The sequence below is a fragment of the Amblyomma mixtum genome, chromosome 5 (assembly GCF_055824585.1).
Source record: "Amblyomma mixtum isolate Tamu chromosome 5, ASM5582458v1, whole genome shotgun sequence".
In the NCBI taxonomy this organism is placed as follows: domain Eukaryota; kingdom Metazoa; phylum Arthropoda; class Arachnida; order Ixodida; family Ixodidae; genus Amblyomma; species Amblyomma mixtum.
Window position 1 is genome coordinate 40648069 of NC_143016.1, and position 241525 is coordinate 40889593.

The window sequence follows — 241525 nt, forward strand, 5'->3', positions numbered from 1 at the left end:
AGCCAGGTAGTACCATTTTTCTTCGATTCTTTGCCATGCCCTGCGACGAACCGCGACAGACGCTGCGGCGCCTGCTCCCGTGCAGGAATGCCCGCAGTGCGCGGTCGGTACGTTGCAACACCGCAGTTTTGAACTACGTGGGTTGATTGAACTCGCCCACGCGGGCGCGCTAGCTGGGCTGCGCACGACCTCTACTTGTGCATTCTTCCACGTGCTTTTAGACAACGTGCTTTTAGGCCCGCCAGCCAAGTTCGCATGTCCCCTCTTTGCACCCCCTCTTCCAAGGCGAAAGTGACGTTTTTGCTGCGAGTGAAACAGCTGTTGCTGGCCGCGCTTCAAATAACATGTACGCACGACAGAGGGATTACCAAGTGTATAGTGGGACCTACCGTACGTCTCCCAAGGCGATGATGCACCTTTCATCTATGTGAGCGCTTTACTTTTAAGGCGAAAGCCTTTCTCTGCTCACGAGAGGCGTGCACGGAAGTTGCAATCAGAGGCTGTCCGCAGAAGTGTACGCGCTTGTATGGTAATTAAAATAATTAGAAAAGAAAGTTGGAATAGGTGGGAATCGAAATCGAGCCGCCGGCGGGCGAGACGGGGACGTTGCCACTCCGCCACGACTTTCTTTTTTTTTAAGGAATGTTCTATGCACATAGAAGCTGAATAAAGGCGCGTCTACTGAATGCGTACCTTCGAGATATGTGCCTACATGAGTAACTATGAGCGCGTTAATTACAGAAGTCGCAGTCAAGCGAGTAACAAATTTTCTCCGTTTCCGGTAAATTTCCTCCGTGCTTGACGTTAAAGTCACTGGAAAAGAGCTCCAGTGACTTTACTTGACGTGAAGTCGTAGCGCCATCATGCGGTAACCACTCACATACACACATTTCCGCATGTAAGGAGACAAGGGAACCTCATATTTTTTTGTTAATTCACATTGCCGCTTTCTCGCTTTTTTTCTCTCATCAGCCATGACGCGAAGGCTTTCAGTTTTCCAGTGGAACAAAAACAAAATGGGTCAACAATGGTGCACATAAAGAAACACGTCACCCCAGCATTGTCTACGAAGTGCGTTAACTAAAATGCATTTCCTTTTTGCGAATTGCGAATGGTGGAGTTTATTATTCCGAGCGACACATGGGCCTTAAGGAATGCCATAATGGAGGGCTGCGAATGTGCGCTGGCAATGCACAGCACGCGGGCTTTTAAAAAGTAAATACACCTGCCGTGACGGCTCGGCAGTTAAAGTGCTCGGTTGCTGAGCCGAGGTCCAGGGTTCAGTCCCGGCAGTGGCAGCTGCGCTTCGATGGACTCAAAACACGAAAGGCACCCGTGTGTTGTGCGATGTCAGTGCGTATAACAGAGTCCCCGGTTAGTCTCACAGTTGGGCGCTTCGTTGCAACAAGAGGTTTGCAGCTGATCATTGGCGATAACCCTACCATTTTTTCGATTTTTATTATCAAAAGAGATTTTGAAAACGAGATGTTGCTCAACACTGCAGCACAGGGAATTACAACTCTTCCGGTGTGCTGAAGCCGAACCGCACGACCGAAGAGCACACGTCACTCGACAGCGTGCGTGTCGCAAGGCCTTTTTTAACGCGGTGGCGTTAGAAACAGGCGTTAGAGCAGACGTCACATCAGAATCAACCAATGAGAGGGAGACTGCGTTCGTCAGATGTCAAGGCGAATGCCGGGTTGTCAGAGCGCGTGGAAAGTTTCCACTGCGTTGCAGTTGACGCGCCGTCCTGTGACAGGGAGCATGACTGGCAAGGGGGGGGGGGGGGGGGGGGGGGGTGAGAAGCGTGCCTTCGACGAGTGCCGAAGCTTCTGTGAGTGGAGAGCCGCTTCCTTCGCGTCGTCGGGGTAAACCGCCCAGCGACGGGCCTCGAAAGAAGGCGGCGGAGCGTAGACGTGCGTCGCGCGCTAACCAAGGTGCCTGGGCACCTTGCAGCAAGCTGCTGCAATGCGGCGTAAACGCTAAGGCGATGCAGAACAGTGTCGCACTGTGGCGTAGAATGACGGGTGATAGTGTGAATGTGGCCGTTTCGTGCTGGAGTTGACGATGGGAATTCACTTTGCACGTCGGGTGTACGTATGTACTGCTGTAACTAGATGTGACAGTGTACGTGACATTAAAAGTGATGTGGATGTGCTAAACAATAAAGACGTTGTAGCAGAATCGGTGTCTCATGGCGTCAAAAAAATTCAAAATCTTCAACAAGCAAAGATTTGCAGCTCAGTGCCGATCAGAGCACGTTTTGAAAATCGAAAAGCAGCTATGGCTAGTACTAACGCACAGCTAAAAATCTTTAATCGCAGTGAGAAGCTTGACTTGAAATTTGAGCTGTTAGATTTCAGTTAAACGCTCACTAGTTGAAGCGACTCACCTGCCGGCACTATAAACGTCATGGTGTCGTCCCAGTTTATATAAAAAAAAGGAATTTGCGCTGAATTATTGTGGTCTACCTTTATAAAACGTTATTCGAGCATGTGACGTTAATATTGTATTTTTCCGACGGCACAACAACGCTTCGTCTCATCGGACCTCGCTGCGTGCTTTGTCAACTTTTCTCATGGAGTTCTTTCCTTCCTCCATGACTTTTCTGATAGTGTGTTGATTTGGCTTGTCTCTGGTCGGATGTACGGGATTAAAAAAGTCAGTGCAACTTTCGCTCAAAAGTTTATAAGAATAATATATTAATTGAAGTTCCCGATTTGAAAATCTAAAACATGACTTTTGAAGTGTCAGTGCAGCTTTCGCATCAAAAGTTTATGGGAACTTTATGCCCATTAAGTTTCGGAATTGAAATGCGTGGCTCCGTAGACTCCGCGGCCGCGGCGAACCCGCTTGCCATCGATAGGCCCTTGAAAGTTTGTGCCAGGATATGGCTCTTTGCATTACGTGACTCCAGGTGCATGGGCGTTGCCATGAAATCCAACCGAGTTAGCAATGTTCGTGCCAAAATGTCTTGTCTAGTCTGAAAAAGACATTGTAGGTGACAAAATCCAGAATGACTTCCGGCGCCGGCGGTTGTTTTGGTCAGCGGTGCGTGACAGTTCGAAAAAATTTCGAAAAAATTTGATCACCGCATCACTTCATTTGCACGAGGGATCGATAATTGGTTGGCGTAACCGAGAACGGTGGCAAGCTGTGTGACAACGGCGAACCGCTATTAAGCCTAATTGCGGTTAGACTGCCCGTTTTGCTGTATAAAGGCAATGCTTAGCTCAGCATGCAATTGAACCAGCTGAAAAAGGCGAAACGTTTACAAATGAATGAGAAAATAATATAACCAGAGGAGCAATATTGATGCCATAACATCATCTTTGGAGGCAGCTTGCGTATGCTGTATATCACTTGTGTCGTCTGATAGAACAACCGAACTGGCGAAAATAAACGGTTGCGTTGATCCGCCGTTCACCAAAGGGCGAGATGGAGCCAGGGGGAGGGAAGCGCGAGCCACTTCCGTCCCGACTAATTGGAGAAACCTCCGCTGAAGCCGTAACTCTGTACACCACCCGTTGTGAACGTAACTGAAGGAGGAATTGGGGTTAGCGTCAGTAGTGAAAAACGAGATCTAACCGCAAGAAGTTTCTGAAAGGAGCGAAAGGTCTCCACTCTCTATCCCTTTTGAATTTATGACCCGCGCGGCCGTTGTAACCGCCGCGCATCCTCTGCGTGTTTCGCGAACTCTGTCAGTCGCGTTATCTCGGGCGCTGTCGCCGGCTTTGCGGCGCCTGTCACAGACACTCTGTCGTCGTGTTCCTTCGTGTGAGTGATGGCGGTGCTGTGACAGCCACGTTGGTGTTTGGTTTTGTGCTCGTGAACTTCGAAACTGCGAAGAGTGCAGCGAAACCGCATGGATACGACGGGAACCGCTACCTGCGCTCCGCTTTCTCGGGAGCCACCACTAATTTCGGCATTGTGAATCATGAACTATGATTTAGTCACTGCTGTTGACGAAACAGTCGTCTGGTTTGGTCCGCAATGAGTCGACACATCGTGGGAACCGATTACGCAAATTTATGTTAACTGAATTTTATTGGTGTCGTATATATGTGTGCATGGACAGTGAAGGCCATTGCATGACAGTGGTTAGCTTTCACGCGTTTGCATAAATACTAAACAATTTTTGGCAATTATCTACTATTGTAACGTACTTCGTGCATGGATTAAATTGCGTCCACTCAATGTGCACAGACAAGCATCATGCAGGAATGATCACAAATGTATTGCGTGAATGATGCAAGAAATGATGTACTGAAAGTGTCAGCTGCGGCATTTGAGAACTAACTTAGCACCTCTGGTTCGTCAGCACACATTATCTGTATTATATGGAATGCTGTAACGCAGACAACATCATCATCATTATCATCATCATCAGCCTGATTACGCCCACTGCAGGGCGAAGGCCTCTCCCATGTCTCTCCAATTAACCCTGTCCTTCGCCAGTTACGCAACATATAGTGTAGACATACATATACATACCGCATACATATACATACACATACATATACATATTCCGCAGACATATAGTGTATTTTGAGAACTACCTCTTTTAGACTGAAAGTGACGGGAAGGATATATGTGTTCTCTGTTCTCCATACAATGTTCCAGCGCTGCGGGTATACCATTGCTGAGCAGCAGCGCAACCAATTTTAACATGCCGCAACAGCAAAGAAAGGGTGTGTACGAAAACCCGCGCACAGAGCAGATGGACAGCGATACATCCACTCACCTCTCCTATCAGACCCGATTTTGTACCAGTCCACGCGTGAAGCAGATGCCATGCGAACACACCCGCGCTCGCGTGTTTCAGTCATCCGTTGTCATGGAGATAACTCGTACACCATGCGCTAGGAACATAACTGAAGGAGCAATTGGCGCTACCGTCTGTAATTTGTGGCCGCTGGCAAGTATAGGAAGTTTAACGCCCCCTGATGAAGCGAAGCATCTTTACTCCTCCATGGAGCGGAGCAAGCGAGCATAGCCGGATGACCGGCCGACTCTCCGTGGATGGCGTCACTTTCTCCAGTTCTCCCCACCGCGGCGGGTCCACTGCATTTCATCCAATTTGAAAACCGTTTTATCTTCTTTTATTGCGAAAACAATACTACGCTCATGAACGGCCTTTCGCGTAGCGGCGGCCGGTAGCCACGTTTGACCTTTAGAATGACCTCTGACGTCATACTATGGTGAGAGATGGGCTGCCAAGTCGAGTCGTCGCGCAGCGGCGGCCGGTAACCACGCGTGACCTGTAGACGTGGCGCACTGCGTTCCTTCAGTGACGTCAAGGCGTGACGTCATACCAGGGTGAGAGATGGGCTACCAAGTCGAATCGTCGCGCAGCGGCGGCCGGTAGCCACGCGTGACATTTAGAATTACCTCTGACGTCATGCAATGGCTAGTGACGTCATAGCGTGACGTCATACCAGGGTGAGAGATGGGCTACCAAGTCGAGTCGTCGCGCAGCGGGTGGTGGTGGTGGAAAACATTTATATACAGATACACTTAAAGAGGTTATGTACGAGCTGGCCCAGAGGGGGCCAGCCCTTAAAAGTATTCGGTGAAGGACCCTGTAGTTCGGGATCCCAGTGGCGTTGGCCGCCGCCCGGGTTCGCGCGACCAAGGCCCGTTGTGCCTGCAGGTCAGAGCAGCCGAGCAGGGTCGCCGGTAGCCACGCGTGACCTGTAGACGCGGCGCACTGCGTTCCTTCTGTTGGAGGCGCTGCGCTTTTGCTTTCGAAACCTACCAGGCTTAACCAAAGCTAAGCCCCCGCCAATTTTTAGACTGCTTACGTGCTGTGAAGGCGAAAGCAGGACTGCCCCATCGTGAGTTTATATGTCGTCGGCTGCTGGATGGTAAGCCACAGCTGCTGAACGGTCTGGACCCCCATTTACCCATTTCATAGACACCCCTTGTACCCCGGAAGAAGTAGAGGAAGCAGCTATAGCAATAGCCATTGCCCAAACCAATGCGGCTTATATACTTAGCGATTCCAAAACAGCCATTCTTAACTTCGCCCGCGGACGCGTCCATCCCCCGCGTGACAGATATTAAGAATGTGCACCCTAAATCCCGATAGGCGTATTGAGCTCGTGTGGGTGCCGGCTCACTCTGGCAATCCCGGAAATGAGGCCGGCGATAACATAGCCCGAGGACTTATTTGCTGGGCAAATGGCGACCCCAGCCGGGATTTCTCGAGGGAGCGGGCACACACGTTCTCAGAACTAACTCAACAAGCACGCCTTGCCCGTCGACTCTATCCCCCTCCCCAACCCCGCCTATCCCACTCCCAACAAATCCTCTGGAGGCGACTCCAGACCCGAACTCTTCCTACCCCTCAGCGTCTATCCTACTTCCGCCATGTTTCCCCAGAGTGCACTCTCTGCGGAGAATCGCACGCCACCCTGGACCACATCCTCTTCGGCTGCCCTGCCGATCCTCCCCCGCAGGGACAGCCCGCCATCGGTACATGGGAGGAATGGGAGGCCCTACTTGCGTCGCAGGACCCGGACACGCAACTTCGCTGTGTGAACCGGGGTGCCAGTGCCATGGCCCTACGTGGCCTGGGCACATGCGCGTAATGTGAGGGCTGCGTGGTGGCCCTGAGACCTTGCACGGTCCAAACTCGCTTGCTTAATAAAGTTTTCCATCCATACATCCATATATGTCGTCGGTCGGAATCCCTCTCGCTAGCCAGCTTGCAGCTTGACTAAGAGACTTATGCAAGGTGCAACAAGAAATCGTGACACCACCGGGAACGCTGTATAACGAACGCAAGCGTCAAAATTTTGATACGAATGTCGGGGAAGGCACGCAATTGAAGGTACACCGTGAGTTCATAATTATTCAGTCGGTTGGAGTAATACTTGTTGGGCGGCTAGTTGGTGCATGTTTCCAGAAAAGGCTTACAGCGCCGAAACAGATAACACACAGAAAGCTAGACGGGACAGGCGCGAATCCCTCTCGCAAGCTAGCCTCATTTTTGACTAGCAGGTGTGTGCTATAGTATACATCGCCCGGAACGCTGTACGACGAACGGTTGCGCCACAATTTCGATACGATAGTCGGGAAAACTGGCGCCACATTGAGGTTCGCCATTTATGCCGAGCAAGTGGCACGTCGGAGGCGATTTGAGAGGAGGGGCATGCGGCGCTGCTCCTGGTGCCTGTTGACGTCGGCTGTTTCGACGCCGTTTTTTTGGGACCATCCCACGGTCGCCTACAGAGTTTCCTCTAATGGGGCTAGTGAGGCTTCCGCCTTAAAAATTTGTTCATAAGAAAGCATGTTTACAGGCAGCTGTCCTTTTAATTTTCTTCATGAGCCAATTCGAAATCACTGGAGACCAATGTGTGCAGACGAGCCGTTTCAGCCGAGTTCTAGCTCTTGGTAAAGACAGGACACCAGCTGACGACCGTTTGCATGATGTGCACTGTCTTCTATTGTCTCTCGACGTGCATGCAGTCAGCCGAATCCACTGACGCAATTTTGCCCCGGCTCAGGTCCAACCAAGGAAATACAATAACTTTTAGACCCTCGCTAAATTTACTTTCCTCACCCCACCTTTTCTCTCATTTTCCTTGAGAAACGCTATGGGGCTTCCAGTGGTAGCGGTCGAAAAACTGGCAAATATAATAGTCCCATGAGTAACGCAAATTTCCCCATCTTTTTTCTTTTTTAAAGAACACTATACTGAAGTCCCAATCTAGCAGCCAATAAATACGTTTCCCTCTATTAACGAAACTCCTCCAACGTCCGCTGAATCTCTGGATACTTTTATGAGATAGCTGCATTGGTTGCGGTATCCAGAGAAATTTACTTGCAACCCTATATTGCCCATTGACAGAGACAGCAAAAAAAAAGAAACGCGAAAGCCGCATTTCTCGCAACCCGGTCGGTGGAAGACGAAACAATCCTGACGGTTACCACACCCCCCTTCGTCGGCTGGGAAGCCATTGGCTGCCGACTGAAAAACAACCATTTCCTCCGCGAAGTTTATTGCCTTTTTTTTTTTTACTGCTGCTGCTGCCATTGCCAGCTGCGTCTCCTAGCGCGTTCTACTTTTGGCTCGCGAAAGGGGTGAGCGGTAGCGCATATATGCAGCCGTCGCAGATGGCCTCTTTACGGGCAGGTTGAAGATTATGGGCTCGCGTGAAATACTGGGGGCTATCAGATAAGAAAGCGTTGAGGTGGCTGGGCGCGGTTCAGATCCCAGTCGAGCTTCAAACAGTCGTGCACGAAGTCGTCGCCCTGAAGGAAGCCTGCCCCCCTTTCTTGTCTGGGCAGAACGGACCAGCAGTTGCTGCCATTCATAAGAGTGAGTGCATGTGAATCCACTGGAACGTTCATGCTATCTACCCTGGGCGTGCTAAATCATTGCCTGGATGAAAGAATTCGTGTGCGACCGTTTGTTTTTGAGAAAACCCGAATAACGCCTGTGCGAAATGTGAGCTTGACGTGTTTGATACACTGCGCCACCTAGTGTCACGAACTCGCGATGCTTAATACACGCCGCGTACTCACTTGAATACAAATTCTTTAGTGAGTACGTTGCCAGTAGCCAGCGCTCTCTGATGGAAATGTGTGGTGGTGGAGAAAAATCTTTATTTTTACGAAGGGTGACTGGGAGAGCGGTCAGCATGGGCGGGATCCCGATTCCAGGACTCCGATAGCTTCGGCTATCCTCCATCAGCCGTTGCTGATCGCCCTGGCTAGAACAGAACAGAGTAGCTCCCCATGAGGAGGTAGTGGGGAGTTTAGGCTCTACATAGTGTTGCTAAGCCACTCAGGACAAGAACTGCAAAGCATGATCAATCAGTTAGACAGGCAGAGCAGAACGGTGGGGCTAAGAATTAACATGCAGAAAACCAAAGCAATGTAACAACAGCCTAGCAAGGGAACAGCAGTTCGCAATTGGTAGTGAGGTGCTGGAAGTATAGTAAGAGAATATGTCTACTTAGGGCAGGTAGTGAGCGCAGATCCGGATCATGAGAGGGAAATAACTAGAAGAATAAGAATGTGGTGGAGCGCATATGGCAGGCTCTCTCAGGTCATGAATGGTAGCTTACCAGTATCCCTGAAGAGAAAAGTATACAACAGCTGTATCCTACCGGTACTCACCTATGGGGCAGAAACGTGGAGGCTAACAAAGAGGGTTCAGCTTAAGTTAAGAACAACGCAGCGAGCTATGGAAAGGAAAATGATAGGTGTAACGTTAAGAGATCGGAAGAGGGCGGAGTGGGTGAGGGAACAAACGCGGGTTAATGACATCTTAGTTGAAATCAAGAGGAAGAAATGGGCTTGGGCAGGGCATTCATTGCGAAGGCAAGATAACCGCTGGTCCTTAAGGGTAACGGAGTGGATTCCAAGAGAAAGCAAATGTAGCAGGGGACGGCAGAAAGTTAGGTGGGCGGATGAGATTAAGAAGTTTGTGGGGATACAGTGGCGGCAACTGACAAAGGGCAGGGTTAATTGGAGAGACAAGGGACCCTTTGCCTTGCAGTGGGTGTAGTCAGGCTGATGATGATGATGATATTGTTGTATAGAGTGGTTTGGGCGCTTTTGTATGACGAGTAGTGAGAGGGGAATTATGAGGGGATTCGGGAAGAAGTTGTGCTTGTGGTGCCTTGTCGTGGCGTCCGCTGGTGCCGTGCCGTGGTCGAAGCGTTCTTCGTTGTAGTCTGTAGTATTCAAGGACGTGCGAGTACGTGAGTGGTTCTGCCGATAGTGCGTCGTTGAGGTGTGACCGCCCGTCACCTGGTGCCCAGTCTGTAGGTTCTCGGGTAAGCGCGTGTGCGCGCTCGTTACCAGAAGGAACAAGTGTCCTGCGGAGCCCAGCCGATGCGTACCATGGGCAGTGTGCTGGGATCAGGGAGATTCCCAGCATGTGTTGCGCATGGGGAATGAGCAGTCCGGATACATACGCCTGGAGGTGGCCTGGAAGTCGGTGACGACGAGAACTGTGCTCACGTCGGCCGTGATGCGGCTTGTAGTATGGCGAGGGCGCTCTTCCGCCGTCCTCTTCCGTAGCTTGTGTGTGGCCTTCTTCGTTCGTGACCACCGTCGGCTTGTCGGGGTAGCACGGCTACGTCAGTATAGAGGATGGACGGATCGTTTCCGAGGGAGTTAGCGTCTGCTCTCTGGCCTGTTTTCTGCATCTCTTGTGATGGGGATGCATGTATCGTGGAATTGGTGCCCCCTGTATCTTCGCACAGAGTGTGGGCGCCAGGGGGAGGGGGGCTGGATGCCCAAGGCGGTCGTGGAGGTCTCTACCTGTGCTTCACAGCCGGACAAGCTAGCCGGCGAGCTGTGCTTCGGTTAGCTCTTCGATAGAATTGTGGATGCCTAGCTGGAGCAGGCGTTGTTTTGAGGTGTGTGGGGGAAGTCCCGTCGCCGTTTCTATTGCCAATCGGAGCAGAGCGTTTAAGCGTTGCATTTCTGCGGGGTGAATGTGTGGTAGGGCGTGTGGTACGTGAGGCGGCTGACGAGTTCTTGCACGATACGCAGTGTGCCCGTCTCTTTGAAGCCGCCACGATGATCGGATACGCGTCGTATCATGCGTGTAATCGGCGTGATCTGTTTGTGGAGGAGGTGCACCGTGTGAATGGCTCTGCCATTGGACTGGAAGGGCAGGTCCTGCAGGTCGCGGAGGCGCTCCACTTGCGGTATTGGTATCCCCTCAAGGTGGATGGAAATCACGGGGAGCCTGTACAATTGTCGACGCTGTTTGCGGACGACCAAGAGGTCTCTACAGCGCAGGTCAGGCCTACGGCGGTCGCGTACTTTTGATCCGTCCCGGAGCGTGTCTTGCATGTTGCCGTCGGAGCCCTCCGTGACCCCACTCATCACGTGGTCCGCGTACAGGGCATGACGAATGTGGGGGATGCGGTGAAGGAGCGGCGGTAGTCTGCTATGGCGACATGCAACAGTATCGGAGAGAGAACTGATCTCAGGGGCTTTCCTCGGCCCGTCAAGGGGATGAGGCCAATGGTGGCGGTGCGGTCTGCGAGGAGAATGCGGACCTACGTTCGTCACCGCAGCGGGAGGAGGCAAGGTTGTCAAGTCGTGGGATAAGGGCCGGGATAGTCTTGGTCTGTACAGCGCTGAGGTGGTGGTCCATGACTTCCTTCTTATCTGGAGCAGAGCCGCGCGGCCCCCCTGCTCCACTGTGAGAAAGTTGTGTCAACGTAGATGTAGAGTGCTAGCGTAGCTTGCGTAGAAGGCCATACGTTCAAAACATGGCGGCTTGTGGTGCGGAGCCAGCACAACCTTCGAAATGAGTGGACAGCTAAACAATGACGTCATAATTCAAAAACAATAAAAACTTGGCGTCATAGTATACGTGCCGTTTGGCGGGGATTTGGATTGGATTGTAAAACGTTTATTGCCAACAGTCTGAAGGGCATATAGGCCCCCCGCCTAAACGACGGCCAGAAGGTCTTGGCTCCTGGCGGCGTCTTCGGCCAGTTGGACGACTTTTGTTTGAGTCTCCGGATCGGAGCTGAGTAGGAGAGCCTCCCATTGTTCAAGTGACTTTATTTTTTGTCCCTCCAGGGGGGCAAAAGGGCATTTCCAGAGAATATGGTTGAGATCCGCTTTGGCCTTACATTGCTTACACTCGTTTGAATATTGTCCCGGATAATAACGACTACACATAACCGGGTTCGGAAACGTATAAGTTTGGAGACGGCGCCAAGAGGTGGCCTGGCTCTTTGTCAATGATTTATCAGCAGCGGGGTACTTTGTTCGATTGAGCCTATAATGTTGTGTGATTTCTCTGTAACCTACAAGACGATCCCTGTCTGCGAAGCCCTCGGTAAAAAAATATTCTCGCACTTTTGGACGTTCAGCGCGACACATGAGAAGGACGAAGAAAGAAGACACGACGAGTGCTGACTACCCAACGCAATTTTTATGTAGTCAGCGCTCGTTGTGCCTTCTTCCTCGTTCTTCGCCTCGTGTGTCGGTCCGAATTTAAAGGTGTTCACATACCAACAAGTCCATCTATTGGTCTTATTGCTTCAATGGTATACATTTATAAAAAAAAAATTACTCGCTGTTTAGGAGCTGGTTTCGAGTCCCTGAGTCGCTAAGCAATGAGCTGTGACAGAAAAAGAAGCAATGGTGCAAATTTTTATTAACAGTCACATTTTGTTATTTGAAAACCGTGAATAAAACTCAGACTTAGAGTAGCGACGCAACAAGAGGTTGCTTAACTAGCGCAAGGAACAAGTGCGAAATCTACACGCGTAGAGTATGATAAGTCATGGCTATACTGCTGCGCACAAATGGCACAATAGTGCTGTAAATAGCGCTGCACTTTCCCAATGAAATTAGTTCTGCCTTTTAGAACACTTTCATTGATACGATCAAAATCTACACATACCAATGAAAAATGAGGAGGCGAAAGAATAGGTACAGGTGAATAAGCACATAAGAGCAGTGGGCTTGTAATCAGAGGAAACGTTCAAGCAAGCATTTGCTACAAGAAATTACCCAGGACGATTTTATTGAGACAGCTGACCTCATTAAAGACTGCTTTGTGCATAACGCACAAATAGTAATAGCCTCTGAGCATCGAGATTCAGCAAAGAGAGAAGGCCATTACTCTCTTAGGTTACACAATTGTATAATTTGACTACTTAGGGCTGGCTTCAATCCTGCTCTTTTTAATTTCCTCAGTAATCAACAGGGTGCCTCTGTTCATGTGCAAGTTTGCTTTATTTGCAGTCATTCCTATGTGTGCGCTGTTTGTGCTGCAAGTTTTTGTAGGGACATTGGCCCAGTCAGGCGTTCATTGCTATCGCCTTCCGCCTCTGCCCCTTGGCACTACTTATATACTGTCTTAAGCACAATAACCAAACAAACAAACAAACAAACAAACGTGACATAAACAACACTCTTCTCAGATCTGCAATAATAAGGCAGTATAAAAGGCCGGTATCACCACAGCAATCTAGAAAACTCACTATATGTACAAAACATTTTGCTCAGTAACGTGTAAGTAGAGTAAATGGTCAAGGCAGCGTTTACTTTGCGAGGGATCATGCTAATGATTTTTTGAAACCTTTCGCCAACATTTACAGAAACATGAAGCGATGTAGGCTTCAGTCACTGAAATTTCATGGCACACAAAACTTGTGCATCATATTTTAGAAACAAAGTTCTGCCAAGTGCATGCTGACCGTGGCGTTGCGTCAACATGGACACAAACGATTGTCATGCATTATTTTACCCATTACAGTCAACATAACGCATAATCATGCAGTCCTATTGCAGCCGCATGCAAAGCAATGAACAGAACTCACAACTGAACAAGCTCTTTTTTACTACCAAGCGATCATCCGAAGGCCACATCTGACAGCTCCAAAACAACAACACAAGTTGGTGTTTGATCACATTTTCAGCAGCGCGAGCAAATTCAATGAAGGAAGAGGCGGACAGGAAAGAGCGCTGAAATTTTTCTTGCTTCTTCCGCCGTTGGGTGTTTTATGTTTATCTCCAGTTTTCTCATTGCTGCATGGTTGTCTAAAAAAAGGCATGATGTGGCCTAGCCTTGTCCTAAGCATGATTTTTTTTCGCGCGTTTGTGCCGACACGTGTATTGTTTTTCCCCCGGGTGGGCGTTACCTTGAGGCTATATGCGTACTGGCCGCAGTCTTCTCAAATAAAATTGTTAGTTCAGTGCTCTTTCCTATACGCCTCTTCCTTCCTTGAATGTCTGCTGGAAATACGATACTATACCAAACAGGCGTTATGACACCTTTCTGGCTGCTATAGGCACCTAGTGACAACGGCATGCCAAAGTGACTGTAATACCCTACCGTCGCAGTGCTATGCCGGCGGAGCAGTTCGTACTTTGACACTTTCATATGAATCAGCAGTTCTTCGCGTGCTGTGTGCTCTTCATCTCGAACCATGCTGTCCATCCGAAGGCAGCAGCGCCGAAACATAAGGCTGAACTGGTGGAAGATAACGGGCTCCTACCACACACCACGTTCGGTCTTCGGGCTCATATATCAACGCAGGGCATCCTACTCCAGCTCAAGAAAGGAACTGTCGATCAGCCGCGGCAAAACAGCAACATAGATATTCTGTCGTTAGTCGTGAAGGGAGCATTTGATAATGTGAAGCACTCCACAGTACTGGACAATCTCCAAGCAATTAACTGCGGCACACGGACATTTCAGGCACATGACGGTGGTGTCCACCTGCAAAAAACTGCTTTCGCACAATATTTCGTGCTTAGCAATTCTAAACGGGCAGCAATTATTCTTCTGCTTCGTTTAAGCAGCCAGAGGACAAAGAAAGACGACGGCGAAAAAAGCTGTCAGACAAGTTGTTAGGAAACCGCAGCCAGGTCTGTGTGCACGGTGGAAGCTGCATGTTACCTACATGATAGAGATTTTTCGCATTTTATGGTCAGTTGGTTGACGCATGGAGCAATAGTGCAGCCGATGCAACTCTGTCACTCGCTAAATTAGTAGCATGAGTGCACCTTGAACGTCCTGACACATCCATCACGCAGCATTAAGCATTGGATCGCTCTGCTTCGCAACATAGCTGCATTCAGAACTCTTGAGTTGTGACTACCTGCACGCCTTTTCGAGCTCGGGAGCTAACGCCTTCCGCAGAACACTGTCCAAATCCTGAAGCAATCATAAAATGTGCGGGTTTTATCGCTAGAATTTTCTGGTGTGGGAATCTTGAAATAAAAAAAAAAACCTCTTAGGCGATCCTTGGTGGATCGTTTGAGTGCGTTAGCAACCACGTCGTCATATCCGAGGTCGACACACTGAAAATCTTTATATCCGAGGTGGTACACTTGGGCTCGTTATATCCGAGGTCAACGCACGAAAGTTCCTTAGGCGGCGGGGGAGTGCTCATCCCCAGCAAAACTGGTCCAGAAGCGAAAGTGAACGGCTCTGCCCATTGCATGCGTAGTAGGAGCTGGCAGTTTTCAACCAGTGAGGCCGCGCATGCGCAGAGCGGCCGTGTGAAAAAGGCGGATTGGTGGGGAGGCAAGCGGCCCCCACTTCGCAGGACGCTGCCATGTTGCCCGACTTTATCTGATTGGAGGCCGTGCTATCTCGCCGGTTTTGGGTCAGAGTGGCCCGATAACCCACGGACCAAAGAGGCGTTATATATGGTTCTGCGAACTGGCGCCTCGCTTTTCCCGTATCTCCCTAACCGATAAGGCGACCCTATTCTAAAACTCAATTTTTTTTTCGCTATAAGATGCCGATATCTTGCCGATATGCGCTGTCTACGAAGTTAGACAACCCAAAGACCAAGTAGGCGTTATATATGGTTCTGCGCACGCAGACTAGCCCCTAGCTTTTCCCGTATCTCCCTAACCGATAAGGTGACCCTATTCTAAAACTCAATCTTTTTTTCGCTATAAGATGCCGATATCTTGTTGAGATGCGCTATCTACGAAGTTAGACGTCTCTCATTTCGTTGTATTTCCTCTACTTCGAACGCATCCCAGCTTGACAGTCTGTAAGCTCTGGTGCTGTAGGCAGATTTCGTTCGTTAGGCTATTTAAACAAAATTAACTGTGTCAAAACGCTCACGCAACGCTTGTTAAGCTGTACGTACCACCTGCTGCATCGCGCCCGCACCAGTCGCTGCGCACGTGACCCATCCACAGAGCACAGCGGCTGTTCGCAGGCGGACGCTGCATTCAGCTCTGCAGAGCCTGCGTCACTCGACGCTTCGCACAGCGCGCCGCACGCAGCGACGACCGGGCGTCCCAACCCGTTCCGTAGTGAGAAGAGCGAGCACGCAGAGACGCGCGACGCGATCGATCGGTATGAGCGCGGAAAGTAGTAGCCCGTCGCAGTATCCGCCGCAGCTCGCAAAGGACGCGCCGGCCGGCGTAGACGTAGTGCAGTCGCCGTCCAGCCCACAGCTGCCGTCCGTGCAACGCAGGGGTCGCCGGCGGATACCAGCGCGCATGGACCAGTCCGGAGGAGGAAGCTGTCCCGATGCCCCGGCCGTCAAAAAGACCACGGTTCTCGTCATCGGCGCGGGTCTCAGCGGTGAGTAGCGCATGTTTCTAACCGTGCGAAAGTGCAGGCGGCTCACGTCACGCACAACCAGTGTTACCGCTAAAACAAGTGCGCTAGGTCTGCTCCGACGCCACTGGTGGCTCTCAACTTCCTAGAGTGACACCGACTGCCCTTACTATTGTGTCTCTAGGCTGCCCCGAGAGCCAACAGCCAAACATCAGCCGCCAGCGAGAACTCTGGGCAGCCAAGTTGGCTGTGTACTTTTCTACCGAACTGTGCCTACGCACGCACCCCGGCAAAGCATGAACAATGTACGAGAGAGGAACTGAATCTAAGCGAGGCTTAGTTTTTTTTTTCTCCCCTGAAACACGGATAAGTTTTCAGTTGACTGCCGCTTTTTTTCTCTATCATTAGAAGATTATTTGTAATTATTTGTAACTGGTAAGTGTCTGAATAAAAACCACAAGAGCACAAGAGGAAGGTGGACAATTACAAAGACGGGAATCTTTGCGCTGTCACTAGTATTAAACAAAGATGCTTGTAACACGCTGTTTCCAGCGCGCAGGATATCAGCAAAGCATAGAAGCCAGGATATCAATGATTTGATGACGTCCCGAAGGAAGATGTACATGCATAAGTGTTAGTAATTGGTTGGAAGTGAGCGCCTGTGTTGTGTAGGTCTCTCCTTGTCGTTCTTTGCGTGTGCTCCAGGACGTATTTGACGCCTGGACATCCGCTCCCAACGTGACGCTACTGACGAACGATCCGCCTAAATTTGCCGCCGGAACATTTGCCTAAGTCGAGAAGACACCCTTAACAGTGCTTTCAGAACTTCTCCAGCCGCTCTAGTAATTTTTTCTCTCAGTCGACTGACATCATCACCATCAGCTTGACTACGCACAGTGCAGGGCGTAGTACTTTACAGGCCCCAGTAGACCATTTGTGGAAATCTGTAAGTCAGCTTCTCCACAAAGCTTGTTTTTCTACCAAAAGGTCTCGTTCTTGTATTCTTTGAGGAAACGAAAAGAGTCTAGCTCCCCCTTCTGAGTAAACTCCGGAATGTCGCCAGTTGACATCAAGGTGGCTCCTCGAGTTATGTCGAAAGAGTACAATGGTACAACATAGACTAGGGGATCGCGGCCAACCTTCTGCAGCACTGCAGCAGAAACTATAGGCACGAAATAGAAAGAAGTGGGCCTTTTTCCGTACCGGCAGGTGTGAGCTACCTCATACTAATAAGGGTAGCTTTTAGACGAGTTGGTGTATCATGACGAAAAGTAGCGCTCGATAAAACGGGACAAAACGGAGAGGACACCACATGCGCTGACTTTCCACAGATTTTTATTCAACGCAATACGTGTTTTTGAACACTGCGAGAGAACGTCAAGCTCATCTTCTGGGGCTTCAAACGAACAGAGCGTAGATGTGCGGTGGAAAGTGACTTGCTGTGTGGTAGGATTGTGGGATAATATATTCATGTTCTGGCAGTGTACAAAAACCCGAGCTGCGTTGGATAAAAATCAGTTGGAAGTCAGCGCATGTGGTGTCCTCTGCGTTCTGTAACGTGCAATGACACTGCACAGTCACGGCCACCTGGATCGAGCAAGCCCCGCCGCGCGCTCGATCCAGGTGGCCGTGGAACAGCGCACGGGCCTCTAGAATTTCGCCTCCATCGCAATTCGTCCGCCGCGGCCGGGATCGAACCCGCGTCTTTCTGGTCAGCAGCCGAGGGCCATAACCACTGAGCCACCGTGGCAGCGGTGTCATTTGTAATCCAGGGTGTAGGCCTCGTCAGGATGCATGCTCTTTATGCCTCTTAGCCCCTCCTCGGGGACATATTGTATAATATGGTCAAATAAACACTACTACTACTAGTCCCCCGAAATGCTTGCGTTTAGCGTACATAAGCGTGCATAGCAGACGAGGCGAAGAGGTCTCCGCCTTCCGTATATTGCTGCAAAGAACCTATGAAATGGAGTAAGTAATAGTGACAATGGTATTTGGAAAGCGCGATTCTGCTAGTCGCGACAGCATAACGAATTCTCGCGCGGTGCGAAAACGAAACCGCGCTGCTAATATTATTGGCGGGCTTCACTCGGCAACCCAGGGTACGATTGCGAAACGCTTTTTTCGCCATTTCGATGAAGGTGGAGTACACATACGCCTAGTTCAGCGGTTTCTGTGTACGCTGATGAACCCCATCAGGGCCGTATTTTCTAATTATCTTGTTTTTCTATGACATTAGTAGCCATCGACTGTGATAGAGGGAAAAAAATGTCATTCTCCGGCTCCACTGTCAAAGCATGGGCTCATCACTGGTGTACAGAAAAAAAAAATATCTTGCGAGAGAAGAACCGAGACGAAATACGCTCATGGAGGCGGTCTAAGCTAAAACGGAGCTCACCAGTACGACCTTCGTCTAGCCCGTGCTTTTGCTTTGGCATATACCAATATTATTTCTCTCTCTGGTGCGTTTTGCCTTCAACAGGTTTGTCGGCCGCCAAGTTGCTGTCCGAACGTGGTGTCGACGTGACCATCCTCGAGGCACGAGATAGGGTCGGAGGCCGCCTGTACACCGTCAAGGTAGGTCTTCGGCCAGTTTTGTGCAGTAATATGTCCGCCTTCTGCAACTATGTAGACAATGGAATTGCGTGACAATCCGTGAGGCAATTTTATTTTCTGGCGTGTGCGTGTGGCTTTCGTGACTGCCGTAATCAGAAGCTACGAGACGCCCCATGCAAGTAATTCGTGTTTTTGCCTCTGAAGGCCCGTTGCAGTTTGTCAGAGCCGATTGAAACAGTGTCTGTTCCCCAAATATTCGAAGCATGTACCGCGATATTCAGTGTGTGCAGTGCAACAAAGTACCATCTGTCGTTCTCAGCCTGTCTGTATTGACGGTTGCAATTCTCCCTTAACCGGAGCAACATCAGGCCTGTCCCAAGGATTCGTTTTAGGGCAAATTTTTCTTTAAGTATATATTACCGGTTTGCCGAGTTGCGTCTCTTCTTGCATGCACTTATACGCTGACGACTTCGTCACTTATTGCGAGGTTCGTAATGATGATGACATACTAATATTTCAGACCAATTAACAAATGTAAAATAATGCGTGTCTCGCGACAAGCTGAAATTACCTGGGTGTACACACTCAGTCAAGAAGACCCTACGTTAACGCCTTGCGCAGCAACCTTTTTTATGCTGCGGGAAACCCTGTGCACAATGGTAAATTGTTTTTTGGGGAAATGAAGCGGCGCAGTGTCTGTCTCGCATATCTCGGTGGACACCTGAACCGGCCGATGTGAAGGGGGAAGGTGGGAGTGAAAGAAGATAGAAAGAGGTGCTGTAGTGGAGGGATCCGGAATAATCTCGACCACCTGGGGATCTCTAACGTGCACTGACATCGCATAGCACATGGGCGCCTTCCGCCTCCGTCGAAATGCGGCCACCGCGGTCGGGTTCAATCCCGGGTACTCCGGCTCGGTAGACGAGCGCCTCAGCCACTGAGCCACAGCGGCGGGTATCACCTCAAGTTTTTTTTTTTTTAAGGCGAAAGCTTTTAATGCCTCATACTGTCGTTAGCAGACGCGTCGGCAGGAGTGTCGACAGACGCGTCGGGAGCCGTGTCGACAGAGGTGTGGGCAGATTCGCCCGCCTTTCGGCGTCGCTGCTTAAAAGGCTGAAGGTTCCAGCATGAATAAAGGCGCATCTAGTGAATTCATGGGCTTCATAAATAAAATAAAAGGAGTAAAGTCAAGAAGAGGAAAATAAAAAATAAAAATAAGAAAGTAAACAAAAATAAAAAGGACATAAAAATAAGATGGGAAATGAAAATAAAAACAATAAAATTAAGAAAAGGAGCAAAGAAAATAAAAAACAAAATATGAAAAAATAAAAAAGTCAATAAAAACGAAAAGTGGCCAGGAAACGCTTTCTCCTTGCAGCACTTTAGAGAGCCAAAGTGCCCCCTGAATTTTTTTTTCGGTCAGCTGCGGTTGGGTCAGACATTTTCGAATCAGCGCTTAGAGCGCAGCCGTCGGTGCGAGGCGGCTCTCGAGGATTTTTTTTTTTTACTTTTTCCCTTGCTTCGCTGCTGAAAGTGCTCCAGAAATCAATCATTCCATCATTTTATTATGAGGTTAGATTATTTTGCTGTTGGTAGCTCCACGCTGAACTTGCCTCGCGAGGGAATGTATACACACGTGAAACAAAAATATTCTTTGTAGGTATTTTTTTTTCATATTTTTGAGTGCCAAGTTGGCGGAGCTCCCTGGGTTCACTGCATGACGTTTACCACGAACAGCATTTGTACGACGAACGACGAGACGAACTGCAGGGCAGTAATTTAGGCGCAGTCTTAGTATCTCCCACCTCAAGCAGATCCGCGTGTGGCCCCCGCATGCACCGGCATCAAGAAGAGGACGCGGTATTCATCGCCTGTATCTTTCAGTCTGGGATGAAACTAATAGAAACGAATTGAATTAAACGAATTGAAGCGCCGACAACGTACAGAGCGTCAGGTGCGCCCACAGATCACTCGCGCATACCTGCTCTAGCTAGACGAAGCCTCTCATCCGGTTTAATATATTCTCTCCTTCCTAGCACCAGCACCTATAGCGTCAGTTTATTCCAGTGCAACGATCTATAGCAGGACACAACTTAAAAAAAAAAACAGTTGGTAATGCTGGATCAATGTCCGCGGCGTCCTATATTACCCCGCTGACCAATCACAACAGTAAACGAAATTAAATTTTTAAAATTTTTTTGACTATATCAAACAAATCAGGCATCGAAAATCTGGAGGTTATATTTTTTCTTGTAGTTAGCTTCTTAATTAGGTAACAAGGAAAGTTTTAACAACGGACTACTTTTTTGTCGTGGAGGTTCTGTGCGGCTCTCCTGAATGTGGGCGGAGCTTCAATGTAGACCTACGATGTATCCGAATATAGAGTAAAAAATTCCATCGTCGTCTGCTGACCGGCTGGACTATGTCTGGGCAACGCTTAGCCAAGTTTGCAAGACTGTGGGACACTGCAGAACGGCAATACTGAGCTGAAATGCGTCAGCACTAAGTTTAAACCAGGTTCACTCGCCTCTCTGTGACACGTAAGAAAAAATGTTTGGTCGCTCATTGTGCGCCAGCTGTTCTGCATCCGGCTGCAACAACCCGTGCCTGAAAAAGTCTAGGTTATAGCTGCTGCTCTGGTTTGTGACAGGAAGTGGGTCAGGCGCGGCGTCATGCATTGTATGCCGAAGTGCTGCGGCTTGCGGCCTCCCCGCTAAATTCTGTCCTTCGAACGCAGCAGCTGGCAGGATGACAAATATGTGCCTGGATTCTATGCGGTGTTTAAGCAGCGCTTGTGCACCTGAAGGAAAAGCGGCTCCAGCGGTGGGAACGGTGTACCAAATGCACTCTGTTGTATTAAGCCTGCTGTACGTGTTGCCATCAAAGGTTCTATTATTTTGTGTGCCGCTAAATTGTACCAGCGCTGCGCCTAAATAAGTACCAGCAAAGCCTGCGCGAAAGTCAGTTGACGTGACAAAACAACCATTTGATGTCGGGTGCTTGGCACATCCGTATTAGTGCTACTGGATGACGAAAATGATGCCAATGGAATCCAATCTGGATTTCACGCATTCTTCCGTTTGCTATCGGAAAAGTGATGTTAATTCTGCGCGTCTGTGACTGTGCAGCTTTACTCGAATCCCCTCCCCCCTTCTCGGTCCCTTTGCGCGATCGCAACGCATTCATTCTCCGATACTAGGCAGTTTTAATTTCCCGTACGTACAAAGTTTACGTATGTAAACATAAGGACTCTATACGTAGCCTACGCGCACGTCGTTTGAAATCCTTAGTTATTCGTACGCTACGCACACCGCGCGTAGTTATTGTAAGTACCTAGAGTTGCGCTTTTGTTTTCCCTGGGTCGCTAGCGCCTCTATTGGCTAAAGGGGATCACATGTTTGGAAATAATCCATGTATTGCGGAGAAGCCAACTCCTTTGCATCCTTTATCGCAAGACGGTTGCTGACAGTTCATTCGTACACCTACTGTTGTCGTGCTTTGCGTTATTTTATTTTGTCTCAGTGCACACGTTCGCTGAAAACGATGTCTTCTTATCAATAACAAGCAATTTTATCACAAGTGTCCGTCAATTGTTAAAAAGAAAACATTTGTGATTTCTGACATCAACAACAGATGGCGCCACCTATCCACCTCACCCTCAGAGAGGGCAGAGAAACGCAAGCTTCAAGAAGAGCTTTGTCAGTTGGAGTCAAAAACGGCTGACACCGGAAGCCACGTGGATAGGGCTTGCACTGGCATGGACAGCGATAAGCCAGTAGGTCAGACATGTTCAGGCAGGAACAGCTACGCACAGGTGGCAGCTGTGAAGTCGAGAGGCGATACTGAGAAGGGGTACGAGCTAATTCCAGGAAATGAGGTCACAGTCGCTGATAAGAGGCAGCAAGATCCGGAAGATAGGAGGGAGGGGCAGAATACGCTAGTGCTTATCGCTGGTGACTCAAACATGAGGCGCTGCAAAAAAGCTATTCTGGACCGTGTGAAGGGTGATAGGCGGGTAGCAGTCGGGGTGTTTCCAGGAAGGACAATGGACGATGCTCTGAGAGCGACAAAAAGTGAACTTTCCGAGAATGTTACAAGGCGTAACTTGGTAGTGGCAGCGGCGGGGCTGAATGATGTCCTGAATGGTAACGCCGCACAACTAAGGAAAAGATTAGCTGAGGGAGTTGACGGTATAAGGGCGATAGCACAGCAAGCGCAGATCGTGGTGTGTACAGTGCCGGAGGTACAAGGAAGGAATGTAGAGGTTGCTTACGACGTTGTGAATCTTAATCGAGAGATAAGGCAGTTAGGCCTCGAGAAAGGCTTTGAGGTGGTAGACATAAACAAGGAAGTGCACAGAGCAGGTTTGGGCAGAGACTTTGAACGAGATGGCATCCATTTCAGTGGAAGGGTAGGAGAAGAGATAGGCTGGCGCCTGGGAGGCCGAGCGGTAGCTTTTTTAGGGGGTCCACGGTGGCTCAGGGCGTAGGGGTAGGTAGAAGCGATGGAAAAGCGCCCCATGGAAAAGCGGGATTATAATCAGTTAGAACTGCTCATCGCTACAAAAATGAAACATGTGAAAGGAGTAAACCGCTGGAGAGGAAAGAGGAAGCCACGAAGCTGGTGGAATATGGAAATTAAGGAGGCCATCTAACAACGACGGGTGGCTTCAACGGAACACAGAGAAGCAAAGAGGGCGCAGTTATCTGAAGAGGAAATAGGCGAAAAATGGGAATCTTATCGACAAAAGAAACAGCAAGTTCAGGTCCTAGTCCAGGCTAAAATGAAGCAGTCCTCTGATAAATGGCTGGCTGAAGTTCGCGAGGAAAATAAAGGGGGGGCCAAGAAAATTCTGGAACCATATAAGCTGGTTGGGAAAAACAAATCAAAGAATGCAGGAACAGATTATAGATGCTGAGGGAAAATGTTTAGAGGGAGACGATGCTGTGAACTACATTACGTCATTTATAGCTGCGTCTTTTAGCAACGACAATGGGGTAATCTCCACAAGTGAGGCGGCAACACAGGACAGCACAATAGAGAACAGCTTACAACTGACTAGTCTTAACTGGGAAAAGGCGGAAGCGAATACTCCTAAAACCACATCCGCAGGGATAGACGAAATTCCAATTAAGCTGATTAATGAACTTGACCCAAGAAGCAAGGAAGCGCTGATAAAAGCATTGGAGACAGTCATAACAAATCAGCAAATTACGCACAGCTGGAGACAGAGTGAAATGAATTTGATTTATAAAGGGAAAGGAGATAAGATGAGCATAAAATCCTTCCGTCCGATTACGATAACATCTGTTATGTACAGGCTGGCAATGCAGGCGGTGCAATTAAAAATGCAGTCATGGGTAGAAGGTAATCGGATACTCGGAGAACTTCAGAATGGGTTCAGAAGGGGTAGGCGCTTAGATGATAGCCTGTTCGTGCTTACCCAATGCATAGCAATAGCTAAGGCGGAAAAGAGACCTCTGTTTTTAGCCTTTCTGGACATAAGCGGTGCATACGATAACCTGAACAGGGAACTCCTGTGGAGCATATTGAAAGATTTAGGTATCGGTCATGAGGTAATTGATTTTCTACAGGAAATCTACCGAGATAATGAAGTTGAAATTACTTGGGAAGGAAAAAAAAGTACCACAAATGTGGGGGTGCACAAAGGATTAAGGCAAGGTTGTCCTCTATCACCGCTGCTGTTCATGCTTTACGTGATAAATATGAAAAGAAGGCTAGAAGTAAGTAATCTAGGTTATAATCTGTCGTACAGATTAGGCGGAAATGTAGTTGAGCAGCGACTCCCGGGTTTAATGTATGCGGACGATATTGTACTGTTAGCAGATAGCCAGGAAGATTTACAAACTTTGGTTAATTGCTGTGGAGACGAAGGAGACGCTCTAGGATTCAGTTTTAGCGCAACTAAATCAGGTGTGATGATTTTTAACGATACAACTGATCAGGTGCTTACAATACAAGGCCACGAAATACCCAAAGTGGCCGAATACAAATACCTCGGGATATGGCTAAACGCAGGGCAGATATACACGGAAAAGCATGAGCAGGCTCTTAGGGCAAAAGAACGAAGAGACGCCGGGATAATGAAACATAGGGCATTATGGGGGTACAACAAATATGACCAAGAGGTATTTGGAAAGGAATAGTGGTGCCGGGACTTACTTTCGGCAATGCGGTTCTGTGCTTAAGGGCAGAAGTTCAGTCGAGATTAGACGTAAATCAGAGAGCTGTTGGAAGATTAGCACTAGGTGCCCACGGCAAAACCACAAACGAGGCAGTACAAGGGGATATGGGCTGGGCATCGTTCGAAGCACGGGAAGCTAAGAGTAAAATACTATGTGTGAAGAACGCCTGAGGAAATTGGACGATAATAGGTGGGCAGCTAAGGTATTTAAATATTTATACAGAAAGAGCGTTGACTCACAGTGGCGGAAAAGAACTAGAAAACTAACCAGTAAGTATGCCGGTCATGAGGACGGAGAAAAAAAAGAGCATTAAACGACAGGTTAAAAACGCGGAAGTTAAAAATTGGATGAATTCAATGGAAAAGAAACATAGTGTAGAACTATATCGATACTGGAAAAGGCAGATCAGGAAAGAATTTTTCTATGATAACTCAAGAGGCAGTGCCCTACTTTTTGAAGCTAGGTAGAACGCGCAGCTACAAAAAGAAATTTAACGAAGAAGATGACACATGTGCAGTGTGTGGCAGATCTGTGGAAACAATTGAACACCTCATAATCAAATGTGATGGTATCCATCCGGATGTCGATGCAGGCACAGTCACTCTTTCTAAGGTCCTAGGGTTTAAAGATAACATTGGTCATGTAAATGAATCTGCAGTGGAAGTTAGCAAAAAGCGATTGGAGGATTGGTGGCTGAAAAGCAGAGATGTGGCATAAGGTTAGAATTGTAGGAAACCGTAGGTAAAGATGATGGCGAATCTTAATGAGAATTGCCAACACAGTAAACAAAAAATAACAAAGAAAGAAAAGCTGAGCATGGTGGCAATTGCCACCACCCCGCTTCAAAGGGGGCGCTCCTATCAATCCATCCATCCATCCATGGCGAGTATTTCGTTCGTGTTCCTGATTGAGGTAGGCCTGGGTGCAGTAGACGCATTACTAGCAAGCTGTGTCATTCAATGGGACTATAACATGCCAAGAGTAAAGCAAGTCTGGCAGCCAGAATCAAGCGGATTGAGCCTCCACTCGCTCTAAATATCCGCCTCCTGCATGCAAGAGTTGCGGCTTTCCCTCATAATTTGGATGGTAGGGAGGGCAACATGGCAGACCTATACGCAACTCTAGGTACTCTAGCTCTACTCATTAGTATGATACAACTTAAAAAAAGAAACAGCAATTGCTAACACTGGGCCACAGACCGCGGCGTCAGGTATTACTCCGCTGTCCGATCGTAACAGTAAACGAAGTCAGCTTTTTAATGTTTGACTATCTTATGCAAGCCAGGTGTCAAAGCTCTACAGTCGGATACAACGTAAGTCTGCAGTGAAGCTCCGCCTACATTCAGCCTCCGCGCACAGAATTCCTCCACGATAAAAATGTAGTCCGCTGCTTAATCGTTTCTTGTTACCTAAACAAGGAGCTTATCACAAGAAAAAAACTATCAGCTCTAGAATTTTGGTACGTGGTTTGTTTGGTATAGTCAAACATTAACAAGGTGATTTCGTTTACTGTTGCGATTGGCCAGCGGAGTAATACAGGACGCCGCGGACCGCGGCCCAGTGTTAGCAACTGCTGTTTTTTTTAAGTTGTATCCTACTATAGAGCTTATAATTTTTTATTGTGATAAGCTTCTGATAAGCCATTGTCAACGAAGATGGCTAAGACACAGAAACAAGAAAATTGCGCTTGTTGTACCTTCGTCGGGTGCCGTACTTTTCAATCCGGACCGAGCACAGTCCGGCCGGCGTATGCCCAAGTAATGGCGGAGGCACCGCGGTTCGCGCGCCACACACCAGATGGCGGGCTCTCCTTATCTTAAATATTATCTACTCTTGCTCAAATGCTCAGAATTGTAGTTTAACTTGCTTACACGCTACGATAACACTGCAATAAGCGCCGATGATGCTATTGCCTGCTTGGGAAACGCTTTGCGCAGGACCGGCGCTTCCAACTCATGCAAACCGGCTCGCATCGACACTTCTCTCTTATTGTACGCGCGTCCTGCGATGCAAACAGTCGTCGCTTTGACGTCACTGTGAGGTCACTGCGCGCATTGCAGCAACGATAGCAGACGACGTTGCTCCGTGTATGCTCTTGTGACATCACGAGAGCATCGAATATGGCGGTCATTGCCGGTGAGAGGAGTTTCCCGATCTCAATTTCGATCGCATTTTTTTAATATGCAGCGCGTCCTGGGCACCCAAATTTTGGAAATTGAATCATAGGCTTTTGATTTAGTTGTTAAAGTACAAAACTGCAATATGAAGAATGAGCATGTCATGGCCCCTTTAAAAGGCTGCGCTTCACGAATATCCTCCAGCAAGAATTCATTTTTTTTAATGCTCTTTGTAGTAGCCGAATTATCTGTAGACAGAATTTCAATTTCAGGGTCTTTACGCCTTCCCCTTTCCTCTCGTCAGTTTTTGCACGCTGAAATGTCGCCCCCGCCCTCCGGCCCCACCACCGGGGGCGGAGCTTCCTGACCCACCGGAGCTACTCCGCTTATTGGCTGCGGCCATGGTAGCTGCCTGACGTATGAAAGAATCTAACCAATAGGCATCTCTGAACTGCAGGAGCGGTGCGACGGAGGAAGGTGAGAGCATGAAAAAATCGCCGTAAAGGGTTCGCCAACTTTCACGCGTGACTGTGGGTTACCTGCTGCGTGCAGAAATGTATTATTTGGCTCAAGTGTTCATGACAACACAACGCAGGGATTGAGCGAGTTGATGTGCTCTCCTCGGAAGTTGTTTCAGAGCCCCTTTCAACCCTCCACGCGCCACGCCATACCATACCATACGTATACCTCACCTTCTCTCCTTCAACGGCCATTTCCTCGCGGTGAGGTTCAGGTGTCCGCTGTAAGCGCGCTACCATGACTATGCTTTTTGACTCCCCATAAAAGAAAAAAAACATTGCCCCGTCCCCCTTTTTTTTTCACCTCCGGCGCACCAGAATGAACAGGTCGGCTGGGTGGACCTGGGTGGTTCGTACGTGGGCCCCACGCAGAACCACATCCTGCGCCTGGCCAACGAGCTGCAAGTGGACACGTACAAGATATTCGATGACCTCAAGATTGTACACTTCACTGCGGTAGGTTTCTCATCTGAGCTGTGCCCACGCATAGATAGCTATTGCGTGACGTCACGGGCGCCATTTTTGGCCTTCTTGGGCACTGAGGCTAGCTTCCACAGTGTACGTGGGAAACGGTTGTCAATAAGCGGATTAGCAAAATGCCCGTGTTTTCGCTGCGCTTTCTGATCTCAAAGATCGCGGCTGTTATGACGTTGGTGCAAACTATGTGCTAGTTAAAATCCTAAATCTTTAATGCCGACGTATCGGAGCTCTTATCCAGAGAAGTCTCAGGTTTCTCTCTGTCTCATGTGACAGTACAGATGTCGGCCTCGCGCTTCGGTGTAAGTGTTCAATAGCGTACTTTGTTGTTGCTTTTGATTGTCTTATATGCCATGTTCATGCATACGCAGGGCAAGGCTTTTCCGTACGAAAGCACGTGGGTTCATTTTGGCTTGCACGACCCACTGGCATGGTTCGACATCAACTACGTTATGCGCAAGATGGACATCATGATGGAGCAGGTGCGTGGTGCCGATCGGAGGCTATAAAATAAAATTCGACTGTCGTCATCCTGCGCGAAAATTGGGAATTAAGCTTCGAACGTTTTTTCGTACCATTGTTCTCAGTCATATATGAAAAGTTTGTCCCGCAGATCCCCGCCGTGGATCCCTGGAACTGCCCCCACGCCGAAGAGTGGGACGCCATGACTCTACAAAGCTTCTTCGAGAAAGAGTCCTGGACAAAGTAAGCGAGCAGATAGTGCGTACACGAACCGGCATGACCAGAGCCGCCGCGGTGGCTCAGTGGTTATGCTGCTCGGCTGCTGACTCGAAAGACGCGGTTTCGATCCCGGTCACGGTGGTCGAATTTCGATGAAGGCGAAATTCTAGAGGCCCATGTACTGTGCGATGTCAGTAGACGTTAAAAAACCCCAGCGGGTCAAAATTTCCGGAGCCCCTCACTACGGCGTCTATCATAACCTGAGTTGCTTTGGGACGTTAAACCCCATAAAACCAAAACCAAACCGAATCGGCATGATCAGATAACGTAGGAATGGCGCGACTTTTCCGCTCCACGGTCCGAAGCATAGGCCACTTCGCGCGACGAATCAAAATAAATGTAATGAATCCCTAATGAAAGGCGTTAATTCTACTCATCAGTCATATACTCGATCTGACTGCGACATATTTATGTATTTATTTGATTTATTTCAATTTCCTGCAGCGCCGTGACAGCATAATTGCAAGGGGGATACATACTACATACATTTCAAACAAACAACATGGGCTACCCAGTCAGTGATAAAATGGCAATGAAGAAGAAAATAGAAAGGAAGTAGTGGCATCAACTGTGAGTACACATCTGTCAGGTTTACTGGGAGTATCAATGAAAAACAGAAAAGTCTATAAAGTATAAGTGAGCATTCACGCACGCCTCAGGCTAGACAACAGTGCACGAAAAGCATTCTCAGACTGACATGCAACAACAGCATGAGGCAGCTTAATCCACTTACTGATGGTATGCGGAAAGAAAGAGTGCTTGAAAGCATCAGTACGACATTGCGTCTCGCGTATTTTCCATTCATGATCACACCGTTTCGATGTAAAATAGGGTGGCAGCAAATATGCTTTAGGGTTTATGGCAGTTTTATTAAAATAAATGCGGTAGAGAAATTCTAGTTTAATCTCTAGTCGGCGCTCCTTAAGGGAGTTCCACTCCAAATCCTGCTTAATGCTGCTAGCCAGCAGCCTGTTCCGAAACAGTCGTTGAACATTTGAAAGACTTCAGAACAAGCGCCGAAAGCTGCTCGGAATAAGGTGTGCGCAGCTACGGATACAGCCATGTCTCGCTATGCGATGGAGTGGTTTATCCTGTAGGTATGAAGGAGGGAATAGGTAATGAAGAATCGAGTATCACCAAGATTCTCAGTGACTGCGCCAAGGGAGAGCGGTGGACCACCGCAATAATTAGTCGAGTGCGCCAAATATTTGCCGACGTTTTTATTTTTTTATAACTCGAAGATGAATTCCTGGTAAACGAGTATTTGAAGCTCTCACCGCTCAATTTTCTTCACTTTATTTATTTTATTTTGTGCTCAATAATATCATGCCCGCCCGCTATATGACGCCTTCCCTCGTTGCTCTCCGCACCACCCTACTACGATTGCCCTGGCGCTGTCCCTGATTGTTCTGCGGCGAAGTGAAAGCACACAAGATTTGTGCAAGATACTTCAAAAAAGTATCCTCGCTACCGATACCAAATGCCATCAAAAATCGTATTTCCGTAATCGATACAAGATAGAGAACCATAGTTGATTTCCGATACAGATACTCGATACTGTATCGACAGTACTTCTATACATCAAAGAAATCTAATATTAATAAAGCTGGTGATATGATCTGATAATTAAGTTAAGGAATTTCTGCCTGGTTTCTGGAATCTTGAGTGTATTACATTCTAAAAAAATCGACCTAGAGGGAGAGCAAAGATAACTTTAGTCCTCAAAACCCGCCGTTAGTCCCTAAGTTTGCACACGACACGTTGCCAGAAATGCGTGCCGTGCGCAAACTCAGCGGTCTAACTACAGAGAAAGAGATTAACGGGGTAACGAACCGCAGCATAGCAACACACGAAAATCGCGCGAGATAGACGAAGCGGAAGACTCTTTTGCACGAGAAAAAGGCTTCGTAGAACCGAAGTGACCGGCAGCTGAGAAAATGCATAAGCATGTACTACGCCCTTTAACACGTGACAAATTTGAATTGTAAGAGTTATCTTAACGTTAAGCAGTTGTGCCTAATTTCATTTCTTTGTCGTTTGTTTACGAGCTTATGAGATGCTGTGCAAGCATCGGCGACGCTTAGCGGTGCGGTCAGTGGCAAATAGCCAATTCCCCGTCGCCACTGCCCGCCAGTAATAAGAAACGGAGTGAACCAGAGGCTTCCATATTTGTTTTCAACAGACGGTAATGTGCTGCTGCCACTTGTTACAGATAAAGCCATCTTATGCGAGAAAGCAAAAAACAAAAGAATGGTTGCGAAGTGCAGGGCGTAAAGTATGCACGTCTCGGAACTTCTTTTTGGGCAAAAAACATAATTTACACCGCTGTGAGACTACACGATTACACGTGAGCACGATTTAGACTGCACCTGGTTGCAAAAGCTTATGAGAACAAAATCATCATGCTTTGCTCTAAACAGCAATACATTTCAGAAAACTGCGAGGGGTAAATCCAAGCAGTTTGTGTGCTTCGTATATAAGGCTTTTATTTCCTGTTCCGGGTCGTCTGCATGATGAGATTCCTGGACGCATAGCTAAGAAACTGTAGTTTCTCTAGTGCCCCTTGAGAATGCGTCGGCTGATGCACTGGATTGCCGGCACTGTTGACCGCATTGACGAAAGTGTGGAAGACTGCGTGACTATCATCGTGCTGACAAAGTCAACAACAGATATTTTGCAAACTCCTGAGCATGACTTTGAAAGTCTTCCACATCTGTTGGCAACAGCAGCACGAGATAGGGGTAATGGATGTTATTTCTACCACAATAGTGAGCTTATCACCCCGTTCCTTCTGTCACTGAGCGTGCAGAAGCGCAGCATATACGTCGTCTATCTGTCAAACAACGAACCTAGGAAGACTGACTAGGCCGAAGGCGTTGGTATCGTCTCTTCCCAACTCAACTCCATTCTTTTTGTTGCGTTAGCAACACTACGCCAGGTTTTCGCCTCGTCGCGTAGCCTCGTCGCGCCGCTGCGCTGCCGCGCGCGTAGTCGCTCGCTCCGGCCAGATGCGTGCTCTCCGCCGGAGGCACAGTGTAGCCGGAGGTGGCGACCAGATTCTTTTACCCTCACACGCAGGCTGCTGGCGCGCCCTTACTCTCGACACCAGTCGCCATCTATCGGCGCGCGCGGACCGATGGACTGCGGGTCGCGCCGGCGCCGCGCGTAGAATGCATGTTTACGTGTTCGCTTCTGTCGTTGTAGTGCTTCATTATAACCTATGAGGGTGTGTGCTGTGCCTCACTACTCACATTTTCCCTCTACCAGACAGTACTGCGGTTATCTTGCGCGCAGTTAGTCGTTAACGTGACATCTGCGAGTTTTTTTTCCGTTCATTTGGACGTGAGTAAGTGCGGCGAGGCAGTGCGCGTCTGTCTCGTTGTTTGGGCCCATCATGATGATATTGATGATTAGCGCTCGTGTCCTGTCTTCACCTTTTCTGTGTCTCGTTTTTCGCGCTACGTTTTTCAATGATAATATTCTGCTGGCTCAGGATTCTAAACGCTGGTACCGCAGCGGCGACGCTGCTCCACCGAGCCGCTGGTGCGGCGGTGCTGCTTAGGGGAATTCTGGAATAGTATTGCAAACAGCAAGGATTTTTCCCGCGGAGTAGTCGGCCAGGTAGCGTGCGGACTGGAAACCGGCACTTCTAATCAGATTTCTGCGCTGGCGTGTCGTTTGTTGCCGTCTTTTACGTGTGCTATCATCTATGATAATTTTAGGCGCAGGAATGTGGATTTATTGATTTGAATCAGTGGTGTAGTAACTAGATAGGCGAGCTGCAGACTGACGGTTGTCCCGATGAAGCGCGTGTTTTCGCTCACCTCCTTGCGCTGAGCTTGCTCTAGTTCCCATTAAACACATTTCATGCACAGGATTGTAAGCACGACCGCTACCGATTTCAGTTCCTCTTTCCGCACGCATGTCATAGGGATCAAAGAGGGGGGGGGGGGGGGGGTAAAGGGTTTACCGTAGTGCTTTTGCTATCTACCTTAATCATGGGAAAATGCGCGATTTTGATACATTCATTCACACTTAGCCAAACGCCTAAGCAACGCTGTCACACGCGGCGAGAGCTACCGAATAAAATGAACGCGACTTCGGACCTCAGAATTCGTGAAAGCTGGATTCGCTGCTAATATCTATTCAAGCTTTGATAATTTGAGGAAAAGTACGTTTTTATGCGCCAGGTTGCATAAACCATGAGAAATTTTGTTTTTTTTTTTTTGACGCTGCGACTCTGTTAAGCTCACAGCGGTAATTTGTTTTGATAATCTGGCGCACCACGCATGTGACAAGAAAGCCCTGTTTGTGGGTGGTACTTTATGGTCGAAGGATTAAGAGTGCATGGGAATTGGAACTGCAAGCTAGCCGCACACCAAATACTTGATATTGAGCAAAAAGTTTTTTTTTTTTTGCAGTGGAGCACCAATACGGTAGCGATATAAGCAGGAGCGCGTTCTAAGCGTCAGCACAATTCACGTGAATGTCAAACTAAATGTCATTAAAACGCATCAATGTGCTCCCTTTGATAGCGTGAATACTTCCTGCAACACAGCCACGCAGCGGAAGTATGCTCGGCAATGTTTTTTTAGCGCCCGAAGCGCGGCTATATGCAGGCGCGGCCGCGGATCTGCCGCCGTCCCGCAGTCCCCAAAGAAACGCCCGCACCGCGGCGCACCAGTCGGCGGAAAATGGCCGCGCCCAGGAGCGGCTCTGGATTCTGGTCTATATGCGCGCTTCGCCTCGGTGGGACCTTGTCGTTATGGGGAGAGCTAAAGAGAAGCAACGGCGATATGACCAAACTAGAAAGAGACAACGCGCCCGAGAGACAGCAGAAGAACGCGCTGCACGACTCGAAAAGCGTCGGACCTAATGCAACTGACCAGGCTTAGCCAGAGCTAAACCACGCCTAATTTTGTGTTTCAGTGAACTACCACCTGAGCGAGCGGCGCCGGCTCAAAGTCTGACTCACAGCAGCCTCAAAATATGCGGAACACTTTTTCTGAGTACAAAGTATCGTTAAAATACACGGTACATTACACTACCAACTCAGCTACGGCAAGAGCTGTCCAATCTTCAGCTTTCGGGGGCATTTATGTATATATATAAATACCCCCGAAAGAGGAAGATAGGACAGCCGTCGCCGTAGCCCAGTTGGTTGAGTCCCGGAGTATATATAAATACCCCTGAAAGCAGAAGACTGGACAGCCGTCGCCGTAGCTCGGTTAGTAGAGCACCGGACGCCAAATTCGGAGGCCGTGACTTCGGATCCCACCGGCTGCATGTGTTTGTTTTTTCTTCTGCTTTCTAACCATTTGTCTAATACCCCTGTCACACGGGCAAGTTTAGTGACACTTTCACGAAGTGCACTTCTCCAGAACGAGTGACACTTTCGGGCGTGCTGCTGCACGGAAAAATAAAGTGTCATTCGGAATTGATGGTGGTGACGATGGCTTTTCAAGTAAGGCACAAAAAATATTACTTTTCGCGCTTCAAAGCTTTAATGTACAGTTAATGTACAGTAGATTCCAAACTGCAAGCAATTTTTTATGATTATCAAGGAGCTTTGTGCAATATTGGCGATTACAAAAAAGGCTTCGCAAGACGAGACAAGCCAGGAGCAGTGCTTCACTTTTTGAAGCATCATGGCGACCCACGACGATAACGTTTCTGCGCAGCTGACGCCCGCTCTCTTCTTGCATCAGCCGCTGCGCAGAACTCCATGTTGCACACACGCACTGCACTGACAAAGAACCTCGTTGGATTGCAAACACTGCACTGTTGCACCGTCACACCGAAACGGTTGCAGATGGTTGCTACCAGAGTTAATGTGTTGCTACGGTCGCCATGCTAGCCGCCATAGCCATACCGCTGCGGCTGCCTAAAAAATTATTGCAGCTGAAAACAAGAATGTCGGAATATGTGCAGTATATATATTTAATGGCAACGCAAATAAGTTTACATGAACAAGAGGGCAAAAAAAAATTAGCTGCGTTCAATAAAACGCCATTTTTATTGCCGACGTTGTAATCTAATTTCGAAACGCTGCTACCGAGGCTATGCACTTCGCCCCTCGGGAAAAGTGAAGTGAGTTCCCAAACTCACTTCTTGCCGAGTGCGTTCAGCAGCGAGTGTCATTAAAGTTCAACGTGTGACACGATGCGAATGGCACTACAGGCGAGTGTCATTCGTTGAAAATGACACTAAACTTGCTCGTCTGGCAGGGGTATAAGATAACTACCCTCTTAATCTCCCATTAATGAAAAACCACAAATTAAATATAAAAAAGCATCCCCTATGCTCCTTGGTTTCAGTGACTGTTGTCTTCCATAATGTAAAGAGCAGTAAGAGCAGTTAAAAAGAACTAAAAATACAGTGGGACGTGAATGGGACTAAGCGGCAACGACAAGGGCTTGAAACAGTATGTACAGCCTTTGACAAAAGTTTGGAGCCCAGGGGGTTTGCTTCTGAGCCACACTGTGTGGTTCGTAATGCATATCCAGCGCTCCAAATTTCCTGTAGGTAAAAAGATTTCTGGTCCTTTTCCAATGGGTAGGGCTGCCACGAATGCTTCAGGAGTCCCACTACAAGGCTCAGAAGCAAACCCCCTGGGCTCTAAACTTTTGACAAAGACTGTACACATAAAACCTGGCTGTTTGCGTAGCAGCCACTCACGCCAAACAGCTATTCCATCTTTGCAGAGGCCAGTTCCACCTTCTCACTTTATTTTCGTAGGTTGCCGTCCCTCTAGTACATCGCGATGGCCGTCGAATGGCTGACCGCGGCCAAGCGGCGCTTCCGCGTGAATCTCCCGCGCGCTGCTTTCGCTGCCCTCATCAAGGGCATCACCGCAGCGACCACGTGCCACATCTGTCGAGCAACAGTTCGGTCACGCGCCGCTGCGCTGCACGCGCGCGCACCTAGATGAGTGGAAGAGAGCGCGAGCAGTTTAAATGGCTAAAAAGGGACCGTAGAGCCTCACAGGGTCTAAAACAAGGATAGTAGTAAGCCAACAAAGACCGTCGAACAGTATGCAAGACGTCATGGCTGAAATCTTAGCACTTTGTGGGACCATGGGACACATACGTCCCACTTTTTTTATCGCCATGTTTTGAGCTGTGATGCTTCACCACTACTCCATTGATAGTGTTCTTGTATATGCTCCTGCAAGCCCGATCCCGGCCGCTAGAATTTCTTTGGAGGAGAAATTCTAGAGGCCCGTGTACTGTGCAATGTCAGTGCACGTTAAAGAACCCCGGGTGGTCGAAATTTCCGGAGCCCTCCACTACGGCGTCTCTCATAGCCTTAGTCGCTTTGGGACGTTAAACCCCATAAACCCAAACCAAACCAAACCTATATTGGTACACTATTGTGTTCTAGAGTTACTGTACGGTGCCTTTTCTTATTTCATGTACCTAGAGTTGCGCGTAGGTCCGCCATATTGTTCTCCCGAGCATCTAATTTATGAGGAAAAGCCACAACTCTTGAATGCAGGAGGCGGACTTGGTGCAGTGGTTTCAGAAAGTGCAGGCTCAATCCGCTTGACAAAATATTCGCCACGTGTGGATGGGTTGAGCCATCTGCTGTAAACGCCACAATCACAAACTTTTTTTGAACAGTCGGCGAACACTTGTGATAAACTGGCGTGTTTTTGATAAGAAAACATCGTTTTCTGTGAACATGTACACTCGGGAAAAATAAAATGCCGCAAAGTACGAGAACACTAGGTGTACGGACGGACTGCCAGGCTTCTCCGTAATGCATGGGTGCTTTTCAACCATGCGATTACGTTCAGCTAATAGAGGCGCGAGCGGTGCATGGAAAACGAACCGGCAACGCTAGGTATTAAAACAGTATTTCTATTGCGTTTATTTTTTCTCGCGCTACCTCATGGATGTTCAAAGAAGGTTTTCTGCTTTTGTTTTAAAGGTATTCACTTGGTGGCAGCACTTATTGCTATCTAAAACGAACTGTTCCACTCGCGCGTGCTGCACGTGTTTTACTAAGGAGTCTGGCGCACTCTCCGGCCGTTAAAGGGCAACTGCAGCACTTTTTTGAGAATTTCGCGATATGCAAGGATTCAAATCTATATAGGCTGTAGGTAAAGCATGCCAACTGTTTTTGCACTAGCATTTGAAATAGTGACGTAATCGACGATTGAATTTTGCGCTTCTGCTCAATGCACTGGTGGTGTGCAGGAAAGTTCAGAGTGACGTCACGGAAGGTATCATTTCAAATTACAGCTGTCGTCAGCCACACCCTGCCCTGACTCATTAACGCGGCCAAACAACTCTCGGCAGGGTTTGCCTTCGGTAGCGTTGCTTTTTTCTTCAAAGCAGGCGTCTGCGCGTTGGAAATGTATACCGATACCTTCGATGACGTCATCATGCACACCCCACTTGGCATTGTGCACTGCGGAGAAGCTTAATGGGTGTCCGGATTTTAATCGGCGACTACTTCACTATTTAAAATGCTAGCCCAAAAAGATTTCGCATGCTTTACCTGCAAGTTTTACACATTCGACCCTCTTAAGCTCGTTGATTTGTAAAACCTATGCAGTTTCCCTTTAAAGCCCGATTCACGCTACGGTCCGTTCGCCCGTGGCCCGCGCATCACGTGTTCACGCGTCAGCACATTGAGAGGCGCGCTGACCAGGGCGCAAGCCGACAGCGCGCCTCTCAATGTGGTGACGCATGAACACGTAGTGCGTGGGCCGCGGATGAACGGACCGTCGTGTGAATCGGCCTTGAATGATGCGTAGTAAGAATCAAAAGTTTATTTCTTACTCACGAGTCCCTAAATGTCTCATTTACACTGCTTTTTTTCGGTCATGCCCATACTGGTACGTCAAAAATTTGTGCTGCAAGTAAATGCACAACTTTTTAGCGATATATGTCGGCTGTGTTTTATATTATTATGTTTATATAATCCGGTGCTTCCTGAAGAAAGCAAGTTAAGTGAGAACACGGTCCACATGCAAAGTCTCTAGAGTGTCTCTGTGCAATTCGCTTTCTGCGTTTTCAAAACGGAAAGTAGCCTGCTGCAGGCATGTCTGTTGGTCGAATGTCGACAGTGAGTGGATGTCAAATCAACATTTCTCGAATAATTTTTTGATACAAAGTAGGCCTTTGTATGTTCTCTCATTTGTTGTTTGTATGCCTGCACTAAGTTCTTGTCATATGAAAAAAATTGTTTTTTCTGAAGCTGCTCTCTTTCACTGCTCAGTGGGACACATATGACCCACTTTCAAATGCTTTCACAGGGCAGTGGGACGCATACGTCCCACTTTTTTCACGAGAATCGTTAACACTAGACAGCTCAAATTTCGTATATTTCATAATAAACTATTACGCATGAATATATGCCACCCTGAATAGGCAGCGTGTATTGCTCACCACCTTTTTGTTTCACAAAGGGTTTAGGAGGATAGACGCATAATTCTGGTGGCATGTCTTCTTCTGTACAATGGTGCAGAACACAGCACTATGCATGAATCACCATATGATATTCGCTTACGACCGCTAAACAATTTATAATAGAATTTTCATGCCATGATGTTTCAATTTCAGTTTTAACAGCCGAACGATGACTGTGACGTCAAAGTGTGCTTACAGGTCACATGAGGCATGAAACAATTGTAATATAAACGCTGCTTCAATATTCGTTGTCATTCCGGCTCTTGAGGCAGGGTATCTATAACATTGTAGTGACTTAAAATGACGAATCCGTGGTTATGTCACAGTTTTTCTTGCCTCAAGTGACCTATGAGCAGTGTAACACGTATGAGCAGTGTAACACGTATATTAGCAGTGTAACACGTACCAGCGAAAAGTCTAATTGCCTTTTTTTGGGGCGCGGTATGATATTTAGGTTTCTTTTAAGGGTTGTGTGCCAAATATGGTGATAGTAATTTATGTACGACTGGCATATTTTGTGGTAAATTGTACGGTTATGTTTCGGGAGAAACTCATTCGAGACATCTAGCGAGGAAGCCTACAGATTTAGAAAGCTTGCTTTCAATGAGCAATACATGTTCAGACTATTTCATGTGAGAGTCGAAAACGACGCCTAGCGATTTAAACCTGTCCACAATTTTAATAACGTTGTTTTCTAGTTTCATTTCATTCCTTACAGTGATATCCAGGCTGAAGGGCCGAAAATAGACAGTCTTAGTTTTGCTAGAGTTAACTACCAAACCATTAGCTCTGGACTATTCGTGCAGAGCACAAAGGAGCAGATTTTTTTTATTAATTAGTTTGTCGGCAGAGGAGACTTGTGTCATCAGAGCACTGAATACGACTTACGTTATGGGCTATGCTTGCAATGCCGTTTGCATAGACAATAAAGAGGAACGAACCGAGAAGGCTGTCTTGCGGGACACTACACTGAATCAAAAGGGAACTAGACTTATAACTATCGACCACAACGACTTGCATACGCATGCTTAAGTAAAACCAAAAAACTTCGAGACAAAGACCACGGACGCCATACCTCTCAGTATCTCATGCTTAAGAAGGTCGCATGCTTTGGTAAAATCGACGAAAATACCGAGCGTCAAGTTTTTCGCTTCAATATTCCCTAAAATAATTTCCTTTTGCAAGAGTGAAGCACATTCCGTGGATTTGCCCTTTCGAAATCCGAACTGACTGTCAGTTGATAAGGAATGTTTTGCGAAAAACTCATCAGTTCTCTTAAGCATTATTTTTTCGAGAGCCTTTGAAAATGCAGGAATAATAGAAGTAGGCCGATAATTTGCCAACTTGTTCTTGTCACCTTCTTTGGAAATAACCGACAATTTAGTATGTTTCATTCTTGCAGGAAAAATATCCGATGTGAGTGATAGATTAAAAATATAACTTAGGTATGGCGCTAACAAATCCGCAACAAATCTGACTGGCTTTATTTATATTCGATCAAAATCAATATAGCTTGTTAATTTTGGGTTCATTATGACACTAAAAACTTCCCCAATGCCCGAAAAAAGGAAAGCAACAGTTACCAATCCTGTATTTGGAACGAAACTACAAGCTTCATCGAGGCAACCAATGGGTCTAAAGCTACCGTTAATGATACCGATATCCAATACTTTCGTTTTTCGAGAGCGGTTACCTAATATCGATGCAGAAAATGTACCGAAAGACAGTATCTATATATACTTCTTCGATACTGCACATGCCTGCAGCATATATGCAGAATGATAGCACTGCTGAAGGAGTATGGTAGATAACGTGTGAACGAACCCTGACTGCTTGCAGCCATTAATTTGAATATGGATCACCGAAGTTTGTGTTTCCGAAATTGAAATTCCGCATTGCGCAACAAAAATATTATTGCTGAAGCGAGTGTCTAATCGTACGACTCTTTCTTTTAAGTAAAAGAAGGCTTTCACCCAAGAGCAGTTATAAGTGGGCACGAACGCGCGACCATGCATGTTCACTCAGTCCCCTGCAGCTGACCAGAGGACCCCTCGAAAGATGTATACTTTGTCTTCGACAACCCTGCTCTCGTACTAACCGCGGGTGCGTGTCGTCGTCTTCAAACACATGCTCACTCATGCAGCGGTTGCCGCGACTACCTGAGCGCCCTGGCGCAAGTGAACCTGTCCAGCGAGCCTAGCCAGGTGTCCCTGCTCTGGGCGCTGTGGTACATCAAGTGCTGCGGAGGGAACCGCCGCATGTGCAGCACCTTCAACGGAGCCCAGGTATGCAAGTCGCCGCGAACGTCAACTTGCTCCAGGATCAGCAGCAGATGAGCGGTGCCGTTGGAAGGAGCAAGGCAATTTTTTTAAGTAAAGGATATGCCGCAGTGACGGTCTCGCTTCTTGAGGGACACCTCAAACGCGCCGTAAGCAAATGGAGGAAGGTGGGAATTAAAGAAGAGAGGTGCCGTAGTGGAGTGCTCCGGAATAATTTCGACCAGCTGGGGTTCCTTAACGTGCACTGACATCGCACAGCAAGAAAAAAAAAGGTTTTTAGGACAAGAAGTGGTGCAGTAGCTGTCTCACTCTTCAACCAACCGCGCCGTGAGGGAAGGGAAGAAAGCGGGAGTAAAAGAAGAAAGAGAGAAGTAGGTGCGTAGTGGAGGGCTCCAGAATAGTACAGAATAGTACATCGCACAGCACAATGGCGTCTTTCGCGCTTCGCCTCCATCAAAATAGAAGTGCGACGGAAAAAGAGAGAGAAAGGCGACTAAGGAAGAGCGGGAATTTTGAGAACATATTCTAAACGGTAACGTTGAACATTGGCAAAGGGGCAGACGAGAACAATGGAACGTATAGCAGATACGCAAGAGAACTAGGACCCTGTATTGATATTGCTTAAGCCCGCTAACTTATCAAAAAGTGGAGCAGTGCTTGGAAAAGCTTTCAGCACACTGGCCATCGAGAACTAGGGCCACCGTGTTTAGACGGCGGGTGGTTGTCAAGCTATTTCAAATACTATGCACGAAGCTGTTTATTCGAAGCCAAATCGAGGGCGTACCCAAAAAAAAAGTGAGATTGTATCGTCGCGACTCCTGGTTCAACTCCACGTCGCAAGTTGAAAGGTTGGATCGCTAACTGCGACGCTTAACACAAAATGAGCCCCCTGGTTTACGTCCACCGTGACGATTCATCCTCTGGGAAGATGGCTGACAATCCCGAATTTAAAGTGCGTGCGGTTAGCGCAAGCTACGGTTCTTAGAGCGCAGCTCACAAGCGCACGTTCGTAGGTTGAGCTAAAGCCGTCGACGTTGGCCTCGTAACTGGCAGAGCGAAACTGAGTGAGTGAGTAATGCGCAATGCTTATTAAATAGAGCCACCACAAATACCTATTCACGGGAGAGGGGGAGCAGGGACACATTCGACGGTCAATGCCTGTCTCACGTGCAAACTCCCAGTAGGAGCGCAGCGTGGGTCGAGCTCAAGCGTCGCTGCTCGGCCTAGACCAAGCACAGTATGTGGTGATACGCTTTTTGAGCTGTTTTCTGCTGATGGCGTGGTAGGCTGGGCAATCACACATCTGCTGCACTGTTAGGCGGGAGTGCATGTTACACTTTCTGCTTTGGCCGCAAGTTCGTCGGAGCATTCGTAAGGCCTTAGCGTTGCTCTGTCTGTGGTGCCTGCGTTTCTGATCGGACAGCCATTTAGCAATCGCATCTGCGGTGAGAGCGTATGCCGTGCAAGCCGTGGGCACCAAGAGGCAGGGGGTTGGGATTGTTAATTTTTTGTTTTGAGGAAAGGGAAGGCGCAGTAACTGTTTCGTACTTCTCGGTGGACGCCTCAACCGCGCCATGAGGGAAGGGAAGAAAGTGCGCGAGTGAAAGAAGGTTTGGTTTGGTTTGGTTTGGTTTATGGGGTTTAACGTCCCAAAGCAACTAAGGCTATGAGAGACGCCGTAGTGGAGGGCTCCGGAAATTTCGACCACCTGGGGTTCTTTAACGTCCACTGACATCGCACAGTACACGGGCCTCTAGAATTTCTCCTCCAAAGAAATTCGGCCGCCGCGGCCGGGATCGAACCCGCGTCTTTCGGGTCAGCAGCCGAGCACCATAACCACTAAGCCACCGCGGCGGCCTGAAAGAAGCAATAGAAATAGGGGTGCAGCGTTTGATTGCTTCGGATGGTGATGATGAAAAGGTTTAAAGAGGAAATAGGAGAAGGTGGTCGGATCCTCAGTCCAGGATTCCGTCGGCAAAATGCAGTCGTACGTGCTCTTTCAACGAGGTCTGGTTGATCCTCGAGGTCCCAGCGGCTAGGGCTGCTGCTTCCCATCCTTCCCACGTTGGCTATTCTGTTAAATCTAAAGAACGATTAGCCTGGCAGGCCCATACCATATATATGATTTAAGTCTGCGTATTGGCCGCGGGACTTACTCTCTGATTTAAAAGTTTCTCAATTTATCTTGTGAAGCTTAGACGGATTGTTGAACGACAGTTTGCAGTTGCCTAACATGACATTCTTCAGCTTTGTTCAAACCTTTAGCGGGATTTAGATAGATTGGCTTTGTGAGGTGTAGGTGTAAAATGGCGGCATAGGTTATCAAATGCTGAAATGAGTCATCGTCTCCAGAGAGGGATGGTGGGGAAGAAATGATCGAGCGGCGGCATTGCGCGCTCGTTTCCCACTAACTGTTTATTGGATGTGCAAGCTCTGGACTGTAGCAGGATTCTGCAGCCCTGCTGTGCAATTCTACCCCACGTACAGCATTTGTGGGCTGCCTGCTAATCTGTTATGATGTATTCTGATGTAGGATGTGAGGCCACCACCGCTACCTCTTCCATCTCTGCAATTTCTCCTCGTTTGACATATAATCCATTGACTACCTGTTCGTTGTGGATTACCGAAATCACTGAGATCCCTTTCATGGGACCCGCGGAATCTACGAGGAAGGCCCTGTCTAAGTTATTGTAGCTCCGATTCATCGCCTTGGCTCTGGCAATCATCCTTGCCGAGTGATGCTCCGGATGCATGTTTCTATGGAAAGGAGTCATCTTGAGCCTGGATCTCCGCTCTTTCTGAATAGTTCGCATTGGTCTGGTGTGGCAGGGGTGTCAAGTCATCCAACACCCTCCACCCCGTTGCAGTCCCCGCTAATCTAACGTATTTATTTCTTAAATGAGCTTCTATGAGTTCGCTTACCGTATTGTGTACTCCCAATTATAAGAGACGTTATGTGGATATCTTATCAGATAGTCCCGGTTCCTTTTTATGCGCGTTTCTGATTATTACATAAAAGTTATTTAAATCGCTCTTCTTCAGCCGAAGATATGGAGCCACATAGACTATTTTACTGATTATAAAAGCATGAATAAGGCGAAGAGAATCTTTTTTCCGCAACTCTTTTCCTAGTAATTATGCCGAAGATCATTCGAATTATTTGTTCGCATGTCATGCGGACCTCATTAATCATTGCTGCATTGCCCCTTTACTACTCATTAATAATCCTATAGGATTCGCACCGTCTGCACCTCTGGAACGACAGCGTCGTGCATACTTTGATTTCTACTGGTGCACCTTCCCCTCTCTGTGTTATTATAAGAAGTTCTGATTCTGAAGTTCTGTAGCTGCTTCTTGAAGTATTTCTTCCATTCTTCCTAAATTACCCCTGGTTGTCCTAATTGTGATATCGTCTGCATAGACTACGTTGCGAATGCCCTCTGATTATTCAAGTTGTTCCGGCGACCAAGGTGGGCCACCTAGGTCACGTGACCTTGTGGCGTCATCACAACCTGTCCCCGGATTCTGAGCGAACTGACCACCGCGGCAAGCACAAGCCCCACCGGTGGCAGCACCTGCCATCGCAGGGCAGTGGCACCACCGTAATCGCTTCTCCCAGCATCCTTAACCGCATGGCTTAACCGCTGCACCACTGCGCCAGGAGAGGTATGAAGATTTCCAGGGATCTATGAATGTCAAGTCGAGAGCTACCAATCCCGCATATATGGGCATTAACCCATGAACGCTACTGCGTCACACCCTTAAGGCGAAGCTTAAGTGTCCCTAAAGTTGTTTCTTTTTAATTTTACAGATGCAGTAGAAGAGTAGAATTTAGTGACGGCAACATCTGCATTACTTTTTTTGCAGTATATTTGTCCGATATGGATGCTTCTTCACCCTGGCATCGCGTTTATACCACTTCAACTTAATGCGAACAATTTGGTCAACAATAGGCCGCAGTAGTGGAATAACGGTATTTGCTGAAAGATGGACTCACTTCTTAAGTCGTGACAAGCCAGTCCTACGGTTTACACCACCGTAATCGCTTCTCCCGGCATCATTTCGCGCACGAGACCACACTCTCCTCACACTGACTTCTGCGATACAATAATAAGGGTGTAATTACTAATTAGCATCCACCCTAACGCAGCCATACGGCTACAAAAGAAGGCTATACAGTTTTCACAGAAGCTTTGTAGTTGAAGAAAAACTCGTCTTAGTTTGCGGTTCGAGCCCAGGACCACCACCTGACCGGAGCAGTCACTCTACCAACCTTTCATAGTATCGATCTACCAATGCTAACAAGTAATCACTCCCTTATTACACATCTATTCCATCTTGGGGGATTCCCCTGAACATCGGACCAACCCCAACCCTTGCGGCACGCTTTCGAGTCCCTAACTTTCCCGCTCTTTCTTCATGTCGCAAGCACCCGCTGCGCCATCTCTCGGCCTCGGTAATGGTACCCTGACAGATAACGGTACTCTGACATAATGTATGGTGGCAGGCATGTGAACATGTTTCATAATCCCGGTTTTTTCGCAGGAAAGGAAGTTCGAAAACGGTTCCATGACAGTTTGCGAAAGGCTGCTGCAGCTCCTGCAAGGTACGTGTGTCTCTAAACAGTGCACGATTATCGCGCACACATAATGCGATGCCATTTTGTTGCCATATTCTCAAACAAAAAAGGGAGAAATAATTCAGTCATGGCATCAGCCCCTATACTATAAGCCGCCGACATGATCAGACCCAGTGACGCCGAAGTACTGCTGCTGACTACAGGGGTGACACTGCTATGAGATGTCGGCGGCATGCCAGTGCTTTACCAGGCGCTCGGTCGATCGCGAACATTTAACTCTTTCGAGGGAATTGTGGGCTCACCTAGGCCTCATACGTATTCCTCACGTATTGTTTTGTTCTTGTCTTTCCTTGCACTCCTTAAATATTTAAGTTATTCTGCGTTTGATAACTGCATTGCAAAACTGGGGGAACACTTGTACGAAGCAACGACATATGGCGCACGAGCTAAGTTCGCTTTTGCTGCTGAACATGACTGACAACAGTGTGTATAATGGGGCTAGGTCATGCGGACTCGAGAACAAGGCGAGACAACTCCGCGAGTTGACACGACCTCAACTTGTGTCGCGTGATCTAAGCGCCCTGTTCTTAAAAGCGATGAAGGTCACCAGGCGCCACTTCTGACATTCTTCTGGCCGCAGGCAAGGTCGAGTTCGACGCCCCGGTGTGTGACCTCCAGCAGGACGACAAGGGGGTCATCGTAAGTGTCATCGACGGCAGAGAGTACCAGGTGAGTGAGCAGCTCGGCAGCAGAAGATTCATTCGGTGGCAAAGTAACCGAGGAGTTCGCTGTGACTTTCGCACGGGAATCGACTGGATGTGTACTGGTGAGCCGCAATGCGGTCCCCTGCTGTCGAAGCGTGGACCTTTCGGAGAAGTGAGAATATTTATAGAGAGATGACGAAGTGTCTGCTCTGGCTTTGAAAAAAGTGTTGCGGAGTCAAGAATGCCTCTCTGTTTAACGAAACATTGTGAATTTAGGGGAAATGAGAGAGAGAGAGGGGGGGTGTAGCGGGGAGAGTGACTGGCTGATTTCTATGTGCGTCTGCTGGACACCCCCTGAATCCGCCCTTCAGTGACCCATGCAGGAGGAGAGTAGCTTCACTGTCTCCGTTCCATTGTATTTTATGCGAAGCATACTAGCCGCACAACCGAGCTCTTCCTTGCTGCGCCGCGCACGGCCGCGTGCCTACCACTTGACCTACATCGGCGCACCACGTGATATGACGTCACAACAGCCGTGAAAGCGGGGGCTCAACTCGTGCGCTCGCTTGCGGACGCGCAGCCTCCGCCGGCGGTATGCTTCGCATCCTAGGCTTAACCATATGCTAAGCCAGGCCATTATTTCGATTTGTACTGTGCAATTCTTGTTTATAATATCCTTATGCGCTCAGTAGTGTACATACTAAGAATTCATGTGCAAGCTTTCAAAGAAACTGACTCCATATATATGGAAAAGGGGAGAGAGAAGAGCTTTCCGTCTGAGCGGATCAAGAAATCGGAGCGAGTGTGGATTGAACCGGAAAGTGGGCAAGGTGTTGGGTGCAGCAGAGGCGTCGCTAGGGCCAGAGGCGCCCAGTGTTCGCTTGTTTTGCTTGTTTTACTACGGTGGGACTCATTAAAAAGAGTTAAAATAAAGCCTTCCGACCCATGCCGCTGAAGTATAACGGACTTAAAAAAAAAAGAAATTGGCATAGCAGAAAATGCAAAGAAAAATAATTAGAAAAGAATTGGCAATAATGAAAAGTAAGGACACTTAAGGGGGATGGGACTCTAAAGGAATAGGTTAGAAAAATGTAATGCAGAAGGACAAGGTTCCGGGCTAGTTGGTAATGCATTTAAAAGGAAGAAACAGCGCAAAGAAACACGGACACAATTCGTGTGTCCGTGTTTCTTTGCGCTGTTTATTCCTTTAAAAAATGTAGTGAATTGTAACTGTTTTCTTGCGGGGCCAGTTATCGAAATTAAATTATTTGTAATGCTCCTTACGTCTGGATATAGAATGTCTGCTCTTGGTGGATTGTTCCTTGTTCCTCTTGTTACTGTGGACTTGGATAAAAGTTCTTGGAACAGAATCTAAGAAGATAATTACCCCCCCCCTCCCCCCCCCCTTTCCGAAAAAAGAAAAGTGTTTGTTTTGTGGGTGCTATTTACGTTCAGTAAAGAAATAGGTTTGCTGTTCTTGTGTTTTTGCTGGTTTTACGAATTATATTATTTGTTTTTACTACAGGTATGGCATTTGATTATATAGGTGTTTTTATTTAGCTGCATGAGGTTTCCATTACTATGAGTGCTATTGTTTTCGAATGGAATGGTGGCACGGATGTAACAAGTGTGTATGTTTTAGTCTTAAAGGGAGGTAGGAGGTGGGAGGAAATGGCGATTCTAGCTAAAGCGTTGATAATTGGGCTGTGAGAGATGAGTGTTGCGCTGAGTACCCTTCCTGTGGGCGAAACCAGCTAATGAAGTGCGCCTGATGAGGATTTGCTATCTCTAGGTATGGTGTGCGCTTTTTGAGTTGGTTTGTTAAGTTGGGTTGATATTTGCTGCATTGGGTAAGTTTGGTATGAGATGGTGTTATTAATAACAAATGTTCCTCACGGCCTGGGCGCTGTTATTTATTCTTTATAGTTCACAGGTCATCTAAATGTTAAAACAAAATGTTTAAAGTTTAGTTTCTTTAGTTTCTAACTCACTTATTATATGATGTTGAAGTAGTTTCTATTTAGGAGGCGTGTTAAGAAGATATGCGCTCAGGCATGTTCCCTCTATGCTCTGAATATAGTGGAGCGTTTTATTGCATTTCCCCCAAGTTTTTCTGCTCCTCCTTTCCTCCTTCCTTTCCCCAATCTCTCTCTTCTTTTACGCTTCTTCTTTATGATGTTTTTTCGCTCTCTTCCTCACCTTTCCAACTTCTCCTGCCTTGAAGTGAGTGTTGAAGAGAGCTGAACGGAAGGGTTGGTAGAGTTTTGAGGTTGAGATGGGGTTTAAAGGCCCCATTTCTATTATTGTTCTTGCGTAGTTTAGTAGGTCCGTACATCAGGATGGTCAGTGCATATTACAAATGGTGAAGGCCGAGGCAGTTAAATAGGGGCAGGCTGACCACTCTCAAGGGCCATAATCAGGAGTGGGTTTATTGCCCAGCCAGTACGTTTCGTTTAGGCGATGAAGCCCCGGCAGGGTAGGCGCTTAACCTAAGGCCTGGGGGTTGGTCTCTCCATAAGTTGGGGACCGACCACCTTCGCTTTGTGCTCGTTATAAGCGACGAAACCATCAATTAGGTTTGGTTTATGCAGTTTAACGTACCAAAGCGACTCAGGCTACGCCGTAGTGGAGGGCTTCGGATACTTTCGACCACCTGGGGCTCTTAACGTGCACAGACATCGCACAGCACCCAGGCCCCTAGCATTTCGCCTCAATCGAAATGCGACCGCCGCGGTCGGGATCGAACACATGAGTCTGCAGGTTTTTTAGGGCCTTTTCCAGTGCCAGAGCCCTTGGAGTCTGAAGTTAGGGTGGTGGCCCTTCAATTCACGCTCACCTGCCCCTCCCCCTTCTTTTCCGCATCTCCTCTCTTCTCATGCCGCTGTCCTACCGAGCCTGCACCCGCATCACCCTCAGACACCACACCCCCTCAGCGCTGCGGACGCCTCCGGTCATACGTGATCGAGTGGACACAGCAGGCAACTATGGTGTTGAGGGAACGTCTGCGCTGTGCGACCGCTCCGCAGTGATGACGCTGTGTTGCTGCAGACACGTATGTTGACGGGAAAGGGCAAAGGAAAAATCCGGGACCAGACTCACTAAACTTCTCTCGCTTTAGCTTTAGCACCGTGACTGGCGTATTGTGACAGCCAACGCAAAAATGCGCTGTTCAGCCCCGAAAAGCATGTACAGGCGTTCCTCCGTGTGTCAAATGAAAGTGCAAGCTTCCAGGTGAGGCAGCGGACGACGCGTTGACTGCGCTGCGCTTCTACACCGTGCATGCAGGCTGACTACGTGATCATGGCGATCCCGCTGCCCATGCAGCTGAAGCTGCACTACGAGCCGCCGCTGCCGTCGCTGCGCAACCAGCTCATCCAGCGCACGCCGGTCGGGTCGGCCTACAAGATGAACATCTACTACGCCAAGCCCTTCTGGCGGGAAAAAGGTGCCGTGCTGCAAGTCTTCTGCTCCGGTTTCGCCCCGATTTTCGTTCCAGAAAAGTATTTATCGAACGCGTACTGCTAAAACATCACGAATTAAGACGTAGCATACAACCATTTGTCCGCATTTTTGGAACTATTGGGAGGAGAGACTGACCAGCTCCGTACTCTCACATCTGGAACAGCTGGTCAACCGGGCGGAGAGGGTGTACCCTCTTGCTGGAGTGGAGGTCGCGTATGCATGCCTGTCCCTCACAAAAATGACTTTAGATAGCCTAAAGAATGACCATAGCCTTTTTTCTATAAAGTGTATAGACTCTCTATTGACAAATCGTATAGACTAGTCTATATGCAATGCAAATGAGACAGTCTATAGGCAATCTATAGATTTATGGCCATACACTTTTAGTAGACTTTCGTCTATAGACAGTCTATTGACTATGAATAGACAAAAGGAAATATCTATAGGAAAGCAATAGAGTCTATAAAAAGTCTATAAGCAGCCTATAGACCATTTTTATAAGGGACGGGAGAAGGTAAGCCAGTAGCGGCCATCCTACTGTGGGAAAAAAACGGTGTTTTGAACCTGCGATGGCGTTTTCCGCGTGGTTCTTCAACATGACAGCGATTAATAAACAACTAAAACAAGAAATTGCCCCTAGAACGTACACCTACCTATTTGTCGCTGACCGCCGTGGCAGCGCCTTCGATTCAACGTGTGGCCCACTCGGAATTTGTACTACGCATGCACTATAACGCTGGCGCAAAACCAAGGAACAACAATTGCACACTGTCGGTTTTGGTGTTTGGGAAAGTTTTTGGTAGTGTCGACGGTCTGAATTTAGCGACGCAATTCAGTTATCAGAATCGTATTACGTGTGTTGTGCAGTAATTATTTTTTTTTTAAGTGGTAGAGGATGTGTTCTCGCAGTGCACACTGTACAGGAATTGGCTTTCGTATTTTATATTTTCTGGAATTCGTGGGGTAAAAACCGCGGGCACTATTTTTTTATTTCAGATTTTGGTAGAAACCGGGTTATTCAACAAAAGGTTTTAAATACTGGTTGCTTCTTTCAACATATTTAATTGACTATTAGCACACATTATTGTCTAAGCTGCTCTTGGTTTTGTTAAATACTTTACAAACAATCCAGAAGTGGCCGCTTGCTTTGGTTTTTTGGTTTTTGTGGGGTTTAACGTCCCAAAGCGACTGAGGCTATGAGAGACGCCGTAGTGAAGGGCTCCGGAAATTTCGACCACCAGGGGCGCTATGCCGGAAGGCCCGAGTTTGGCGCTCGCCCGAGTTTGATCCGAGTTTGCGATGACGGCAGTCAGTGAACGAAGATAGCGCGGAACGTGCGCAGGCAGCGGACACTAAAATGTAGAGATAAAGCCACGTAAAGGCGATACAAGCGCACCCTGCGCGCCTGTTTCACACTTCAAACACAATACACTGCGCAATACCAGGCCGCAGCGCTACCTGAAGTTATCAGCGCCATATCAGCAATCGCGAAATCGTGACTTATCTGCTATCTATCTGCACACTCGCCGCTAGCAGTTTGACACGCCTTTTCGGGCGCGTCAAAGGCGTGCATAAGGCGTGTCTTCTCTTTCAGGCTCTCTGTCTCTCCATTTCCGAAGACGAACAGTGCGCACTAGGTGCACTCTTGTATCAACCCTTTCTCTTCTCTCGAATACGTTAAAAGGCAACAGATAACATTATGAACATTTTGTTAATTTCCAAATGTATTTTAAAATCTGAATCCAATGAAGCGTTGTTGAAAAGCATAGTTTTAGGAAATTAACAAAGATTTGACACTTTCTGCCGCTAGAGGCGATAGTGAGGCCATTGCTTGCCGCGTGGCTTGCATACGAACTAGAGCGGCAACCCACCGTGTCAAAAACGAGAGACCCCTGCGCTGACACGCCACCGGCAGCGCTGCCTTCGACTGGAAAGACTGGGCAACTACTACACGCTGAATCTGCCTTATTTTTCGGCCATTGCGATAATATATTTTATTGTGTCGTATATCAAAATATAACAGTCATGCATCTTCTGGCTTGCATAATAAACAAAAGCAAATAACTGAACTTCACTGCACCCCCGCGTCACTGCTGCTTTCTGCAGTGGCCTCAGGTGGAGTTCTCCGCTGCTACGGCCACTGCCGCACCCCGCTATGGCCAACCATTGTTTTTAGTACGCTCTTGGCGAATCTCAGCGGTAGAAATTGGTCGTGCGAGCGGCCGTGATGCGCTGTGAGAAAAAAAATTGCTGTTTGGCTGTATTCAATGATTCATTACGTATGCCTGTTGTGTGTAACGCCTCTTTAGTGCACTGCGGATGCGAAGAGCGTGCTACCCAGCGACACAACTCATCCTATGTCATCAGACGCTGACTAAAAGCTGTGAAGAGGTTGGCGCGCGTATCTGCGTAGTATTTGTTAACGTCGCGCACTTCCAAGGTTTTGCGGAATGGTTTGGTCACTATCGTCGATCGCCGTTGTATACCGCCGGGACATAGCATTAATATCATTCGGGCAGGTGAGGGATCCTGTTTGTAATAATGGAATCGGACTTATAACAGAGAAAGGTGTTACGGTTGTGAAGTACGCAGTGCTTGCGTGCTGGAAATTACAAACACTGGGTCTTTGTCGATCCCAGATGTGTTTGACACGTTGATCCTGATCTTTATCACCGATGAAAGGACGGCCAAGCCAAACACCTGTGATGCGATGTTGTTGGAGTAGGACGTGCTCCAAGCACCGGTTCGTCGTCGTGCTCCGTGTTTGACGCCTTGCAAGCAGGTGTGACGCGCCTTCAGCGTTGTGCTGTGTCTTACGTGGTTGCAACAGGCTATAGTGTTGTGCAATCTTGGTATGCGAGCGAAAAAATCGGCGGCTTTCGCCACGTTGCCTGTCCTTCGCAGAGGTGCTTAGATTTATCAGCGATGACGTCCGTTTTGCCTGTTATATTTCGATGGTCAACATCGTCGATGTCTGTCGGCAATCACCACAACCGCGCAGCATACCTGTAGCCGGCAGGGATGTTGGGAGTGGCCACCGATAGCGCGTACGCCTATAATTTATGTACGGCACGCCGGGGGCGTGACCAATGGTTTGGATTGACAGGTGAACTCGGAGCTAAACTCGTGAACGGTGAAGTGCCCCGAATTCATCTCGGGACTGTCATGGCGGCAGCAGCAGCAGCCTGGGGCCTGGGTAATCGCTTCCTCTGACGGCAAATGTCAGTACGGCTGGCTGGACCCGTTTACTGCCATGGCCGACGACGAATTTCAGTGACATTTTCGTCTCTCCAAAAAATCGGTGCGATGGTTGTGTAAATAGTTAGGCGACGACCCACGCCTGCGGAGAGTGCGTATCGGGCTTCATTCGCTTTCGGTCGAAGAGCAAGTCCTCTGCGCCCTCCGGTTGTTCGCGACCGGGAGCTTCCAGGGGAGCGTCGGCGCAGACCGCTTTATTGGACGCCAATAAAGCACTGAGAGCTGATGTGTGAGGGACGTCTCCGACGCGCTTATCGACGCGGCTGTGCAGAAGCGGTGGCTCGCTTTGCCCACGACTGCGGCCGAGCGGGCGTATCTTGAGGAGCGTTTCCTTCTGCGCGGCGGCATCACAGACGTCGTGGGATGCGTCCACGGGACCTACATTGGCGTAAAGGCCCCTTCGAAGTCCAGCCCTGACATGGTGAAGGCCAACTATTTCACGAGGAAGGCACATTATGCATTGAACATTGCAATCAGTAAAAAAATAATTGTTCTCGCCAAGTCCTTTCGGCTACTCTACAGCACAGTGCCAAAGTCGGTCCCAGACTCTTTTGGCGAAGACTGGATCAGCCGCTAACCGGTTCCACAGAACAATTCATAACATGCCAGGTGCCTTAAGAGAGGCCCACAAAAAAAAAAGTGGGCTCCACGGCAACGGCGAAATCGAAAGTTGCAGATGGCCACTTGTTAATCGGGCCACTGCAGAGCACTCACCACTGTGCTAATTAATTAAATCCGACGAGTGAATGTCATCTTTCGCACAAACCTCTCACTTGCATCTAAAAAGTATAGTCACAATGCTGCAGAATCAGGAAGATAACCGCCACTGCTGACCAAAAGGCGGTGCGAGCTCATTGACAACGAATTTCGGACAGCTCACATTAACGCGGTATGCATGAAATGAACAGATGCATGCAGTTCATTTCAGAACACGGCATAATATTCAAGCGATTCTGAATAAAACGAGTTTTCTCATTCAAGTCAGGCGAAATTCAACTGGCGGTGAAAAAAAAAATGTGAGAATTTTTGATTGTAAAACATTTTATTCGCCGGGAAGAGCTTGGCAAGAGGTCGCGTTAAGCGGTCGAGAGTACATAGCCCTCGACGACTTTGTCAGCCCACTCCACTGCTAAAACTTGCGTTCTGGGGTCAGAGCTAGCCAGCACGGTCTCCCACCGCTCGAGAGAAGGAGCTGTAACTAGATCACCCGGAGGTGGCTCTATTTTGCAGTCCCACAGGATGTGATCGTAGGTAGCACGTTGGCCACAGTGCTTGCAGTTTGGGTTGTAAAGATCTGGATAAATGTGCGCGAGGAGTGATGGGGTGCGTATCGATCTCGTCTGTAGACGACGCCACGTTTCACCATGCGGGATTTGAACCCACGCGCTCCCATTGCCTGTCACTCTCCGGAGCGACGCGTTAGACCACACGGCCACAGAACAGCGCGGAGTGATACACCTCTCTTTTTTTTTTGCGGACTACTTCCGTAGCCTTCACAGCGTTCCACATGTACCTCGTCGCCATTGGCGGTCAGCTGATGACGGGCGTTGGTAGCGTTCCCTGGCGGTACGAAGCAAAATTTAGTAATGCATAAATCACTCCAAAGCGCTTTAAATCTAAATCTTGCACACTATAAAATGCTTATAAAGGTGTATTAAGTGCATTATAAAATTCAACAAACCTTGTTTGTCTAATTGCACACGCAGTGCACTTGGTGGAGCGACACACAAATGAAAAGTGCACCGGCGGTTGGCTCACGTGACCCGTTCTTTGTAGACCGCCCAAGAAGCACATGAGGTGGCGCCGATGTGATGATAAAGCACGGAATATATCCAGATAACCCAATGAAGTTTGAGGCGTGACGAGGGTGGGATTTTGTCTTGCTACCATTAGTTCACTCTTCTGAGGGTGTCGCCAGAGCTCGGGAAGATTCTGAGTTTCAGCAAACTCGGGACTTCCAGCATAGCGCCCCTGGGGTTCTTTAACGTGCACTGACATCGCACAGCACACGGGCCTCTAGAATTTCTCCTCCAAAGAAATTCTAGCCGCCGCGGCCGGGATCGAACCCGCGTCTTTTGGGCCAGCAGCCGAGCACCATAGCGACTGAGCCACCGCGGCGGCAGAAGTGGCCGCTTGCATCAAGAAACTTTTCGCCAATTCTGATATTTCTTCTGCTTCGACATAGTCCTCTTTAGGCGGAAACCCGGTATACCCACGCACGTCTGCACTGCAGAAGCCTCCACCCAACAGAAGCCCATGTCGAAAGGTGGAAGACGATGCCAGGGGTGTTACATGCCGTAACAGAAAATTCCCCAACTTATACCTGAAATCCCTTTTCAGGCCCTTTTTCACTTTACCCGTAAAATTATCTGAAGAGAAAACTACCCGAATGAAACATCATTGTGTGTTCACTGCAAAAGCGAAGCGTACAGCCATTACCACCGATGCAGATTTGTCGCATCACATCGTATGATTGCTGTGGAAAGTAAAGGGGCGAGCGCCGCCTTCTACTTGAATTCCTGTTGGCTAGCGGCAAGCGACCGTTTTTTCGGCCGGCAGTAATCGGTTCTGTACCAACCGCGCTGGCTATCGGATCTTCCACCAGAAAGTGAGCCGCGACGGCGGATTTCGGCTGCACTTGAAGGCGAATGCTCAAGTGCGAACCTACTATGAACGTATCTATAAACGCAAGGCGAATCCTGACCTCAACTTGTATGTTTTCTTCGGGTATTTCCGCGTCAGCGGCGTGCGTAAATTCGTTCCAGTGTTCGTAATTTTGGGCGATGAGACGAAAGCAAGCATTCCCTCCTTGGATACGACATCACTGCTGTTTTGGAACGCTTTCACGCAATTAGAACATGGTCCACGTTTTCTTTCTTTCTACCTTCAAGTTTTGCAGCACAGAGGCAAAAAGTATAAGAATGATAGGGGTATAGGCTGTGAATGACATGTCTGGTTTTTGCTTTAAGATTGGTTTGAAAGCTTTATGCATACGGGGTAAAATATGCCAGCCTTGCGCGCCAGTGGAGAAGGTAGAGATGAAGCACGTTCCAACGCGTGCGTGGAGTAGACATAAGCATGTCGCTTCGATAAAATCTTGCAACTCTCAGCAAATGCGTCTGCACGGAGTCTACACTCGGTGGCCCAGCAAACACGTGCTCGGGTTGTCATAACGCACACACCCGCAGGGCGTTTGCCGGAGTTCAGACTTCGTGTTGAAGCAGTGGACAGTTAATACCGGTGGTGGGTGCAGATAAACACCTGCTGTCTGTCCCCGTGATTGAATTCGCAGGTTTCGGCGGAACAGTGTCGTGCTTCGACGACGACCTGGCATTCAACAACACCACCGACGACTGCCGACCGGGATTCCCACTAGCGGCACTCACTGTGTAAGAGCACCTTGTTCTGACATATATCTGAAGACCGCGCTCTCGGACAGCTACATCATTTAGCGGCAGCGGGCGTGCTACAGGTCTAACCCCGAAATAAATAAGAAGGCGCGATGACCGGAGGCATTTCCGGCAAGCGCGGTGCTTCACGCCGAAGTCCACAGCTGCCTCCCCGCTGCACAAAAAAGCACTATAAAAAGACTCTCCGAATACGGGCATTTCAGAGCGCATGTAAAAAAAAAAAGAATCCCTAAATTTGTACAGGCAGACACTGCCTCTCCAGTGCTATTCACCGCCAGCTTACAGGAGGTATCCACGGACCCGGATTGGGAACAGTTGCAGATAGAATTTCATGGTGAACACTTTCGCTGATAACATTGCCTTGCTGAGTAACTCAGGGGACGAAATAAAAAGTATGATTAATGACGTAGACGGGCCGAGCAGAACGGTGGGTCTAAAAATTATTGTGCAGAAAACTGTAGTAACCTTGAATAGTCTCGGAAGGGAAGCGCAGTTTACGATAGGTAGCGAGGCGCTGGAAGTGGCAATGCGATACATCTACTTAGGGTAGGTCGTGGCCACAGATCCAAATCACCTGAGCGAAATAACTAGAATAATAAGAATGGGGAGGAGCGCATTTGGCAGATGCTCTGAGATCATGAACGGCATTTACTAGTATCCCTAAAGAGAAGGGTACATTACAGCTGCATCTTACCGGTACTCACCTATGGGGCAGAAAAGTGTACTAAAGGAGTTCAACCTAAACAGAGGATAATGCAGTTAGCTACGGAAAGGAAAATGATAGGTGAAACGTTCAGCGACAGGAAAAGACCATAGTGAGTCAGGGAACACACGAGAGTTAATAAAGAGTTTTAGAATAGGGAGAGCATATCGGTTAGGGGGATAGGGTCCCCAGATTTTAAAGGACTCTAATGACATCCGCCCCGCCGCGGTAGCTCAGTGGTTACGGCGCTCGGTTGCTGACCCGAAAGACGCGGGTTCGATCCCGGCTGCGGTGGCTGAATTTCGATCAAGGCGAAATTCTAGAGGCCCGTGTACTGTGCGATGTCAGTGCACGTTAAAGAACCCCAGGTGGTCGAAATTTCCGGAGGCCTTCACTACGGCGTCTCTTATAGCCTGAGTCTCTTTAGGACGTTAAACGCCAATAAACCAACCAATAAACCAATCTAATGACATCCTAGTCGAAATCAAGAAGAAATGTGCGTGGGCAGGGCATGTAATGCGGAGAAAGATAACTGCTGGACTTTTAGGGGGGACACGAAAGAACAGCACACGACAAAACAGCATGCGTCAAAACAGCGCACAAAAAAACAGGCCTTACACGACAAAAGAGCATGCGTCCAAAGAGCGCACAAAAAACAGCACAGCCGTAACATAAAAACAGCACAGCACAAGGGGAAAAAACGGCACAGTGACAAAACGGCACTGGGAAAAAACAGCACAGCGAAAAAATTGCACGGCGAGAGAACAGCACAAGGAAAAGCAGCATGACGACAAAACAACGCAGCGCAGTACGGTGAAGCGTTGCTAGAGAAGTGAACTATGGTTTGGTTTGGTTTATGGGGTTTAACGTCCCAAAGCGACTCAGGCTATAAGAGTGAAGTGCTCCGGAAATTTCTACTACTGCCATCGCAGAGCACACGGGCCTCATAGCGACAACCGCAAACGGGAAATCACAACACGTACGGCATCGACGTCTGAAGTCGGCGAGTGCTCGTTTCGCTGATTCATTAATAGACACGGCAGGCTTATTCATTGAGGAACAGCGCTGCTTGAACAGTGCATACGGCAGAACTAGTGGCTATGTAGCCCTTGCTTGCTTGGCTTCAGTGATCGAGTTCCTTTCTGTATTATGTGAGCAGAATCTGGGCAACTGAGAGATGAAATTGGCCCCGGCAACCGCTCTGCGGTCAGATGCCCCGGGGTAGTTTATCTTGTCTTATTTGCTAGCCATGTTCGTTTTCCTTGGCTGCTTTTGATGCACTACGTGGCACCGCACGCAGCCGCCGCTTCCTTTTTCAAAATAACTGTTAGGCAGAAGCAGGCGTCTCTCGATTGATTTCCCTCTATGACGTGTTATAGTAGGCCGGCGTTCTGCGGCCATAGCTAACATTCGCGGTGATGACAACTTCCAAATGATAGCGAGAGAGGCTACCAGTCAGAACAGGGAGTGCGAGAGGCCGCTGCGATGGCCGAGTGCTAAAAGGCATCGGGAAGCTTAGCGCGTCTGTGGTTTGAATTCAGATTGATGTATTATCATTTTTTTCTCCTTCGAACCGTTCTGCCGCAAAAGTTCGGAAGTTCGGAAACATCAAAATGGCACCTGACAGCAGCAACAAAGAAAATAAAAGACAGCCGTCCCACCGATGTAATTATGACCAGCTTTTCTTGCTGTCTTTACTGAAGCAAACATATACGCTTATTACCAATTCGTTATTCTTGATTTTTTTTTTGCTGACCCTCCCAATCATCAAGCCCGATTGGCAATAAGGATCCTGTGAAACAAAATTCCCTGCATTCACTCGTCAACTCTGCTTCAGTAGACTCCCACCTGTGTTTGTTAGGGGTTTCTTGTGGACCCTGAGCAAAAAGGCCAAATTTGTCCAAAATTGATGTTTTAATAAAATTGGCCTCCAAGCGAAAAACGTAGCTTTGGTCAAATGTCGAGAAAATTGCTGTTTCGATATAATTCGCTTCGAAGCGAAAAAAAGTTCAACATAAAATTACGCTAAACAAATGCACGATTATACATGAATTTTCGGGGGAGCTGTGTAGCCCATTTCGCGAAGTAGCCGCCGTTCAGCCTCAGACAACCACTGTGCCGCGTTCTGGTTAAAGGGCAACTGCAGCACTTTTTTGAGAATTACGCGATATTCAAGGATTCAAATCTATATAGGCTGTAGGTAAAGCATGCCAAGTGTTTTTGCACTAGTATTTAAAATAGTGACGTAATCGACGATTGAATTTTGCGCTTCTCCTGAGTGCATGGAAGGGGTGCAGGGAAATTCAGCGTTACGTCACGGAAGGTATGATTTCAAATTACAGCTGTCGTCAGCCACACCCTGCCCTGACTCATTAGACGCTGCCAAACAACTCTGGACAGTGTTTTCCTTCGGTGGCGTTGTTTTTTTTTTTTTTCCTTCAAAGCAGGCGTTTGTGCGTTGGAAATGTACCGATACCTTTTTATGACGTCATCATGCACCCCCCACTTGGCGCTGTGCGCTGCGGGGAAGCTTGAAGGGCGTCCGTATTTTAATCGGCGCTTACTTCACTATTTCAAGTGCTAGCACAAAAAGACTTCGCATGCTTTACCTGCAAGTTTCACACAATCGACCCTCTTAAGCTCGTTGATTTATAAAACCTATGCAGTTTCCCTTTAAACACCAAACAACCAGAAAATATCGTCTCGGGCAATCCTCCCATCTTTAAAAGTAAGCACCGCATATTGGATATTTTCAGTGTATAAAGACCCTGTAGCTCGCTCCAAACAAAATTGCTAATGATTCAATTGCCGAGAGCTAGAGTTTTGAAGAATAAGAACTTGTGGTACTTGCCAGAACTCAGCACCATGATGGCAACCCGCAGAATCGATGCTTCCAGAACTTCTTCAGCGGTAGTCATTCCATTACCCGCCAGGAAAAAAGTGGAAATATGACATCGCGAATATCACTCTACCGTGTTCCTTATTGAGTCTGTGAAACAGACACTCGCAAACTCCAAAGGTCTCTGCCCTATGTGTTGTGCTTTACCGTTTGCGGTTATGACTATGTGATAGTTCACCCATTTAGCAGCGCTGCACCGTTCTGTGCTGTGCTGTTTTGTCCGGCGTGCTGTTTTGACGCGTGCTGTTTTTCATTAGTGCTGTTTCGTCGCCATGCTGTTTTCCCCTGTGCCGTTTTGCGCTGTGCCGTTTTTTTTTCCTCTGCTGTTTCGTCGCTGTGCTGTTTTTGTGCGCTGTTTTGACACATGCTGTTTTGTCGTGTGCTGTTCTTTCATGGCGCCCTGTAATGACTCAATTCCAAGAGAAACCGAAGTTAGCAGGGGGTTGTTGAAAATTAGGTGGGCGGGTGAGACTGAAGTTTGCGGGCATAAAGCAATGGCCTCAGCAGGGACAGGACCGGCTTAATTGGATAGATATGAGAGGGGCCTTTGCCTTTCAGTGGACGCCGTAAGGCTAATGATGATGATATTTGCCGATTATCTGCAGTGCTAGCACACTACTTTCTAATGAGTAGGCATTACTTGGCTCATGCGTGGCGTTCACGTAATGTGTGTACAGAAAGTGTGGACACCTACCCGAGTTTCTCGGTAACTCAGTTACTCGGCAATAACTCGGGTAAGCTCGGCTAAGTTCGGAGGAGCAGCGCGCCACCTGCGCGAGAAGTTGCACGGGAAGAGCAACATGGGTCGCACAATCCCTTTAGGTGGATGTGATAGGAACCACCACCTGCCAGTGCAGTGGCGCATCGCTTAACTGCTGCGCCACTGCGCTGGTAGCGGTATATGAGGAGTCGCCGCCATCTATGAATGTTAAATAGAGAACGCCAATACTGCATATATGGGCGTTAGCTCACGGAGCCCCAAATGTGGTGCGGTTTGGTGAACAACGCGAAATAAGTTACACAAACCACAAACGCACCAATGGAATAGCAGTAGTGCACAATGATTTCGCATTCATAGCACGTAAGCAGACATAAGTGCTCCCGGTAGATTTTTACCTTGGCTTATACATCGCTGCTCAGAAGTAGTTAACGAACTGCTTGATGACGAGCGGTGTCAGTGGGTCTGCATTCCTGGAAGATTTTTCGCATATTTCTTATTTTAATAAAATATTACGTCATGCAGAAGAAAAAACTTTCGTTGCGCAGCATTCTGCGTTCATTATCAAGAATAAAGTATGAGTGCAGTATGGGCGCTATACAAAAAAAAGAACTGTGGAGAAATGTTTTCATTAAAAAGATGCCGTATTCTCTCTCGTATAACCCGCGCCAAAAATGTGGAAAAATGTGGATTTCGGGTCATGGACACATGTCGAAAGTACGAGCGGCTAAAAATGGGCTCGTGCTAAATGGCTGGCTGGCGCAGTTTACGTCCGCAATGAATCATAGGTGCGGGGAAAGCAATTCGAGCCGAAACGGTATGCAAAACCTTCAGGAAGTGCTCAGTTTGCAACGGCCCGGGTGGATGAACACGGTAGTGATAGCGACAATTGAATGTGGTGAATCGAGCGTTGCAGCGAACTTCTCGTAGCGAACTTCTTTCGACGTCACAATGCGATCACTGGCTGCGCAGTCATGAATTATGCATATTTTTCTTCTTATCGTGGGGGTCGTAATTAAAGGTGCGGATTATATGCAGGGGCGGTTATACGAGCGAAAATGCGGCATTTAAGTTTTACATTGGGAAAACTGCACGCCAAGGCACTCACTCAGTCGCAGTGCCATGTTTCTAATAGTTTTCCCCCTCTACGACAGGTTCGCAATCGGCGACAAAGCCTTGAGGCTGCAGGAATTATCAAAGGAGATCAGACCTAAGGTTATATCTGCGGACCTGGCGAGAGCCTTTGAGCACGAAGCTGCATGCAACGTAAGAATATCCTTCTTTTAAATTCGGAACCGTTTGCTTCGTTGGCGTAACAGTACATGCACGAATAATTGAATAAAGCCCTGTCGACGTGAGTGCGACGCCGGAAGAATGATCTATACCGCTTCGTACTCACTTTGAGGGTCTCCGTTGCTAAGTTAATTGTGACACGATTGCTCGTGCATGTACGGTCAGGCTACAACTCTCATTCATGTGTGCAGTGGAGAGAGGCCGGTTCATTTTTTTTCCCCGGCGAAGTGTCGCTATCAGTTTTAACTATCTTTAACTGACCACAAGTTTCTCTTCCGTTACCCTTACAGCCCGTGCACTTCGAGGAGAAGAACTGGCTCGAGGAGCAGTACTCGGGCGGATGCTACGTGTCCACTTTTCCAACGGGGGTCATGAGCAAATACGGAAAGTAAGCGTAATTTCGAACACTGCTGTCAATTTTGATAACAGCCTTCACCGTTGCAATTACTTTGCTGTGGAGCTCGCAGGTTTGTGTACAAAGAGTAACGCACTTCGCTTCAGCCTTAGAAGCTGAATTTACTCCTCGGTTCCACGTATGATACCACATCGAAAACACTCCTGATCAGTCAAGGTCGCCGATCATTCAAAGCGAAGCGCAAGCGCTTATCACATCACAGCGAAAGCTGTATATGCGGCGCGCCCCCCGAAACGTACGCGAGCGTCTGTACGCAGACGTTTACGGGCGCACTCGGGTGTGCATAGATGGATGTTAGAGTGGAACCGAATGACGGGGTGTACCAACATGCACGGTATTTTTTCCCCTTATATTTCTCTAAGCCATATTTCTAACTTCAGGGAAATATCTGGAATTCGCCTTATTTAATTACAAATTTTATAAGTACTTTCATTTGGGCGAGTTGGTTCATTGCGCTTTAAATCGACTTGCGCAAAAAATAGGGAAGAGACGTGACTACAGGACAGAGCGCTGTCCTGCAGTCACGTCTCTTCTCTGCCCTATTTTCGCGCAAGTATAGTCCATTTAAATTACAAGTTCTATTGACTATTGCTGTAAGCAATTTTTAATCCTGAACTTGTACATTTAGGTCACTTCCGAGATTTTAAGCTACTAGTCCGACCGCTTCTCACAAATTTTTTCTGAAGATAGAGTCATATTACCTTCGTTATCTCTGAACTATAGGTACTCCGGAGTGTTGACCGCGCCTGCGTCTACACCTGAATGGATACTGCCACATTTTATCAAAATACGCTCCATGATCTCTTCAGACAGACCACACTTCATACCTCACGATCTTTTTTATATTTATTTTTGTAGCTTCGCGTTCAAAGACACAGTAAAGTTTCACCTACACCAAAGCGAAAAGGTTCTTTTCTCTTCCTTCCTTTCTTCCTTTGCACCGGGGGTGCCCCGTCAGAGACGGCCTTTGAATGACTTGAAGGCTGAATGAAGTTCTAGCAGACAATACTTGGCAACAACTGAGAACTTGCAGGGGATATAAACTGAAGCTTTATGTACAATAGTTTACATATATACATACAAGTTGAGCAGTGAGCACAACAACAACATGGAACTGGCTAACATTTAGGGGAGGCCCCTACTCGGCATAGCCGAAGATGCGTTACATCTATCTCCGTAGCCCAGAACCCTTTTTCCGGGCTCCGGGACCCAGTTTTAAAGACACATGGGCCCGGCCCGTATTCATCAGCATTCAATCGTGTCAAACCCTTAACACGATTGGTTATTAGACGTGTGGCCCGCCCTCCAACTTCCTTAAGGCACATAACCCTCTCTCAAATGTACATATTGTAAAAAGGGCATCATTTTCACTTAAAACATAGTGAATTCCGAGAATGCACACACATACTGATTGGCCCCCCGGGTTACGTGCCCCGCCCCACACTTCCACTGTATTACACAAACTCTCTCCCCTATGAAAGACAAAGCAAAACACACAAAAACAACATGTCGAAACACTTCCGCGGGTACGTCTGTCTCCCCAGCACCCGTGACCTTGACGATTCCCGGAACTGGGGCAATTATCGGCCCCAACCCCCAGCTGCGACCGTCGCGAACAAAACCCGGGGGCGCAGAACCACTTTCCGATACGAGTCGGATCACAATGGACTGCCGACTCAGCAGCCGTCCTCCGGGGTCCGAGTCAAGAGGCCGTCACTTTCCCTAATTAAGCAGGTGGCTGTGCTCGTTCTGTCCGGTGGCGTCTTCTGCGCGCTCCCGTTTCTTGAGACCGAGTTGTCGAGCCTCGGGGCCATACCGGACGCCAGCCAGCTGCACCGTCCCCCCATTCATCCGGACGCGCCCGGCCCCGCTTCGTCTAGCAGTGTTCTTTCAAAAGAAAAGCTGTAGAACCTCCGACGAAGCGATAGTACTATCTAAATTGGCCCGCAAGTGGTGTTTGTCAGGACGCTGTGAGCCGTCGGCGTACGATGCAGTGGTGGTGCTGACATTTTTATGGCTATTTTTACACTGGCGCGAAGCGGTCCCGGCGAAAAACACGCGTCCTTCCCCGAAAGGGGACAATGGGAGGCTTGGGAGAGCCGGCCGCTCCCTCTTTGGCTGCTGCCCGCCTTGAACGCTCACTGCCGCCTCCCGCTTTGAGCCCTCGGTCGTCGGCGATGCGAGCGAGAAATCCCCGGAGAAGCAACCTAAGTGGACCGCCCATAGGTCGCTTGTCGTTGTGACGTCATCACAACCTGCCCACCGGATTGTGAGCAAACTGACCACAGCGGCAGGTGGCAGTTTGATGGCTGGTCGCGAGAGGTTGGTCGGGAAGAGCAACCCGGGTGGCAGAAGTGGCAGCACCTGCCACCATAGGGCCATCGCTGAACCCTGCACCACTGCGTCAGTAGTGGTATGTGGACTCCCTGCACGGATACATGAGTGTGTAAAGTCGAGAATTACCAAGGCGTAGCTTGACTTTCCCCCGCAATTTTATATAGAGGTCCAATGCCTGCTTTTATTTCAACTGAATTAATCTATTTCACATCCCCTCCATTTTTGACCTGGCTTGTAGACTATATTTCCCCGTTATGGTTTCTTGCGCACTTCCTTCGCGCATGGGCCCAGCCCATCTGTTCTCAGGTTGTGCGTTTTTTTAAAAGGACGCCATTTTCTTCAGACATAAATGGAAGATTAAAATGAATGAATTAATTTTATTCGAAGAAGGAGCGGCCATTGGATGCGGAAGGTGGAGTTGTGCTTATGCTTCGAGATCTCGTTTCAGAGCAACTTGCTTGTTCCGGGTCTTCTGTCGTTCACGTAGCCAAGTGGATTCCAGAAGGGGGCAAATACGGGCTGGTTGGTACACGTTTGAAGAATAGGATAAAACAGCACAACGGAAGACGAGACAAGAGATCAGTCACCGTACGATTGCATGTACTGTGGCTCGTGTGGGCGTCTCTGTCAAAGTGCGAGCTACACGCAGGAATTGATGGGGGTTGTTGAAAATTGAGGATTAAATAGAGGAAGCCAAGTCGGCTTTCTGTAAGCAGTACTCCAGCAGAGCGTCGATAGGCTTCTTTTGTCGAGTCCGGTCCCCTTCTGGGAGCCACCATTGATAGAAGGAACGTATTGTAGTTGCAGCGTCTTGACTGTCTGTTAAGATTGCTCTGAAAATGTGCCCTCTGAAAATGTGGCAGATGGTGGGCGACAACACGGTGCGTGTTTCGTCGTCTGCGCTTCAGAAGGCGGTACTCTCTCTACACATAAATGCGTGCCCAACGTATACAGAGTGTTTCCCCTAAGACTTATCAATTTTTAAAATTAGGCTTCTTGAGTTAGAAGAGCGTTCTCTTAGGCATAGCATTTTGTGCGGTGGTGTGTATGAGAATATAGCTAAGAAGTGCTAATAAGCTGGGTAACTAATATATAATGACGTTTTTAACTATTGATGCTAGGCTACTCATTTATTCCGAGGCTTGCAGCTCACCGTGAGTAACATGGATTTCGTTTTCTAGCTTTTCGAAAATGCCGTTCACGTCGCAGCTAGAATTTTGGGGCCGCACAGTCGTGAAACCGAAACCGCGCGGCCGGAGAGAGCGCTAGCCACGCCTACGAGCGCGCGCGTCACACAATTAACGGCGCGGGTGTCCGGCGCTCTTTTCACAGCGCCCAGGTGGGAGCGGCGAGCAGCGGGCGAGCAGGCAGAGAGCGCGTGACAGTCGCGTCCATGTGTGATGCGTGCGCTCATAGGCGTGGCTAATACTCTACACGGCCGCGCAGTTTCGGTTTCACGAGTGTGCGGCCCCAAAATTATTTGCACTGTAGCGGCGACGTGAATGGCATTTTCGAAAATATAAAAAGAGATAGTAAACCTCGTAATAAATGAGGAGCCTAAGTGTAATAGTTAGAAATTAGTTGACCAGTCTGCTATATAACGTGTTAGCTCTAGTTAGATGCACACCATTGCTGACAACGCTACTACGCCTGAGGAGTCCAGCACTGCGCGTTTGACTGAGCGCATTCCGTGCAGGACCCTGCGGGAGCCGTTCGGCCGGGTGCACTTCGCGGGCACAGAGACCGCCACCGTGTGGCCCGGATACATGAACGGCGCCGTTCAAGCCGGTGAGAGGGCGGCCAGGGAGGTGAGTGTAACGTGTCGCATGCTGCCAACAGCTGTCTTTGGTGCGCTTAGGACTCCCACTTCTGGATTTCGCCATTGTCTGTTCGAAGCAGGTTACCATAGAAACTATAGTTCCCCCACCCCGGCGCCCTTTCCCAGAGAAACACACACAGAAGAAAGCGGCGTTGGAAGGTTGGTTGGTTGGTTTATTGGGGTTTAACGTCCCAAAGCAACTGAGGCTATGAGAGACGCCGTAGTGAAAGGGGGAGACGCGTCACTTTCAGAGTGTACGGTCCAAGTGCAGGCCAACACTGCACCTGGGTTTTGTTGGCAGTCTTAACGGCAACGCGAGTATATATTTAGCACACCTCAGAAGCCCACCTGAGAGAGTGCGGCATGGTATGGCCCAGAGGGCGGAATAAATGTCTGTCTTCTTCCACACGAAGTCTGTCTTCAACCGGCCAACGCCAAGAGGAGTGGATGCGGACTAGCAATGACAGCTTGCTTCAGCCGGTATCTGGTTGTCAGAGTGCGTTAAATGGACGGCCAGTGTCGGAGAACGAACATCTTGTGCTTCTTTAAAATATGCTATCAAACGGACACGTTGATCTCTACGTCCTTACGATAAGGTGCAGCACTACGCTACAGTGATGCACTCGAGTTTTCTGTGCATGGATTTAAGCCAGGAAATGCGCCTGCCAGCAGCGGAGTGCTGATAAACAAGTGCAGTACGAAAATCGAGTCGTTACGTTTCGAAGGGCGGTAAAGCCACTATCCCCTTCCTATGGGCAGAGACGAAATGGGCGCATCAGCTACGGATATGGCCCCAAGGAACTTTTGATAGGCCGATCACCGTGAATGACGGTTGACGTACGTTTCCCCCATGTCAGTTCGTCTATTTCGCTGCCCCATTAATTCGTTTTCCAATGAGAAAAAAGCAATGGCTTCAGTTTCGCTATATGTTGCTCCGATGCCGCAAACCACGTGCCTCCAATCGCACATCCCTCGCAAGGTTCAAACCAATACCCGAACCGCCCGACGCTGTCTACGACTTTCGTCTCGATCCTTCTTGTCTCAACTGTCCCTCCGGAGCTCTGCTATAAACTCGAGCACTTTGTCCAGTCGCCATTCAAACCTCCCCAATATTCCCATCTTTCTCGTGCCTCTTGGCGTGCCTGGCTGGAGTCTTCTGCACTGGAGAATCAACCGGCCCTAGTCCATCAGGCCGGAAATCTGCTGGGCGTTTAGTTTGCTGCCTGAATGACGCGTCGCGCAACACGCTGACAGTGGAGAAGCCTATGTGAAGCCGAGGCGACGGTTTCCGAACCTATGTGACTGGCTCGCACGTGAGAACAGCACACGGCAGAGCGAGAGAAACTTTATTGCACCCACAAGTTTTGCTGATGTCCGGCGGTCGGCATCCTCAGTTCAGGGGGCCGCTAGCTAGTGCTCCCTCCCGGACCCGGTTCATCAGCCTGCGCTGGTCTTCCAGGCCCGAGCTGGACAGGGCTGCTTCCCACTGCTCTCACGTGGAGTGTTCTGCAGATGTTATGCCTGAGCACTACCACGTGTCGGTGCCTGCTCACATCAGGGGCGCATATGTGCTACTTTTTATATAATTCAGGCTCCATGTGGATTTTTGAAAACCCTTACAACCCCTCAGTATGGAAAACTTAGCTATCTTCAAGGGCCCTGAGAGTCCTGGAATTTCTGTGGGTCCGTGAAAACCTTTGAATTTCTAGTGTATTTCAAGGTGTCCCAGGTAACACCGAAACATTACGATAATGTTACATTTTTGTTTAGGTCATATGTTATTTTATGTGCTTAATGTCCTTTTTAATGTTTTTGTAATGTTGCATAAACACATTAGAATAACTTCTCCGAACAGTACTGAAACATGAAAACATCAAAGTAACATAAATGCAGCATTCAAGAAAATGGTGAAGCTGCCCTGCACACGCATGCAGGCCCGCCAGTTGTGACGGCACACAACTTACGACGCTTGGCAAGAAGCAGCAACGAGGACGATACTTCAACTTCACTCTACAGCACAACATGCAACTCGTATTCGCTCACCTCCGAACGGATGTCATGGAGTCAAGCTTATATACCCATTACTGAAGGATATCCTATGAGTGATAGCGGCGAATGGGTAATAGCCAATGTTTTATGACAAAATAATGGGCTGTGCATGCAATCTATGGCGATTACTATCAGAGAGATGTGGTAGCTAACTACTGCTAGTCGAAAAGCATCTTTATTGTAAAAACTGGAAAAACTGGAAAAGTTACAACACTGCTCAAATGTTTCAGGGAGTTGTCTTTTTTGGCCCCGACTGGACGAGAGAACCCTACCTTTCACAGTATTGCAAACGATTTGCAAGATGAATCTTTTACACATCACTACAGGGCAAAAAATGCGCTGCTGAAGCTAGGTGCCTGTAGTCCTTTAAATGCTGTGCGACACTGAGAGCTTACCAGTCAGACAAAAGTGCGCAGCTGGTCCCACACGCATGCCACCATTCCTGCTTGAATGCAAAAGGATGTCATTTCTTGTCATTTTCTTCGCGGCTTTTCATTTTTCCTTCTTGGAAGCCATACGCACAGTTCCAAACGTCAATCCTGACAGCATGTATAGAAAACATTTCTTGCATTTCGTGCATTTCACTCGGCTAAAAAAGCCAACGAGTGCCCACTTTGGCGCAGTTATCCTGCCAAGCGTTTTCTTCCCCCTTTCTTTTTTCTCTCCCAACAGGTCCTCTGCCGGATGAATCTGCTACGAAAAGATCAGATCTGGGTCGATGAACCAGAGTTCAAGGTATGTGACTGGGCGAATATAAGCGCGGTTCCCAAGTTTTCCACCTCTCCAAGCCAGTTGGATCATGTGACTAGAGCAATCAGCTACTTCAGGTTACAGGTTACCATTGCAGACTCCTCAAACATAGTCAAATAAAAGGCGCACAATTTAATGGTGCTGTACACATGCTAGTGCACCTATGATATGTGTCGTCCACTCATGTTGCGGTTAAGATTTTCGACATAAAAGGCGAAAATTTACACAGGCTCTGCCACACATCTCAACATGCAAAACTGAGTACAGTAAACTTCAGCTAGACGGTGCACCGACCAGTCTTCAAAGTTTCGTGCAGTGTGCCGTGAGTCAGGGTCAACTCATTCGAGTGCTTACCTGACTATTTTTGGCAACACCTACAGTGAAAGTTAAGGGGAATAAAACCTTAAACATCAGGAAATTAGAAAAACAAAACTCCCAGGTTTTTTTGCCCTCCTCTGAGGCCATCGGCAGCTCTATCGTTGAGACATTTTCAATGGTGGACAAAATATTCCTGCAGGGTGCCAAGGCACGGCCATTCGAGCTGTCCTTCTTGGAGCGACACCCGCCGCATGTGCTGCTCGTTGCAGCCACCGGAGCACTCGCCATGTCCGGCCTCGCCAGTGTGGTGGCCTACGGTGTCTGGAGGGCGGCCACTGGTGGTTTTGCCACACGAGGGCCATGACTTGCTGCAGCTGTGCCCTCATCCACAAGCACGTCGCCTCATCTCCCACAGCAGACGTGTGCGCAGTTGGTAGGCGGCAGCACCAAAGTGTCCTTTATGCAAGACTGCTGCCACGATACATACTGGCCCACAAGCTGCGTCCAAAACGTCGAGTCTGTGTGGATGGCATGAAGAGACACATCATGCCTCTCGTTCCTATGACGAATGCTGTGCACTGTATGTATGTGCGGCACTGTGATGAAACTGGCAACTCTAGAATCAGCTGTTCAGTTGGACTGTGAGAAACATAGAATAAAGTGGTTTTGCTACCAATAAACTTTGTATACATAAACAAGCCTACAACTATTCTCATTTCCAGCAGCGTAATGTGGCTTTTTTTAGTGTTTGTTGGACTATGCAAAATGCACACAGCTTTAAATTTTCCGGAAGGCCCCTTCAGTTACCGTGCATATTGGTGCAAGGACTGCACCCCCAACCTGGCAGCCAGTAATTCGAAACAAACAAAAAAAATTCAGGCAAAAGAGTTTTCATATGTGCATAATTTCACCTGAGTGGTGCATTCCACTGGGAGCTAATAGACGATAAATACATGCGATGGGAGCTAATAGACGGCCCATACACGCGATGTGTAAAATAATTTTTTAAAAAGTAAAAACGCACCAATCAGGGAATGAGTGGCATTTATTCTATGTTCAATCGCCACTCGCAGAGTATTCTAACTCCGAGCTGGTGCCGTGCTTCGTGCACACTCATCCCACAAGTCGAGCAATATGTCCGCTGTCAACGCGTAGCTGTTGTTCCGCACTTCCATCACATAGCAGAGCAGCTCTTCTTCCAGTTCGGGAAACTCGCACGGCTTGCATCGGAAAGCATGCTTCTTGCAGCTTGTGTTTCTCAATGCATCCTTTTGGTTGCAATATCGTCGGACACACTTCTCGGCCACGTCAAATTTCCTGCCAGCCACACGCTATTAAGGTGCTTGCCCAATGTGCTAAAACTGCAACGTTCGGCAGCAGCATGGGAAAGCCACAACAACGGTGAACTAACACACCACCACAACTCCCGTGCCTTTGGCAGCTGCAGCTGGTAATACTGATGCCGATATAGATGCCGATATATGCGGCGGGGGAAAAAGTTGACGATGGATGATCATGGAGGAAGGAAAGAATTCAGGAGAAGCAGTTACGCCACATTTTTTGAAGCCGCTCTCCCCTGCTCCCCACCCCTACTTGGCTGCAGACTCGGCACGCTTGTGCATGCGTTGCAGACGATGTAGCAGACGACGCCGCTGCACCCAGCGTCACCATTGGCTGTGCCGTCGGCCAAAGACTCCCAGTAGTCCTTGCGAAAGCGCTCGACTTCCGGCACACTTTTTGGCGTGCAGCTCGGATAGCGAGGGCCTCTCCTGAGCTTTCCTTCCTCCATGACATGACAATGATGATGATGATGATGAGCTGCGGCCTCGGGCGCCATCCGTGGGAGACACCTGGAAGCTCCTGTGCATGTGAGTGGCCTCCGCGATCAAGCGCACCACTGCTCACAGCCAGAGACGATTGCAGAGGCCACAGCGTGTGCATTTCAAAGGCTATTCCTATGTGGGTAGTGGAAAGTTTGGGTTCGGCCCTTACACTGATATTTTTCTTTTTAATATTTCCTTCGGGAAAACAGGGTGCAACCCATACACAGGTGCGGCCCTTACACTCGTTTGTACGGTATACACGGTATATACCAGCCAGCTAAAATCATTGAGACTGCTGCTGAAGCCTTGAATGTGACTTGCCGTCCAATTAGAATTAGGTTCGCACACTGTAGCGCCGTTCTTATTCTTTAGAACCCATATTGCCACATGGTTAAGAACGAACTGCCGCAGCACATTCACGACTATGTGCATATATGACAGATTCTTCCATAGAGGAGCTTCAAGTGAAAGCATGTGGAGACTTGCTGTGGGGCACTCTGCAAGTCTACAGAGGTGTCAGAAAGCAGAGAGAATGGTCAGTGGATTCCAGGCTGTTGAGATATTCCTGATGTATACTCTGTGCACCACAAAAGTCCAAGGTTATCAACGATACTCACAAAAAGGTCATGTGCTCTACAGATTACGCTTCAAGACAAATGCTAAATAAATTCCTTCAACACAGCTTACTAAAAGCTGCGCCAATTATTAGAACTTCGACTAAAAGATATGTGCCACAAAGACTGAAAAGAATTTGTACAGAGGCATACTCACCTCAAACAGGTACAGAAAGCACAACGAGAGGAAGAGATCGGCGGAAATCCTTTTTTATGACACACAATCAAACCAGAACATTGGAAATGTGTTTAAAACCATGGGCAAAAAAAATAATAATAAAGACACTATTTATCTTGTACATGGCGCTTCCTGCATCTACATTACATTGTGTGGCAAAAACATCGTAGGTAAGACTAATGACATTTTATACAATGCAAGAAAAAATGAAGAAGAACGGTATGCACATAGCTGACAACACCCATGACAAACGCATACAGAAATGCAGGTAAGCGCAAAGAAGAGAAATGTGAAGAAAATAATTTAACGCGCTTGAACCATGAGTCTGCTGAGCTCTTACGTCGAACGTTATTGCCTATGTTACAAGAGCATGGTTTCGCTTGTGCCTCATGACGAAATCAAGGTAGATGTGCAACACCTGCCTTACTTCATGTGTGAAAATAAAAATATGTAGAAAGAATGACGCTGCACAAGAATGGTCACATGAACAAGGCCTCTTCCTGTAAGTGTGTTAACAGAGAGATAGAAGGGGAGATTAACACCCCTCCAAAACAGCTGCTCTAGCAGTCAAAGTTTGCAAGAAGGACCCACGGTGCTCCAGTAGGCCAGCAAAAGGCAATGGCAAGCGCACAAAATCTCGGCACAATAACACTAGCTACCCTCGGCCTACACTAATTATACTGACTGCATGCCCTAAACTGTTTCCATCCTTGAATTGGGAATTGTCTGTAACAATACCAAACTAAGGTAGAGAAGCTTTTTTTTTTTCTAATGTTTGTTAGCCCAGCATTGGCTCTGTGAAGCACCATGTCTACTCCTATTCGTGAACTACAAAAAGCAAAAAGCCTTCCGTCATACACCTATTCAGCTCTAAAATGGTGTCACTTAATTAACACTTCCAAAATCAGGAACTTGGTAACGACAAACTTAATTGTTTTATATGATGGTACTACCTCATGTAAACTGCTGCCCAATTTTGTTCATACCACAATATATCATCAACAGGGGCTACACAATTCCCTCCACTTATTCCAGTGCTGTCTGCTTCTGCTTAAAGTTTTTTTCATGACACAAAGCATATCTGCAAGCAAATATGTGTTAAACTACCAATTATATGATATAAACCTAAAACTTAGAGCAAAAGCTAACCACGAAAGCTAAAGATTTAACTCTGACAGCCTGCACACAGCAGTTCTGGTAAGAAGACACCAAAATGTAACGGCAGCCCCACTCTTTCCAGAATTTTGCTCTATACCCTCGAAATAAATTAGCATTCATAATTATTATTCCAAACAGTAAACTCTGCCGCCTTTGTTTTTAATACAGTGAATGTTCCATGCTGTAACATATGCATCCTTCTTGCAAGGCAACACTGTAATTTCTCCAAGCTTGGATAAGAACACTGCTCACACAACAGTCGTCAGCTTCAGGCTTCTCCACAGAAGTACATGATTCTGGCCAAATAACACATTTTCTAGTGCATTTAAAGACAAAATGGGGCCCACCATGTGCAAGATGCGAGCAAAGTTCTCAAAATGCACCAGCACTGCTTGAAGCCAGAAAAGATGCGGAGAAGTGAGAAAACCATGAACAACACAGAATTCTCTCGTATGGCAGAGGACAAGTCTGTGGAGCCCTCTACACAGTCACCAGGAATGTTGAATTGTGTTGCTTGTCTCAACTTATTGCTGCAAGACAGCCATAACATTACATTTTGCAGCGGGCCATTGTGTGAGATTTTTTTCTCGTATGCAAGTGACTGACAACCGACGCACAGGAAGAGATAGAATTAGTGCCAATGCCAGTTAGTGGAGAAGAGGGGAGGAAAGGAGAGGGGACGAGGAGAGGGTGGGGAGAGACGGGGCTTTTAGCAACCTGATCAAATGGAAGCAACAACCTTACCAGAAAGAGGGCAGTTCCCGCACGCACTGCGCGTGCACAACACACACCAACCTGTACAATTTTTTGACTGAAGCACAAATGTAGAACAAATCAGGGCTGCATATGGACAACAAGACTATGTTACAAATAATTAACAAACCAAGGCTAAACAACATGAGTCACACAATGCAAAAGACACCATGGCTGATGAACATGAGCAATGTGTAAGGAAGGGAGCAGTAGTTGAATGCACTGACCGCTGCGCAGAGATCTGTTCCAACAGACACGTTCCAGGAAACAAGCACGTCACTGCAAGTTGGCCATCGACGTCGCTTCCGCACGCATGGCACAGTCTGAAGAATAAGAGCTAGCCAAGCACAGTTCAGAAAAGGCCACTTCAACTTCCCTTGGGTGATAGTTTTGCCAAAAGCAGCACCATACACCTCTGCACTAAACATGCTGCCGTCCTTGACATGTTCTTTGTACACATGCACCAATTCAAGACGAATGCCACCAGCCAGGCCTCTGCTTTTTACAAAGATGAAAGCATGATGACGTTGAGAAAATCAGGGAGAAAACCAATAACGCTATGGAGTACATGCAGCAGTACGATGACATGGGAAAAACATAATGAAATGGCCAGGATGCGGCACGCCCGCAACCTCTTCGGTCAGGTTGCCCCCACACTCGTGGTGAAGGAGGTGTGATGTGGTTCGAGGTGATGGTGGTGAGGTTTAAAACGAAGGGGGAGGAGGAGCCAGGAGTCACATCTTCTCTCGCTTCTTGAGCGGCCGTTTACTCACATACTTGCCGATGATCTCCACAATGCGTGGCTTGTGTTCAAGCACCTTGAGCACCTGCTGCTTCGCTTCCGTCACTTGGTCCTGCACGATCTTGCTGCGCTGAAGGTTGCCCTGGAGAATGAGGACGAGAAATGGTCAATAACTGCAGCGCTGCATATGCCCACCTCACCAGCAATAACGGCTGTAAATAATGTATTACTGCTCTACTATCCAGTATTCAGAAGCTCTGGATTAAATTCTGATCACAAATGCTCTGGCAGTCAAACTCTATTCAGAGCCCTCCTCTACGGTGTCCTTCGTAGCCCACGTGCAGCTTCGGAACGCTGAAACCCACACACTGCATGCCACTACAATGGACCCACATTAATTCGAAGTCGCTTTATTAAGCTCCAATTCATTAAAACTAGAGCGTTGGTATAATCAAAATTGAGTCAATTAAAAATGCTCCTCTTAACAGGTGCTTTGCACAATTCACATTTTTTCCGAATTAAAATTATTCAGAGTGATCTTTATGACTGTCCGCAACAGGCAGCCAACAATTCCTACAATACTACCATAAAAAAGCGACAAAAGAGGCTAGTTGGTACTGCACTGCTGTGTGGATTAACTGTGCTAAGTGATTACAAGGACAAAACAAGAGGACTGAACATGACGCAAATATGAACTGAAATTTTATTTGAATGAAAAGAAAATGGGAGACATTACTGCACGTGTGTCGCTTTTTTCCAACAAACACCATTTGGCAAGCAATGCCAAAGCTGGCCCATTCCACACTGCCCAGAAATCTCAAAATTTTTTCAGCGCCCGCCTCGCACGTGAGAGGTGCGGGCTTCAATCCCCAGTGCTGCTAGGAACCCACCGGTGATACAATATGTACAAGCATTCCCCTGGCTTGGTGCCTCGCTTACATATCTGGTGTGAAATGCTTGGAGAAAGACTCCCCTTTGTGTAGATGAAAAATACCTTGTGCCATGGTGCTCTTTGGCCATAGCTGTCCTCGTGCCATAACAATTCATCATCACCAAATCTCAAAATTTACTTTCTTTCATGACACACCGCAATCACTCAGAAATGCTTGTGCCCAAGGCCAAGCCAAGCCATCCACCTTGATGAGGTCATTGATCTTGCTGAGTATCCGTTCCTCATCCAAGTTGAGGGGCTTCATTTGAATAGCTGGTGGCTTGTCCTCAATGAAGTTCAGGAACTCCGACAGCCGGTTGTGGACTGTGTCCTCCAGGTAAAACTGTATAAAAAAAATTCCATGCCTATTAGCGAGAGGCAGTAATTATGAGAAAGAAGGAAGTCAGAGAACAGAGCTGTCGGAAACTAAGGAAGTCTGCCATTTGTGTGAAGTTCCTCCAGTATTTGAACAGGCGTTGGCACAGCGCTAAGCGAATAAAACTTTCAGCTCAAAAGTTTTGACTGCTGCTGCCGGCAGCTCCACATTAACAGACCAGACACGCAAGCTGGAAGCCAGTCACCAAGCATAGAACAAAAGTGATGGCTTGAGAAAGCCAACCAACCAGGCTCTCTCACACAACTCTCGTCTCTGCATCAGTTGCCATGTAGCACCCTGTGCCCTCCTTACATTGCTAGCGGTGATAATTCGTGCAAGCCACTGCAAGCATAACCTTTTTTGACCCAAGAAAACATGATCCATAGTCAATGTAATGCCGAGGTGTAGTGCCAGTGCTCGGACAATGTTGCAACTGAGGTGTGGCCAGACAAGCTCTCCCTCAACTCTTTCATTACCGCGCCACTATGCATCCATCGAAGCATGATTTCAGTGCTACTGGGACCGCCAAGGATTTGTTGTGCTATCTAGTTTGTTGTTTAGACACTCTACTTTAGTTTCTTGCATAGCCGGTATTTTTCCCGCAAGGCAGCAATTTTTGAAATGCACTTGAAGTTGAGGTTCTGGCATTGCACTTGCGGGACGGCGCACGATTTTACTTCAGCTGCAGCAGGTTTTTTTTTTTGGTGCTTGAAGCAGCAGTGACTCCAACGCTGATAGGAACCGCACAACTTTAGCACAAAACTTGGCCACCTATCCACCCGTAGGGTTCATTTTCCGCTTCATCTTTTTTTTTTTTTCGTGGAGCCGATATATGCATCACACTGATGTCGTGAATGATATGTCTGGTTTCTGTAGTTCAACTTAAGGTCTGGTAGAAATAAGGGCACCGACCTTGGATTGATGCTTCGTAATAGCCTAAAGCTCTTCGCAAAAGCTGTGGATGCCTTCAGACTGATCCTAAATCGTCCAAGACGTCTTGCAAAATAGTTTCTTGTAAAATCAAAACATTGCAAAGCATTTTTAAGCAATTTACAGTCAAAGCTCCTTATAACGAACACAGATATTATGAATTATTGGCATATCAAACAGTACCTAAATATTTTCACAAAATACAAGCACTTCTTACCTTATATAATAAAGCAAAATAAAGCTACCCGGTTCATCACAACAAATTTTGCATGAACATCTAGTGTTACGGAAATGAAAAAATCGCTTAATTCAAGCTCTTCGCAAAAACGAAGACAGTTCGCTCTTTTGCACTGTTTCTATTGGTATTATCACACACCAGTGTCGTTATTCACCATTCATATCAAGGCTGGTCACTGCATTTTTCCACGCCTCGACCACAACTTCAAAGTACAGCCCATATTTGCTTGTACTAACTTACTTGGTCATTCACCGCTCTTTCTTGCTAATCATCACTGGAACTAACTTCCGGAAAACACTGCATCACTTAAAGGTGCAGTGAAGAGGAATCTGAATTCGTCTTTTTGCTGCAGGAACTCAATCTACACGTTCCGAGCACTCTTAGAAACTTCGATTTATTGCCCTGTGTGGCCGATTTCCCTAATTAAGTTGGATTAACGTCCGGCTCCCGCCTTTTTTTTTTAATTCTCCTCGTACGGTGGGCGGAGTCGACCAACGTGTGGAGTGCCTTTCACCCAGTCCCGTGGCGGCTTGCCACTCTGCCATCGGCGGAGTAATACGTAGTAATCCGTAGTAGCAAATAGTCCGCGCGTATTTTTGTTTCTGCAGGCTTATTTTGCGGCTATATTATCTGCGAATGAAACTATTTATTCTCAGAAGCCTAAAAAACTAAATAAAGTGAAAGCAAAGCCTCCACGGAGCTGGCTGAAAGGCACTCCACGCGTTGGTCGACTCCGCCCACCGTACGGAGAGAATTCAAAAAGTAAAGGCGGGAACCGGACGATAATCCGATTTAATTAGGGAAATCGGTCACACAGGGCAATAAGTTGAAGTTTCTAAGAATGCTCAGAACGTGTAGATCAAGTTCCCGCGGCAAAAATACGGGATCAGATTCCTCTTCAGTGCATCTTTAAGAGCCACGAAGAATATGTTCGTAAACTGGCCTTTTTTTGAACTGTGAAACATTTGCTGCATCGCTTGTTTTTTTTCTATTATTTGTGTTTGTTTTTATTCATGTCTTGTATTCTACACCCCCCCCCCCCCCCCCTAGTATGCTTTCCTGAGGCCTTTAGGGTATGTGAATAAATAAATAAATAAATTGAATGTGGTTTGCATTAAAAAGGACAAATTGAACAGTTGAGCATCAAGCTGTGCCCGCTCGAATGGCAGACGGCAGGCTTTGTCTCACTACACGGTTGACTAATGGTGGTGCGGCAAGCATTAGCATTACGGTTCACACTTTATCTCCCTTTTGCCAACAGCACCACAAAAGATATCGAGAATAGCTGGTAGTCAGGTGGTCAGAACCCATTTGCGCCCTGCACACCTGCAGATAGTGCCTTGGGACCAGCGACATGGTCGGTTGTTGCTTTCCAGCAGCCATCCTCTACTCATGTCAACTGTCATGCAGCGGAGAAGGTGACAACAGCAGTAGTTATCGTCTTAGCGTCCGATTTTTTACGTGACACCCTTGTACTGTGAGAAAGCCATCCTAGCTGGCCTTTGATCTGCTACCGTCGCGTGCTGCAGTGCTATGCATGGAAGCCAACCTAGCTGATGTTTGCTGCTCGTTTTTCGCAACCTCTGCAATCACCGTGAGCGGCTTCGAAACGGAGCTAAAACTATGGAAAGGGTCTCTCCCAGTTGCTGTTCTTTCGCTGATTGAATTTTGCTTCTCCAGTGTGACTTTCTGCAGAAATTCTATGATACAGGTTTTGGCTATATCGAACCAATTTAGTTTTCTACCTATTCGCTATAAGGAGGTACCACAGTATTACCTTTTGTAGTTTTCATGCAAGGAGATCATCACAAATGGTATGGCGGATATACTTTTTGTGCTTTTGCAATTTTTTTATTGCTTCTTTAAAAATGTATTTAGCTCTAACTGATAATGTCGTAAAGTACATTTATCAAGCTACATTTTGATGCATAACGTTTTACTTTGAACATTTTTTACTCGGTGCGAAAAATTTATATCGAACACACTTTGAAAATGGTCTTATTTTATGTAGTGTCAGAAAAAATTTCTGGCTTGAAAAGTTTTTGAGTTTTAAATTCAGACTTTTGGTGGCTAGGTAATAAATAAACTGGAAACGTTTTGTACGTTCCAGAATGTTTTTACGATTAATTTTTCTCCAAGACCTATTGTGTTGGAGAAAACAAATGCAATTATTTTCTAGATGTTAAACTTTTTGTGTGCTTGTCAATATTTTTTGCAATACTGGCGTAAAGTATTTACGTTGAAATAAATGTCTTCAGAAAACACACTCAATTGCCATCATTTTCATGTAAATTTCACTTTCATAGACCTCGCATATTTTGCAGCAAAAATTTCTTTCAGACCTATCAAAAGCAGCCATTTTTCACGTGGTAGTGAAAGAGTTAATTATAGCATTTCACCGCTTACCACTTCCTCCATCTGCGACGTCAGGTGGAACACTTTCCAGCCATTGGCCTTTTGTAGGACACCCTTCTGATTGGCCAAGTCATTGACAGTTTGCTTTTTGTCATCTGCACAATGAAATGTATCAATACAGGTGTCGCCACTTTTGGTTTACTATCTTCATGGCTAAGGCACCTAACTATCTATGGAGGAAATATGTAAATTATGTGAACTGAGAACAAAGAATCCACGGAATTCTGCGAGAGACATCCAATAATGCACCTGAAATGCACCTTGCACCAGTGTGAAATCTTTCTTCTTTTTCACAAGGTACATAGTTCAAGTGACCTTCACCACCAGATTTGACAGCTGCTATGAGAAGCCAGCTTTTGAATCACCACTGTGGGTGTGCAATGGTGGTGCAGGTTTCAGTGGAGCAGGGAGAACAAAGAAGGGCAAACGGGTGCAGGGCTGGGCAGCTCAAGACACCGAGGAGAGGCAGCACGGCAGTGACAGCGGCCGCTGCTGTGTGGGAGACTGTGTATATTGAAGTATTGGAGGCTTGGCATCGCTCGATTATGGCAAGCACATGTGAAACGTTGCCTCTTCAATATGTCGACATATCTGCTGCTTCCATACTTTAGCGTGCTGTCTGCATTTTTTTTTAAGGGGGGGGGGGGGGGCATCACTTATGGTTGATCACAACAGTCTGAGACTGCATTATAATCGTAATAAAATTTCTTTTAAGATTCTCGCAAGCTCTCAAGCTCTCTCCCTGTGTTATACTTGAGCAAAAAAGATAAAAGTCATTTTTCCATCACTTGCTACGCTGCAATTCTCCACAACCAGTACACAAGAAGCAGGCCAAAGGTTTAGTACTGCCAGAACAAAGATGTGCGCAGAGGCAGGGCAAGGGGGCAGTGGCCCCCCTAATAGACATGGGGAAGAGGGGTGAAAATTGCACAATACTATATTGTTCCCTGCTACCCAGAAGCCATGAATAGGCACTAGCATGATCTTTAATGCTCCCTCATTTGGAGACTTGTGAACACCTATGCCTGCCAGAGAGCCAAGTTCCACCCTCCTTCATTCAGTAGCAAATATCTTGCTAAGCAGTGTCAACTACAAGGCTGTGATCGCTACAAAAGAGCACCCTCAAAGGTCACACAATATGGCATGGACTGACCGGGTATGGTAGGTGGAGTAGTTTAACATCCCTATGTTGCATGCAGGCTATGACAGACACCATAATGAACTTCTTCACTTCTTCTGAAATGCCGCCAGCACTGTGAGAACTCAATCCCGCTACACTGTGCTCTGCAGCAGCCACTGAGCCACCAACCATGGTGATTCAAAGGTCACAGAATAGAAAAATAGGGATAGTTTGGTGGAAACTCTACTCACACCAAACAAACAGGTGGGTATGTAGTAGAGAAAGACACAGACGGCAAATGTTGCAGAGCATGCGCGCTACTCTTTTGTCCTCAGAGTCAGTCCCCTAGTGCAGTCTAAGTATACATCAGCAAAGAGTAGCACGGGGAAAAAAAAAAAGAAAACTTGCCTTTTGGCTTAACGTCACTGTGCCTGATAAAGTGATTGTGGCGTGTCTTCCAGCTGTGAGAGTAGCTGGTGAGCAGTGACATGCTTGGCCGCTTGCAGAATGTCACACACTTGACGTCATCTGCAACAAATCCAGGGCAGTGAGACAGTGCTTGACACAGAAATGCTACTGCTGCTAGACAGTTTAAGCCGACACATTGCACGTTGCATGACGGGGCTCACATATTTATATTCCAGAAAGTGGCAACAGTCTCTTTCAGTACTCTCCGATCTGACCACCAAATAACAACAATGCTCCCATGCAACACTGACAGAGTTACACTTTCACAACAATGCTTCACAAAACGAAATCTGCTCCTGAATGTCACGGTGACCAGCTGAGCACACAAGAAAGTGTGACCACAGAGACCAGACATGGCTGCTAAATGGTTGAACTCACAGGTACCTATACATCTAAATTTTTAATAATATCCACAAAACATGCATTAAGAGAACCAAGTGGTGATGACTGCTTCCTTTTCACAATAATTCAGGGAAAATTTTGTACAGGACAGAAAATTAGAGGGGGCACTTAAGCACTGCCTTAACCATATCGTGCGGCAGCGTTTTAATGAGTTAGTGCGCAAATATATGCAACACGGCCTCCTTACTGCTATGCATTAAAACAGGACAAAAGGAAGAAGACACACAAAGAAGCGTAAACAGAGTCCCCCAATAGTCAATTCAGTATTCGAGTAGTATGAACACAGTATATCTCAGTCATAACGCAACCATCATGTGGCATTCACTCAGTACAGCAGGCTTCTTGAAGAAACCATGAAAACTTTTCTCATCAAACGCTTCATTTTATCAGAAGTGCACCCCAGAAAAGATAAGCAATCATGCTAGGTGTGTCCAAATATATGTTACATGCGAATAACAAATAACATTAACTGCCTTGCAGTCAGAGAAATAAGTGCAAATAGAATATATATTGCACTATGCATGAAGTAAGCTGAAGAGTGAGGGCATGAAACAAGGTCACATTTCATCTCACTTGAAAACGGCACTGGTCTACTTTTTTCAGTCATCTCTTCTACCTCCTCTTTCACAGGGACCACTGTTTGCATTCTTTTTTCTGTTCTTTTTCTCTCTCCGTCCAGGTTCGAGCACCTCAAGGAGCACCTCAAGCTGACTAACCATGCATCTCTATCTTATCTTGCTCCTTCCACAGCGTGGCAGTTACCAAATTCACGAGCAGATGCACCACACACCTTTCTGTCTGCCGCAGGCAAAGCATATACGATGCAGGTATTCAGCAATTTCCTCTGCAATAATGCATTTTGTGATGCCGCGTCGATTGACACTTCGGCTCCTAACTGTTTCCAGCCCAAAGTCAACGTGCAGGTGCACTTCGCACCTATGTGCCAGATGCCCGCCAGGGTTAACGCGTGGCAAATGACAAGGTCAGGCCATGTCAGACGCCAGGCAGATGCAAGGATGCCCTCCTTTCCCCGGCAAAGAAAGCTTCATCCAAAGAAAGTGCACCCCTGCAAGATGGCTTCCCTGCACTTTAATACGAAGGTACAAAAAAGCCGTCCTGTGGGGGTCCGTTTTTCTGCATTGAAGTACTGTACTTATTTTTTTTCTTTCCCAGACAGTACCATGCAGGTACTCTGCGAGTACAGTTTCACGAGGTAGCCGATTAGTAGTCACTACAAAAGTTGGTCTGAAAGAACCATGAACAACTAATTTTAGTTGCATAATTTCATCTTTCAAATGATACGTTCGACATCAGACTACATGGTTCACCATGTAGTATTTGCCTACAACTGCTAAATATAATTTATAACTGAATTTGTTCTTGATGCTATTCGGTTTTGGCTTCATCAACCGAAAGATGGCTATGGTGCACTGGGAGTGTTTAGGCCACGTGACGCACAAAAAAAGAACTGCAATATAATCACTTGATACGTAGTTTTACTTCACTACAGCACTTAAGCCTACTTCAAGACCTGGAATGAAAACAAACAATGTCTCAGCGGTTATACTGGAGTTCTTTTCTCGCCTCATGTGATCTAAACACTTCCAACATGTCACAGTCATCCTTTGGTTGATGCCCTGACCAAAACAGCATCAAGAAGAAATTTTTAAACTATTTAGTCATCGTAGGCAAATACCACGCAGTGAACCATTCATTCAAATGTCTAATGCATCATTTAAAAGAAGAAAACACAGATCCAAAAATAAGATGTCTACACAGTCCTTCAAAACCGAAGGACACACAAAACAGTTTGCCTCAACTGGATTTCTTTCACACTGAAGCCTATGTGAAACCAACGAAATGTTCTCCCATTGTTCATCTTACCCGAGAATTCCCCTTAACCAGGTCAGTCTTTAACAGGAGTTCACTGCATATCCTGAAGTTTGCAGTAAGTGCAAAAAGCACAACAGCTTCCATGGTGTGCTTGTACAGTACACATATGAGTCACAGTTAGCGCCGCAATGTTTTGGGGCTGGGTGGCATACTTTCACCATTCTGCCACGCTGCCTGTTTTCGCCGTGCTGCATATATCTTCCAACCCCAGAAAAATGTCATATCAACACAGAAATGCTCACCTCCACGTGAGAAGTCTTTTTTGAGATTTTCTCTGCTTTCCTTCTCGATGTCGTCATCACCGTCAGTGGAATGTGTATCCAAGAGCTCATTTGCGCACCTGCAATACGTTAACAAGACCCAGAAAGAAAATGTGACGGCATTTTCCTCTCCTATAACAAGTTCAGTCTAATGAGTGAAGTCATTACTGCACTAAACAGACATTGAGGACAAATTGATGATGGCCTGTATTGATAGGGTAGCACATTCTAATCAGAAAGAGACCGCTCCCAATTTTTTAATTAAATAACCTCAGCAATGTATCTTTTGCTGTTGGAAAAATGCTAATAATCCCAGAGAGAGCAAGAGGATCAATTTTTACCGACAACAATAACGATGCAGTTGCCCTCAGCGTCCCTTTAATGGGCAGGCAATTAGTTCTGTTCCCCTAAATTATCATAAGAATATAGCACTGCTTACAGTAGCTGCTTCCTCGGTTTCTTCCGTGGCGATGCCTCCACTGCCGTGCTTGGAAGGGGCAGGCCTGAAGCATTACCATTTGCTGCAAAAGTTTCACAGTGAGTACTCCAGAGCAGGCTTATGTTAAAGGGCCACTGCCCAGGGTCCGGACATTTTTGAAAAACAAGCCCACTGCATAGATGAGGCATCGAAGATAACCTCTGCAAAATACTAGAGCCATGCGCGCCCCGAAAAGCTGCGAAAATTCAAATCAAAGCCCGCTCGTTCTTTCCTTCAACAAAAACGGGCCCGGCCCACTACTCTGAACCCCGCTGACGTCAAGGGGGGCTACTTTCGCTAAAGGCACTCCACTGGTGCATCGTTCTGACTGACGGGAGAAGGTTGGGCGTAGCCTTGGCGTCGCGTCGTCTGCACAAGGCTTTCCGCAGCGCCTTCTGTTCTGGCTCATGCCTACAAACCCGCATGAAGGAACAAAAAAAAAAAACTGCGGAGGGAGCGTGCGGCGACAGCCTTGAACCCTAGCCATAAAAAGTAAAAAATGGTAAAACTGAGGGAGTTGGTTCGCCCCCCCCCCCCCCCCCCCCCCCCCCCCCGCCGTGATCACCTCACGAGACGCTCTGCGTACGCGCTCCCTTCTCAGATTTTTTTCTTCTATGCAAGCCCTCCAAAACAAGGTTTTAATTACTAGTGCAGCAGAGCCTTTCCCTCGCTCGCCCACTTGACCGCTCCGCACACACACCGCTTATCTTTCGTGCATCTTGCGTACGCCTTGACTCCAATGAATGACATATGCTTTGGAGCGGAGAAAAGACACAAACACACAGAACACAAACACGCATGGAGAAAAGCAAACGGGCGGTTGCCGGGTCCGCGCTTCGCCGTGTGTTTCGAACACAACCGACTTCCACCCCTCCGCTCGTGAAACGGTGGGGAGGCCTAAAAGAAAATGAAAAGGTGGCTCGTTAACTGGGAATGACAAACAGATGTATGAAAGGATGCGCTCGCTAACAAGTCTAGGTGGTCGAGCCGATCGCGCCTCTCGATCGTTCAGTGTGCGGAGAAAATGCAAAAACCAAGAAAAGAATTCTATTGAAGGCGGGGCCATGACGTCGCCCTGTGACGCACTCCACAGACACCACGCCTCCGGCTTACACCAGGAGAAGGAAGGGGTGATTTTGCCTTGCCGAGCCTACTCGACGAGGAGCGGGAGAGAAAAATTTCGAGGAGGGAATGGAAGGAGAGGAGGCTCGCTCACAGTGAGGTAGAGAGTGTTTGGGATTATGGGGTGGGCAGGGGCCCTTTAAGCACAGTAAGGCTACAGTCAGCAAACCAACGAGAGTCCCACATTACTGCTATGCACATACATAAAAGGAAAATAAATATAATCTTGGCTTTCACTGGAAACCTGAAGCTTCTTGAATATTTAAGCATGACAAGAGAGACTGACAAAGGCATCGACACAAGCAGCTGCACTGCCATCTTCTTCAGACTCTGTTCAGGTTGCACTTCAATACTGAAGCATAAATCCCTACAAACTGGCCCAATTACGGTGAAACCTAGTAAAGGCGTACCTCGAGAGACTGCAAAAAAAGCTATATGCAAAGCAGCAGTACGCTCTAACCGAAATTAGTTTAAATATTTCCACTTACGTTATAAAGCATAAGATCTGATATATTCCACGAAGGAAGGCACACGCAGAAGCTGTTATTCCCTTTAGACTACAGAATTTGGTTATGTATGTCTGCCACCAAGGTGACCTCGCAGCTACTAGTGCGTCCCAAAGGCTGCACAAATATTACGTGGAGCAGGAATGAGGGCTCTCCACACATGGTTGTTATTGGAGGATCCTTGTCATGCACCACCACAGATGTTTTCTTCCCACGCTCGATATTCTGCATAATGTCGTTTTTCTTCTTGATGGCCAACACGAGGAGTTTCATGTGATGGATCATGTTCTGGGGAATAATGCCATTTGGGAAGTACTACTGCATGCGGGAAGCGCGCAATCTATGACAGCACCAATACCGTGACAATGCAACGAGTTGCCGCGGAATCATTGCAGTGCAATGACGCCAGTAAGTCAGCAACGTGGAAATGGTGGCTGCTGCACATGGGTGAAAAACAAAACTTTGCTGAGGCTAGTCTAAACTCAGCGCTCTGTACTATCTTCTCCTTCTTCTTCCTGTGTTGTGTTCGCGCTGCTGATACATATGAATCACAACCAACTAGCCCGGCAGATGGTGTTAGTCTAAACTGCGGAGAAGCCAAGTCACATGACAATAAGAGATAGTTACGGCAAAGAGCAAATCCATGTGACTCAGGCCGGGACCACTCAGACGTAAGTGTCATCCGCGGCCACCAGGAACGGATGGCAGAGTACGTTCTCCAAGGTCACAAGGGTGCTCTCTCCAGGCATGTCAGCAGCTACAAGCCAGCTTGCTCCCTATCACCGTGATCTATGTATTAGGAGCACTGGTGAAGCCTGCTTGCTATGTGCTGCATGGGAGCTTTATGAGAGACCCCTTCAGCCTCGTACGCGATGATAAGCATTCACTAGCCGAGAAGTTTGTGATAGTCCACTACGTGTTAAGCGGGCACCAAATGCACGAGGTTTAATGAAAGCTTGTGGATTTCATGAGACGATGTCTTGAGCAAAACTACTGCTTAACGAGTATGCCTTAGGAAGGTTTCACTGCACCTTTCTTCAGCAACACGAAGATAAAACATTACAAGGGTAGACGTTCGGGCTAGTTGGTGGACCATGATTCCTTAAAACAGCACAAAAAATAGGCACACATAAAAGAGGCATACAACATACATGTGAACAGGACACCTTGGGCACATGAATTATGCCCATGTCAAGCGGCTAGCCTTGCTCATCATGTTCGGTGGCAGAAGAGTGCGGTCACCGCAGTGAGGGAAGGAAGCACATGGTGCACCACACGGTTGTCAAACACGAGAAGGGCCTTCCCATTTTTTCCTTTCGCCATGTCATGGTCAAATTGAACATCCCACTTGGCAGACAAATTGTCTGTCACCCAAATGCTCCCTCTAAAGTTATGCCCACTGGTCGAATAAAAACAAAGAAAGAAGCCTCGCATCATTCAGGCCCTTGTGTTGCACACATAGCGTACGAGAACGTAACTTCCAAAGAATCACACCTTGCAAAGCTTCTCAATGACAAACAGAGACCACCGGTCGCTACTGTTCATGCTCATTCACTGAAAGCCACTAACGTGAAGCTTGCTGCACTTTCACCAGCACTAGGCATCACCTTTCAAGGCATGCGTTTTTGACGGCTGCATTTTGTAAAAAGCTTCATCGGCATTCCATACGTCCCATATTTCTTAGCTGTTATGTATTCTTTTTGTATTTCTCGGTTACTGCATTATTTTCGTAAGAAGGGGCGACACGGAGGCTGCGAGACCCTCATCCTCTCCACTCAAGCATGATGTGGTGGTTTTCAACTGGGGCCAAGTTTACAGCGCCTGCTTGGTCTCTGTAACCGAATCGTGCAGCTACAGTTGTTAGTTGTATCTGAAACGCAATGCCATTGCACTAATACATATTTTGATGTTTGATGGCCTTTACGGGTAACGGACTGGAATTCAAGAGAAGGCAAGCATAGAAGGGGTGGCAGAAAGTTAGGTGGGCAGACGGTATGCAGGGGTATAGGGTGGCCAAAGCTGACACAGGACAGGGTTAAATGGAGAGAGGTCTTTGCCTTGCTGTGGGCATATTCCGTCTAATGATGATGCTGATGACTGCCCTTATTAGTAATAAGCGAGTATTCGTTATAACTGCGGCCATCAGAAGTAGGCTCAACTGTATACATTGCGTGTTATGACCTTGGTAGTTTTTTCAGGGCATGTTAGCAAAATTTTTGTATAATCTGCACACTCCCTTTTTAAGGGGGGACATGGGTCTTAGATCATTTTTTTTATTTACAGACCAAATGCAATGAAACTATACAGACTTATTCAGTTTTTTCTGCTGATTTCAAATATGCAATATGTTTATTTCTAGGCCAATTAGTTCCTTAAATATTATATATATATCATGCCATTGTCTGCTGAAACAATAGAAAAGAAATGGGCCACCAGAAATTTAATTTTAATGTGTGGGTAGATACTACAATGTGTGAGGAATGCAACGCTGGAAGCAGTTTTCAGTTTTTTGTCCGTGTGGACAAATGGGCTTAATAGTTAGTTTCATGTGTGTCATGTTTTCTGGCACTGTATGTCTGGTCAACTCACTTGAAAACTAACTATTAAGCCCATTTGTCCACACGGACAAAAAACCGAAAACTGCTTCCAGCGTTGCATTCTTCACACATTGTAGTATCTACCCACACATTAAAATTAAATTTCTGGTGGCCCATTTCTTTTCTATTGTTTCAGCAGACAATGGCATGATATATATTAATATCTCGGGAACTAATTGGTCTAGAACTAAACTAATTGCATATTTGAAATCAGCAGAAAAAACTGAATAAGTATGTGCAGTTTCATTGCATTTGGTCTCTAAATAAAAAAATGCTCTAAGACCCATGTCCCCCCTTAAAGCCGTAATTGAAAGGAAAAAAAAGCGTGCAAATTACGCGAGTAAATACGACATTTCATATAGACCATTGTTTGATTCAGACAAGCTACCCGTCTGATGACGTGAAGGAGTTCGCAGACACCTCTGATGCTAGAAAAAAAAAAGCACTAAAGCAACTCACGAGGCGTTTCGCATGTGTCAGGGAGTTCATGCTTTATGCTGACCACAGGCACGGATGATTTGGAGGCCTCTGGTAAAACTGGATCACTTGTTGTACTGCTGCTGTTGCTACTTTCCTGCTGAATGTCACTGAAAGCGGAGCAATTTAAAAATGCATTAGGGCTGAACTTCCCGCGCACGACAAGGAAAATAAACAAAGGCGACGTGAAGAAATGCAAGCTAACTGTAAAATACAAAGCGAAGCCTCATGGCAAGAGCAACCAAGAGATCTGTGTCAGTATACACGCATACCGACACAGAAGAAAAATTGTCATCTGTTCCATGAAAGGGTCCATCGTATGCACAACTAGAACATATCTGCCTGCTTGGTTGTAAGGCCTTAGGATATGCTGTGTGCCTCAGAGAAAGCAAACTGCTGTGCGAGGAAGGGTCCTGAAAACGCAATGTGTCTAATGCATACACGAGATTCAAAGCGAAAAGCCAATGAGTTAGGAATGCTGAGTTGATCACTTCATTTGGTGAGTACACTAAGAACCTGAAGTAACGTTAACACTTACCTTACTGCAGGGAAAATGAGAGATTTTTGAAGGTTTCAGTACTTTTTTTATTGTGCAAGAACATCTGAGTCAAAATACTATAAAAATAAACAAAACGAAAGCTAAATGAATACGGGTTTTGAAGCATTGAAGTTTTAACAAGGAATTCTGCTATGCAACATAAAATTTTAATAGCCAAAACAAGATTTTGAAAAAAAAATTGAACGAAATTTGCGGAGATACACTTGTATCTGAAGAGAAAAAAATGCTAAAAAAATTTAAAAATATACAACATGCTGTACCATCCAACAGCCAATATCTGCGAACAAATCAAAGTTACACCTCCAATAGTACTTCTCTGACAAAAAAACATAGCTGGAAGCCCCACAGTTCCAGCAAGACTTTGGCGACTGTCCTTTCTACAGTGTGTTTTTGTCCTTATTTTCTTGCACCTTTCCATTTCACCTGCACTTCATTCTGACAATTTGAGGTGCCATGAGGCAAAGCAGTTCCGAGACATGAAGCATAGAGGGAAGTTGCTAGACTTGTTTGCAGCTGGATCTTGCTTTTTCGGTAGCATCTTCTGTGGTTTCGGTATGCATCCATTTTTGCTGACTGGTGATGAATAGCCTAACTGGTGGAGGAATTTGAAATTAGTGTGCGTCTGCAAGTCCAAAAAGTTGCTGCATTAATTCAGTCCAGAATACCAGCTGAACATAGCGGGCATTTCTTTTCAGCTCCGCTATCGCAGGATGCAGCTTTTGGTGTTTCTCAAAAATGACACAGCCATTGACACAAGCAACAGCAATACTGCGGAAAAATAGGGCCTTTCACAATCGGACACACCTTCGGAGAACATTGAAACAATCAGCTGGTTCGACTTGTCAAAGCCATGAAGCAAGCCTTAGTTACACTTGACAAGCTGAGGTTTCCCGATGAAAACTTCCTCCCATTTGCAGTCTTTCTTTTTGCTTTGCTTTGCGAGCACAAGTGATCGCTTTCTGTGTAAGCAGTGAAGACCATTTTCAGAGTCAGCGCACATATCCTCATTAGCCTTATGTCTACATTTCGTGACTTTCAGTGTTTTCGGAAATAAGCAGCGTCCTTTCCTTGTCCTACCGCAAGTCAACATCGTGTGTTAGAGCAAGTGCACGCATGCACAGATATCTGTGCCCCGCTCACACCTGCCTGCGCGTCACGCCTCGCACATGCGCACACAGGCTCTAGCATACGCCCGTGCACATAGGCGCTCCACCCATACGCCTAGGATGTGTCCATCTAGTTAGCACTTTATACCCTGGCGATGTAGCCTGGCATATGCGAAGGTTACCAGAGATGAATGGGAGTGGACACAGCTCCAAGCTCAGGGATGGAGCATGTACCTTGCAGGTTTCGGCGAGGACGTCGTCGAGAGTGATGCAGGAGGTTCAGAACGAGGACTGGCAGGCTCCGATCCAGGGAGTGATGCCATCAGGTTCTTTTTCACACTCAAGTGGGCACTAAAGAAAGCATGAAACCAGAAACTCAGACCTGCAGTAATGCTCCTGAAGCGCCCCTGGCACTCCACCAAAGCTTTTCAGGGGTAACAACAAGAGTTACTACACTCAATCCTTGACCCAAAGATTTGGAGCACTTAGGATGATATGAGCCACACTGCCCAAATCAACCTGAACCTTGTAAACTGGAAACAGATGGCAAAGGCATTCAGTTGCTATCAGTTTATACAATATGAAGCTCTTTACCTGAAGCTCCCCCATATCTCTTCCAAATAAAGTCAGGTGTCAAAGACAATACCTTTTGCCCAATAACCAAACAAACTGAAATATCTGAAATTGAAACTATTTAAAACATTTTCTTGCATGCTTCTATTTTATTCTAGACAGAAATGGCATGGTACAAAAGCAATTATAGTCAAAATTTTCATATTTATAGGCCTCAAGCAGCAGTTATAACCTCAGCTGGATTGTGGCTGACGTTAAACAAAGCATCACATTTTCGCGACTTTCACCTTTTACTTGCATCACACATAAAAGTCCAAATGTAAAGCATTAAACCTTTGCAAATTGGATGTATAATTTGTAGGGGAGTGAATTAACGAGCCAAACCTCGTTAATTCAGCCTCCCTGCTCCCTCCAGTCAAAAATGTAGACAAGTCAAGGGCACCACACACTCACTAATCCCGAGTGAAATCGCACACACACCAGTTAATTCGAACTGAAGACGTGCCAGGAATGGCGCTGAAGTCAGTTTCTGAGACACACATCACTACTGCCATCATCCAGAAACCAGTGCCGGGCCGAAAACCACCTCCATTCCGAAATCTAAGACGTACGAGGGGCAGCACTGCTACAGTAAAACCTCTTTATTCGGCCTCAGTTAATTCAGAAATTCGGATTGCCACCGGAGTCCCACCAAATGCCCATGCAAGTCTATGGCATCAGAAGCTCGTTTATTTGTTCGCCGCGGGGCTACATCGGCCAATTCAGATGGGCTCCCGAAGGGGTGCTGTGTCAAGATATGAAGTGCTCAACAGACGATCATCCAAACATTTGTCCACAGGCTTGAATTGCATATTAAATTTTCTCCAGCGCCCCTCTGATCTGAGCGCAAAGGCAGGCATGCTGACGGTGGGCAGGTTCCCATCGATAGGCCGAGATTTCGGCCACATAGTTTCGTTTTCGGAGCTGAGTCTCCAGCCTGTGGCAACAGCGGCTATCAGCTGCACATATCAGTGAGCTGGCCAAGCCGCACACCTTTTGGAACAATGATTGCCTTGTTGCTGATCTTTTCACTTTTTTTTTAAGGTGTCTTGCCATTCTGGAGCCAATACGCGTGGCATTTCCATTTTTCCAGCGTGCCGAACTCCGAGCTCGTCACGTGATGTTCACTGTTTGTACAGTGAAGCCTTCTCACATGTGATGCCACATGCAAAGAAGCCTCAGTGCTACTGTTTTGGACACTGAAAGAAGCCGCTGAGAAACTTTCCACTTCCAACAGCATGCACAAATTAAAACATTTGATGGAACTGCGAGAAATTGTTGTCGCCGCGAAGTTTTCGCCTTAAAAGGAGACAACCGCTCAGGTTCCCACTAAATAAATTTGGCCTTCACGTGAATGGTTTTTGGCAGTTTTGGGGGGCCATTCAATAATTCGACATTCGGATAATTCGGACCTTTTTTTCCACTCCCTTAAGTCCGAATTAACAAGGTTTTGAATGTACCTGGTTCATTATGAAGAAAATTTTCAGAAAGATAAATAAGCAAATGTTTTGCCCTTATTGTTTTTTTTATAACAGTGTATGGTCTTTGTAACCAAAATAAACAATGATAGACTAAGTTAGCACCATAAAAAAGAACATGACAGGCATTGAAATGTATAAATAACTGATTAGACAGCATAACAGTATTCAACCTGCAATGTAGTCACACAAAATGACTAAGCAATGAAATACATGAACTGACACAGGACTGGCAACTAAAAATAATATGATTGGCAATAAAATCTCATCAATTCGGACTTCAAGGGAATGGAAGATATGTTTAAATTATCCAAAAGTCAAGTTATAAAGTGCCCTCTTTGCCTCCTGGAAAAAAAAAATATAAAAAATTGTCAGGACACTTAAGCTCCACCTTTAAGGGTATTTATTTCTACAGGCCAACATTTGTGACCCATGAAGAGGGGGCTATAAAAATCACGTAAACAAAGAACGGCACTAGAAAAGGCAGTTCATGAGGTTGCAGTCCATAATACAAACAAAAAGAGCAGCGGTTCCTCTTGCACACACAGACGCGGACACTGTTTTCTCTTTCACAATCACAATCATTACGTGAAAGAGCAAATGACATGCATATAAAGCCCCACTTTAAGCAAGCCGTACGAATGTGTCTGCATGGCACAGCAGTAGCATGTCTGACTTGCAATCCAAAGGTCAGGGGTTTCCTATGCCTCGCTGGTGTGGCTGGCACCATCTACAGGAGCCTCTTGTAACAGCCACCTTTTCAACCAGTCTGGATTTATCCGTCACGCCGACGGCAACACCAATACCGCTTTTTCTGAGACACGGGGCTTTTGTGCTCTTGCGTAAAAGAGTTACCGAAATGCGAACATGCTGTGAAGCCTTGTCAGAAGGCTTCATCGCACCAACAACAAAAAGCCCACAACTAGCTCTCAGTTTCGGCGTGCTGAAAGAACAATTCAGACGTAAGAGAGGGGAACGCACACTGGGGTCGGAATGGAAAGACTGCTTCTAAAGAGAAAAAGAAATAACCAGCAGTGCCCTGGTTGGCACCCGAAAGCGGTGTACAGCTGGGTATGGTCAGCCGATGCGTGCCCGACAGCTGCCGTCACCATAAACTGGCAGTGAAGCTCAAAAAACGAAAATACGGAGTCAAGTTACTTTTTCGCCTGGCAACAGGGACCTTCCTATCGACATCACGCCTGCCATTATGAGCATGCCAAAGGTGCGCAAATTACAATAGGAAGCGTTTTTACACAATTGCTTGCCCTGCCAGCAACACCATGACTGCCCCCACTTTGAAAGCGCCACGCAAAATTCCACAAGTGGCAAAATTCTACAAGTGGGCTTTCCCACATATCAAAGTTGATTAAAATGAGACGGCGGAGCTTATGCTAGGAGAGGTGTGAACGCGACAGGAGGAGTGCCATAGGTGTGCGCACTAAGTGCGTAACACACTACGGAATAATTAAGCAAAAAACCATGAGCTTTCACACTGTTCTTGTTCACCTATGACATGTGGCAAAACCCACTTGAGGAATCTCGCACGAGGAGTAAGCCTAGCATGTGACAGGGCCACATGATAAACGATGCAGAAAAAAAGCGAAGGGGATGCCTTTGTATTATTTTTTTGACATTTTAAAACTGATGTCTGGATAATCTGCCCAGCTACTGCGGCTTTGCCACGGCTTTGTATGCCCCAATAATTTGTATACCAATTCATACCATTCTAAAATTTTCCCTACTGATGGCTTTTGCTTCCTTGGAACACTGGTCTTAAATGCTTGAGTAAAGGCACACAAAGGTCTTCCAAACTATTCACGTAAAAAAAGGAGGAAGAGGGCTAACCTTTCAAACGTCCGCTTTCTCAAGATGCTAGGCCGTGGAGAAGTGTTGTGATTTGGTGGTGTTGAGCTATGCGTAGGTGACAGCAGATTCGCAGGAGTCACGCAGCTGTATGGTTGTGCAGGCATTGCAGAAGGCTGAGAAGTGCTTGTGCTATCATTCCCTGAGGCACCATGAACTGTCATCGCTGCAAATGAGTGCCAGTGATTTGAGACAGAGTCACAGAACAAAACTCTGCAACCAGATAGACACATGTTACGGGCATCTTGCCATCCCTGCTTGGAAATGTGCAATACAGTGCTGGAATAGAACACTACACAGCTACAGTAAAACGGCGTTAATAAAAACTCACATATATTTCAATATATTGGTCAAACTACAAAGTTCCTTAAGTGGCATAGCACTGTAATAAGCACTGTATGTGTGTCACAGCTTATCGTGAAAGGATTTTTTAACCCTTGAGGGTTTTTGCCATATATATTTACGGCAGCAGTTTTCCGTCCTGCAAGGTCTTTGCCATACGGGAATGGTTGCAACTCTTCATTTGAAATTTCCCACCATAATGATGATGCATGCTACTGGGAGGTGCTACCGCCTCCTAGGACTTGCAAGAAGCGTTTGAAATTTGATTGTGCTACCTTCTTGTGGAGATAAACAGAACTGATTTCTAGCTGCAGCGTGTTGTGCAGTCTGTGGCAACGCCCTCTCGTGGTTTCGGTTTCGCCGCGTGATCACAACGGAGGCATGCGAAACTTGATTTTTATTTTTATTGCAGGGACACGGAAGTTGATTTCTATCTTTATTGGTGCTGCTCTCAGCTTATCACTGATGCTCCCGAGGTATTCTCATTCTCCTTAATTACTGAGTTTCCTTCGAGTTCTTCAAATGGATGGCAAAGCGGCGATACGGCCGAACATACTGCCGCATCTCTTGACACCGACAGCGATGACTATTCTGACTCTGATTTTGTACATTTTGTACAATCAAAATCCGAAATAAAGAATTTTGACCAACATGGACAGTCTTTTTCAAAAAAATCCGACCCTCAAAGAGTTAAGCATGTGGGTCTTAAAGGGGGACCCTGGTCTTGATAAGAAAATTTTATTAATCTAGATAAAGTAATGAAATTTTCAGGCCACATGTATTTTTTTGTGCCGATTTTAGATATGTCACTTAATTTCGTGTAAAATAATTCCTTGAGCACTTGTGCAATTTTTATGCAAGTATTTTGGCAAAAGTTTTGCAGAAAATTTGCTGCAGGAAACTCGCTGAAATGCATGCCACAGGGTTCTCCTGATACCAAGGAATGCAATAAGGGTAAAATTATCATCCTGGCTATCATAGAACTTGAGTTATCGGCTGCTGAAGCTGCCACTTCAGAAACAGGAGTACACACTTTTCTTCTCATTTCTGAAGCGACAACTTCAAAACCCTATAACTTAAGTTCTATGATAGGCTGGAAGACAATTTTACCCTTATTACATTCCTTGGTGTCAAGAGAACCCTATGGCATACATTTCAGCGAGTTTCCTGCAGCAAATTTTCTGCAAAACTTTTCCCAATATACTTGCATAAAAATTGCACAAGTGCTCAAGGAATTGTTTTACACGAAATCAAATGACATATCTAGAATCAGCGCACAAAAACACATGTGGCCTGAAAATTTTATAACTGTGACTTCATTAATAAAAATTTTTTTTTCAAGACCAGGGTCCCCCCTTAAAACGCAAAAAAAATCAAAAAAGTTGTTTTACAAAAATCCCACTTTTGACACGTTTATGCATTTACCCTTTTGTGTCAAAAATGTCAAAGTCCTACTCCATCTAGCTCACACGACTATAAACCGATTGAGAATGGCGAGATGAACTTTGTGACACCCGCTCCGCTCCTGCTTGTCCGAACTTTGGTGGTGTTCGAAAGCTCGCTTCCTCAGCTATGTTTCCTCCTCCAAAAAGACAAAGGTCAAGCAGTGGGCGCTCGTCGTCAACAACTCTCGTGCGTTGGGAGAGCGGACACAGGGCGAGCGCCAGCGACACAATGCTAAGAGTCAGCATCCTGGCGCAACAGTTGCAGGCAGACCAGCAGTGGCAACATGCTGGAAGAAGCAAGTGCTTCCACGGCCGGTCTACTGGTGGCGGCATGGCCACGCGCGCTATCCTCGCACATGGCCGTAATGCGTCCGACTCCCACACTCCACTTGTAGTGGCATTGTGCGAGGTGGTGGTGGCTGCTGTAGCACTATCGCAAAACGGTCCCCGTGTTTATGACTTCGAATAATGGGGATTTACTGCAAACATTTACAAGGTGATTTCACCTATATTTATCGCTTATTCTGCTTTCTGTTCTGCACTGCAAATTCGAGTCTTCACGCGAAACCTGCATGCAACAAAAGCCTGGATGTAAAGAAAAATCGTAGACTTCTTTCAATTTCGTTATAGCCAGTTAAAACTGTACTAATAAAGTATTGCAATCACCTTGGCTAGATTTCAAGTCCACAAATTTTGCAGAATTCCTAATGGCATGCAGATTCACATCTTTGGTTGAGTTCCTCAGCCTTACAAAGCTTTTTGATATTCTCTTTTTGTTTCATAAAAACAACTTTTGTACCAATATCTTCAGTGAAAACTGAGGCACCCTGTGACATTCTTACTTTTTTCATATAGGCCCCGTAAAAATAATTTGCAATTAGGTTGATGAGCTGCAGTGTCCAATAATGGCACCTTTTATACTTTACATAATTTCTCAGGATGGCATGTCTTTAGAACATAACTAAGAATGTCACCGGGTATGGGAACTTTCTGCCTAGCAAATTATGTAATTAAGAGCAGCAAAATGCAATAACAAAATTCATCACAGCTGCATAACCTAACTACGTTCTAGACTTTGTAAGATAACTTTTGATCTAAGACCAGCAGCTCAAATATGATTACAGTCGCCGACCGAAAATTCGGACGCCTGATTTTTCGGACATGCTTGATTATTCGGACTTTTTCGCGGCACCGCGACATGGCCCATAAAGCAAATGTGTAAGAGCGCTTGAAATTTCGGACGCACCGCAACTGACCACTCGATTTTTCGGACCTCGTTCGCACTCGCCGCCAGTACCCAAGCCGCCATATAATGTGTACAGTGGAACCTCATTAATTCAAACTGCAGGAGAGATCGAAAACTTGATCAAACAAAATGAAATTCAAGCTAAAAGGGAGCCTCTTAACTTGCGACGCTGAAATTCTGCGCGAGTCGGCACATTGCGCTCGCGTGTTTTCGAATTCGTACTGTCCTTGAATGTCTTCCGCCGCACGAACTTGAACCGTAGTCTGAGTTCACGGAACTCATCTGTGCCGAGTCTTTAGTCCCGAACACGGAACGCGAATACGATCGCGGAGCGCTTGATCGCGGAGGCTACGCGCACGCCGTGGCCTCCGCGATCGAAGCGCGCGGCGCGCCGCCGGATCTTATCGTGCCGCTGGATCTTATCGCGGCCGCGATCTGCTCCGGCGCTGCGCCGTTCGCGGAGGCCACGCGCGCGCACCGGAGCTTCCAAGTGCCGTCTATGGATGGCGCCGAGATCATTATCATCAACATTTTTCTCGGTCGCGATTTTCCGCTGTTCACATCGGCATCAGTATCGCCAGCTCCAGCCTTTCGTGGCGTGTCAGCATGCGTGTTAGAGCGTTCGCCGTGATAGTGGCTTTCGCGTGCTGCCGCCGAGCTTCACAGTTTTAGCGCGATGGGCAAGCACCTTAAGCTACACGGCTGGGAGTTAGCTCTCGAACGCGGTCGGTAAGCGTGCGAAGGGCGGGAAATTCGACGTGGCCGAGAAGTGCGTCCGATGATAGTGCAACCAAAAGAGAAACACAAGCTGCAAAAAGCGCGCTTTCCGAGTCAAGCCGTGCGAGTTTCCTGAACTGGAAGAAGAGCTGCTCTTCTATGTGATGGAATTTCGGAACAACGGCTACGCGTTGACAGCGGGCATGCTGCGCGGCTTCTTTTGGCATGAGCGTGGACCAGAGTGCAGCACCAGCTCAGGAGTCTAAATACTTCGCGAGTGACGACTGAACGTAGAATAAATGTCGCTCATTCCCTGGTTGGTGTGTTTCTACTTAAAAAAAATTTTTTTTCGCATATCGCGTGTATGGGCCGCACCCCGAAAATTGGCCCTCGAATCTGGAAAAAAAAAGTGCGGCCCTTATACGCGTTTATACGGTATTTCGCGCGGCGAAATATAGTCATGAGGAGCTTTAGAATGTGTGCAATACAATTGGCCGCTTTCTCCGGCATAGTGGTAATAAGTTCGTGATTTTTTCGGTGAAATTTGATTTTCCGGACTGCCCGATTTTTCGGTCGTTTTCGCGGCCCCTAGAGAGTCCGAAAAATCGGTCGTCGACTACATATTTGGAATCTACAGAGGAAAATACATTTGTGCACAAAGTTTCATCAGATTCCTGCCATAAATAAAAAGGTTAGTTTTAAGACCCTCGTCCACCCTTAACAAAATTCAGACATCTCAGAATCAGAGGCCTGTGAAAAGAGAGAAAAAGGGCCATCAACCAATGGCCTGCAAGGCCCGCAGGTCACACCATGAACCAGGCCATGAACCAACAAGAAAGTTTGTTTGTGCTTGCATACCACAAAATGCACCCCTCGCAACCACTTGTACTTAGTGTCATTCCTGCCAATGTACTATGCTGCGTCCAATGAAAGTTAAGCAGCTTGGAAAAGTGTGGGAAGGAAAAACATCTCCCTCTAGCTCAATGAGCCCCTGGTGCCCTCTCTCAGCGCTCTCCATAATTGGACTCAACGTTGGTCTCCCCCTGCTCATTCCTTGCAGCACCCCTGGGTCGTCGTACCTGCGGGTGCAAAAGCTGTAGCCTGTGCGTGCAGTGCACTGTGAGGGACTAGCTGTGGTGTCTGCTGCTGCGGCTGCTGCTGCTGCTGTCGGCTGCTGCCTGACGAGTCCACGGCCACCATGAGGGGTGCGCGCACAGCTGTGGCCATGGGACCCAGCGGCGCAGCTGTGCCCAGGGGCTGGGCGCCACTCAGCGAGGGAGCAGCAGCGGCAGCAGCCTGGGCCGCCCCCAGCGGTGTCACACCAGCAGACTGGCCCACCACAGCTGCCGCACCTGCTAGGCGGCAAGAGTGGGGTGACACCAACACCTGGGGAGACTGCTCAGAGAACAACACTTGCTTCCCATGAAGCGCGAAACTCTAATTCAGGAGTTCCACCGCCCCCCCCCCAAGAATGTCCAAGTTCAATCAATAATGATTGGTTGTGTAGTGAAACAGCCTGCTAGGAGCAGCTACAGTATGATTAGTACCAAAATGAAGTGGTTCAAGGAGCACTCCAAGGAACCCAAGGGTTCTGCAGAAAGCAGCCTGAGAAATGACGACACCAATGGGGTCCACATGCTTTAATGGGCACATGTATTATGGCACAGTTTTATGCTGTTCAAAAAGCTAGCGAATGGGCTCGCCTGTAATTTCATCCAGTAGTATGAAAACCCAATGCTTCTTTCCTGTCCTTGAGCCTATCTTTGGTACTTTCACATCGTTCTCTCACTTCTTAGGACCACCGTGTCATAGTCTCTCCCAGCAGTCATAGTCATCTATGAGAGTACAGTCTAGCCCGGTTATAACGAAGTCGGCGAGAATCGGAAATCACTTCGCTATATCCGCTATTTCGTTATATGTGGACTGCGAAAAAAAAATGAAAACATCGGCATACCGATTTATTGCCGCTGAAAGAAGTCGTCCAGCGTCCCCTGAACACGTTTCGCGAGTGCGGACTTCAGGATTGCGGCTTCCATACCATCCAACTGCGAACCAAAGATCTGGTCGAACTCCGCGATAACGCTAAAGATGAGCCACGCTTCCAACATGCACAATGCTGCCGCGCTTTCTCCCTGCCTTGCGCACCGCGGCACCGACATAAAACAAAGCGCGCGCTGCCACACCTCCTGCAGACAGCAGTCCAGCCGTGGCGCCGACTGCCTGGGAGAAATAGAGAACCGAGATTGGCCATGATGGCCGCTCTCTGCGACGTCATCGGAAAAAAAAATCGTCTGTTCTTTTTTACATTTTTCCCCTGCGCGGCGTGCTCTACCGCTCTACGCCGTTCAAGGACGGCGCAACACGAGACCGGCGTGCCATGTGATGCAGTGAAGCAACCTTTCGCTCCGCAGGAGAGCAGACAACGCCACGAAAGGACGCCGTCAGCCGAATTTTGCTCTTATTTTCGCGGAAAAAATCACCTCAAGGATGCAAAAATGTGCTGATTGGCAGATTATTTTCGGTTGGTATTAAATCTCTTCGTTATATCCGCCGACGCGCTCTTATTTACTTTGTTAAAACCGGACCCAAAATGTATTGAAGATGCAAAAATGGGAATGGAAAATTTAAATCCCTTCGTTATAACCGATATTTCGCTATAAGTGGCTTCGTTATAAACGGGCTAGACTGTATATCAAGCAATAACTGTCTAATAAGTTGTGCTTTCAGTAGTGAGGCCCAAAAGTGCAAAGGTAAGTTGTAATAATTTTTTCTGGTCCATCAGTGGGTGAAAAGTAACCATCGAACACTGTTAAGAGACAGCAACACAGTTACACTAGAAAACTTGGAATGTGGGACAGATGGAACATGCTGAGAGCAGACGCAGCGCAAAAAAACAGGGAAGCAAGCCAAGCCACATCTACTCATAGTCTACATGAGCAGCTGAATGTCAGACCCTAAATATGCCAAGCCCCACCAGACCAGGGGAAAGCTTGTAACCATTGTATCACCGGTGCGTACCCGGTGGCACTGGGGATCGAACCCCGCACCTCCCGCATGCGAAGCGGATGCTCAAACGACTGGGCCATCGGTGCGGTTGTCTTGCTTTTTCTCTGTCTGTCATTGTTTGCACTGTTGGAACAATGTTAAGAGGCCACAGTGACAGCTTGTGTACAAAATGCATTAACTATACTAAAAAATGCATTAACAAGGTCCTTGGAATAGCTACAGAGAGAATGGTGAAGAAGAAAATGCATGACCGGTCCTTTCAAGACGACCAGTGACACTACACTTGGCAAATATGACCATTCTCCACTGGCACCTCTGGAAACAAATGATCTGATGCAGCAGCCTAATGCAAGGAGGCTACCTCTTGAAGAAAGACTAACATTTCCATGCAAATTTCTGCACCTAAAACAAGCGAGCGCAGTACTGCATAGTGGCAATATGTTTAGGAAGGGATCTTCAGTTTAATGGCAACTGCTTGTGGATTTTAAACCATGCTAGCCTGATTGCCAAGGCTGGGAGTCAAAATGACACTGAGAGAATCAGCAGCAGTCCGTGCCAGGAAGGTCACGAAAGAGGGAAAGCGTGCAGTGCATCCCAAACATGTGTGCAAAGCCACTCCAGAATCTCTCACCCATAGATGGTGCCATGGCTGATGTGGACCCGAGAGGACTGGCCACACTGAGGGAGGAGGGCGTGCCCAGGGTGGTTGCCACTCCTAGGGCCGCTGGGGAGGTGCCCAGTGACAGGGCTCCAATGTGTGCTGCCGTTGGCTGCTGCTGCTGTTGCTGCTGTGACAGCTGTGACTGTTGCTGCTGCTGCTGAAGGGACTGTGGTGGGTGCACCACCGTGGTCGTCGACGAGGGCACGGGGCCCCCAATCACCAGGTGTGGCCCTGTACACATAAGCGAAACAGAGGCTCGTGACAAGGGCAAACATGCTATGCTGATGCATTTCTCCACCAGTTAAAAAAAAATAAAACCCAATGTGAATGGAATTCAACAACCAGGCCCGAAGTGCTGCCTGATCCCAGCAAACTAATGAGGTTGTAGGCACGTTCGATTCGCCTGCACTATGTGAACTGGTTCTCATGGTGCTGCACTTCGCCACTCGCTTCAGCGGGTGCCATCTGCACGAAGCCATTCGCATCAAAAAAGTGCAGACATTGCGCAGGTCTAGTTCAGGAAAGTTCAGGAACACTGTGCACCTCCTCAGTGGTCGGTGCCAAAATGGTGCAGCTGCAGCCACTATGGAAGCAGACGATGGCTTGCGCTTTGCGATAAACGGAGGAGATACTTAAATTATTCCACTGGTCGATGAGAACGGTGCCCCACATGGGCCCAACTCTGATGGAATGAGAAAGTGCCTACAGTGAATTACTGAAAATCCCTTTTACTACTGCTCGACTTTTTAGAATCACTGAATGACATCTCATGTCGCATCAGCAGGGTAGCACCGAGCGTCTGCAGCGGGAGCATCACACCTGATGTCACTTTAGCACTCTCTCTCTCATCATTATCAGCCTGCATTTGCACTTCTGTTCCTTGCTCGCAAATGTAACTGCACACACATGCGCACTTGGTGACTGAGGGCAATGGCCACACCACCGATTAAATTAATGTCAGAAGACTGGGGCATAACCCACCCAACATCTCTCCCAAGTGCGCTGTATGCTCATAAACGTCAGCCCTGGTGACTTAAGTCATATGCAAATGACCTCAAAATCCACACAAGGATTCGTTAACGCCAGGACAGATGAGCTCAAGACTTGCCATGAACATGCTCTCTGCGTCACCCGCGGCCACCATGGTTTCATGCGCATACGAGCCACGGCCTGAGGATGGCCAGTACAGCAGATGTCACTGGCCAAGTTTGTGATGACTGCCTTCACCCTCAGGTGCAAAAGAAGTGTCATCTAGCAGCTTAAAGCGCCCCCTCGCCTCAGCAGATCCCGTAGATGAACAAAACTGTTTCTCTTGTTTCTTTTGCTTGCTCGCTATCCTCCATGTACCATCTAGCATGCACTTTATTATCAGTGAAATCTTCATAATTCAAACCCTCTTTACTGGAACTGCCAAAATAATTCAAACTGACATCCAAGTCCCACCAGAATTCTACGCTGATCGCAAAAAAAAAAAAAAAAAAAAAAAACGGTTACTTCAAACTCACGATGCGATGCAGGTAACAAAACTGCCAGTTCTGCAGACTGCTGTTTTCACGAAATTCCTGCTATAGTTATTATGATGCATTATGAGTCACAATGCTATGCCACATGCCTAGTCGTGGGGAGCATAAACCTGACATTTGAAAGAACTGCCGTTAGTTCAAAGTACAGTTTATAGAAACGCATTTTCAGTTTCCTTCGAGTTAACGCTCTTGGGCCCCAACAGGCATCGCACAGCTGGATAGATGAAATAGCCCTGCCTTGTACTGCACTGCAGACAGTTACATTACAAGCGGTCCACACTGTACTTCTCAGAGCAGAGGGCTACGCCAAATGCACTGGCACAGCTCAAGCATTTAGGAGCACATAAAATATTTACCCTCCTCTCTCTACCGTCACAACCATAGATGGCTTACCCATCACTGTAGCAAAGTGACAGTATATTTTCGCATTCGCTTCCTTTCTCTGATTCTACGAAGTCTGGTCTTCTCCAAGAATATCGCACACAAGTAAGAATGGGAGCTCCTCATTCCGTTTCCACATCCTTTCTCCACGTGCATGCAGAAGCACTCACGGCTGGGCCGAGCTGAGGTCATGGGGAATACGGGCGTGACACCTGCAGGGCCTGCCGCTGCATACGGATGCATCGTAATGGTGGCTCCCTGGACCGGATAAGACTGGCACAGATATGTCGCTGGAACTGCATACGATGCTGCGGCCGTAGCACCTTGCAGCTGCCCGGGCCTAGAAGTGTGAGGAACGCAGGTAAGAACCCAAACAAATGGATGAACTTGGTTTGGTTTATTGGGGTTTAACGTCCCAAAGCAACTCAGGCTATGAGGGACGACGTAGTGAAGGGCTCCGGAAATTTAGACCACCTGGGGTTCTAATGTGCACTGACATCGCACAGTACACGGAAATAGATGAACTGTCACTGATAATGACATTTCTCACACAATGGCAAACGCTGATGACAATAATGCCCCAGTCAAAGCACTTATGTGTAGCTGACACAACGTTTTATTGTGAGCCACACAGTTATGCTTTTCGTAAACAAAAAAAAAACACCCAAATGTGTTCCAGCTACAGTGGCATCCTCCCAAACAGTGAAAGTTGCATTTTATGATATTTGTAGCTATCATTTTCTAATTCAATAGCTCTTATACGGGTGAGCAACAGAGCAGAAGGAGAGAAAAAGATTGCATGAGCAGGACAGAGGCACAGGTGAGGGGTGCTCAGAGAGGCAACTCCCAATGCTGGCAGGAAGGAATGGCACGGATGGAAGCTTCACGCAAGAGGAGGAGGAGGCAGGTGACACAGCATACTGCATCACCAGCCAATAAGAGGCACCAGCCAATAAGAGGCACCAGCCAATAAGAGGCGCATTTCAAGGCCATACAAAATGTAGCTGTGTGCCTAGGCAGAAGTCATCAAGCAGGACTGAAAACGTGCACAGGGAAACATGCTGCCCAGCACAAGTGGCCATACCCTGGCAGTCACATCCTGGAACAACACAAAAGGCAAAATAAATCAACACAGAAACTTCAGCAGCAATCTGTATGTTTCTCATAAGTCAGCGAGTTGCAGCTCTATTAATAAAAAAAAAGGGGAGGGAAGCCAATCATGTTTAAACATCAAAAGAGACAACCAGCAGTAGTGGTTCTGTTTGCATCACTTGTGAAAGTAAGTGAATACGAGTAACTTTTTCTTTTACATCAACAAGGTTGCTCCTTACCGATCACTCCTGTTGTCAGAGATGACGACTGTCGCAGGCAGCGGTGATGCAGTTGTGGGGACATTGTTGGGTGCCGAGGAAATGGCTGTGGTAAGGTTCCTGGCAGCGGCCGGGCCAGCCACAAAGAGGTTGCCTGTGGCCTCCGACACACTGGCAGCCTCCAGGCTGGGGCCACCATGCATGCCTGCCACTCCTGCCGGTCCAACCAGGGATGTGGACCCAAAAACCTTCGCTCCAGGACCAAAGCGCCGGTCTTCCTTGGAGGCATCCTCAGGTCGCGTCTTGACAACTGAAACTGCACACGAACAAAGTTAATCACCCGTCTCAGCGAGCCGCACCTACACACAGCACCCAATGTGCTCACATTTAAAACAGCCGCTGGTCACTGCTCAGGAAAGATGGCACCCACACAAAAACTAAATGCCAAAGGTATGATAGCAATGAAATCTGTGCTTGAGGATTTCACACAGGTGGGCATATATTTGCGCAATAATTAAAAGCAGGTGGCTTCTTGATCAGGTCTATCATGGGGCTTGACTCAGGACCCAGGCAGCCCAGCAACAAAGCGCCTTCAAACAGTGGATCCAAATAACATCCATGCAGCAGCACACACAGGAAGGATCCTCACCTGTCGGCACAGAAACCGAGGGCGGCTGAATCGCCACGGTTGTTGTGACTGGCCGAGTTACTGAACCCGCCACCTGGACATTGGTAGGTTGCCCTCCTGGAGTTGTGCTTGTCATGAGACGTGAGGCACCTGCAGCGCATAGAAATGAGTAAAAAAAAAAAAAGCAATGAGTGCACGTCACTCCCGCTTGCCTAATTTGGGTCATAAGACGCAATGAATTCAGCTTGCATGGAAAAACACCTTATTCTTCTAAACAAGACAAAATACTGGCAAAAAGAAAAAGAAACCAACCAACATGACGTCATTTCTAAGGCACTGAAGGCGTGCAGGTCTTTATGACAATAAGGAACACTTCAAATTTCCGTTTCAAAATGGGTTTTATTCCCATCCCAGCACTGTAGCAGGACACCCCGCAGCCAGAAAGCTATCAAGTGCGTTAGTAGCCATAAGCATCGCCCACAGAACGCAAGCAAGCAGAGCACGGAGTGCCAAGACAAGTGACAAATAAACACCTGACAGCATAGGCATACAGTCGCCGACCGTTTATTCGGACCTCACGGGGACCACGGAAATGTCCGAATAAACAGGTGTCCGGAAAAACAAATTCAGAAAAAAAGAGAGAAAGAAATCGTTTATTTACATGCACTTATCCGGTCTCGGCAGTAGGCTTGAAGAAGTCGTGAATGCGCCGTTGTACCCTGTTCTGTTTGCGTGCCTGAATCTCGTGCCTGAATTGCCTGAATCTCGTGCCTGAATCTCGTGCCTGAATCTCGTGCCTGAATTGCGTGCCTGAATCAGCCTGAATCTCGGAGAGGGTCGTGCGGTCACTATAGGCGGCTGAAAGCACAGTCACCGCTTGTACAAGCTCCGCGTGCGACGGCAGCGGTGCACTTGGTGCGTCATCTTCAGACTCCGAGTCATCATCGTTCGGCGGGGCAGCAGAAACCTGACGAATGATCTCGTCGTCGTCGAGTTCTGCGCATGTCAGCACAGCACTATCAGCATCTGAGAAGGTGTCAAATGAAACAGTGTCCGGAATTGCAATGCCACCACTGCGCAGGTCCCGAAGAACATCTTCGGCGTCAGTAGGGAGCACATCGGATGGCGACAGATCCTGGGGCGCCACGGCATCCACTTCATCACGTGCGACAAATCCAGCGTGCCGAAAGCAGTTGTGCAGAGTGACAGGGGTCATCGCCTTCCAGGCATCTGCAAGCATGTCTATAGCCGACAGAAGGCTAACCACGTACTGCTTGCCGGCGTCGACGCAGAGGATCATGCGGCTCAAGAGGCGTGTCCTGTACAGGACCTTCAAATTTTTTATGACACCCTGGTCCATGGGCTGGAGTATACTCGTGGTGTTGGGCGGCAGGAATTCCAAGTTGATGGACTCGAGACCGTGAATATGCCCATGTGCACCGCAATTGTCTACAAAGAGTAGTACCTTGCGGTTTTGCGACTAAAACTTCCGGTCGAGTTTGCGGATGTACTCACTGAAAAGCTGCTGCGTGATCCATGCTTTTGCGTTGGCTTCATACAACACGGGCAGTGACTTCACGCCCTTGAAACACCTCGGGTTTCTCGATTTTCCCATCACCAGAAGCGGAAGCTTCTCCGTCCCCGACATGTTGCTGCCTACGATTACGGTGACACGCTCTTTACTATGCTTCCCGCATTGACGAGGATCGCCCGACACAGAAAGGGTCTTTTTGGGTAGCATTTTATAGAAGAGAGCTGTCTCGTCGCAGTTAAAAACATTGTCCGGCGAAAATTGGCGCAACAGCGACTCCAGAGTGTCCGAGCGATAATTTGCTACAAGGGTCTGGTTGACAGCACCACTCTCGCCACACATCCTCTTGAAAGCGAGGTCGTACCGTTTTTTGAAATTGCGCAGCCACTCGTCACTGAACATGAAGTCCTTGATGTTCATCCGGAGAGTGAATGTTTCTGCCTTCTGCTTCAGGAGGTCTCCCGAGACAGGAATCCGCTTGGCGACCGTGGAACACAACCACATGTGGAGGGCTTCTTCGAGCTTCGGGAAAGGAAAAATTTTAGACGGCAGCCACCCAAGACTTGGTCGCTTCGCTGAGAATCTTTGCCTTGTTGCGGATGTAATCTGAGACCGTCTGCCTCGAAACACTGAATTCTCGGGCAACTTCACTTTGAGACCGACCGCTCTGGACTTGTAGCACAATGGCGATCTTTTTCGCCATTAACATTGTGGTATATTTACCACGCTGGCCGGCTTTCCCCGGCGCAGACTGCGCGGGCACTGTCGGCGCCATTAGACACTTGTCGCGATGTTTTCGTATGCCACGCTGAACCAACGCAAACTCGACTCAAACCACCACTGCACAGTCACACAGGCACCAGTCGCACAAACGGCACAAACTAAAAACGTGGCCGAACACCAGCGTCGCACGCGGATAAACAAACAAAGCGGCTGCTGGATTGCCTTGAGATGGCTTACTAAGCTGTGGCCGGAACTGGTGTGGCGCGCTACCGAACTAGCCACTGTAACCGAACCACCTGGAAACGATGATGATGAGCGGGAATTTGCAGTAGCGCCACCTCGCGGGGCAGCAAGGAGGCTCAGTTCAAAACAAAAAATGGCATTGAGCGAAGTGAACCGCGCGTCGGTGAGCGTCGGTGGGGCAAGTGCTGCCGGTCGAGTTGGCTCAAGGAGTGTCCGAAAAATCAATCGAGAGGCTGCAAGATGTCCAAACTTTCGGCAGTTGTTATACATTACGGTCTATGGGGAGAGTGGCGGTGCCACGAAGCAGTCTGAATAATCGAGCATGTCCGAATTTTTGGAGTCCAAAAAATCAGTCGGCGACTGTAATACGTTGCAGAATAGTGCAAATTTTCAACATCAGAGCACTTCTAAACACGAATGCAGTAAAACCTAAATAACTCGAATTCGGTTAATTCAAAATCCCGGATAATTCAAAGAATTTGTGTGGTTCCGTAATTTCTAATGCAAATTTGACCGTATAATTCGAAGCAGCGACCTGTACCAGCCTGGTTAATTCAAAGATCTGGGGTGCTATGCAGGAATGCCCTATCCTAATTTCGCCACAAACCGGTGATGCGACAGCCCATGGGGGCTGCGAGGTGGTGCCGCATAGTAAGCATGCGTGAATATTCGTTAATTTTGAATACCCGGTCAAACAGTAAAGTATTCGATATTCCATTCGATCCGAATGTTTGGTATTCAAAATTTTGAAGTACAGTGATGGAAGCAGCATTTTACTTTTTGGAGCAGATTTCGGAGCAGTAAAAATGCCAGTTTGGAGCAGCCATTGGTGTTTTTGGAGCAGAAAAAATACCAGTTTGGAGCAGCCATTGGTGTTTTCGGAGCAGAAAAAAATACCAGTTTGGAGCAACCATTGTTGTTTTTGGAGCAGATGGCGAATAAATTACGCCAGTGTACCTCCCGTGTTGAAAGCATCACTGAAGAGACTGACAATTACAGCTATTTATTATGAAACACACTGTACATTTCACACAACAGTCAACACGAATGAGAAGAAATGAACATTTAAGAATGTGAATAGTTACAGATGGTGTGGTAAAACAAGTTAAATATTTAAAGCACCAGTTCTTGTGGCAGAAATAAATCAAAGCCAAAAAAGGGGAGCAACATGATGTGAACTAGAAGAAACCACAGTCACTAATGACACTTGCCACAAAAGAAGTAGAAGTTCAGAATCAATCCGAGCCTGAAGTAGTCAGTCACTCAACACATTTCACAATAGTCTGCACGTTACACTCTACGAGCCCGCACTTTTTCTTTTGAAGCTTCAAGCTTGCAGAGAGCACCCGCAAGCCTTTCCTGTCCTTTCTTAAGTAGTTCCTGGCCACTTTCAATGTCATCAAAAGTTTTTACCTTCATTCCTTTTGCAATCAATGCTTCTGCATTGCAAAGCATCTTTTTTGCTGACTGAATCTCCATTTGCAGGTCCTGCTTTTGACATCCTTTTGATGAATTTTGGCCATGGTCAAGTTTGCTTCTTTTGGCAGCTGGCTCACACTCAGAGTCTTTCTTTGTAGCGTTTATATGACTGTTTCACAGCAGTGAGCATGTCACGTTTGACTGGAATGGTAGAGACGTTCTTGTCATACCTTTTCGCAAATGACTGTATGGCTCGCAGTCCATTCACGCTTTCAATAGACAGTTTGCTGCGCTCCTGTAGGATCCGGCGATTTTCACTAGAACCCCTCTCCACATCAGCGTTGCCATGTGAAAGAGAAAGCAGGGCTTTTACACGCTTTCCTACCAGAGGATATTTAATGCCACCATTTTTGTTCTGTAGGCTGAAGACATGTTGCCATGTGCTGTCAAGTCGTTCACATGAATCAACGCACAGCGCTTCAGATGAAATCCGTGAAAATTCATCCATCAGGGCTGAGACTTCCTTGGGAGCAATCACCTCTGGAACTTGCTGGGCCAAGTTTCGAAATGCCACAGCTGAGCTTTCTTCTTGTGCGCTGCTTAGGTCAAGACACCTAAGATCTTTTAACAAACCATTGTACCCGGTAGCGAACCTGAAGGCAGCCCACAAAGAACACGACTACAGTGTTCTAACACTGGAAACACGACGAACAGCTTGCCAACGTGCGCCGTGTAAACATGGAGGCGGGCGCGGCTTGACCCGGCTACGGCCAAGGCTACAACAGGCTTCCCTGGATTTTCAATAATGATGATATTAGACATGTTTTCGGTTTCTGTGTGGCTTGACGCTTGACGTTTTTTTGCCTTCGTTTTCGCAGCGCCGTTTCGGCGCAGATGCGGCGCAATTACTAATAAAAATGCCTGTTTGGCGCAACATGTAGCAGCATTTTTCTTTTGGCGCAGTTTGGCGCAAATGGCGCAGCACTTCCATCACTGGAAGTATCCTGCGCATGGTTTCGGTTTAGCGTACCTCCTCTGGGTAGAAACCACGGTGCGTGCGCAACCAAAGCCCCGATTCAGTGCCGCGTGCCTACACTCCTGCGCGTATGTCAGAGCCAGTCTGCGCAACAGACGCGAGCAAACAGAAGCATGCCCCCCCCCCCCCCCCCCTCACCGCCCCCACAATCCAAAAAAATGGCAGTGGCTGCAGAAAAAAGAAAGCAAAAAAGAGACGGTGAAAAGAAGAAAACTAGACCAATTGTACTGTTTTCAAGTAGGACAATGAAGCTTTGCCTTAAATCCTCAATCTTCAGCTCACTTTACACACAGTGTCACATAAGTTCCATTTGCAATTATCCTCTCACTGCAAGGTCATTTTATTCATTGTTTTCATATAACGCATATTTGGACATGCATAGTACGCATACATACCTTTTTTTGGGGGCATTTCAGCTCAGACAAACTTCTGATAAGACGAGAAAAGTTTATGAAGCCTTCTAGTTCGTCTTAGGTCTACTGTAGTATTTTACTTGGTAATTTGCGCGAAGTGTGTGGCTACCATAGAAATACATTTTTTCCCTTCTCAATGTGCTTGTATGTTGTTAAATTTACTACTACTTTTATACTGAATAACACACTATATCGAACTCATAGGCTTTTCTACGAGTTCGATATATGAGGTTTGGACAGTAATACCAATCTAATTCACTATGTGCACACCACTGCTTGATAAGCTGGGCTACCACATTAAACAGGCAGCAAGCAGATTCGTGTATGGGCAGGCATGAGAGCAATTGGAGAGGAAAAAGCTTAGCGCCAGTTACTACACCTGTGCAATGCTAGATTCAGCGGCACCCATTTGCAGTGCTGAGCGCGCAATTCACCAGACCACAGAGTGGCACCCTTTCTGCACAGAGGCACGAATGGCACAAGTGCTAGTTTGTGCCTCTGTGCACAGAGGGCACAACGAAACTGTGACACGGCACATGGTGCAGTGCCACTCCCTTTCATCTTCGTTTCTCACTTGTTACACTAACGTTAATGCCGCAGAACTGGGAACCGTGCCCTTAAAGGTACAGTGAAGAGGAATCTGAACTCGCCTTTTTGCCACGGGAACTCAATCTACACGTTCCGAGCAATCTTGTAAACTTCAATTTATTGCCCTGTGTGGCCGATTTCCCTAATTAAATCGAATTAATGTACGGCTCCCGCTTTTTTTTTTTTAATTCTCCCCGTATGGTGGGTGGAGTCGACCAACGCGCAGAGTGCCTTTCACCCAGTCCCGTGGTGGCTTGCCGCTCTGCCATCGGCGAAGTAATACGTAGTAATCCGTAGTAGCAAATAGACCACACATATTTTTTGTTTCTGCGGGCTTATTTTGCAGCTACTATACTATCTGCGAATGAAACTATTTATTCACGGAAACCTAAAAAAACTAAATAAAACGAAAGCAAAGCCTCCACGGAGCTGGCTGAAAGGCACTCCACGCGTTGACCAACTCCGCCCACCGTACGGAGAGAATTAAAAAAATAAAGACAGGAGCCGAACGTTAATTCGATTTAGCTAGGGAAATTGGCCACACAGGGCAATGAGCCGAAGTTTCTAAGAATGCTCGGAACGTGTAGATCGAGTTCCCGCGGCAAGAAGACGAGTTCAGATTCCTCTTCACTGCACCTTTAACAGTTGTCACTCTAAAAATTAACAACCACTCACCAAGCCTACTCTGAGGAAGACCCACACTCGGCGCTGTCGAAGCAGGTGCCACAGAAAGAGGGCTCTTGCTTGACACCACCGTGAAAACAGGATGAATGCCTGAGCCTCCAGTGGCCAGACTGGGACCGTGGAGGGAGGCAGTCTGGCTTGTGGCTACCACCTGCATCGAGCATTGGCCCACTTAAACTAGCTCACTGATCCAAGAGAACAGTTTGAACATAAGCTGCACCACCATGAAACAAAGGCGTGAAATAAGTTCCACACCCAGCACTTTAACTCAGTCCATACACAAATGAGAATGCAACCTTGACGCTAGGGAAGAAAATCAACACACGTCACGCTCAATTTTCCCAATCCGAGTCGTTTCACCAATGTTGAATTTCTTTTAGACCTTTACACATTTGAGTGCAGAGCTTGCACCCCTTCCTCATCAGTGTTGCCGTTATGCGCAAAAACATTCCTAAAAAGCCCCAGAGAAAAACTAAACCCTGTAATGAAAAAATAGAAACGTGGGGAAAGGGGGTTGTGGTGACAAAGATATGGGTCAACTAAGCACAATTTTCATGCAACTCTCAAGGCACCAAAGACTCGAGGCACCAGGTCTGTCCGGAACAGCAGCAGCTCGCTGTTTAGTGCACATCAATGTAACAGAAACAACCAGTGCAACAGCACCAAGAGAATGGGTAGGTGAACTAGTCGGTTCAGCCACCCAGTTCAGAATACTGAAGCAGAGAAAGAGATGACAAAGGAAAAAATAGGCAGCAGCGATGCCACACTGACAACTGCTGTGAGTGCAGCATTGTCCCCGTCTCTCAGGGCACTTCCATTTTTCTTTCTTTCTAATGCCCTTTCTAACATATGTCTCTTGCACTGCTGCAGCACCCGAGAGCGCAACAATGACTGAAGTGAAAGCAGCCCCCCACTGGCCCAATCCTTACAAATTAACACCTGCAATGGTAAAAAATGGCAATGGCTGGAAGGTATTTAGCACAGGAACACAATTAGCTGTAGCAGTCCCATCAGCCTCAGGAGGCAAAAAGCCAGCCCAGCGACTGACCTGCGGCGGTGCTGACTGCACGGCAGTTGTGGGAGCCAGTGTGACAAGGGACATGGTGCCAAGGCTACTTCGTATGGGCACATTGGGCTGTACAACCTGTTGTATGCAATTACAATGAAAGAAACAGATTTCGCCAAAAAGATCAGGCATGCCGTTCGGTAGCAGTACTTAACGTATACACGACATGTAATAACTTCTCAACAAGATGGAGGACAACAACTACATCACGAAAGTTTTTTCACACAACAAGCACCTCAAAGGGCTAGTTTAACAGTGTAGAGGTTATATACCGGGTGTTTTTTTTTAGAAGGTTCAAAATTTTTAAAGAAAGGTAAATTCCTTTAGATTTTTTTTAACCCTGGGGCTATACTGAGGGCTACGGCGGACACCAGGTAAGAGGCAAACTACTTTAATTAGTTCGCTGATTAACTGAATACGTTAATTAACTTTTATAATTTTTATTTTGGGGGATATGTTGTATTAGCAGAATTGGAGATCGTCTTCCAAACAGTCCAGCCAAGAAAAAAGATTTTAAAGAAAAACTTTTTTGTGCGCGTAACAAAGCGAGAAAAAGTCACCCTGGTAGGCAGCTTCACACTGTAACACAGCGTCTGTGAGCGCCTGGGACGTAGCTCGCTCCGCACTGCACTTTGTGTCAATGCGTTTTTGTTCCAGCGCGGCATTCCGTGAGGCCGCGGAACGAAGCGAGATAAGCAGCGATAGCGCAGGCCGCCAGCCTGGGACGCGTGACGCAAAGCGCAGGGCGGAGTGAACTACGTCAGAGGTGCTCCCGCCGCTGCGTTACGGTGTGAAGATTCCTACCAGGGTGCCTTTTCCGCGCCTCGTAACGTGCGTGAACAATTTTTAATTAAAATTGTTTTTTCTCGGTTGTACTGTTTAGAGGACGATCTCCAATTGTGCGAATACAACATACCCCCTAAAACAAAAATTAGAAAAGTTAATTAACATATTTAGTTAATCAGCGAACTAATTAAAGCAGTTTTCCTCTTGCCTGGCGCCCGCCGTAGCCTCCAGTATAGCCCCAGTGATAAAATAAATCTAAAGCAATTTACCTTTTTTTTTAAATTTTGGACCTCCTAAAAAAAACACCCGGTATAATGCCTTCCATAAGTACAAACACGAACTCTACTTAGAGCTTAGACACAATGGAAATGTTCCACAGGTAAGGTAGGCCAGGGGGTCTTCAATATTTTTAGCCTCAGGGAGCCCCCAACAACTCTCGGAAGGAGTTGAGGAACTGCGTCTTGACTTCTGCTCCTTTCTGCTCAACATGCGAGCAATAAGGAGTGAACAGACACGCGGGCCCTCAAAAAAAAAAAAAAAAGCCAAATTCAGTTAACAGTGACTGGTTACACAGTGCAACAGCCTGCTACGAGGAATTATAATACGATTAGTTCCAAAAGAAAGTGGATAAAGAAAAGCTGGAGCTGAGGCATGCCTGAATTTAGGTGCTCAGGGATCCCAAAAAGTGCTCCAAGGAACTCGAGGGTTCCATGGGACCCAGTTTGAGAACCCTTGAGGTGCCCCACCATTTTTTCACAGCGAGAGCTGCGTGTGTGTCACACCTCAAAACACGCACCGTGCCTGCACAGCACAGCCAGCCATACGAACGAGGAGGGAAAAGTAACACTCGCTAAGGTTAGAGCGAGGGGGGAGGGGAAGGGAGAAGCACAGCCAGACTTGCAGGGGGAGGGAGCATGTGGTGGTGCATTTCAAAGTGAGGTCAGTGTAACCGCAGCCAAACACATGCAACCATGACTTTTCTAACATAAAACTCTCAACAACTGCCGTTTCAATGACAGGCGATGCCTTTCACTATACTAGGGGTGTGCGAATATTAAAAATTTTCGAATATAATTCGAATATTATATTTTCAGTATTCGTATTCGATTCGAAATCCAAGTATTCGTGTTGTTTCGAATATTCAATACGACGCGAATATTTGTATCTAGCCGAATATTCTATTGCGAGCACCGGCGTTCATTTCGGTCCACAAGTCCTATCGACAGAGACATAACATGGCGGCGCCCAGAGCAATCCGTAACGTTGGGCCATGCAGTAGCTGACTGCACTGGTGAGCTTCTTTATGCGAAGCTGGTATGGTCAGAGCTGTGCACGAAATACTTCGCTCAGTGCCAATTGAGAGGGCATTCATTATCTGTGGCTGGAGAAGTCGTTTCAGCTAGAAGGGAACTACTACTTCTGCTTGACCATGTGGAGCACCCGGTTTTCCTTCACGACGACCTTTTATGTTCATCCCAGCAACGTGCTTTTGTGTTTATGACAAGCTAGCCTTGATCAATGCTGTGTACTAGCCATCTTCTCTGATATTTTCACTCTTCTAGGAACAATGTTCGAGACTGACACTTTTTGAGCAGACACACACACCTTTTGTGCTCATTTCATCACTGATAGTTGAACTGTGATGTTCTTGGCTGCTCAAATAAATGTTTTGTAGTGGTTGAATGTGTCTGTCCTTGATTATTCGATATTCGATTCGATATTCGGAACCAAGTACTCGTATTCGATTCGTATTCGAAAAATTTGACATTCGCACACCCCTACACTATACGCAAGCCCCAGCAGAGTGCACATTTTGGCTCTAATTGCTAGGTCTAATTAGGAAGGCCAGTGCTGATGGAGCACTTGCTTCAGCCATTCCAGTTTTTAACATTTTTGCCATCGTCGCCTTGTTTTTCTGGGCTTTCAGTCACATGACCATTGCACGATACCATCCCCCACAAAGATCCGATGGATGGTTGAGTGGGATGGTGAATGTGTGATGGTCATGTGATTGAATGCGCTGTATATATTTGAGCCCATATCTGCTAAATAAACAGTAGGTAGTCCAGCCTCTGTCCTGTCTTCTTCCCAGTCCCCTCTGTGCATCTTCTTTTGGCTGGTGTTATTTTCCTTAATGCAGTGCGCCAACTAGCTCAACAGCATATTTTACTAGAACTGCTGGTGTAAGCTTAGGAAGAAATTCTTCAGAGAAAACGCTGCTCATAAGGTGCCCTACTGATTGCCAATGGGTTGCCGGTTATCAGCAAATGGGTACGTCAGGACCCCTTCCAATCTGCAGAGGTTCTCACTTGTGCGTGAGGTGACATGATGGCTGCCCCGCAGCTGACAGCACTGCTGCTACTGCTGGTCGTGAGAGGCGATGCGGATGACGGGATCCCTGCAGAATGGCCTGTCGTGCCTGCGGACAGGCCAGGCACTGCTGTGTACTGGACGGTGGCTGGGGAGGAGCTGCACTTGAATGCCTTTTCAGGAACCTGGCACCAGGGAGAACAGTGGTTTGCTATAGCAGCCGAAGGCACAGAGACCCCTCTCTCCACAGGCAATTGTTATTCTTTGTGGTCTCGCCCATAACAGAAGCAAGGTCACTGGTTTAACGATATTCCCACTAAAAACAACAATCACACAGAAACAGTGCAGATCTCGCAGAAAATGCAGTGTGAAATAAGCAATGAAAAAGGCACACTGCCATAAACATATACTACAGAGGATGTCATTTCCACACAGGCTCTCCTAATCTATAAACAACTGAGAGAAAAATGGGAGCAATGCAATCTAGAAGCCATAGCTTATGGAGTAAATTAAATAGCATAATATGTAAATAGAAGAACACATTACCCCAGAATACTTTAAAATGAAGTAACAGAAAAGGGAAAGGAAACAGAATTCCTCTTGAAATGTAACATGACATAATCCTTCATGAATGAATGAAACAATGAGATTATGTCAACGCAATGTAAGAGAATTCTCAAATGTGCCATAATGAGGTTATACCCCTGTCACACTAGCAAATTTAATGTCATTCGAACCTAATGGCATTCGATGCATCGAATGTCATTCGGTCTCTTTCGGTGCTACACGGAAAAAAATAATGTCATTCGAAAACGATGGCATCGACGATCAGTGAAAAAAAATAGTCGAACTGAACGACATCCGTGCGCATAAAATATGTTTGAAATTGTTGTGCAGTGTTTCAAAAGTGGGTGAGAACATTTGTGTGCCGTATTATAAGCTTAAAATATTATTTTGCGGCCATTCTGCACCACTTTAGCCATCAAAAGCCAAGCCAAGTGCAAAGTCAACCGCAAATCCGATAAATGTAAACAAACAAAATGGCTGACATGGTGGCGCGCGGACACGCGCGGAGCTTGGAAATGGCTTCCTAAAGGTGAACTGCTCAGTTACGTCTTTAAGTACCTTCGAACTTAACGAACATGGCACGCCAACCAACAAGAATCACGCATCCCAAAATGACCGACGGTCGCGGGAAAGACGCTGCTTCACGCTCGGCCGCTGCGGTAGGCTGCTGAGACCGAGAGTAACAGCTATCCATGACAGCCTCTAGTGTGAACAGATTCACACAAACATTAACTTTTTTTAGCAGAACTAAATAAATGCACTTTCTAAGTTTGGCAGTGTGCACATTATATTTTTCCCGTCGCTTGTTCCTGCTGCGTATCTGGTGTCCAGAGTACGCATTCGGTTCGAGATCGAATGCGAATGAGTTCCCCTAACTCATTCGATGGCGAATGTCATTCGAACCTAATGACATTACATGTTCCTGTGTAGCAGTCGTTTAATGAAATTAGGTGCTAATGTCATTCGATTCGAATGACATTAAATTTGCTAGTGTGACAGGGGTATTAGTCGTAGATAAAATAGCTTCTATTCAAGTCAAATCAAAATCAAATCAACTGTTTATTAGTACATCAAAATTTGTTACTTAAGTGAAAATAAAGAAGGAGGTCCCATAACTCATGGCTGCACCGGGACCTCCTGTTAGTGCCAACATAAAAAATACACTGAAAGAGCACAACAGCAGCAGTTAGATTGCATAGGTAGCTAATTAGTGCTGCGAATGATATTCATAAAAAAAAGAAATTCGCAGTTATACATACAAGGAGTGACTCATGTTTGAAAAAGTTATACAATATTATGTGTTGGTAATGCAGATATACAAGCAAACACATAAAAAAAAAACTGAGATCATAGCTGTGACCCACATTGGAGCAATGCAAAAGCAAAACGTCTGCTAACTATATCGACGTCTGTGGCTTATCTGACGTCCACGTAATATATCGACGTCCATGGCTATTTTGATGTCTAACTGCATTTTCTCACGTTTTTTCGCGTTTAAGTAATTAACTAATTACACCGCATCAACCAAATTTTTCCCACGGCAACATTTTATCACACACTATCTATTACAATCACACTTTCACATATTTATCTTTAGAGAAAGACGTAATAGTGCGGACAAAATTGCTGACACTTCTTGCTGACGCGACAAAGCCATATAATGCTCTCGCATTAATAAATATAAAGCATTCAGTCAAGTAATACAGCAGCAGTTGTAGCAATCACAACATCTTGTGCAAAACAGAGAATAAATATATATAAACAGAATAAGTGTGACTATAAAACTGAAGCTCATAGACAGCTTTCAGACTTCAATTAATGTACTTGTTAGCCATTTTTTCAATATGCACAAAGATGACTGTTTAGCGATAACTGGAGAACTGTTCCACAGCAACAAAGCAGAAAAAATGGCAGTGTGCTTACTGTAATACTGGAACAGCTGGTAGTAGAAAATTATGTGAGATGAACCTTGTTAAGTTTGGATTAATAAGAGCATCTCTGTTAAATACAACTGGTGGAATTAGGTTCTTGACGGATTTGTAAACGAGAGTCATGAGGTGTTAGGTAACAAAGTGAACAACTTGTAGAATGCTATGATCATAAGAAGCGAATAGGCATCACACTGATATGAACTGAAGGTAATAATGTGAATGGCTCCATTTTGGATGAGTTGCCACTGAGATAAATGCATACAGTAGGTGTTCCCCCATGACGTAATACAGTAAATGAACTGACATGGAATGAATGCATAATATAAAGCGATACCAATGTCGACTGTGAGAAAAAAAGTACACATATGAAGGCCACTCTCATTCTGCAAAAACATTTTGATCTGATATGCGAGATATGATCTGTAAACTTCAAATATGAACCTAAAATGACACCAAGAAATGTACATTTGTTGGTTGCAGGAATGGTGTGCAGACATAAAGTAATGACTTGAGTATATAATGGAGTCCTAGGACGCAAACAAAACATCATAAAATTTGTTTTAGCGTGGTTAATTTCCAAAACAATTCTGATAGTGCCAGCACAGGATACCGTTCAAGTCGGAGCTAACCTTTTCTGATAGAGAATTAACTGATTTGTCGTATCAGTCGTATCGTCAGAAAACAGTTAGGCAGGTCATTAATATAAATTAAAAATAAGTAGGGGCTAAGTATTGGACTTTGCGGGACTCTATTCTTGAACATTTAAAATAGGAAGACAAACCTACGATACACACAGCTTGCTGCCTGTCCAATAAGAAATTCTTTATTAGTGGTAAGGCACTGGCTACAATACCAATAGTTTCAAGCTTGGCTAATAAAACTTTGTGATTAATCGAGTCAAACGCTTTAGTTAGGTCAATGAATACCCGTCTAATATAGCAACCTTGATCAACGGTGGTTTTAATCTTGTCAATGCTACTAAAGCTAAGTTAGTAGGGTAACTGGCTCGAAAACCAAACTGGAGTTTAGACAAGATATCAAATTTGTTATGTAATTTTATAGACGTCTCTCAATAAATTTTTAGATAACCTTGCTAAAAAAAGATAAAATGGCAATTGGGCATTAGTTAGATGGAAGAGATCCTTCCCCTTTTTGATAAGTTTGGTCCTTTTGAGCTGAACGGAAATATTTTGGCCCTAAAAATTAGGTTAATGATATGGCTATCATGGGTTTCAGCCATGAGATGTGCGATCCACTTCTCATTAAGTGCATAAATGTTATCCAGGCCAGCACTAGTTGTTTTCATTTCGTCAATGAGAGCAAGCACCTCATCATGAGTTACAGGAAATAGGAAGAAGGTTTGGTTTATGGTTTGGTTTATGGGGTTTAACGTCCCAAAGCGACTGAGGCTATGAGAGACGCCGTAGTGAAGGGCTCCGGAAATTTCGACCACCTGGGGTTCTTTAACGTGCACTGACATCGCACAGTACACGGGCCTCTAGAATTTCTCCTCCAAAGAAATTCCAGCCGCCGCGGCCGGGATCGAACCCGCGTCTTTTGGGACAGCAGCCGAGCACCATAGCCACTGAGCCACCGCGGCGGCCAAATAGGAAGAAGGACTGGGATGACCGATTATAAGAATGCTTTGGAGTGACCTCAGGGCCTGATATGTTGTCAAAGAAAAAACTGTTAAAAGCGTTTGCAATGTCCGATGCGTGGCAACAAAGATCACCAGATGATGTGTGCAAGTTTGTGATAGGAGGCTCACGTGCATTTCTGTTCAGGAATGAATTCCCCGTTTTCCCTTTGAACTTAATACTGCTGCCAGCTTGAAGTATTTTAGATTCGCAATGTGCTCCCTTTGCCTCTTTTAATAATTTGTTCAGCACAATGCTGTATTTGGCGTATCAGGATTGAAGTTTGGTATTAAATGGACGTTGTTTAAGTTTCTTATGAAAATTTTTCTTTCTCATGCAGCGAGCAATGCTGCGAGAGAACTTGTTTTTACATTTTACAGTGGTAGATGAGTCATTTAAACACTTTTTTTTTATGAATGACAAAAACGCATGAAAAGCATCTGATGTATCAGATAACAGTTGCATTGCTGAGCAATCAAGGTTAGCTATTTGTGTGATGTATTATGACAGATTTCATGAAAGATTGAACAGGTTTACCTCAGAAGTTGGCATGACGGCAAAAAAAATAGGATAATGGGTCAGTTATTGAAGGCCCTCTGCGGTGGCTAGTGGTTAGAGCGCTCGTCTACCGAGCCGGAGTTCCCGGGTTTAAACACGGCCGCGGCGGCTGCCTTTGATGCAGGCAAAACGCTAAAGGCACCCGTGTGCTGTGCGATGTCAGAGCACTTTAAAGATCCCAAGGTGGTCGAAATTATTCCTGAGACCTCCATTACGGCACCTCTTTCTTCCTTTCTTCTCCCGAGATATTGAGACAGATGGCTGGTGTGCTGTCAGATGACAGATGTGCTGCCAGCCATTAGTGGCTGGCAGCACATCTTTTCATCCATAAAATGTATTTTTAAATCATTCCATCCTCTGCCTTGCCACCAGCTTCATGACTGTTTAAACTGAGAAAGCTACTGTGATGAAAATGCACAAGGTGTGACTTCGGTTACAAACAGTTAAACATTTGGCGCTTGATATGAAGGGATTTAACAGGCTCTCAGCAGTGACTATTTGAAGACACTGATTCTGTTAAGCTGAAGTCAATTACATTAAGGTTGAAATACATCTGCATGCACTGCACAAGATTGTGATAAAAATGTAACTGAAGGTGGATGTTGTTTATCCACAATGCAGACAAGTCAAATGGCAAAATACAACATGAGAGCTCTGAAATTGCTGAGCTCGAGAGAGCCAAAAGAAAAGGTAAAAAAGGAAACGATGTGAAGAAAAAAAAAAAGAAGTCTCCTTTGCACTGATGAATCACAACCAGAAAAGAGCAGTCAAAACTAATAAAACAGGTGACTAAGGCAAAAGAGATGACTTAACACACCAACCTGAAATCTCTTCATAGGCTTATCATGCTAGTTGACTTGCATTAGCACTTTTCGTCACTTAAACAAGCAGCCTTTCTCAAACGCAAGCTGGTCACTCTGCACACACCCTATAAACTTCCAGGTCATGCAGAGACCCCTAACAGCACCCAGGGTCTTCAATAACCCCCCTTCCCCCCCTCACCTTATAATGTGAATATCCCAATCCCCACCTGGCTCAGAGCAGAGTGTGCCATCGGAGCCATGTCATGCGACACAGGGAGACTGCTCATACTGGTGGGCATCGGGGCATGCGGGACCCACCTGGTGGAGGCTATGCACAATGGGCTGAGTGACATGCAAAGGCTTGGCTATGGACACCGAGGAGTGGCCCAGTGTAGTCCGTGCCAGGGGCTCCAAGGAACGGCCAGAAGCAAAGCCAATCTGCACTTGGCCAGGCCCTCCGTGTGAGCCAGACCTGGGTGATGATGACCCACGCACTCTGTGAAGGCCACCATTGCATAAGCTTGTGGGCACGAGACAACGCTGGTACAAAGGACTAAACATCACTAGCAACACAAACTCCGCCGCAAAACTCAAAAACGGTTGCTTTCCCAGCACCATCAAAGTTGCATGAAATTAAGTTTTGAAAGTAGCTAAGTCCAACTGGTTGCCCTTTCAGCTTGTTATTAGAGGTTCAAGCCATGTGGAGGTGCACTAGCTTCAACATTGCGGTCAGATCTTAACTCAGCACAGTCCGTTTGCACAGCACCACATGGCGTTAAGGTATCACTCAAAATATTCCAAGCTTTCTCACATACCGTCAGTAACAAGGCAGACCAGCAATAATAACTAGCATGTTGTGCACTAACAAAGTTTACCATAACTTTCAATAGCAATACGCATCATGGCTGTAAAAGTACACCCGGTAGAGCCTGCTGCAGACAGAGGTTGACACAGTGCACAATGGTAGTAGTACAGCCAGTGGCATAACGTCCTATGCAAGGTGCTCAGTCTGCCTGACTGGTGCTGATGCTTAATGGTTGCACTGACTTAGAAGTTACCCATGATGAGCAGTCCATGTTTGGCAACAAATACAGCACACATAGCATTGGATTATACTACAAAAGAATCTTGAAGATACAATCAAGTTTGATACAAACTTCGGGATGATATGGATTTTTAAAATTCCTTGGCTGCAATGCATTGTGTACAATGTGCACAATTACGGATGTTCAGAACACTTTCCTGCGTAGCTACAGATGATAAGAACAGGCGAGCCGCGACTGCACCCTTGAGCACTAAGCACTGCCCACTAATCATAATGTTTCACCCTTTGCAAATCCACAGTACTTTGAAAGGGCCTCTACAGCCCCAACTGACGCACTTTGCCCATGGAGCCCGCAGGTGTGTCGCTGGCCATTTTGTTGCATCGTGGCATCTCAAATTCCAGTGTTTTCATAGCGTGAAACTTACAGCCTGTACAGCCACCAACCTTCATGCAAAGAACCAAGTGTAGCAGCTTACTTCTGCAGGTCCATCACCTGGGCCATTGAAAGCCCTGCAGACCGAGGCAAAGGAGTGAACGAAGCCCGTGCAGGAACCAGTCCCGATGCCCGAGCTTGCTGCGTGTGGCCACAACAAAAAAAATGGGGTGGGAGGAGAGGAACACTATTATGAAAACTAGAGAAGAAAAAAAAATATCCCGTGAAAAGCAAAAAAGAAAACATAAAACAGCGCAGGCTGCGTTATCAAGTGACCACTTTCAGTGACAAATTCATTTTCGTTTGACAACAAACCCAGCGCAGTGCCTTACATCAGTGAATAACACTTATGTACAGTATGCTGGTACACTTGTACTGGCCCTCTATCAGGATGCAACAAGCCTGCCGCATAAGATTTTTCAGAAGCAAAGTTTGCATTCAGCCTTGAAAGTGCCTTCGAACTGCTAAACAGGCTGCAGCAGAAAAAATCATTGCAATGAAAAGTCAGCTTATGCTGGTATATGCACCACCTTTCACGGTGCTTTCCACTCCCAGAATAACATGTTAAAATGCAGCGGCCAGGCAAAACTGATTTCTTACTCCAACAGGTATGTGAGGTGACGCTGTCGCTTGGCTCATTGAAGACCGCAGCATTGGGGTTGCAAGTGCTGACTTTGGGGCGGTGTTAATGCTTGCAACAGCTGCTGGACCTGACAATCAAAGAAAAAGACAATCGCAATTTTCAGGGAAGAAACAATATCACAGTAAGCTATTAGAAGGCCAAGTCCTCCAGACTCAAAGGATGCACAAATGCACTTTCTAATTCTTGCAAATACAAGTACTACACTCAGGCTGACCTGAGCAGATGTTCTTGTACAAACCAGACACGACCCATGTCCTACCATCCAAGACACCATGCAATATGTATGACTATGAAGACCTTAATCAGCCATCTTACCATTCTGTGAAGCTAAATAAATAGACACCTTCATAAGGAGGTTGCTGTTTTGAGTCTTTCTGAACATTTCCATCACAAACGTACATCACAAAGAGTTTTCGACAGATAGGCGCTCATCATCATCATCATGAGTACACCCATTGCAAACAAAGGCCTCTCTCAAAACTCTCCAATTAAGTGGGGGGGGGGGTCCCACTCTGGCTGAGTGAATACTCAATTTTAAGGCGAAAGAAAGCCTTTAATGGCTCATACTCGCGGCCATGACTCTGTCCGTCCGTCCATTACATCTGAAGTGAAAGTCATAACTAGTCATTACTAGTCACAAGTCATGACTAACTAGTCAATAACCAGAAAGGCGATTGACTTTCTAGGCTCATGGAGCGAAAATCTGTGCACGGGATCTGTGCGTCGCATCTGTGCGCTGATGTGTCACTTGATAGGCAAAAAAATCCTAAAATCTTGTGCACGGCAAGAATCGAGCCACCATTCTTCCGTTCCATGGCCGAGCGCGCTAACCACCACGCTACGCCAACTTCCTGCCAACGCATATGCAGTTCTCCTTGTCTAGAGTAAGGACAATGGACAGCGCCGCGGGAAAGGCTTTCACCTCATCGCACTTTAAATCATCAAAGTGCCCCCTCGAAATTTTTTATACTACGTTTCATACAGAGCAGGCAATGCTACAGAGGCTATAAGCAGTGACCCTCAAAACCACAGCGATATAAAACGAAGTGGTAACACTGAAAACCACAGTCGAAGCTGTGAGGTACTCAGTGTTTGGGCCCTCTGGCTATTTAACTGTCTGCTGGGCAATTTTATTTTCATTCCTTTTTTTGCCCACACTAACTTATGTCTACTTTTTTTTTTTAAGCCCATTGTGCCAACCGGGAAGATCGTGAGGAAGTTTTACGGATAACCTCAAACTGGAACGGCAATTAAAAACTAACTAATCAAGATAAGCTGATTAAACTTCGCAAACTGCACTAGTGTATTGTCTGTCCAAGTGCTAAAAAGATGCTGTGCACCCCGATCCACAACAGATATTCATGCCCAAAACAGCCAAATTTTGCTACATTTAAAAGGCTGCCGATTAAACGCGATTCAATGAACGCACACTCCAAGACCATATGATACTAGATAAACCTCTATTTTATAGGTAGGCCAAACGAAACTGTTCTCAGTGAAGTAGTTTCTTCAGCTCTGAAGTATGTCATATCAATGGAACGATCATATCACCTAGGTTTCTGCACCAGTACCCGTCGCGTGCAGCGTTCCCCAGGAATTCTATTTCTAATCTTCATTAATGATCTAGCGTCCTGCATCAATGTAGACATTAGGCTTTTAGCCAATGACTACGCATTATATCATCAAATCCACTCTTTCGAAGACAATTTAACACTAAATAGCTCTTTGCAGACTGTGCCAAAATGGTGCACTGACTGGCAAACGTTACTTAACATAAAAAAATCAACTGTATTAAGCATAACTAAGAAAAGAAAATGTTCAGATTTCCAATATAGTATCAATAACACCCCACTGGCTACAGTCTACGAAAATATAAATATCTTGGTGCGACGCTGACAGAAGACTTCAGGTGGGACTTCCATATAAATAGCATCACATCTGGCACCCTAAAACGATTACTATTCCTTAAAAGACGCCTTCGACAAGCACCGTCTGATGCAAAATTACTGGCCTACAACACATTCATCAGATCCACCCGAGAGTACACCAACGTAACTTGGTTTCAGTTCACTAAAGAACAAATACACAAACTTGAGCAGGTGCAAAGGAAGGCAGTGAGATTCATCTTCAATAAATATAAATTCATAGACTCTCCAACTGAGCTACTTCAGAACACTGACATTCAAACTCTTCAAAGCAGTGCCAAATTAGCGCGTTCAAAGTTCATGTATAAGCTAATTCACAAGCAGATAAACATAGCTACTTCGAAGTACATTAGTTATGATACAACAAGGACCACAAGGCATAAGCATTCATAAACACTCACCGAGCAACCACTTCGTACTAACGCTTCAAATTTTCATACTTCCCACGAGCCATAAGTGAATGGAATAGCCTGGATCCATCAATTCTTAACAGTCCCTCAACTGACAGCTTTGTTTCATTGCTTGTGAATCATTTATAAGAAACATCATTACAAAAACCATGACACTGTTATTTTTATTTCCGCAGTTTTGTTTGTGATCTAGTTGTCTTTCTTTTTTTTTTTCAGAATGTATAAATATAATATGAATATGTATATTTGTAAACCCATTCTTCCTTTTCGTGCTTCATTACCCTGTTATCCAAACCACTACAAGTTGCTTTTAACACTAACATGTTGCCAAACCTGGTTCATTCCATTCTGATGTACTTGACAATCTTATACGTGCCCTTCCTGCAATAATTCCAGATGGGATTGGCGGTATTGGTAAAAAAAAAAAAAAAAATAAATAAACTATCAACTCTCAAATAAACTATCACCTCTTGAGCGGTTGATAACGCAGCTACACTACAGTGGTGCGCATCGATTGACAGAGTGTACATTAAGCTTTCGAATGGTGCCTATACTGTGCTCCTTGAACAGGCGAAACGCGCAAAATGCTTGCGTGAACGCAGCCTAGAATGAAGCATTTGCTCAGCCAGAGTAAGACCCCCCCTTAACCCTGTCCTGTACCAGCCGCGGCCACCGTATCCCCGCATATTGCTTAACCTCATCCACCCACCTAGCTTCCTGCCGCCCCTGCTACGCTTGCCTTCTCTTGGAATCCAGTCTGCTACCTTTAATGACCATCAGTTATCTTGCCTTCATATTACATGCCCTGCCCGAGCCAATTTCTTCCTCTTGATTTTGAATGGGACGTTATTAATCCGCTTTTGTTCCATGACCCACTCTGCTCTCTTCCTATCTCCTAATGTTACACCTATCATTCTTCTTTCCATAGCTCACTGCATTCTCCCCACTGTGTTACTGCACCAATAATACAAAAAAAGCAGGTCGTGACTGTTCAGTTTAACTTTTACTGAATTTATATTTGATTTAAATAGAAATCAAATGACCGATTGCTCTAACTGCATATGCGTCAGAGAGAATCAAATTTCGCCAGCACAATTCATGCACTAAGCAGAAATTTACATAAGCAAGACCAAACAGCAAAACAAAGGTAATTTCAGTCAAAGGTTTTGATTCAATAAAAGCACTGCTACAAAATCCCACTCACTCCCGCAAAACTTGAAAATTCCTAATGACATCAATACAGACCCTCGTTGCACAGTGGTACAAGATACAGCTAGTTCTTAGGACAATGCAGTGTGAGGGGATTTCTACTGAACGAACTATCTTGAACTCCTCAAGATTTACAGATTTCTTCAGGTCTTTTCAATTAACCCCGGTGACCTGAAAAAGTACAACTCATGTTTTGGCAACCTGTACAGCCTTTGTCAAAAGTTTGGAGCCCAGAGGGTTTGCTTCTGAAGCACACTGTCTGGTTCGTAATGCATCTCCAGCGCTCCAAATTTACTTAAGGTAAGAAGATTTCTGGTCCTGCCTCCTCCAATGGGTAGGACTACCACGAATGTTACAGGAGTCCCACTACGAGGCTTAGAAGCAAACCCCCTGGGCTCTGAACTTTTGACAAAGACTGTACATATAGCTCATATGTACATTTGCCTCAACACCATTCCACTCAGCTTTCACAGGCATTTCTAACAGCAAAGTAACAGTTTTTGGCGGGCTAGTTGACACATAACTTGAATAGGTACGGCTGCAACAGAAACAGGCAATCTGCACTGTGACTGCTAGTCTGCTTCAGAATCTTCCGAGTTGTTCAGTCTGGGCAGCCGAGTCCTATTTAAATTTCAGGCATCACCGATTGATCGCCAGCGAAGCATTACTACAGTGAGTGACGACACGTGACTAATGCCCGTTAAGATGAATCCCCCATGCGATTTCATGACCACTCAAGTCCATCACGCAGCATCACAGCCGGTCTCTGCTCGACAGACATGCCTGACAAAATGCTCACCACGAGGTACGTGCGAGGAGAACTGGTGAGACACGGAATGGCCAATCTGGGTGGTTGCGATGGTGTTGCCCCGAATGATTGACGCCATTGGAGATGCCATGGAAGTCACGATGGTGGCTGCACTTGGTGATGATACCCCTGCTGCCGAAGGCGTCACCATGTGCCGCAGCGTTGAGAGTTGAGACACTGAGGAACCCACTGAAAAAAGAAGCAAAACACAAATAGGAAAACAAAGAAATGCAGCAGCTCATAAGCTGTTTTAACAGTCTCGCGGTGAAGAGTAACTCAACCACAGTAAGTTTTTCGTGCGTCTCAAACAAAAACAAGACAGCAGTCTTTCCGAAACGAGAAATTGCTCACTCAGGGGGTCTTATGAAATTATGAAATTATGAAATAGATGAAATGATGGGTGAACAGGACAAAAATATTATTGCCACAGTTAAAACGACTTTTCAGCTGTTGCTACATAACAGCTTGGTTGCAATCAAAACAATCAAATATTTATTGGCAGGCAATAAATACCTCACAATGAAGAATAATGAACAGCAGGTGCAAGAAGAAGCACAACTAGCGCCGTACAACAAACCCAGCATTCTTGAAAATTTAATGCGTATCTTGCTCCACCTTTATTAGGGCATTTTAGCATGGCATGTACATGCTTTTCCTACTTCACAAAACAGGCAGACAACATTCACGCACGCGAACATTACCGCACTGACACTCTGGCTTTGCTGTCGGTGAAGTTACAGTGAGTTGCTGCTTATGCAACCCTCCGACAACAAACAATGCTTAAACACAGACCTGCGGTTGCATTTGCAACATCAACCCATGACTGCCTACAAGAACCGTGTGTCGATTTTTTAACCGATGCCTCAAGCCCAGGACAAGGCATTTCCAAATTTCATGCTAATAACCTCCCATCACGAAACATCAGCTACAGTCGAATTTCCCATGGCCCCACACAAGTTGTTCTTCTGTTCCCTCCTTTATTACTGTTCATTTATGCAAGCACTCTGTCAGCAGAGACAAAAGGAGAAACGAACAGCAGCAACGGACAACCAAAGCAGGCAGGGCCTTTGCCAAAAATACAAACGTTCATGTGGTTTGACAGTGGGCCACGAGTAACACTCCTGGAACTCCTGGGCTCTGGACGGACATAGACGATAGTTCTCCCCTCACCCTCAAAAGATCTGCACCACTGGAGGCACAAGGTAGGCCCACACTGCAGGGCCCAAAAGCACTCCTGCTGGCCTGCATATTTTTGACATAGGCCGTACACCTGCAGTTGACTGTAGTACACCAGAAAATGCTCAAACTGGCAACAGTGCTGGAAAATTCTGATTACCTTTTGTTTCACAAAACACGCCATTATAATCATCAACTAAAACCAAAGTTCAAAGCTGCTTTTCTGTCCAAAATGTGTGCAGTCTTCTGCTGGAAGCTTGGCAACCAATGATATCTGCCCAACCTCAATTGCCACAACAATCAGCACTATTGCACTTCAATCCACCGTTCAAGACCGCAGGTTGAAATTACTTATATTCACTGCCTTTACCATTCATGTCATGTACTAAATAATGTTCCCAGCCACTTCCTTCCACAATGACTTTTGGACTTCCAAGGTATAACACACATATAAGCCACAAGAACCAAAGGTAACCAGACCGTACCTAGCTAGAAGAAGTCGGGGCAGCAAGCGAAGAGTGCAATGTAATGTGAACCCATTTGCCAGCAATACATAACTGCAGCCAAGCAGCTGCAAATGAAGCACTGGAATTGAGCACCGGTTAAAAATACGCATCACCCTTTGCAGACATAAAAAGCACCCCAGATTTTCTCTACTACCTACTATGTATGCAGCCATATATTTAGCGCCAAAGGCACTTTTGACAAGCTTTTCTTTTAGCCACATCGCAGAAGCTGTATGCCAATCTGCTTTGACCATTTGTCAAACTAGTAGATGCACACCAGTGGATGCACACCGTTTGTCCTTGTCATAGACAGTGTCAGGAAAAGAATTGATGGGCAATCATGTGGTGTGATGTGACAAATCTGCATTAGCAGTATTGGTTTTACATTTTACTTTTTCCCCTTTACAACGATCGCTTCCGACCGCATCTTTGATCTTGATTACGCCGTCCCTTTTTCTGTCTGCTGCTGCGTAGGCTTCTGCTAGGCGGGGCTTCTGGACGGTGGGTGGCGGCCACGCTACTAGAACTGAATCAGTTTCGCAGCTTCCCATCCCAGCCAGCGGCAAAAGGGGGCCCCTGTGGAGGTCACGAGAACTAACAGCAATGCAGTGGAGTCTTGCTTCCGGTCAAGCGATGTCACCTGCTGCTGCCATAGAAAAACACACGAATGAGAGGCAGAGTAACCATTCTCGAGGGGCGCTTTCTTTTCAAATTTTTCATTTAGCTCACTTCTATTTGACATTGAAGAAAAGTGTTTAAATCGTAAGTATTTGCTGTCAGCTGTGGCTGTGAGCATAATGTCTATTCTCATTGCTTATCATCCAGGGTCAAAGACGTGTTCTTTTGGCTGTTTGAAAGAGGTGCAAAAATCTGTGGTGGTCGTACGTGAGTGCCTAAAACAAATTTTATTGCGAATTGCGTATATATAAGGCGAAAGTACTGAGACCAACCGCGAAACAAGCGTACGGAGAAGCTAACTGAGCCTTAACTAGCGCTAATTGGTTTCTCTATGCTGCCCGGTGATGCGCGCTCAAAGATGCATAGAGCTACAGTTCGTGTAAGTGGAATGTGTGCATGAGAGAGAACTGCCGCAATAGTGGTTTTAAAGCATGCGGTTATTGTATACAAGTGGCGCGTGTAGATCTTTGTGCAATTCTTACAAAACTGCATGACTAATGCTTCTTTGCAGAACATGTACCGGATTAGCTATATGCAAAGATGCCAAATTCGTCACGAAAGCTCACAGGAAAATGAGCCAATGGCAGGAGTCTATTGGAGGTCATATGTAGCCAAGATAACTTTCGTAATTTGTTTGAAGTGTAAAGGTGTTTATTCGAAGAACAAACAAATGGGCAATAGTGGAATTTCTCCTCGACACTTTCCATTCCCAAAATCAGCTGGTGCCAGATATTGAGTGTCCCATAGGATGTTGAGTGCCTGACTGCAGATTTCGCCTGTGTACTCTAGGACCCATTCCCACCTTCTACTTCTTCAATACACAATTTTGCACTTCACATTCTGGCACAAGACAAAAGTTATTCTGATATCTTCCATTTCTCTAAATGCGTGAAATGAACTGTAATCATTTTTTAAATTCCATATGTAAAAAAATAGAAAATTTGTGCTACATAATTTTTTTTTTCATCTTACCTATGCATCCGATATCAACCAACGTTTATTTCGACATCTTCAAAAGGCGACGGAAGAAAGTTATTATTGTTGCTTAAAATCGGAACAAGCAGCTGCCTAGCTCCCAGCTGTAGTACGTTGTTCACACTACACTTGCTTTAATAATCTTCGTTTAATCGGCCAGCTCCTTTGCTGCTAAGCGTCAATCCTGGAATTGGTGATCTCACGAACTGTAACTTGTACGTCAAAAATTATAAACATCCAGTTTTGTCTTCTGTGCCAGGTCTCAGTGGTTTGTGAGTGAAAATGGACTTATGACTTATGTCCCACCCTGTACAACTTGCAAGGAAAATTATTTTAATTTGTTAATTTCACGCAATAGTGCTTTTGAGAGGAGCTTGAAATGCTTCCGGTAAATCAACAATGGCCGAATATCTACTGCTTTCTCACCAGCATTCGCTCTTCACACCTCTATTGTACCTCAGGGACAGAGTGGAGGGACTCAGCCAGTCTCAAAAGCCTTGTTACGGCGCGCTGTGCCTTAAAGCAATGCATGTGAGCCAGCACAATACTTCATCTCCCGCTTCGGTCCACTGGAAACCTCTCTTACGGCAATTTCAACCTCCCTCCCATCCGCAATATGGTGAGCGTTTAGTGCAGTCTGCTGGGGTAAAAATTTGGAACGCGATACCCATTTCTCTTAAAAACTCACACAATTTTGCTGGTATGTTTAAAAAACACTTAACTGAAATAATTGATTTAACCTGAAATTCTTTTTTCGTCACAGTTTTCTGTTATTATGTACTTTGTATGTAACACGATAGTTTTTACTGACACTTGATGTCCGAAAGTTCTTTTTGCATGTCATGTTTTCAAAGCTATTTTCTTTCTTTTGCCGTGCCGAATGTTATCTACCAGTGTTATTTAGACTGATTTGCTTTTAATCTTGTACTACGCTTACGCTTTTCTGTATATGTCCGCCGTTTTTGAATTTGCTTTTACGTATTTCGTGTACTTGGACCCGAACTAGCCGCTGGCTATGGGTCCAAAAAGTGTTTGTATTTCCTGTAAAAGAAATTCGAAAATAAATTGAAATTGAAATTGAAACCCATCTCTGTGGCTGCAGTACCTCCTCCTAAATCACATCTCCACACACTCCTCCTCTCGTCCAGATATTCACAAGGAAGCAAATGTCTCAAGCAAATGCTTCTCTTCAGCCGTCACGAATGTGATCACCTTCAATTTGTTCACGAGACAATGCCATATAAAAGGGGACACCATAGAACTTTCGCGGCACTTGTGTTAGCACCCTATTATCGTGTCACACATGAACAAGCGGCTGTGCTTTGCCTGCTTTGTTCCAAAGATCGCATATAAAGCAAGCAGCACGTATGCTTTGCGACCAGCGTGTGAGCAGACGATGCACTGGGCCGGAAGCAAGACTCGATTGCAGCACCATTAGTCTGTGTGACTGCTACTGGGGCCACGTTTTTGGTGGAGCTGCGAAACTGGCTTGTTCTCATAACATTGGGTGGCGGCTCGTTGGCGGGAGGTGCCTTTCTACCGGTGAGTGCTTAGAGGCACCATAGGGTGCTTCTGGAGGGTGGAGGCTTTCACTCATTCACGTGCGCACACCCACATTCATACACACGCAGCAGCACCCTTTTTGCCGAAAGAGGACCATACTGCTAATGCAGCAAAAACTCAACAACAGTGGCGTAGCCAATTTATCACTGCCTTATCCACCACATTCTCAGACTGCCTCTCACCGTGCACCATGACGAATGGCAGTATGGGGTGGCTGTACCCTCAGCAACCAGTGTGAGCCCTGTAGGACCAACGAAGGCTCAAAGGCTGCGACAAGAATTCCTGTAAGCAATGGGCTACCACAGCAAAGAGTCAATATGTGTACAAAGCCAGCATTCCAAGACGACACTTTCAGATGGTATACAGTCGAACCCGGATATATCGAACCCGCATATTTCGAATTATTGGCTATATCGAACACACAGATTACCCCCTTGAAAATACTATGTAAAAGTATAGGACAGTTGCGTTGTATATCGAATTCCATTTTCGCCGGACATTGGATATATCGAACGCCGCGCGGCGCCGCGCCCCTGGAAGGTGCGCTTTCCCCAAAGACATTCCTGTCCGGTCCTCAGCCGCCTCAGCGGAGAACATTTCCGCAGTCAGCAGGCGCAGGGCCCTTTTTTTTTTTTTTGTTCCCCGTTTTTGCGCCCCACCGGCGCGAGCTTTCCCACTCCTCCTCTCCTCCTGTACCGCCGGCGTGTGCTCCGTCAAGGTCATTGGAGATCAGCGAAGAGAGAGCGCCGCATGGAGACGCGCGGCGACCACGCTTCTTGGGGAAAGAGAGAGAGAGAGAAAACGGTCGCTCGTGGGCACATCGTGGGTCTGGGGAAAAGAGAGCTCAGAAAAAAAAAAAAAAAACGAAGCCCAGAGCGCCGATCTTTCTCCCTGCTCTTTCTTTTCCCTCTGTCATTCCTTCGCAGCCGCGTTGACTGCCGCTCGTATAGGCTTCGCTCTTATCGCTCCATCTGCGCCTCGCGTGTTTTTTTGTGTGTGTGTGCCTGTGTTTCAACGCGCGACGTGAAGCAGGCCCCAGTAGCCAACTGTTTTGGCAAGGCAGGCCTTGAAGTGGCCGGAGATTAATGTCCGGAAGATTTAGATGACGATGAGTGCTTGGACGACGCGTTTCGCGACTTGTCCAATTTTCTCGGCGCCGTTCCGTCCGAAGTGACTGTTGAGGACTTTAACGCTGACAGCGAAGTTCAAGCGGTAGCTGGCGTTCAAGACGCCGACTCCAGCGACGACGAGGGCAACTGTGTTGTCGAAGAAACGCGTCCGTGCGCAGCCACTGAACTGGCGTCAGCGTTAGCCTGATTCGGCGCTGTTGCGGCGAAATGGAAGGCACTGTGCTCTCGCACCTGGACAGTCTCGAGGCCAGTGTTTTGAACTTCGTTTCCCAGGGGAAAAAGCAGCCCAAAATTAGTGATCTTTTTTTCCGCGAAATAAAGCGCTTTCACATTGCGCGCCCATACTATGTGATTCGCGGCTGTTCCAAACGGTAAGCCACAATTTGTTATGATCGGGAGTGCAGTTTTAGCCTATATCTGTATATCGAATTTTCGCTATATCGAACTATTTTCCGATCCCCTTCGAATTCGATATATCCGGGTTCGACTGTATTTATGCTTTTTCAAGCTCCTTTTCAAGGCAAAAAAAAATAGATTGCTCCAGCCTCCCACTGCCATTCAAAAGCTTATGTCATGTGAAGGAAATCTAGTAATCTGGCTAAATTCTATTACTACAAAGACATGCATAGATTTCTGATGGAACGAGAACTGATAGAGCATTGTTCCCACGTTCAAAAAGCAATGCTTGAAACCTCCAATTCCCCACCTTGGCCCACTTTTACCTTTCCGCATTATATGGGTAGCTATTGATATCAGGCCCTTCACACGGAATACAAATTAGGCAGTCCAATGTCCTCGCTTCAAGGCAATTTCACCGTTGTGTCTTGATGAGTTTTAGAGCTGAGAAGTCTCTCTCACTGTCTACTGTATGCAGTATGACCACAATCAGGTATGAGCCAGCTACGCACACCATAAGAGAAAGCAGTTCTTTCATGTTGTTTGCAACAAAAAGCAAAATGTCTGCAGCTGTCAGCTTTTGCAAGTGCTGAGATTCAATTCAAGCACAAAGCTGGCAAAAGCAACCCACTCTCCCAGCATTCCTTGGTGGAGTAGGGCACAGATTTTCCAGCGCACTGACAAAACAGAACATTTTGAAAGTGCCAGGCATGCCAGGCATGCCAGGATGTGCCAGGCATGCAGGCACTGGACCATAAAACCTCATTAATATGACCCCCGTTAATTTGGAAATAGATGTAATTTGAGCTGCCGACGTAATCCTGACCAACGCCTGTGTAAGCCTAAGGGGTGTCGGATTCGGAAGCTGCTAGGCTCACACCAGTTAATTCAGACGCACTCCCGACCGGAAGCCACGTTGTTGTATGGATAACATAGCGAGCGATCATGCTAATATCACGCGTCACATCTCATGTCACGTCGGAGCGGTATTTGCGGTCCTCTTATGTCAGGCAACAGCAGGCAAGATGACATTCTAAGGGCCCTGGCGGCAAAAATTTACACAACCGCATAGTTGCCATTTCCCTTTTTTGAGTATCACTCTAGACCATGGTGATGGCGACCCGGCTGCGCATCGGCCAGGCAGATGAGTAAAGTTCTGCACAGTTTCGGACACTGATTGGTTGGTCTTTGCATTTTCCCACCAGAAAGCGTCTCGCCATTCTGGTGTTTCCCCTCCCTCAGTTTCACCTGCATGGTTCTTCCGTCCTTTTATTTGTACAAAACTGTGCTAATGTGCACATGTCAGGCATTATTCGCAATTAGTGTGGTGGTGCCTCTTCACACACAACAATGTCGCTTGTGAGGAGGCTCCACTGCTACTATGTTACACCAAGATAATTGCAAAGACAGATGAACGGGCTTGCTGGTAATTCATCCTGACAAAACAGCGCAGACAAGACAAGGACGATGAACAGCGCTCGTGCCCGCGTATGCCTTCCTCGTTGTTGTCTTGTCTGCGCTGTTTTGTCTCTACCCAAGGTATTCCCACTTGCGCTTTGGGCAGCGCAGCCATGCCCAGCAGGCAGAGGGGCAAAACTGGCGTCTACAAGTAGAACAGCTTTGGTGTGAGTAATAACGTGGCCCCGTTTAAACACTTTCCTGCATTCAGCGATAAAGTCGCAGTGATTTCCATCAGCAGCATTAGCAAACTTCAAGCCCTCAGTCTCCACCAAAGGTTAGTCATGAGGCAGGCAGTGGTAGGTGCGTGGGATTAGACATGGGCTGTCAGGCAGACTGGTGGGCGGCAAAACCACTGCCACCCACTGTGGGGAGAACCCTGACTGTGCCAATATGCTGGACATAAGATATGACCCCACTCAAGAAAAATGATCCCACCCTTAACATTTGCACCAACACTAACAGCTTTCATAATGTCGGAGGTGTGATCACGCTATCATTTGGAAGCAAATACAGCCATGCCCCGTAAATATGATCCCTGTTAACATGGACGGCTCGAATAATGGTCACTCGCTAACTGGACAATGGACAAGGTGAAAATGTGCAGAGCCCATTGAAGCTCATGTATTCTTGCTTTGTTAGCACATGGACAGCAATCATCACAAAAGTAGACTAACCTAACCAAATGGTTCTTACACAGGGTTTCGAATGCAGAGAACCAATGCAAGGGTGTGCAAAGGTACAGATGACTTACTGGTGGCTTTTTTTTTTGCCTTGTTTTGGTGTTTCGTGCATTGTAGTAAGCTGTGCAGTCACTGTGCCTTTCCATTTTGCACGTTTCAAGAATGAATGCAAACGAAGCTCTCTCAGCAGCCTCCTAAGTATTGAAAGGTGCATCCAGCAGCTATCATCCAAGCGGGTACAGATATGAGCTACTGGTCCGCGTAATGTGAACCTAGTAAGAAATACACCGTCACTCCATGGTCTCCTAATAGCTTCAAACTGCACTACAATATATTTAAGGATAATGACGGCCAGCACACAATACACTTAGAGCTCCCAAAGTTGTAATTTCTGCTTCACTTCCCACCACTACGCATAAGCATACCTTAATAACAAAAGCTTTTTTTTTATTTTCCGCTTTCTTTTTCTCCATAATTCGTTATTACAGACGACTCGCTTCATGAACAGTTTGGGTCGGGAACCAGTGTGTCCATATCAACGAGGCACGATGGCACAAATGTCCGAGAACAACAAGCAGAAGTGTAGCAATAATGAGCGTACCAATTTCCCCACTGCATACAGCACTTTCGTTTTTTCTGGGATGCTGCTACTGCATATGCATGACAGCTGGAGTATTACAACTGAGCGACTAAGGCATTTCATTCCTGAAAGATGTCATAGTGAACCCTTGGCACATGCTGGGCACCTGTTAAGTCACATTTTGCCCAGATTAAAGCAATGTACGTAGGATGGTTTATGCCTTTCAGCACTGTACTGCAGAGAAACTGGACTACTGCGCAATGTTTAAGAAGTCCCAGCCCTGCACAGCAGTCCAGAAGGAAAACAACAATAAGGTGAACATACCAGACTTGACAGTATATGATGGGGTAACAGAGGCAGTCACCACACCTCCGCCCGATGACGAAACTGAAATGGTCGGCTGCAAGACTGGCCGCGGAGTTGCAGGAAGTCTCTGGTTCAGTGTCTGGCAAGAAAGTCAAAATGAGAACACACATGAAGTCCAAGCATTGGGCAGCAGATTTAGAATGTAATGCACTTCAGCTATCACAAACACTTCTGTAGAAGCTTTGACAGCAGCCAATTCAATTGCCATCAATCTCAGTCACTTTAAAATCGTCACTGAAGACCATCTGTGAAGCCCACCCCTCATGTAAGGAAAAATAAAAAAAGGAGTAAATTCTATCAGGACATAAAAAATCGTTCACTCTGCAACAGCACTGTTTCAAGAGCGTCAAAGGCCCTCAAAGAGGTTAGGACCTCTTAAGTGAATGAGCACAGTTTTCCAAGAACAGTGGCCAGGTATTACAGCTTTTTACTTTGCACGGAGCCCATAACCTCAACTGGAAGGCCATGCATACTGTGGCTGCGATGTTTTATTACTGTTACTGAAGATGCGAAGACAAAGTGCGTTGTGAAGGACCGAATTAAAGCTGATGGGTGCCAAATAGGATAGCAGTTGAATGCAGCACTAAAGACTGAATTTGAAAAAATTCATAAGCAAGAAAGTAGCTAATTACTTGGAAGGTACTATATGGTTACAAATTCATCTGCATTTTGATTCTCTCATTCACTTCCATAGTTCAATCAGTTTTCGTTACAGATATAGTGTTTTTTTTCTTTTGCCTTATCTTTTAGCAACGTACAGAGAAGCAAGAATTAAGTGCAGGCCGCAAAGAAAAAAGGGGGGTCCAGGAAAATTCTACTAATCACTCCAGCCCTCTGCCAGAAGGTCACATGCAGAATGCTACTCTGAGATGTCGGCAATTAGTACCACTAAGTGCTGCAAGATAATACCTCCATTGTGTTTCAACAGCCAGGTGCCAAACAAATGGGAAGCCAGAGGATACTGCTTTTGTGTCCTAAAAATGCAGATCCAGCAAAGTAAACAAATACATCTTCTCTACACGAGTCTTTGGGCAGCAGTGCCGATGTTGACCGCAAGCTAGCTAGGGCCGTACTGGAAACTATCAGTACAAGTGAACTGCTGCATGCAAAGGTACGGCCTTTGTTAAGGGTTTACAGCCAAAGGCATTGGCTTCTGAGCCACGCTGTGCGGTTCATCACATAGTATATCACCAGAGTTATGAACATCTCGAAGCTGAGAGGTACCGTAGTCCTCATTCCTCTGTGAACTGGGACTCCAATTGATGCTACCAAGAGCCCCATTACAAGCCTTACAAGCAAACCTTTAGGGCTCCTTACCTTTAAAAAAGACTAAGCGGATTTACAAAACCATGCATAGAAGTGGACCTGCAAACCGTGTTTGATTTTTTTACTAAAGTTCAGCAAATATAAAACTGCGCAAAGAAGTTTAAAAACTCATGCTTACGCATTTCTGCAATGCGGGTGCCGCAGTGATCTCTAACGTTTTTTACACCTCGTTAATGTGGAAACTTGCTCTCCGGACAATGGACAGTACAAAAATGCATGGAGCCCATTGGGACCCATCTATTTTTGTCCCGTTAATATGGACAGCATTGAAAAGAAAATTATGGATGCCGTTACCAGATGTTCCGCCCCCTGTATTTTGAGTGCACAAACACCAGTGAAAGGTAGCGTGAAAGTGTAAATGCCGTTGTAATGGCTTTTCTGCATGTTTGTGGTTTTACGTGGCAAGGTACCCAGCCTACGCACCTTACCATTTGCCGCACTGCACGAATTGCTGTGAAAAAAATCCTGTGCACTCGATAGAAAGCCATATTCGGCAGCTCTTAGCAGAGTGAGTACCGAATTCTTGGGATGTGAATAGTTGTAGTAATCTTTTGCAATGCCTGAAGATGAAGTGTGCTTTGTGGAACATATGCCCCACAGAGAAGGTTATGAAATGAGTCGATGATAAGCCATAGCTTTTTTAGTCCTTGTGCCAGCATTGTAACTGCAAACCCTGTACAACTTCGCCACAACTGTAAGTCCTGTGAAGGGCCCACAACTGCCAATGAATTTCAATGAGAGTCGCCGTAGCAATATCAGCACAATTTTATCGCATATCAATTTCGGCACCATTTTTTTTACTCTATAGCCCAAAATACTGACTCCAGAGACTATCTGCAAGGCAAGTTACCTGAAAGTGCGCAGGGCACACAGTAAGTTCAGTAGAACTGACAGTAGCATACTGTTGTGAGCAAAAGTAAGAGACCCCTGCCAGCGCATGCCAAACCTTGCCAAACTGCATGCGGGCACCACCTGATGAAGCACTCCTGGCGTCGAGACTGGCAGGCACACAGGCCTGCACCCATCTCGACACAATGCAACAGAAACATGCACTGCACTGGTCTAGACACTAGCAGTGCTTCGTCAGGTGACGCCTGCATGCAGATCGCCAAGGTTCGGCACATATTGACGCATGGATTAGAGGTAGAAGAGGAAAGAGAGCGCAATCAGTAGAAGCAGACGACGCTGAAGTGGAGGTCCATTTTCTGGTGCCCCCGTTCCTTTGTTCAGCTCTTGGTGCCCTTGTTCAGCCACTGCATTCTCGTCAAAATGAGCTAGTATTGGTGGACTTTGAAGGAAGCAGCGGAGTTCCTCGAAGGCTTCGTCTTGGGCACTTTCCCATACGAAGGGTGTGTCATCTCGAGTCAAGGCTGTCAATGGCTTAGTTAGGCGAGGAAAATCTTGAAAGCAACGGTAATACAAGCATTATCACCAGAGTAATATTACCAGAGGTCTCTTACTTTTGCTCATGATGCTAGTACAAGTCCGCAAAATACAAATAAAGCAGCAGCTGTGCCCTACTGCCTTTGAATGCAGCCTGTTTGTCATAAAAACCAATTCTGCAAAAGTAAATACACCGGACCTATACTGGCATTTTTTTTTAACTTCTATCCAAAAATGCTGAAACCTACCTGTACACATTATAAATTTGGTTCTCTTATTTCTTGTAGCACCCTTGCTACTGACTGTGAAACGAGCATTAAATCTGATTCAGCTACGTGCCTGAGAAGCTGCTCTAACTTGGTAATACGCTTTTAAACGTATGAATGAATAAGGACCTTACTTGACCCAGCAATGAGCCCATGACTGCGCCTATGAATATTATTATAACTATAGTTGTTATCATCAGAAACAGGCAGAAACCAAACGTGTCTCAACCATCACATCAAACTCTCACAGAAAACAGCTACTGTTCGGCTACTAAGCCGGAGGACCCGGGTTTGAACCGAACCATGGCGGAGGCGAAACGCAAAAGGCGCCCGTGTGCTGTGCGATGTCACTGCATGTTAAAGATCACCAGGTGGTCGAAATTATTCCTGAGCCCTCCACTACAGCACCTCTTCCTTCTTTTCTTCCTTCATTCCATCCTTTATCCCTTCCCTTACAGCCCAGTTCAGGTGTCCACCAAGGCATGTGAGACAGATATTGCGCCATTTCCTTTGCTCAAAAACCTTTTTTTTTTTTTAGCAACAGCCAGCCATGATGTAGCAGCAAAGAATAACTGAACCTTCCTGTGTCTATCATCATCATCAGCAGCCTGACTACGCCCACTGCAGGGCAAAGGCCTCTCCCATGTCTCTCCCTGTCCTTTGCCAGTTGCGGCCGCAGTATTCAAGCAAACTACTTAATCTCATCCGCACACCTAACTTTCTGCTGCCCCCTGCTACGCTTGCCGTCTCTTGGAATCCACTCCATTACCATTAAGGACCAGCGGTTATCTTGCCTTTGCATTACATGCCCTGCACAAGCCCACTTCTTCCTTTTGATTTCAGCTAGGATGTCATTAACCCGCGTTTTTTTCCTTCACCCGCTCCGCCCGCTTCCGATCTCTTAACGTTACACCTATCATTTTTCTTTCCATAGCACGCTGCGTTGTCCTTAACTTAGGCTGAAGCCTTTTCGTTAGCCTCCATGTTTCTGCCCCATAGGTGAGTACGGCTAAAATACAGCTGTTGTATACTTTTTTCTTGAGGGATATTGGTAAACTGTCATTCATGACCCGAGCAAACCTGCCATATGCACTCCACCCCATTCTTATTCTTCTAGTTATTTCCCTCTCATGATCCGGATCAGCAGACACTACCTGCTCTAAGCAGACATATTCCCTTACTCGCTTTCACCACCTCGCTACCATTTGTAAACTACTGTTACCTTCCGAGACTGTTGAAGATTACTTTGGTTTTCTACATGTTAATTTTAAGACCTAACGTTCGGGTCTACCTGTCTAACTCATTGATCTTGCTTTGCAGCTCATCTCGTCAGTGACTTAGCAAGGCAATGCCATCAGCGAATCACAAATTATTTAGGTATTCTCCATAAACTCTTATCCCCAACTATTCCCAATCCAGGCCTCAGAACGCCTCCTGTAAACAGGCAGTGAATAGACTCAAAAGAAAACATTCGACAGAAGTCTGTCTGGTTGGGAAATTTAATGTTAGGAGAAGGTAAGTGACGCCAACCAAGTAAAATACAGGAAAAACACGACGTTTCGGGACCGGCTCGGCCCCTTCTTCACGGTGTGACTACGGGCGAGCGCAGCTTGGCTTTTTAAGCCCCTGTGTGGAGGACCTGCGGGTCAATGGCCGCAGCCCATGGACGTAGGATGAGGGGAGAGTCCCCAGGGAACGATTAACATTCTCTCGTGTTTGCTGTATGTGCCACGACTCGAGTAGAAGCCTCCTGCGTGGGTTAGCTTCCGTTTCCAATACAATGGTGCTGTCGAAGTCAATTGGGTGGTCACACCCTTCACAGTGTTCGGCCACGGCGCTGCGTTGACGATTCATGTGACGGACGTCCGCTTTGTGTTGGTTCATCCTTTCCGCGAAGTTCTTCGTTTCCCCTATGTACGACGCCGGGCAGACGGAACACGGAATTTTGTACACGACGCCCTGGGCCTTTTCTCTGGGCTGCCGGTTTTTTGGGCGGGGGAGAAGGCGACCGATAGTGCTGGTCGGTTTGTGCGTTGTCAGCACCCCTTCTTTTCCGAGAATGCGACCGAGCGTCTCGCTCACGCCTCTCACGTAGGGGATGCAAACACGTTTCCGCTTCTGGCATGCGTCTGAGGAAATAATAGACCGGATTTTGTTTTGCCTTTCTTGCTTCCTGATAATGCGCCGGATGAATGAGCTTGGGTAGCCGTTCTTTTGGAGGTCAGAAATGACTCGGTTCTTCTCCTTCCTTTTATCTTCACTTGAGGAACATATGGAGTCGGCTCTCTTCAGTAATGACGTCACGACAGATGCTTTGTGCGGGATGGGATGGTTCGAATCGAAATGTAGGTACCGTCCTGTGTGGGTTGGCTTCCTGTGCACCGAGGACTGCAGGCCTTTGTCGTGCCTTGTAAGTAGGACATCCAGAAAAGGCAGGCTGCCCTGCTGTTCATGTTCAACAGTAAATTGTATGGCCGGTTCAACTGAATTTAGATGACTCTGGAGGTTTTCTATCTCTGAGGTTTTCACCACACAAAAGCAGTCGTCTACATAACGGAGGAATAACTTTGGCTTGGGATTAAAGGAGGAGAGGGCCCGGCTTTCGACGTCTTCCATGGTTAGGTTAGCCACTGTGACTGAAATTGATGCCCGTGTTTTTCCTGTATTTTACTTGGTTGGCGTCACTTACCTTCTCCTAACAGGCAGTGAATAGCATTGGCAAGATCGTGTCTCCCTGCTTGACACCCTTCCTCACTGGAATTTTATCGCTGACTTTATGAAAGACTATGGTAGCTGTGCAAGCTAACGTTATAGATATCTTCCAATATTTTCACATAACTCTTCTACATTCTGATTCCGCAATGCCTGCATGGCTGCTGAGGTTTCCACTGAGTCAAATGCTTTCCCGTAACCAATGAACGCTATATATAAGGGTTGGTTATATTCTGCGCATTTCTCTATCACCTGTTCGATAGTGTAAATGTGGTCTACTGTCGAGTATCCTTTACGAAAGCCTGCCAGATCATTTGGTAGATTGAAGTCCGAGGTTGACCTGATTCTATTTGCGATTACCTTAGTAAATACCTTGTAGGTGACAGTCAGTAAGCTGATCGGTCTGTAATTTTTCAAGTCCTTGACGTCTCCTTTCTTATGAATTAAGATAATGCTAGCGTTCTTCCAAGCTTCCGGTACGCTTGAGGTCATAAGGCATTGGGTACAGAGTCGTTTATAGGGTGGATAGTTTTTCTAGCAAAATCTCTCCTGCGTCTTTCAACAGATCTGCTCTTGCCTTATCCTCACCAGCTGCTTTCCACCTTTGCATTGGTCCTAAGGGTTTCTTTACTTCCTCTTTCATTACTGGCGGGATGTCCCATTGCTGTGCGCTGCTGTCTCTCTCATTAACGTTCTGATTACAATGGCTACTGTACAGATTTGTCCAGAACTCTTAGACTATTTTAACTATCTTATCCGTATTGCTAATGACTTTGCTCTCTTTTGTCTCTTAATGCATATATCTGGTCTTTACCTGTGTCTAGTTTCCTCTTGACCGTTTTTAAGCTACCCCCGTTCTTTTGAGCATGCTCGATTTTCACCATATTAAACCTGCTAATGCCGGCTACCTTGCGCTCATTTATTAACTTTGATAGCTCTGTCAGTTCTATTCTGTCAGCAGGGCTATTCTGTCAGCTTTCATGCTTTGGCGCTTCTTACCAATGACAAGTTTTGTACTGTTTAAAGTGATTGCTGCGATAACATGACACGGCAAGCATGCACGCTTAACAGCAACCTGAGATGCAATTTCAGTCTTACAAAAAACTAAAATAATGAATACCAAAAAAGTAACAACTTAAAGTAACAATTATAAAGCAGATCGCACTTAAACTGAGGTCAATTAAAAGAGTTATCATGGCCTTAATTACAGTCTAAAATTAGTACAGCGCACATACTGCACCAACAGCACATTTAGCAACACTCTAATATACACCAGGACCCAGACAAGAGTAACAAGCAACATGATTTCACAACAGAAACTCTTATTTACAATACTGTACGGCCATTCATTGCATCTGCCATTTTGAATACTATAATATTTACTTTCACAGTTGAAAGCCTAACAATTATATTCTGATTAATGGCACGCTTCTGTGAAGCACTTAGACTGACAAGCATAGCTAAAGCTTTGCAAATACTTCACAGCAAAATACACAAGATGCCAGAGAATAGTGCTTGTTGCTTGGATTTAGAGCCACCTAGATGAATGTGACCACCGACAGACAAAAACACATGACAAGCCTATACTGCCAACAACACATGTGAAGCAGCAACTGTAACCTATATGATACACCTTGAGAGCATGCAACATATACAGCGTTACACAGCCATGTGCCAGTAAAGGCAGTGTAAAAAATCCCATTAATAACAACCTCACTTGCACAAAATTCAGCAACCAGACTTCCTTCATGAGTCATAGTACGATGATGATAGATGCAGAAAGGCTGTTGTAGTACGGTGTTTACATGCGCTGAACAACTTAAAGCAATTCATTAGAGGATTATACGGGGCTGATGACGCAAAATTCACAGCTAGGAACGAAATGTTCTACCGCTTCGTCAATGCTTTACTAGGTTTCATTGAATTGTTTAGCTCCAAAATTGACTAACACGTCGCCTCGGCACCAGCCAGCCTTGTTGACGGCTGTCGCGTGCGAGATACTCATCAGGCACTCTGACTTGCTTAATCTAAAGCTCTGACTTCCCACGCCGCTTCGTGAGGACGCAGGTTCTGAACAGAAAGCAAGCATGACAAAGTTGAGGAATGGGAGCACACAAGCCTCTGTTTCATGGACACAGCCGCTTACCGTGAACGCCGACTTGGACGTATCCAGATGCGGTCTGAGCGTGGGGCCGATCGTGGTAACCTGCAGTTGAGTCGATTTCGCCACGGCGGCTGGAGCGGTGACGACGTGCTGATGCGCCGTCCTGGGAGCCAGGTCCATCGGCTGCTCCCCTTTGTCAGGCGGTTTCAGCTCGACGCTGCCAGGGGTCTTTTGCACCCCCGACATTCTAAACGAGGAAGAAAAAGAGGCTCGCGTCAGAGTACGGTGTAGCATCTCCGAGATCGAACTCACGGAGCAAGGCAAATGAGGCGCGAGCGAGATGAGAACGAACTGCATCGCGCAAGGTCGACAGCCGCTACTAGCGGCGGCCGACGCAATCGTTTCAAAAAGGGGCTCTCCCCCGACCGCTCGCTTGATTCGATTTTTGAATGGCCGCGCGATCGCAGCTGGAAGACAAACAGCCGCGTTGGCACGAGAATTGGGAATGTGCAAGGGCGACGTACTACACACAAATCGTAGCGTCAGACGATGCACTCTCAATCATGGCGAGAGAAGCGGCAGGCACAGCGGCTCCGATCATGACCGCTGAAAACCCAGACCCGGGCCGTCATCCGAACGCTACGACGGCGTCAATTTTACCTTGCGCGTTTCTTCGAAAAGCTGCTCCGAGAGCTCCGTGACGTACAGTTCGCTGCGCAATGCGCTAGCGGCCGCTCCTTCGGAAGCCCAGGTGAGCTTGGCGGCTGAAATCATCCTGGTTAGAAAAAACGCCGCGTTGTTCCTAGACGTCTGGGGGCACGGCGCGTGACGGTCAGCTCTCACGGTGACGCAAGGAGATTATCGCCACGACAAAATCAGCCGCGAGAAGGTTTTGTTTATAGTAGGTCAAGAAAAATACATATCTGGCCAGGCGAGCTAGCTTGGAGACAGCCAAGCGCGAATTCAAAAGCAGTTGTGCCAGCGGCTCGGATCGCTGAAAATACTTGAAGAAGCTTGCCCGACGATCGGTCCACAAAATCGCACACACTTGGCAAATAGTTTCAACTTACTTTTGCATTCAGCAGGTACACCAGCTGTAGGTATTTTAAACTCCTGCCCCCACGAAGCAGCATAAGCTGTCGAATTTACGGCACTTGTGCGCATGTCCGGCTAGGCAGAAAATGTGGCGGGATAAGCGTGAACCTCGCAAGCAAGAAAAATAACGCAAATAGAAACCAAACATTTCAGCACTGTATTTTTATCAGCGTTGCGTTTTCTCAGAAATATATTTGTACTTATGCCAAAAATTACATTACTCGGTGAGAAAAAAAGCTTGAATAATTTTATATTAGAAACTTATAAAAGCCTAAGGAACGTTTCACGTTTTGTTAATGACGTTGATGATGGTGATGATAATGATACTTGATTGTTTTTTTTTCTTTTTGCAGTGAGAGGGCGCAAGTTGACACCCTGACACCCTGACCAGAAAAAATGGAAAGAATAAAAGAAAAAAAAACAAGAAACGAAAGGGCAAGAGGCGATACGAGCACATCACAGCCATGAGTCACTGAGTTCATGTCATCGCACCCTGTTTTAGCATCCTGCACCACTTATAGTGATATGTAAATTAAGTCTGGCAACGCCAACTGTTCTTGTTTGTCTGAGCTCTTGATAGATGGCAGGTCTGTTGCATAAGCTTCGAGCATAGCTTCAATGGTAAAATTGTAGATCGTACCATAAAAAGAGAAAAAAATTTTCCCCGTGAGCGCTGCCATCGTCATGACGCAGCATGTGTGGTACGGCGTGCTTGAGCCTAATGTCCCGTGATAGGCTTTAAAGAACAACGAAGGAATTTTAATTGCTTGCACCCATGCTAGCGCCAACTTCTTCTTCGCTGCTACCAGCGTTTCGAGTGAACGGCCATCGTTTGTGGCTCTGGGGTGATCCAGTGGCACCGTTTTTCGGTATCAAAAAAAGTTGGCCACTGGGTAGTGTTGCTATATATGCTCCCGCAGTAATACACCATCCCACAGAAAACTTGCAGCACTACTTCCAAAGGCAGGGACTTCCGCGCCGTCTGGGTGTCGTCTGCTAGCAGAGACACTGTCTACGTACCATAAGCGTAAACACGCTTACGTACGCTGAATGCAAGCATTTTGCGGGACGTTACGAAAGTTGTCACATTCGCACTTTTGGTCAGGAAATTCGAAAATTGGCTTTCGAGGAAAGGAAAGGACGCAGTAACTGTCGTACATATATATCTAGGTGGACAACCGAACTGCGCCGTAAGGGAAGGGATAAAGGAGGGAGTGAAAGAAGGAAGGAAGAAAGAGGAGCCGTAGCGCACATCCCCCGACGCGCTGAGCTCATCGGTGCCTGCATCCCGGCTACGAGGCCGCCGACTCCTTAGCCCGAGGGTCTAGAAACCGGGCACAGGCGGACCTCGTGGGGAGGATTTCTCGAAGGAGGAGGAGGAGGAAAACTTTTATTTCTATTTACAGTGAGAGGTCGATGGGGCGAGCCGGAAGGGCCCGCCCCTTACAAACACTAGGAGGGATCCCTAGTCCGGGATCCCTGTAGCTTCCGCAGCGGCCCGGGCTCTAGCTACCAATGCCTGTTGGGCATGGAGTTCGGAGCAGCCGCGCAGGGCAGCTTCCCAGTCCTCTCGAGTGGGGTGGAGGTGGGGTGGGTAGGCAGGATTGGAAGGGCATGCCCACACCATGTGGTAGGTGTCCGAAAACTCCTCCTCACAGTGTGGGCACGCGCCCGAGAAAGAAGAATTGAAGTGCTTAAGTACTGCCGGGCACAGTACAGTATTGGTATAGAGGCGGAGAAGCCAGCGCTCCTCCACCCTGGTGAGGCCTTTACAGGGAGGGGGATAGAGACCATGAAAATTTTGATGAAGAGAGGTGATCTCTTTAAAGGTGATGGCAGGATTGAAATTGAATTCCAGATCAGGCTGCGGATGAGGCGACGCCCGGTGAGTAAGCGCGCGGGCGGCAGCGTCTGCTGCCTCGTTCCCCTCAAGACCCGCATGAGCCGGAGCCCACACGATGGTACGATGGGTCGGAAACCCTGTGTATTCGCATGCGTGGAGAATTTTGAAAGCACGGTCTGGAATATACCCTTGCTCAATATTGCGGCAGGCGCCCCTGGAGTCCGTAATAATGACTCGGGACTCTGGATCTGCGGCGGCCAGTGCAATGGCGATCTCTTCCGCAAATGTAATGTTTGGGGCACGGAAAGTAAGGCCCTGAACTGTAGTGTTTTGGTGGATGACGGCCGCCGTGTACCAACCCCCATGGTGTGGGCCGGCCGCATCCACATAGAAGACACCTGGCTTATGGCCATATTGTTGAGAAGTAGCCTCCGCCCGCGCGAGACGGCGACCATCATGGGTGTCTGCAGTCATGTTCTTCGGAAGGGGTCGCACCTGGAGTGCAAAGCGCCAGGCTTCAGGGATGCGGACCCGTTCTTCTGTATGTGTTGCGTAGGATATGTGTAAGCGGGTCAGAAGGCGGCTCCCCGCAGGTGTTTTGCTTAGGCGCAACCCTATTGAAAATACTGAACGTGGATTCTGCGTGCCTATCTTTGCGTGTTTATTGCCACGCACATTGTGACGATTGAGCGAGGTCGCAGAACGCGAGACATATTTCACACAATTTGCGCAAGCCGAGCAAGCTCGCAAATGCGACACATCTGTCACATAAAGTGCGCAAGCCGCGTAAGGCTCGTACAGCAGGAGACATCCTCGCGTGATATGCGCAAGCCGGGTGGGGCTTCCAGAATGTCCGAGAGCCAAGGGTGAGTCCCAGAATGTTCAAGAGCCTTGTCTGGCTCACAGAGCACTAGACAGTGTCAAATGGAGTTACCATCATGATACCGATAATACCTTGCATGGCTGCAAGGCTCCTACATCACTGCTCAACACGTTACGCCAATGCCCTACCTAAAGGCCTCCTCACCTGTCTGTCACTGCCTCATTCAGCATGCATGTTGTGAGATAACAAGCTTTGCAGCAATGGTGCTTCGTGGGATGACTCTCATGTGTGTAGCATGCTTGCAAAAGGACATAGATAAGGTCACCTTAACTGGCTTTATTAATGCCACATCCCTCATGACGGGTGCCACACAGTGGCTAAACAATTTCTTCAGCTTCTCCAAGTCCAGCAGGTTGGCGTCTTGATCCAGGTTCTCACTATGCAGCACCTGCAAAAAGGTAGCAGTATATGCAAAAAAATTCAGTTAATTTGTTTTCTCGAAATTCCAGAAAAGGGCACAAGTAGTTCTTCCATTAATGAACTAATGATGATTTCGAAAAGTATCAGGTTTGAAATACAGACATTGGAAAACCCGACTCAAGCACGCAGGCTGCTCAGCATCAAACCTGCACAAAATCTAATAACCGTGTCACACAGGCATTTTGAAGGCTTTCAAATGGCCATCAACTCAGTGGCACTTGAATGCAGCTAAATGGGCATTTCCAATAGCCACAGAGTCCCTAGAACAGTGTGGACATCTATCAAGATTTTGAAGGCTTTTCAGTGGTAGAAATTTGCACTCAGACATGGAGCACTCGCAACTTACACTAAGGAATAAAATCAAAGGAATTTAATCGCTGAAAGAATACTCAACATGAAATGTACAACTTATTTCACTGAAAAAAAAGAAGGCTGGCCACAAAACACTGCAGCAAGCGTATTATCACTGTTGCCAATAGCACAAAAACAATGAATACCACCTTTTCAAAACTGCGTGAGTGCTACAACAGCTTCCCAGCAAAATTATCAACTGTGACAGTGGCTCCACAGCAGTTTGGTGCGAGATGATGAAATATCTCTACGGCGATCAAGTATTCTGTGTAGCAGCGGCATAACTCCCGAGTTGAAGTGCAAATCTCAAAGCTCAATCTCCCACCTTAACTGTTATCTTTAAATACATATTTAAATTCATTGCAGCATGCTGCAGAAGTATGTGGTCAGATCATTCGAGAGGATACCTGCAAGCTATCTCAGGAGACGAAAGATCTGATGAAGAAACGCCAAAGCATCAGGACGTCTAACTTCAGAGATAGAATAGGACTAGGAGAGCTATCGAAGTTAATTATAAGTGCAAGGTAGCCAACATAAGAAAGTTTAACATGGAGAAAACCTATCATGCTCTAAAGCATGGAGGTAGCCTAAAATCAGTGAAGAGAAAACTAATCACTGGTAAAAACCAGATGTATGCGCTGAAAGACAAAGAGGGCAATGTCATAAGCAATATGGATAAGATAGTTAAAGTAGCCGAAGAGTTCTACACAAATCTCTACAGTAGTGAATGTAATCAGAAGGTTACAGAGAGAGGCAGTAGAGCACAGCAATGGGACACCAGCCAGTAACGAGGGAGGAAGTAAAGAAAGCCTCAGGAGCAATGCAAAGGGGTAAAGCAGCTGGTGAGGATCAGGTAACAGCAGATTTGTTGAAGGATGGAGGAGATTATGCTAGAGAAACTAGCCACCCTGCATACGCTTGCCTCGTGACCACGAGCGTATCAGGAGCTTGAAAGAATGCGAACATTATTTTAATTCATAAGAAAGAAGATGTCAAGGACTTGAAGATTTACAGACCGATCAGCTTACTATCCATTGTCTACAAGGTATTTACTAAGGTAATCACTAATAGACTCAGGACAACCTTCGAATTCAATCAATCAAATGATCAGGCAGGCTTTCATAAAGGATACTCAACAAGAGACCACATTCATGCAATCAATCAGGTGATAGAGAAATGGGCAGAATACAACCAACCCCAATATATAGTCTTCATTGACTACCAGACAGCAATTGACTCGGTGGAACCACAGCTGTCATGCAGGCATTGTGGAATCAGGGTGTAGAAGAGTGTTATGTGAAAATATTGGAAGATATTTATAACGACTGCACAGCTACCATAGTTCTCCATAAGGTCAGCAATAAAATTCCAATAAGGCAAGGTGTCAGGCAGGGAGACACGATTTCACCAATGCTATTCACTGCCTGTTTACAGGAGGTATTCCGGGGCCTGAAATGGGAACAGTCGGGGAGAAGAGTTACTGGAGAATACCTAAGTAATTTGAGATTCCCTGATGGCATTGCCTGGCTAAGCCACTCAGGATATGAACTGCAAAGCATGATGAATGAGTTAGACAGGCAGAGCAGAATTGTGGGGCTAGAAATGAACACGCAGAAAACCAAAGTAATGCTCAACAGCCTAGCAAGGGAACAGCAGTTCACAATTGGTAGCGAGGTGCTAGAAGTAGTAAGAGGATATGTATACTTAGTGCAGGTAGTGACCGCTGATCCGGATCATGAGAGGGAAATAACTAGAAGAATAAGAACGGGGTGGAGCGCATATGGCAGGTTCTCTCAGATCGTGAAAGCCAGTTGCCAATATCCCCCAAGAGAAAAGTCTAACACAGCTGTATCTTACTGGTACTCACCTATGGGGCAGAAATGTGGAGGCTAACAATGAGGGTTCAGCTTATTTCAAGGACAACGCAGCGAGCTATGGAAAGAAAAATGATAGGTGTAACGTTAAGAGATCGGAAGCGGGCGGAGTGGGTGAGGGAAAAAACGCGGGTTAATGAAATCCTATTTGAAATCAAAAGGAAGAAATGGGCTCGGGCAGGGAATGTAAGGCGAAGGCAAGACAACCGCTGGTCCTTGAGGGTAACAGAGTGGATTCCATGAGAAGGTAAATGTAGCAGGGGGCGGCAGAAAATTAGGTGGGCGGATGAGATTAAGAAGTTTGCGGGGATACGGTGGCCACAATTGGCAGAGGACAGGGTTAATTGGAGAGACATGGGAGAGGTTTTGCCCTGCAGTGCGTGTAGTCAGGCTGCTGCTGCTGCTGATGATGATGATGATGACAGCCTGAGCACACCTACAATGTAAAACTGTGAACTCGACCCAGCAGCACTTTACTGTGTTGAAAGAGAACAGGTACAATTGAATTACTGCATTACCTTGTTATCATTAAAAAGTACAGGGCTCTAAGGACTTCCTAATTTACATCGAAACGAATGGTTTACAGTGAACTTTCACGGATTACACTAACAGGCACTGAAAATCCAACACAGCTGCCCAAGAGAATATTAGGCAGCCGCGCTAGCCTTCTTTTGCGCTATGCTACCTGATACCAGATTAAGATTCGAGAGCAATTTACTCATACTCTAGCACTGGGATACGTTATGCCCCAGACTGATGCAGCTGTCTTACTAAAGGCAGAGAAGCTTTCAGTGTGGGTCATGTGTGCTGTGGCGTGAACACATGCACAGGATCGCCTGCTACCATTCAAGTCCTCTGTGTACACAAATGCAGGTGCAATAGAAAACCCACATCACAAATTTGGCTAGTCTGGTCGGCCAAGCATGGGCCAGCTGATAGCACGAAGCAGCAGGTGCGACACATACCATCATCATCAGCCTGACTAGGCCCACTGCAGGGCAAAGGACTCACCCATGTCTCCACATTAACCCTGTCCTTTGCTAGGTGTGGCCACCATATCCCCGTACACTTCTTAACCTCATCCGCCCATCTAAGTTTCTGCCGCCCCCTGCTATGCTTGCATTCTTTTGGAATCCACTCCATTACCCTTAAGGACCAGCGGTTATGTTGTCTTCCCATTACAAGCCCCGCCCAGGCCCATTTCTTCCTCTTAATTTCAAGTAGCATGTCATTAACCCGCGTTTGTTCCCTCACCCACTCCGCCCCCTTTTGGTCTCGTAATGTTAGACTTATCATTTTTCTTTCCATAGCACACTTTGCTGTCCTTATTGTTTGGCACGTGTTTTTTTCTTTGTAATAAGGCATAAAGTATTATACATGAATTACCACATGGCATCCTCCTATGACCGCTAAATAATTTATAATCAAATTTCTTTCTCCTGCTGTATTTGTTTCGGTTTCGACAGCTGAATGATGGCTGTGACGTCAAAGCGAGGTTATTGGTCACGTGAGGCATGAAAAACTGCAATACAATTGGTACTTCTGGCTCTTAAGGAATGCTGGTGTCAGCGCTGTAGCGAATTAAAATGATGAAGCAGCGATTATAAGTGCAGTTTTACCACGCCTCACGTGACCTATAACCTCTCTTTGATGTCATAGCCATAGTCAAATTGTTCACCGAAACAGGATGGCAGAAAAAGTTGATTATAAATTATTCAGCGGTCTCACGCGAATACCAGATGGTGATTCATGCATAGTAGTGTCTTCCGCAGCATTATAGAGAAGAAAACATGCCACCAAGATTAGGTGTCTATACTCTTTTAAGCTGAACTCTTTTAATTAGCCTCCACATTTCTGTCCCAAAAGTGAGAAACATGCAGGCTAAAGAAAAAATTTCAGCTTAAGTACCAAAGTGGCTCTAATCACACGATGAAGCGGAAAAACTCTCGACACTTGAACAGAGAACAAATAGGAATACCAACAAAATTTTAGATTCTTGTAAGGCTATCAAGCATTTCTGAATATTGTAAACTGCACTTTCACACATACAGTACGCATGTATGCCAAGCTCACATTCAGTAGCCCTGTTTTCCGGCTGTAATTGTCACGGTCTGAGCTCAGTTACAGATTTAAAACCAGCCAAAAGATGCAACACAGGAAAAGAGAAGAAAACAGGTTGGACTATCAATTGAATTTTTTGTGAAGGAAAAGAAGGCTCGCATGAAGATGCGCCACACATGACCCACACCAGCGAAAGGCAGGACAACAAATAACTGTCACTGATATACAAGCACGTCATCTAAAAGAGAAAATTCTTTCCGTTGAAGATTGACTAATGGCTTCGCTACTCATACAGCCATTGCCTTGGAGATATGCATCAAATACCTTACAGATTTGTTTACCACTTCTATACACCACTGAAGTGTCACAGAAATCAGGCGTACACACTGATGGGTCATCTTATGATTTACACTCACGACATTGGCACTGTAGTGCCAGATTAGAAGCTGCCTTCCCCCTGACGAGTTAGTGCTCACTCAGGAACACATTAAAGACACCTGCACATATCCCTGAAGTAGTTTCTTGCACAAGCTAGCGGAATGTGATAAACCACTTCCTGCAAGTCCTGAACCTAGTTTTATGGGATACCATACTGCTATCCCGGGTTTTAACAGCAGCGCAAAGGCCATCAACACAATGATTGGCGCAAAAATTACATTTAAAAATTTTCCCGCCACTTTGATTTGAACTCATGAAGTCTACACAAAGGACTCCATGATAACCGTTCTGAGGTGAATGGCAGTTCAGCCTAGCCTCTGGAATCTGTGCCAAAAAAAACGGAGTCAGCGCATCGCAATTTATTTCCGATATCAGCCAGTGCTGATGACAATTGTATATTTTGCTTTCTCTGGCTTATAAAGCTCCACTTTCAGAAAAAGTGTCGTCTTTGTGGTTAGGATGCGGAACTTCATCATCACAGGTCAACTTCAGCTTGCCATCAGTGTCCTTTTAATGCCTCAAAGTTGAACAATAGCTCCATTCATAGAGGAGGGCTGTGCATAAATTTCGACCACCAAAGATTCTTTAACATGCACTGACATTGCATAACACACGAGCAAATATGCATTTCGCCTTGTCGAAACGAAGCCACCACAATTCAATCCCGCGTCTTTGGGCTCAGTAGCCGAACACCAATGCAGTAGGCCACAGCAGCAGGTGAAAAACAAAAGAGAGCCCTTAATAGGCAACCTAACTTGCAAAAATCAACATAACGAGGGGTCACACAAGTAGCAGTGGACTAGGAAAATAAAAGCTACTTGTGTCGGAAGATGTCTTCAGTGCTTACCTCAAAAGCCTGCTTGCTTGCTGGGCATCCTAGCACCAAGTGAAAGGCTGGCACAGCTATACTGGAGAGCTTGGAAGAGGCATTGCTGGTAAAGCTATGTGGAGCTTGCTGCAAGGTAAAAAGACACATTTAACAGCAGCACAGTGCAAAAAATGGACTAGAATCAAGCATGTAAGGCAAAATGCAAGGCACAAAAAGGAGCCGGTCGCAGAATGGAACACGACTGTTTAACCACATTTCGAAGTGGGCCAGGCAACAAGAAATTCATAACCACGGCAGTCATTCACAAGCTAGCCTCAGACGAGACATCACTTGCATATCGATATCCAGCATCGTTTCTACAATACATGCCACCATTCAAAAGAACAGACCACAGCAGAACGATATTTTCAGTAGAAGGCTGGTTTGCTTCAAATTCTGCATGCGTCCCTCAATTTGAAATCTGGCATGATTAGCACTGATTTCACATTCTCACAGGTATGATGAATTAATACTGCCAATTGCAGAAAAACCACACTTTTTCCTTTAACATCAAATAAGGTATTGGAGAGGTACCTCAGCATATTTAAGTCAAAGTCAGATTTATTTGCGCCATTGGTTATAATCATGAAACAATTAAGTTTATTCTTCGTACATATTAAAGGCTCAATTACCCTTAAATTTCACTGCAACTTCGGGATTTAGGCCAAATGGAGCTAGGGCACCTGTGTGCATTTTGCAGTTGTTTGTACCATTTCAGCTCCGAGCCAAAGTATGAAAAAGCGAATGCCAAAATAGAGGCGAAAAACTTCAGAGCAATTTGTTTTTATCTCACCGTTCTGCTATTCAAGGCTCGACTACACTGGCTCGGCTATAAGTACGAACGCAGCTGGATCATACGGAGCTTCGTACCTTAAATACACAATTTATAAAAGTACAAGTGAAATACAAGTGAAAGAGGAGGAAGCTCAATCCTAAGGCATACAGCTGAATCGCAGTCTACGTAGTTATACTGCTCAAGCGCTGTTACTTCAATTACAGCGTAACATGCGGCGAGAATGCAAAGCCCGGGCCGAAGAATTCGCGGGCACATATTCCATTCTCGGCGAGAGATGAATGGCAGTACGGCGGCAGTACGGCGCCGATATCGTGCACCCCGCGATCGGATCAGCTGTGCATATTTGCATGGCATACTGACCATGACCGTGTGACCACTGACACTACACGCGCATTCATGCCCGTGTGCCGCCAGCAAACAACCTTTCAGCGCTGCGTGCTGCCGCGATAGGCACTGCGTCTTCGCGTCTCTGTACTAGCTGTGTTGACGTGGCCAGTTGTGCGCAAAGGCTTTGAAATAATGAACAGGTTCGAAGAAAATTAACTTACCCCCAAGATGCGAGATGTCACCCGGGTAGTGGTCTCCCACCAGCTGCTCCGCCATGGAGGAAATGAGCCCCGCCGTCAGCATAGCGTGTCCAGTGAAGGCGCGCAAAGGACGACGCGCTATCCGTCGAGCCCGCTGACGCACGCTATAAACACAGGTTTAGCGAATTTCACTGCTGTCGGCACATCACATATCGGAAGAGTGACAAATGCTCATTCCAGCGATGGTTCACGCCCTCGGCACCACAAAGGAGGACCACGACCGACCACGACAAACGTAGCAACGCTGTCCGCCATGCTGTCCCTTCCCAGACGCTGCGTTCGTTGGCTAGCGCTTCGGCCAGTTCCGGCTTCCTTCGGCCCGTTTAGAAAGGCATCGCCTCCAGGCATTCCTCCAGCAGGTCGTCTCTTTCGGGCTCTATGCTTTTGGGCAGTGCGATAGCAAAGGATTAAAACCAAATGAAACTTTCGTTACAAAAATAATTAAGTTCTTGTGCACATATTAGCATTAAAAACTTGAGAAATTTGTGACGCGTGGACGCATGAATATGCGTGTCGGTACATGCGTGCGTGCGTGCGTGCGTGCGTGCGTGCGTGAGTGGGCATGGTCTAGCGCGTCAAATCCAAAGCCTATCCGACATGCTGCATGGTTTCTGAGATCACCGCCGTGAGCTTCGCTTGTTTTCTCGTGCTGCTGCTGGGCGGTCTTGTGCGCCGCTGTTACTGTGCTGGAATCGCAAAAGAAGAAGGATTACCGGTGTGTGCTGCCGGTGGGCGCGCTCTCATCCAAGAGTAGTAGCAGCTCCCAATTAAGCGATCCGTCGGGGCATATGTGTTATGGTTGTCTGGTCGACAACGATAATGAGGTCAGCAGTGCGGTGCCGTCGTTTGATGAGTCGAACCTTTCGGCCTATTGCTCTGCTAACTTCGTTGCAAAAATGCCTGGCTCATAAGCAGCGACAGTGGCCATTGTTTCTGTGGTGTGTTTCGATTACAAGACGGCGCCCTTCTACAGTGTGGCTTCCTTGGAAACTTAGTCGGCGGTGTGCCTGCAACGCCTGTCGCTGTCAGCTCAAACTGACCGCCTGCGAGCGCTGCCTTCTTTTGCGATGTGAACGGTGACGGGACACTTACTGCCTGTGGCCGGAGCTTATAGCAAAAGCGAAGAGTGTTTTCTGTGAAGGTTTGACGAAGTGCGTGTGTCAGTCTGGACCCTTAGCAAGTCATACGAGATGCGACATGCAAAAGTGGTCCACCAGTCGCTTCAGCAGAAAGGAGTGCGGATGTTTTTTACGTTACTTCAATCTAGAACTGCCCATGCAAATATTTCAACTCGTCTCTTGCCTAAACAGCATAGTAAAGAAGCTAAAGCAACAAAACTGCTGTTTCCATGCTGTATATTGATTCCGCACTCGTGCTAGAGGTGGGAAATATGTAGCAGTTATTGGCGGAGTTACAGCCTATGAAGCACGTGCAGCTTCATGTAACTGCAGGTTAGGATATGCGCCTTACTTGGTATTGACTTTGTGACCAGACATAGCCATTTGTCAACTAAAAGAAATTTTCTTGCTATAGGATTCTGCAGCATTATGTATGCTTCTGGACACTGAATACCGGGTGCGTCACCTCTCTTGAAAGCACTCAGATTTGTGTACTTATCAGTACGTTTGAGATGAGAAAATTTTATCAGCTTCTTTTCTTTATTTTATAATTAGCTACACAGCATGTTGCAAAAAAAATGTTTTAAGGAAAAGTATTTCAGTTTAGAGTAGAACAGTTCAACAAAGTTGTTTTGGGCATTCTGGTAACTTCAAGATGGTATTTGATGGTTGCATACAGACGCGCAAGTCAAACCTCAAAGGGCATCAAACTTAACAGTACCGCTGAGCTTATCCTTTCGTGCTTTTTATGTGTGTGTAGATCACGTGGGGAAGTTCAGTATTGGATGTTGGATTTCATAGTTCTGCTACAACTTTTATCTTCCTTTCTACACATGAAACATGACTGAACTTGATTACATTCCCCAAGCAAATACCTGACGCCTTACAAGCGTTCCTTACTGTGCACAGTTGTCCCAGTGCATTATATCCACTCATGTGCAGCACACTGTTGTGTTGCTCTTGGTCTCCAAATGTGACTCTCAGCAATATGATGGAATCATAGTCCATCCAGATGGTCTTTGTGGTAGTGCAAATTTCAAAACAGATTGAAGAAGAATGAAGAGTGTGATACTTCGTCATGCATCATGCAATGCTGGTGCTAATCAGGCAACATGTGTGGTATATATACTTCGCACATTTGAGATTCATTGGATTTGTTCTGGAGCCATACTGGGAATTAATTAATCGATCTGTGATTTGTCACTGAAATTGAGAGAGGGCACTAATTTCTGAACTTTTGACACCAACTGTGAATTCAAAACTGTCTTTTCATGTAGGCTTACATGGCTTTTTTACGTGTATGTAAATTTATGCTAATGACGTTGGAAATTGCTTTGGAAATGGTTTTAGAAATTGCCTCGTAACATTCCTGTTACAGCTCACAATTCGCTTTCTGCACGTCATGTTTGATTGAACCTGATTATATCCCCAAGCTTGTTTGTTGCACCTAACAGACACTGTTGCCCTTTCAGAGTTATTCCATTGATTGACTCCTTTCGAGTGCAAGCAACAAATGGTTGTGTTGCTTCTGATTTCGAAATATGGCTGTCTGCATGACGGGCGACAACATAAATGCTCTGGATGGCTTTCATCATGCATCTATAAGATATCTGTAACTTTCAGAATTGGTTAAAGGAAGAACTGAAGGATGCTGTAAGAGTCGTTAGAAGCTTGTTTTTTACATTATTTTATAATGAACTTGCAATGTTGACAAGTTCTTGCTCAGTGTGCATGTTGTCATGTACAGGTCCCTGCAGTTTCGAAGGGAACCATTTTGCACTAAAAGATAATTTTTTGGTTATTTGTTTGCTGAAGTTGAAAATGATTAATGGGTACTTACGCCAAGACGAAAATTATAAAACAGCAAAACGTGAGCTTATTGCTCATTATTGAGAAGTAATCATTAACTGAATGCTCGAACTTTGTTTGCTTTCACCCTAAATGGGCCTTTACAGTCTCGACAAGTTGCTACTAAGCAAGCAAACGCACACATGGCCACACGCAGCCTCACTGAGCTTGCTCAGTGTGCACATAAGCACGCACAGCTTCGGCAAGCCCCCTCTCAGCACGCAGATGTCCACGCACAGAGAGTTGTCCACGAGAGTCCACGATATTTTACACACAAAGAGTGTGCGTGTACGTCTTTCAGCTCGCAGTACGCGATCATGTACACACAGGACGCACAGAATGCGTACAGGTAATGCACAATTTCTGCGCATTCGTGTGCAAAATGAACGTGATCGTACAAAAAGCACTGTTCTCGTGCAAACTCACGCAGAGTTTTTTCAATAGGGAAGTATTGATTGTTAAGATGAGCTTCTCGTAACTCCCCAAAGGTGTTGGTCATCCCCAGACCGAGGAGACGCTTGTTGGACGTCGTTATGGGGAGGTCGAGCGCTCTCTTATAAATCTTGCGGAGAACTACTTCTAAGGCATTCTCATCGCATTTGCGTAGGTGGAGGTAGGGAGCCGAATATAAAATCCGGCTGGTCACGAATGCATTGGCCAGCCGCAGGGCATCTTTGCATCGTAGTCCCCCCCTTTTATTGGACACCCGGCGGAGCATCCGACCCACCTGGTCCCCCACCTTACGTAGCTTGTTTAGGGTAGTGTCTATCTTGCGCCTGTGATGAATGAAAAGCCCCAGTACCCGGATCTCCTCGTGTTCAGGTATCGGTCCGCTAAGTAGGGAAAGGGCAATTTTGGTTGTGCACTTTGCGTTGGGGCGTATGTGCACAAATTCAGATTTGCTCGGGGAGCATTCAAGACCACAGCGATGAGCGTATTCGTCCACAATAGCTGCCGCTTGTTGCAGGTTGGTCTCGATGTCTCCAACCGATTGTTGTGTTGCCCAGAGGGTGATGTCGTCCGCATACAGAGCGTGCTGCACACCGGCGACCTCTGCCAGCTGGGTAGGGAGCTTCATCATGGCCAGATTAAATAGTAATGGCGAGAGGACAGCTCCCTGTGGGGTCCCTCGTGTGCCAAGTTGATATGGGCCATATTCTGTGTCTTGCAGCCGGATATAGGATTGGCGATCTGTAAGGAATTCTTTGATATAATTGAAAGTATTGCGCCCACAGTCTGTTTGCGACAAGTGGGATAGGATGATCTCGTGGGTCACATTGTCGAAAGCCCCCCGCAGGTCAAGTGCGACGACTACTTTATCATTGCTGGGGTGCTCGACGGGGTCGAGAATCTCCTTGTGAAGTTGCAACAGGACATCTTGTGCGGATCGGTGTGGGCGGAAACCGTACATCGTGTCTGCGAAAATGTTTTGCTGTTCCAGGAAAGCCGACAATCTGTCGCGGACCATAGTCTCCATCAGCTTCCCCACACACGAAGTGAGGGAGATGGGCCGGAGGTTGTCGGTGTTAATGGCTTTACCTGGCTTAGGAATGAAAGTTACTAGTGCCGTTTTCCAATCTATGGGGAGTGCTGTGCCTCCAATCCAGATAGTGTTGAAGTAATCGAGGAGAGTTTCGTACGCGGGATCTGGGAGGTTGGCAATAAGCTTTACCGTCACCTTGTCCCGGCCTGGTGCTGTACCTCGCTTCATTTTAGCCAGGGCCGCTTTTAGGTCATGGAGCTGGAACGGTTGATCCAAATCCGCGTTCTCGGAACCTGCATACGAGTACGCCTGACCACGGGGATCCTGGTGTATACTCAAATATTTGTCGCGGAGCGCATCAGCCAGTTTGGCCGTGTCTCCAGTGAAGTTATGTATAGCCCTTTGAAGCTGTTTTTGTGTCTCAGTACGGGTTTGTGCCGGATCAATAAGGGCGCGGAAGAGGCGCCACGTACTCCGACTCGACATTTGCCGAGCTGCAGTGTTGCATCGGTGCACCCAATTGGAGTCGGCGAGTTGGGCCGCGTATTGTGCCGCCTGTTGGGTGATATCCGCGATGCGAATTTTGAGTTTCCGATTGTGTTTTTGACGACGCCAGCGGCGGACTAGGCTGTGTCGTGCCTCCCTAGAAATAGGAAGCATCCGCGAAGCAATTCGATCCCTATTCAAATTGTACAGTGGAACTGTCGAGGATTCAAGGCACCCACAAAGCGAGCCGATCTACGCCTTTTCCTTACAACTTTCCCAGAATTACCTGCTGTGGTGGCCCTTCAGGAGCCCGGAAATGGCGCCACCCTTGCCAGTTACACGGTGTACCAGCAGGATGCGCAGAGCTGCCTCTGCGTACATAAAAATTACACGGCCTCCCAGGTTGACCTGGATCTTAGCGTGTATGAGCGCCAGGGCGATGGCAGCGCCCTCAGGCTCCGTCGGATGGTGTGGAGGGTGGTTGCGGCCTCAATGGTGCCATCCTCGCAGTCGGCGACAGCGGTATAATAGCCGGTAGGGCGTGTTCAGCCGCGTCCATTTAGAGGATGTCGAATCTGCCCGTTTAATGTTTGGTGTAATATTCAGTTCGGGCCGGGCGTCTTCCCCTGTGTAGCTCGAGGTTCATAATACTGGATTTGATGCTCAGTTGGCCCTGGATGTCAGGTGGTATAGATTGATAGTTGGGGGCAGGTGGGCATGCGGTGGGGGCCAAGTGAAGATGCCGTTGGAAGTGTTGACCGGTTTTTGTGCGGGTTAGTCGAAGTATTTGTCTGCTTCATTGGGCTTTGAGTAGTTCCGAGAATGTATTGTAAGTGCCTGTTGCGAATAAGAGACTTGTGCTAACGAATTGGGGTAGGCGGACCACTGACGTAGTCGCCTAGAGGATGGTCCAGGTGCATTTGGTATCTAATTTGCCTTTTAGGTTTCGAGTCATGGTAGTTGCACATGCTTTTGCGGTTTGTTTGAAGGCGGAGGCGGAGTTAGCGGTTAAGGCTTTGTCGACGCCAGCGCTTAAGGGGGCCTTGGTAGGCTTCCCAGAGATGTAAGAGGTATGAGTTTACCTGTGGTGCCGTGGGTGTGTTCTTGACACGTTTGCTGGAGGTGTGAATAGCTTGCTCGATCCTGCTGGTCCAGTCAGCTATTTTCTTTTCTTGGGGGGGGGGGAGGGGGGGCGGGGGGGAGGAGGTGGCTTCTACCTCTGCTGTAAGGTGAGCGCGAAGTTTGTCCCAGTCTGTGAGGAGTTGAGTGTGGCGAAAAAAGATCTTGGTTTCGGTAACGGTAGTGTTAAGTGTCACTGCCGAGGTTATCAGCTAGGACACCCTGCGACTTGACAAAGACGTGTGGGCTTGGCAATGTAAGGTCCGGGCTGGTGTCCCTGGTAACACTTGTACCAATTATTGTGGCCGTGATTGCGTCTATTAAGAGCCCCATACCATAATAAGTCATGGTGGTAGAGACGTGGTTGCCTCAAGGAAAGTTGGAAGGGTAACCGTATAGTGTGTGGCGGGCGTTAAAGTCTCCAGTGACGAGGAGCTGCGAGCTGCGAAAGAAGCGCACAATGTCTGGGATAGCTTTAATGTTGTCTTTTGGGAGGCTGTAAAAAGTTGAGGACAGTGAGGCCGTGTGCTTGTGTTGGGGAGATGAGTTCGATAGCCGAAATCTTCATACATTTAGTCGGGATATGTGTGGGTGCGGGGTCGATGATCAGTAAGGTTTTGAGGGTCAGGATGTCTGCGCGTCGTGTGCAAGCTGTCACTTATAATCTTTAAAGGGAAACTGACTAGGGTCGTGGTCGTTTTTTAAAAGCAGGCCCACCGCATAGACGAGGCATCGGAGATGACCTCTGCAAAATACTAGAGCCATGAGCGCCCCGAAAAGCTTTAAAAATTCAGATCAAAGCCCGCTCGTTCTTTCCTTCCGCAAGAAAACGTTCTCGTCCTCTACTCTGGCTCCCAAGCCTTTAGTTTGACGTCATACGGAAAACTTCCGCTAAAGGCATTCCATTGGTGCACCGTTCTGACTGACGGACGAAGGGTGGGTGTAGCCGGGGCGTCGCGTTGTCTGCTCGTTGAGCGCATGACTTGCGGAGCACCTTCGGTTTTGGCACATGCCTACAAGCCCGCATGAAGGGGAAAAAAAAACAACTAAAGAGGGAGCGTCCGGCGACAGCCTTGAACCATAGTCATAAAAAGTAAACAATGGTAAAATGGAGACAGTCTGTTCCCCCCTGCCGTGATCACGCCACAAGAGAACCCTCTGCGTGCGCGCTCACTCCTCAGTTTTTTTTCCTCCATGCAAGCCCCCCAAAACAAGCTTTTAGTTACTTGTGCCAGTTCATGTATGCTTCAGCGTGTTCAGTGCTTATGCCCTGTCGTGTGTAGTAGAGCCTTTCCCTCGCTAGCAAACCCGACCGCTCCGCACACACACAGTTTATCGTTCGTACATCTTGCCTACGCCTTGGCTCCGTTGAACGACATGAGCTTAGGAGCGGAGAAAATACACAGACACACAGAACATATAAACACACACGGAGAAAAGCAAACTGGCAGTTGCCGGATCCGCGCTTCACCGTGTGTTTCGAGCAAAACCGACTCCCGCCCCTCCGGTCGGGAAACGACGGGGAGGCCTAAAAAAAGTAATGAAAAGGTGGCTCGCTAACTGGTGTTGACAAACAGATGTATGAAAGGATGCGCTCGCTAACAAGTTTAGGTGGTCGAGCCGATCGCGCCTCTCGATTGTTCAGTGTGCGGAGAAAATGCAACGCCGCTGTTTCGTTGTTGGATGCGCACGCAGCGACTGGAATCGAACCATGATCCGGCACAGATTGCCAGGAGATTATGAGTTGAGTCGTGTCCGGCTGCAACGCATCGGCCTTCCTAACATACCGGTAAAGAATGTGATGATTTACGGAAGACCCTTTACTCCGGATGGCCACGTCCACGACTCAAGCAACTGGGGAGACGAAGGACAAAGAAAAAAAAAACGAGACGAAACACCGCGAAGTGACCCAAAGAGCAAAATAGAGAGCGTTCTTGGAGATCCACCGCACCCCCCCCCCCCCCCCCCCTCAAGTAGACCGGGTAGCAAAAACCAAGAAAAGAATTCTTTTCAGTGCGGGGCCATGACGTAGACATGTGACGCACTCCACCCGAAATCACGCCTCCGGCTAACATCGGTGGAGGAACGGTGATTTTCCCGTGCGGAGCCTACTCGACGAGGCGCGAGAGAGAAAAATCTCGAGGAGGGAACGGAAGGAGAGGAGCATGGCGAAGTAGTTGATTGCGATGGCTGTAACTACGCTGTTAATGAGTATTTTGAAAAAATATATGCGGCCGCGCCTTCCGGGGACGACGCCTCGCTACCAGAGAGGTAGAAAATATTTTAAACCAGAGGGTAGTCAGTTGCCCTTTATTGTTTTAATGGTGGTTCCTGCTTCTTGTAAGGCAATGACGTGAGGAGTGTGTGGGGTTTACACAATGCACAGGCGCGGAGAAAAGTAAACGGAGCACGCAACTGTCTTCGAATAATTTTTACGTGTCACCTAATTGAAATTTCCAGCAGAGTACGCGCATGCTGGTAGATAAGGTTGGTGGGCTCGTTTTGCACTCGTTTGCTGAGCCCACCGCAAACTCCCGCGCCGAGCACCTAGTCTACCCGCCACCCCACCCATCCCTCACTACCAGAGAACAGTCATTCTGGCATCGCCCGCAGACGCGAACGCTGCCTACACCAGCCAATAATTCTAAATGTATGCCAGTACACCCCATACGCATCATGTGCTCCACCCCCAAGGCCCAGTTTTTCTGCCTGGCCAGGTCCGCTGACCGCAGTGGGGTCTTCGGAGAGGCTCCGCCCCGGCGCGGGGAGGGGACGCCGGGCATCATAGGAGGATGTGGAGTAAAAAAAAAAAAAAACCCATCGGTCCAATTGGAAAATTTCCATCTGAAACTAACTGGTCGAAGACCAATTCTGTTTTCGCCACCCATTGGGCTTCGACCTATTGAACCCCACTGGTGCTTTCATTTAGAAATAGTTGGTCACCCAACCGGACCAATTGGCCCACCAATTGAACTCAAATGGCATATATTCGACTCAAATGGTTTGAACTGGCCAGCCAAAAAAATTATTGTTTCATTTGGAACCAACTAGCTTTCCTTCTATGACTGCTGCGAGACTTCTTGCAATTCTACAAGGAAATTGAAACTATAATGACACACTTTTATGAAAATCAAGCAAGACCAAGATCACACACGGGATCACTGGCAAACAATATAACATAAGTTCACAACATACATCCACAGAACACACTTTTGCAGTCACTTATATACCCCAATCGCGAGACCGTATTTCTGGGGCCAGTGGCGGTTGACAATTAAGCGAAGTTATCTTATTTACGAATGTCCGTGGTGATGGTGGAATTGATGCAAACAATTCAGAAGATTCAGCTGCTAATACCTCTTATACAAGAACCTAATTAGATTAGTGTTCTGTTAGTGTTCAATGATATGTCCCTCGAATGGTTCCAATTAGGCGATCCAACTGGGAGCGCCGAAATCAATTGGTACCTCTCAAACCAGTTGGGTAATCCAAATGGAAATGCAGAACCAATTGGGATGCCAAACTTGAACTAGAAAAACCAAGTAGACTACCCGACTTAATTGATGAGCCCAATTGGCTGACCTATTGAGTCTAACTGGTTTCAGTTGGAACCAAATGGTACGCCCAATTGGACCCATTGATTTTATTAGACTGGGAATCGCCGTCTGCCGGGCAGGATAAGTCATGGATTCCAACACCACATGAACGTTTAAACCGTGAGTGGGGTCATGCGGAGCCAGGCGGCCTGCAGGCCTCGAATTCTCTTGCTAAATAAAGTTTCCCCACCCACCCACAGCACACGGGCGCCTTTTGTCTGTCTCACATATCTCGGTGTACACTTGAACCGCGCCTTAACTACTGAGCCACCACGGCGGGTATTTAGTTCAGAGTATATGTAAACGGATGATGATGAAAATATTTATAGTATTACAGGGTCTCTAAGAGGGTGGGGAAAATGAGGGTGGTGTCCTTAGTCCGGGACTCCATTGGCGTAAGATGCTGCCCTTGCTCGCTGGATAACATGACGTTGATGACATTCTTCCGAGCAAGACAGTGCCGCCTCCCGCCCCACCTGCATTGTGGCTGAGTAATTATATTGCCACGGACGACCGAAGACGAAAGAGATGCGAACATGGTGGAAGTTGGGTTGGTTGGACGCCATCGGGGACTGACTTCGTACTCCTGCCACGCCTGGCGAGCACCTGCAAATGTAAGCTTTTGCGCCTGTAACAATACCAATGGCTTAGTTTTTTTGTGTTTTTGGCAGGCTCAAACCACATGGTACGTACAGGTCTGCCATCTCCCCGCAATGCTGTGATTAAACTATCATTTGCGTGTGTGTAACAGTACCGAGACTATTCTGGTGATCTGTTATGAAGATATTGTACATATTTGTTATTTCATGCATTCTCTTGTTATTGTTTTACTGCTGTCTATCATCGCCGTGCCAAGCCGCTACGGGAGATGGGAGCTTTGTCAAGCCGCGTGCGCGGCTTTTTTTCCTTTCTCCTCAGCCATTGTACATGACTGAAATAAATGCACTGAACTGAACTGAAAATCTGCATTTTGATTCTATCGAATCCGGGTTTATGGCACGTAATACGTAAGGAAAACAACGAAAAGCTCAGCCTAGTGGAGTCATCTAGCACAATTACAAAATGGCTAAAACTCTTCATTACAGCTAATCAAGGTATCACGTAGGCGTCTACAAGGCGTCACGCTAAATATATTATATAGTCGACTGATAGCGTCGCATTAGCCTAGGCTACAAGACTTTGGACGACGGCTATGTAAAATTTTAGTTATACTTCGACTTAAAACATCTTGGTGTAGATGTCTTTTAGATTTATACAAGCGCTTTTTGTGTTTCATGGGTTGACAGCGGCGACATCCCGTACGCACTCTCCTTTTCAAATCTGCATATGTCTCTCGACCAAGTCCTTCAGTCCTGTTCAAAGAGCACAACGCCAGCACCATTGTACGCCTAGTACTGCGCGCTTTCCTGCCGCTACAAGCGCCATGGCGCTAGTTAAAACAAAAAAATTACGAAGATGACGACACATGTGCTGTGTGTGGTGAATCTGTAAGAACAATGAACATCTGATACTCTAATATGATGGTATCCATCCGGATGTCGATGCAAGCACAGTCCTCTCCCTGAGTGCCTAAGGTTTAGTGATAACAATGGTCATGTAAATAAATCTGAGGTGGAAGTTAGCAAAAAGCGATTGGAAGAGTGGTGACTCAAAAGCAGAGAGGTGACAAGGTTAGAATTGTAGGACTAAACGTATTTAAAGAAAATGGAGAATTGTAAGACCAATTTACAACACAGTTAAACAAAAATAAAGAAAAAAGCCGAACATGGTGGCAACTGCCTAGTGATGCAAAACTATCGATAAAGCAATCGATACTATCGATAGTTGGGCCACTATCGAACTATCGATGGCAAAAAAGACTATCGATAGTACTATCGATAGTTATAACTTTCAATAGTAGTTTCGATAGTTCAATTGATATATCGATAGCCGTATCGATACTGCTTGTTATATATAGCACTATCGATTCCATAAAATCAACCACGCGTACCCACTGCATCCCAAACTTGGTCTCCCGAGTGTGTGGTATGGGGGTGATATGAGTAACTGACAGGACACGCCTGTTTTCGCGGCCTACGCGTCACCGAGCTCTGCAGACGTTCCCTACGTAACGTTGTTGGATAAAATGTTAGTGTGCGAATGTCCTAGTTGCGAAGCATGCGTGCGAAAAGCATTTCTGCAGCGGTTACGTCAGCAAGACGACGTCTGCAGTGCACGCTAGTGTCGTGTAAGCGAGCAGAACTTGTGATGTTTGTTCTTTCATCGGATGCAGTTCCAGGTATTTTTCCGAACAGTTCCGGTGCACGTTAATGAACCACAGCTGGGTGTAATTTGCTTACTCTGAGACCTCCACTACGGCATCTTTTATAGCTTGAGTCTCTTTGGGACGTTAAGCCCATGAGACCGTGAAACCAATCAGGTATCGCAAATGTTTTGGTCACTGGCCAGCATAGCAAATGCATAATATCAATGTTGTTACTATCTTACGATCGATAGTTTCACTATGGATAGTCTTGCTATCGATAGCGGTACTATCGATAGTGAGCGGTACTATCGATAGTGATACTATCGATAGTAGACTATCGATAATACTATCGATAGTCTATCGATAGTAGCACTATCGATAGTTTTTTTTTACGCTATCGGTAGTTTAAAAAAAACTATCGATACTATCGATAGTCAATTTTTCGATAGTTTTGCATCACTACAACTGCCACTACCTCGTTTCCAGGGAACGCTTCTACCATCCATCCATCCATCCATCCATCCATCCATCCATCCATCCATCCATCCATCCATCCATCCATCCATCCGTCCATCCGTCCATCCGTCCATCCGTCCATCCGTCCATCCGTCCATCCATCCATCCATCCATCCATCCATCCATCCATCCATCCATCCATCCATCCATCCGTCCGTCCATCCGTCCATCCATCCATCCGTCCGTCCGTCCGTCCGTCCGTCCGTCCGTCCGTCCGTCCGTCCGTCCGTCCGTCCGTCCGTCCATCTTTTTGCTCCTCCTCTTCTCTGTGTTTTACCCCCTTGTTTAGGGTGTGTATATAATTTAATTATTTATTTAACCTAAATGTCTTCAGGGTACATTACATAGGGAGGGCGAAACAGAACGGGATGTTGCAAATTGGAACACACAGTCTATACAGACGTACTTCACCAAGCGGAGGGCTCCGTATTAATTGCGACCAGCCGAGGTTATTTAACGAGCACTGACATCGCACAGCACGCGGGAGCCTTTCTGCATTTCGCATCCATCCGAAAGGAGAGCGACAGTGAAGGCGAGGCTCCCCGTGGCCAGCGGATCAAGCGCGCGTGAAGGGCAGTCACCGCCTCGCTGTGCTGGAGGCCGCGCCTGCACAGTCATGCCCAAATCACGACACGCGCCGCCTCTCATCTCTCGCACGGCGCAGCCAGGACACCTGGGGCACCGCGGGACGTCGTCGTGCGCGCCGTTTCGGAACATTAGGCTGCCGGCCAGGGAGGAAGAGAGCGGAACAAGCAACGAAAACAGTGGCCGGAGCGTCTCCACAAGGAAGTGCGCGGATACACGCATAGGTGTGTGTGTGTGTGTGTGAGGAGAGTGCCCCACGCACGACGCTATATTGGTTCCGGCAGCAGCCTGCAGACACACACGTGTGCGTGAAACAGAAAGAAAACTGAGTGGTGCCGCAGCAGCATGGAAGATGCACGCGGGAGGGTGATGCGCCTCGATCTTTTTCCGCCTGCAATGCGTCCGGTTGTAGAAGAGATGCTTCGGAATTTTGTGAGTGTGTACGCGTTTTCCCACCAGTCGGCCAGCCGGCAACATGAACCTTCCGGACGGTTCCAGTCGGGAAATTGAGCTTATAAGATTCCTTGAAGTCAAGGAACATTATACCTTGTCGCAGAAACCGCGCGATCTTGTTTTTATTTCGTTTTTTTTGTCTGATTTCACTAAGCTGCGCGAGCGAAATGTTCACTACTGGTCTGGACGTAACGGCAGCAGGATGACCCCTGACAAGCAACTGGAATGCACGCTTAAAAACCTGTCCTTCCGATAGCTTTCGGTGGACCGCAAAGGTTAATTCAGCGAGGAGCTAGAACCGTAGCATGCAGCTGCATATGTGGAGCGTTTCGGGATTTGTTGACGCCTTCTTGCACGCAAACCATGGGCTATCAGGACTGCAGCCGCGACCAGCCACGAGTTCCTCGACTCCCTGAATTTACATGATAGGTAAACTGGGTCCGCACATGGTCGGCAGAGATAGATGACATGATATTTCATGGCATGCAGTAGGCTCCCAGATGAGATGACACGCAGTTATAAATATTTGGTGTAGAAAATCACGGGTCTGTCTGTGGCGCCGCTTTTAAACCGATGCCACTGGCAAAATTATGGCATCTGCGCCATGGTCGTTGATGTTCCATTAGTTGCAGCGTTCTGATGCTCCTCATGATGCCCCCGGCTGCTTCCGTGGAACGCCATCAGCCATACTCATTCCCGTTCAACTCTATTTACGGACACAATTTTTTCTCCTTCCATCGGGCCGGAGAAGGGGAAGATCACGAACTTCTTCGTGCACCAACCATTGCAAAAGTTTACTAACTACCTTGCATCTCCGCCTCAACAAGGCGAAATAGGTCCTGCTGCGGTGCTTTCAGCTGTATTTTTCTCTCTTTTTGAACTCCAGAGGAAGGGGAGATGATCGGATAAGAAGGCAGGATGCGGCCTTGATTTAATACAACCGAGGAAGATTATTCAGTGCAATAAAAACAAGCTGCGTTTCGAAATGACAAGTTTGCTTGCACAGCAAATTTATTCATTTACACGAATAAGAGATCGTTTTTTTTTTGTTCATCTTACTGCGTTGGCCGCGACACGTATATACTATCGCGCTCAATATCAGCTGCGACGCACAAGAGATGGAATAGAAGCTCAGTTTTCGAAGCTGAGCGAGCCTAGTGCTCCTGGAAATTGATGAAATCAGCAGTCGATGCAAAGTAAAAATTGCAGTCAGTGTTTGCGCCAGTTACTTGGGGCCCTGGGTGAAAGCGCATTGTTTCAATATACAACAGAAACCTCAGATGGTTCAGTTCGGTCGCGCTGAAAGTCATATCAAGTGCAGTAGTACGTCTATCGATGAGGCATCGAAAGCTGGAAAATACGATGAACGCTGGATGGTGATTCCAATTCTATAGTCGCCAGTGAGGAGCGCGGATTCCGACCCAGATAAACTTATTTGTGCCCAGTGAAAAGGCGCCGGAAGCAGGTGTTCGTTTTTTATTTATTTTTATTTATTTCATATTGAAGATCATCTTACAGATCCAAGCAGAACAAATACATATTAGATAACACAGATACACGGGCAACAAGAAAAATAAAAAGAAAAACTAAAAATAAAAAGGCATGCAGGATGACTATGCGCTTACATTTTATCGTGTCAAAGAATTCCACTCACTGATGGTACGCGGGAGAAAGGAAAATTTAAAAGTGTCCGTTCTAGTAAAGTACGGGGTAAGGGAATCGGGATGATGGTGACGTGTGATGCGTGTAGCTAAAAATGATAAATAGGGTGCAGGATCAAGGGCCAGTTTGTTATTTATGAGCAAGGAAAGAAATTCTCGTCGAATATTTTTTCTTCTTACCTCAAGAGGTTGGATACGGTTAGATTTCATTAGCTCAGACGGAGAATCAAAAGGTGAAAATTTAGAATAAATAAATATTGTGGCTTTTTTTGGATTCTTTCAATTTTCTTAATATTGGTATTAGTATAAGGATCCCACACCACGCACGCATATATTCGTTTCTGGGCTATGCCAGCGCTATGAAGCCCGAAGTCAACGCTGTCAATCAAATGAAAATCTATGACTCAGAAACACGGCATTTAGCCTGTTATCGATCCTGTAAGATCGATTGCTCAAGACCAAAACTAACTCGTCATTGTTACCTGGCAAGTTGACACATTTTTACATCAAATCGACTATACAAAATACAAAGCCTTGAACATTCTTTACTCAACCAAAAAAAAAAAAGAAATCCGCGAATATCCGTACACATCTGTAATAATGGCGACACTGGTTTCGGTGCCGCTAAAAATGTGCGGTCTTGCTGGTAGCTAAGAAGGTTCCGCCATGGCACCATGCATCTGCGGCCGTGTGTCTCGTCTGTGCGACGCACGAGTACTGTTGCGTTGTGCTTCTGGCGCAATGTGCGAACAAAAAAAAGCAGACGGTTTAGCCTGGCTAGCGCGGAATATCGTGCACGAGTTACGGTGGGCACTTAACGTCCTTACGTGCTAAAAGCACTTGACGTAAAGGGCTTTATCCGGAAAGTATTTACCATGAAGGCCTTCACCATAAGGCTTTTACCTTGAATGACTTTGACCTACAGGCCTTTACCACAAATATCTTTGACCTGGGAGATGGGAGCTTCACCAAGCCGCGTGCGCGGCTTTTTTCCCCATGTCCTCAGCCATTGGACATGACTGGAATAAAAATTTAACTGAACTGAAAAAAAAAGCCTGAAGGCCCTAAAAGCATTTATTTACCTTGAACGCCTTCACCCAGATGAATGCCTGCAAGGTGTACACACCTGGGCTGCACGTTGCCCACAACCTGGCGGGCAGATGGGCCGCTTGCCACGAAGAGGCTTCAGTGACATACGTACGCCTTTGTCAAAAGTTTGGAGCCCAGGGGGTTTGCTTCTGAAGCATACTGTGTGGTTCGCAATGCATCTCCAGCGCTCCAAATTTCCTCTGGGTAAGATGATTTCTGGTCCTGCCTCCTCCAATGGGTAGGGCTGCCACGAATGCTTCAGGAGTCCTACTACAAGGCTTAGAATCAAGCCCCCTGGGCTCTAAACTTTTGACAAAGACTGTACATATGCCCGAAATTGGAAAATTCTCCTAAAAGTGCTACCGGACTAAAAAGTGAAAAAAAAAAAAAAGAAAGCACGTGACGTTCACACCGCGCGTAGAAATGAGGCGCAAAGTGCCGCCAGGACGTTTCAGGTAACTTCACGCATTTCCCCTGCTGGTTCGTCACACGCCGCCTCGTGGAGTCTGCACAACCCCCGCCGCAACCGATATAGGACTTTTGAAACTGCTTTCTCATTGCAGAAACTTGTTCAGAAATGGCGGAGGGAACGACGCCTTGCAGAAGAAGCGACGGAGGCGTTTTTCGCCTCAGCAGCGCAGCTGTCGTCGGTTTTTCGTCTTTCTTCTCTTTGTTGTCACTTCTCTCTACAGTCGTCGCCGACTTCTCTTTCATCGACGGACGTGCTCGAAGCGGCGCCCCGTGAAAGGACTCCTCCAAAGTACGATTGTCCATTGTCTCCGATGTGGCGGCGTCGCCGAGCAGTCTGTCCGCAGTGCCCCATTGTGCAACGAGGGGTCGCGCCGCGCTTTCTTCGCATCGTTCCCCGGCCGACGTCGTCACTGCCTTCCTTCCTTCCTTGACGACCTGCGAGGAAGGCGTCGCAGGAGTGGGTTACGTGCTGAGGATGCTTTGCGAGCTCGTGCGAGCGGGGACGCAGCCGTTTAATGCTAACGGGAGTGGCGAAGTCGTTCTCAAAGCTGCGTGTACGTGACTCAGTGTATGCTCGCGCCTGCAAACACGCCGGCATGTGGATGTCACACCGAAACTTGGAGATTTTCGTTTCGCGATAAAGTGGAAACCAATGTTTGTTCAGTAACCGATGTTCAAAAAAGAGAATGGAAACGAAATTTTAATGACTAAAGAGTATAGTTGAGACTGAAAATAACTTGGAAAAAGAAATGAAAATAATAATAGAAACTGTGTTGTGGAGTTGCTCCACTCTTGCGGCTCATGACTAATAAGCGGAAATCACGTGTTTTCCGTACGAAATTATGAAGTTAACCATTTATTTTATTCTTTACGTATGCAGCTGAGCTTCCCAGGGCTCCCACAAAGTCCGGAAGACGCCGTTTTGAATTTATAGGTGAGATACGACCCCCGCACTTCTCTGTCATGATGCGTGCGGAAGTTTGAATCGAGGATGGTTATTTTCAGGTTACTGAATTCGTGAATGAGTCCAGCAGAGAGTGATGATGTAGGGTCCCTACACCCACACAACATGAGGTACTGCGCCCCGGAAAAGATTCACCAGGCAACCAAAGAGGCTGACTTTGAACTGTTTAAGGTATCTGCGTGCGAGTAAAGCGCGAATGCAACTCACGATGCTTGGAATTAACAATATTGTCGAAACTGGAGAGTAGCGCGAAACCTGGTGCTCTTAGGGTATGTGGCGCTATGCATAGTGCGGGAGGGGAACCAAAAATTTTTGGGGCCCAGGCACAGGCCCGGGTACTCAGTATATCACGCAGGCTCAAGAAAGTGAAACGCACCGTATGTACTAAAAAGGGACCTAAACGACGCTGGCTGTATTCGCAGATCGTGCATCCGCGGTTCCACGGGCAATGACTTTTGGAAGAGAGGATGTGAATTGGCATAACATATTGCCCTTGGCATATTGCGAAACAACGCATGCCCCATATGCAGCTGGCCAGAACTACCCTGCATTGTGCAAGGGGAGCTGGAAGCCAGGCAGTGCAGGTATGCTGTATATATATCACATGACCCGCCACGGTGTCCCTTGGCCCCGATTAAGGCCACGGGGTCGCCTGCACCAGCCCGCGAGAGTGCGTTATACCGTTCGACTGCGCGCAATACATGGCTGTTCCCGATGGCGAACCTAACAATCGGCTTATCCGAGGAAGTAATGGCCATGAATGTTCGGCGGACTACAATATATACACCGAATGCCTGGGGCCCATACTTCAGTGGGGTTTTTTTTTTGTGTGTGTGCGCCAGCCTTGAAGCAACAAAATATGGCCATGAACCGAAAGATTCGTGAGCGCGGCATTGTACTACGTTTGGACTGGCGTGTTTTTCGGCAGTTGTGTCATGCCGCATATATTCGCTATCTGCGTGTATCTGACAGAGCGTGGAACACGACAGTTATAGCATTTATGGATGACTGCCCGTCTACAAGAATACTCTGTTAGTTGCAGTTTGGCGCAGCTTTCGGAAACAACCGCGCGAAAGCCCTTTGTAGGGTTTTTACCTTTTGCACTTTTTGTTCGAGCCGAGGCTTCCGAGGGAAAGGGACATTGTGGACACTGGCGCAGCTTTCCGAGGGACAGCTGGCTGAGCAGACGTGTGTCAAAGGTCTAAATGAGAGGTCGATAGTGTCGGACTGCCTTTCTTGGGCATTATTTTGCTTGCGCGAATACTCTTTTTATTTGCTTGGTTGGAGGCTGCACAAGAAACCATGTTAATTAATGAAAGGACCATAAATACGCGCGTATTGATCGGTAACGAATCCCCGCACTCACGCGCAATTAAAAAAAAAATTGCAAGTCGCATGTATACTCCGGCACATGCACATTGCTCTAAATAGCGCTACTACCCCTCGCAGTACGGAATCAAACTACAAAATCACCGTGACAAACACTCCGGCAAAGAAAAAACAATAATATAAAATCAATCAGTGAAGAACAAGCTACCAAGAAGCCACCAAGATCCGCTCGGAGTTTTATTGCTTCACCGTCCATGGCTGGATGACATAAAAATTTGGTTGGTCTGATATAATTTAATATTAAGGAACAAAAATGAGCGCTTCCGAGTGAACTAAATATAGTTTTCACCGCCCAGTTCACTACCATCAAACAGAGTATAATAAACAAATGCAGGCAACGGCAAATGCAGTTAACTTTGAGTCAAACATCATCATCATCAGCCTGACTACGTCCACTGCAGGGAAAAGCCCTCTCTCATGTCTCTCCAATTAACCCTGTCCTTTGGCGGCCATCGTATTCCAGCAAACTTCTTAATCTCATCCGCCCACCTAACTTTCTGCCGCCCCCTGCTACGCTTGCCGTCTCTTGGAATCCACTCTCCTTAAGGACCAACGGTTATCCTGCTTTCGCATTACATGCCCTGCTCAAGCCCATTCTTCCTCTTGATGTCGGCTAGGATGTCATTAACCCGCGTTTATTCCCTCACCCGTGTGACGACCCCACTAATGCGCAGGTCCACACGGGACGGAGAGGCAAGAAGACACCGAATGGCTCAGTTTAAACAAAATGATGTAATCAATAATTATACATGGTACATCAGAGGCTGGGGTGTCCGAGCTTACGTGGCGACGCCGTCATGGGGGCGATGGATGGTGGTGGTGGTGGTAGTGGTTTATTTAAAAATAAATAAATAAATAAAAAAGTGAAGCAAAAGAGTGTTGCCGGCCGCGGCAATTGCTATCTAATATCTTAAGCACCCGAGCTGCAGCCGGCGGAAATGAAAGGAAAGGGAGAGGATAGTGAGGAGAAGTATAGAGGGGAGCGACAGCAAGAAAGGACAGCGGAGAGCTTTGTACACTATTTACAAAATACAAAAGTAATCAAGTTCACGCCGCTCGCGCGCTAATGTCCAAGCATTGTCCGAAAATAAGTGCGCGCGAGCGGCCACTGCGCACAATTACTTACACAAGAAGTAAACTGTATGTACATAGCCGCGCGCACGTAGCGTCCTGTCTCGGACTAATCGCGCGCGCGGCACACTGCACTAGCGGCCGGGGTGGGGCGCCCGACCGCGTATACCGTCCGAGGTAGCACCCACGGAGCGTTCGTGCCACGCGTGCACTACCTGGCGTAGAGCAAGCGGGAAGTCAAATCCGCCTGCTCGATGAACGCACAGAGGCTCACCATTGCTCTGTCACGGGTGCGCGCACTGCCGCGCGGCCACAGGAGCGCTTCGAGACTGTCCGGGATGATTCCCAGCGCCCTGTAGGCCGCGAGCATCTCGCGACGCGGCACTGCAGAAGCGGTACAGCGAAGGAGCATGTGCTCCAATGTCTCCACTGCGCCGCAGTCAGCGCACGCGTCGCTCGACGAAAGTCCGTGGCGCACCCGTCTTTCCCCGGGCCACACGCAGCCGACGCGCACTCGGATGATCATCGCCCGCTGGAGGCGCGACAGTGAGCGCGCGCCGACGAGAGAAATGCGCTCTCCTCGCGCGATGCGAGGGTCCGGGTGTTGCTGACGGAGGTGGTCATAGATCACCGCACGCACGTCTTCCAGGGCGAGCGGTTCGTCGCTGGGAGGAAGCTGATGTGCGGCGGTGGCGAGCTCGTCGGCTTGCTCGTTGCCGCGGATGCCGCAGTGACCGGGCACCCACTGCACGCGAATACTGCATCTGCGCTCCGCAAGGCGCTCAATGCGCTCGCGTAACGCGCACAGCAACGGGGTGCCACGGCCGTGAGTCTGCAGGCGGCTAAGGGCGGCACGGGAATCACACAGCAGAGCACACCTGGGTGGCGGCGGAGTAAGGGTGAGCACCAGGTCCAAGCCCAGGCGAAGACCCAGTAGCTCCGCCGTGGTCGAAGAGCCCAGGTAAGCCACTCTTTGCTGGCGGTGCAGCTGCAGGGCGGGGATGGTGGCCGCTGCGGCGAGCGAGCAGTTTTCGCTCACCACGGAGCCGTCAGTGAACACAAGTAGATGGTCGCGCAGTTGCTCGTAGATGACGGCTCCGGCTAGCTGCTGCACTGCACATAGTGGTGTGCTGCGTTTTCCCGCGATGCCGACGATCTCTCGCTGTACCTCCGTCGTGAGGGGCCAGGGGGAGCAGAGGCCGTAGGGGGGCGTGGCGCGCGTCAGCTGGTCATATTCCTGCAGTGCCGCGCCCATTCTTGAGCGCGGGTAGTGACGAAGGCGCTGCAGGAGTTCCGCGCCGTCTGGTGCGCGGTGAAGGCGGTCAATGTGGTGCAGCGAGCGCTGCGTGGCCTGTAGCTGCAGCGGCCACGCGCCCGCCTCGGCCAGTGTCGCCTCGCATTGCGAGTTTCCGGGTAGACCGAGGCAGGTCCGCAGCGCTTTGCGATGCTGCACCTCCAGTGCCTTCCATGATGGTTTGCGCACCGTGACGAGGGGCAGCGCGTAGAGTATCGCCCCTAGGGCTGCGGCGTTGTAGAGGCGCAGCGCAGCCTGCTGAGAAATCCCCTGGCCCCGGGCGGTGAGCTTGTGCACAGCGGCTGTAGTCCTCTTCATCTGCTGGCAGGCCCTGGTCGCCGCGGGGCGGAAGGAGAGGCGCTGGTCGATTTCCAGGCCGAGGTACCGCACGGAGCTCTTCCACGGCAGCGGCGTCCCAGCCAACGTCAGCGGCGCCAGGCGGGCGCATCTGCGAGCTGCGCAGGCCATGGCTGCAGTCTTCTCCGCGCAAAGCGCCAGGCCGAGGCCCCGCAACCGGTCGCCGATAGCGTCAAGGGACCCCTGGAGACAGTCTCTCACGCGGGAAGCCTCGCCCGGAGGTCCCAAGCACCACAGAGCGATGTCGTCCGCGTATATGGAGATATACACGCGGTGCCGGTTGCCTGTGGGCAGACAGCCCGGCACCGCCGACATCGCCACATTGAACAGGAACGGGGACAACACCGACCCCTGCGGCACGCCTAGATCCACCGGGCGGGGCTGAGATAGAGCCGCTCCCACGCGCACGCGAATAGTGCGCGCGTTGAGGAACCCCTGCACATAACGCAACAGACGACCGGCCACGGCCGCCTCTTCCAGCCTCGCGAGAATTACCGCACGGTGGACGTTGTCAAACGCACTCGACACGTCGAGCAGCAAGAGCAGTGCTACCTGCCGCGCCGCCACGGCGTGCTCGAGTGCGGAGACAACGTCCGCGATTGAATCTGCCGCGCAGCGCATCCCGCGAAACCCTGTCTGACGCTCGTCGAACAAGTCTGCCTCCGCGGCCCGCGCATGCAGGCGTTGGAGCGCCATATACTCCATCAGCTTGCATGCCGCCGACGTTAGCGCCACTGGCCGGTATCCGCTGAGCTCCGTGTGTGGGCGGCCTGGCTTCGGTATCGGGCAGACGACCGCTGTGCGCCACTCCTCAGGTAGCACCCCGCGTTCCCACACCAGGTTGAGCTGCCGCAGGAGGACTTGACGTTGTTCCGCGTCCAGGTTGCGCAGCATCTGGTACGTAACCCCGTCTGGCCCGGGCGCTGAGCGGCGGGTGCAGTGGTGCAGCGCGTCGTTCAGTTCCGCCGCTGTGAAGAGCGCGTTGCACGGGCCGTCATCCGGGGCGGGGGAAGAGTACCTGGCGTCAAAACTGGGGCCCGATGTCGTCACTGCACTGCTCGCGGGACGCTGTGGCGCAAATCGGTCAGCGAACTGCTCAGCCAGCTGTTGGTTTGTTTGGCCGCTCGATATGGCGAGAGCGGCCAGGGGCTGAGGGTTCGCCTGAGGTGTAGTGATGCGCCGCAGGGTGGTGAAGAGCCGCCGCGAGCTGCGATCCTTCTCCATCGTGTTGCAGAGAGAAGCCCACTGCCGTCGATAAAGCTTGTTGGAGTGACGCCTTGCCGCTGCGTCCAGCCGATTGTAGACCGTCCAGTCTTCTGGCTTGTCCGTCCGCCGCGCCCTGCGCTCCGCCTTGTCCCTTTTGTCGCGCAGATCGAGCAGCTTATTGTCGGGTGTTGGCTGACCTGCCCGCACCTCTGCGCGACGCGTGGCTGCGAGGGCGCTCCGGACAAGACTGGTGAAGTAATCGGCGCCGGACGCAGCGGCGGCGTCCACCTCTTGGCGGAAGCGGCCCCAATTCACGATTGCGTACGTACGCATGGGGCGCGCCTCTTTAGCAGTGGGCTCTATGGTGATGGAGAAGTGATCCGAGCCCCAGAGTGATGGTGCACGACGCCAGTTCGCCTCGATGCCGCTGGACGCGAACGCAACGTCGATGCAGGAGCCTGACGATCCACGCCGTCGGAAGGTGGGCTGGCCAGTGTTGAGAGGAGTGAGTCCCAGCTGCGTTGCTGTGTCATGCAGGTCGTCGCCGCGCCGGTCGTTGCGCGCACTGCCCCACGCACAATGATGGGCGTTGAAGTCACCAACTATGAGCTGGCGCGGAGCACAACACGACGACACTGCACGAAAACACAGCGCGTTCCATGCCACAGCTTGGCGCACATAAACACTGGCCACTGATGTGTCAACACCCCCGACGCGCACTGTCACTGCCACGCACTCCTGAACGTCACTCGTCGCCGCCGCCGTACCGACGAGCGCGTGCTGGACGTCGCGTCGCACATAAATGGAGGCCCGCGATTTCCCGGGTCGATGGGCTGGGTCGCCGCAGGGGATCGATGCACATGACTCCTCCTCACACTTCGTTGGTGAATGGTAACCGATGTAGCCGGGCAGCCGCCTCTGGGGCTCCCCATCCCGCAGCCGGACGTAAGTTTCCTGCAGCGCGATCACCTCTGGTTGTTCGGATGTTATGCGTGAGCGGAGCTCAGCATATCGCGCTGCAAGGGAGCGGACGTTCCATTGCAGGACTGTGGGAATGCGGGGTACTGCCCGGCGACTAGCCATGTTGTTGGCTGTTTAGTGCAGGAGGGCCTGTCGCTTCCTCACAGATGCGGTGACCCTCGGAGCCCTCTGGCAGGAGCACGCTTAGTGCTCGCAGCGCGGCCTGCAGGCGCTCGATTAAGGCGTCGCGTGCGTCCAGAGGGGAGCCACCGGAGGTAGTCGGTGCGGGCCTCACTGGTGCGGTGCGGGAACAACCGGCCTGCTGCTTGGGATGCTGCCCTCGCTGCTTCTGAGGCCGGAGCTGCTGAGAAGGCTGCTGCTGCTGCTTACTGTGGCCCGCAACCTGCGCATAGCTGCGCTTGCTTGGTTGCTGCTGTGCAGCCTGCGGAGCCGTTTCTTCGCGTACAACCGCGCGCACGGCCCGTCGTGAGAGAGGCACCTCTGACGAAGCCAAAATCGTGGCGACATGCCTCTCTCGTTGCCAGTGGGGGCATGAAGGGTCCGTGGCAGGGTGTCGACCGCCGCAATTTGAGCAGCGCGATTTTCCGCTGGTGCACGCTCCAGTGTCGTGTGGCGCACCGCAGCGGGCACAGCGGGCAGCAGCTCTGCAGGCCTCGGTGGCATGGCCCAGGCTGGAACAGCGGGAACACTGCAGTGAGCGCGGGCGGCAGGGCCGGACAGCGAGGCGCCGCCTGTAAATGAACACATGCGGCGGCGGGATCGGCGCCGCAAATCGGAGAAGCAGCGTGCTTCCCGACAGCGACGCCGACGTCACTGCCTCCGCCGACTCCACTGCGGCAAGCAGCTGGTCCGCTGAGCGGCGCGCGTCCACGCCGAACACGAGCCCACTGGACTGGTTGCGAGGAGCTGGCTCCCTGGCGCACACAGCCAGGCCACGGATGACAGTCGTGTCCAGAAGCGAGCCGAAGGTAGCTGCGCAGCCGGTGTCCACCGCCACGACGTTCCGCCGCGTGTTAACGCGAACCGCCAGCACGCCAGGGCGCGGGCCCAGCTCCTCAGCAATCTCCCAGCCTTGTTCCCTGCTTATGGCCACGCCGCGTTCCGTTGGCCGGAACAGGACTGTCCAGTGGAGCTCCTCATGGACCGCCACAGCAGCAGCAGCTCTCTGCAGGGCAGCCTTACGCCTTCGCTGTGCTCGGGTTGAAGCCTGGCGCCAGGGGATCAGGCTGGCGGTCTCCAGTGTGCATGAGGATGCCAGGGGGGCGTGGCGTTCGTTGCTGTCAGGCACGCTGGCAGCGTGCGCCGCGCTCCGTCTGAGAGCCGCAGCTGCGGCCTCTGGGTCACGTGCCGGGTTTGCTGGCTTCTGCTGCGCCGCGTCAGCCGATGTCGTCACCGGCAGCTGGTCCCTTAGGGTGGGGGCTTGCGTTCCGGCGAGAGCAGGGGGAAAGCAGCCAGCACTGGCAGACACGCCATTGTCGGCTGTCACCTCCCTGGCTCTTTGTCCTGTGGTCGCTCCCTCAGGACGCGGAGGGGGAGGTGAGACAGGTGCAGTTAGCTGCAGCGCTTCGCGCTTAGCAGCAGATTCCTCGCCCCCGCTGCCTTTGTTCCCTTCCCCTCTTCAGAGTGGGTGGAACGGCGCCGCTTGCGATGGGTGCTTTGATCCATGGCGTCGTCCCCCTCTGGCTCTTCTACAGCTGCTTCCACCGCTGCTGGAATGTAGCCGCCGCCGAGTGGTGGCTGCAGGGCCGGGCTGGCAATGGCGGCTCCCACGTGTTGGTCCGCGCGCGCCGCCATCGCAGCAGCACGTGGCGGAAGGGCCAAGGTGCGTAGCGTTGCCTTCGCCGTCTCCGGAGTCAGGGCAGCGCGCTGTGTTGCGCGTTGCACGCACTCTATCCATCTCTCTAGCAGCGGAGATGAATTGATAGACCGGTCGCGGCGTGCGCTCTGCGAACGAGGTCCGTCCGGCACAGTCCTAGGCTTGCGCATTCCGCGGCCGCGGGCCTCATGGTGGGGCTCCATGGCCGGGGGGCCACGGGAGGTGGTTATCCTAGGTCCAGGTCCGTTGCCTGTGGGTCGTACGTGCAGGCGATGCGGGCCCAACCCGGTTGCTGCACGGCGTAGCTAGGCCCGGCCGAAGTCGAAGGAGCGTCGATGGATGGTCTCCCGAGTTGCGATCCGTCGGTGGCGGGCAGAAGCTGCGCGCCGTCCGGCTTCGGCGCTGAAGGACCCTTTTCCTTGAACGATCTCGTCCTCTGCGTGCCTTTCGTCCGCACTCGACAGCTATATCTGCTCCGCCGGCCACGCCCGCTCTCCTGTCTTCCCGACTGGAATGTTTTTTTTTCTTCCTCCTTTCCACGGCGGCGCCTGCGGCCCCCCGACCTCCCTCGTCGGAATGTCGTTTGTCTCCCGCCGGCAGCTTTCTTCTCTTGTCCTTGTACGGCCAGGCATGCCTAATTGGGCTGGCTTTCCCTCCGGCCGGCGCCTTTGTACCATTGTACCCCTTCAGTGGCTTGCCGCCGCTGGGGGCTCCGTCTAGGCGGCGCCGCCGAACGCGGACCGTTTAAGGGGAGACAAGGGAGTAGGACGGTTGAGCACAAAGAAGATTCCGACGAAGATATGGGCCCTGGTATTTCACGCACGGAACTTCACACTCGCTCACCCTCCTGAAGAATGTTCTCCGAACATTTGAGTCCAGGCAGCTCCCCTTCTTTTTCTGAATCGCCTCGCACATTCCGTCCGACAAAACACTTTTCGCTGCACACAACACCACTGCACTGCACCATATGCCGCAGCTGTCATAACTGGCGTCTCCAGAGGCAGCACTGATCTTCTTTCACAGACAAACATGAAACTCAGCACCCAAGCCTCTCCTTGCTAGTCCAAACTGGACGAAATAAATTTACCACAGTTACAAAGGAGCTCCCACTTCCAGCACAATCACGGCACAGCCAAAAAAAAAAAGATAACGAAAGGAAGTCGGGCATGTTCTGCATCCTGTGTAAAAGTGTTACTTAATGACAGAAAGGCTTAACTAGCAACTCCGATATTTTAACACATAAGCACATAGCAATGTTATGAGCTGCAGCATTACACTGTCTTAACCAGTCCCCAACTCCGCTCTGTTTACGCCATTAGTCCGACTTAGCTTACCGATTTCGAAGCGGATATCGGCGTTCATGAGTCGTACCAAGTAATTCTGTGACCCCTTGTCTGCTTTGAGACTCGCGAGGGCTCGTGGCAGGAGCCTCTCTTGGCGTTATCTGCGCGGCAACCTCGCGCGCTCCTTCCTCCAGCAATGCATGAAGTAAATCCGGTGGCATTCCTGCCGTAACCTCTGGCGCTTGCCGAACAAATGCAGGAGAGGGCGTTTCTTGCGAACAATCTGCGCGCTCCGCTTCACTTCGGTCCCCATCAAAATCTGCGCTTTCCCCCTCCTCATTTCGTGAATACTGAACCGGTGCCGACTTGAGGCGATTTGCGTGTATCCTTATCAAGCGGCGGTTCACGTCTCGGACCCTGAAGTTTACCGGAGAAAGCTTCTCGACAACCTCGCACGGTCCTCTCCACCTCGTCTGGAACTTACGAGCCAACCCAATCTGTCTTTGGCAGTTTTCGATGTACACGCTGTCTCCCACATCAAACGGCGCGTCTCTAGCACCGCGATCGTGCACCTCCTTCCTGCGTTTCGCCGCTTTCTTTAAGGCCTCCTTTGCGATGTCCCTCGCCACTTGCAAGCGCGATTCTAGCTCAACCTTATAGTCGTCCAGTGAAGCGTATGGGACACGACGGGGGCCCTCTGGCACTTCACTAGGCTGGTCCGGGTCTCGGCCGTAGAGAAGAAAGAATGGCGATTCGCCCGTGCTCTCGTGTGCTGCGGAATTGTAGGCAAACATTGCATACGGGAGCCACAAGTCCCAGTCCCGCTGGTCGCGCGAAACAAAATGCGACAGGAACCCGGCCACGGTTTGGTTCAGTCGCTTCACCGCGCCGTTGCAAGCCGGATGGTACGGTGTTGTCTGCTTCTTAGTGATCTTAAGCAGCTCGCAAACTCTCCTCATTAGCTGCGACACGAAGTTCGTTCCCCGATCTGTCAAGAGTTGCCTCGGAGATCCATGTCGGAGCACGATCTGTTCGACAAATGCTCTTGCAACCGTGTCTGCTTTCTGATCTGGGAGTGCTACCGCTTCCGCGTATTTTGAAAGGTGATCGACAAATACTAAAATGTACCTGTTTCCAGAAGTGGTCGTGGGCAATGGGCCCATTATATCCATACCTGTCCGCTCGAAAGGAGCCGAAACCTCAGGGAACGGCTGAATTGGTGCTGGCCTGCGTCCCTTGGGTGTTTTTCTTTCCAGACAGGAATGACACTTCGCACAGTAGTCTCTAACATCATGTCGCATGCCACTCCAAAAGTACAAACGCTCGACGCGCCTGCGTGTCTTCGCTACGCCAAAATGACCGGCGCACGGCGCATCGTGGAACGCGCGAAGAACCCTTTCTGTCCACGACCGAGGTATGACGACTCTCTCCCAAGCGGTTTTCTCTGGTCTCCCTTTCCTGGTTGGCCTCGTGCGCCGACACAGGGTGCCGTCTTTGCCAATGAAATAACCTAGCTGTTCGGGGTGAGATGGTGCGCCCTCTAAGCTTTCGATTATTCGCTTCAGGTCAGGATCTTTGCACTGCTCTGTGCGTAATTCGGCGGGGTCGACTACGGGGACAAACTCATCTATAGCTGACACGGCAGCTGTACGGCTGAGCGCATCAGCATTCAGATGTGTCTTTCCTGACTTGTGCTCCACCTCAAAGCAGTATTCCTGCAGCTGTAGATTCCATCTAGCGAGTCGCGAGCTAGGGTCCCTGACACTCATCACCCATTTCAGAGGATGGCAGTCTGTGACTAGCTTGAATTGGCGGCCGTAAAGGTAGCATCTGAAGTGCTTTACTGCCCAGACAACGGCGAGGCACTCCCTTTCTGTAGCTCCCTACTTCTGCTCTGTGGGGCTCAGCTGTCGGACGGAATGTGCGAGGCGATTCAGAAAAAGAAGGGGAGCTGCCTGGACTCAAATGTTCGGAGAACATTCTTTTGGAGGGTGAGCGAGTGTGACGTTCCGTGCGTCACGGAACCTCTGTACCCGCACATGACGTGGTTCAGTGTCGAAATGCTCGAACGCGAGCTTCTTAAATTCCGCAAATGATTTTGTGGATTTTACTTTTTCGTCTCGCCAAGCAAAATCATGAGCAGCTCCTGCCATCTTACACCTCGCCATTCCCAGCATTTGAGCATCGGACCATCCCCCCATTTTCCCAATCTCTTCTAGCATGGAAAAGAAATCGCAGATTGGAACACCTGTCTTATCTCCCGTAAACGTCGGAATGACGCTTCCTAATGCCAGCATGCTTGCTCCGAGCGACGGCTGTGGAGTGGGAGCTCCGTCAGTTACAGACATTTTTTCCGCTCCAGCCCTCCGGTGCCTCAAGCCTCTCAAATGGGGGTCGAAGTCCCACAATCAGTCCCGTGATTCCCCTTTGATTACAATTTTGAAGTCATGAATGTCGCAGCATTCAGAGGACATTTGCTTTTGAGACCCCACTTCTGACACCAGTGTGACGACCCCACATAATGCGCAGGTCCACACGGGACGGAGAGGCAAGAAGACACCGAATGGCTCAGTTTAAACAAAATGATGTAATCAATAATTATACATGGTACATCAGAGGCTGGGGTGTCCGAGCTTACGTGGCGACGCCGTCATGGGGGCGATGGGTGGTCTCCCGAGTTGCGATCCGTCGGTGGCTGGCAGAAGCTGCGCGCCGTCCGGCTTCGGCGCTGAAGGACCCTTTTCCTTGAACGATCTCGTCCTCTGCGTGCCTTTCGTCCGCACTCGACAGCTATATCTGCTCCGCCGGCCACGCCCGATCTCCTGTCTTCCCGACTGGAATGTTTTTTTTTCTTCCTCCTTTCCACGGCGGCGCCTGCGGCCCCCCGACCTCCCTCGTCGGAATGTCGTTTGTCTCCCGCCGGCAGCTTTCTTCTCTTGTCCTTGTACGGCCAGGCATGCCTAATTGGGCTGGCTTTCCCTCCGGCCGGCGCCTTTGTACCATTGTACCCCTTCAGTGGCTTGCCGCCGCTGGGGGCTCCGTCTAGGCGGCGCCGCCGAACGCGGACCGTTTAAGGGGATACAAAGGAATAGGACGGTTGAGCACAAAGAAGATTCCGACGAAGATATGGGCCCTGGTATTTCACGCACGGAACGTCACACCCGCTTCGCCCGCTTCCGATCTCTCAACTTTACCTATCATTTTTTTTTTCCATAGCTCGCTGCGTTGTCCTTAACTTAAGTTGAACCCTCTTTGCTTATAGCCTCCACGTTTCTGCCCCATACGTGAGTGCCAGTAATATACAGCTGTTGTATACTTTCTCTTGAGGGATATTGGTAAACTGCCATTCATGATCTGAGAGAACCTGCCATATGCGCTCCACCCCATTTTTACCCTTCTAGTTATTTTCCTCTCACGATATGGATCGTGCAAATGCGGCGTTAGGTTGTCATGTCGAGTCGCGCAGCAGCCGCGCTCTTACGAGACCACAAAAAAATTCAGGGGCACTTTGACTGTCTAAAGTGCGTAGAGGCGAAAGCGTTTTCCGCACCACTTTGACTGCTTCTGTGGCACTGGTGGCGTCACATGTAATTGAGTACTAATTACTAAGTGATGACAAATCACTAATTAATGGTTAATTACTGATTAATACCTTAACACTAATTAAATGCTAATTAATGACGCTTAAGCTTCGCCTTTAGGAGCGGAACGCGACAGCGTGTTGTAGCGCTGCCAGGGAGTCCAGGGAACGCCACCACCCGTTCCCACCCGTTCGGCGCGATGCCTTGCCGTTACGATAGTATGGCATACGATAGTATGGACGCCGGGACATACGGGAGTAACAGGGAACCAAGAGGCGGACAGGATAGCTCGAGGGTACACTTATTACCGAGCATCCAACGTAGGCGACCTCGAGGGGAACGAACCTGTACCCCAAGATTATTCGGCGATTCTAAATTATTACAAGGGCTGCAGAAAGCGGTATCCACCACCGGACAACTCCCTTAGCAGAGAGGATTCTGTCGCGTGGAGACAGCTACAGACGGGCTCCTACCCGAACCTACACGTACTCAACAAAATATATCCAACACAATACAATGACAAATGCCCTTGGTGCCAAGAACCCCCCACGCTGTACCACATAACGTGGGCATGCCAGAGGATAAGCGTGGTACCAGTGATAACAAACCCGAGTGCGGAGCAATGGGAGGGAGTGCTCTCCAGCGATCGTCGGGTCGACCAAGAAGGTCTGATTCGGCGAGCAAAACTGGCAGCAGCATCCAGCGGAGCCCTGGACTAAGGGCAACCGACCTTTGAGCAAGATGGACGAAGCCATCTCAAAACCGCCGAACACAATCCGAATCTAGAGCTAATAAAGTTTTCACTCACTCACTTGCCGTTTGAACACAACGCTTTTTGAGGAAAGGAAATGGCGCAGTAATTCTCTGTCATCTAGGTGGACACCTCAACCGCACCGTAGAGAAAGGGAGGAAGTGGGAGTGAAAGAAGAAAGACAAAGATGGCCCGTAATGAAGAAAATGAAAATTGTATTTGAGGAAAGGAAATTACGCAGTAACTGTCTCACATATCTCGGTGGATACCCGTCAAAATTCAGGGGGGGGGGGTGCAGTCACTGATGTGTGGTTAAGATGTTAAGCTTCGCCTCTAAGAGTGGAACGCGACAGCGTCTTGCAACGCTGCCAGGGAGTCCATAGAACGCCATCGCGCATTCGGTTCTACGCCTCGCTCGTCGGTAAATTGGTTTTTGAGGAAAGGAAATATATCTGTCTCTCATATCTCGATGGACACCTAAACCTCGCCGGAAGGAAAGGGAGGAGGATGGCAGTGAGCGAAGACACCGTATTCACTAGACGCGCCTTTGTTCATTCCAGACCATCGAGCTGGCATGGCGGAGTGGATAGCATGCTCGTCTCGCACTCCGAAGACCGGGGTTCGATTCCCGAGCTTGACCAATTTCCTACTCGGTTTTATTTATTTATATGGCCTGACTAGAAAAGTTAATTAAGCTAATTGGGTAATTAAGCAATTAACTAAGCTCAGTCCCACTTACTTGGAGCATCATATAAATTCGATGTCAGTGCACGTTAAAGAACCCCAGGTGGTCGAAATTTCCGGAGCCCTCCACTACGGCGTCTCTCATAGCCTTAGTCGCCTTGGGACGTTAAACCCCATAAACCAAACCAAAACTATATGATCCCTTCAATTGGTTGCATGGTTACTAGCCAAAGTACAATTGGCCCCGTTTGAAATTGGCGCACTGTGACGTCACGACCATTTCGACCAACTGAAAAGCGTGACATTTCTGTCGACAACTGCTGCTTACAACGATGATACATTAAAGGCTTTCGCCTTAAAAGTGGCGCGCGTCCATCAAGTGTCTTTCGAATAACGTTACGCATGCATCCGCATGCGTGTATGCGTGTGCGTGTGAAAGACACCGACAGGTCACATGCTTTTGCGGTAACATGACGTTCAACACTTTCGCGGGACGCTCCGACAGCAGCTTCGTGTACAACAGCAGGATAAACGGGAAGGTCATGAGACCACCGCCTCACAGAAACAGGTCCTGGGACAACAGGTCGACGTTGCTGACGGGCTCACCCGCGGTGAAACTACAGACTACAACAGGCCCGTACGTCAGTGCCTAAGGAGTCTAACCCAAACAACTCACTGCTCGCCAAGACCGCCGGTTCTTACAAGGACGAGATGTCTGCACCGAACTCACCGTGACTCAGCAAGACAACAACAGAGCTGAAAATTCGATCGGGACTATGACTCCAGCGCTGAGCAGAAAGCGGGAAAACACGAAATCTCCGAAGGCATCAGATTTAGTGGAGACAAACAAGGATCTGCGGCCGGAAAGACTTGACAATGTGATCGGTGCTGCTGCCTGTTCCTTTTAGGTCCGCAGCCGTGGCCGAATGTGGGGCAGCAGTAACGAGGAAGACGAAGTGCATGGCACCACCTACGAGAAGATGACGAAGACCAGGTGATTAAAGTGGGAGCCTTATGAGGAACGGCTGCGTGTCCCCTTTGATCCGTCACTATGAAAAAACTTTATGCTGATAACGTAAGAGTTGAAATGCATTTCTTGAAGAAACATGTATTATACGAACGGCTTCGACGGACCGTCCTTCATAATAGCAAGATGATGTCTGAACGGAAAGATCAGCGTATTCAGAGCACTGTATGAATTGAGGTGGAGAGGGGCAACTCTCACTTTTTTGAAGAAACAAACTCATCCCGAAATATACAAACACAGCGAAAGACAAGAGTGCTTCCGTCGATTAACGGGAAAACAGGAGGATGTAACGGATCTGGAGAGCCCGGGAAGAGTTGCCTCCTAAAAAAAACGTCACGAGGTCGTATTGGTGGAAGCTTGAGTTCGAACTTCACGCTCCCGCCAGCGAGAGTTACGTCTGCGCATGCCGGCCTTTTTATTCAATGACGCGACCAGGCGTCACTGTAGCGCCGTTCTCGTGAATGCCGCGAGGTGAGGCAGCTGGGGCCCTGTATGCGAGCTACACGAACAGGCACGTCGTGTAGCTCTGGCACATATCACCTCGAAACGCTTCCGGACCAGAGCGACCGGAGGCTAACGCAGCGCGGGCTATAGCTATATAGTACATGCACACGATCTGTGCCAATCAAGCGTGACGGAAGATGTGGCGGGAAGCGGCGCGCGCACTTGCGGTACACGCACGTCGCGGAAGTTATGCCGAGCGTATACGTGGGCAGCATGGTGCGTGCGTGAGCTTGTCCGCCCTTCCACAGCCGCTTGTATATGGATTTATTGTTTTTTAACGAGCTAAACGATAACGCACTGCTGCGTGAAATGTATATTATACATGTATATACACCGATGCTTAAATCAATGCCGACGTTAACTGTCATTAACGTTTTCTCTCTCTCCCACCCTCAACCGAAGCAGTAACGAAATGAAGAGCAGCGATTTGCGCACGGCTTGATTTCATTCCTGTCATTTTTGGCGCCAGAGCTCGACCAACTGCGGGAGCTTCGATGCGTCCTTTCGGTACATATGGCAGACAAATGTCGGTATTAAGATGAAGCGCACAAACAAGAAGCGGGGCGTTTTCATCTAGAGGGTCGCGCTGTCTTACTTGCCAGCCCCAAATTAAGCCCCACCGACATTGCAGAAACTGCCCCCTCTGCGGAGTTCAGCATTAGCGGTATTCAGCCTTCTAGTTCCCCTCAACTTTCCTGCTCCCAACATGAAAGTGGGTCTTATACTGGAATGCGAGGGTTATTGATGAAAGTCATCAAAAGACCAGAGGAAGTGGCTGGTGCCGGCAGTAAACTGGGGCAATATTTTCAAATTATTTATTAGATTGCTTCCCAATCAAATTTACACAATACAACTAATTACGTATTCCGTCAATCTCTTGAGCAACAGACAGCAGTCCCGAGAAAGCCTGATGGCTGCTTTAAATATTATAATTGTCATTCTGCCCGTTACCGTTACAGTATGATTTGATTGTTGTTGTATTTTTTTTTCTAGGTCGTACATGCTCATTAGATTACGGTGTTCATTTCATTGTAGTGATATCAGTACTCTACCTTTCTTAGTAGCCTCGGCTACATGTCTTCCAAGATTTTCATCCCCGAAAGAACGTGAGGCCTCAGTCAGATGCTGTGAAACCCTTAAGGCCGTCTTTCACGGTTCGAAGTGTGTTTTGTTTCATGAAAATAAATTGCAAAATCAATTATTTCTGTGCGTCTTATAGGTAATCTAATCGGATACAGTCGTCCACAGAGTGCTTTAACGGCACCCTCTGTCGCGCATTTGTGACAGTCGCGGCTGCCTGCAATACCCGATATAGTTTTTAAAGTCGCGAGGGGTAAAACACAATCGATGAAAATGTGCCTGCATGCATGACAAGGTCTTGTGTTGAACCCCAGGGCACTCGTCAGTTGCGCAAGTGTATTCCCTAGTGTGCCGCTCCAGTGCTCTAGACAGGTGTGCGGACGACTGTACAAAGATAATAATGACTCGGTATTTTCAGATTCCACCCAAATCACCAAAATCACGGCATAATAATGTTCTCCAACTTCCATCTGGTGAATCATCTAGATCCCCTCAAATGCTTCCAGGGTTTTCCTTGAAATGGCTTGCTTGACCGCGCAGAAAATATACGGTATACATATATACCCCATCCCTCGCATCAAGCCGGCTCATATTTTGTTTGCGCCTTCTTCATGCAATCTATTGCCACCCACGGTCCAGACACGAACTTCTCACACGACCTCTAAGATGATCCCGTTTAAATCACAGCCAGTCCTTAACACACAATCCTACTCGCATCATAGCAACGAATAGTTCCTTCTTCCCCCACGCGTTAGTATTATAGAATTCCCTGCCGAAAAACACAGTAACGTGCGCAGACAGAACAAAATTCCACGATAAACTGAAAAGCCATATTAGCTAATACGTCATTGCTCCTGATCAAACGCCACCACCTGCCTAATTTCCGCTTTCTACATTTTGTTATTGATTGTTTGCTGTTATTTCGGCATCTTGCTTTTTTTTCGCTTTTTTTCTTTTCGTCTCGCTAGTTAGTTGTGTATTTTGTTTGTTTTTTTTTCGAGCTTGTTCAAGAAATTTTAAGCATGTTAACCTGCCACCCCTTATGTTAGTGGCCTTAAAGGGAAGCTGAAACGGTTTTTTGAGAATTCGAGGTTATTCAAGAATTCGAATCTATCAAGCTTCCAGATGAAGCATGCAAAGTATTTTTGCACTAGCATTTAAAATGGTGACATAATCGTCGATTAAAACCGCGACGATGTTTAGGCTTCTCCTCACTACTTTGGAGGAGTGCGAGGAAACTCGGCAATGACGTCATTGTTGCCGAAATTTCAATGTCCGCTGCTTACGCCTGCATGCTGCTGTGCGTCGTAAGATGGCGCCAAACAATGCACCGTGAGCTTCACCTTGTATGGCGTCGGTTTTCTTCCATGGAATAACCGTTTCTTCGCTAGAAACAACGTGCCGTCATACGTGACGTCATTATCGGGGCCTCTGCCCGTCGCTGTGCACTTCAGAGAAGCCTGAACGCCGACGACGACTTTATTCGGCGATTACGAAACCATTTCAAATGCTAGAGCAAAACGATTTCGCAGGCTTTCCCAGCACATTTCGCACATTCAGCAAGCTAAAACTCATCGAATTCTAAAACCGCTTCAGTTGCCCTTTAAGGATAACATAGATGAAAACGCAATGAAACCCTCATCCCGTAACGATGCGCTCTTCCTTAGTCCAAGCAGCAGCGCCGTGCCGTCGATGTACGGGGCGGAAAAGCCGCAAAGGCTGGGAACCCGGCGGGGAAAAGACGACGACGAAGGCAGGGCGTCACAAGGCCACAGGGCGGAAGCGCGAAGAGCTCCGTCAACGCGCCAGCCTCCTCGTCGAGGTGCACGAGCCAAGCAAGACAAAGCGGCCGGACTGCAATTGACTGGGTGCATGAGGCCGTCTCCCTGGCAGCCCGCCTGCTGAGGCGCCGAATACCGGCCGCTTCAGGCGTGGACGCTGCTTGCCTCCCCCTTGGCCCAAGCAGAATGCGGACGCGTGAATGAGAGGGCCGTGCACACCTCGGTCTCCTCTTCCAGTGATCGGACAGCGGTGCTCCGATTGGTCTGTAATACGGAAAGAAAACAAAAAGTTATCGAGGGATTTCACAAAAAAAAAGACATTTCGACTGAATCTGTTTTTTAACAACAACAACAACAACAACAACAACAACAACAACAACAACAACAACAACAACAACAACAACAACAACAACAACAACAAAAATAATAATAATAATAATAATAATAATAATAATAATAATAATAATAATAATAATAATAATAGTAGTAGTAGTAGTAATAATAGTAATTTCTTTTCGGTGCCCAGGAACAACCCTAAAGTCTTGGTGCTGGTACACCATGCTCACACAAAAAATGTTAATTCATTTCCCCAAAGAAAAACAGTCTAGTGAAGTATGGAGAAAAATAATCTAGTGAAGTATGGCAGCAGCCATGGTGATAGAAAAAAAAAGACGTATCAATCAGGCCGCTGCTTTAGACAAAGGCGTGACAGCGAGCAGAAAGCACAATAAAAAGCGAAAACATGAAAACAGCAAGAACAGTGGGAAATGAATAGAGCTAGAAGAGGCAACATATGTATAATTAACAAACGGAAACGACAAACAAAGCTAATGAAAAAAAGGAGGACCTTTCACAGCAGAATACAATCAAGAATAAACCAATCTAAACATGAATAAGAAATCTCTAAAATACAAGCTAGAAATACAATCAAACAAAATAAAGAAATGTAATTAGTGAACGCGTTACAATCAGACGCGAGTACAAGGTTTGAAGTAAAAATTTTAACGAAAGCAAGTAGAAGTGACGAAGAAAGTAAGGAGGAAAATAACCAAAATTATGCAGGTGGAAATGCACAGCTGAAGTAAAAACAATATGCTTGAAAGGGGAAGTCATATGTGAGAAGACTGCTCAAAGGAGAACGCTATTGACATCAGGTATAAACGAAGACAGATAGATTTCGAAAATGTCAAGATGAGGCCAAAGAGAATTAAGCACCTTTTGCAATCTGTCCAGAGCGAAGAGGCAGTGTAGAAACGCAGAAACTTGGAATGGTCTGAATTACTATATGCTCTTTCGTGGTACACGCAAAGGGATACGTGCTAGGAGCTGATGACATAGAATGTCACCATGAAGAAGGTTTATGCAAGAAAATTGTATCTGCCCTCATGCGTAGGCAGTTAAGAGGGCTGCGGTGAGTTACTCCGTCTGGATCGAGAGCTGGAAGTCTACAAGAGAACCGATTTTGAAATATGCTTTAAAACTTTAGCTGAACTCTGTCGATTTTGTCACAGTTTGACTTGCAAGGGCCATTCCGAACAACAAGCGCGTACTCCAAAAGCGGCAAGCATGTGGACAAGTAGAGCTCTAAGAAAGGAAGTAGGGCTCGGAACTCTCTCGACAGCCTGCAGATGAAAGCGAGTGTGCGCATAGCCCGTAGAGCAATGCGTTTAGTATGAGAGGAGAAGCTGAGGCTACGGTCGAAAAGTACACCGAAGTCATTAATTTCATAAACCCTGAACAATTGCATACAATTCACAGAATAAGAGTGGAGAAGGCTGTGCGTTTTACGCGTAAATGAGGCAACCTTATTTTTGGAAGAATTGAGAGTGAGCCCATTCTTCGAGAAACTATTAAAGAAAGCAGCTATGTCCGAATTCAATGACGAGCAATCTTAAAAAGAATGTATTATCTTGAAGATTCTTGTATCGTCAGCATAAAGGAGGAACGAGTTTTTGACCATGGAGCAAATGTCATTAATAAAAACGGAGAAGAGAAGCGGGCCTCAAACAGAGCCTTGAGGAACTCCGGTGGTTGCGGTGCAAACAAATGAGGTCTCTCCATTGATGCTGACAAATAATAATAATATCTTTATTGGCACAATAGATAATTAAAATATTCATCAGGCCTGTCTAAGCCAACAGCGGCTTGTGGGATTTGGACCGGCAAGTTGGCGCGGCAACAAATGTTTTTTGCACTCAGAATACATCAAACTAAAACGAACAACAAAAAGTTCACCTGTTCCTGATAGCACCGACACGCACGTCAATGAAATACTACATCAAACTAAAACGAACAACAAAAAGTTCACCTGTTGCTGATAGCACCGACACGCACGTCAATGAAATACAAGCATAGAAAGTTCAAATCAAATGAAGTAGATTTTCCAGCACAGTTATAGAAGTAGCAGAAAAAATTTCATCGGGTAAGTGATGGAAAGCTTTAGGCACATACACGCAGTGTCTTGCCTCGCCGTGTCTGGTGCTTGATCGAGGGAACGAAAAACGGGACTCGTAACGATGCGTGCGCTGGGGATCGCGCTCAGTTCTAAAATCAGAGCACTAGAAATGCCGTAGTACCACCGTGGGGGGTGAAGAGGGAGTGAAAATATGGAAAACCAAGCTCTTTAAAAATGTTTCTCGATGCATTGGCAAATTGTACGCGACACTTTTAAAGATACTTTTTAAAAGAGACTCAAAACTGTTATGCCAAAGACGTGGACAAAGAGCGAATATTGTAATCCCACAACGCAGTATGCCATAAGCAAGTGCATGGACAGCCATTCTTTTTTTTTTTTTCACTGGGAAGTTAGCTACGCTTCTAAAATGATGAAGCAACCAAGCAACACTTCTAAGCCGATCACAAACATGGGCCAAATGCATTTCCCGAGCGATACTCGATTCAAAGTACCCTCCCATGTATTTTATTGAGGGGACACATTAAACTGGGGAACAACAACACGGCGAACAACGATTGTTATGGAGAAAAAGAAGACATTCAATCACTGTTGCCTTCAAATAATTTCTGAAACACATTCAGTTTTTACGCCGCCGCGGTGGCTCAGCGGTTATGGTGCTCAGCTGCTGACCCAAAAGACGCGGGTTCGATCCCGGCCGCGGCGGCTAGAATTTCTTTGGGGGAGAAATTCTAGAGGCCCGTGTACTGTGCGATGTCAGTGCACGTTAAAGAACCCCAGGTGGTCGAAATTTCCGGAGCCCTCCACTACGGCGTCTCTCATAGCCTTAGTCGCTTTGGGACGTTAAACCCCATAAAACCAAACCTAAACCAACATTCAGTTTTTGAAGGATTTACTTTGAGCGAATTCATTGTAAACCGCTCTATTCATTTTTCATTTCATTTCATTTATACATACTTTCAGTCCCAGAGGGACCATTACAGGAGTGGAATGAACAAATTTTAATGAAATAGTAAGTACAAAATACGAGGATTGGCAGATTTTGAGCAGAGAATCAAAACGCATACGGCATTCGGAAACACAATTTCTTGACACAGAACAAAGAACTAATCATCACAAAGGCACAAAAGCATTAATACGCTTTAGAAAGGCAATGTAATCCTACTGCTCTGTCTCTGTGGCAAACACAACATTCCCAATATGCTGAAGGTACTCGGTCAGTTAGATGATGACACAGGGGCGTCTGGGAGAGTGCTCCAGTAATTGTAAGTGCGAGGGAAATAAGTGAACTTAAAACAGTCATGTCTTATAACCGGTAATGGAATAAATTTACTGTGGCGATGTCTGTATGTTTCGATAGTTATGATTTCGAGATATTCTAATTTGTTTATCTTGAGGTAATTGTGGATTGCTTTATGGACATAATTTTGCAGCATAGTGATTACTGTTTTATGACGTAAGTGACTAGAAAGGAGGACAATGTCGGCCGCGTGCTCAAAGACCACGCAATTGGATACAGTCGAACATCGACCATTTTAAAACGTCCTTGGAGCAGAACGTCGTTAGCCGGGGTAGAACATACATACAATGATGCCAGTAAGACTTGTGGCCATAGCCGTGTTTTGAGCTCTGGCTTCTGTAATGTACTACTTTTCCCAGTTTCGCTTAAGGTAAACCATGTCACGAAAACAAACGTTAAAAGTGCTTAAAGATCGCCAGTTGTAGAAAAACACCCATCCGAAAGGTCTTCAGCTCTGTGTGCCGCAAAACTAAATGTGCCTTTTCGAGTAGAAATGGGGTTTAACCCGAACCTTAAGAAATCTGTTCGGGTGCAACAATGGGGTAAACGAACAGCCCTAACTATAAGACAGTTTGATTCACCGTATTATATAGTATTATCCGAACCTTAGAAATCTTCAATTTGCTGATGGCATTGCGCTGCAGAGTCACTCGGGAGACGAATTGCTGAGCACCACTGATTACCTAGACAGCCAACGCAAGACGCTGCGTCAAAAAATTATTACGAAGAAAACTGAGGCTACTTTCAACAGTCATGGGAGGGGAACAAGACCTTATGCAGCAAAGCTTTGAAAATGGTAAGCGAATACAAATGCAAGTAGTGACCGCAGATCCGGACCACGAGAGGGAAATAGGCGGGAGAATAAGGATGGGATCGAATCTATTTCGGAGGTATGGGGCAGAAACGTTGAGGCTAAAGTAAAGGTGATTGATATCGAACTGAGGACACCGTGGCAAGAAGAAACATGTTCGCTGCAACACTAAGAGACGCGAAGAGAACGGACTGGGTCAGGGAAGATAGGATAGTTTATGACATCCTACCTTAAATTAAGGAGAAATGGGCATAGCAGGGGCGTAGCCAGGGGGGGGGGGGGGGGGGGGGGGGGGGTTTGGTGTCAGAACACCCCCCTAAATTTTCTGAGCACTGGATTCCCCCTCCCCTCCCTCCTTTCGGCCTTTTTTTCGTCCATGCTATTTATACACCACACCAATATATTAAAATGTAAAATTGAAAAAAAGAGTGTCGGTTTGTATGCGAAAAGACTGGCTTACGTTGTCGCGGCTTAGGAAGTGGAAGTTATCGCAGAAAAGAGTCACTCTTCGCGATCGCGCGACGTATGACACTCCTTTCAATTGCAGGCAGAGTTCACGCAATTAAACATACCATTTCACGACAGCCTACTTTTTCATACTTTTTAGTCATCAAGTGATCATAAACTATCGCGAAAATAAAAAGTGTGTTTTTTTTAAAGCTCCTCTGCGGCCGGACGCAGGTTCACATGAACGGGGAGAAGTTTTGATAAATGCCATTCGTTCGCAGTTGCCGACAATCTGTTCCAGAGCAGATGCTCTGTGTTGTATATTATGTGAAAATATTCTAAATAGCCGCGATTTTCTCTACGGATGTTTTTTTTTTTTTTAGAAAATCAACATTCTTTTTCGAATCAAGTCCTCGGCGTCCTGCATGCACACGTATTTTATGTAGATATTACAGTGACTGAAACAACTAACCCTTCGGGCTTATTACAGGTGCACTGAAGAGTAATCTGAACTCGTATTTTTACAGCTGGCACTCGATGAACACGTTCCTAGCGTTCTTAGAAACCTCGAATTATTGCCCTGTGCGGCCGATTTCCCTAATTTAAATCCGATTAAACGCCCCGGTTTCCGACTTTTTCTTTTTTTTTTTTTGAATTCCCCGCAGACGGTGAGAGGAATGAAGAAACCTTTCAACCAATCCCGTGGTGGCTTGCCGCTCTGCCATTGGCGGAGTGATACGTAGTGATCGGCGAAAGCAAAGAGTCCACGCGCATTTTTACTTCCATGGGCCTAATTTACAGCTATGTAGTCTCTGGCTATATCTATTTATTCACGGAAACTTAAAAAACAAAATAAAAGCGAAACCAAAGCCTGAAAGGCACTCCATGCGTTGGCCGACTCCTACCACCGTCTGCGGGGAATTAAAAAAAAAGGGCGGCAGCCGGACGTTAATGCGATTTAAATTAGGTAAATTGGCCGCAGAGGGCAATAATTCGCAGTTTCTAAGAATGCTCGGAACGTGTAGACAGAGTTCCCGCGGCAAAGAGACGAGTTCAGATTCCTCTTCAGTGCACACTTAAAGCAGAAAAATGACTAAGGTATTGTTTGGGCGCAGGCTCTCTTCGTTTTTATTTATTTTACCGGTGGCGTATGACACCCCCGCGAAAAAATTTTCTGGCTACGCCACCGCAGGCAGGGCATGTAATGCGCAGAGCAGATAGTACCGCAACTGGGTGGATTTCCGGGGAAGGCGAACATAGCAGGGTTCGACGAGAGTCAAGTGAGCGGGTGAGATTACGAAGTTTCGGGAATAAGATGGCGGCAGCAGGCGCAGAATACAGGGTTCATCGGAAAGTTAATATGGGAGACGCCTCTGTCCTGCAGTGGATGTAGTTTGGTTGATAATGGTTATCCGGCCGCGGAAGCATTGACACTCATGGGCCGGGCACATAGGGCGCATAGTGCAGCAGTTAAGCGATGCGCCATTGACCAGAGATGGCAGGTGCTGCCACTGGTGGGGCTTGTACTATCCAGATTCCAGACTTCTCTTCCCGAGCAACCACTCGCGAAGAGCCATTACTTTAACTATACCACCTGCCATGGTGGGCAGTTTGCTAACAGTCCGGTGAGCAGTCCGGGAGGATGTCACAAGGCCACGATGGCCACGACTCCAAGGTTGCCCACCTGCCAACTAGTGGCTTCTGTGGGGATATTTCGGGGATTTTTCGCTCACGGCCTACGATGCCGACGCCGGCTTTTGTCCGACACGGAGCCCTTAACTCCATCGTGTTAAAAAGTCGCGCTGGTCCGAGAGTCGAACCTGGGACTACCGCCTCTCCAGGAAAGTCGCTCTACTAACTGAACTAACGACTAGGAGTCACAGAAGCGAAGCTTTTGTGAAAGCTGTATATAGTTTTCCTTTGTAGCCGTAATTTATCTGGGTTTGTCTTGAGGTTGATAGTCCCTTTAACGTGTACTCCTACAAGCCTTTCAGGGAGAACAAAAGGGGCACACAGGATACAGTCATTTCAGAACCAACTGCTTGATGTCAGAAAGAGAAAGGCAGGGAGATTAACCAGAATGTGTTCAGGTTGGCCAACTGCATGCGTCGCCACAAGCGTTGCACCCTCAAGAGGGTAACCCCTGGGAGACCAACCGCAAAGGGATCACAGTCACATTTAGTCCTTTGATCAAATGTTTAGGAAGAATTCTTCTTTAACTTGCTGGAATTTTTTAAAATATATAATTTCATGATTTTCATCCCCAGGGGTTCAGGTCCGCTTACCTTGTCCGCGGCGACGTTGGCACGCAGACATCGGCTAGCAGCGGGCACGAGTTTTTCCACATCCACCTCGTCTGAACGGACCAAATCACTTCGTGGCGTGGCAACGGTTGCTCCTACCCAAGGCAATGAATAAAACTGTTTCAGAAAGGCGGACTCAGTTATAACTAAGGGCGTGGCCGGATCGGCAACTTTGTCGGCGTGCCCTGCGTGCGAGCAAATTGGAAACGCGACCCCACGGCTGCCTCGCTATTCGTCTCTGCGAACGTATACGTGCAGCGGATAAGCCTTTGCACTGCATGCGTTTCCGTGTGCGCATTGTAGTGCGGCTGAGCCCATATATACGCAGGGTTTGTGTGGGCATCTTTTCTTCTCCGCTATTTCGTGTTCTTTACTTTCTCCTATTCCCTCTACTACTTCTGTTTTATTTCCGCACACAACAGTGCCCGTCGCAGTCGACGGTCGGCGCGGCAATTTCGTCGGCTCACAGCCCGTGCCCAACTTCATTCTTGCGAAGGTCGGGGTTTCCCGTTTCTTCTTTCATCTTTTCTCCCACGCGTCCCTGTAAAAACACACTCACGTACACGCGCCTCCTGTTCTCGTTGTTATTTCCCTTCTTTTATTCTTTCTCAGTTCTCTTTTTCCTTCGCGTTCTCCGTGTTTTGGCAATTCGCTATCACGAAGTTGGCTGTGCGCGCGCTTATGGGTGCCAGCCCGAAGCAGCCGTGACTAATGCGTCCGCGGAGAGAGCTGGACGGAGAGAAACTTGTTTTTCAGCTGACGGAACATGGCGTGCACAGGTGGCCAGACTTGTATAGCCTATATGTAATGCTTTCTCAAGTTCGGAGGCAGTGGAGATGTGGTGGAAGCGGTGGAGAGAAGGGTCGCGCACGTACGAAAGCGCGGCGCGCAAACAAAAGTCTGTAGGAGCGGATGCGCTGGTAAGGAGTGAAACGGGGTAAAAGATCAATGCTTCGCGCACAGAAAACGAAGCAGAACTGATTGCGCGTGTCATTTCTCCATATGTATAGCATTTGGCATTTCAGGGAAGAAGAAATGGTGAAACAGTGTTTCACATGCGGTACTTGAGTGCGTTGCAATATACACTGTCGTCTCTAGTTTTCGTTTCATAAACGGATACAAGTTAGAATAACATCGTATAGCCAGTATGCGATTTGAATTGCAATTACTCATTGGCATCCACCCAAGCGCAGCCATACGGCTACAAAAGAAAGCTACACAGCTTTCTCAGAAACTTCGTAGTTAAATAAAAATTCTTCTTGGTCCGGTACGCTGTAGCTGGTTGTGGACAGATGGAATAGAAGAACAGTTTGCTGTTCACAGGACTCTGCAGTTTCTCGTTTCAAAGGACAGTTTCCTTAAATGCGTTACAGGGACCCCAAATTGCGCAATGTCGGGGCAGCGAACTCTCAGGCGGGGGAGAGGGGGGGGGGGGGGGAGAGGGGCCATATCAGACGAGAAAGAGGTACAAGGAAGCTGTTGCGGAAGCGAAGAACGAGGAAAAATAAAAAAAGAGTGGCCAATGCTCCAGGAAGCCTTTATACGTACTTTAGTGCTTTCTGCGGCGTCTCTTGTGTAACCTGAAGATTAGTCCGATGATTGTCTTATCTGCATAGATCCACAATGACCGGACAAACGCCGCACGGATATGGGACAATGCTCCAGGAACAATTGCAGTGAATAAAGCCTCGCATGAATTGTTCGGGCTATTTCCTTCTTCTAAAAGGCTTCCATTCGTTTCTTTAACCACACGACCGTCACCTTGTTTGGAGCTGAAAATAGACGTACGCTGTCTCTTGCGCAACGGCTTTTGGCCTCGTGAGATCTACTGCTTGGTGAGGAGATATTCCTTCAAATTCTTGGAAAGACGCCCGTGTAGCACCCCGAGTTAGGCTACAGAAATGACAGGAACTCGTTCTCCCTCACTTCCGGCTTATCAAAGGGAGTGTATAACAGCTAAATCTCGTTATAACGAAGTTGAAGGGACCGGCGATTACTTCGTTATAGCCATAGCTTCGTTATAGCCCGTGTTGACCAAGCTTCCAAGGGGAATCATCATTCCTTCGTTATAACCAATATTTCGTTATAAACCGCGTCGTTACAACGAGGTTCGACTGCATATTGCACCTTCGACCCCTGGAAATGGCACCGTGAACTCACCTCTCCCGTCGGAGCTGTCGGCACCCGGACGAAGCATATTGCTCGCGAAGCGGGACACAGGATAATGTGCATACACGGTGTCAGGAGCGGCCCCGTGTGAGCTTTGAGAGAGATTTGTAGCAATTATTATTATTTTACTCCTCGTTCAAGCAAGTTGCGAGCCTTGAATACACGCTGCCCCTTTCAAATTTGTGAATTATCTTTGCAAGCAGCGACTACTCTTGGCAGCGTTGCAAAGGTGTGCGCTGTATTCGCAATAAATTTAATTAACATCATCGTCATCATCAGCGTGACTACTCCCACTGCAGGGCAAATGCCTCTCTCATGTCTCTCCAATTAACCCTGTCCTTTGCCAGTTGCGGCCACTGTATCCCCGCAAACTTCTTAATCTCATCTCATCATTCTTAATCTCAGGCCACGGCGGCTGAATTTCTTGAAGGCGAAATTCTAGAGGCCCGTGTGCTGTGTGCGATGTCAGTGCACGTTAAAGAACCCCAGGTGGTCGAAATTTCCGGAGCCCTTCACTACGGCGTCTCTCATAGCCTCAATAAACCAACAAACCAAACCAAAGGTCTCTTCGTTATGTCTCATAGAAAGGCTTTTATACACTATAGCTTACTGCAAAGAAAGAAAAAAAAAACGGGCAAGCGTGTTTGCAAGTAAAATTATAGTTGCCGATTAATTCGCCTAGTGCTTCACTTCGGCGTTCAATTGGTCAAGCCGCCCTGATTTTTCTGTTCTTCTTCCAGGTGTGGTGAAGCGGCAGTTGAGCCGGCAACGCTGCACGTATAGCATGTTGCAATTGGCTAACTGGGTATCGACAAACCAAGCAGCCTCGGTGCTGGCAGGACGGAGCAAGGAATTACGCAGGGGGATTAAGATTCATTTTACAGAAAGAGAGAGACAGAAGGATTAATAGATAAAAAAAGAATTAACTTTTTTCCCCCTTTCTCTTACCTGGAAGAGATTGCGGCAGCTGCATGCACGGTAGGCAAGACGCAGCTGGAAGCCCGCAACGTTGTAAGATCAGGCCGCAGAATTAATTAACACATCCCACGATGCCGCTACTGCGTGAGCCTCATTCACAAGGCCCATTTCACGCCCGCCGCCAGATATTAATGTGCGCCTACCTTAGTGTGCCGCACTCACGCGAGGTTCTATTTGCATGTCTGTCCTTTCGCCCGTTCGGAAAGACAGGCGTGCACCGTGGTGGCTAAACCTTGTTCGTTCGCGGTGCTGACCCAAGAGCACGGCGGGCGGTTGCGTGAGAACGAGACAGCACGGCCTTTCAATAAGCCCAGGCACGCCTTGACCCGACCAGCGTGTCTGCGCTGCCAAGTCCAGACAGCCGCAACTCGTATACTACTCAGCCGCACGCGCCAAGTGAAGTCGCACTTGCGCGTCTAGACGGCGCGAATGCATTGTTCGTTGCTTGCTTTTTCAGAAGTTATTTTCCTGCTCCTTTTCATTCGGCCCACTCAACCTGAGAGACGCCGTTAGAATATTTGGCAGGGTGTACGACGTCCTGCATGCGTTGGTACTAACTACACGTTAAAAAGCATTATTGTCCCCCAAGAATGGGAACGGTGGCTTTAAAGGTATAGAGGAATGTGAGTTTAAGTGGAGCCTATGGCTGCTTCCAACAGCCGAGTGACTCTGTGTCCACTCATCCGCAGCTAAGGACGCGCATACCACCTGAACGAAGTTATTCGCCTAACAAATGTCATAGCAGTGTGTCAACTTCTTTTTTTTTTTTTTCGAGAGTAACAGCTGTGCCAAAGAGGTTGAGCGGGGCTGACGCAGTCGTCAGCGTTGACCTCGATGGAAAAAGGCGTCACACTACAACGAAGTCGACACATCACGTACAAGAGTGGAAGCTATAAGCACACGCGCCGCACCAATCTCACACTCACGTGGCGACGTCACGGCACCTGATCATCAACCTAAAAGGCGTCAGACGGTGTCAGGGTGAAGTCACACCATCATGCGTCCACTTGTAGGCCAAATACAAAGGCTGGGCTATATCCCGTCATATCTGATTGTGCGTAAGTTTGATACCGCACTTTTCGCCCAGTGAGACGGAAAGTCATGGAGCTCTTTATGTTTTATTTCTAGTCATGTCGCACTACCCGCTTGGCAACATAATACTGCGTAGTTATAAACCTGCACGCGAAGGAACCTTGAAGCTGGTAGCACAAGTGTCTGGCACCGAAAGACTGACTTAATGTTTTGTTTGTTTCAATACCTTCCTGACATTTCGTCCTTCAATGTACTGAGGCTGTAAAATGTGAAAGCGCGAGTGCATATGCAGCCGAGAGGTATATACCGCGTGGGCGTATATGGGCGGAAGCGAATAGTCGAATACTTTTGCGCAACGTTCAACCCGGAGGAGTCTTAATGGTCCGCGCGCGCTTTAGGCAAACGAACCGCGGGGCGGCTCTGCACTGGGAGGCGCACGCACGCTGGCGCCAGCGAGTCCCACTGGCATCATTAGAAAGAATTATAAGCGTCCATATGGGTGGCCGACGACTGTGTCGTCATATAGGCGGAGAAACCTGGGGGCTCGGAGATCATTTATTCCTGAAACTGCTCGAACACTCGACGGCAATAGGATGCTTTGCCAGATGGCCCACAAACGGTTTTCGTGCTTACTTTCTTGATACTTCGTGAGCACGCAGTTATCATCGCAGCCTTGCCGCCGACCAGGAAGATCTCTTGCATTTGCTACACGAAGACTTCGCGTGGTCGTGATTGCTCGTGGGAGTGGGTAGTAGGTGCTGGAAAGGCGGATTGAAAAATATTATCTTTGCACAGCAAACGGGCACCTCTCGTGTGGCAAATAGTTTGAAATATTGGGTAAAGAGAGGTTTTAGATACAGTTACCATATGGCGCTTCGCGCCGGGTGTACCAGGCACGCCTGCGTGCAGCGCGGTATGCGCACTTAGTTCCTGGCAGGCGCGGTAAGGGGTGGCAAGCGTGGTGCAGGGTGAGGCTCCGGATGAGTGCAGGGCTCCTGGTTAATTTTAACCGCCTTAAGAAACATCCAAGTCTCAGAGGTTACATTTAGTTTCCATCGGCTGCCGATGCCAGGATAGAATCCGTGAAGTCGTGCTCGTCTGCTTAACGCCCAGATTATACTGAACCACCGCAGCTGATCAGTGTGGTGGGAGACGCCGCATACTGCAGCAGCTCACTTGCACCGTCGGAACAGGCGCGTACGGTGAAACCAACGCCGAACACCGCTTTGTTCTTCACTCCAATGGCTGTTGAATAAACCAGGGAAATATGTTCATATAGGCGTGTCAATTGATAGCGTTACTACTCTGCTCTGATGCTCCATATGGCTTGCTAAAAAAACAGCGAGTGAGTGAGTGAGTGAGTGAGTGAGTGAGTGAGTGAGTGAGTGAGTGAGTGGGTAGGTGCGTGAGTGAGTGAGTGAGTGAGAGAGAGAGAGAGAGAGAGTGAGTGAGTGAGTGAGTGAGTGAGTGAGTGAGTGGGTAGGTGCGTGAGTGAGTGAGTGAGTGAGAGAGAGAGAGAGAGTGAGTGAGTGAGTGAGTGAGTGAGTGAGTGAATGAGTGAGTGAGCGAGCGAGCGAACAACTGAACGCGTGAGCGAGCTATCAGCGAGTAAGAGAATGAGCGAGCGCGCGAGGAAGGGATCTAATGAGTGAGCGAGTGAGTGAGTAAGCGAGCGGGTTAGTGAATGAGCTGATGAGCGAATGAGTGAGTGAGTAAGTTAGTGAGCGAGCGAGCAAGTCAGTGAACGAGTGAATGAATGAGTGAGCAAGTTACTGAGTGAGTGAATGAGCGAGTGAGCAAGTAAGTATTTTGAGTTAGTAAGAAAGCGAGCAAGTGAGTGAGTGAGCGAGCGAGCGAGCGAACGAGAAAGCGAGTGAGTGAGGGAATGAGCGAGTGAATGTGATAGACCGACCGACCGAGTGAGTGAGTGAGTGAGTGAGTGAGTGAGTGAGTGAGTGAGTGAGTGAGTGAGTGAGTGAGTGAGTGAGTGAGTGAGTGAGTGAGTGAGTGAGTGAGTGAGTGAGTGAGTGAGCGAGCGAGCGAGCGATAAGTAAGTGGGGGAGTGAGTGAGTGCCGGCCAGTCAATCAGTCAGTGACACGAATCATGACTACTTTAAACAGTTTCACGGCAACCGCACTGCTGCATAACAATATCCCCCCCCCCCCCCCCCCCCCCGTCCACACAAAGACACGTAGTCAAGCGTCCCGAATAGCTTTCGATCGGGGCACATAACTGACTGCGCAAGGCGAAATCATTCGAGAAACGAAATCATTCCGGGTCCTTTCAACGGAACAGTGTGCAGTTAAGTGCCCAGTGGAGGGGAAAGCGGAGCAGTCGTCGTGATGTCCTTCAGCAGCCCCCATCTATAATAGTGGCCCGCATACCGCCCCCGTACAGATGAAACGCCGCCGACGCGTATAATACGCTTCTAAAGCTACCCCTGCTCTCCGCTTGGCAGCCGCCTCGCTCTCGTCTGGCCTTTCAACCGCAACGGCCCCTCCGTCTTATAAAACACGCTAAGTGGCCATTGTCTTCGGGGCTCCGGGCGCTTGCGCACGCCCCAATGCCTCGCAGTCCGCTACGCACTCACGCTGCAAACGACGCTTTCTCTTTTGTCTCTCCGCCTTTTCACTTCCCCTTCTCTCTCTCACCCGTATCCTCAGAATGCGTGGTATACTCAGGCAGCAGGAAAAAAAAAATGCATACTGCAAGACAACCTCCGCTGGTCGCCACGAGCCTCCTGTCTTCCCGACTCGTTATACACCCGCTTAGCAGTCCGTGGTCGCTTGCTCGCGCTCTGGAGTGCTACTGTTCAATGCGTCCTGTCAGCGGCTGCGTGCGGGGGACATTTACTGCGGCGCAGTTCGCAGGGAGTAGAGAAATATAAACGACCGGGTTGCAGACCATGTCCTCGCGGTCTCGCGTGGACAGCACAGCGAAGGCAGCAAGATGCTGGTTTCGTGTGTCGCAATCATTACTCCAGGAAGTTGTCTCCGCCGCGAGGCCCTCCCGTGGCGGTGTACTTTTTCAAGTGGGGCACTGTTCGCCCGCTGCATGATTGCTTGCACGGCAGGGCGCTGGTATCAAATCTGGGCAGTACGAATGGTCTAATGATATCGAAGGTAAACAAACATGCAGAGGCACAGACGAGCGAGCAGATAATTATTAACGGGTTGAAACCAATCATCGCATTGTCTCAGCCAACCACCATCAGAATCGGTGGTGCGAAGAAACTGCTGATAAACAATCACTGGTGCCACCGTGATCAACGAAGAACACACTGAGGAGACATTAGGTTATATTAGATTATGAGGACGGTTGTGTAACGCTGTGTAACGCTAGATTAAGCGACAGCTGTTAAGGTATTTGTATTTTACGTATGTTGAGGCCGTGAATATGAGAGCCGCTTCATATCTGTATAGTTCTATAGCGCTATTTTTAGCTTTACACACATACTCGTTTTTCGACTAGCTCCTCTCCAATCCACTGCGCGACGCCACCGATGACCCCCTCTCCTCAGGCGGTTGGTTTCGCTGCAGCTGCCGCAGGTGCACCGTGCTACATTCGTCCGCCCTACCACAACCACCCTCCAATTACGCATTCCTACTCGCTCACCATACCCTCCTCATTTCATGTCAACCCTCCCCCCTTTCTTTTTCTAGGCTAACCACCTTCCAGACGGTACGCGTGGTAACCACTGTCCGGTTGTGCCTTCTTGCGCTTTCGCCATACGCTCCTCATTCCACGGTAACCCTCCCCCTCACACCGGTCTAATTACTCTCGGGGTGGTTCCTGTGGCAACCACCCACAGGTTGCGCCTTGGTATGCTCTCGCCGTGCCCTCCACCATCCGCGGTAATCACCCTCAGATTGGGGATTCATCCTGTTTCCAATATTTACAAAAATAAGAAAAGGAACAAGTTTTCGCCACTCGCTCGCAAGCGTCCAGGCACCGCCCGAATAGTAACCTCGCGAGAGCGACCACAGCGCATATTTACAACACAGAAACACTGTATTACAAAGCCGCGCGCACGTAGCGTCCTGTCGCTAATGGATCGCGAGCGCGGCGTGCTACACAAGCGGTCGGGATGGGGCGCCCGGCCATATATCGTCCCAAGCAGCACACACGGAGCGTTCACGTCACACGCACACTACCTGACGATGAGCAAGCGAGACGTCAGGCCTGCCTGCTCTATGTACAGGCGCGGACAAAAGTAAACGGAGCACGCAACTATCTTCGAATATTTTTCACACGTCACCTAATTGAAATTTCCAGCAGTGGTACGCTCATGCTGGTAGGGGAGGTTGGTGGGCTTTCTTGTAGACAAACAACGGTTCTTCATTACCAATGGAGAAAGCATGATTGCACTTCGAACGCAATATCGTGCTCCGTTTACTTATGGCCGCGCCTGTACGCACAGCTGACCCGCGGCCATACGAAAGCCCTGAGCACCCAGTGCCCTGTAGGCAGCGAGCATCTCGCGGTATGCGTACGGCTTTGCAAAAGAGACACAGCGCAGGGGCATGTGCTCCAATGTTTCCCCAGCACCGCAATCCCTGCACACATCGCTGAGCACAAGTCCGTGCCGCACCCGCCCTTCGCCGGGCCACACGCAGCCGACGCGCACTCGCAGAATCATCGAGCGCTGGAGGTGCGACAATGAGCGCGCGCCGATCGAAGTGCGAGGGTCAAGAAATGCTTATTGCGCCCCTGGGTCAGTGCTTCCCGCATTCCTCCAACTTCCTCCAGGAATCGTAGGTCACTTAAACCGTTCGTTTAAAGCACTGCCAACTTAATTACGCTGCTTGAGAACGCGACAATACGACGCCGTGATATTGCTGTTGTCACCGTGATATCATGACGCCTACTTACAAGGGGTATTGGCCATGACACCGGCAGTGACTTTGTTTCTCTCTCTCTCTACACACACACACTTGAGCTAAGACATTTACCCGGAAGGCATTCACCATGATGGCCTTCGCCACAAAGGCCTTTACCCCAAGTCATTTACCGTAGAGGCCTTTGGCTAGAGACCACACTTGACAGTCCCGGGAAGCATTTACCATGCATCCTAGAGGCCTTTACCAAACGCCTTTGGGTAAGAGCCTGGGAACGGCCTTTGCCCAATCGAAGGCCTGCCAGGTGTACGCACCTGGAAGGTTGCCCACAACTCGGTGGGCATGTGGGCCGCCGGCCAGAAAGCAGGCTTCAGGGACGCACTACGCACGTATGCCTGAAGTCAGGAAATGCGCCTAGTGGCGCAACTGCACTAAACAAAGAATGTCTGGTTAAACTAGGCTACGACACAAACACATTCTGAAAGATCTGCGGCGTCCCTCCATTTTCTTCCCCTTCTCTTCTTTCTGTTTTCTTTGTATTTTCCTCTTCATTCAACTATTGTTATTCTTTCTCTCCGTCTCTCTCTTGGCCTGGCTTCTCCTTTCTCCTTCTTCTCTCGCTTGGCCGGTTCGCGACTTGGCTTGCCTTGAGTTGCGGATTTCTACAGCTACAAATACAACGAGCTTCAGTTAAACGACGACTCAGGTCCGGATCCCATTAACCGCCCTCGCCATAAAAGCAACAACAAAACTAAACGTGGAGACTCGCAGGTTTCTCAGGTAGGCGCGTGAGGAACTCAAGGCGCGCAGTACGCTGTCCGCCGCCTCCGCTTAGACGCCTGCGCGGCTCTCACACGCCTCGGCAAGGGCGGTGCTGGGAGACACGCTGTTATCGGTTAACGCTACGATAGTTTCAACCCGACAGGATGTGGTTCTGGCATGGCCAGCAGACAAGCCCCTCACGTGCGCCTGAGAACCAAAACAAGGAGAAAGACGACGCGCACTGGAAGCGAAGCGTGTAATACACGATGATGATTGCGGTCAGTGCTCTGGGGCAGTCTGCACAGGCAGAGAGCGCAACCAGTGCCATAAAAACAAAGCAAGTGGAAACAAGGAAGGCCTCGGACAAATGGGGTAAACTGCGTGAGCGGCGTGCATAATTGCCTGCCGCAACGATTTTGGTATGCAAAACGAGCACCTCAAGAGAAGCGGCACTTTCCTCAATCCTAGAAAAGCACCAATGCATCTCCGCTGTTATGGGGATGGTTGGCTACAGTCAGTTATGACGTACAGATTTTACTCTACCGAGTGAAACTATAAAAAAAAAAATGGGACCGAGAGGAGTGACTTTCGTGCCTCAGGGGACAGGCTTAAAGGTGTAGCACAGGTTTCTAAAAATATACTGACTGAAATGTGCCATCCTCGAGGATATTGCGGACGAACGTCCACCGAGTACGGAGAGCTTCGTAAGATCGGCCGTACTGCGAGCCACTAACATGCAGCCACCTCTGACGCAGAGAGGGAGTAATTGCGCCTGTACATATTTCGCGAAGTATATTACAGGGCGTACCTACGTAGTGCGAAAAAAGGGTTTAAGCGAAACCGGTTCACGTAGCTGGTATGAAATTCAACCATTGTTGTTGGAATGCGTCTGAATAGGCAAAGCAGGAGTATTTTTTCCATCACACACTGTTTAAGTGGTCAAATTTTATCGATACTTTATTAAACCATCCAAACAGACGCAAATCTTTTTAATTGGGAATAGTACTACGTCGCGATAACCCGTGGGAGGCGAACTTTGTACGAAGGTAACTGGTTCCAAGCGTTTTTTTTTTCTGCATGCCACGAAAAGCGTACAATTTTTTGCTGCTTTCACGCTGCAACGTTTTTTAATGTCATTAATTACGGTAGCAAAACGTGTAAGACAACTACGCTTGCTCTTGCGCTGCAACTTGCTCTTGGCAGTTTCAGAACAGCAACACGGTCAGATTCAACTGAAGAGTTTTAGCACAACGGAGACATACTAGCGTAGACGTGTACAGGAGTACCGGACACCGGCAGCGCACCCGCACTGGCTGCGTTGGGCCCGCCCCTGTCACTGCGCATGCCCAGGAGGTTCCCGGTAAGCCGGTATACGTCTACGCTAATACGTCTCCGTTACGCTAAAACTCTATTTATGCCTCTTTCCTTAGGGGCCTTACACAGCACGCCATTATTAACTGAGCGTTAACGAAGAACCCGTTGAGGTATATAAGTACAATATAAAAAGAAACAAAAAATTATTACGTGCCCTTGACGGCAGAAGGAATAAATCTTGTGGCGTAACTCCATTCACGCCCCCCCCCCCCCCCTCCTTTCTTACTAATATCTGTATCATGCCTTCTTGCTCTCATTTCCTGCCGGCGAGGGAGAGGGCGGAGGACGTCGCCGCGTCCCTTTAATGATTTGCACGCGAACCATTTCCGGCGTCTTGAAACGCGTTCTACGCATCTTTGAGCATTCGTGAAGTTTATTTTGTTTACACTCTATTTTTTTCTTGCTTCCCATCCCAAGCCGGGGCCCGATCCGCTCCATGCGTCGCAGTCGTTTACTACGGAGGAAATGGCCGCTGCAGCAAACACAACACGGACGCGATAACATCGGGAAGAAAAAGCGGTCGCGGGAATAAAACATGAAGCAGATTCTGCAAACGGGCGGCCGGACGTCGCCAGTTCCACAGATGAATCAGCCCCTTACGTTTGCCCCGTGTACGGAACTATAGGTGGCTCCGCCATGTATGTGCACTGCTTGTACGCTTCTTCCGCGCTAACCTTTCCCGGCAGTAGAGTATCTGTATTAAAAAGAAAAAAAAGCCCTCCGTTGGGAAAGGGCGTCGGAACTGCACTGAATCGGATTTGGAACTGAAGCGTGCCGTGTTGAGTGCGTGCGCTTTTGCGGTGCCGCGGAGTTTTGGAAAGCGCGCGAACCAGTTGAAAAGAAGTGTGGCTCGCGCGGGGGAAAAAAAAAAGCGCGGCTCGAATGGCCTGGCGCTGAGCGGTGTTGCGTGCCCTTGAGCTACTTTGTTTGTTTCTTCCATTCTTGTTTTGTTGGAGAAAGTGAGATGTGACTACCACTGATAAAGCCTAGCAACAAAGCCGACGACCCGTCTGGCTCTTTATTTTTTTTTTCTCACCCTTTTCCGAGTTTCCTATTGATGCGGATATCTCTATAGGCGGCGCTATACAGGGGTGTAAGGTGGCTTGCAGCTCACATTGGAAAATTGGTGCTTCTGTTCAGAAATGCTTCGTGTTTCTTTTACCGGACGTGAAAAATAGGAAAATAATGTCTCTAAGGAAGTTATTCCTTTTTTTTTATTATTTCTAGCCCGCATATAAAGCCTCTATACCCACCGCTTGTTGCAGCCGAAATGAGGACTTCAGTCAATCGCTAAGCTAAGACCACCTGCTTCTGAGGTGGCCTCGTTTCACGGGATAGGCACATGAACCTCGTCTAGCAGTTCTTCTGTTTTTTAATTTCGTTTCCTTTATTTATTTTATTATTAACGCGATAACGTCAAAGGCCATGTTCGCCAGAAAATCCGGTGTCGGCGCTTCGGAGTCGGCGTTGTGAGAGAAAAATCACGGGCATGTCTATGGCAGGTCGTCCCCAGAGAGCAACCTAGGAGGCAGGTGGCCCCCCTAAGTCACATGACCTTGTGGTGTCATCACAACCTGCCGACAGGATAGTGAGCAAACTGCCCGCCCAAACAGGTGGCAGCTAAATTAATGATTGGTCGTTTGGGAACAGAAACCTGTGCCGTACAAGGCACAGCACCTGCCATCGCAGGGCAGTGGCGCATCGCTTAACCGCTGCACCACTGCACAAGGAGGGATATGAGGACTCCCAGGAACCTACGAATGTGAAATATAGAGAATGACCTTCTGAATATATGGGAATTAACTCACCCCGCTATCACGTCGTACCCTTAAGGCGGAGCTTTAGTTTCCCCTCCATTTATTTGTTTATTTCCCCGCGGAGGCCCAGTGGTTATAGAGCTCGCCTGCTCACCCGAAAGATGCGGTTTCGATCCCGGCCGCGGCGGTTGCGTTCCGTCGGAGGCGAAATTCTAGAGGCCCGTGTACTGTGCGATGTCAGTGCACGTTAAAGAACCCCAGGTGGTCGAAATTTGCCGGCGCCCTCCACTACGGCGTCCCTCAATAGCCCGCTTTAGGACGTAAACCCCATGAAACAACAAAAACTTTTTCCTTATTTTATTGTTTTTTTTATTTCTTTATTGCTTGCTTGTGTCTTTGTTCTATTGATTGATTGGTTCGTTTATTTATTTGTTTGCATGCTTGTTTCTTTCTTTCTCAACTGTCATTTTCCAGGGGTTTTACATGAGGGGTGGGCGGCTTCAGAGAAAAAATGGCGGTCCTGAAATTTAAAGTTAAAATAAGCCCTAGATATGTATAAGATGTCACAGAGGGCGTTACTGAGCCACCTGAGAAGTAGGCGGGTGCTTCAGAAGAATGACTATGGTGGAAAAAGATAAATGAGGTTTTTTTGACATTCAAGGACATTAACCACGTTTTGCACCATTTTTCGACTGTTCTTAAGTCGCGTTGCAAAATGAAGACATCTGACCTACCGTTAATAAGTCGGTATATGACACAATCATCAGCGAATAGACGTATATTAGAATAGAAGAGAAGTGCCCAGAACGGAACCCATGAGGTGCACCACAAATTACAGGATACAGGGGAGAGGGGGTTATTTGCAAAAACGAACGGATGGCAGTGGTCAAAAAACTACGCAACTGATTATAGACTAGAAGGTGAAGATTTAGGCATGAGAGTTTCAAGAAAAGTTGAACCTCATCATAGTTTTCTCGAAGTTTAAAAAGAGTGAATCTACAGTTATGTTCAGGTCTACTCGGGAGCTGATGTCGTAAAGTACGAGTCGTATATGCAGCCTTTCATCGTTTTCCTCCGCTGGGTCCCTGGGCATTAAGGGATTGACGGCAATGAGCTGCCCCATCAGCTCGCCCGCGACACACTTTTCCGGGCACCGTTGATCCCCTGGCCCAAGCCCTCGGAGGACGGTGGGAGACTCACCCTTCGCCGCACCATAAAAGAGGTCTACCTTGAGCTCCGCCTCGACAAACGCCTTTACCCTCCCCCTCATCCATCGCTCACGGTGCCGGAGTCTCGCCTTCTTCGGCACATTCAGATGAATGCAGTTATCACCCCGTCCCGCCTCTTCCTCTATCGCTATCGATCGGACCCTTCCTGTCCCAACTGCCCCTGTATCTATGCGGACCTGGCCCATTGCCTCTTTTATTGCCCGGCTGCTCAGCAGTCGGATTCCTTCCCCCCACCCTCTCTATCCATCACCACCTGGCTCGACTGGCTTGGCGCTGAAGGGGAAGAAGAACAGCGGCTTCTGGTCGCCCAGGCGGTCGACATGCTCGGCCTATAAATTATGGTCGAATAAAAGTCGTTTATTACTACTACTCGCAAAATAAGTTCTTAAGAACTCCATGCTAACTAGAATGAAAGTTGCTGTAAAAAGAAATCTCATGATTTGGCTAAAAATGACATGCTCCATCAACTTAGAACGAACGCTAGTAATAAAAATTGGCCGGTAGTCAAGACATGATGATGACATCTTTTTTGGGGGGAACTGGAATAACGTTACCTGTTTTTCATTCCAGTCGCACCACTCCAGACAAAAGTGACTTGAAAAATGTACGACAGACTGACACTGGTAATTTCTTCACTTATTCTCGCACTGCATGATGTCGTCAATTCCAGCAGATGAGATTAGCTTCAATGATTGAATTGATTTACAAATGCCACGAGGTTCAAATGTTACGTCTGACATGACACGATAGTGAAGGTGAGGAAAACAACGGAGATTGCCTTCAGATTCTTTGGTAAAAGCGGAACAAAAGGCAGAACTTAGTGTTGTTGCAACTTCGGCTTCAGGAATAGGGACGTCATTTTGGTCATGTATTGCTACCGATTTCTTTGGGTATGGATTAATAACCTTTCCGAACTGACGACGGTTAGTGCGCAACATATCAGGAAGTGAAGTTGAAAGGAATGATCGCTTAGTTTCTGCACCTAAAGAATGCAACATTTTATCAATGCAGTGGTATACTTTGCCCATGCGTGTGACTCCCGAAAAGCATGTGAACATTACTTGGCAGGGGAGAGCTCCCCCTTAGCTGCTTGTATTCTACGACGGACTGCCACTGATCCAACACCCAAACGAATCATTTGGGCTCCTGGCCACCAGGGCTTACGAGGTAATAAGGCCGCTTACGCGGCTGCCCGAGCGCTTACTCACCGGGTTTCTCATCCCAACTCTTCTGGCTCGGAGACTAACCAGCCGCTGCTGCGATTCAGGGAAATATTAACACATTATAGCGACAACCACCGCCTATTCCCGGCCCCTGCAAAAGGGCTGAGTAAGACGGAGGAGCGAACTTTAAGGCGCCTGCAGACAGGTACTCTACTCTATCCTGCAACCATAAAACATTACGATCCTAACACGGATGGGCGATGCCCACACTGTGGAGAGACTTGTGATATCTTCCACATGGTGTGGGCATGTACTCAAAATCCCCACCTCCCCCCTTCCCCTACCCCTTCCAGAGAGGCATGGGAGACTGCCCTCCTCAACTGCTCCTCGCTTGAGTCCCAAAGGGCTCTGGTGAAACGGGCGAGAGACGGGTAGTGATGCAAAACTATCGATAGTACTACCGATACTATCGATAGTTGAGTCACTATCGAACTATAGATGGTAAAAAAGACTATCGATAGTACTATCGATAGTACTATCGATATCGGTAGTTCTATTGACAGTACTATCGATAGCCGTATCGATACTACTTGGGGCATTAAGCCACTTGAGACCATCAAACCAATCATGTATCGCAAATGTTTTGGTTATATCGCTGGCCAAGAAATGCATAATATCAATATTGTTGCTATCAATAATCTTACCATCAACAGTTTCGCTGTCGATAGTCATGCTATCGATAGCGGTTCTATCGCTAGTAGTACTATCGATAGTATATCGATAGTTTCACTATCGATAGTTTTTTTACACTATCGATAGTTTCAAAAAAACTATCGATACTATCGATAGTCAATTTTTCGATAGTTTTGCATCACTAGAGACGGGGCCTCGTCACGCGCGGGGTCCCGGACTAGGGACGCCGACCATGTAGCGGGGCCACTCTGTGGCTCCCAAACTCTATTTCACAAAATAAAAGTTTTCCCCACCACCACCTGTTACTTTGGCGCTGTGATAGGGCCTTTTCTTTTATTTTTGAGGTGCTTTAATGTGTTATTTTACCAAGCGGAACACGGTCGCTTGGTTACGATAAAGGCGCGAAAATGACCATCAATAGTTCCTGCATTTTTTAATTTAAAAGTTAGCCAGTTACCTTGAATTGAAAGACTAAATTGAGTTAAGTTTTCATAGAAAGTGACATAATCACCTGTGTGACAGAGAGTTGTTTTCTTTTTTCTTTTTTCGAGCATGTTATTTGAGATTGATAAGTAGCGCGAATTACGACACGATTCCTGAGTCCGGGAAAAAAATTGGTGCAGAAAGGTTATCAGGATGTGTGGTGAACAAGAGGTCGAGGAAGTTGGAAGACTGATTATTATGCCTTGTTGGGGTGCATATTATCTTTGATAATAGAAACCTAGAAGTCGCGTAAATAAGTTCACTTTCTGAGTTCTTCTTCGATATTGCTAGTGCTGTGTGTGAGATCACACTATCGCTGGAATGCTGAAATCACCGAAGAAAAGGACTGATGTGTTAGAAAAGGAACGCGTCAGAGTACAAAATACCTCGTGGAAACATATGCGACAAAGCTTGAATCACGATCACAATGGAAGATATCGAAGTTATATAAGGCAATCTGAAGTTCTGGGTTTGCAAAGGATGATAATGACCAGGTTTCAGTTAAAATGATAACGCTGCTATTTGTGGTGCAAACAAGGTTAGCAACTGCGCCAAGCTTTAACAGGCTTCTAATGTTTGTATATAAAATATGCTAAAATAGGTAAACAGTCTCAAGGCATAATCTTTTGACAATTTGTACCAAATCGTAGTTCGACTCCAGCCGCTGCGAGCGCATCCTACGACAACAGAGCGTTGAGTCACTTTCTCCGCACACTGAGCGATCGAGAGAACGATGACCACCTCAACATGTTTGCGAGCGCACCCTTTCATATATCTGTTTGTTTTCGTCAGTGTAATCCCTAGTTAGCGAGCGCCCTTTTCATGCCTATATGTTTGTTTGGCTTTGGCCGGGAGGAAAGGCAACACGGAGCGGCTGAGAAACGCCTTTGCCAGGTTATCAGTAACCTCATTTAATGTCACACTGCAGTGACCGGTTGTCCACATTAAATGTACAAGGGTGAAATGTGAAGGAAGCAGGGATAAGAATGTGTTTAAAATGGGAGAGTCAACACGCGAAGCGAGGAACGAACACAAAGATAAAGAATCAGTAATGGCTGCCAATGAGGATAGAGAGGGGTCCATAGCTTGCGTAGAGCAAGTACTACTACCAGAAAATATATGCTTGACAAATTGGGGGGAAATCAAGAAGACGCAGAGAAAAGGACCACTAGAAGCGGACAGAATATACCCGCACATTCGTTTTCGTTGTATATCGAGGCGTCGGTGAATTTATAATACGGGGCGCGGTCAAAGTTTTATATCTGGGGGGGGGGGGGGGGGGGGGGGGGATGTCGTTGAAGACAGCTTGAATAGAGGGCCCACTTCTTAGCGCTGGAATGATGTTACGAATTTGCACATTTAATTTGCACAAGCATAACCTGTGGTGTATGAAAACGAGGCCAGTGGAAACCAAAAACTAAGGACGGCTGGCAACAAAAGATATGGTCTGCGAACGGTGCAAACTCGATTCATATATCCTGAAATGCGTCTGCACAGTTAGAAATTCAAGTCTAGATAACAGAGGAGCAATGCCGATTTCAAGGTACAGCACATTGGTAGGGCAATGTCATCAGCAATATGGATAAGATAGTTGAATTAGCCGAAGAATTTTACACAAATCTATACAGGAGCGAATGTAATCATCAAGTTACTGAGAGAGGCAGTCGAGCACAGCAATGGGACATCCTGCCAGTAACGAAGGAGGAAGTAAAGAAAGCCTTAGGAGCAATGCAAAGAGGGAAAGCAGCTGGTGAGGATCAGGTAACAGCAGATTTGTTGAAGGACGGAGGAGAGATTGTGCTACAAAAACTAGCCACCCTGTATACGCAATGCCTTGTGACCTCGAGAGTACCAGAAGCTTGGAAGAACGCTAGCATTATCTTAATTCATAAGAAAGGAGACGTCAAGGACTTGAAGAATTACAGACCAATCAGCTTATTGTCCGTTGCCTACAAGGTATTTACTAAGGTAATCGCTAATAGAGTCAGGACAACCTTGGACTTTAGTCAACCAAATGATCAGGCAGGCTTTCGTAAAGGATACTCGACAATAGACCACATTCACACTATCAATCAGGTGATAGAGAAATGCGCAGAATATAACCAACCCCTATATATAGCCTTCATTGATTACGAGAAAGCATTTGACTCAGTGGAAACCTCAGCTGTGACGCAGGCATTGCGGAATCAGGGTGTGGAAGAGTGTTATGTGAAAATATTGGAAGATATCTATAACGATTGCACAGCTAGTATAGTTCTCCATAAAGTCAGCAATAAAATTCCAATACGGAAAGGTGTCAGGCAGGGAGACACGATCTCGCCAATGCTTTTCACTGCCTGCTTACAGGAGGTATTCCGGGGACTGGAATGGGAAGAGTTGGGGATAAGAGTTAATGGAGAATACCTGAGTAATTTGCGATTCGCTGATGACATTGCCTTGCTAAGCCACTCAGGACAAGAACTGCAAAGCATGATCAACCAGTTAGACAGGCAGAGCAGAACGGTGGGGCTAAGAATTAACATGCAGAAAACCAAAGTAATGTTCAACAGCCTAGCAAGGGAACAGCAGTTCGCAATTGGTAGCGAGGTGCTGGAAGTAGTAAGAGAATATGTCTACTTAGGGCAGGTAGTGACCGCAGATCCGGATCATGAGAGGGAAATAACTAGAAGAATAAGAATGGGGTGGAGCGCATATGGCAGGTTCTCTCAGATCATGAATGGTAGCTTACCAATATCCCTGAAGAGAAAAGTATACAACAGCTGTATCCTACCGGTACTCACCTATGGGGCAGAAACGTGGAGGCTAACAAAGAGGGTTCAGCTTAAGTTAAGAACAACGCAGCGAGCTATGGAAAGGAAAATGATAGGTGTAACGTTAAGAGATCGGAAGAGGGCGGAGTGGGTGAGGGAACAAACGCGGGTTAATGACATCTTAGTTGAAATCAAGAAGAAGAAATGGGCTTGGGCAGGGCATGTAATGCGAAGGCAAGATAACCGCTGGTCCTTAAGGGTAACGGAGTGGATTCCAAGAGAAAGCAAACGTAGCAGGGGACGGTAGAAAGTTAGGTGGGCGGATGAGATTAAGAAGTTTGCGGGGATACAGTGGCGGCAACTGACAAAGGACAGGGTTAATTGGAGAGACATGGGAGAGGCCTTTGCCCTGCAGTGGGTGTAGTCAGGCTGATGATGATGATGATGATGATGATGACATTGGTAGCAACAAATTTTGGGAGGCCAAGGCACATCCGAAGCGCTTCTCGCTCCAAAAGGACTAGGGGCAATGTTTGTGAGCAGCTACACACGGCAATTAAAGCTATTTTCGTTATTTCCACATGAAATGTAACGAAATCTGGCATCGACATGTAATTTATGCTGATTTCAAAACTGCATTTTATTATAAGCTAGCTGGTACAGCTGGTGGGTGATTGCTATTAACAATAGTAAAGTCATTCGTGGGGCGTTAAATAATTAAGGAGGAAGTGCACAAGTTTTTTTTTTTTTTGTATCAGCATGTTCACAATTCCCTGTTCTCTGCAAGAAAGCCATTAGCTGTTTTTTTTTTTTGATATGCGCAATACTAATGAAAATAAAAGTTCAACTACAGCATGCATATTTGCACGGAAACATTTCTTACAAAAGTAACTTTAAAACGCTATTGGACGTGCACATATAAAAATCGAGAGCTTTATTGCACTCCTCAGTGTTTGGGCGCTCATGCGCAAGAAAACAGGATCATTCAGCTGTCGTTCATTACAAACTGCCGAAGGGATGAGTGATAGCAATCGCAGAAAAAGATAAACCTAATCACCCTTATTGTTAATTACTTCGTTCGCTTCATTTATGGACTCGCATGATCTTGTTTTTGGTAATAGTAATGCGGCATTGTGCATGCAGACAACGGAAGCACTGGTTTTGTGGTCTCTCTTCTTCATGGCGCACACTCAGATGGTGGAGCTCCGTCGTCGGAAACCAACGGAATTCGTGATGTGCGGGGACCAACAGAACTGCGATTCGTTCACAAATTTCGACGACCAGACAATTTTCTCAATTTTTGTTGCATATTTCGCTAAAACGTTCCGTCACGACACGGACGAAGACCCGTGAAGTACGGGAAAAAAAAAAGAAATGGACAAATAAAAATTCTGACCAAATTGGCTATTTTACTTTCCACGGGCATCCTTAAAGCAGTGCCGTGGCAAAACGCTTTTTCTTTGTCGGCTGTGGTTCTTCCTTTCTTCAGCACCTTTATAAGGCTGCGCTCGGGTGGACGTTAATGAGTAATTACTCCCCTATTACAAATCTACTCCACCTTGGGGGGTTCCCCTAAAGCATTTGACCAACACTGTTCCCATTTCGAGTTATTGATCAATTCGCTCTCGCCTTACCATAAGCTTGCCGTCCCGGTTAGCTCAATTGGTAGAGCGACTGCTCCGGTGAAGCGGTGGTCCCGGGTTCGAACCCCGGACCAGGACGAATTTTTCTTTAACTACGAAGTTTCTGAGAAAGCTGTATAGCTTTCCTTTGTTGCCATAAGGCTGCGCTCGGGTGGACGTCAATGAGTAATTACTCCCTTATTACCTTTATTGTTGTTCTGGACAAGTGCTGCATAGACGTTGGCAGCCAGAAATGCTAAAGAAAGCGGAACGACGTAAGTGAGCAGAAAGTTATTTCCAGCATTTTGTATATAAGGGTTAGGGCTGGGCGCCAATAACTACGAAACTAATTTAAAATATATATTGGCTATTGCATTCGCAAAATAAGGGCCATATAGTGGTTGTCAGACCGCTTCAATAATGGTTAAACGTTAGTACTCTATTGGCCAAGCACTGGATAATATTGGTTGTTAAATTAGCTAAGCAATCAATCTATAGACCTTTGCATCGGGCGAGGGAGTTGAAACGCCTCCTCTCTGGACTGTCGGAAACCGGTTCCGCCGCCGCTTCCACCGTGTTAGCGCGAGGTGCTCAGTGCTCACGACAGTCCAGTGTACAATATGGCAGCGTCCAGGGAGCCCTTATTGCAAAAGGCCTATACAGTGATTCCATGACCTCAGTCAAGCGCAAATGTAGGGTCATTGTTGGAGCCAACTATTTGTCAGCCAGCGTTGGTTCAGCGTCGGTCAGAGCTGCTGCTCGTTCTCTAGATCGCGAGCAGCCCCGTGTTTTAGGCCCGGGCTCTGACTGGGATACAAGGCAATCACGCAGCGCAGCACTAAATCCTGTCTTGACGGCTTGCCGTCTCGAAGCGAGACGTTAAAGGCATGTTTGAGATCGTTCGCTTGTTCAGCTAGCTGCATGTAATGTGCCTCTCCCCAGCCGTGCATCAGTTTTCCGGTCCACAACGAGTCTTGTCTGCGAGGTATTGACGGCTCGTACACAAGGTGAGCAACATTTTAATGTCCATCTCCGGCTTAGATACGGAGTTGTCCGCATTTTTTCTCTGCGCATTCCTCAGTTGGAACAGGCACCTAGCGACTGAAAGATAGCCACGGCAGTCTTTGTGACGCCACGTTTCCAGGGGACGCATTAATAACAAGAGTTGCAGGCAGCAACAAAGGCGCCCGCACTTTCCTCTCGGGCCATGAGCGGGTAATAACAACAGTCGTCCATGGAGGACGTGAAAAACGGGAGCGCCAGTAGATTTGCTCACAAAGAGAATTATTCCACGCTCAGAATCGCGCTCCCGGCGAGGTGCTACAGTGTATAGCTGTTGAGGGAAGCGTATTACCTGGCGATCTTCTCGAGAGATAGCCACTGAGGGCATGGCGCGCGGCCCACCGCTCCGTTTGTGCGCCCTCGGGGAGCGATAAGGGCTGGAAAACGAATAACAAGAAGCAAGGGGCTGCGTCGTTCCGGAAGAGAGAGAACGACGCTCCATGCCCCGTACGGTTCTTCTATGCGTGTCTGCACTGTGCGAGATGTACGCTGCGTGCAAATTCGCGGCCGCATATGTTCAAAAGCTCGAAACGGGGAGGTTCGACAAACAACACTCGGGGCGTCGTCTGTCCCCCGTCGCCCCCGATCGAATGATACGCGGAAACACCCAGATAGCCTTCTCTGTTCCTATCTGTCTCGCTTTGTCGCCGATGACGTAAGCAGGCGAATCTCCATGCACCCGTACGTCTGCCCCGCATGGACGCCTTTGTGGGCATTCCTTCCACAGTTATTCTTTGCAATTTTTTTTTTGGGGGGGGGGGGGAGAGAGAGAGATAAATTGTGGCCATGAGAGACGACGGAAAGTGGGCGACGGTGGCCGCAATCAGACCGTGTACGTTCACGGCGGAGAGGGAGCGACCAGTAAAGACAAACCACGAACAGAGGTGGCGGCATAAAGAGCATGACTGCACGCGAATGCGAAAGGAAGACCCGCAGGCGAGAGGAAGTGCGCGCGTCTATCCGAGGTCGGGTCACACGCATATATGCACGGAGACCCGCCGTGCGCTTATCCTTCGGGTGTCTATCCGTTCGTGCTCTAATACTTTCAATGCATGAAAAGGACGAGTGAGTGATGCCAGCGAGAAAACGAGACAAAGTGAAAAGCCGCCGCCGCTGCTGCTGCCCTCTCGCGCCGTTGCGACATGATCGGGTCGCGCGCGCGCTGCAGCGAGACGAACGACCGACGCCCACACGACACACGTACTACGGTGTTTGGGGGGGATGACGGCGAGGACGACGAGCAACGGCGGCGCAGGAGGAGGAAGAGCCCGAAATCTAGGCCGATATCAAACGCGCGATGCCAGCGGCTCGGCGGGAGGAAGCCAGCCAGCCGCCGTCGGTGCTCGGAGTGCTCCTGCCTTCCTCCCCGGCACTCTCCCCCCTAGCGGTATATGTACAGCGCAGCGGCGGTGGCGCAGAGGCCTCTCGGCAGGGGAGCCGCAGGTGGGGGAAAGTCGGGCGCCGATACGGTACCCACGCGTCTGTGCGCCTTGTATGCGTGACGGGACATGTACCGTACACTTACGACGTCAGTCCCGTCAGCCGGGGCGGTGCCAACGGTGCGCGCGTGTAGGCTGTCTTTCGTACTTCCTTTTGTTCTTGTGTTTGTCTCTTTTTTTTTTCATTTCTTTTGCTTGTGCCGCGTGTGTGTGCGTTTGACTGTTCCTGCGCGTACAGCCCCTCATTATTGGCATGCGCTAGCGGCGACACGGTCTGAGCGGACAACAAAACGCTTCCCGATTGTTGTCCTGACAGCGAGCGCTGCAGGTTCCGACGAGCCATCTGTGGGAGAGCCATATGGCAGCGCTGCAGGCTGCTACGCGGTGAATGTGGGTCGAGCCCGCACGTCGGGGGAGCCCGAGGGATTTTCAAACGTATACTGCAGAGTATTACAAGGTGGCTGAGGCCCTGAATCGACGAAGGATACGACTATCGGATTGCTGGCGCCGGCGGTACCAGTCTGCGCGCCTTTTGAGAGGAACGATGCAACGCGAGCACTTGTTTGCCTTTCAGCAGCAGTGTTCTTATCCCGTTGCTCCCTGCGTGCTATATGCTGATGGAATCGAGTTATCTGAAGGGAGTCTGGTGATTCGTTATTTTTTGAGCAACGAAAGTCCGATCAGAAAGTGAGATCAAAGCCGCAGGCAAGCAACGCGTACATCTTCAGTGAAAAGCCAAATATTCAGATGCACCAAACCGGACATAGCTTCGGTTTCCATGCTACTACATCGCCGTATAGTGCGTAGAAAGTCCCCAAAATGGCTGTCGTCAATTATTTAGGAAAGTTAGTCCAATGTATTTTGGGTAACCTCCAACTGGAGATTTCAATTAAGGGATCAATTACTCATCAGCATACACCTTAGCGCGGCCATACGGCTTGGAAAGGAAAGCTCTACATATTTTTCAGAAATTTCGCAGTTGCAGAAGAACCAGCCCTGGTCCGGAGATATAACCGGGGACCATCGCCTTCTTGGGGCAGTTGCTCTGTCAACTAAGGTAACCAGGACGGCTAGCTTTGGACAGGCGGTGGTCCTGGGTTCGATCCACGTGCCTGACAAGTTTTTCTTCAACAACAAATTTTCTGAGAAACCTCTGCTGTCTTATGGATGCACTCAGGTGGATGCTGATGAGTAATTATTAATCATTCTCTAATTACAAGAAGTTGCGCCGCATACCTTCCAGAAGTTCCTTTAGTACACCTTCCTTACTCCGTGTGACAAGAACTTCAAGTTAATTTAGTGCCACTTCAACGACGTCTGTCTTTTTCGCACACGTGCTTAAAAATCTCTCTACAATATAATTTACTGCCGTCGTCATATGCCATGAGCCACGTTACATAACCTCGGAAGAGCCAGCCCTGCGTCCTTGGCGCTCTTAGTGAACCGCGAGCCACATGGAAAACGTGCTTTTATGCCGGTCCCTTCCTAAAGCAAACATTTTAATGGTTTCTATCGCCTGCTCAGATAACAGGAAGTGGGCGGCCGGAAAGGAGTGTTATAGTTCTCTGCGAAAGGCCTCGCACTCTGCGACTCCCAGGGTCATCCAGAAACGCTCATCGTTTGTCCCTATGCGCACAACGAACGACACACCTCGTTTGCGCAACACCAACGCCGAGCCCCGTGTGTGGCTGCGTGTAGCTGATGAGGGGGAGATGGAAACAAATGTTTATTCGAGACGCTCAAGGTAGTTTGTGCGCGAACGGTTATCGAAAAAAAGCTACACAACAAAACAGGATAATCCTGGGGAATAACCGGTATGCTACTGCCCGTTAGATATGCAACGTGCCCATAGCGCCAGATGACTTCTGTTTAATGACGAACAAACCATATTTCTCATCTTTAGAGCCTGAAATGTGCTTAGCCGTCGAGGACAAAACCTTTGGAGTGGTAGCGACTTCCCTTCCCGGGAAAGAAAAGGCTTCAAACAGAGAATGCATACAGAGCGGCATACCGCATTCTAAGTTCAGATAATGTACGGTCACGCTGTTTGTCGTTCGCAGCGTGTACGTGGCCTGAAAAAATATCTACGCAAGGACCAGAAACGATCCTTGTTTTGAGTTTTTCGATTCGGCCATTCCCTGCATCTTCGCCGCGGTGTAGAGCAGTCGTAGTGTCGAGGCACAGACGGAACGACACAAATCCTTAGAAAAGCTCTCGAGCCCGTTGTCGTGGAAGTTTATTCCAGCCACATTTAGGAAGCAGCGGGAGGTGCCCCTCAACGGTGCTGAAAAGCGACGGAAGATTTAGCGTGGTTAGGTGAAATGCGAATTACGCGTGCTAGCCCTAAGTTTTTAAGGTCAAGCAGGCTTTAGACAACGATCGGTGAGTGGGGGCCATGGCGAGCACTAATGGATCGCTAATGGATTAATGCCTATATGTGCGGAATTGGTCATTCTCTACTTTGCATTCGGAGTCCTCATACTATATACTCCTGGCGCAGTGACGCTGCGGATAAGCGATGCACCACTGCCCTGCGCAGGCAGGCCACCGATGGGGCTTGCAAGACCCAGCTTGCTCCTCCTGAGAAGCCTCTCGTGACCAGTGAGATGCCACCCGCCACGGTTGGCAGTTCGTTCACAATCTCGTGATCGGGTTGTGATGACGTCACAAGGTCACTAGATCCAGGTGGCCCATCTGCCACCCAAGGGGCCATCTAGTCAGTGGCGAAATATGTGAGTGAGCGTGCTAGCGCACTAGCGTTATTCCCTTCATATTTACCTTTTTCAGAATAGGTTCAGATTAAGGACAGACAGACGGACAATTAAGCATCTTCCCGTTTACATCGGTCGGCACATGGGTCAATGAGTTAAACTCCTACCGCAGCACAGGTAAGCAGCAACTTCTAACTGATCGAGAGACTGAAGTGACGTGTCCTCGCCAATCAGTGTGCGATCGTATAGTGACGTCTGCGTATTGGGCATGTGCGCCTGTGGCAAGCCGCATCCTGCTGCGCGCTTCAAAGCCTCGCGTGGCGTCATTAACGCCTGGTGTCGACATACAGGACAGCAGAGCGCAAATGCTGCGCTCGCAGGTAACGTCGGGGTTGCCACGCAAGTAACTAACTTCTGGCGGATGCGTTAAGCCACTTGGCCGACGGTGGCGGGAAGTTTCCGCTTCTCGTAAAGATATATAGAACAGTCAGTAGAGAGACTCGCGCGCTTTTCGCTGTGGCACAGACGCAGTCGGCGATGCTCTTTCCCGTCGGTCGGGATTAGATTCCAGCTGCATTCGCACTTCGCCGTGTGGTCAGGTGAACTCAGCGTTGCCGTTCAAACAACTCCACAACTGCGAAATACAATATGGGACCTAAACTCTGTGTCAGAAGCGCTGCAGATACGCTCATTTCAGGGCCCAACCTGTCAGCCGATAATTTGGAAGAAAAAAGGCGACGAAGGACCAAGGAGCTAGTGTGTATCACGGGTGTGTAATTTTCCTCACTCGGCGCGTTCCGCGGAGAGCTACCGATCGGCGACACCCGCCTGCGACGCACGCTGCCGACGACACGTCGTTCCGTTCATCCACCTCGATCACACGAAGGCTTCGTCATCAGACAGCAATGCCTTCCGTCCAGTCGTCATATCATGCACGCTTTCAATGCATTATCTTTATGAAGGATTCGCCGGGCTGGCGCTAATCTTTTGTACAAAGGTCTTCTCACAAATGGGGCGCCTTGCATGAGGTCCCTCTGTAGTCGGAAAGATTGCGTGAAAAAACTCCGCTTTGATGTAAGGGCTCCACCTCGTCAGAATCCTGAAAAGAAAAAAGTTGGCCCTTGCACGGGTTTATAAGGTAATTCAGTAGGTTGGGTTTGGTTTGGTTTATTCGGGTTTAACTTCCCAAAGCGGCTATGAGGGACGCCGTAGTGAAGGGCTGCGGAAATTTCGACCACTTGGTGTTCTTTGACGTGCACTGACATCGCACAGTACACGGGCCTCTAGAATTTCGCCTCCATCGAAATTCGGCAGCCGCGGCCGGGATCGAACTCGCGTGTTTCGGGTCAGCAGCCGAGCGCCGTAACCACTGAGCCACCACGGTGGGGCGGTAATTCAATAGAGTTAGTTCTTGGGCTAGTTGGTATACTTTATTTAAACTCATAGTTTTTCAGCGCAACGGCACACGGCCAAAGAAGAGAAGCAGGAAGAGAAGAAGGACGAACATAGCTTGAGTGTCCGTCCTTCTTCTCTTCCTGCTTCTTTTCTTTGGCCGTGTGCCGTTGCGCTGAAGAACTATGAGTTTAAATTTATAAGGTAAATACGTTATAAAAAAAAGTAAAAGGAAAATTTTTGAAAGGCATTACAGCTGTACACATTGTAAAAGAGGAGCAAGAGGGACCCGGTTCTGCCTGCTTCACCATCTTGTTCTCTTCATCACAGTACACCGTTGCAGGTCAAGCGCGAGAAGAATCACAACCCGCGTACCGCACATACGCTCGCTACGCGCGGCAGTCGCCGACGCGTCCCGCTCACGCAGCGCAATAGAGACGAACGTGTCGCTGCGCCCACTTTGGGACGTCCCGTAAACGAATGCGCATTTCCCTCGGAGGAGCACACGCGGGGTGGAGGCAGAGAGCGAGAGGGCAGATTCCGCTGTTATCGCCCCGAACGGAGGCGGCTGGGCCCCACCAACCACCCTCGTCGTGGCTGCAGCGTTCCTTTCGCGAGCTCCCTTCGCCATAGCGCAAAAGCGTTTTCGTGGAACTCCAGACGAGCCCAGCGTGTGCTGCCCGTGGGAGGCGTTCGCCGCCGAGACAACGCGGGGACGCGCTCGGCTGGCGGCAAGCAGGGGTCTTCTGCTGCATGCATCATCGCCGGGGCGGTGGTGTGCTGCCTCCGCCACCGCGGTAAAGTGCGCCTCCAATCGGGCCCGCGGATCGTTTTTGTGCAGCAGATGCGCGACTAAATCAGGTCAGCGCCTCGAGGGATATTGTTCTCCCTGCAGCGCGTCCGTACGTCGATGCCATCAGCGCGCGGCGAACGTGGGAGGGGGTGGATGAGCCGGTACGTAGGCGGCATGTAAACTTACGCAGGAATCGAGCGCCGCGAAGATGTGAGGGGTTTGAGAGCGCTGACATGGCCTGACCGGGAAACACGTTGTGAGATGGAAATCCTGGGAGCTTCTAATTCTACTGCGGAGATGAATGACTGGTTGCAGGTGCGAATGACCACAGGCAAACTGCGCACGAAAAAAAAAAGAGTGTTATTTTTAAATTTTCTAAAGTACGTAATGAGCAATTCTCACCAAATACCTGAATTTGAAACCAAGTTTAAACATAATACCTATTATGTTATAAAGGCGTTTTGATCACATCACGAGCAGATACAGCTCTTTGGCGGCGATCCTCTGACGACGTCCTAGGATATATAAGCTTCACTTGGCACACAATTTCTCCATTCCCTATTTTCGCATGGTAAGAGTAAGTGGCCGCAGACAAGGCCGCTGTGGGAAAGCTAAAGCTGGCAGCCAAGTTGCTTATCCTGGTCATATGGATGATTTCATGGTCACGGTTATTTTTTTAACCTCTTTTAAACCAAGGACGACCCATTCATTAATTCATATTTTACTTGAGAATATGCGTTTTTTCGGATATAGATTTGAGAGAAAATAAGGTCAACGGGCTTGCGCTGCACCAGCCAAGAACGCGCTCACGTTCCCCCGTGAAGAGACCAGCAGCTACACTGAACACTCTCTCAAAATATCAAAATATGCGCGGTAGGGAATGGCGCTCTTCCTATTTTCTTCAGTGAGAGCTTCTGCCTGTGTGCCCAACGCTAGTCACTTAATTGGAACAGACCTGATCCAATTCGCAAACTCAGCAGGCTTTGGATTTGTTACAACGGATGAACATCCTGCGCACCTGCTCGTAGATGCGCACACATGTCGGCTGCGGGGGCTTGCGTGCCCGATAGATTGCATAGCAGAGAGCCAGTAGGGGAGGCGCCTGTCCTGTGGTATCTTCTCTGTGTTTGTTTGTTCGCGCCCACAAATTCCATCACGAACAACCTACAACTAGCCCAGCTTTCCATTCTGGAGCGAGTAGGGGACCACCCTGGAAGATTTTTTTTTTTTGTGTATGTGTGTGTGTAATACAGTTGTTTCCATCCATCCAGAGAGTGACCTCCTCACGAGCTGCGCTAGCTTGCCGGGTTCATATTCTTACTTTTTTTTTGCGTTTAACTGCCACTGCCGTCATTGACGCTGTAGCGTACCTCATGCCTGCAACTCTACCGCACGCTTGTCTGCTCAAGTCCCTTACTGCTCGTGTTTACCTGGGTTTGGTTGAATGTGCTTGGTTGTGGCCGCGTGTTTCACGTGATCTAATGCTTTGGGCTGCGGCGAACGTACTCTGAACTTGTGCAGAAGCTCACGATATGCTTAAAATATTTTTGCTGCTGAGTTCCAGTCTACAAGCCCAACTCCCGTACAGTAATGCGAGCTTCTTTTTTTTTTTCATCAGTCTCCTCTGACTGTCATGCCCAACCGGCCGCTTAATAGGATACCTTGAGAAGCAGATAGAGAGCCAGTAATTGGAACATTCATGAAGTACGAGGCTCGCACGAGGGTAGCTCACAGTGGCGGAGTTTGAAGGCTCCATTCCCAAGCCACGCACCCAGGAACGCCGAGCACCAAGCCGGGCCAAGGCTTGTACCCATTTTAAAAGCCCGCTGGATACCAGGGCCGCTGGAGGGCCGAAGCGGTTGCGCCAGAACATCCGACTCGCATTCGGAAGATGCTGGGGTCGATCGCCCGTGCCAACGGGTACCCACCGGTTTCCTAATGGGTACGAGGTTTCCCCCGGCGTGGTGCTCAGCTCTCTGGGGTGAAATGCTAGGCAAAATGGTCTTAGGCCAGCCCACACACATGTGTGCCAGTGTGCACACTGGCAAAATCTAATAACCTCTATGGAACGGAGGCACGACCGTGAGCATACACCGCGCCGATTTAGTTTTAAAATATATTCTCGAGTTACTATACCATCGACGTTCTTTCGGCATATCTATAGCTACTAGCGAAACACAGTGTAGATTCACCGCGGAAGCAGTTTAATTTTTTCTTCCTTGAAGCTTGACACTGCAGGGGAAGTTCGCTCTGTCGATAGACATACGCTTGTTTGGCGGGCGGCCATTTAAGCGCTCCTGATTTTTGGTTGCATTGGAAGGTTGTTCTGCAAGAGAACCTTAAAGGCGCCGGGTGTCGAGCTTAGTTCATCGTCACCATCGTCAGCCTGACTACGCCCACCGCAGGACAAATGCCTCTCCCATGTCTCTCTCAATACAACCCTATTTTGCGCCTACCGCAGCCACCCTACCACCGCAAACTTCTTAATCTCGAACTTAGTTCGTTCACTGCAAATACTTGAAGAAAAAAATGATAAAAGCGCTGTGTCTGCGCCTTACCGTCCTCTTCCTTGCTGCGCTGTTGTTTTTCCACGATAGAAGCCCAGGTGGCACACATAATTTTCTTTCTGATGCTATACAAAACGCTCTGGCAATAGCGTAGGTTGGAACACACTCTATGCTCTACGTGTTTTCTTTAAGATTCACAGATCCCTGGGAGTCCTCGTACCACTCCTGCAGCGCAGTGGTGCAGCGGTTAAGCGGTGCGCCACTACACTGGGATGGCAGGTGCTGTCGCCGGTGGGGCTTGTGCGATCCACTTTGCGCTTCCCGAACAACCTCTAGCGACCAATCTTCAATTTAACTTCCACCTGCCACGGTGCGCACCTTAGTACTCACAATCTGGTGGGCAGGTTGTGATCATGCCGCAAGGTTTCGTCACTTAGGTTTCGTCACCACCTGCCTCTTGGGTTGTTTCCTTGTAGATTTTTCGTGTACTTTTCGCGCACGGACAACGACGCTGATGACGATGTCCGATTTTCTGCGGCACAAGCTCCTTAACGGTATCACGTTATGTAATTGATTACAATTAATCAATTAATTGTAACGTGTCACGTGCAGCTCTGATCGCCATTCACTTCAAAACTGCGGCAACCGGTTCTTTTCAGAAAGTGAGGACGTCACGAGCTTTAATCAACTGGCTGGAAGATTTTTAATTAAACCTTCTCGGCTATGAATGCCTCTTCTGCTGCCGGACAGACGTCAACATAGTAAAAATAGACGTATAATTAATTGCTACTGAGAACACTAATTAGACAGAGTTGCCTCCAGTGTCCCCCCGTTGAACTGCCTGCAGAGGTGTGAAGAGTGCCAACTTACTCGCCAGCCGATTTCGAACGCAGTCTGAAAGGACCTCTTCCGTTCCTCTCAGAGAAGCGAGAGAGGCCGCTGAGGCGGCGTGAGTGCCGTGGACTAATGACTGTAAATGATCGCGTCACGAAGCTCGTTTCGTCAGCTTCGCGGACTCGCAGTCTCCGCTGGAAAGTGTATTCTCCCAGCGCTTTGTTGTACACACCGCGTGCCAACCCGAAAGTGCGTAAGCACATTCCGAGAACCTCAATGAAATTCTTCTTCTTCGAGAAATAAAAAAGTACAAGCGAAATTTGAAGAATGGGATGACGATACTTTCGCCTTCTGCACACCACAGTGCATTCTTTCGCAGCGCGTGTTTGCGTTCCCGCATCCGTGCCTGCGGGGCGGTCGGGCGTTGTATGACGTTCTCGTGCAATGCTCAGGGCTTGTAGGCTTATGCCTAAGGAGCGAAGGAACGAGCAGCTGACTCGGATCTCGGAAAGAATAGAACTGCCTGCCGTGGCATCACCTGCTACAGCCCCGCGTCGTCTTTATTTTCTTTCTCGCGCGCCTTGTCTGTGCCCTAGGCCAGAGGAGGCCGCTACAGGGCCCCCCGCTCCAGAAAATGAAAATAGATAAGAAACTTCGCGTCGTGCTTACTAGTACCAGAGTCCAGTGCAGCTTCAAACATCGAGTTTAGTGGATCGCTATGAACGCCGAAGGCGACTGGCAGCCACTGTTTTGCCTTTTTTTTTTTTTTGCGTGGAGAGAGGGCCGGTACGTAGTCCGGTTGGTTGGCATCTCAAAAGGGACCCTTGAGTTGAATTGACGATCACACGCGCACGGAATATCGCGTCTGAACTTCTCAACGTAAGAGGACGACTTGACGCAAACGAGTTTCAGGAGTCGATTCTTGCACTGTTCACCGCGCGACCGAAGAGAAACCATGCGGATGAAGAGACGCAAACTAACTGGATTTCGGTGCATAAATGCAATGCTATAGACACGAAGCTGATTCATCACCGAACTTGTTCCGCTCCACGGCCGCTGCCCATTGCTTTCGGTCCTAGATAAACATGCGGAAACTTATGCCACTTCCTTTCTTCTGCCGCGCGTCTCAACCAACCGTACCACAAACTGCCGGCGTGTCGCGAATTATGTTACAAAATACACAAGCGTGGCACACGGAGTGCGAAGATCCCACCTTTTGCATACACAGCGAAAGTCGCTGCCGACGCCAGCGCCCGTGAAAATGCAAACGTAGTCTTGTTTTGACTTACTAAAAAATGCTTACAAGCAAGAACATGCTTTCAAGGTATTCTCTGAGTCTTTGCAATTGTGCTAACTGAAACGCAACCACACGCGCACTGTTCAAAGACGAATTCATTACCTTTTAACCCACAATAGTAATGATAACTAAGCGAAATACGGCCTGTGTTAGGCCTGTAACTTTATAGTCTAAAACAATATAATGCAACACTTTTTTCTTTATCTAGAATTATCAGGTACCGAAGATGCTCCAGAAAAATTTTAAAGAAAATCGGAGAGGGTGTTATTATGTTCATTCTCTTGCAAAGTTCGTTTTTTTTTTTTTTCGGAGTTTTCAAATTCTAGATAATTTAAACACCTAATTAAAACTCGTTTCCCCGTTCTAAAAGTACAAGGTTTGTTCGGCGAAAGTAAAAAGGATTAATACTCAGAAAATTTCAGGTTTCTACTCCTTCTTGCCCCATTATTGTCCTAAAAGCTGCCCTCATTGAAATGCCTTATTTTTTCAGCAATGTTTGCGATTTATTATAGGAGTCAAAAAATGATTTTACATTGCCTCCAACAGAAAAGTTAGCATACAATTAATAAAAAACAGGTTCCACAAAATTTTTAAACGTTGATGTCTGCAGGTATTCAAGCTAGCGATTTCGCGAATCGCAAAATCGACGTTTTGAACCTTGCGTTATAAAATTTTTTTTCCCACAAATAATCTACAGCGTTTCTTGCAGAACTAAGTACGATTCTCCTGTGTCTTCACATTTCCCCATCACAAAAAAAAAATTTAATTGACAACAAAAATGGTCATGGGACCTCGATTACCGAAAGTGCCACCTGAGCAAGAAACTGCAAAAGGTAAACTTTATGCAGCGTAACTACAAACGATATAAAATAACCAAGCTCTGATTTCTGTGAAATCGCCCTTAATATGCCCTTCGTATCTTCTTTTAGCCAATCATGCAGTTACGGGTCCAGTGTAATTCACATAAGAGTGCGACGAAAACTAGGCAGCGTTTAAGGCCATAGCTCCACATGAAGTATGACTAGCTAATCCACTCGACAGACGCGGTAAGGGGAGGCTTTGTCCCAACATATTTGGCAGTTTCGACCACCAGGAGCCTTACTTTGTCGGTCGGTTTTCTGTTTGTTCTCGTGATGCTCCCTTTTCTCGAGTGTCTAAGGATTCCTTTTCCACCTGAATATGTGCATACACATGCACATGCGCAACGACTTCTCCACCCAACTCCTCCACCTTTCTTTTGAGTGCAGGGAGACATTAAGGCCCTGGCTCACGTAGTGAGAGATAAAGACAAAAGAACAAATTTAAACAAAGTGGTAAAGGAAAAGAATATATCTTATGCGTCAAAATGTTGCAGATACGACAAAAGGCAACCCGTATTTCCGGCACTCTGGACAACTCTGAATTGAGCTCACTTTCGAATGAGCCGCGCGAACCGAGGTACATTAATAACTTCATACGAAACAAAAAAAAATAGCATAACAACCGTTTGTCCACGTTCAACCTGTAAATCATTTTTCTCTTTTAGAAGCGAACAATGCCGCCTCGTGAGTCACAGGTGGCACGTCACGAGCACAGATGGAAAAGTGCGCTGCTCGAGTGTTCTGGCCGGCTGCGAAGCTCTCTCTCTCTCTCGGTCTGAAACACTTTTTCTTTTCTGTGCATGTTACGTTCCTCCCTTTTGTCTGCAGTCTAACAGAGTTGCGGCTAAAATAAAATGAACCATTAGCCGGACGTCTGTGTTAACAGCTCCTTCATCTTCCGTTTGTTTACTGCTTGGTGCCCCTCTATGTTCTTTGTAATGAAATGGCTGCAACGCAGCTTCATTATATACTTCAGGGAAACAAAAGTCCAATGCGGATAACTAACGGACGATACCTATTCATGCAGCGGCTGATACTGAGGGCGTTGAGCATACTGACATGTACACTCGCCGTCAAAAGTAAATGGAAGGCGACTTTGTCAAAAAAATTTAATTTCTTTAAATCTAGACCATAGTGGCCCATGCTTGTTGGAGCACAGTGCAATTCGCAAAATCACAATTAAGCTGCACATATGTATTCAAGGATGCATGAATTAGGGGGCCAATGATTAAATTTTTTCATGAATATTGCCTTCCATTTACTTTTGACGGTACCTGTACATTGGTCCGTTGATGATGGCATGAAAAGAAAGATGGATTTTGTGGCGACGGGGATTTGGGGCAGCACAGATGGACGCGGCCTGGCAGAGGTTTGTTCGAATTTGTGTAAAGCGTCAACACAGCACAACAGCCATTTAGCATAACAGTACCGATAGACTTGCTAAACTGCAACATAAGCGCAGTGCAGCTGGAAAGCTAAAGTTATTTATTTCTATTTTATTTATTTATTTTACCCTCAAGGCCTGGGGCATTACAAATGGAAATGGATGATTGCAACAAATACAATGAAAAATTAAAACGCGATGCAGGCAAGTCAATGATCTGCATATGCAAAGCTGGCTAAGCGATTCGAAAATGATGAATGTCTTTATTGATGGCGATTGACCTGGGAAGGTGGTTCCAGTCTATGGACGTTATGGGAATGAAGGAATCGCTGCATTTTTTCTCCTGAACGGTGCGATTCCAACCTTATGTGCGTGGTCCAGCTCGTGATGAGATGTATGAGGACGAAGGGGTGCGTGCGCTATGAATGGAATAAGTAAATGCGAAAAAATGTCTGACTAGAAGCTAATGAAGGTAGGTTTAACATACGTTTCATTGATGATATGCTAGCAGTACGATGATAGTTATGCAGAATGAATCGAACGGAGTTATTAATTCCGAACAACTTTGAGGTCAGAAGTTAGGTTACCGCAACTGGGGTCCCATGTGGATGCAGCGTATTCTAGTTTGCTGCGGATAACTGTCCTGTACAAGAGGACTTTAAGTGAGCTAAGAGCAGAAGAAAAATTGCGACGAAGATAACCAAGCGAGCAATTAGCATTGCTGATTATGGTGTCAATGTGAAGGGACCAAGGGAGACCAGAAAAGATTTCAACGCCGAGATAAGGGTAGGAAGTGAAAGAATCGAGAGCACTGTTATTTAGTCAAAAGGGACTAGGACTGGGATAAATTCTAGAGACAGGTAAGACTTTACATTCAGAAGTATTAAGATCCATTCTCCAAAATCAGACCGATTTGTAATAGCATCCATGTCATGTTGCAAGCCATATTAGAATCATCAGAACAATTAATTCCCGAAATACAACACAATCATCACCGAAAAAATTAATGTTAGAATATACACAGCCAGATAGGTCATTAATGTATTTTAGGAACAGCAAATGACCTAACACGGAGCCCTGAGACACACCAGAGCCAACGGAACATAATGAGAAGTTGCGATTGTTGGCTGATACATACTGGGAACGGTTTAAAAGAAATTGTTCAAGCCAGCCAAAGCAAAAGGTTACGTTCAAAATTTAGTATAGCTAGCTTGAAGAGTAGAATTCAATGACAAACTTTTCCAAAAGTTTTTATTAAATCAAGAATTACGCAGTCAGCTAGTGAACCTTGATCAATGAAAACATGAAGATTGTGTGAATGATGCTAGCTGTGCTTCACATGAAAGAGACTTTCGGAAAGCATGCTGGGCGTTGTTGAAGTACCAGTTAGTTTCCAGAAAGTTAGCGATATTAGAGTACAGGACGTGTTCCAGTAATATGGAGGGGATACTGGCTAATGAAACTGGGCGGTAATTGAGAGGTGAATTTTTGCTTCCAGATTTGTGGACCGGAATAAACTTCCCGACTTCCCAATCAGCAGGAAGAGTGCAGGAGTCAATGAACTGCTGAAAAATCTTGCAAAGCATAAATGATGAGTAGGTTCGGGTGCTTTTCAAAAATTTGGAGTAAATAGGTCGATGCCGGGGCTAGATGATGTTTTAAGATTTCTAATTAATTTCATGATACCTATTATGAAGGCATATGGGTCCATCACCGGGTACGCATATGACTGAGGAGGTGGTAATGCTGTTATAGGACAGAGAACAAAGTTATTACTGAAAGTTTTGTTTAATACCTCATGGCATTCATCTGGTATAAGCAGTCCGTCAGGATCTATTCAGTGAATCTAGTTGGCTTTCCTTCGGCTAGCTGTGCGCCAGAATATTAGCGCACCATTAGTAAGCATAGGAGGTACGGTATTAGGAAAGTTACTTTTGGCGTTCTTGAGTGCGCTTACATACGTGTTATTGGCTGCCATGTGGGCTCCCCCCCGGGCGTCTGAAGGAGAACGTGAACCGTTACGGAAGAATCGTTTTTCCTTGTTAGGTAGTCTTTTTAGGTGAAGGTTTTACCAAGGCGCGTTCGAGTTGGAAGAAATGGTTCGTAGGGGAATGTGCTTATCGATTAGATGTTGGGTTTTGATACTGAATAAGTTTCAATTAGTTTGTACCGCCCGGTTTTCGAAACCATCCAGGAAAATGTTGCGGAATGGAGCCAGCTCGTTGTTAATAGCCTCAAAATTATACTGTATCTTTTTTGTAGTCCCTGATGACTAATTATTTTGCTAGATGTAAGAGGTGGGGCACAGATTTCAATACAAATAGCTAAATGGTCCCTTATCCCGGGCAGGTATGTTACATGCGCGACGAGATAGTGGCATAATGCTAGTATTAAATTCAGGGTGTTAGCGGTAGCTCGGTTAACCGAGTAGGTTGTGTGACTGAGAAAAAGAAAAAAAAACTGAACAAAGATTTAAAAATCACTACGAACAGAGGAGAACGGATTAAAAATAGGCAGATTAGAAGACCAGGAAGTGTTAGGGAAGTTAAACTCACCGAGTAAGAAAATATCAGCAGTATATATGACCTCGGAAGTAAGCGCTGTTAATAACACCGTGCAACCGTTCGCGGAAGTTTGATGTTAAATTCGGGGGACGGTAACATATAGACCAAGGGTTATTTTACAGTAGTGGATTTCGACACATGTCCATATGGTTTAAAGTTTGGAATCAATGTGGGCTAGATAAGAGCTAATGGTTTTACAAAACACCGAGCAGTACCCCGCCGCCCTGGCGCTGCAACGGAAAACATAAAAAAGTGTGACATAGCGCTTAACACTAGGCTGCGGTGAACGTTACAATGAAGCCACGTTTCGGTAAGTGCGATGATGTCGGCATTACATGTGTGGACAAGGAAGCGCAAAGAGTCACGTTTGTTAATACTGCGTCTTACATTAGCTTGCAAGAGAGATACGCCGCGGGGCGGTGAAAATTTCCTGCTTCCCCCGCGCGTATTCCTATGGCGTGTTACTAACGAACAGCTAAGTGCCACGGCCGAATGGCGCACGATAAACCTCTGCACCTGACCGTAACATACAGGGTGCCTCGTTCCTTTCAACGCTCGATCGAGGCACCCTAGCAGTAACCATGGACGTAAACGCTCGGATACGGACGGAATGAAACCGGATGTAAGATCTGCGGCGTAATCCCGTCACAGCTGAGGGTGCAAACACGCAAACGCCGTTCGCCTGTAGCTCGGCGGCGACAGCCCTCAGAAGGGTCTCCCCTGGATCTCCCCGGCCGACGGTGAAGGAACGACGGCAGCAGCGATGATGCGCTCCGGTGAGCGCAGCTCCGAGGCGAAATGTAAACACACCACGGAGTACGAAGCGACCGCCTCTGTGCGTATACAAAACCGAACGCTGGGAGTACGCGTACCAATCGGGCTTTTGCATGCATGCGTGTGTATGCGTGCGCGTGTAGCAGACTCGGCGAACCGAGAGCGCAAGCATATTTGCTCTCGTGCCATTGCTCCGCGCGAGGAAGGCGCGCATTCTCACTTGCTGGTTGTTTAGTCGAGGTATATGTCTCGCTCTTTCGCAATCACGATCGTGCTCAGTCTATGTCGTTCACGGGTAAACAAAGCATAGTTGCGTTCTCGCGGCCACAATCGTTCACGGGAGGCGAGTAAGAGGGAAAAATTTAATTTCGACACAGTCACGCATGCCAGTCTCCTGAAATGTATGAGGGTGTGTGAGAACGTTCCTGCCTCATTAGCTGGTAACATTACCGGGCGTCTTAGCTTAAAGTTAATTGATGAGAAAAGCAGAAGAAAGAACAACCATATGCCGCCGGTGGGAACCGAACCAACGACCTCCGAATTACGCGTCCGGTGACCAACCGAGCTACGGCGACGGCTGTCAGATCTGCTGTCGGGGGTATTCCCGTTTAAAGTAAAGTAATTCGGAGGTCGTGGGTTCGGTTCCCACCGGCGGCATATGGTTGTTTTTTCTTCTGCTTTTCTAATCAATTATCTGTAAGCTATAACAGTAGTATTGTTCATTGATCAACACCACAAAATAAATAAATATAAATAAAAATCCCCTATGTTTCTTGATTTCTGTGGCTGTTGGCTTTTTTTAAATGTATAACGAGCCCCTCATTCCTATATATATATATATATATATATATATATATATATATATATATATATATATATATATATATATATATATATATATATATATATATATATATATATATATATATATATTCCTACGTCGACCGCCGTTATGACTATGGACCCCGTCGCTTCACGCCTCGGAATGACCCACCCAGCGCCGAGTCCACACCGCCTCCTCGCAGAACCAGCCGCTCTCCCTCTCCGACAGCCCACCGTTCCCGCTCACCTCTTCCGCACCGCAGTTACTCACCGTCCTCTGCAGGCCGCTTCGCGGGAAACTAGCCAGTGCAGCTCCCGGAGGTGATGCTGCATTGGTGCCCCGACCTGAAAATCCTCTACTGACCCAGCCTTCGCCCTGTAATCTGCTCGACGTTTTTGTGGACGGTGTTCCTGTTTCTGCCCTCATTGACACTGGTGCCCAAGTCTCGGTTCTTAGCTCATCTTTTTGCCGTCGCCTCAAAAAAGTTCAGACCCCTGCCGCTTCGCCCACCGTTCGCGTTGCCGATGGCAGCACTGCTGCCGTCACTGGCTTGTGCACTGCCCGCGTCACTCTTGCCGGTCATAACATCCCAGTTTTGTTCACCGTCCTCGAACACTGCCCTCACAATGTGATCCTTGGTCTAGACTTTCTAACCGCTCACTCTGCCCTTATCGACTGCTCCAGCGGCCTTCTACGATTGGACCTGCCTCTCAGCTCAGCCGACACACCCTCAAGCTCCACGCCCCGCCTTCGCTCCACCGAGTACGCTCGCCTGCCCCCTGACTCTGCCGTTTATCTGCCTATGTCACCATTTCCTGCGGTTCCTGATGGGGATTATCTTGCCTGCCCACTCGCCGATGTCGTTCTCTCTCGCAATGTTGTTCTTCCGCACCTCATCGTGAGCGTCACCAAGAATAGCACCTACCTCCCTGTCCTCAACTTCAGCTTGTCACCACAAGTTCTTCCTGCAGGCATATCGCTTGCTACTTTGTCTTCTCTCACCGACTGTACCGTCACTGCTCTCTCACCTGGACCGCCTTCTACTGTCTCTCAAGCGCCCGACATCCCGTCCAACGTTCCGCAATCCATTTCTGCGATGATTGCTTCTGACCTGAGCCCCGAGCATGCACAGGATCTTCACAACCTTTTGGTGTCCTACACCGACATTTTTGACTTCGCTTCTGCTCCTCTGGGTCAAACATCGGTAGTGACTCACCGCATTGACACCGGCGATGCAAGACCTATACACCGGAGGCCTTATCGTGTGTCGCTCCCAGAGCGCCAGGTCATCCAGCGGGAGGTGGACAAGATGTTGGCCAACGATATCATCGAGCCTTCAAACAGCCCTTGGGCATCTCCTGTCGTGCTCGTGAAAAAGAAAGACCAAACTTGGCGGTTTTGCGTCGACTATCGTCATCTCAACAAGGTCACGAAGAAAGACGTCTATCCCCTTCCGCGCATAGATGATGCCCTGGACTGTTTACATGGCGCCCGCTACTTTTCTTCCATCGACCTTCGTAGCGGGTATTGGCAAATCTCTGTTGACGAAAGCGACCGCGAGAAAACCGCTTTCGTCACCCCTGATGGCCTTTACCAATTTAAGGTCATGCCCTTCGGCCTTTGTAACGCCCCTGCCACATTTGAACGGATGATGGATTCGTTACTCCGGGGCTTCAAGTGGACGACCTGTCTCTGTTACTTAGATGATGTAATTGTTTTCTCGCCCTCTTTTGAAACCTACCTGCTTCGCCTTTCGTCCATCTTGGCACTTTTCCGCCGCGCAGGTCTTCAACTCAACTCAAAAAAATGTACTTTCGGCCGCCG

At 47.7% G+C, this 241525-nt stretch overlaps 2 protein-coding genes across 10 annotated transcripts; one reads left to right on the forward strand and one right to left on the reverse strand.

Annotated features, from left to right (window-relative positions):
• The first annotated feature begins 8078 nt into the window (after window positions 1-8078).
• On the forward strand, window positions 8079-69753 carry LOC149341867 (amine oxidase [flavin-containing]-like). Of its 2 annotated transcripts, XM_089544107.1 has the most exons (16): window positions 8079-8326; window positions 15942-16051; window positions 18510-18604; window positions 27742-27879; window positions 28272-28382; window positions 28514-28605; window positions 40204-40345; window positions 44885-44945; window positions 45559-45647; window positions 48908-49067; window positions 55635-55731; window positions 61227-61338; window positions 61656-61753; window positions 65814-65925; window positions 68658-68720; window positions 69253-69753. In XM_089544107.1, the coding sequence occupies exons 2-16, from the start codon at window positions 15967-15969 to the stop codon at window positions 69415-69417; spliced, it is 1620 nt and encodes a 539-aa protein (XP_089400233.1). In that variant the 5' UTR covers window positions 8079-8326; window positions 15942-15966; the 3' UTR covers window positions 69418-69753. The 2 variants fall into 2 exon arrangements, with proteins under 2 accessions (XP_089400233.1, XP_089400234.1); XM_089544108.1 differs by lacking the exon at window positions 8079-8326 and having other exon boundaries at window positions 15697-16051.
• A 1931-nt stretch (window positions 69754-71684) lies between these two features.
• Sap130 (Sin3A-associated protein 130) lies at window positions 71685-146709 on the reverse strand. 8 transcript variants are annotated; one of them, XM_089544113.1, is made up of 24 exons: window positions 146552-146709; window positions 145524-145728; window positions 137649-137769; window positions 128171-128368; window positions 123785-123894; window positions 123228-123325; window positions 122025-122178; window positions 116210-116395; window positions 113097-113192; window positions 112040-112199; window positions 105433-105561; window positions 104805-105099; window positions 103644-103813; window positions 101540-101800; window positions 98982-99257; window positions 94135-94318; window positions 90434-90550; window positions 88517-88644; window positions 83794-83875; window positions 83337-83434; window positions 80740-80859; window positions 79203-79306; window positions 75458-75595; window positions 71685-74463 (listed from the first exon to the last, which is right to left on the reverse strand). In XM_089544113.1, the coding sequence occupies exons 1-24, from the start codon at window positions 146557-146559 to the stop codon at window positions 74314-74316; spliced, it is 3588 nt and encodes a 1195-aa protein (XP_089400239.1). In that variant the 5' UTR covers window positions 146560-146709; the 3' UTR covers window positions 71685-74313. The 8 variants fall into 8 exon arrangements, with proteins under 8 accessions (XP_089400239.1, XP_089400236.1, XP_089400235.1 ...); XM_089544110.1 differs by having other exon boundaries at window positions 98982-99254; window positions 122025-122202; XM_089544109.1 differs by having other exon boundaries at window positions 122025-122202.
• Window positions 146710-241525: the final 94816 nt, after the last annotated feature.

What these genes read in the sequence shown, in the direction of transcription:
- LOC149341867 (XM_089544108.1), top strand. Translation starts at nt 15,823, where the DNA reads ATGAGCGCGGAAAGTAGTAGCCCGTCGCAGTATCCGCCGCAGCTCGCA. An exon ending in CATCGGCGCGGGTCTCAGCG is followed by an intron (nt 16,052 to 18,509) that starts GTGAGTAGCGCA and finishes TGCCTTCAACAG; the next exon opens with GTTTGTCGGCCGCCAAGTTG. An exon ending in GCCCTTCTGGCGGGAAAAAG is followed by an intron (nt 49,068 to 55,634) that starts GTGCCGTGCTGC and finishes TTGAATTCGCAG; the next exon opens with GTTTCGGCGGAACAGTGTCG.
- Sap130 (XM_089544109.1), bottom strand. An exon ending in CGTCCAAGTCGGCGTTCACG is followed by an intron (nt 137,770 to 145,523) that starts GTAAGCGGCTGT and finishes CTTTCTTGCCAG; the next exon opens with ACACTGAACCAGAGACTTCC. An exon ending in TCTTCCTCAGAGTAGGCTTG is followed by an intron (nt 105,562 to 112,039) that starts GTGAGTGGTTGT and finishes TATGCGCTGCAG; the next exon opens with GTGCCTCACGTCTCATGACA.